General features: G+C 42.9%; 2 protein-coding genes and 1 pseudogene across 7 annotated transcripts; 1 reads left to right on the plus strand and 2 right to left on the minus strand.

The window, feature by feature from the left end:
- The first annotated feature begins 514 nt into the window (after positions 1 to 514).
- On the plus strand, positions 515 to 131584 carry BBS4 (Bardet-Biedl syndrome 4). 3 transcript variants are annotated; one of them, XM_036348363.1, is made up of 16 exons: positions 515 to 570; positions 31563 to 31614; positions 67811 to 67890; positions 68636 to 68699; positions 74304 to 74415; positions 75373 to 75445; positions 76676 to 76729; positions 78936 to 79063; positions 81516 to 81570; positions 82487 to 82555; positions 83455 to 83607; positions 83693 to 83864; positions 85361 to 85430; positions 86073 to 86214; positions 87330 to 87531; positions 130982 to 131584. In XM_036348363.1, exons 1-16 carry the CDS (start codon positions 547 to 549, stop codon positions 130990 to 130992), a joined length of 1461 nt encoding a protein of 486 aa, XP_036204256.1. In that variant the 5' UTR covers positions 515 to 546; the 3' UTR covers positions 130993 to 131584. The 3 variants fall into 3 exon arrangements, with proteins under 3 accessions (XP_036204256.1, XP_036204248.1, XP_036204266.1); XM_036348355.1 differs by lacking the exon at positions 130982 to 131584 and adding an exon at positions 87935 to 88504; XM_036348373.1 differs by lacking the exons at positions 76676 to 76729; positions 130982 to 131584 and adding an exon at positions 87935 to 88504.
- LOC118675507 lies at positions 28597 to 29975 on the minus strand (annotated as a pseudogene).
- On the minus strand, positions 120081 to 159370 carry ADPGK (ADP dependent glucokinase). 4 transcript variants are annotated; one of them, XM_036348389.1, is made up of 7 exons: positions 159082 to 159370; positions 146866 to 147091; positions 143246 to 143308; positions 135764 to 135884; positions 130325 to 130521; positions 129587 to 129685; positions 120081 to 121661 (listed from the first exon to the last, which is right to left on the minus strand). In XM_036348389.1, the coding sequence occupies exons 1-7, from the start codon at positions 159306 to 159308 to the stop codon at positions 121110 to 121112; spliced, it is 1485 nt and encodes a 494-aa protein (XP_036204282.1). In that variant the 5' UTR covers positions 159309 to 159370; the 3' UTR covers positions 120081 to 121109. The 4 variants fall into 4 exon arrangements, with proteins under 4 accessions (XP_036204282.1, XP_036204276.1, XP_036204292.1 ...); XM_036348383.1 differs by having other exon boundaries at positions 120081 to 121664; XM_036348399.1 differs by lacking the exon at positions 146866 to 147091 and having other exon boundaries at positions 120081 to 121664; positions 159082 to 159214.
- Positions 159371 to 255269: the final 95899 nt, after the last annotated feature.

The following is a 255269-nucleotide window of genomic DNA, read 5'->3' on the forward strand; positions in this document are numbered from 1 at the left end:
GACCCTGACTTGTGGCCTTGCTCAGCAAATGGAGTGGAACTTGCGCTCTGATATAATTGGCTATCCCTTGCACTTCGGCATAACGTAAACCTTTTTCAATGGACAAACTAGGAAGAGGAGAGAGAGTCCAGGGGGCTCCATTGATCCCCATATGTACAAAAATCTCATCGGGTTCCAGGAGGAGTGCCAAAGGAGTTTAAAGCTAGAAATCATATTGCCGCTGGATTTGGATCTGTCCCATTCTGGTGGCCCACTGTAAACAAGTTTGTGGTTGGATTAATTATATTTACTACTAGAGGCCCCGTGCACGAATTCGCATTCCCGCATCATCTCCTTTTCATCCAAACAGTATGTGGGGCAACACCCAACCCTTCCCCAGCTTCCTGAAAACCCTCAGTGGGGTGGGCAACCCCGCTGCCGCCCGGCTTTCCACCTCCTTCCTTCTCTAATCAGGCCCCTCCCCTCTTCTCCAGCCCTACAACTTCCGCTTGTCCGGTCGCCTGGGAAACCGCTTACTTCCGGTCGCGCCGCTGTGGGCCGGGCGAGATGGCTGAGGAGAGACAGCCCACGGTGAGCACAGATTCTGTTTTGTGTCCGGGCCGCCAGGCGGGACTGGATGGGGCCGGGCCCTGCGGGAGCGGCGGAGCCCAGCGGCGAGGCAGGCCGTCAGGCGGCCTTGGTTTTTCGCAGCTGCCCCTGGACGAGGGCGGAGACGGGCGAGCGACTCGCGGAGGGCGGCGGGCAGGGGCCAGCTCCCGGAAAGTGGTTTGCCGGGCGCAGGGCTGAATTCTTTGCAGCATTTAGCCTATGGCTCCTCTTGGGGTCACCTGAACGGAAAAGGGGGGTTTTCATTAAAAAAATGGCTCTTTCCTCGCCCCATTTCTTGCGTCTCATTGGGTTTGGAAAGGCATTAACCATCGCTTGTGCAGAGGCAGGCAGTTCCTTTTAATCCCCCGGATTAGGAATTGAATGTGGCAAAGCCTGGAAGCATCACTGCCTTCTGCCGATGGGGCGGGGCCGTGTTTTCTCTGCTGTGATTAAATTTAGGATAGGACTCTAGTCTAGGGATTAAACTCCACAGAATTGCCATTACAAAGTAACCAGGTGGATTCGGGGTGACCCTGTAGTAATTTTTGAGGCGTGTATTCATAATTGAATGTAGTTACAAGTGTGAAACTTTGTTTTCCTTATTTTAGTATTGGGTTTCAGAGCTTGTTTTGAGCGTTTGTTAGAATGACTTTAGTTATTCACTCGGAGTTTATTGATTGCCCTTTGAAAAACACCCCGGAAAACAAAGACAAATGTTGACTGTTACAGAGCAAGGCCAATATTATTATCTGTTAGAGGGGTCGCTTGTTTTCTATTCTTTTTATATTAGAAGAGAAACTAAATTATTTTAGTGTAATCAGAAAACTGAGTACCAGAGCAGGAGGCCCTATGCAAAGATTTCTGTAAACTACGAATTAAAAAAAAAAGCATAATTAGTGTTACTAGGTTTTTGATATTGGAAACACCAAAGAAAATACTTCACCTACATAATCTTAAATGTAAAGTATCATGTAAGATATCCTTACTACAAATATTCTTTAGTGTTTATTGTAGGTATAGTTAGATAGGTGTTCACAGGTAGTCTGTGAACTTGATTTCTGTGAAGGCAGAATACACCTGTGATTTTGAGTCTCTAATAGTGTTTTAAAGGGAATGGCTTTTAAATATATATATATATTGATTTCAGAGAGGGAGAGTTAGAAACAGTAATGATGAGAGAGACATATTGATCGGCTGCCTCCTGCATGCCCCAAACTGGGGATCGAGCCTGCAACCCAGGCATATGCCCTGACAATGACCTCCTGGTTCATAGGTGAACGCTCAACCATTGAGCCAAACTGGCTGGGCAGGGAATGGCTTTTTTAAAAAAAATATATTTTTATGATTTTTTACAGAGAGGAAGGGAGAGGGATAGAGAGTTAGAAACATCGATCAGCTGCCTCCTGCACACCCCTTACTGGGGATTTGTGCATAACCAAGGTACACGCCCTTGACCGAAATCTAACCTGGGGTCCTTCAGTCCGCAGGCTGAGCTCTATCCACTGAGCCAAACCGGTTAGGGCAGTGGTTGGCAAACTTATTAGTCAACAGAGCCAAATATCAACAGTACAACGATTGAAATTTCTTTTGAGAGCTAAATTTTTTAAACTTAAACTATATAGGTAGGTACATTGTTATTAACTTAATTAGGGTACTCCTAAGCTGGCCTTTGCTAAAAACGTCCTCAATCTGATTGAGGTACATTCGCTGAGGTCGACCCCTTCCAATTCTCGCATCCACACTCGTCTTGTATACTTGTTTCGTCTATCTCCTTTCGGAAAACCTACTTCTGCTCATGGGCCACGAAGTTTCAGTCACATTGTACGTGCGCGCCCGCACGTGGTATTTTGTGGAAGAGCCACACTCAAGGGGCCAAAGAGCCCCATGTGGCTCGTGAGCCGAGGTTTGCCGGGTTAGGGCAAGGCTTTTTTGTTTTGATATGACTTTAGCACTTGAACCTGAAATTTAATTATTTTCATTATTGTCAAATTTATTGCTAGCAGTGTTATATTTATAGTAGCTATGTTTTCAAGTTACCACTGCATGGAAATTTGAGTTTCTTCCTTTTTTGGAAATGATCTGGCATCTTGTAATAAAATGACATGATAATCTTACTCCTAGACCTGTATCCTATCAAAATAGAAGCAAAAGCATATAGTACAAGTGTGTTTATTTTTTTTATTTTTATTTTTTAAATATATTTTATTGATTTTTTACAGAGAAGAAGGGAGAGGGATAGAGAGCCAGAAACATCGATAAGAGAGATCCATCAGCTGCCTCCTGCACGCCCCCCAGTGGGGATGTGCCCGCAACCAAGGCACATGCCCTTGACCGGAATCAAACCTGGGACCCCTGAGTCCGCAGGGCGACTCTCTATCCACTGAGCCAAACTGGTTCCGGCACAAGTGTTTTATTGCAGTACTGTTTACAGTTGCAAAAGCTGGAAACAGTGAATGTCCACTGGTGAGGTAATGGATGACTTTTGGTATTTCCATATGTAAGAAGAATATACAGCCATTAAAAAGAATGTTAGAACTATATATGTTGACTTGGGGGGATTTTCATGGTATATATTTAAGTAAGAGCTAGATGTGAAGTGAGGTATATTGTGTGATCTTAATTTTGTGACACAAAGAAAAAAAATAGATCTGTGAATATGTATATATATATATGTGGCAAAGACAAAGACTTAGAACTCATAGAGAGAACTTTGAACAAATGTATAAGTAAAAGTCTATGATTGAAGGCCTTGAGGCCAGAGATATCCCAGTAAAATGGAGTGAAACTAGCCCAATGTGGGGCACACAGGAATTCTGATTTGCTACCCAAGTTATTTATTTATTATTATTATTTTAAATATATTTTGTTGATTTCAGAGAGGAAGGGGGAGGGAGGGAGAGAGATAGAAACATCAATGATGAGAGAATCATTGATCGGCTGCGTCCTGCACACCCCACAATGGGGATCAAGCTTGGAACCTGGGCATGTGTCCTTGACTGGAATTGAACCTGGGACCCTTCAGTCTGCAGGCCGACGCTCTATTCACTGAGCCAAACCAGCTAGGGCTACCCAAGTTATTTAGATTAATAGTTCCTTACGGAGGAAAAATGGGGACTGATATTTATATTTTATTTAAGAATAAAATGGTTTAGAGATCTTTTTAAAAATACTGAGCAAATAGCTCTGGTTTCTATGATTTATGCTTATAACATTTTTTGTAATTCTCATTTTTTTTTCAAATATATTTTTATTGACTTCAAAGAGGAAGTAGGGGAGAGAGAGAGAGAGAGAGAAAGAAAGAAACATCAATAATGAGAGAGAATCATTGATTGGCTGCCTCCTGCACCCCCCACACCACGGTCAAGCCCACAACCTAGCCATGTGCCCTGATGGGAATCAGACTGTGACCTTCTGGTTCATAGATCAATGCTCAACCACTGTTGCTACACTGGCTGGGCTAATTCCCATTATTTAATGTCTTCATATAAACAACTTTCTTCCAGTAAAGTTTAAACCTTTCAGAACATAAAACAAAATACTACTGCACTAGTTTACTTGGTTCAGATAGAGTACCTACCACATATCAAGCATTACATAAATATTTGTTAGATGCACAAATGATCACAGAACCACATAAAAATGAAGAAGGAACAAAAAAAAATTTATTCTTCATCCCAGCTATAAATGAAATGAAATCAGGTGGGTTAATAGAATTCTTTCCATCTCAGAATGTTTGGGGAAGTCTTTTGAGAGAAACATAAAAATATACATAATTTATTTTAATTCTATTTTGTGTACGAAGTAGGGTTGCTGACTTATGAAGATGCTTTTTGAACCTTTAAGAATCCTTACTTGGCCCTAGCCAACTTGGCTCAGTGGATAGAGCGTCAGCCTGCGGACTAAAGGGTCCCAGATTTGATTCCGGCCAAGGGCACATGCCTGGGTTGTGGGCTCGATCCCTGGTGTGGGGTGTGCAGGAGGCAGCCAATCAATGATTCTCTCTCATCATTGATGTTTCTGTCTCTCCCTATTCCTTCCTCTCTGAAATCAATAAAAAATATATTAAAACAACAACAAAAAACAATGGAGGTTTTTTTTTTTTGTTTTGTTTTTTTTTTTTTTTGTTTTTTTTTTAGCACTGTAAAACCAGCTTTGTTGAGGTATAAGTATATATACCATAAAATTTACCCATTTTAAATATATAGTTTGATTACTTTTAGTAACTTTATATAGTTTGCCAACCATCACAGCTTATGTCCATCACTCCAAACAATTCCCTTGTGTCCATTTGCAGCCAATCCCTACTTATAATCTGTGGAGAGCAGCTACAGTGTTTGGACAGGTTCAAGCCTCATACTAATGAGAGGGCACAGTCCTCTCATGGCAAAGCCATGTGCAAGTCCTAGCTTGGAGGGCAAAGCCCTCCCAGCACAATTATAGCCAAAGGCTAAAGTTGTAAGCTTGACCTTATGGTCCGAACCTGTGGTCCCACGTGGCTAAGTGATACAGGTTGTGGAAGGTGCAGCAAGTAAACAGAGCTTGATCAGGTGCATGTAATTAAGTAGATTTGAAACCCTCGAGAACATTGTAAACATCTTGACCACGCCCTTAATTTGCCTCCTGGAATCTGGTATAAAATAAAAACTCAGCTTGCAGGCTGTGGCGCTGTCTCTCTATCAGAGAAGCAGCATCCCGCCTAGCCCCAGCTTTATTTTCTTGCCTGTCTTCTCCCCTTTACCGACCCCTCTCAGGTTCACCCATAGCTGTGCTGGTGTGGCACAGTAATCACAATGCACTGTTGACCTGCTTTCTATCTCCATAGTTTTGCCATTTCTAGCAATTTCATATAATGGAATCATACAATATGTAGTCATATGTGTCTTACTTTATTATCTTAAAATATATTTTTATTTAACTCATGGTTATTTTAATTTTAATTTGTATTTCCCTAATGGATAATGATATTTATTAGCGTCACCGAAGAAGGAACATATCAAGTAGGAACAAATGAAGATGAGGAATAGGAATGTTAATGGTCCTATGAAGGGTAGTAGCAAGGTACACCAATTTACATTCTTTAGCCAGTAGTCCCATGATTGATGTTTGTGGCCCTTTCTGTTAATTTTTGGGTAGCATCCCTGACTAGGCAAGGCAGTAATAGAATATGCTTTGGCCGGATCTCTGTGGAAAGGCCAAGTGTGTTAAGATTACAGAGGAGACGTCCCAGAGGAGGGTTTTTTGTTTGGAGGGACAGAAAAATAATTCTCCATGGTGTAAATTAGGAAGAGGAGATAAGCAACAAAGGGATACCTTGGAAGCTAGACTGGAGGGAGCGTTCCCACTGTCTAGTTAGGCTCCGGAGGGAGGAGGACAGTCTGATCTGCATGGTGGGCAACCCTCTGCCTTCCCTCTGAGGTTTGACGGTCTGTTCGATGCTTCTCTGTCTCTGGATCTATTTTTGTTCATCAGTTTATGTTCATTATATTCCATAAATGAGTGGGATATGTACATATTCAACTTCATTACTTATGGGAAACTTTAAGGTGGTTATAATAATTTATGCTTCTTCCACTAGTTCCTGTTGCTTACATCCTTGATGCTGTTACAACTTTAGCTTTTCTCATTATGGTGGATATGAAATGTTTATGTGATATTAATTTATATTCCCCTGATTTTTAGTGAGGTAGAGCATCATTGGTTGTTTCTTTTCTTTTTCTGTGCAATTCCTAGTTCATATGTTTTGATTATTTTTCTACTTTGCTATTTGTGATTCATATTTGTAGTTATTTCTAGTTTCTGGCTGTTAATCCTTTGTTATTTTTTGGTTGTGTTTTGTATTGCAAATATCATCTCTTAGTTTTCTGTCTTTACTTCCTTTTTGGAACAGAAGTTACTAATTTTAATGTCGTTGAATATTTAGATAATTTTATTTTTGAAATTTGTTTTTTAATCCTTGTTGACATACAATATTATATTAACTTTAGGTCTACAACATAGTGATTAGGCATTTATATACCTTCAAAGTGATCACCGTGACAAGCCTAGTACACATCTGACACCATACATAGTTACTACAATGTTTTTGACTATATTTGTGCTGTACTTTACATCTTCGTGTTTGTTTTTGTAACTGGCAACTTGTACTTCATTCCTTTCACTTTTTCCACCTATCTCCCAAACACCCACCCATCTGGCAACCATCAGTTGTTCTCTGTATCTATGTTTGTTTCTGCTTTGCTTATTCTTTTATTTTGTTGTTTAGATTTCACATGTAAGTGAAATCATATGGTATATGTCTTTCTCTGTCTGACTTATTTTACTTAGTATAATATCTTATAGGTCCATTCATGTTTTCACAAATGGTAATATTTAAAATTTTTTATGGCTCAGTAATATTTTATTGTATATATGTACCACATCTCCTTTATTCATTTGTTTATCAGTGGACACCTAGGTTGCTTCCATATCTTAGCTATTGCAAATGGTGCTGCAGTGAACATAAGGGTGCATCTATTTTTTCAATTAGTGTTTAGATTTCTTTGGATAAATACCCAGAAGTGGAATTGTTGGGTCATATGGTGTGGGGGTTCTCCAGCCGTGAACAGCACGGCTAGAGAGTGAACGAGTCCTGAGTAGGGGCGACTGGGGATTGAGAAAAAGAGACAGACACAGAGAAAGTAAGTAAAACTGGGACCAGGTGGGACATTGTTCTCGGATGGAGAGACAGTGACCCAGAGCTAGTGCAGCACATTTATTATATACAGCATGGTACCAGGAAGTTTTATTAAAGTTTATGACAAAGGAAATTATGTGAAATCATGCTTAAAGATTAAGCTGCATTCTTTATTCTTGTGACTTCTTGTAATTGTCAGGCCTGGAGCCTGGATAATTGCGTCCGTCCCGGTGCCTGGCTGAACTTAGATAATGACACCCACCTCCTGGCACTTGAGCTATAGGTCAGGACTGACAACATTTCTGCCTTTGGCAAGGTATGTTTCCAGGACATGGCTTTGCCAACCTTTGCTCAGGTGCTCTCCCAGGCCCTCTCTACAATATGGTAGTTCTATTTTGAATTTTTTGAGGAACCTTCATACTGTTTTCCATGGTGGCTATACCAATGTACAACCCCAGCAACAGTGCATGAAGTTTCCCTTTTCTCCACATCCTTGTAAACACTTATTATTTGTTGATTTATTGATGGTGACCATTCTGACAGGTATGAGGTGATAGATATATCATTGTGGTTTTAATATGCATTTCTCTGGTGATTAGTGACATTGAGAATCTTTTTGTTTGTTTGTTTTGTTAATCCTCACACAAGGATATTTTCCCATTGATTTCTAGAGAGAGGGGAAGGAAGGGGAAGAGACAGAAAAACATTGATGTGAGAGAGACACATTGATTAGTTGCTTGCCGCACATGCCTGACCAAGGCTGGGGATTGAGCCTGCAATGGAGGTACATGCCCTTGACCAGAATAGAACCTGGGGCCTTTCAGTCCTCAGGCCAACACTCTATCCACTGAGCCAAACTGGCTAGGGTGTATTTTTTCTTTTTCATAAATATTTTTTATTGATTTTTAGAGAGGAAAAGAGAGGGAGGGAGAGAGGGAGAAACATCTATGCAAGAATGAAACATTGATTGGCTGCCTCCTGCAAGCCCCCCACTGGGGGCTGGAAAGGGGAGGATTGAATTCGCAACCCAGGGATGGACCTTGACTGGGAATTAAATCAGCAACTCCTTGGTGTATAGGATGATGCTCAACCAGCAGTCAGACAGACCAGGGCAAGCATCTTTTCATATGTCTATTGGCCATGTGTATGTCCTCTTTGGAGAAGTGTGTATTCAGGTCCTCTGCCCATTTTTAATTCGGATTTTTTTTTCCTTTTTCTTTTTGATGTTCAGTTGTATGAGTTCCTTATATATTTTGGATATTAACCCCTTAAAGCTGAATCATTGGTTAATATTTTCTCCCATTCAGTATGTTGTGTTTTTGTTTTGTCAATGGCTTCCTTTGCTGCACAGAAACTTTTGAGTTTGAATTTGTTTCCCTTACACGAGGACATATAGCCAAAAATATTGCTAAGAGCAATGTCAAAGAGTTTACTGCCTGAGTTTTCTTCTAGAAGTTTTATGGTTTTAGGTCTTACATTTACATCTTTAATCCATTTTGAGTTTATTTTGTATATAGTTTAAGAAAATGGTCTAGGATTAAAAATGGTGGTGGAGTAAGTGGATGCTACACAGACATGCTCCCAGGACCAAACTGGAATTACAACTAAAATGCAAAAAAAAAAAAAAAAAAATCCTGAATAATCAATTGAAGATTAGCTGGAGAGAACCCTGATAACCGTGGATGGAAAGTGGAGACCACACAGAGACTGGTACGAAGGTGGAGGCGAGAAAGGGCTGGACAGGCTTCCACAGACAGCAACTGAAGTTCCAGAGAGATATCTCAGCAATGGGGGGTTACCACTGAGAACTCTGGGGTTTAATCCTCAAGCTGGATGCCCCCCCGCCCCCCCCTCCAGCAGAGAGCACCAGAACTGAAAAAGGTGCCCACATAACTTCTGGCTGTGAAAAGCAGCAAGGTTGCTGTCTGCCAGGGAAAGATGGCTGGAAATGCAGTCACCCTCTTAAAGGGCCAATGCACAAAATTCTGTGTGCAGCCACTCATCATGGTCTCAGGCAGAGGAAGGGCAGAGTGGATTGGAGCTGTGTGAGTAGAAGCCAGGACTGGGGGCTCTGGAGTTAGAGCTCAGAAGGCAGATACTCTGGTTTCTTGTGCTTAGTCAAACCCTCAGGCTGTGGATGGCATCTTTCTCAGGAAGACAGTTGCTATCCTGGTAGTTTTGCCAAGGGGGAAGATAGTTGACCCACCCTATTAGAAAACACCTTGCCCCACCCTGTGGAAAAACTCGCCACACCTGTGGATGATTGCCTGAGGGCTACTCAAGGACTGAATCCAATGTCTGTAGGCAGAGCTGGTTTCTGGAGGCTTTGAGTCTTTTCCTGATCTAATTAGTCAGAAACAGTGTTTGACACTGTCCTGCACTAGAGATTGAGAAGCATAGCAGATCTACCTAATACATAGTGGCAAACCCAAATAGGCAGACAAAATGAGGAGACAACAAACAATCCCCAAATGAAAGAACAAGAGAATTCTCTAGAAGAAGTGATAAATAAAATGGGGATAAGAAATTTATCTGAGATAGAGTTCAGAAAAATGATGTAAAGATGCTCAACAGCAGGAGAAAATATATAGTAACTACGAAAGAAGAACAGTTGGAAATAAAGAATGACATAGCATAAATAAAGAACACATTGGAAGGAATACACAGCAGATTAGGGGAAGCTGAGGGTCGGACCAGTGACTTAGAAGATAGGGTGCCGGGAGCCGGTCCATGCTTGCTGTTTCAAGGGACCTGGCATATATGGCATACTGTTCTTAATATGTTTGCTCACCTTCTTGGCACTATGTGTTTTAACCAAGGTCTCTGAGAAAGGTTGTTTCCCCAGGTAGGGATTTTCCCCTGAAGTTAGGGAGGGAATAAAACCTCTTAACTAAGTGCAAGGTGGGTAATTAATCACTTTAACTATGAACAATCATGCTTAAGCTACATAATCTTTACTCCCTGGAAGGAAGATAAGAAACGCCCTAACCTTTGTAATAGAGACTGATAGGATTGAATCAACTGGTATAAATACAGATGCAACAAGACAGCAAGAGACAGAACTTAGAATACGGAACCAAGAGAGACAGAACCTAGGCACAGAACCTACACAGAACTAGAGACAGAAGAACTTCGCTGGAGAGAACATGGCAAAAGATCCTGGACTGAACCTGACTACAGAAATGGGCAAGAGAACCTGACTAGAACCTGGTGACTGAACCTGGCTGGAGAACCTGGACTGAACCTGGCTGGAGAACCTAGCAAGAGAACATGGACACAGAACCTGGCTGGAGATCTGAAGCAGAACTTCGCTGGAGATCCAGACCAGAACTTGGCTGGAGATCCTGGCTAGGCTGCTGATCAACTGAACACTGTCTCCGTGTCCTTCCTTCTTCGCCGACTCCATCCACACCTTTGGGGACCCCTGGACCTGCTGGGGTTGGACCCCGGCATCAGGGTTGAAAAAAATCACTCAATCAGAGAACCAAAAAGAAAAAACAATTGAAAAGCAAGAGGACAGCTTAAGGGAGCTGTGTGGGACAACATGAAACGTAACAATATTAGAATAGCAGGTGTGCCAGAAGAGGCAGAAGGGATAGAGTATGTATTTGAAGAAATAATGGCAGAGCCCTAGCTGGTTTGGCTCAGTGGATACAGTGTTGGCCTGTGGACTAAGGGGTCCCAGGTTCGATTCCTATCAAGGGCACATGCCCAGGTTGCAGGCTCAGTCTCCAGGGGGGGGGGCATGCAGGAGACAGCTGATCAGTGATTCTCTCTCATCATTGATGTTTCTATCTCTCTCTTCCTCTACCTCTTCTCTGAAATCAATAAAAATATTAAAAGAAAAGAAGAAATAATGGCAGAAAACGTTCTTAACCTGGTGAAGGAAAAAGTCACACAAGTTCAGGAGGCACAGAGTTCTAAACAAGAAGAACCAAAACAGACCCATGCCCAGACACATCATAATTAAAATGCCAAAAATTAAAGACAGAGAGAATCTTAAACGCAGCAAGAGAAAAGAAAACTGTTACCTATAAAGGAGTTCCCATAAGGCTAACACCTGATTTCTCACCAGAAACTATAGGCCAGAAGGGAATGGCATGAAGTACTCAAGGTAATGGAAAGCAAGGATTTGAGACCAAGATTACTGTATCCAGCAAGGCTATCATTCAAAATAGACGGTCAAATAAAGAGCGTCCCATACAAAATATGGCTATAGGAGTTCATCACCACCAAGCCAGCATTACAAGAAATGCTAAAGGGATTGCTGTAAGGGATTGCTGAGAAGAAGAAACAGAGAGAAACCTAGCCATACAGAATTAAAATGGCTATAAATAAGTACCTCTCAATAATAACCCTAAATGTAAATGGATTAAATGCTCCAATCAAAAGGCATATGGTAGCTGAATGGATACAGAAACATGACCCAACTATATGCTGTCTATAAGAGACCACTTCAGAACGAAATACTCACACAGGATGAGAGTGAAGGGATGGAAAAAAAGTTTTCATGCAAATGGAAATGAAAAAAAGGCTGGGGTAGCAGTATTCATATCTGACAGAATAGACTTCAAAATGAAGGCCATCATAAGGGACATCAAAGGTCATTATAAATACTAATGAAATCAATCCAACAAGTGGATAAAACCCTGGTTAACATATGTACCCAATATAGGAGCACCTAATTATATAAAAAAACTTCTAGAGGACTTTAAGGGGGAGATCGACAACAGTACAGTCAAAGTAGGAGACTTTAACACCCCGCTGACTTCACTGGATAGATCTTCCAGACAAAGAATTAAGGAAACAGTGACTCTAAATGACACACTGGATCAGATTGATTGACTTGACATTTATAGAATACTAGTGGCCTGGTGTGTGAATTTGTGCGCTTTGAAAGGAAATTAATTAGAAGAAATATTTTAATATCACTATTCGCCCTTTCTCTATAATAGAAGTGTCAACCAAATTCACAATCGACAATGACAGATTGAAACACACATGTGCCATTGGCACCAGCAAAAGCTTTATATGTACTGTGCATGCGCAAGTCAACTTAGCTATATATATATATGTATATATATATAAAACTTGCTTAGTTAGATCTGCTTTCTGATGTAGCTAAAGTTTTTCTAGCCCATTGAAGCACCCCAATTTCTCTTTCAGGTAATTTTCAGCAACACAGCACTAAATATCAACACGAAGCAGATTATTATTGTAGATGATGCAGGGAGAACAAATGGTAAAATATTTAACTGCAGCAGTGTTTGACTATATTCTGTGCAGTGAGAAAACCTGAAGTCATTTTCAAGGTCCACCATTTCTTACTTCTTTTCAGTCAAGCCAAGTTTCTAAACTTTCTAAATCTCTGTTTTCCGGCTAATGAAAAGTAAATAGGATTCCACCAAGTCTCCTATCTACCTACTCCAGGATTTCTGTGAAAATCAAATGAGATGAGGCACAGGAAAATGCTTCACAGACATTTGGTTACAGTGTAAAGTGTTTCTACCTGGCTATAAAGCAAGTCGTGTTCCTGGGCTGAAGAAACTGCAAGGAGGCTAGTCATTGCTAGGGAGAGGAAGCTGGGTGTTGCTACGTGACGTCATTACCTGGGCAGAGGGAAGGACACTTAGCATATTAGCCTTTTATATATATAGATTTCACCCCAAAGTTGCAAATATGCATCCTTCTAAAGTGCACATGGTTCATTCTCAAAGACCACATGTTAGGGCATAAAATAAGTCTCTACAAGTTCAAGAAGATTGAAATTATATCAAGCATCTTCTCAGATCACAGTGGAATGAAATTAGAAATCAGCTACAATAAAAACACCCCAAAACATTCAAACACATGGAGGCTAAGTAGCATGTTATTAAATAATGAATGTGTTACCAATGAGATCAAGAAAGAAATGAAAAATTTTCTGGATACAAATGAAAATGAACACAGCAACCCAAAATCTCTGGGATCCACTAAAAGCTGTACTGAGAGGGAAGTTCATAGCACTACAGGCCTATCTAAAAAAAAGATATATTAATAATAAACTAACCCTGCTGCTGGGGTTCTTCTTCCAGCATCTAGAAGGGTTCAGGAAATCTGGAGAAGGCTGTGTGTAATTTAATAAAGAGTCCAGAGATAAAACATAATTTTGAAAGGCATTATAGGGAGTCAGAGAAGACTTAGCTAAAGGAACTAAGTTTTCCTCGTCTCAGGACCCCTTGCTTTTTATTAACACAATTTGTCCTAAGGCAAAGTGGAAATATACACTTCAAAGGGTAGGGTTAGGTACAGAATCCGTTGTCAGATTGGAAGAATTTGCCTACGGCTGTTCAGTGTTTGGCCAGGAGGAAGCAATAACATGTAGATTAAGATGCCTTGAGCTGTCTGGCAGCAAGCAGTCATCCCTTTTCAGGTTTGGGGAAATGCCTTTGGCCATTCCCAACAGGCGATAACATATGTGACTCAGCCCTTGTTGAGTCCCCAAGTTCCATCAACCTTTCGATGAAACTCTTGCAATTATGACATGCTGGAATTGGCTTCCGGCATCCTGCAACTAATAACTAGAAAAAGAACAAGAAAAGCCCAAAGTAGAAGGAAGGAAATAATAAAGATTAGAGCAGAAATAAATAACATAGAGACTAAAAAAACCAAAAAAACCAAAAAAAATCAATGAAACCAAGAACTGGTTCTTTGAAAGGATAAACAAAATTGATAAACCATTAGCCGGACTCATCAAGAAACAGAGAGAGAGGACCCAAATAAATAAAATAAGAAACGAAAGTGGAGACGTAGCCACTGACACTGCAGAAATATTAAGGATTGTAAGAAAATGCTATGCCAACAAGCTGGAAAATGTGGATGAAATGGGACAAATTCCTACAAAAATAATCTCCCAAAACTGAATTAGTAAGAATCAGAAAACCTGAATAGGCCAATAACAACTGATGAAATAGAAGCAGTAATAAAAAAAACTCCCAGCAAACGAAAGCCTGGGTGTGGATGGCTTCACAGGGGAGTTTTAAGAAACATCCAAAGATGAACTAACCTCTGTACTCCTCAAAATATTCCAAAAAATCCAACAGGAAGGAACACATCCAAGCTCTTTTTATGAGGCCAGCATTATATTAATTCCAAAACCAGATAAAGACACTGCAAAGAAAGAGAATTACAGACCAATATCCCTAATGAAGTTAGATGCTAAAATCCTCAACAAAATATTAGCAAATTGGATCCAATAATATATTAAAAAGGCCAAGTGGGATTTATTCTAGGGTGCAAGGCTGGTACAATATCAATAAATGTGATATATCACAAACAAGTGAGAGACAAAAATCACATGATTATATCAATAGATGTAGAAGAAGCGTTCAATAAAATCCAACACCCTTTTTTGATAAAAACTCTCAGCAAAGTGGGAATAGAGGGGGCATATCTCAACATGATAAAGGGCATATATGACACACTTCCAATGAACATTATTCTCAATGGGCAAAAAACGAAAACCATTTCCCTTAAGAACAGGAACAAGACAGGCATGTCTGCTTTCACCACTCTTTTTCAAGACTAGATGCATGGTGCAGTAATTTCGTGTACGGGTAGGGTCCCTAGGCCTGGCTGGTGATCAGGGCCGATTGGGGCCTTCTGGCTGCTGGCTGGAGCCTTCCTTCCCTGGCTGCTGGTTGCCAGTAAGGGCCTTCCTTAGTTCCGCGCTGCCCCCTTGGTGGTCAGCGCATGTCGTAGCGAGAGATTGAACTCCTGGTCTTCGGTCGAACTCCTGAGGGGACACTGCATATTAGCCTTTTATATATAGACTAGAGGCCTGGTGCACAAAAATTTGTGCACTCGGGGGGGAGGAGGGGGTCCCTCAGCCCGGCCTGTGCCCTCTCGCAGTCTGGGACCCCACGGGAGATAACGACCTGCTGGCTTAGGCCCACTCCCGGGTGGCAGAGGACAGGCCCAATCCCTAGGTGCAGCCCCTCAGAGCAGGACTGATTGGGGAGTTGGGGTGCTGCCCCCTGTCATGCATAGAGCAGGGTGGATCGGGAGGTTGCGATGCCACCCTCAGTCACGCTCAGGGTAGGGCCGATTGGGGGGTTGGGGCACCGACCCCTGTCACACTCAAGGCAGGGCTTATTGGGGGGTTGGGGCGCTGCCCCCTGTCACGCACAGAGCAGGGCCCATCAGGGGGTTGGGGAGCTCCCCCCTGTCACAGAGCAGGGCCCATCAGGGGGTTGGGGCACCGCCACTCTCACACTCAGGGCAGGGCCGATGGGGAGGTTATGGCTCTACCCTGTCACACACAGAGCAGGGCCCATGTGGGTGGGGGGGTTGGGGCGCCACACCCTGTCACACACAGAGCAGGGCCGATCAGGGGGTTGGGGCACTGCACCCTGTCACACACAGAGCCGCAGGGCGATCAGGGGGTTGGGGAGCTCCCCCCATCAGTCACAGAGCAGGGCTGATCGGGGGTTGGGGAGCCTTCCCCTGTCACGAACAGAGCAGGGCAGATAGGGAGGTTGTGGTCCCGCCCCCTGTCACACACAGAGCCGCAGGGCGATCAGGGGGTTTGCGCGCTGCCCCCTGTCACACTGATCCCGGTGCCCGGAGGCCTCTCAGCTCTGCTAATCCCGGTGCTGGGAGGCCTTGCGGCTTCGCTGATCCCGGTGCTAGGAGGCATATTACCATTTTACTATATAGGATAGAGGCCTGGTGCACGGGTGGGGGCCGGCTGGTTTGCCCTGAAGGGTGTCCTGGATCAGGGTGGGGATCCCCACTGGGGTGCCTGGCCAGTTAGGGTGAGGGGCTGAGGGCTGTTTTCAGGCTGGTGGGTGACTGAAGCTCCCAACTGCTCCTTTTTTTCTTTTTTTTTCTTTTTATTCTGGGCCAGCTTTAGCTCTGGCTCCAGCTCTGAGGCCTCTGCTGCTGAAAGCAGGTATCTTGTTTGTTTGTGTTCTATAATCGAAATACTGAACTGCTCTGAGATCCCTCAAGGGTCTCACTAGATTTCTTGAGGGTCTCACTAAATTTATCAGCGGTTTCTAGAAATTTCTTGAAAAACCTTAGAAGTGTGGTTTTGAACTCTATATCCAGTAGTTTGCTTTCCTCCATTTCTGTCATTTTTTTTACCTGTTTCTTTGTCTCCGCATTTTGGCTGCTTCCCTGTGTTAATAGAGTGGCTTTCTGTGCTATGTGTCCTATAGGGCCCAGTAGCTCAGCCTCCCCAATTATCTGAGGTGGACACTCTTGGTGCACCCCTTTGTGGGCTTTGTGCACAGTCTTGTTGTAGTTAAGCCTTAATTGTTGTAGGTATCACTGGGAGGAATTGACCTCCAGGCCAATTGGCTGTGAGAATCAGTTGTGTCTACAGTGGGAGAACTTCTGTGCTGGAGACACCCTTCTGGGGCAAGACTTGCTTCAGTGGGGCTTTGGTGCTCAGTGAGTCTGCCCCCTGAGTGTGTCCCTTATGGATCTGAGGAGTTGTAATCTGGATGGTCCCACTCTGACCACTGGGTACACTGGCTCTTGGATCTCAAAGGAGGTGCTAATTTAGCCTCCGACTGAGGCTACCCAGCAGGAGCTACAGAGAGTTCTGCAGATTCCTCTTCTTTGTTCGGGGTTTGGAGGTGCCCAGATGAGGCCCAGCTGTGAAGGAATGCAAGCTGCTGTGGGGCCTTGGGCCTTCTTGTGGATGTTCTGTGTCTCTCTGACCCAGCTGCAGTTCGTTAGGTAATTTCAGATTGCAAAGGGCCAGGTCATTCATATGCAAAAGTGCCTGCGCACAGCTTGGGTGGGGCTGGGTCTCAGTGAATCAACAGGGAGGAGCAGACAGCTATGGCTGCTCCTCAGCCCTGCCCTAAGAGGCCCCGAGTCTCAGTGTCCCGCGGTAATTGCTGCAAGCACCTCTTAGAGAAAGCCGCCCTCGAGTTCCGCCCGATGCCAGACAGTCTAGTTTCTCTCCATATGAGTCTGGGTCCCCAGAGGCTCTCCCGGAACTGGAGCTCAGAGCCATCGGGAGCTTGTGTCTCCCTCCCGATTGAAAAAGACAACCATGTTCTCAGTTGCCAGCCCTTTCCACCCGCGCCTCTGTATCTCTGCACTTTACTTCTGCTCCTCCTCTGAGTCTCAGTGTACTTTTCTCTTTCCTCCTAGTTGTAGAATTTCCACTCAGCCAGCCTTCCTGTGGTTCTGGATGATGTCCGTTCCGTCTTTTAGTTGTTTTTTTTGAAGTGGTTGTGCGAAGCAGCAATTTCTGGTGTTTTCCTATGCCACCATCTTGGTTTTCTCAATGGCTTTTTTTATACATCAATAATGAATTCTCAGAGAGGGAAACTAAACAAACAATCCCACTTACAATTGCAACAACAAAATAATAAGGTACTTAGGAATAAACTTAACGAAGGAATGTTACAGAAGATTTTGTTGATAGACACCAAAGTTTGAATTTTATGTAATTTTTTTATTGCTTAAAGTATTACAAAGGGTATTACATATGTGTCCTTTTTTACCCCCCGCCTTTGACAGTCCCCTAGCCTCCCCTACGCCCCAGTGTCTTATGTCCATTGGTTATGCTTATATGCATGCGTACAAGTCCTTCGGTTGATCTCTTACCCCCCTCCCTCCTGCTCCCCAACCCTTCCCAGCCTTCTCGCTGCAGTTTGACAATCTGTTTGAGGCAGCTCTGCCTCTGTATCTATTATTGTTCAAAAGTTTATAATGGTCTCTATTATCCATGAATGAGTGAGATCATGTGGTATTTTTCCTTCATTGACTGGCTTATTTAACTTAGCATAATGCTCTCCAGTTCCATCCATGCCGTTGCAAATGGTAAGAGTTCCTTCCTTTTTACAGCAGCATAGTATTCCATCGTGTAGATGTACCACAGTTTTCTAATCCATTCATCTACTGATGGGCACTTAGGCTGTTTCCAGAACTTTGCTATGGTGAATTGTGCTGCTATGAACATAGGGGTGCATATATACTTTCTGACTGGTGTTTCTGGTTTCTTGGGATATATTCCTAGAAGTGGCATCACAGGGTCAAATGGGAGTTCCATTTGTAGTTTTTTGAGGAAACTCCATACTGTCTTCCATAGTGGCTGCACCAGTCTGCATTCCCACCAGCAGTGCACTAGTGTTTCCTTTTCTCCACATCCTCTCCAGCACTTGTCGTTTGTTGATTTGTTGATGATAGCCATTCTGACAGTGTGAGATGGTACCTCATTGTTGTTTTGATTTGCATCTCTTGGATGATTAGTGACTTTGAGCATGTTTTCATATGTCTGTTTGCTTTCTGAATGTCCTCTTTTGAAAGTTGTCTATTTAGGTGTTTTGCCCATTTTTGGATTGGATTGTTTATCTTCCTTTTGTTAAGTTGTATGAGTTCCCTATAAATTTTGGAGATTAGGCCCTTATCAGATATGACATTGGCAAATATGTTTTCCCACGTAGTGGGTTTTCTTGTTGTTTTGTTGATGGTTTCTTTTGCTGTGCAGAAGCTTTTTATTTTGATGTATCCCAATTGTTCATTTTCTCTTTAGTTTCAAGTGCCCTAGGAGCTGTATCAGTGAAGAAATTGCTTCGGCATATGTCTGATATTTTGTTGCCTTTGGATTCCTCTAGTATTTTTATGGTTTCTTGTCATACATTTAAGTCCTTTATCCATTTTGAGTTTATTTTTGTGTATGGTGTAAGTTGGTGGTCTAGTTTCATTTTGTTGCATGTATCTATCCAATTTTCCCAACACCATTTATTGAAGAGACTATCTTGGCTCCATTGTATGTTCTTGCCTCCTTTGTCAAATATTAATTGAGCATATTGGTTCGGGCCGATTTCTGGGCTCTCTATTCTATTCCATTGATCTATATACCTGTTCTTGTGCCAGTACCAGGCAGTTTTGAGAACAGTGGCTTTGTAATACATCTTGACATCTGGTATTGAGATCCCACCTACTTTGTTCTTCTTTCTCAGGATTGCTGCAGCTATTTGGGGTCTTTTTTTATTCCAGATGAATTTTTGGAGAGTTCGTTCTAGATCTGTGAAGTATGCCATTGGTATTTTAATGGGAAGTGCGTTGAACTTATAGATTGCTTTGGATAGTATGGACATTTTAATGATGTTGATTCTACCAATCCATGAACACGGTATGTTCTTCCATCTGTTTATGTCTTCCTCTATCTCTATTTTCAACGTCCTGTAGTTTTCTGAGTAGTGGTCTTTTACCTCTTTAGTTAAGTTTATTCCTAGGTAGCTTAATTTTTTTGGTGCGATGGTAAATGGAATTGTTTTTATATTCTCTCTTTCTGAAAGTTCACTGTTGGTGTATAGAAATGCCTCAGATTTCTTGGGGTTAATTTTGTATCCTGCTACATTGCCAAATTCATGTATTAAGTCTAGTAGCTTTTTGATGGAGTCTTTAGGGTTTTGTATGTATAATATCATGTCGTCTGCAAATAAGGACAGTTTTACTTCCTCTTTTCCAATTTGGATGCCTTTTATTTCTTCTTTTTACCTAATCGCAATGGCTAACACTTCCAGTACTATGTTGAACAGGAGTGGTGAGAGGGGGCATCCCTGTCTTGTTCCTGTTCTTAGGGGAAGTGGTGTTAGTTTTTGTCCATTGAGTATGATGTTGGCTGTCGGTCTGTCATATATGGCTTTTATTATGTTGAGGTATGATCCCTCTACTCCCGCCTTACTGAGAGTTTTTTTTTTTTATCAAAAATGGGTGTTGAATTTTGTCAAACGCTTTTTCTGCTTAAATTGATATGACCATGTGGTTTTTTTCTTTCAATTTGTTTATGTGATGTATTGCGTTTATTGATTTGCGGATATTGTACCATCCTTGCATCCCTGGGATAAATCCTACTTGGTCATGGTGTATGATCTTTCTGATGTATTGCTGGATCCGATTTGCTAAGATTTTGTTGAGGATTTTGGCATCTGTGTTCATGAGGGATATTGGCCTCTAATTCTCTTTCATTGTGTTTTCTTTACCTGGTTTTGGTATTAGGGTGATGCTGGCTTCATAGAATGAGCTTGGAAGTGTTCCTTCCTGTTGAATTTTTTGTAGTAGTCTGAGGAGGATAGGTTTTGGTTCTTCCTTTATTTTTTGGTAAAACTCCCCTGTGAAGCCGTCTGGTCCTGGGCTTTTGTTTGATGGAAGCTTTTTGATGACTGCTTCAATTTCTTCCATAGTTATTGGCCTGTTGAGATTTTTAGATTCTTCCTGATTGAGTTTTGGAATGTTGTATTTTTCTAGGAATTTGTCCATTTCCTCCAGGTTGTCTAGTTTGTTGGAGTAGAGCTGTCCATAGTATTTTTTAACAGTCATTTGTATTTCTGTGGGGTCTGTTGTTATTTCTCCTCTATCGTTTCTGATTTTGTTTATTTGGGTCCTCTCTCTTTGCTTCTTGGTGAGTCTGGCTAGAGGTTCATCAATCTTGTTTATCCTTTCAAAGAACCAGCTCTTGGTTTCATTGATTTTCTGTATTGTTTTTTTGGTCTCTATGTCATTTATGTCTGCTCTAATCTTTATTATCTCCTTCCTTCTGCTCACTCTAGGGTTTTCTTGTTGTTCTCTTTCTAATTCTTTGAGTTGTATAGTTAGATTATTTACTACCATTTTTTCTTGTTTTTTGATATAGGCCTGTAGAGCTATAAACTTCCCTCTCAGGACTGCTTTCATTGTGTCCCATAGGTTTTGGATTGTTGTGTTTTCATTGTCATTAGTTTCCAGGATGTTTTTAATTTCTTCTTTGATCTCATTGGTAACCCAATTAATATTTAATAACATGCTATTCAGCTTCCAGATGTTTGAGTATTTTGGGTTGTTTTTATTGTAGTTCATTTCTAATATTATGCCCTCGTGGTCTGAGAAGATGCTTTTTATGATTTCAGTCCTCTTGAATTTGGGGAGACTTTGCTTGTGACCCAATATGTGGTCTATTTTTGAATATGTCTTATGAGCACTTGAGTAGAATGTATATTCCGCAGCTTTGGTTTGAAGTGTTCTGAAGATGTCTATTAAGTCCATCTGATCTAGTGAGTCATTTAGGATTGCTGTTTCTTTGCTGATTGTTTGTCTAGAGGACTTATCCAGTGATGTCAGTGGTGTATTAAAGTCCCCTACTATGTTTGTATTGTTGTCGATCTCTCCTTTGATATCTTCCAGGAGTTTTTTTTATGAATTTGGGTGCTCCTGCATTGGGTGCATATATGTTTACCAGGGTTATATCTTCTTGTTGTATTGATCCCTTTAGTAGTATGAAGTGGCCTTCCTTTTCTCTTGTTATGGCCTTCACTTTGAGGTCTATTTTGTCCAATATAAGTATTGCTACCCCAGCTTTCTTTTCCTTTCCATTTGCCTGAAAGATATTTTTCCATAATTTCACTTTCAGTCTGTGTGAGTCCCTTCTAATGAGGTGGGTTTCTTGTATACAGCAGATGTATGGGTCATGTTTTTTTATCCATTCAGCCACTCGATGTCTTTTGGTTGGAGCATTTAGTCCGTTTATGTTTAAAGTTATTATTGAAAGGTACTTGTTTGTAGTCCTTTCTTTTTGTGTGTGGCTGTTTTCTTTCTGAGCTTTTTATTTCTTCTTTTTACACCAGTCCCTTTAGCATTTCTTGCATTGCCGGCTTGGTGGTGATAAACTCCCTTAGCCTTTTTTTGTCTGTGAAGCTTCTTATTTCCCCTTCAAGTTTGAATGATAGCCTTGCTGGATAGAGTATTCTTGGATTCAGTCCCTTGCTTTGTATCACTTTGTAAATTTCCGTCCATTCTTTTCTGGCCTGATGTGTTTCTGTTTAGAAATCATATGATAATCTAATGGGAGATCCCTTGTATGTAACTTTCCGTCTCTCTCTTGCAGCCTGTAAGATTCTCTCTTTGTCCTGAACATTTACCATGGTAGTTATGATGTGTCTTGGTGTGGGTCTTTTCGGGTTCACCTTGTTTGGGACTCTCTGGGCTTGTGTGATTTTTTTCTTCCCCACCTCAGGGAAGTTTTCTGATATTATTTCTTCGAATAGGTTATCTAATCCTTGTGCATCTTTCTGTTGTTCTGGCACCCCTATTATTCGTATGTTGTTTCGTTTCATGTTGTCCCAAACCTCCCTTAGGCTCTCCTCCTGTCTTTTAATTTTTTTCTCCAATTGCAGTACATTTTGGGTGTGTTTTGCTTCCTTGTCTTCTAATTCACTAATTCGGTCCTCCGCTTTTCGTAGTCTACTGTTGATACTTTCAATGTTGTTTTTTATTGCAGCTATATCACTCTTCATTTCTTCTTGGGTCTTACTTAAGTTGTTGATTTTTTCATCTGTTTCTTCTAGCTTCTTGCATTTGCTATTGACTTTTTCATCTGTTTCTTCTTGCTTCTTGCAGAAGTTGTTGACTTTTTCCTCCATCCGGTTTATGCACTCTAGGACCCTTATTCTGAATTCTTTTTCTGTCATGTTGCATGCCTCTGTATTACTTAGCTGCTTTTCTGGAGAGTCCTCCTTTTCTTTCCTTTTGGCGTTTCTTTGTCTACCCATGTTTGATCTCACTGACATATCTAGACGTTGAGTTGTTCAGTGGCTGCTCCCTGGGTGGCAGTGGTTCCTTGGGCTGCGGTTGCTCCTCGGGCGGTTGCGGTAGCAGCTCCTCCTCAGTTGGCAGCAGCTCCTCTGGTGGGTGCTGTTCACAGCTGTGGTGGCTCTTCTGGCTGGTGGGGGGAGGCTTCACGTACAGCTGCTGTTCCTCAGACAGAGAGTGTGGTGCTCAGGAGGCTGCTGTTGCTTGAATCTGCTGCGTTGATTTAAAGGCACAAAATACAACACAACAAGGCACCACGTACCAGGCACTAAACACAAATATATTCACGATATTAATAACCCCAAATAAAGGTGACCACCTGAATTAAGAGAATTAGGGGATAAGGAAGAAAGAAGAGAAAAAGATAAAAGAGAAAAAAGAAAAGAAAAGAAAAGTAGGGGGGGGGAAAGGAGGGCAAAAATGAAATTGGGAAAAAGGAGGGGGAAAGAAAAGAGAAAAAGAAAAAGAAAAAAAAAAGAGCGAAAAGAGAGAATGAAGTAGAAGAGGGAAAGAGACTATGTATATGAGGAGAAAACTCCTATAGAACCGCCACTAATCCCATCAAATTCCAGCAACAGCTCCCTGGAGATGAATGCAGACTAGAAACAACCAATAATATCAAGGGAGGCAAGGGAAAACAGAAGCACAAAAATAACCGGGGGGGAGGAGGGGGTGGTGGGGGCGGGGGGGGGTGGAGGGAGGGGAAAAACCAGTCCTAAAAAGCACACACACACACACACACACACACACACAAAACAAACAAACAACAACAACAAAAAACAATATACTCAACAATCAAGCAAACAGCAACAAAACAATAGAAAGATAGAAGAAAAAAAATTTTGGATAGTGAAGGTAAGGGATATGTGTATAAGGATTTAGAGCAGTGGATTGGAAATAGGATATATAAGTAGGGTGAAATTTTGACAGGAGGTAAACAGAAGGAGTAGGGAAAATCTAAAGCAGGAATAGGGTAAGAGAAACAGGACAACAAAAGGGGAAAAGTGAGGGAGAGGGTTTTAGCATTTTTTTTTCTTAATTAAATCTTTATTGTTCAGATTATTACATTTGTTCCTCTTTTTTCCCCCCATAACTCCCCTCCTCCCAGTTCCCGCCCCACCCTCCGCCCTCACTCCCCACCCACTGTCCTCATCCATAGGTGCATGATTTTTGTCTAGTCTCTTCCCGCATCTCCCACACCCCTTTCCCCCCCAAGAATAGTCAGTCCATTCCCTTTCTATGTCCCTGATTCTATTATGATCACCAGATTATTTATTCACTTGATTCTTAGATTCACTTGTTGATAGATGCATGTTTGTTGTTCATAATTTGTATCTTTACCTTTTTCTTCTTCTTCCTCTTCTTAAAGGATATCTTTCAGCATTTCATATAATACTGGTTTGGTGGTGATGAACTCCTTTAGCTTTTCCTTATCTGTGAAGCTCTTTATCTGACCTTCAGTTCTGACTGATAGCTTTGCTGGATAAAGTAATCTTGGTTGTAGGTTCTTGGTATTCATCACTTTGAATATTTCTTGCCATTCCCTTCTGGCCTGCAAAGTTTCTGTTGAGAAATCAGCTGACAGTCCTATGGGTACTCCCTTGTAGGTAACTGAGTTTCTTTTCTCTTGCTGCTCTTAAGAGTCTCTCTTTGTCTTTTGCTCTTCGCATTTTAATGATGATGTGTCTTGGTGTGGTCCTCTTTGGATTCCTTTTGTTTGGGGTTCTCTGCGCTTCCTGGACTTGTAAGTCTATTTCTTTCACCTGGTAGGGGAAGTTTTCTGTCATTATTTCTTCAAATAGGTTTTCAATATCTTGCTCTCTCTCATCTTCTGGTACCCCTATAATTCTGATGTTGGTATGCTTGAAGCTGTCCTAGAGGCTCCTTACACTATCTTCGTATTTTCGGATTCTTTTTTCATTTTGCTTTTCCGGTTGGGTGTTTTTAGCTTCTTCGCATTTCAAATCTTTGCCTTGATTCTTGAGGTCCTCTGGTCTGCTGTTGGGAGTCTGTATAATATTCGTTATTTCAGTCCGTGTATGTTTAATTTCTAGTTGGTTCTTCATCATAACATCGAGGGTCTCATTAGATTTGTTGAGGATCTCATTAAGTTTATCAGCGGCTTCTAGACAGTTCTTGAGAGACCTTAAAAGTGTGGTTCTGAACTGAATATCCTCCATTGACAGTTTTGTCCTGTTTCTTTGTCTCCGCATTTTTTATGCTTTCTTGGTGCACCCCCTAGTGGTCTTTGTGTGCAGTCCTCCTGTAGTTAAGCCTTGATTGTTGTAGTTAATACTAGGGGGATTTGACCTCCAGGCCAGCTGGCTGTGAGAATCAGCTGTGTCTGCAGTGGGAAAACTTCTGTCCTCTAGGGAGGTGCTAATCTAGCCTTTGCCTGAGGCTATCTGGCAAATGGCTCTGTGCAGGGCTTGGGCGGGGTGGGTGGGTTGCTCGGGCTGGGGATCAACAGGGTGGGCCGGAGAGAGCAGTTATGGCGGCTCTCAGTTCCATCTGTAGGGGCTCTGCCTCACAGAGTCCCAGCAACCGCTGCAAACCTCAGAGAGAAAGCTGCCTTCGAGTTCCGACTGAAGCCAGACAGTCCCGCTTCTCCCATTTGAGTCTGGGTCCCTAGAGACTCGCCCGGATCTGGAGCTCAGAATCTGAGACTCCCTCCCGATTGAAAGCACCAACCGCGCCCTCCGCCACCAGCCCGCTCTGTGTGCACTCCGTACCTGAGTATTTCACTTCAGCACTGCGCCTCCTCTGAGTCTGGGTATGATATTCTCTCCTCCTAGTTGTAGAATTTCCACTTAGCCAGCCTTCCTGTGGTTCTGGATGATGTCCGTTCCGTCTTTTAGGTGTGTTTTGATTTGGTTGTTCAAGGCAGCAATCTCCGGCGTTAACCTATGCCGCCATCTTGGTTCTCTCCCTGTCCGAGGGTTTTAGCATTTAGGTAAAATTGAGGTAGGGAAAATTGATGCTAAAGGAACGATGAAAATAGAATGGAGAACACTAACCCCAAAATAAAATGAAGAGAAAATAAAATGGCACTTTAAAAAATGGTAAAATGGTAGCAATAATAATACTGGTTAAAAATAAAAATGTAGTAATTAAAAGGATAAAATCAGGTGATGGAAAAAGAAGAAAAAAACATTGGTTTCTTAGTTAAAAGGTGAAAAAAGAAAAAAGAAAAAAAAATTTGCAGTAGTGAAGGTCCTTCGGTTCTTGTACTCGTCAGTCTGGCTCACCTTAGTCCTGCCAGGTTTTCAGGAGAGTGTTGAATATCCCTGTGATACACTGTTCCTCCGTGTTGTAAACCACAGTCCTGATTTTAAAGCAGGCTGTATTTGTGTCCCAGACTGCCCCAATTTGTTTTTAGCTAAGAGTCAGTTTGTGGCTCAACCTCTGGGTGGCAATGTTTTTGGGTTGGCCTCTGAGGCTATAGGGCCTCTCTGTCCAGTAGCTTGGGTTTATCGTCTCTATTGCACTTAAAACTGGTTTGGGGAAGTCCACTGCCAAGAGCTGGTTCCTTAATCGTTACCGCTCTGTGTTGTTGCTGGGATTGAAAATCCCTCTATAGGCCAGACCCTGTTAACTCCCAGGGACTGATCAGATTATTTTAATCCTTGATCTCGTTCAGGGTGGAATCTGGGTGTTGCTGTGCTCCTTGCCTGGGGGCTAGGTGGAGGAGTCCCACCCTCTGGAGAGAATGGCTGCCCCGATCCTGGGCCCCGGGGGTGTCTCAGCACTCAATTCACTGCCACCTCTCCTGGCCCCCCCTCCCCCATCAGTCTCTCCCCAGATTCCACTCGTCCGCACCTTCTCCCTCTCTTCAGCACAGGTGAGTGTCTGTATCTGAAATGTCTTATGAACAGGATTCAGTGAAAACAAACAAACGCCGGCCGCGGAAACGGGGAAGGCTTGGTTTCTGTAAGCTCTTCTCTTACCGGCACTGCATGGTCTGGTCAGCTCTTCAGGCTGCCCCCTTTAGGCTCAGTCCTCCGTGATCACAGAACCCAGCTCTCAAGTCCCCTGGCGCCAGGAATCCCGAGGATCTCCTTTCCCCAGTCAGGGGCTGTGCCTGTCCCAAGGGACGCGGCTGTCTGCCATGCAGTCTCCCTCCGACCCTCTGGGCTCAGAGGTCTGGCAAACTTTCCTGCCAAAATCCCTGGTTTTTTTTTTTTACCTTTCCAGGGGAGTTATGCCCTTCCTGGCTGCAAACCGTCTCACCAGCTGAGTAATTTCGCCATTTCGGGGTGGGTGTTATTAGTTTCAGCTGCTCACTCCATTTGCTCCGGGACACGACCTGGGAGGGGTCTGCCTATATCGCCGCCATCTTCGGACTCGAATTTTATGTAATTTTCATGTGTTATAAAATATATATTTTTTTAACCATTAGAAAGTGTAAAAACCACTCAGCTGGTTTGTGGGCTTTATAAAAACAGGCTGGAGCCCTAGCCAGTTTGGCTCAATGGATAGAGCATTGGCCTACGGACTGAAGGGTCCCAGGTTCAATTCCTGTCAAGGGTACACACCTCGGTTGCAGGCTCCTCCCTGGCCCGAGCCCTGGTTGAGGCTTGTGCAGTAGGCAATCAATTGATGTGTTTCTCTCAGATTGATATTTCTCTCTGTCTTTCCCTTTCTCTTCCACTCTCTGAAAATAGGCTGGATTTGACCTTAGGCCGTAGTTTTTGCTGACTTTGTATCTAGATTAGCATTTATTTTACTTAGTACTGGATACTTGGTAGTTATTCTTATAATGTCTTAATGTGATACTGTCTTCCATTTTTAATTATTGAGAAGTTAGCTGTCAGTCTAATTATCCTTTCTTTTTAGGTAATGTGGTGATAAGTTTTTCTTTGGTTGTATTTTATTTATTTTTTAATATATTTAAAAAATATATTTTATTGATTTTTTACAGAGAGGAAGGGAGAGGGATAGAGAGCTAGAAACAGCTATGAGAGAGAAACATTGATCAGCTGCTTCCTGAACATCCCCTACTGGGTATGTGCCCGCAACCAAGGTACATGCCCCTGACTGGAATCGAACCTGGGACCCTTCAGTCCGCAGGCCGATGCTCCATCCTCTGAGCCAAACCGGTTAGGGCTATTTTTTTTAAATATTTTTGTTGACTTTTAGAGAGAGGGGAAGGGAGAGGGAGAAAGAGAAACACTGATATGAGAGCAGAACATTGATTGACTATCTCCTGCACGCCCCCTACCAGGGATTGAGCCTGAAACTTGGGCATGTGCTGTGATTAGGAATCCAACCTGCAACCTTTCAGTGCATGGGATGATGCCAAATCAGCTGAGCTACACCTGCCAGTGCTTCTTAGTTGCTTTTAAGAACTTCTTATTGTCTTTGGTGCAGGTCCCTGTGATATATCTAAATGTCGCTTTATTTTCATTTAACCTGGTCAGGATTGATTGAGGATCCAGAATCTGAAGATTCGTGTCTCATTACCTATGGAAATTTTCAGCCATTATTTTTGCTCATATCATATATCATATCATATAAAACATAGGAGGTGGGAAAATCCATTTGAAGGTTTTTTGCAGTTATAATGTAAGATATTATCTATTATATTATTTACTACAATGTGTTACTTAAAAAGAACTCCCTCTTAGTATTGAGTGCTAGACAATTTCTGTGTAGATGACCTCATAAGCTTCCTTTTAAAATTTTTAAAATTTTTATAGGCAAAAGCTTTTAATAGAACTTAGTTATGTAAAGTACTGTGCACTCTAAAAGATATAGAAAACTAGAGTTTCAAGTCTTTATTTAAAAAAGCCATTAAGCTTCATTGAAAAACCAAGTGTAGAGTACAAGACTGCAACAAGGGCTATGGCAATTCCATGGCATCTAGACCCCAAGTCTTTCATGCTGTCGGTCAGTGGATATCACACTGATCTGCTGTGTGGACACAGGCACGTCTAGCCTAGGAGTGAGGTGGGGAGTTGCATCTGGGTTCTGTTGTCAGTTCATTATTCTTGAACTGGAACAGGCCAAGAAGTAGCCAGCATGAAGGATTAAGTTGGAATGCGCCTCTCCCCTCCCATACCTCCAACCTTCAACTTCTGGTTGTTGGTTCTTCCTAGGATCTGTGTTGAGTTCTTGTAAGTTTACTGTTAAATGCTGTCCATGATAGGGCCTTAGAGCTTGGTCTAATGGTGGTGATTTCTGTAGTCCTCTCATGTACTGCCACTCTCATTTCACTGAGTGCTGCAAGTGACCCTTTTCTCACCATCTCTGATCTACCCTTCATGGACATCTCACTGGCCAGTTACTTGAAATATTCTGGAAGATCAGCATATTCATTTCCATAGATGACCTTAATCCCTTTGTCCAGCCTGTTTTCTTGAAGCTTCTTGAACTTATCTACATCTCCTTTTCAAACCAGTATGAAATGTTCTAAGTCAGATTTATGCTTGACATCCTCCAGCAAAAAGGGCTTAGAAAGTGATATCACCCATAGTCCAGTCACAATCCAGGAAAAGAAATGACTTGTTTTCATAGAGTTTCTGAGTTTCTTGTAACTTCATTGTCCCTGAGCACATTCTGATACACTGCTCGTTAAAGGACAGTGCCACTGGGGTTGGTATAACATGCTCAGCTTCCAATTCTCTTGAGTCCATTCTAGAGCCTTTTTTGCACCAGTAAGGTCAAGGATTCAAGTTGTTTTCTCTGGTCTGCTGCATACAGTTCCAGGAGATTGTCAAAATTTGTAGTCAATACCAGTGCTCCACTTTTCATCAGGTGGAAAATTGACTGAAGTATCTGTTTTCCAGAGTCTTCCATCTTTGACTCCAAGCCATTGAATACTTCATGTAAACAGTTCTTGAAAAACGTGGATTGAACATTATACTATATGAGGAGAGTCTCTGAATAGGTCATGGGCAACATGAACAGATTTTTGTCTCCATGGAGACATTTCTGAAATTTTTTGCTCTCAGTTTCTAGAAGATCAAGATGAATGGCAGCATCAGCAGGCCTGAATTAACTCCTTCCAGGATTTTAGGGCTGGAACCTGAGTTGCACTTGCAGCACTAATGCTTGTTCCAATCATCAGCACAAGTTCCCAAGGCTTCTTACTTTTTAAGCTTGGAAGCAGCTTCCTGTGCTTTTTGGTGGGGTGCGCCATCTCTGAAAAAAAAAAAAAAAATGAGAGGCCCGGTGCATGAAATTTGTGTGTGGGGTGAGGAGTTCTCTCAGCCTGGCCTACACCTTCAATCGGGACCCCTCGGGGATGTCCGACTGCCTTTTGTAATCCGGGACCGCTGGCTCCTAACTGGTCACCTGCCTGCCTGCCTGCCTGATTGCCCCTAACCACCTCTCCCTGCCTCATGACCCCTAACCACCTCTGTCTGTCTGACTGATCACCCCTAACTGCTCCCCTACTGGCCTGATTGCCCCTAACTGCTCTCCTGCTGGCCTGATTGCCCCTAACCGCCTCTGCCTCATCCTGCTCCTGGGACCCAGGATTCCCTCCTCTGGCTGGTTGCAGGCACCCAGGACCTGGGCTTCTCTCCCTCTGGCCAGCTGCAGGTACCCAGGACCCGGGCCGGCTTCCCCCGGGCTGGCTGCAGTCGCAGGGGACTGTGGGCGGGTGGCTTCACCTGGACCGCAGCCACAGACACCCGGGACCACGGAGCGGGTGGCTTGTCCCTCTCTCGGGCCACAGCTGCAGGCGCTGGTGCCTGGGACCACAGGGCGGGTGGCTTGACCCTCTCCTGGGCCGTAACTGCAGGTGCTGGTGCCCGGGACCACTGGGCAGATGGCTTATCCCTCTCCCAGGCTGCAGGTGCAGATGCAGCACTGGCACCTGGGACCGTGGGGATTGTGGGGCATGCGGATTGTCCCTCTCCCAGGCTGCAGGTGTAGGCACAGCTGCTGGCACCTGGGACCATGTGGCGGGTGGCTTGTCCCTCTCTCAGGCTGCAAGCACAGGCGTAGCCGCTGGTGCCTGGGACCGCGGGGCAGGTGGCTTGTCCCTCTCCCGGGCTGTAGACTGGCTGGTACCCATTCTTCTCTTGTGAGCTCATTTGTGCCTGGCTGGTCCCCATTCCTCTCTCAGGAGCTCATTTGTGCCTGGCTGGTCCCCATTCCTCTCTTGCGAGCTCATTTGTGCCTGGCTGATCCCCATTCCTCTCTCCCCAGTGTTGAGTGTCTGAGCCCTTATGGCATGATGGAGTGAGGGCGTGACAACCATTTGCATATTAGCTCTTTATTATATAGGATATCAGAAGTCTGGCTCCCTGTAGAAGCCATTCATCCAGTCTTGTGCAAAAATGAAAATTTCCTTGTCATTGCTTTCCCTCCTATGAAGCTTCTGAGAAGGTATATTTATATCCGCTCCAAATGCTGCTGCTCTAACTCATAAGCTCTCTTTTATTTAAGTTATCACTTTTTTGGTTTGGTTGCTGAGAAGTATAGCATTACGTATAATATTAATATGTAGTGTCTAAGAACTTAGTACATTTATTTGTGCACATTTTATCCTGTATATAATTATACATGATAAATACACAAGTATTTTTATATTATCAATATGCATTTTACATTACTAATAGTTTGCTTGATCTTTGTTTTTTAAACTATGTTCAGAACAATCCTTTGTATCTGTATGCAGTTAATGGATTAATTGGAAAGCTACTGATTGTTATTTGAATGCTTCTTTAAGTTTGCAAGATTTAGGCTAGTGCTTTAACATAGACTTCTTTCATTTTAGAGAACTCAATTTCCTGCATCTGCTGAATCTCAAAAACCCCACCTGAAAAAAGGTCTGTATACAATTTTATTGTATATTTGCAGATTTCTCTTATTTCTTTTTTCTATATGAATTAGAGCTTCTTAAAATATGATTGTTGACAAAAGTACTATAATTGGGTTTTTCCATAGCGAGTTTTTATTTTATGGAATTGTTAGGTATTGGAAGGTTGATTTTACCTGTAACTGTGTTTAAATGGAGTTTTATTATATAACTAGAGGCCCGGTGCACAAAAATTTGTGCACTCGGCGGGGAGGGGGGTCCCTCAGCCCGGCCTGTGCCTTCTCGCAGTCCGGAACCCCTTGGGAGATAATGACCTGCTGGCTTAGGCCTGCTCCCGGGTGGCAGAGGGCAGGCCCAGTCCCTAGGTGTAGCCCCTGGTCGGGCTCAGAGCAGGGCCAATTGGGGAGTTGGGGCACCGCCCCCTGTCATGCACAGAGTAGGGCGGATCGGGAGGTTGCGATGCCACCCTCAGTCATGCTCAGGGTAGGGCTGATTGGGGGGTTGGGGTACCGCCCCCTGTCACACTCAAGGCAGGGTCGATGGGGAGGTTGCGGCGGCACCCCCTGTCACGCACAGAGCAGGGCCAATCGGGGTTGGGGCGCTGCCCCCTGTCATGCACAGAGCAGGGCCAATCAGGGGGTTGGGGCGCCTTCCCCTGTCACGAACAGAGCAGGGTGGATAGGGAGGTTGTGGCCCCGCCCCCTGTCACACAGAGCCGCAGGGCGATCAGGGGGTTTGGGCGCTGCCCCTTGTCATGCTGATCCCGGTGCCGGGAGGCCTCGTGGCTCCGCTGATCCTGGTGCTGGGAGGCATATTACCCTTTTACTATATAAAGTAGAGGCCTGGTGCACGGGTGGGTGCTGGCTGGTTTGCCCTGAAGGGTGTCCTGGATCAGGGTGGGGGTCCCCACTGGGGTGCCTGGCCAGCCTAGGTGAGGGGATGATGGCTGTTTGCAGCTGGTCACACATCCTTCAGGGTGGGGGTCCCCACTGGGGTGCCTGGCCAACCTGGGTGAGGGGATGATGGCTGTTTGCAGCTGGTCACACACCCTTCAGGGTGGGGGTCTCCACTGGGGTGCCTGGCCAATCTGGGTGAGGGGCTGAGGGCTGTTTTCAGGCTGGGGGTGACTGAAGCTCCCAACCGCTCCTTTTTTTCTTTTTTCTTCTTTTTTATTCTGGGCCAGCTTTAGCTCTGAGGCTTGGCTCCAGCTCTTAGGCCTCCACTGCTGAAAGTAGGTTTCTGGCCTTTGCTTACAATGCTGCGATCCTGCTGGCTGAAGCCCGGCGGACTAAAGCAGGTTTCTGGGGTTTTGTTTAGCTTCTATATTTGTTACATAGTTGCTTAGAGTTGCAGCTCAGAGGCCTGCAGCGGCAGGCGGGGAACGTTGGAGTCCTCCGTCACTGAAGCAAGCAAGCCTCATGTTAGTTTCAAGCTGCCTGGCTGCCGGCCGCCATCTTGGCTGGCAGTTAATTTGCATATTTCCCTGATTAGCCAATGGGAAGGGTAGCGGTCGTAAGCTAATTACCATGTTTCTCTTTTATTAGATAGGATGTGTACTAATTTCCCACTTGTGAAAAAACCACTCTAAAATTCCCATAAATACATATCAGGCCTCAATAATCTCATATATATGTTAAGTAAATGTTCAGTTTTACAAAAATTGAGTCTGGGAAGCCTAACTTGGTAAGGTCCTATACCAGTGGTTCTTAACCTTCCTAATGCCGTGACCCTTTAATACAGTTCCTTATGTTGTGGTGACCCCCAACCATAAAATTATTTTCATTGCTACTTCATAACTGTAATTTTGCTACTGTTATGAATTGTAATGTAAATATCTGATATACAGGATGTATTTTCATTGTTAGAAATTGAACATAATTAAAACAGTGATTAATCACAAAAACAATATGTAATTATATATGTGTTTTCCAGTGGTCTTAGGCGACCCCTGTGAAAGGGTCGTTCGACCCCCAAAGGGGTCGCGACCCACAGGTTGAGAACCGCTGACCTATACTGTAATGAAGTGCATTTTATAATCTGATAGGAATATGATACATATTTTATTTAGAGGAACAGGATATCTTCATTTGTTAACCTATAGCCTTAGGAGGGTTTGCATCCGGTTGTAGGTTACTACGTATATTGGATATTTTCCTATGCCTCAACTATTTATTTCACCAGGCTGTACTTCCTTTGCAACATGTGTTTTCCTATAGTCTGCTAAGAGTTTGAAAGTTAATTTATCATTAAATTGTTTAGTTTACTTGGGGCATTTCTGTTACTCTTTTTTTTTTTTTAAGTATATCATTAATCATTTTTTTAATATTTTTATTGATTTTTTACAGAGAGGAAGGGAGAGAGATAGAGAGTTAGAAACATCGATGAGAGAGAAACATCGATTAGCTGCCTCCTGCACATCTCCTACTGGGGATGTGCCCGCAACCCAGGTACATGCCCTTGACCGGAATCGAACCTGGGACCTTTCAGTCCGCAGGCTGACGCTCTACCCACTGAGCCAAACTGGTTTCGGCTCTGTTACTCTTTGAAATTATAATTTAAATTATTGGAAAATCTGATTGCTTTTCAGGAATTTATTTTCAAAGAGTTTTCCAGGATTATATCTTTCACTGAAAGAGCAGTACTTCTGTAATTTAGATTATTTGTTATATAGATGTAATTCTGCCAATCCTATATAATAAAAGGGTAATATGCAAATTGACCCTAATGGTGGAATGACCAGAATGACCGCTGGACCAGTCAGTATTAGGTGCACTGACCACCTCTTGGTCCCTTTCCCTGGCCGGAAGGCTCTGATTGCCTGATGGTGAACGGGGAACTGGGGGTGGGTGGCAGGGGACGCAGGCGACGTCAGGCCAAGGCCCCTTTCCTGCCAGTTGCCCCACACACAGAGGGTGACCTGCGGCAGGGGTGGGGCCAGCGAGCAGACATGATCGGCCGACCTCTTGGTCCCTTCCCTCGGCCGTCAGGCACCCGTCACCTGATGGCAAAAGGGGAACTGGGTGTGGGTGGTGGTGGGGGGCAGGGCTGGGGAAGATGGCCCTGATTGCAGGCCAGGCCTAGGGACCGTACCCACGCACGAATTTCGTGCGCCGGGCCTCTGGTATTTAACGTAATTGCTAATATTTTTATACTATTTCTGGGCATGAGAAATCATCTTCCTATGATATGTGTTACTTCATTTATTCACCAGGGTAATTTGGCTAGTTAAGTGGGGGTAGTGGGTATTGTGATTATCTCTCCATTGTTCTTTCCACACTTCCTCCAGAGTCAAACCCAGAGGTTTCGTTGATTCCCAGACTTAAGAGATCTGTAATTAGTATACACCAATTGAGAATTGGCCCATGCCCAATCCCGGTTAATAATATACAAAGTTTATAGGTATGAGGAAAACGGACACAAGCTATGCTATAAAATTTAATAGTGCTGTCCTGTACCTTCTAATCAGTTCTTTCTCCCTTCTTCACTACAGAGCAACTGCTTTCTTATTTCTGTTATTAAAGTTTAGAATTTCCTGTTCTTGAACCCCTCATAACTATGAGTACTTTTTAACAGATTCCAGGATCAGTGATAGGTGTTTGGAATACAAAGATTAATAGGGTATCAATTCTGCCCTCAGGGGATTGACAGTCTTCAGGGTATCCTATATAATAAAAGCTAATATGCTAAGTGTCCGATTGTTCATTTGACTGGTCGACCAGTCGCTATGACACGCACTGACCACCAGGGGGCAGACACTCCGACTGGTAGGTTAGCTTTCTGCTGTGGTCTGGCCAATCGGGACTGGGTGAGACAGGCCAGAAACATCCTGGAGCCCTCCCGTAGTCCCTCCCGGGTTGGTCAACCTCCTGTGGTCCCTCCCCGGCCAGCCGGTCCTGATTGGGACTGGGCGAGACGGGCCAGACACGCCCTGGACCAATCTGTGCACTGGGCCTCTAGAGCAGGGGTCCTCAAACTTTTTAAACAGGGGTCCAGTTCACTGTCCCTCAGACCATTGGAGCGCCAGACTATAGTTTAAAAAAAAACTATGAACAAATTCCTATGCACACTGCACATATCTTATTTTGAAGTAAAAAAACAAAATGGGAACAAATACAATATTTGTATTTGCATGTGGCCCGCGGGCCGTAGTTTGAGGACCCCTGTTCTAGAGTATAAGCAAATAATTAAAGTTCAGTATATACTTCCTAGATCCTTTCTTTTGAAGGTTAAACATTTACAGTTTTTTTCAACTCTTCACGTGAGATGTTTAGAACACTTCACTATTATTGCATTGGTTTTCTGGTGAAATGTGTTGGTACCCTAGGAAGTATAGAATTCAGGACTAAATAGAGTATTTATGGTGTGGTGCTGGAAGCCGGCCCATCCTTGCTGCTTGACACAGTCGCTGCAGGATAGAAACATCTGCACAGCATATGTTTCAAGGGACCTGGCGTATATAGCATACTGTTCTTAATATGTTTGCTCCCCTTAGCGCTGTGTGTTTTAACCAAGGTCACCTCTCCGAGAAAGGTTGTTTCCCCAGGTAGGGATTTTTCCCTGAAGTTAGGGAGGGGATGAAACTCCTTAACTAAGTGCCAGGCGGGTAGTTAATCACTTTAACTACAAACAATCACGCTTAAGCTACATAATCTTTACTCCCTGGAATGGAGATAAGAAACGCCCTAACCTTTGTAATAGAAATTGACAGGATTAAAATCAACTGGTATAAATACAGATGTAACAAGGCAATAAAACAGCAGAACCTCTCTGGAGATCCAGACCAGAACTTGGCTGGAGATCCTGGCTGGAGATCCTGGCTAGGCTGCTGATCAACTGAACACTGTCTCTGTGTCATTCCTTCTTCGACGACTCCATCCACACCTTTGGGGACCCCTGGACCTGCTGGGGTTGGACTCCGGCAGTGTGGTGTGAACAGGGCCATATGGAATGTCTGAAAGATAAAATCTCTTCATCTGCACCTTTTATTTATGTTAGCCCAGCTCAAGGTTGCACTGCCTTTTGGGCAACCATTTAATACATTTGCAATATTACTGTATTGCACTGTGGCAGGGGTATCATTCATGTAGAATACAATGACTGCAATAAAAATGATGCTTTGGAGTTGTGCATGGTGGTGACACAGGCCCCTAAAATATCGAGGATATAACAACATGCTCTTAATCTTCCCTTAATTTCTGGCTTCCATAACCCATAATTTTATCTATCAATACGGTGGATTACATTGAATTTTGGAATGTTGTATCAACCTTGCATTCCTGGGATAAATCTCACACGGTCACAATATATTAATCTTTTTATATATGGCTGGATTCCATTTGCTATATTTTGTTAAGGATTTTGCATTTATGTTCATGAAAGTTGTTGGTTTATAGTTTTTATTTTTTGTGATACTTTTGTCTACTTTGCGTATCAGGGTTATGCTGGCCTCAAACAAATTAGGAACTATTTCCTGTCCTAGTTTTTGGAAGATTTTGTATAGAATGGATATTATTTTGTTCTTAAATGTTTGCTAGAATGTGACAGTGAAGTAATCTGGGCCTGGATTTTTTTTGTTGGTTTTTAAATATAAACTCAATTTTTTTAATAGATGTGGAACTATTCAGATTATATATTTCTTTAGAGAGAACCTTGGTAATATTTTCCTTTCAAATAAATTTGTCCATTTCTTCTAACTTATCAAGCTTATTTGCATTAGGTTTACAATCCTATATAATAAAGGATATACAAATCAACCCTCACGTCCTCACAAATGGCTGCCTACGATCAGGCCGGCAGGAGGGTTAGTGAGGGACAATCAAACAACTGAACAGCAGGCTGTGTGGGGCGACCAGGCTGGTGGGGGGCGTGAGGGGCAACCAGGCTGGCAGGGGCAGAGTTGGGGATGACCAGGTCGGCACAGGGAGCAGTTAATGGCGACCAGACTGGCAGAGGGGGGCATTTGGGTGTGACAAGGCTGGCGGGGGGGGGGGGCAGTAAGAGGTGACCAGGCTGGCGGTGGGGGCAGTTAGGGACAACCAGACCAGCAGAGGGGTGCAGTTGAGGGTGACCAGGCCGTCAGGAGGGGCAGATGGGGGGGAATTAGGCTGGCAGGGGGGCAGTGAGGGGTGATTAGCCCAGCAGGGAAGGGGCAGTTGGGGGTGACCAGGTTGGCAAGGGTGGCAGTTAGGGGTGACCAGGCCGGCAGAGGGGGGCAGTTGAGGGCAACCAGGCCGGTGGTGGTGGTGGGGGGGGTAATTAGGTGTGACCAGGCTGGCAGGGAGGGGGCAGTTGGGGGCGACCAGGCAGGCAGGCAGGTGAGCGATTAGGAGCCAGTGGTCCAGGATTGTGAGAGGGATGTCTGCCGGTTTAGGCCTGATCCCCAGGATTGGGCCTAAACCGGCAGTCAGATATCCCCCCGAGGGGTCCCGGATTGGAGAGGGTGCAAGCTGGGCTGAGGGGGACCCTCCCCCCCATGCACGAATTTCATGCACTGGGCCTCTAGTCCTATATAATAAAAGAGTAATATGCAAATTAGTCGTCACTCTGTCATTCCATCACAAAGATGGCTGCGCCCATAGCCACAAGATGGTGGTGCCCAGTCCCCTCAGCCACTGAAGTATACAGGCCTTTTGGCCAGGCCGGTGGTGGGGAGGCGGGGGGGGGGCAGAGGGGAGGAGCAGACGATTGGTGGGCGCAGGGGCGGAGCCAGCGATCGCAGGGGTCTGGGGGTCCCCTGCCCAAGCCTGCAGCCTTGGCCAGAGGCTGCAGTGGAGCAGGGGTGGAGCCGGTGATCAAAGGGGCCTGAGGGTCCCCTGCCCGGCCTGCAGCCTCAGCCAGAAGCTGCAGGCCTGGGCAGGGGCGGTGCTGGCGTTGGCAAGGGCCTGGGCAGGGGCGGAGCCAGCGATCGCAAGGGTCTGGGGGTCCCCTGCCCAGGCCTGCAGCCTTGGCCAGAGGCTACAGGCCTGGGCAGGGGCGGAGCCAGTGAGGGGAATGAACTACAGAGGAAACACCTTTTCTGACCACTCATTGGCTAAGCTCCCTGTATGCCACTGGTAATATTCTTAGTAATTTGGGTAATAAGAATCCAAAGAGGTGATCTAGGGTTTTTCACCACACTCCTGGAGAAAAAAATGAAGGTCCGCTCCTGGAGGGCTAAGAAATGTCATATCCTGCCCTAGCTGGTTTTGCTCGGTGGATAATGCCTAGGCTTGCCGACCACAGGGTCTGGGTTCAATTCTGACGAAGGGCATGTACCTAGGTTGCAGGCTCCTCCCTGGCCGGGGCCCAGGTCAGGGCTCATGCAGGAGGCAGCCAATCAAAGTGTTCCTCTCACTTTGATGTTTCTCTCTGTCTTTCCCTTTCTCTTCCACATTCTCTAAAAATCAATGGAAACATATCCTCAGCTGAGGATAAAAAAAATAATAAAGAAATGTCATATCCTATGAAAGACACATCTTGAAAATGCCTAAAGAAAGTTGTCATTTTTTCATGGTGAAGGGACTGGAGTCCGTGTTGATGAAAACACCTTGGTGGCTGCAGTGACTGTCAGTGGCTGCAGCAGTGGGGTGATGGGGCTGGTGCTTTCCCCTGATCAGCCTGGTCGCTTCCCACAAAGGGAGGCCAGACTGTGGCTTAGGCCTGCTCCCCAAGGGGAGCAGGGAGTGGGCATAAGCTGTCACTAGGACATCCCCTGAGGGCTCCCAGGATGTGAGAGGGGGCAGGCTGGGCTGAGGGACCCCCCAGTGCACAAATTTTGTGCACCGGGCCCCTAGTCTATACATATAAAACCCTAATATGCAAATAGACTGAACAGTGGAACAACCGAACAACCGTTTGCTATGATGTGTGCTTACCACAAGGGAGCACGCGTGAAACATGGCAGACGTCGGCAGCAGGCGGCAAAGTGTGGAACATGGCAGGTGTTGGCTCCGGCGGGACGGTGGAGCAGGTGAGCGGGGGTGCCAGACCAAGGCGGGTGCCAGTTGCTATCATCGGGGCAAGCCTCTAGTGGTTACTGAAAATTCTTTGCTCCCATGTGCCAAGGTCCCACCTGGCGCTCACACCTGCTGCTGGAGCTGGCCCTGCTACTCCCCGCTGCCGGTGCCTGGCACCAGCCCCAATTGCTCAGCTCCTTCAGTGGGTGCAAGCAGCAGCTGCCGGCCCCAATAGCCCTTCAGGGCTTCTCTACCGCACCCTGCTCCTGAGGGGCCATCAGGGCAGCAGCCGCCGCTTGCACCTGCTGATGGCGCCAGCCCCAATTGGCCCACGCCATCAGCATGTGGGAGCGGTGGCGGTGGCAGAGCAGGGCTGCCGGCAGAGAGGGGAACCAGGGGCCACAGTAGGAGGGGCCGGGCAGGGGCGTGGAGGATGGGCCAACACCCGCCCCTGTGCCCACCACACCTTCATGCCCCACAGTTCCTTTCAAGGTGCACGGATTCATGCACTGGGCCCCTAGTGTCTTTGATATTCACCCATGTTGCTATATGTATCAGTAATTCTTTTTTTAAGTGCAGTTCAGTGTTCCATTGTATAAATGTAACACAGTTTATCCATTTTCCTGTTGGTGAACATTTGTGTTGTTTCCAGTTTTTGACTAAGATGAACATTCATTTATACATCTGTGTGTGTATTGGTGGGGGAAATGTATTTTCATTTCTCTTGGTAAATACCTAGGGAGTGGAATTGCTGGGTCATATATAAAATGTATGTTTGAATTTATAAGTGACTGCCCAAATGTTTTCCAAAGTGGTTGTATAATTTTACTCTCTCATCAGCAATTGTGAGTGTTCTGGTTACTATGAATTCTTGCCAACATTTGGTATTATCAATCTTTTTCATATTAGACATGCTGGTGAGTATGTTATAGTATTTTATTGTGACTAATTTGCAATTATCCTGATAATTACTGATGTTGAACACGTTTCATATATTTATTGGTCATTTCTTTTGTGAAAGAAATGTTCAGGTCTTTTGCCTATTTTAAAATTTTATTATTTACTTATTATTTATATGTAAGAATTCATGATATATTTTGCATGCAAGTCCTTTGTCCCTTGTATGTATTATTAATCTCCCCCCAGGCTGTTTTACCTTTCTTAATGCATTTTTGATGCATTAAGTTTTAATTTTGATAATTAATGCCTTTTGTGTGTTGTCTAGGAAATTTTAACCCTTACCCTCTGACTGAGTTGTGTGTGCCTCCTCTTCCACATTGGTATTGCAGAAATTAATTTTTTTGTTGAGAAAGTGTTAAATTAGACTCTTGACACTTTTTTTACTTACGGAAAACATAAAACATACTGAAAAGTGCATAAATCATAATCGTGCAGCTCAGCAAATTTTTAAAAATAGGCAGACTATCATAGCCAGTTAGCCTGGAGGTCAAATCACCCCAGTATTGCCGACATCAATCAAGGCTTAAAGGCAACAAGACTGCAGACAAAGACCACTAGGGGGTGCACCAAGAAAGCATAAAAAATGCGGAGACAAAGAAACAGGACAAAACTGTCAATGGAGGATATTGAGTTCAGAACCACACTTTTAAGGTTTCTTAAGAACTGTCTAGAAGCTGCCGATAAACTTAGTAAGGCCCTCGAAAAGACTGGTGAGACCGCCGATAAATGTAGTGAGATCCTCAAGAAATCTAATGAGACCCTCGATGTTGTGATAAAGAACCAACTAGAAATTAAGCATACACTGACTGAAATAAAGAATATTATACAGACACCCAACAGCAGACCAGAGGAGCGCAAGAATCAAGTCAAAGATTCGAAATGCGAAGAAGCAAAAAACACCCAACTGGAAAAGCAAAATGAAAAAAGAATCCGAAAATATGAAGATAGTGTAAGGAGCCTCTGGGACAGCTTCAAGCGCACCAACATCAGAATTATAGGGGTGCCAGAGGATGAGAGAGAGCAAGATATTGAAAACCTATTTAAAGAAATAATGACAGAAAACTTCCCCCACCTGGTGAAAGAAATAGACCTACAGGTCCAGGAAGCGCAGAGAACCCCAAACAAAAGGAATCCAAAGAGGACCACACCAAGACACATCATAATTAAAATGCCAAGAGCAAAAGACAAAGAGAGAATCTTAAAAGCAGCAAGAGAAAGAAACCCAGTTACCTACAAGGGAATACCCATACAACTGTCAGCTGATTTCTCAACAGAAACTTTTCAGGCCAGAAGGGAATGGCAAGAAATATTCAAAGTGATGAATACCAAGAACCTACAACCAAGATTACTTTATCCAGCAAAGCTATCATTCAGAACGGAAGGTCAGATAAAGAGCTTCACAGATAAGGAAAAGCTAAAGGAGTTCATCACCACCAAACCAGTATTATATGAAATGCTGAAAGGTATCCTTTAAGAAGAGGAAGAAGAAAAAAAAAGGTAAAGATACAAATTATGAACAACAAATATGCACCTATCAACAAGTGAATCTAAGAATCAAGTGAATAAATAATCTGGTGATTATAATAGAATCAGGGGCATAGAAAGGGAATGGACTGACTATTCTTGGGGGGGAAAGGGGTGTGGGAGATGCGGGAAGAGACTGGACAAAAATCGTGCACCTATGGAAGAGGACAGTGGGTGGGGAGTGAGGGCGGAGGGTGGGGCGGGAGCTGGGAGGAGGGGAGTTATGGGGGGAAAAAAATGAGGAACAAATGTAATAATCTGAACAATAAAGATTTAATTAAAAAAATTTTTTTAAAAATATTTTTTAAATTTTATTGTAAAATATCAATAATGTAAAATTTATCATCTTAACTATTTTTTTAAAAAATTTTGTTTTATTGCTTAAAGTATTACAAAGAGTATTACATGTCTCCCCCCCCCATTGACATCCCCCCTACCCCCCAGTGTCTTATGTCCATTGGTTATGCTTATATGAATGCATACAGTCCTTTGGTTGATATCTTACCCCACCCCCCACCCCCCAAACCTCCCCAGCCTTCCTGCTGTAGTTTGACAGTCTGTTCGATGCTGCTCTGCCTCTTTATCTACTTTTGTTCATCAGTTTATAATGGTCTTTATTATCCATAAATGAGTGAGATCATGTGGTATTTTTCTTTCATTGACTGGTTTATTTCACTTAGCATAATGCTCTCCAGTTCCATCCATGCTGTGGAATATGGTAAGAATTCCTTCTTTTTTATAGCAGCATAGTATTCCATCGTGTAGATGTACCACAGTTTTCTAATCCATTCATCTGCTGATGGGCACTTAGGCTGTTTCCAGATCTTAGCTATGGTGAATTGTGCTGCTATGAACATAGGGGTGCAAATATACTTTCTGACTGGTGTTTCTGGTTTCTTGGGATATATTCCTAGAAGTGGGATCACAGGGTCAAATGGGAGTTCCATTTTCAGTTTTTTGAGGAAACTCTATACTGTCTTCCATAGTGGCTGCACCAGTCTGCATTCCCACCAGCAGTGCACTAGTGTTTCCTTTTCTCCACATCCTCTCCAGCACTTGTCGTTTGTTGATTTGTTGATGATAGCCATTCTGACAGGTGTGAGATGATACCTCATTGTTGTTTTGATTTTCATCTCTCGGATGATTAGTGACTTTGAGCATGTTTTCATATGTCTCTTGGCTTTCTGAATGTCCTCTTTTGAAAAGTGTCTATTTAGGTGCTTTGCCCATTTTTTGACTGGATTGTTTACCTTTCTTTTGTTAAGTTGTATGAGTTCCCTGTAAATGTTGGAGATTAAACCCTTACCGGTGATAACATTGGCGATTATGTTCTCCCATGCAGTGGGCTTTCTTGTTGTTTTGTTGATGGTTTCTTTTGCTGTGCAGAAGCTTTTTATTTTGATGTAGTCCCATTTGTTTATTTTCCCCTTAGTTTCCATTACCCTAGGAGCTGTATCGGTGAAGAAATTGCGTCAGCATATGTCTGAAATTTTGTTGCCTTTGGATTCCTCTAGTATTTTTATGGTTTCCTGTCGTACATTTAAGTCCTTTATCCATTTTGAGTTTATTTTTGTGTATGGTGTAAGTTGGTGGTCTAGTTTCACTTTATTGCATGTATCTGTCCAATTTTCCCAACACCATTTATTGAAGAGACTGTCTTGTCTCCATTGTATGCTCTTGCCTCCTTTGTCAAATATTAATTGAGCATATTGGTTCGGGTCGATTTCTGGATTCTCTATTCTATTCCATTGATCTATATGTCTGTTTTTGTGCCAGTACCAGGCAGTTTTGAGAACCGTGGCTTTCTAATACATCTTAAATCAGGTATTGAGATCCCACCTACTTTGTTCTTCTTTCTCAGGATCGCTGCAGCTATTCGGGTTCTTTTTTTATTCCAGATGAATTTTTGGAGAGTTCATCTAGGTCTGTGAAATATGCTCTTGGTATTTTAATGGGAAGTGCATTGAATTTATAGATTGCTTTGGGTAGTATGGACATTTTAATGATGTTGCTTCTATGAATCCATGAACATGGTATGTTCTTCCATCTGTTTATGTCTTCCTCTATCTCTTTTTTCAACGTCCTGTAGTTTTATGAGTAGAGGTCTTTTACCTCTTTAGTTAGGTTTATTCCTAGGTATCTTAATTTTTTTGGTGTGATGGTAAATGGGATTGCTTTTTTAGTCTCTGTTTCTGTAAGTTCACTTTTGGTGTATAGAAATGCCATAGATTTCTTGGCATTGATTGTGTATCCTGCTACATTGCTGAATTCATTTATTAAGTCTAATAGTTTTTTTGATTGAGTCTTTAGGGTTTTTTATGTACAATATCATGTCATCTGTGAAGACAGGGAAGCAAAACACACCCAAACTGAACTGCAATTGGAGAAAAATATGAAAAGACAGTAGGAGAGTCTAAGGGAGCTATGGGACAACATGAAATGAAGCAACATACGAATAATAGGGGTGCCAGAACAACAGGAAGAGGAACAAGGCTTAGAAAACCTATTCGAAGAAATATTGTCCGAAAACTTCCCTGATGTGGGAAAGAAAAAAGTCACACAAGCATAGAGAGTCCCAAACAAGATGAACCCGAAAAGACCCACACCAAGACACATCATAATTACGATGGCAAATGTTCAGGACAAAGAGAGAATCTTAAAGACTGTAAGAGAGGGACAGAAAGTTACATTCAAGGGATCTCCCATTAGATTATCAAATGATTTCTCAACAGAAACACATCAGGCCAGAAAAGAATGGAAGGAAATTTACAAAGTGATGCAAAGCAAGGGACTGAATCCAAGAATACCCTATCCAGCAAGGCTATCATTCAAAATTGAAGGGTAAATGAGAAGCTTCACAGACAAAGAAAGGCTAAGGGAGTTTATCACTACCAAATCAGCAATGCAAGAAATGCTAAAGGGACTGGTGTAAAAAGAAGAAATAAAAAGCTAAGAAAGAACACAGGCACAAAAAATAAAAATGGCTACAAACAAGTACTTTTCAATAATAACTTTTAACATAAATGGACTAAATGCTCCAATCAAAAGACATCAAGTGGGTGATTGGACAAAAAAACATGACCCATACATTTGTTGTCTACAAGAGACCCACCTCAGAAGAAGAGACGCACACAGACTGAAAGTGAAGGGATGGAAAAATATCTTTCAGGCAAATGGAAAGGAAAAAAAACTGGGGTAGCAATACTTATATTGGACAAAATAGACCTCAAAGTGAAGGCCATAACAAGAGATAAGGAAGGCCACTTCATAGTGCTAAAGAGATCAATACAACAAGAGGATATAACCCTGATAAACATATATGCACCCAATGTAGGAACATCCAAATACATAAAAAACTCCTGGAAGATATCAAGGTAGAGATCAACAACAATACAATCATAGTAGCGGACTTTAATACACCACTGACATCACTGGATAAATCCTCTAGACAAAAAATCAGCAAAGAAACAGCAATCCTAAATGACTCACTAGATCAGATGGACTTAATTGACATCTTCAGAACATTTCACCCCAAAGCCATAGAATATACGTTCTTCTCAAGTGCACATGGAACATTTTCAAAAATAGACCACACATTGGGTCACAAACAAAGTCTCCCCAAATTCAAGAAGATTAAAATCATATCAAGCATCTTCTCAGATCACAATGGCATAATATTAGAAATAAACTACAATAAAAACAATCCAAAACACTCAAATGCTTGGAAGCTGAATAGCATGTTATTAAATATTGATTGTGTTACCAATGAGATCAAAGAAGAAATTAAAAACACCCTGGAATCTAATGACAATGAAAACACAACAATCCAAAACCTATGGGACACATGAAAGCAGTCCTGAGAGGGAAGTTTATAGCTCTACTGGTCTACCTCAAAAAGCAAGAAAAAATGGTAGTAAATCATCTAACTCTACAACTCAAAGAATTAGAAAGAGAACAACAAGAAAAGCCCAGAGTGAGTAAAAGGAAGGAGATAATAAAGATCTGAGCAGAAATAAATGACATAGAGACCAAAGAAACAATACATAAGATTAATGAAACCAAGAGCTGGTTCTTTGAAAGGATAAACAAGATTGATGAACCTCTAGCCAGGCATACCAGGAAGCAAAAAGAGAGGACCCAAATAAACAAAATCAGAAATGATAGAGGTGAAATCAAAACAGACCCCACAGAAATACAAATGATTATTAAAAAATACTATGAGCAACTCTGTTCCAACGAAGTAGACAACCTGGAGGAAATGGACATATTCCTAGAAAAATACTACCTTCCAAAACTATCAGGAAGAATCTACAAATCTCAATAGGCCAATAACTATGGAAGAAATTGAAGCAGTCATCCAGAAGGTTCCAGCAAACAAAAGCCCAGGACCAGATGGCTTCACCGGGGAGTTTTACCAAACTTTCAAGCAAGAACTAAAAACTTATCCTTCTCAGACTATTCCAAAAAATTCAAGAGGAAGGAACACTTCCAAGCTCATTCTATGAATCCAGCATCACCCTCATATCAAAACCAGATAAAGACAACAGAATGAAAGAGAATTACAGGCCAATATCCCTCATAAACATAGATGCCAAAATCCTCAACAAAATCTTAGCAAATCGGATCCAGAAAGGTCATACACCATGACCAAGTAGGATTTATCCCAGGGATGCAAGGATGGTACAATATCCACAAATCAGTAAACATGATACATCACAGAAACAAATTGAGAGAAAAAGACCACATAGTCATATCAATTGATGCAGAAAAAACATTTGACAAAATCCAACACCCATTTTTGATAAAAACTCTTAGCAAGGTGGGAATAGAAGGATCATACCTCAACATAATAAAAGCCATATATGATAAACCCACAGCCAACATCATACTCAGTGGGCAAAAACTAAAACCATTTCCCTTAAGAATAGGAAAAAGATACGGATGCCCACTCTCACCACTCCTGTTCGACATAGTGCTGGAAGTGCTAGCCATTGCGATTAGACAAGAAGAAGAAATAAAAGGCATCCAAATTGGAAAAGAAGAAGTAAAAGTGTCCTTATTCGCAGATGACATGATATTGTACATAAGAGCTCAGTAAATTTTTAAAGTGAACATATCCACGTAATCACCATCTTAACACATTGCGGATGGATCAACAGAATTATTGTTTTCTGTTCTAAGGCTTGTGGCCAAACACGAGAATTCTCAGCCTTTCTTTGTTGTCATTTAGAGAGCAACAGTGTAATGGAAAACGCATTTGCTGAAGTTAAAAATTACAAAAGGAATTAAAAGTGATTAATCTCTTGTCATTAGTAATAAAAGTAACTTTTATATCAATTTGATATTTTTAAAGTGCTCAGCAATCATGGATAGTGACAAAGAACATGATAAAATTCTGGCTATATATTTATCAGATATTCCAAGTGAAAATGATGAAAACTTTGACAGTGGCAGTGATATAGTTATTCCTTCAAAAAGGCGAAAAATAGTAATTTCAAGTGATTCCGAACCTGAAAATTTGAACAATTCCACACATGGTTTTGAGTGTAATTTGTGTCTTCATTGCTGAGATAATGATTGGTCAAAAGAGGACTTTCAACCTAAGGTGGAAAAATTTGAAGGTAATTCTGGGGTTACAGTTATACCATCGGATTCTAAGAACATCATCAAAGTCACCAATTTGACTTTTGACAATGATCTGTTTGAACTATTTTGTCATCAATCGAACATCTACACTAATAATAGACAAAGATGCTAATTGACCATACCTTCGCTATGCCCAAGTCATGCCCACCAGCCAGTCAGAGCGACTATATGCAAATTAACCCAACCAAGATGGCGGCCGGCAGCCACGGAGCTAGAGCAAGAGGGAGGCTGGGTTGCCCTGGTGATGGAGGAAGCCAAGCTTCCCGTCTGCTATGGCCAGCTTTGGCCTCCACAAAAGGCAACAAAGTTTCAATTATAGAAGCTAAATAAATCCCAGATACCTCCTTCCAGCCAGCCTCCACCGGGAACTTGGGTGGCTGGGGTCCATTGCCAGCCTGCAAACAGCCATAAGCCCCTCACCCAGGCTGGCCACACCCTCATGGGGTGAGGGTCCTTGCTGGGGTGCTTGGCCAGCCTGCAAACAGCCATCCGCCACTCACCCAGGCTGGCCAGTCACCCCAGCAGGCACCCCACCCTGAAGGGGCTGTGGCCAACCTGCAAACAGCCATCAGCCACTCACCCTGGCTGGCCAGGCACCCCAGCGGGACCCTCACCCTGATCCGGGGCACCCTCAGGGCAAAGAAGCTGGCCCCCACCCATTCACCAGGCCTCTATCCTATATAATAAAAGGGTAATATGCAAATTGACCTTAACAGCAGAGCGACTGGGAATCACTGATCACTATGACACACACTGACCACCAGGGGGCAGATGCTCAATGCAGGAGCTGCCCCCTGGTGATCAGTTTGCTCCCACAGGGGGAGCTTTGCTCAGCCACAAGCCAGGCTGACAGCTGCCAGTACAGTGGTGGTGGTGGGAACCTCTCCCTCCTCCTCAACAGTGCTAAGGATGTCCAACTGCAGCTTAGGCCTGCTTCCCGCTGGCAAGTGGACATCCCCTGAGGGTCTCCAGGCTGCCAGAGGGATATCTGACTGCCAGCTTAGGCCCAATCCCCTGAGGAGCGGGCCTAAGCCAGCAGGTAGTCATTCTCTGAGGGGTCCCAGACTGCGAGATGGCACAGGCCTGGCTGAGGGACCCTCCCGACTGCACAAATTTTTGTGCACTGGGCCTCTAGTATATTATACCCAAAATTTGGGAAAGCACAAAATTTCGAAAGTAATAAAGTGGTCTCCTGTTACTCCAACAGTTATGAAAAAATTTTTAGGACTTACCTGTATAGTGCTAATGGGGCGTACTCGAAAGGATTCTTGGAAATAATATTGGTCTACAAATCCAGTTCTAGTGTTGTATTGTAAATCAGTGAGCTAGATACAAGACGCCTTAATGAGCCAATTAGTTAGGAGTCTTTATTATGTGTCGGCCCAGAGGGAGGTGTCTCTCCCAAATCTCTGAGCAAAGACATAGAGGAAGTTTTCCCTATTTATATCTTTTCAAGCTCTTTGTCTGCATGTTTTACAAAGAGCTCTGTGTAAGTTATTTTTGCAGACAGTTTGTAATCTTGGATGCATAATGAACAAACATTTGGCAGAGAATATGTGAATTATTATCAGTATTTGCCTATTACGTTAGACGGCTAGCTTGTAAGGTCAGACAATTAAGTTTTTATCTTTTTCTATTATTCAAACTTAAACAGTTATTTTACAGAATAAGGGACTATCTAAAAATAACAGAGTTGACCTATAGAACAAGGGACTGTCTAAGAATAACAGAGTAGTTCAAACAGCAGTTTCAAACAGCAGTTATCCAAAGGAGGGATTACTATGCTTCACTAGCTGTTCCAATATTTCCTCAGACGATGAGTCGAAATCGTTTTGAACAAATCTGGACTTATTGGCATTTCAGTGAGAATGCAAACATGACTCAATCTTCATCCAGGCTATTTAAAATTCAGGCTGCACTTGACCATTTTATTAGTAAGTTTCAAACAATATATAAACCTATGTGAGAATTATCATTAGATGAAGGCATGATTCCTTAGAGGGGATATTTTCTATTTCGAACTTACAGCCCAGCTAAAATTATTAAATATGGTTTACTTGCGAGAATAGTGTGTGAGAGCAAGACTGGGTATATTTGCAATATGGAAATTTACACAGGTGAAGGAAAAAAATTGAATAACTCTATTCTGTCACTACTTTGGCCATATCTGGAATTGGGGCATCACATATACCAAGATAACTGTTACAATAGCGTTTCAATTACAGAAACTTTATTACTACATAAAACAAGAGTTTGTGGAACAATTTGAACAAATAGAGGCTTGCCAAAATGTTTGAAAGATGAAGCATCTATGCGTCATATTACACAGTGTTTTACAAAGTATCATACTTTAAAAAGATATTAACTTGTAAGAACATGTAATAAATAACTTCAAAATGCAAAGGGTATTTAATTTTAAAGCATGCCTTTAACATTTATATAAAATGTTTTTTGTACTCGTTCAAAGAAACTTATCTGGCCATTGGTTAAAGCTAGCAATAAAACTACTGGTCCGCAATGTGTTAATTAAGATATAGAACATTATCAGTATCCTAGAAGCCTCCTTCATGTCTCATACCAGTTATTAACCATTCCTACCAAAGGTGGTTGATTGCTTCATCTAACTTATGTCATGTAATCAGTTTTACCTGCTTTTGAACTTCATCATAAATGGAATCATTCACAGTATATACTTTTTCTGATGTATATACTTCTTTGCTCAGTGGTTGAGTGTTGACCCAGGAACCAAGAGGTCACCCGCTTTGATATCTGGTCAGGGCATAAGCCCAGGTTGCTGGATTGATCCCTAATGGGGAGCATGCAAGAAGCAACCAATCGATGATATTCCTTTCTCATTGATATTTCTGTCTTCCTACCCCTCTCCCTTACTCACTCTCTAAAAATCAATAAAAACATTTTAAATAAAGAACCAGTATTACTGTTTGTTGGAGGAATTGGAGTGAGCAATGATTTGGATACAAGAAATTCAACTTGGTATATTCTTCCACTTGCTTATATCTTCCTCTATCTCTTTTTTCAATGTCCTGTAGTTTTCCGAGTACAGGTCTTTTATCTCTTTGGTTAAGTTTATTCCTGAGTATCTTAATTTTTTTGTTGCAATGGTAAATGGGATTTTTTTTTTTTTTTAGTTTCGCTTTTTGAGAGTTCATTATTGGTGTATAAAAATGCTATGGATTTTTGGATGTTAATTTTGTATCCTGCTATGTGTCAAAACTCATTTATTAAATCTAGTAGTTTTTTTTTTTTTCAAGAAAAATGATCTTAAATATAATAATGTTAAATGCAACAAACAATATCTCAAGAAAAATGATCTCACCTAATAATAGACAAACATGTAAATTGACCGTACCTTCGCCACACCAACCAGCCAATCAGGAGAGTATGCAAATTAACCCAACAAAGATGGCAGTTAATTTGCATGCATAGGCTCCATGTGGTGGAGCGAAGCCCGACGGCCCCGGGGCCAGAGCAGCGAAGCCTGACGGCTCTGGGGATGGCTCCGGCCAGAGCCCAGCCAGAGCGAAGGCCTGGGAGGCCTGGGCCCCGGGTGCCAGAAGCAAACCGGTGCCAGCAGCCAAGGGAAGGGAAGGCCTATTGCACGAATCTCTTCATGCAACAGGCCTCTAGTTTTATTTTTTGTTTTATTTTATTTTTTTTATTTAAAAAAAAATTTTTTTAATGTATTTTATTGATTTTTTTACAGAGAGGAAGGGAGAGGGATAGAGAGTTAGAAACATCGATGAGAGAGAAACATCGATCAGCTGCCTCCTGCACACTCCCCACTGGAGATGTGCCCGCAACCCAGGTACATGCCCTTGACCGGAATCGAACCTGGGACCTTTCAGTCCGCAGGCTGACGCTCTATCCACTGAGCCAAACCGGTTACGGCAGGCCTCTAGTTTTAAATATAATGTTACATGCAATAAGCACCAGTTATTCAAGAAAAATGATCTTATATATAATAATATTACATGCAATGAACATTAATATTTCAAGAAAAAAGGATCTTAAGTATAATATACTATTACCAAAGCTGTACTAACATAGTATATCACAAAAGTTGTAGGAAATATTAAAAATCTGCAAATAACAGGATTACTTTTATTATATTCTAAAATATTTGTTTTCTCTGGCTCTTTTTATGGTTTCCCGTCTTATGTTTAAGTCCTTTAACCATTGTGAGTTATTTTTGTGTGGGTGTAAGTTGGTGACCTAGTTTCATTTTTTTGCATGTATCTGACCAAGTTTCTTAACACCATTTATTGAAGAGACTGTCTTGACTCCATTGTATGCTCTTGCCTCCTTTGTCAAATATTAATTGAACATAAAATGGCTTGGGTCGATTTCTGGCTTCTCTGTTCTGTTCCATTGGTCTATATGTCTATTCCTGTGCCAGTATCAGGAAGTTTTGAGGACAGTGGCTTTGTAATATAGGTTGATGCCAGGAGCTGGTCCATCCTTGCTGTTTCAAGGGACCTGGCATATATGGCATACTGTTCTTAATATGTTTGCTCACCTTCTTGGCACTATGTGTTTTAACCAAGGTCACCTCTCTGAGAAAGGTTGTTTCCCCAGGTAGGGATTTTCCTCTGAAGTTAGGGAGGGAATAAAACCCCTTAACTAAGTGCCAGGCAGGTAATTAATCACTTTAACTACGAATAATCATGCTTAAGCCATATAATCTTTACTTCCTGGAATGGAGATAAGAAACGCCCTAACCTTTGGAATAGAGATTGATAGGATTGGAATCAACTGGTATAAATACAGATGTAACAAGACAACAGGACACAAAACCTAGACACAGAACCTACACAGAACCTAGAGACAGAAGAACTTGGCTGGAGAGAACATGGCAAAAGATCCTGGACAGAACCTAGAGACAGAACCTAGAGACAGAACCTGGCTGAAGAACCTAGAGACAGAACCTGGCTACAGAACGTGGATAGAACATGGCAAGAGAACCTGACTAGAACCTGGTGACTGAACCTGGCTGGAGATCCTGACCAGAACTTCGCTGGAGATCCTGAACAGAACTTGGCTGGAGATCCAGACCAGAACTTGGCTGGAGATCCTGGCTAGAGACCCTGGCTAGGCTGCTGATCAACTGAACGCTGTCTCCGTGTCATTCCTTCTTCGCCGACTCCGTCCACACCTTTGGGGACCCCTGGACCTGCTGGGGTCGAACCCCAGCAGGTTGATATCTGGTATTGTGATTCCTCCAACTTTGTTGTTCTTTCTCAGGATTGCTGTGCCTATTGGGGGTCTTTTTTAATTTCTGATGAATTTTTGGAGAGTTTCTTCTAGGTCTGTGAAATATGCCGTTGGTATTTGAATGGGGATTGCATTGAATCTATAAATTGCTTTGGGTAGTATGGACATTTTAATGATGTTGATACCACCAATCTATGAACACGGTATGTTCTTCCATCTGTTTATGTCTTCCTCTGTCTCTTTTTTCAATGTCCTGTAGTTTTCCAAGTGCAGATCTTTTATCTCCTTAGTAAAGTTTATTCCTAGGTATCTTAATATTTTTTTTGCAGTGGTAAATAGGATTTTTTTTTAGCTTCTCTTTCTATGAGTTCATTATTGATGTATAAAAAAGCCATAGATTTCTTGGTGTTAATTTTGTATCCTGCTACATGCTGAATTCATTTATTTAGTCTATTGGTTTTTTGATGGAGTCTTTAGGGTTTTCTATGTACAATATCATGTTATCTGTGAATAATGACAGTTTTACTTCTTTTCCAATTTTTAAAAAATAATTTATTGATTTTTTTACAGAGAGGAAGGGAAAGGAATAGAGAGTTAGAAACATCGATGAGAGAGAAACATTGATTAGCTGCCTCCAGCATACCTCCTACTGGGGATGTGCCCGTAACCAAGGTACGTGCCTTGACTGGAATTGAACCTGAGACCTTTCAGTCCACAGGCTGACGCTCTATCCACTGAGCCAAACCGGTTAGGGCCTTCTTTTCCAATTTGAATGCTTTTTATTTCTTCTTCTTGTCTGATTGCTGTGGCTAGCATTTCCGGTACTATGTGAAACAGGAGTGGTGAAAGTGGGCATCACTGTCTTGTTCCTGTTCTTAAGGGAAATGGTTTTAGTTTTTGCCCATTGAGTATGATGTTGGCTGTACGTTTGTCATATAAAGCTTTTATTATGTTGAGGCATGTTCCCTCTATTCCCACTTTGTTGAGAGCTTTTATCAAGAAAGGGTGTTGGATTTTGTCAAATGCTTTTTCTGCATTGAGTGATATGATTACATGATTTTTGTCTCTTAATTTGTTTATGTGCTGTATCACATTTATTGATTTGCGGATATTATACCATCCTTGCATCCCCGGAATATATCCCACTTGGCCATGGTGTATGATCTTTCTAATGTAATGCTAGATCTGATTTGCTAGAATTTTGCTATTTTAGCATCTGTGTTCATCAGGAATATTGGCATGTAGTTCTCTTTCTTTGTGGTGTCTTTATCTATTTTTGGAATTAGGGTAATGCTGGCTTCATAGACAGAGCTTGGAAGTGTGCCTTCTTCTTGAATTTTTTGGAATAGTCTGAGTAGGATAGGTTCTAGTTCTTCTTTGAATTTTAGGTAGAACTCCCCTGTAAGCCGTCTGGACCAAGGCTTTTGTTTGCTGGAAGACTTTTGATTACTACTTTAATTTCATCAGTAGTTATCAGCCTATTCAGTTATTTTTTATTCTTCCTGATTGAATTTTGGAAGCTTCTATTTTTCTAAGAATATGTTCATTTTGTCTAGGTTGTCCAGTTTGTTGGAGTAGAGTTGTTTGTAGTATTCTTTTACAATCCTTTGTATTTCTGTGGGGTCTGTGGTTACTTCACCTCTTTCATTTCTGATTTTGTTTATTTGGGTCCTCTTTGTTTTTTGGTAGCCTGGCTAGAGGTTCATCAATCTTGTTTATCCTTTCAAAGAACCTGCTCTTGGTTTTATTGATCTTTTGTATTTTTTTGGTCTGTATGTCGTTTATTTCTGCTCTGTTCTTTATTATTTTCCATCATTCTATTTTATTTTATTTTATTTTTTTTATCCCATTTTAATCAATTTTTAACAATTTTATTATTCTTTTCTTTTAAAACTCTATTATTATTTTTTTCTTCTCTTTTTCTTTCTTCTGATCCACTATTCCTCTTTCTACTTCCTCTATACTTAACTGAGGTCCTCCCCATATTGATCTAATTCTTAACCTTACTTTCTGTATGTAAGATTCTGTTCCCACCCTCTTTACTGGGTATTTGGTGTTTTTTTGGTTTACCTGTTTGTTCTCTGGTGTAGTCTGGGTGTGGCTGTATTGGTTGCCTGGAGACTGGAGGGAGGGGCTATCTCTTCCAGAGAAAATGGCTGTCTAGGTCTCACACGTCAGGTATGCCTCAGCACCAGATTTGTGGCCACCTTTCCCGGACTCTCTCCTCTCCCCAGCCTCTCCCCAGACCCCACAAGTTCACACCTTCTCCTGCACCTCAGCCACGGGTGAGTGTCTGTGTCCGAAAGTTCCTATGAACTAGCTTCAGTGAACAAAAGCAAAGACCACAAAGAGGGGAAAGAGCTACGCCACTGTGAGCCCCTCTCCTCCTGGCATGGCGTGGTCTGGGCAGCTGTCCAGAATGCCCCCTCTGGGCTCAGTCTCTCGTGACTGTGGACCCAGATCTAGAATCCCCTGCCACCAACAGTCCTGCAGACTTCCTTTCCACAGTCAGATGTTGTGCCTGTCCCAAGGGATGCAGCCTCAGTGCCGTGCAGTTTCCCTCTGACCCTCTGGGCTTGGAGGTTTCACAGTTCTCTCCAGCCTAGATTTCTGATTTTACCGTTCTCCAGGTATTCTCTCCCCTTCCTGGCTGTGGATTGTCTCACCAGCTGTGTCTACTTTGCGAATTCAGGGTTGATGTTGTTCGATTAGTTGCTTGTTCTATCTGCTCTGGGATAAGGCTCGGAACACATCCGTCTATTCTGCCGCCATTTTCTCTCCCACTTCCAGAAGTTTTGTATGTATTTGGGTGCTCCTTTATTGGGTGAATTTATGTTTACCAGAGTTATATCCTCTTGTTGTATGGATCCCTTTAGTATTGTGAAGTGGCCTTCCTTTTATCTCTTGTTATGACATTCACTTTGAGATCTATTTTGTCAGATAGTATTGCTACCCAGTTTTGTTTTCATTTCCATTTGCCCGAAAATTTTTTTCCATCCCTTCACTGTTAGTCTGTGTGAGTCCTTTGTTCTGAGGTGGGTTTCCGGTAGACAGAAGATATATGGGTCATGTTTTCTTATCCATTCAGGTACCCTATGTCTTTTGATTGGAGCATTTAATCTATTTACATTTAAGGTTATTATTGATAGGTACTTGTTTTTCTCCATTTTTATTCTTTATGCCTGTGTTCCTTCTTCACTTCCTATTTCTTCTTTTTATAGCAGTCCCTTTAGCATTTCTTGCATTGGTGGTTTGGTGGTAATGAACTCCCTTAGCCCTTTTTTGTCTGTGAAGCTTCTTATTTCACCTTCAATTTTGAATGATAGCCTTGCTGGGTATAGTATTCTTGAATTCAGTCCTTTGCTTTGCATCACTTTGTATATTTCATTCCATTCCCTTCTGGCCCAGTGTGTTTCTGTTGAGAAATCAGTTGATAATCTTATAGGAGATCCCTTAGAGGTAAGTTTCTGTCTCTCTCTGGCAGTTTTTAAGATTCTTACTTTGTCGTTGGTGTTTGCCAATTTAATTATGATGTGTCTTGGTGTCAGTCTTTTGGGGTTCATCTTGTTTGGGACTCTGTGTGCTTCTTGAATTTGTGTGAGTTTTTTCTTCCCAATATCAGGGAAGTTTTCCGTCATTATTTCTTCAAACAGGTGTTCTATTCCTTGCTCAGTTTCCTCTACTTCTGGCACCCCTATTAGGCAGATGTTGTTTTGTTTTGCGTTGTTCCAAAGCTCCTTTAGGCTCTCCTCCTGCTTTTTAAGTTTTTTTTCCAGTTGCTGCTCTTTTTTTCTACATCGTCTTCTAGCTCACTGATGCATTCCTCAGCTTCTTCTAGTCTACTGTTGATACTTTCCATTGTGTTCTTTATTGCAGCTATGTCATTCTTCATTTCCTCTTGGTTCTTCTTCATTTCCTCTTGATTCTTTTTTAAAAAAATATATTTTATTGATTTTTTTTCATAGAGAGGAAGGGAGAGGGATAGAGAGTTAGAAACATCGATGAGAGAGAAACATCGATCAGCTGCCTCCTGCACACCCCCCACTGGGGATGTGCCCACAACCAGGGTACATGCCCTTGACCGGAATCGAACCTGGGACCCTTCAGTCCACAGACCAACGCTCCATCCACTGAGCCAAACCAGTTAGGGCTCCTCTTGATTCTAACCTGTTGCTGAATTTGTCTTCCATCCTTTTCAGCGTCCTTATGACCTTTGCTCTGAATTTTTTCTCTGACAAATTGCTTGCCTCCATTTCATTTACTTCCTTTTTTGGTGATTCTTCCCTTACTTTTGTATGGGGGCTATTTCTTTGTCTCCCTACTTTTGCTCCTCTCAAAGGGATGTCTGGTTATGTGGCTCACTCTCTACTATGTTGACCAAAAGGCACAAAATACAACTTGACACGACACAGAGGGAACAAAACATGAGTGTATTCATGACACCGATAACCCCAATAAAAGTGAACACCAAAGAAAAGAGAATTAGGGGAGAGAACAGAGTGCAAAAATGATATTGAGAAAAGGAAAAAAAGGTAAGAGAGAAAAGAAAAAAGAAGGGGAAAAAATTACATATATGGGGAGAAAGCTCCAGAAAACAAACAAATAAAAAATGCGAAAAACAAACACCCAGAAAAAAAGATGGGAACCGAATCTGAAGAGGCAGAGCTTATTTCCAGAAAGTAAGGCAAAGGAATTGAATGAATGGGGGAATGGCCACAGTTCAGTATAGAGGTGGTAGAAAGAGGATGAGTTGATAAGAAGATAACTAAAACACAATAAAAAAGTAAAAATAAAAAGACAAAAAAATTTCCCTATCTATTTACCTATCTGTCTGTCTATCTATCTATTCATCTATTCTTGGGAGAGGAGAATAGAGTAGAGAGCAAGTAGACTTGAGTTTGGTGAGTGAAACAAATTAAGCAATTAGGAGAAGAAGAGGGGAAAGACAAAAGCATTAAAAAATTGGCTAGCGAAGAAAGAGAAAAGAGAAGGGTGCATGGACTTGGATCAGGGGAGCAGAAATTAGATATATGAGTAAGCCAACAGAGATTACTATAATAGTAATATGTAAATAAAGTAGATAAGATCAATTTTTAACAAGGGGTAAAAAGGAAGAGAAATACTAAAGCAGGAACAGGAGAAGAGAAACAGGATGAGAAAGGGAGAAGGGAGGAAGAAAAGGTTGGCAAAAAGGAAAAAATGAGATAAAGTAAAATAATGATAAAAAAATAAAAAATAGAATGAAGAACACTAATCCAAAAAAATAAAAGGTTAAAGAAAAATAAATGAAATAAAGAAAAAATTTTTTCCTCTTTTGTTTCTTAAGTAAAAGATAAAAACAAAAAAGTGAAGTAGTGAAGTGTTCGTTTCAGCTGAGGTTTTTTAAAATCTTTATTGTCCAGGTTATTACAGATGCTCCTCTCCCCCCCCCCCCATAACTCCCCTCCACCCGGTTCCCACCCTACCCCACGCCCTCGCCACCCCACTCTCCGTGTCCATAGGTACTGCATATATGCATATAAAATCTCTGTCCAATCTCTAACCGCATGCCACCACACCTCCTTCCATCTGAGAAATGTCAGTCTGCTCCATTTCCATATCCCTGATTCTATTACATTCACCGGTTTATTCTGTGCATCAGATTTTTTAGTCATTTGATTTTTAGATTCAAAAAATGTTGATAGATCTGTATTTTTTGTCACTTTGTTGTTCATAATTTTGTTATCTTTACCTTTTTCTTTTCCTCCTCCTCCCCCCCCCCCCCCCATATAATACTGGTTTGGTGGTAATAAACTGCTTTAGCTTTTTCTTGTCTGTGCAGCTCTTTAAATGACCTTCAATTCTAAATGATAGCTTTTCTGGGTAGAGTATTCTTGGTTGTAGGTTCTTGCTATTCATCACTTTTAATATTTCTTGCCACTCCCTTCTGGCCTGCATAGTTTCTGTGGAGAAATCCGCTGACACTCGTATGGGTACTCCCTTGTAGGTAACTGACTTTTTTTCTCTTGCTGCTTTTAAGATTCTCTCTTTGTCTTTTGCTCTTGGCATTTTAATTTTGATGTGTCTTGGTGTGGTCCTCTTTGGATTCCTTTTGTTTGGGGTTCTCTGCACTTCCTGGACTTGTAAATCTATTTCTTTCACCAGGTAGGGGAAGTTTTCTGTCATTATTTCTTCAAATAGGTTTTCATTATCTTGCTCTCTCTCTTCTTCTGGCACCCCTATAATTTGGATGTTGGTATGCTTGAAGTTGTCCCAGAGGCTCCTTACACTATCCTTATATTTTTGGATTCTTTTTTCTTCTTGCTCTTCTGGTTGGGTGTTTTTTGCTTCCTCATATTTCAAATAATTGACTTGATTCTTGGAATCCTCTAGTCTACTGTTGAATCTCTGTATATTATTCTTTATTTCAGTCAGTGTATGCTTAATTTCTGACTGGTCCTTTTTCATTTTTTTGGCATTCTCACTAAAATCCTTGAAGGTCTCACTAAGTTCCTTGGAGGTTTCTAGAAGATTCTTGAGTAACCTTATAACTGTAGTTTTGAACTGTATATCTAGTAGTTTGCTTGCTTCCACATATTTCATTTGTGACGTGTTTCTTTGTCTCTGCATTTTGGCTGCTTTTCTGTGTTTGTTTCTATGTGTTGGGTAGCTGCTAAGTCTCCTTGAGTTGATAGAGTGGCCTTATGTAGTAGGTGTCCTATAGGGCCCAGTTGCTCAGCCTCCCCAATCACCTGAGGTGGACACAGTTGGTACACTCCTTTGTGGGCTGTGTGCACAGTCTTCTTGTAGTTGAGCCTTGATTTCTGTTGGTATCACTGGGAGGAATTGACCTCCAGGCTGTGAGGACCAGCTGTGTCTACAATGGAAGACCTGCTGTGCAGGAGACACCTTTATGGGGCAGGACTTCCTTCAGTGGGGCTTTGGTGCTCCCTGTGTCTGCCCCTTGAGTGTGTCACTTATGGATATGAACACATTGTTTGCGGGTAGTTTTTATCGCGTGCTAACAGGTGGCGCGGGCCATTTTTGCTAATTTTTTGCACAAATGGCAACGTTCAGTAAAATTATGATAACTTTAGTTTATGTATTTATACGTTACCCGCATTCTACCGCTAGTCTATAAAAAACGTATTAATATGTGTCCCGCGCTCTACTACACTGGTAGAACGTATAAATACGTAAAACGTATAAATACGTTTCCCGCATACAATGTATGAAGTGACATGGTGTCACACTGACCACTGGGTACACTGGCTCTTGGAACTCTAAGGAGGTGCAAAGTCAGCCACTGCCTGGGGCCACCCAGCAGGAGCTACAGGGAGCTCTGCAGATTCCTCCTCTTTGTATTGGGGCCCAGCTGTGAAGCTTTGGGGCTCCCTGACCCAGCTATAGCTCCTTTGACAGGTTTTAGGCTGAGAGAGGACAGGCCATTCATATGCAGAAGCCTCTGCGCACAGCTTGGGTGGGGTTTTAAAGTGAGTGGGGCGGGGTCTCAGGGGAATTCCTTGGTGGAGCACACAGCAATGGCTGCCAGTCAGCCCTGCACCAGGGAGGTCCCTGCACAGGAACAATGACCGCTGACAGCACCTCCATCTGGAAGAAAGCTGCCTCTGCGTTCCTGCCCTGATGCCAGACAGTCCATTTTCTCCCCTTATATGTTTTTATTATCACAAATTATTCCTGTTTATGCTGCGAGTTTTGGCAATCCTACTGGTAGTGTTATGACCTTATGTTCTTTGTTTCAGGTAGAATAACTCCTTTGAATATTTCCTGCAATGGAGGTTTTCTAGTGGTCAAATTCCTCAGCTTCTTTATGTCTGGGAATGTTCTGTTTTCTGTGCTCATCAGCACACTCTTACTTTCTTTAATTACCTGCTTCATTTCCAGGATTTCTGCTTGATACTTTTTTAAAATTTCAATTTCTTTGGAGAAATACTCATTTTGTTCATTGATTTGTTTTCTGAGTGTGCTAAATTGCCTGTCAGTATTTTCTCACATCTCATTGAGTATTTTCAGAACTGCAATCATGAAATCTCTGTCATTGAACTCGTATAATTCCATGTGCTCCAGCCTGTTTCCTGGGGCTTTTTCATTTTCTTTCTGGTCATCGTTGTTTTTGTGGTTGTTTATGGTGTTCACTGTTCTCCTTTTTTCCCCCATTTATCTCTGAGGAGGTCTTTCTACTCTGCTCCAGTAGATGGTGCTGAATTGCAAGATTTTTATTCTCTGTGGCCTCACAGTTTTGTGCCTCTGTGGTTTCCTTAGGGCTGTACCACCTTTGCTACTTAGGAGTGAGGTTTGTTTTTTTCTTCACAGTAATGGCGTCCCCTGGTCTCCACGGGTTCAGCCCAAGCATGCCTCCTGGGGTTCAGTTACAGAGGGAAACTTTCTTCTGCAACAGATATTGGCCTACAGATAATACACTCCTGGAAACAACTCTAAGGGCAATGGGAAGTGAGATTTGGGAGTCTATCAGTGGCAGGCTCTGTGAACTACTTTCTTTGCCTGAAAGCCCCACAGCCAGGCCCAGCCATGGGGAACAACTCTGTAGTGAGGCTGTCTGCTGACTCGCAGCTCACACATGCAACTCAGAACCCATTCAAAAGGTGCTCCCATGGTTCAGACACTCTCTCACTGTTTGTGTGCACAACCACACAATACCACTACTCCAGTGGCAACTTCAACAGCTAGCCACTCACTGGGTTAGCTCTCTGTTTGTCCCAACTGGCTGAGGAAAGTGCCCATAACTGCTGCTGCCAGTTCCCAACTGTGCTGCAGATATGTTGCTGCACTGTAGCCGTGTTGAGCTTACCTTCCTTCTCATCTTTCCACTTATTCCAAGGAGGCCACCTTAGTTTTTCCATTGTACAGGTCTCCAGGCCTGCACTGGTGTTGAGCAGGGACTTCTTTGTTGAATTATAGGTGGTTATTTTGTTGCAATGTTAGGGGGAGAGGATAGATGCACCTTTATGCCGCCATTCCTCTGACATCACTTTTAATTTCTTTTTAAAAAATAATCTTTATTGTTGAGAGTATTACAGATGTCCCCATTTTCCCCCCCATTGTTCCCCTCCACTCAGTTCCTGCCCCATGCCACCCTACTATCTGTGTCCATAGGTAAGATCTTCGGTTAATCTCTTTTTGCCTCCCCCTCCCCCATCCCTTTGAGATTAGTCAGTCTGTTCCATGCTTCCAGGCCTCTGATTCGGTTTTATTAACCATCTTGTTCATGAGATTTTTTTATTGGTTTATTTTGATTTTTATATTTGAATGTTGATAGATATGTATTTGTTGCCATTTTCTTGTTCATATTTTTTATCCCTCCTTCTCCTCCTCCCCCTCCTCCTCCTCTTCCTCCTTCTCCTCCTCCTCTGTCTCCTTCTTCTCTGTCTTCTTCTCTGTCTCCGTCTCCATCTCCGTCTTCTTCTTCTAATACCCTTCAACATTTCATATAATACTGGTTTGGTGGTGATGGACTCCTTTAGCTTTTTCTTATTTGTGAAACTCTTTATCTGACCCTCAATTTTAATGAGACCTTTGCTGGGTAGAGTAATCTTGGTTATAGGTCCTTGCTTTTCATCACTCTGTATATTTCTTACCACTCCCTTCTGGCCTGCAAAGTTTCTTTTGTGAAATCAGCTGACAGTCATATGGGCACTTCCTTGTAGGTAACTAACTGCTTTTCTCATGTTGCTTTTAAGATTCTTTCTTTGTCTTTAACTCTTCGCATTTTAATTGTGATGTGTCTTGGTGTAGGCCTCTTTGGGTTTCTCTTGATTGGGGCTCTCTGGGCTTCCTGGACATGTATGTCTATTTCTTTCACCAGGTAGGGGAAGTTTTTTGTCATTTCTTCAAATAGGTTTCAACATCTTGCTCCCTCCCCCTTCTGTCACCCCCCCATAATGCGAATATTGGTACACTTGAAGTTGTCCCAGAGGCTCCTTACATTATCTTCATATTTTTGGATTCTTTTTTTCTTTTTGCTCTTCTGATTGGATGTTTTTTTGCTTCCTCATATTCCATATGGTTGATTTGATTCTCAGAATCCTTTACTGTTGAATACCTATAAATTGCTCTTTATTTCAGTCAGAGTATGCTTAATTTCTAACTGAACCTTTTTCATGTCTTTGACATTCTCACCAAGATCCTTGAAAGTCTCATCAAGATCTTTGAGTAATCTTATAACCATGGTTTTGAACTCTGTATCCAGTAGTTTGCTTGCTTTCATTTGTGACATGTTTCTTTGTCTCCACATTTTGGCTGCTTCCCTGTGTTTGTTTTTATGCATTGGGTAGAGCTACTATGTCTCCTGGAATTGGTAGAATGGCCTTGTATAGTAGGGCCCAGTGGCTTAGGATCCCCAGTCACCTGAGCTTGGCACTCTAGGTGTACCCCTTTGTGAGCTGTGTGCATAGTCTTGTAGTTGAGTCTTGATTGCTGTTGGCGTCACTGGGAGGAATTGACCTCCAGGCCAATTGGCTGTGAGGACCAGCTCTGACTACAGTGGGAGAGCTGCTGTGCAAGAGGTAAGGCCCAGCTGTGAAGCAAGGCAGGCTGGTGCTAATGCCCGGTCTTGGGCTTTTTATTGATAGGTTTGGGCATGCTGTCACCAGCTGCAGCTTGTTTGAGAGATTTTAGCAAAGTCTGAAGCCTGAGCCAGGACAGGCAATTCATATAGAAAAGCTGCTGTAAACACCTTGGGTGCGGCTGCAAATTGGATGGATAGGGCAGTGGTCCTCAACCTTCTGGCCCTTTAAATACAGTTCCTCATGTTGTGACCCAACCATAAAATTATTTTCATTGCTACTTCATAACTGTAATGTTGCTACTGTTATGAATCATAATGTAAATATCTGATATGCAGGATGGTCTTAGGCGACCCCTGTGAAAGGGTCATTCGACTGCCAAGGGGGTCGCGACCCACAGGTTGAGAACCGCTGGAGTAGGGTCTCAGGGAATCCTCAAGGTGGAGTAAACACTGTGAGCCACGCTGATGGAAACTCAGGTATGGCTGCCAGTCAGCTCTGCATTGGGGGAGGTCCTAGCATCGGAACAGTGACCCTTGTGAGCACCCCTGTCTGGGAGAAAGCCACCTCTGAGTTCTTGCCCTGATGTCAGACAGTCCAGTTCCTCTCTCTATGTGTGCTGGAGCTCAGAGGTGTGGTGTACTGGCCCTTTAAAAGGAACAGCTGCATCTCAAGCAGCCTCTGTGTCACTCAGCCACAATCCCTGCTGGTTTTTACAGCCCAAAGTTTCAGGGACTTCTCTTCCCAGCTCTGGAATCCTGGGCTGGGGTTCTGGTGTGGGGCTGAGGCCCCTTGCTCCTCACAGGCGGCCTCCACAGAGACCATCTCCCTCCCGATTAGTAAAAACAGCCCACATGGGTACTGGACCAGCCCCTTCAGCACCTCCACCCCTCTTACCTGTCTCAGTGTGCTTTCTTCTTTAATTCTCTAGTTGTAGTACTTCCATTCAGCTAGCTTTCAGATGGTTCTGAATGATGGTTGTTCTGTATTTTAGTTGTAAATTTGATATGGTTATTGGAGGTGGAGAGTACTGGCATTTACCTATGTCACCATCTTGGTTCTCCTAGCCTGTTATATTTGGTCAAACATTTAATTGACTCACCCCTAATGCCTTGGCAGGGCCTGACCAAATGAGTTCGCAGGTCTTATATAGCCTGCAGGCTAGACATTCCCCACCCTTGCTTTAGAGAGTTGGTGACAGAGCTGCAGGCCATACTTACAATTGAGACTTAGTCCAAGGATGCTCAGTAAGCCACTGTTCCCAGAACTATTCATTACATTGTATTTCTTTACCCACTTTACACACACACACACACGCATGCACGCATGCACGCGCGCACACACACACACACACACACACACACACACACACACCCGACTTTAAACTTAGTGATTTGTATGGTCTTAGTGGGCAATTTCTTTTTAAATTCTCACCAAAGGATATGTTTCCATTGTTCTTTAGAGAGAGTGTGGAAGGAAGGGAGAAGGAAGAGAGAGAGAGAGAGAGAGAGAGAGCGCGCGAGAGCAAGCACATTGATGGAGACACATTGAATGGTGTGGGGAATCAAACCTGCGACCCTTCAATCCATGGCCTGAAGCTGTAACCACTGAGAAAAACCAGCCAGGGCTTTAGTACAAAATTTAATTCTGGAAGTGATTAGGCAGAACATGAATGGCTAAGATCTGATGATTAATAGGTCTAGGAGGAAGTGAAGGAAGGAAGCCAAAGTCATCAAAGAATCTTAGTAGGCACTTATTGGCTACATGAAAAGTGGTCCCACTCAGAGAATGTGGGTAATTGGAAGATGAAGAGGGAATTACTTAAAATTCTATTTCTTTTTCTTTTGGCACATAAAATCATATCCATGATTTCAGCTTACAAATTCCATTAATATTCTCTATTCTTGGAAAAGAGTATGCAGCATTACTTCTTAATTTTTGTGTTCAAGCAACATTAACTCTGGGCCACAGTAAGCTCTTTTTCCTTCATGTCATATTATGGACATATAAGTCTTAGGTTTTCTGTGATGTATGTCCTAAGGTTCTGGAATAGAATGATTACACATCATTTCTTTCTCTTCCCGGCTGTATCCTTTCTTTTATGTGTTTAGAAAATCAGGGCATATCTCAAACATGTATAGAAGTGCATTAAAAAAATACAAACACCCCTGAACTACTCACTGGCCAGATTCAATAAATAAAAACATTTAGCCATGTATACTTATATGCTCTTTACTTTTTTTGAGAAATAAAGCATTAAAGAGTTGATGCCTCCTTTTTATCTTTTTCTAATCCCATTCCTCCCTCTCCTTTCCTTGACGCCACCTCTATTCTGAGGTTGATATGAATCCTCCTTGTTACCATACAAAAGTAATTTCTTAATGAATTGTTACCTATTTTTAAACTTTTGAAATTCAAAGGGCAGAGTAACTAATTTTATGGTTTCTCTATCATGAATCATTTTCAATAACTCAAATATATATATTTTTTCATCCCTGGGCAAAAGTAGTCACATTTGAGCTATTGCTAAGACTGTGCTTAACTACATAAATATTTTTTGTTCTCTGATCACATGTGACATTCATTAAATAGCCTATATAATAAAAGGGTAATATGCAAATCGACCCTAATGGCAGAATGACCAGGAACGACCCATTGCTATGATGCATACTGGCCACCAGGGGGCTGATGCTCAATGCAGAAGGTGACCCCTAGTGGTCAGTGCACTTCCACGGGAAGCTCTGCTCAGCCACAAGCTGGGCTGATGGCTGCAAGCTCAGCGGTGGTGGCAGGAGCCTCTCCCGCCTCCTTGGCAGTGCTAAGGATATTCAACTGTGCCTTAGGCCTGCTCCCTGCTGCCAGAGGGATGTCTCACTGCCAGCTTAGGCCCGACCCCCTGGGGAGTGGGCCTAAGCTGGCAGGTGGACATCCCCCAAGGGCACCTGAGCTGCCAGAAAGATGTCTGACTGCCAGCTTATTAGGCCCAATCCCCCACAGAGCAGGCCTAAGCCAGCAGGTGGACATCCCCCGAGGGGTCCCGGACTGTGAGAGGGCGTAGGCCGGGCTGAGGAAACCCCCTGAGTGCACAAATTTTTGTGCACTGGGCCTCTAGTCCTATATAATAAAGAGGTAATATGCAAATTGACCATCATGCCCTCACAAGATGGCTGCCTGTGACCAGGCCGGCAAGGGGGTTAGTGAGGGACGACCAAATGACTGAACAGCAGGCTGTGTGGGGTGACCAGGCAGGCAGAGGGGTTAGTGAGGGATGACCAAACGACTGAACAGCAGACTGCGTGGGGGGACCAGGCTGGCAGGAGGGGCAGTTGGGGGCAACCAGGCCAGCAGTGGGGGCATTTGGGGGCAACCAGGTTGGCACGGGGGGCAGTTAGGGGCAACCAGGCTGGCGGGGAGGGGTGCAGTTGGGGGCAACCAGGCCAGCAGTGGGGGCAGTTGGGGGTGACCAGGATGGCGGCGGGGGCAGTTAGGAATGACCAGGCCGGCAGGGAGGGGTCAGTTGGGGGTGACCTGGCCGGCAGCTGGGGGCAGTTAGGGGCAACCAGGCTGGCAGGGGGTCAGTTCGGGTGACCAGGCAGGCAGGCAGGTGAGTGATTAGGAGCCAGTGGTCCAGAATTGTGAGAGGGATGTCCAACTGCCGGTTTAGGCCTGATTCCCGGGATCAGGTCTAAACCGGCAGTCGGACATCCCCCAAGGGGTCCCGGATTGGAGAGGGTGCAGGCTGGGCTGAGGGGACCGCCTCCCCCCCTCCGCCCCCCATGCACGAATTTCGTCCACTGGGCCTCTAGTACAGGGGTGGGCAAACTTTTTGACTCGAGGGCCACAATGGGTTCTTAAACTGGACCGGAGGGCCGGAACAAAAGCATGGATGGAGTGTTTGTGTGAACTAATATAAATTCAAAGTAAACATCATTACATAAAAGGGTACGGTCTTTTTTTTTTTTAGTTTTATTCATTTCAAATGGGCCGGATCTGGCCTGCGGGCCGTAGTTTGCCCACGGCTGCTCTAGTATATAATAACATTCCTGAAATATTCTTTAAAAAGTCTTCATATTTACCTTCTATATCTAGGGAGAGTGAGAGAGGAGAAGGGACAAAGAATGATTTTTTTTCAGGCCAACTTATTTGAAAACTAACAATATAAGCTAAAAAAGTGAAGGAAACATATTTAATGTGTGCTAGTAGGACTTGTATCTCTTAGTTTAATAGTCTGTACATTTTTGATGCACTGTATTATGGGCAGCAGCATGAAGAATTTAATGTTATATTGCAAAATGTTTGTGGTTAGTTTAGATGGGAGGTCAGTGTGATAACAGAGAAAATCTAACAATTAACTGTGCTGTTTGTTTTGTCAAAATATGCTGCCCAGCTCCAGAGTTCCCGATTTTGGAGAAGCAGAATTGGTTGATACATCTCCACTATATCCGGAAGGATTATGAAGCATGCAAGGTGAGAGATAGAAATGATAGGCAGACTTTGGTTAGGCGGCTGACAGTGTCTGTCACACAGTTTCTATCCTGCTAATAATGTATGAATTGCTGTTTTCCCATACTTGGTGTATTTGTTAGCCTTTGCTATGATAATGCTGCTTTAGAAACAACTTTAATTCCAATAGTCTCCAACAACAGACGTTTATTTATTGCTCATGGGCCTTCATATTGGCTGTGGGTTGACTGGGTTTGACTACAAGTTGTGGGTCAGGTTCAGGTATGTTCCATGTGTCTTCTCATTTCAAGTAGAAAGAGGAGCCTGTATTTTGCTCATCAGAGTTTTTTCATATTTTTCTTAGCTTTACTAGATAGGTTTTAGGTAGGGGTTAGCAAAATTTTTCTTTAAGGGACCAGATGGTAAATATTTTAGGCTTTGCAGGCACAAATAGTCTCTGTTTTATAAGCTTAATATTCTGTTTGTTTTTTGTTCTTTTTTTTTTTTTTTTGATAACCTTTAAAACTATGAGAGCTGTTTAAAAGTAGGCTATGCAGGTTAGATTTGGCCTGTGGGCTATAGTTTGCCAGCCCCTATTGTAGAATAAGTGGTCATAACAAGAGAGTTGAGATTTTTAAAAAATCTAAATTAACTACTTTATTAGTAATTATCCTGGATTCTTACATTTGCTCCTTGTTCATTGTCTACCCTTTCTTAAAAATGCTTGAAGGCATTTAATCATTCTTCAGAAGTATTTTTCTTCTTTCAGGCTGTTATCAAAGAACAGCTTCAGGAGACCCAGGGGCTATGTGAATATGCTATCTATGTCCAAGGTAAGACATATATTTCTTTTCTTCTTGTTAGAGGAATGCACACTTTGCCTAGGTTTCTGGAAAAAGAGCAAACAACTTATGCTTAAATTCAAGTGAGTGTGCCACAAAGGTTTTTTTTCAATGTTGGTTTTTTATCTTATTTTATTTTTAAATACTGTGCTACATTTGCTTTAATTTATTTTTTATTTTTATTGATTTCAGAGGGGAAGGGAGAGGGAGAGAGCGATAGAAACATCAATGATGAGAGAGAAACATCGATCAGCTGCCTCCTGCACGCCCCCTACCCGGGAATCTAGCCTTCAACCAAGTCATATGTCCTTGACCGAGTCGAACCCGGAACCCTTTAGTCTGTGAGCCAATGTTCTATCCAATGAACAAAACGGGTTAGGGCCAGTGTTGGTTTTTTAAATTGGAACATAATTCTTAGGCTAGATTTGACCTCAGAAATGACTGGTTATGTTAAAAAAAAGTTGCTACTATCCTTCATCCCATTTCTAGTTTCTGCCTAGTGTTTTTCAGAATGGATATTAGGGTCCTTGCTTCTGCAGTAGTTTCAGGCCCAGAAAAGTCTTTGAAAGGGTTCCTTGTAATGAGGCTAAAAGAGATGAGGAAAGACTTGAGGATTTTTAGTAAGGTGAGTCGGGATGAAGGGAAGAAGCCCAGAGATATACAGGATAAAGCAGAGAATAAATGAAATTCATTAGAAATCAAATATGAAAACCATTGCCTGAAATTTTACTCTTTAGTGCCAAAAGTTGCATCCCTAGTTTTCCCATGAACTTTCTTTTTGACCTCTTTTGTATAAGTGAGTTATTTTGTTGACCACTCATAGCCTTTGTGGTCTTCAGATTTGTATATAATTTTTTGGCATAATTAGTAAAATATTGACACATCTAGGACATCATGGCAAAAAAAAAAGTTCTTTTATTCCCAATGTCACAAGTTCAGTGCCTCATAATGCTTAAGCATGGAAATTCTTTTGTTGTTGTTGTTGTTAATCCTTATCCTAGGATATTTTCTATTGATTTTTAGAGAAAGTAGAAGGGAGGGGGAGAGACACAAAGAGAGAAACACCGATATGAGAGAGACACATTGATTGGTTGTCTCCCGACCAGGGCTAGGGATCAAGTCTGCAACCAAGGTACATGTCCTTGACTGGAATTGAACCCGGGACCCTGCAGCCCACAGGCCAACGCCCTAGCCACTAAGCCAAACCAGCTAGGGCAAGCATGGAAATTCTTCTGAAAACTTAGGCCTAGGAAAAAATATTGATTCTGAATGGTTGCTATACTGATAACCAAGTCTGAATATTACTGCATTTTTTTTTTTTTGCCAGAATCTCCTTGTTGGACATGGGGTGTGATTGTCCTTGCCCTATTTGGGGAACTCTCTGAAAACTGAATTATGATAAATAGAGCATCTGATAAGGGAAGGTTAAGAATGTTTATGTGTAGTTTATCTGGTTATTTGCAAGGCACCGATTATCTGTGTGATAGATACTGGGAGTGGAGAGGGTTAGGTAAGTTTGAGGCACCTTATTAAAAAGGTTTTAGCCTAGCTGTGCCCCTGCACTGGGTGCACAATGGCGCCAAGGTCCTTTCTCCTGATAGTGCAAACTCTTGATTCCTTCTTCCTGCATCCATTTCCCTCTGAGGTCACCCAAGCAACAGAAGCAACAGAAGCAAAAGCAAGGGTGGTAAACAGTCGGAGAGGGCCATGTCTCATCCTCTTCCTGCCCCTCCCTAACTTCCATCCACCACCCACTGTCGCAGAGCTGTAAAAAATGGGCAGTTTGCAGAGGCGCAGCTGGAGCCTGCAGGAAGTGGAAGATCTAAATATCTTATATTCAACTAGAGCTGCAAGCTATCTAAAGGAAGGAAACTGCAGTGACTACATTCAAGATTGTAACAGGGCTCTGGAACTTCATTCTCAGTCAAACCTCTTTTTCAACTGAGCAATGGCAATGAAACTTTAGAGAAATATCAGAAAGCTTATGTGAATTATAAAAGTGTTCTGCAAATAGACTGTGGAATCCAGATAGCAAATGATAGTATTAACAGAAGAACAAGAATTTTAATGGATCTGAATGCATCTAGCTGGTGGGAGAAGCTGTCACCCATCGCTTTAGTACCCATTTCTGTGCAGTTGTGAGCTTGGCAACCTGTGGCAGAGATGCCCCCAGACTAAGTGGGAGATTCCTGCAGCCATTACCAGCTGGGCATCACAGATGAAAAAAAGTTTAAAATTCTTAAGAAAGGAAATCAATGTGTAAAGGACAAAAACTATAAAGATGCCCATGGTAAATAACACGAATGCGTAAAGATTAACAATAAGGAATGTGCTTTTTATACAAACAGAAGTTGTTACTTGAAGCTGTACCAGTTTGCAGAGGCAAAGCAGGATTGTGATTAGGTGCTTCAGATAATGGGTGTGTGAAGAAGTCAAGAATCATCAGAAAAGTTTAAATGATCTCAATAAAGTTCTACTAGACTCAAATATTGAGGCAAAGGTGGAACTAGTAGCCAGATTCCTTAATATTAAGGAGTAGAGGTCCAGTGCACAAACTTTGTGCATGGGGGGGGGGGCGTGGTCCCTCAGCCTACCTAGCCTGTGTCCTCTTGCAGTCCAGGACCCCTCACTCCTTACTGCCTGCCTGCTAGCTGCTCCTTAGTGCTGCCGCAGAGGTGGGAGAAGCTCCCGCCATCTCTGAGGCGCTTGCCAGCCGTGAGCCTGGCTTCTGGCTGAGCAGCGCACCCCCCGTGAGAGCATACTGACCACCAGGGGGCAGCTCCTGCGTTGAGCATCTGCCCCCTGGAGGTCAGTGTGCATCATAGCAACTGATCGTTCTGGTCATTCCACCCTAACGGTCGCTTGGGCTTTTAAAATATAGACTAGGGTCCCGGTGCACAAAATTCGTGCACTGGAGGGGGATGTTCCTCAGCCTAGCCTGCCCCCTCTCACATACTAGGAGCCCTCAGGGGATGTCCTAGTGACAGCTTAGGCCCGCTCCCTGCTCCCCTTGGGGAGCAGGCCTAAGCCACAGTCTGGCCTCCCTTTGTGGGAGGTGACCGCGCTGATCAGGGGAAGGCACCAGGCCCATCACCCCGCTATTGCAGCCACTGCCAGTCACTGCAGCCACCAAGGTGTTTTCATCAACACGGACTCCAGTCCCTTCACCATGAAAAAATGACAACTTTCTTTAGGCATTTTCAAGATGTGTCTTTCATAGGATATGACATTTCTTTATTATTTTTTTTTATCCTCAGCTGAGGATATGTTTCCATTGATTTTTAGAGAATGTGGAAGAGAAAGGGAAAGACAGAGAGAAACATCAAAGTGAGAGGAACACTTTGATTGGTTGCCTTCTGCATGAGCCCTGACCTGGGTCCCGGCCAGGGAGGAGCCTGCAACCTAGGTACATGCCCTTCGTCAGAATTGAACCCAGACCCTGTGGTCGGCAAGCCAAGGCATTATCCACCGAGCAAAACCAGCTAGGGCAGGATATGACATTTCTTAGCCCTCCAGGAGCGGACCTTCATTTTTTTTCTCCAGGAGTGTGGTGAAAAACCCTAGATCACCTCTTTGGATTCTTATTACCCAAATTACTAAGAATATTACCAGTGGCATACAGGGAGCTTAGCCAATGAGTGGTTAGAAAAAGTGTTTCCTCTGTAGTTCACACCAATCACTGGCTTGGTCCCTCCGGCCCAGGCCTGTAGCCTCTGGCTCAGGCTTCAGGCTTGGGCAGGGTACCCCCATCTCCCCACCAATCACCGGCTCCGCCCTCGCCCAGGCCTGACGCCTTGGCCAGAGGCATCAACCCCCATCACCCTCCCATTGCCGGATCGGCCCCTTGCCCTGGCTTGACGCCTCCACCAGAGGTGTCAGGCCTGGGCAGGGGACCCCCATCTCCCTCCCATCGCTGGCTCCGCCCTGGCCCAGGCCTGATGCCTCGGCCAGAGGCGTTGACCCCCATCACCCTTCGATCACTGGATGGGACCCCCAAACCCCTCTGATTGCCGGCTCTGCCCCCCGCCCAGGCCTGACGCCTCTTGCCCTGGCTTCAGGCGTGGGCAGGGGGCCCCCATCTCCCCCCCATCACCGGCTCCGCCCCCCCACCCAGGCCTGGTGCCTCTGGCCCAGGCGTCAGGCCTGAGCAGGGGACCCCCAGACCCCTCCAATTGCCGGCTCCGCCCCCCGCCCAGGCCAGAGTTGTTGACCCCATCACCTTCCGATCGCCGGATTGGCCCCTTGCCTAGGCCTGACGCCTTGGCCAGAAGCATCAGGCCTGGGCAGGGGACCCCCATCTCCCTCTGATCACCGGCTCGGCCCCCCGCCCAGGCCTGACGCCTCTGGCCCAGGTGTCAGGCCTGGGCAGGGGACCCCCAGACCCCTCCAATTGCCGGCTCTGCCCCCCGCCCAGGCCTGACGCCTCGGCCAGAGGCGTCGACCTCCATCACCCTCCGATCGCTGGATCGGCCCCTTGCCCAGGCCTGACACCTCTACCAGAGACGTCAGGCCTGGGCAGAGGACCCCCATCTCCGCCCGATCACTGGCTTCTGGGGCCGGCCTGTGGCAGGGATCGGATCCGATCACTGGCGGCAGGCCGGCGGCTTCTGGGGTCACACAGGGGGGCCTGGATAGTGGCTCTTGCGCTGGCTGCTGCACTGTCCTGCCCTGACTGCAGTATGCAAATTAGCCGCCATCTTTGTTCCCCCCCCCCCCACCCGCCCCCCCCCCCCCCCCCCCCCCCCCCCCCGTCATCAGTGCACGTCATAGTGAACGGTTGAATGGCCTTACCATATCATTAGCATATTATGCTTTGGTTGATAGGCCGACTGGACAACCGGACACTTAGCATATTAGGCTTTTTTTTTATATAGGATAATATAGCATCATTCAACAAAGAAAAGGAGAGAAGGAAAATTGAGGTTCAAAAGTTGAATGAAGGCCTTAAGAGCCTAAAAGGACCTCAGAGGAGATCTCTACTGGCTGCCTTGCTTCTGAGAAGAGGGAAACAAGCAATGGGCCACTAGAATACTATGAAAAACTATTGTTTGCCAAGTCTAACAATGCCTGTGAAGTTAGTTTATAAATGCTATCACTAGGAAAGATAAGCCAATGCGCAACTTTTAGCCATCACTGAACTGAAAGATTTGGCGATATTGTTGAGTAACAAACTTGAAGGGGATATATTCCTCCTCCCACTTCAGTCTCTGAAAAATAATCTTATTGCCAAATATTTAAATGTCTTCTCCCTCCTATTTTTTTTCCTCTTTTAAGCTTGAGCATATTTATTCCCTTAATAAAAGGAAAGTGAAGAACTCCTCACACTGAAAGCTCCTTCGTTAACTGAGTCAAAGTAAAGGTATTTCTTACAATAAAACATTCAGGTCTCAAAAAAAAGAAAAGAAAAAGAAAAAGGTTTTAGCATGTCAGCAACTTTGCTATTTGTTTCAACCCAGCTGATTGTGTTGAAGATGTAATAATCCAAAGAATTTCTTTGGTATGGTTTTCCATCTCCCATTTCTCCAATTTTTCTATATCAGGCTCTATTCTTCCCAGAACACGACTTTACTTTCTTTGTTTTCTGTTTCTTGGCAGCACTGATATTTCGCCTGGAAGGAAATATCCAAGAATCCCTAGAACTCTTTCAGACATGTGCTGTTCTCAGCCCACAGAGTGCTGATAACCTCAAGCAGGTGGCCAGGTCTTTGTGAGTATTGGCAGTCCTGGAGACTCACGGAAAACGCTGTGTAATGAGCATTCGCAAGCAGAGGCTGCTTCTGGCAGCCTGATCAGCCTCATCCATAGAGGGAGAGTTGCTTAATCGGTATAGTGGGATTCACTTTGAAGAGTGTAGATTAACTTTGAAATTTGACAAAATGAGATAACTCATATAAAGTTTGACAGAGGAACACTGATACTGGTTATCATATAAATACTGACTTTTGTATCCTCAGTCCTCTAATCTTATTGGCAACCCATGGAAATTTTCTCATCCAACACTTAGCATAATATTTGACACACAGTAGATTTTTAGTGTTTGTTGAGGGGATGCTCTGAAGGTTCCTGAATGCAAGTAACCTCCAAAATCTTTCTAAGCTGTAAGGCACACTAATAGCTTTACTACCCCAGTACAATATTCCAGTACTAAAGTTTCTGTGGGGTTCCCATCCCTAATTTTTTTTTTTAACCTACATTGTAATTTATGCCTGTACTATCTTTGCATAGAGCCTAGTTTTCCCCTGTTTTCTCCAGAACCATGATCCAATATCAAGGAAATAGGCTTGGGAGCGAAGAGCATGTCCCTAATAGATAATGGTGATAAATGATGGCAGCTCTTGCTTAACTGGTACATTATTTGGTTTGTTTCTTTTCTGGTCTACATTTGTAGTACACTGTAGAAAATAAATTACAGAAGAAATAAATTACTAAAATTGGTGTAGAATTTGATCAAGGCACTGGAACTGTTACCAATGCAGTCCCTACCAAGAGAGCTTCTGCTGTTGGTATACAGCAGCCTCACTGGCCGAACCAGCACAACCAGCTCATAGGGGAGAGGATTCCAGAATTCTCAGCTGGATGGAATTTGAGTCAAATGTGGGGCTAGTGGGGTTAGTCTTCTAAAAGGTTTGAGTTAATAATTATGGAAACTGTATTTCTTCCACAGATTTCTTTTGGGGAAACATAAAGCTGCCACTGAAGTATATAATGAAGCAGCTAAACTTAACCAGAAAGACTGGGTAAGTAGGGAACTTTTAGTTCTTTGTTATTAGTAACATGCTAATGGTTCCATTTATCGTATGGCTGTCTTGTGTTATTACTGAATTCTTACATGCCAAAAATGTCTTGATCCTCACACTAAATTGATGATTCAGTTAGATATAAGATCAAAAACCATGTTTCCGCATAACTTAGCAGCTATTGCTGCATGGTTTTCTGGCAGGGAGTGTTGCTGTTAAGCAGTTCGCCATTAATCTGATTCCTATTGATAATCCAGCTTTCCTCTCTAGAAATGCTCTCCTTTCTCTAAAGCTACCTTAAGTAAAGGGAAACTTATAAAGGGAATAAAGAGATTCTATAGAGCTCTAGGCCAGGAAATACAGGCTGGTCTTACAGTGAACTAGAACTGGAAAGCTGTCAGCACCAAGGTAGCTACTCTTCATTTCTGTTTTATTTCTTCTTTTTGTAGATCAGCAGTTGGCAAATGTTTTATGTTTTAAAGGGCCAGTCAGTAAATATTTTAAGCTTTGTGGCTTCATATAGTCTCCGTGACAACTAATGAACTCTGAGATTCTAGTGCAAGGGTGGGCAAACTTTTTGACTCGAGGGCCACAATGGGTTCTTAAACTGGACGGGAGGGCTGGAACAAAAGCATGGATGGAGTGTTTGTGTGAACTAATATAAATTCAAAGTAAACATCACTACATAAAAGGGTATGGTCTTTTTTTTTTTAGTTTTATTCATTTCAAACGGGCAGGATCCGGCCCGCGGACCGTAGTTTGCCCACGGCTGTTCTAGTGTGAAAAAATCATGGACAATACAAATAAAACTTTATTTACAAAATAAGGCATTTGCAGACTGACTCCAAATACATATATTCGATTACAGTGCCCTCCATAAGGTGCTGTCAGTCCCAAAGTTGACATCACCTAGTGAATTCCTAGATTCCTAGGAAAAGGAATCCCATTAACACATATATGTACATGTATCTCCTGAGAAGAGGGCACAAATGGAGTGATCTCTTATTTGTCCTGCTTTTATGTCTTATAATCTGTGGGGGTTTTTTATATTAAGGAACCCATTTTTTAGAATTAAATATATTTGAGTATGAAATCTAGTAAAAAACTGACTGTAATGCATATTTTAAAGTTTAAACTTTGCTGAACAATAACAATCTCTAGATGACTGTTGTTTCACTCGAATATGTACTGTGGAATTTACACCTAAGCTGTTTTCTTTTGTGTGTGTAGGAGATCTATCATAACCTAGGAGTTTGCTACATTTATCTGAAACAGTTCAACAAGGTAATTTATAGAAATAGGGGTGGCTGGTGATTTCACTGAAGGTACACTTGTTACAGAGGTGCCATTACTCATTTTGTATTATTCCTAGTGCTTGCAGAGATTTTTGGAAGTAAAAATTGAAAGTGCCATATACACCTATCCCCATTTTTCTTTTCATTTGCTGTTATCCATCTTTTTTTTTTTTTTCCTGCTTTTAACAAGAAAATGAGAAATTCTAGAAATATTATGAGGGAATGGTAATCTAATTCCCCAGATTAATTTTCTAGTATAGAAGCAAATGTTCAGTAAAACTTAGATATCAAAAAGTGGACCATTGCCCTAGCAGGTTTGGCTCAGTGGATAGAACATCAGCCTGCAGTCTGAAGGGTCCCGGGTTCAATTCCTGTCAAGGGGACGTACCTCCGTTGCAGGCTCGATCCCTGGCTCTGGTCGGGGTGTGTGTGGGAGGCAACCAATCGATGTAACATTCTCACATCGATGTTTCTCTCTCTCTGTCTTTTTTCCTCCCTTCCACTCTCTTTGAAAAATCAATGGAAAAATGTCCTCATGTGAGGATTAATAACAACAAAAAAAGTGGACCTTTAATTCTTAAAAGTGTAATCATGACCATGGGAACTCTCTTATGCTCTGATAGCAACTAATTTTAGTTTTTAAGGTCATTGGACATGAATTTTAAGTTACAAGTGGATTTGATTTCTGAGTTTCAGTTTCTAAGGTTATTTTCTATGTGAGAATTTATATTTTATTGTGATTAAGCTGCAGGTTCTAAGGCTCTTATATCAAATAAGTACCAAGTACCTTGGTACTCAAATATAAGAAAAAATGTATATATCTTAACTGAGGGATAGATTAAATTATTGAGAGCTCTGAAAGTTAATGATAGTGGGTTGCATAGAGCTTCCACTTAGTGATTATGAAGTTTTATTCTCTTATCTATAGTGCTGATAGGACTAAGAATCTGAGTTGGTTAATATCCATTTGACAACATTTAATCTATCCCTCAGGAGCGTGAAAAAAAAAATCTGTACATCAGCAGTTGAGGTGTGAGAGTAACTTTTACTCTTGTGAAATACATAATAATATGTTTAAGTAAAAATAAATAAATAAATGAATAATAATTTAAAAAAAAAAAAATATATATATAGTGGGCCCCTGTCCACTGGGCAGATCTACAGTGTTATATATTTGGTTAGGAAATTTTTCTCTTCAGAGGATATTCCAAGCAAGTACATTTCTATTAACAGGATTATTATGAGGCAAGGGAGAGGCAGGTTGGTCTTTGTTCAGATCTGTAAAGGAGAAGATTATATTTAAATTTTACTGTAAAGCTAACAGAGCAAATACAATACTTGACATTTATTGTTGAACCAATGAATCACTAAAAAAAGTCCTTTTGACCATCAACTAGGAAGGATATAAGCTTTTCCAGAGCAAGGAGTTTGTTTTGTTAGCTCTAATATACCTCGCATCTAGAACAACAGGTACTCAGTGAGTACATATTGAGTGAATCAATGAGAACAATCCATTCATTTATTTATCAAAATATTGTTGAGGAAAATGAAGTCCACTCTGGGAAAGGTTGTGCAGTTGGTCACTGGTACAGCTGGGCAGTGCTGTATACTGTACTATGATGTCCCTTTTGACTTGTGAAGTATGAGTCATGGGTATGATTATTAAGAAGCAGAAAACAGCCCTGGCTGGTTTGGCTCAGAGGTTGGAGCATCAGCCCGTGGACCGAAGAGTTGTGGGCTTGATTCCCTGTCAAGGACAAATACCTTGATTGTGAGTTCAATTCCCGGCCACAGTTGGGGTGCATGCGGGAGGCAACCAATCGATGTTTGTCTTTCCAGTCGATGTTTCTCTCTCTGTCTCCCCTGCCCCCTTCCTCCCTTCACACTCTGTCTGAAAATGAATGGAAAAAATATCCTCAGGTGAGGATTTAAAAAAAAGAGAGAAAAGAAGCAGAAAACATTCAAAAAGTTAGTCGTCTTGTAAAAATTCTTCCAAGTGGCTCCAGAGGCAGATACTTCATGTTTCCAGCTGTCCTGTCAGCAAGTACAGTTTTGGTACGTGTTGTTATTTTTGACTATTGGCTGAAATGGGATGCCCCTATATTAGTATAGCAGGAGCTCCTTTTTTGCTCTACCCCTACAAAGCCATTGTCCTTTCATGGTAGTGATTTCATTCTCTTCATCAATCTTATTAGGCACAAGACCAATTGCACCATGCCCTACATCTTAATAGGCATGATCTGACTTACATAATGCTGGGGAAGATTCACTTGCTGGCGGGAGACTTGGACAAGGCCATCGAAATCTACAAGAAAGCTGTGGAGTAAGTGCCTGTTTCTGTTAGAGCAGAGGTGGGGAACATCTGCCCCGTATAAGGCCCATGAAATCATTTGATCTGGCCCTGCCAAGGCATTAGTGGTGAGTCAATTGTTTGACCAAATATAGCAGGATAATTTTTAAATTGATAATTTTGTATGGCCCACGAATGATCTTATAAATATCTAAATGGCCCTTGGCAGAAAAAAGGTCTCCCCAACTCCCCAGCTTTAGAGCAAGGAAGAACTTAAAAAAAAGGGGGCGGGGGGAGTAGATATATGAATTCTCAAGCCTATGAGAGAATATATATGACTGATAACTAGTTGTATGAATTAGAGTAAATGTTAAGTAAGCTAAGGGTAAGAAATCCCAATGGCCTAAATAAGGAAGATTTGTATTTCTTTCTCACCTATTAGTATGGCTGGTTTAGCCTAGGTGGGCGGCTCTGCTCTACAAGGGCAATCAGGGACCTAGGTTCCTTCATTATTAACTCACCATTGGTTAGGTTGTTGTCTTCACCTGCATGGTTGAAACTGACTTACTATAACCACCATGTTCTGGGCTGTGGTGGGGGGAGGTGGTACCGGAAACTAAGTACTGAGTAAACAGCTTGTAGTGTTTAAGTGGCCCAGAAGTTGCACACCTCATTCATGCTTGTGTTCCATGGTTCAAAATTAATGAGGTGGCCACATCCAGCTATAAGGGAAGTGGGCACACATGCTTGGGAGGAGGGTCTTATTAGCATGAGACCAATATCTTGTTGTTTTTGTAAAAATACTATTTTTTTAAAAACTCCTCTTGATGATGGAACTGACTGGCTTTCCAGGATGGTGTTCCATGTTTTCTTTGTAGACACACGTTATCTTGCCTTTTCTGTATAGGGTTTTGCCTTGTTTTAAATGGGATAGCTGTCGCCATGATGCTTTAATGTCTCATTTGTTTGGTCATTTAATAGAATTCCTGGTCACAGAGTCTAGTATTCCTGGTAATTAGACTACGAACTAAACTTAATTTGTTAAATTAATATGTTCATTATCTTTGTCTTCTTCCATAGTAATGATATAGCAACTTTTCTGGTTTTATCAGTCATAACAGCTTTCTGAATTTTCTTCAATCATATTTTGTGCCTAAAAAGATAGAAAAACCCCTTGGTTTGTTAAGTTACAAGAGAGACTTTTGTCATCAAGAGGCTATGTTTATGTGGACAAGTAGGAAGGAGCCCACATAGCATATGTTAAGCTTCCGTGGGGCTGCTGGAACTTGGTCTCTCAAACCAAGTTCACAACTGGCTTCCCCCATCATTTCCAAATTTATATTTCTTGTCTGTGTATTAATTTGTGTGTCAGCCCTTTCCAGGTCTTTGAACCCAGGCCACGCTGGCTGTTGTCTCACATCTCCCAGTGGTTGGTCAAGGACTTAAGTCACAAGAATTTCCAAGAGACAGCTGAGCATTTGGAGCCTCACTGAGAATGTGGAGAGCCACAGCTTGGAGATAGCAGTTTTGGTGGGGGGAGGGATGCTGCCAGAATCACAGAAGTTAGTTTGGGGAAGGGAGGTGATGCAAATGGATATTTATTATGGCAGAGTGAAGGGCAAATACTCAGTTGAACTGAGTAAGCTTTGTTTGGCCAGCTCAGGTCTCCCTGGCTGGGGTTTTGGCCCCTCTGATTCTGGTCGCCTGATAGGTAACCAGCATCCTACCTCATTGCTTAGAAGCATGCAACACTGTTCCTCACCTTTGGCATTTTTACTGTTGGTACTGTCTAATGATCCTGTAGTCAGATCATCTTAGCTCAGGGTAGCTTTAGTTTTGTAACAAAGACAAATATTAGTGAGGGATTGGGAAAGCAGATAATCTTTTACCTAAGCCAATGGCAAATTCTTTCCCAGAGCTGGTATGTCTTCCTTTTTTTGTTTAGTTTGACTGTTTACCATGGCTTTTTGTTTAATATGTAGAGCAGAGCATTAGGGCCCTTGGGATCCTAAATTACACAGAAAATTATACAGGTTGCCATTGTGCATACAGTGAGAACAGGATAAAAAAAAAAAAAAAGAAAGAAAAGAAATCCCACCAGAAGGAAACTGGCTAAAGCTATGTGTGTTCCATACTGACTTGGTTTATAAAGAATTATTCTTTAGTTCTGTCAGTATAATAAAGACAGTCACACAAAATATTCAATAAGTTTTGTCTTAGGACTTAGACTCTAAGAAATGGTCCTGAAAAAGAATCTGGATTCTGAGTCCTATTTCTTTCTTGTTGAGCAATCCTCCCTGTAGTCAGGGTTGAGATGACATACTATTGAAGGCAGTTTCCCAGTCGTCTTGGAGAATTTCCATGGAGAGTGGGACACACTGTCTTTCAGATGTTGCCTGAGGGCATGTTACTGTGCATGTGCCTCAGTATCTCATTCACATCTTGTTTCCCTTTGAGCATCTCTGTGTTCATCTCTGTGTTGCAGGTTCTCACCAGAAAATACAGAACTTCTTACAACTTTAGGATTACTCTACTTACAGGTAAAGAGAACTCTTTACTCATTCATGCATTGATGTTAGAAATACTTCTGGATTTATGTGTATTGTGGTTTCCTGCATTTTGATTTTATTTTAACACATTTTACTAAAGTTCATATGAAGCACACCAACCTTACTCTCTGTATTATTATATTCTTTATCTCTTAAAGGAATTAATTTTCTGCATTCAAATAAAAACTGCAATTATAATTTTTAAAGGAAAGCGCATATATGAGAAATAACTGGTCATGAGGACTGTCATTTTGTTGTGGGGAGAGAGACTGATACAAGTTATCACTATCAGGGCTTTGGAGCTACGGCCATTTCTGTTGTTCCTTCTTCCCAGCCAGGTCCTATAGGAAAGAGAAGGTAAAACATTGTCTAGAATAAGAAGTCTGTCTCCTTCCTGCGTGTGAATGAAATTCTTTTAGCTCAATCACTTCTTATCAGCCTGAGCACTGGGGCCCAGAGGTCCTGGAGGGACCTCTACCCGTCCCATTCCCCCATCAACTCCCAAAGTTCACTGTTCAGCTGATCCTGCCTCCAGTTCTGCCTCTTTGGTAGCCTTTCTGTTTGTTTCATTTTTCTTTAAAAGGAATTAGGAGTTTAATTCCTGGGCCTTCCTGGCTTTGGCTTGGGAGACTGGCCCCGGGGGAGGTGAGGCTAACCAGCCCATTTCCTGCCAAGAGACATTAGTGTGGAGCATATTATGGCAGAGATAGTTCCTGGCAAATGGATACTTTGATTTTATCAAGAGACAAATGTGGGGATTTTTAGTTTTCTTTTTCTATCTGGTATCTGTAGCTCTGTTTTGTGAAGAGAACTCAGAAAAGTCAGGGTGCTTCAGGGTGTAATTGGCCAGACTGCCGAACCGCTATCTCCTTGCTGATACAATTCTCTCGTTTGCTTTTTCTCCAAGGTTGGCATTTACCAGAAGGCATTTGAACACCTCGGAAATGCTCTAACTTATGACCCTGTCAACTACAAGGTACTGCAGGCTATCAAACCCCAGAGCCTTCACATAGATGGTTCACTCCTAGAGGTGATCTGGCCCTAGAAAGCATTTTGAATACCTGAGAAATTACCTTTTTCTTAGAAAAATTATAAATAAACATGGCTCTTCTCATTTGAAAATATTGTAAGGTGTTGGTGTTCTGCTTGTTATTTTCCAAAGGAGCACATTTGTTATAACAGACCTGTAACTTAGGCAGAAAGCAAAATTGTAGTGCTGGTAAAGTTTTATGTATTTAGGAAATTAGCAAAGCCTCCACAATTACTGTCAAAAATACTTCTGGTGAAATGATTTCTAGTTTCTTAATGAATTTGCAATTACAACCTTGTCCAGATATGTCTTTAGGGGTGAGAAGATCATCAAGTGGATGAATGTCACTGAGGGAGATGCAGCATAACAGGCTGTGAAGGATACAGACTCAGTCCTATCTCAGAACCCTGGACTGATGAAGCCTAAAGCTGTGTCTGTCACCTTTGTGCTGTGGCAGAAGGAACTGTACTTTAAGTGGCCAAGAAAGGAGTATTTGAGTTGTCTGGAGCAGCACGTAGTGTATCAAGTAGAGGCTACAGGGAACAGATTAAAGGCACTATGATCAGAAATATTGCCTTCTCCAGTTAGAAGTAGGAAACAAATGAGCTGGGTAAAGTCAGTGACATTTTATCTTTTCTTTTTCTGTACTGTGCCAAAGAGAGCCAGAGTGTGGGGTGCAGTGGTTTCTCATGAGCATTTGTCCCAATAGCTTGAATATATTTTATATGTCCCTGGAAGTTTTTCAGTCATGCTGAGCAGGTTATCTACACCCAGGACGGCTCCTCCACTGCTGTAGCCTTTTGGGAATGACTGAATTATCAACTTCCCATGTCCTGTGTTTTCAGGCCATCTTGGCAGCAGGCAGCATGATGCAGACCCATGGAGACTTTGATGTTGCCCTCACCAAATACAGAGTTATAGCTTCTGCTGTTCCAGAAAGTCCTCCACTTTGGAATAACATTGGAATGTGTTTCTTTGGCAAGAAGAAATATGTAGCAGTGAGTGTCTCCTCACCTTCCTTGTTTGTGTTACTGGGTCTGCCCAGCTTGCCCCACCTTCATCAAGTGCCCCTCTCTCCTGCAGGCTATCAGCTGCCTGAAACGAGCCAACTACTTGGCACCCTTTGATTGGAAGATTCTCTATAATCTGGGCCTCGTTCACTTGACCATGCAGCAGTATGCATCAGCTTTCCATTTTCTCAGTGCAGCTATCAACTTCCAGCCAAAGATGGGGGAACTGTACATGCTCTTGGCGGGTAAGAGACTATTGTGTGGAAACCCTCTCCAAAGTCTGTAATAAGGGGAAAATGAATTAGAATCATTGGAGGCCAGTGGCTAAATGTACTGCAGAAGCCATTCCCTTGCAGGTCCCATAGGAATCTGGATTATTGTGCTAGAGCTTGAAAAACAATGAAGAAAATAATGATAAGGCACTTGGTTGTTTCTAACTTGGGGCAGTTTCACTCAGAGACCAACAGGTTAAATCAAGATCATCCTCGTTTATCTTTTACCAAATGTTTTCCCTTGCCTTGACTATTTATTTATATGTATATATTGAGCCCAGCTAAGTTCCAGATATCATTTAGCATACAAGGGATATATCTTATAGGGTTGACGAGGTGATTGGGTGATTAAGTAACCAATGAATATGAACTATTATTGGTTTTATTGTTAGTTACTGTAATACAAAAGATTGACTAAATATTCTTTCTAGGGAATATTTCTCTGTCCGAAAGCAGTTTGCTAGTTCTCATTGACTTTTGTCTTCAGGTGTTGTTTTAGTCATTATTGTGGGGTTCTTATAAGAGAATGGGTTGCAAAAGCAAATCGAGTGGTGGTTATTTGGGGGTTGCCTGAATACAAAGCTAGCCTAGTTCTAATGGGGATAGGAATGTAAACAAATTGCCACACTGTACGGCACAAGCAGCAATTCTGACATCACAAAGTAGAAAGGGCCTTCACACTGTACTGAAGGCTAAGCTGGAATTCAGTCACACAGAATGACTGAGGAGCCAGAGAACAAAGGCATGCAGCCATGAAACTGCACGCTGTACCCTGCCGTTAGCGGGTAGTAGTGCTATAGAATGTAATGGGAAATGAGTCACGAAGGATAGTTTGGGGTCAGATGATGGAGAGCCACGAGTATAATGCAAGGACATTAGACTTTATCCTCGAAGCCATTTTCCCAGCTGTATTCCTAGATCTCTTAAGTGTCTGGTAGAAGTGAGCCCAGGTTGGGGGGAGATGGAGTGGGGAGGCCTTCCAGAGGAATGCTGTTATTGTCTTATAGGTGAGGCTTTCAGGAAATACTGGTTTAAAAGGTGAGTGTGTCCTGATGCTAAACAAATTTTAAAGATCAGGATTATGGGTGATGGAGGGTCAGTGAGGATTCTTAAGCAGGATAGTGACATGTTCAGATTTGTTTGAAAGTTGTTGAGAAACCTGGCAGCATTGTGGCAAGTGGATGGATGCAGATGGGGACATTGCCACAGCTTGAAACAACTTGGGCAGGGTCAGAAAAGAAACTGCAAAAAATGGTGTTCAGATAACTTGGCAACTGATTGACTGTGGAAAGGGGACTGTTGAAGATGACACCAGGTAACTAAGCTGAGTGAGTACATGGTGGTGCTAGTTGCTGAGGAGGCAAAGGAGCAGTTAAGTTGTGGGGGCTGAATGAACTGTGGTCTTGAAACATTCCTTTTGCTTTCTAAGCTAGGCTCTTCCGTCTCAGTCCTCACTTTCTTTGTTTCAGTGGCTTTGACCAATCTGGAAGATACAGAGAATGCCAAGAGAGCTTATGCTGAAGCAGTCCGCCTGGATAAGTAAGCTGCACCGTGGGGAATGGTATTGGGGAAGGCTAGACTCTCCAGAGCCACGAGGTGGCATTAGACCACTGGCTTTGCCTGAGTCAGCCCAATTGCTTGCTCTCCGTGGCCTTTGTGCACAAGGCATGTGTGGAAGGGTGTGATACAAAGCCTGCAGTGGCTCAGCAGGAACTGCCACTGCCACTTTCTAAGAGAGTGTTTCCAGCCCCAACTTTAGTAGTTCAGAGGCCAGAGAAAGTCAGAGATGGCAGTGGACTTGGGTGCTGGTAGCCATGGGCTAGATGGAATATCAGATGCAGTTCTGGGCTCAGTTTAATCTGAGATAAACGTGACTCTCTCCATGTTTATTCCATTGGCATCGGCTAGGCAGCAGGGTAGGGATCACTTCTTCAACCCACCCTGGTGGTCCCTGCTGAGGGCTGAGATGTCAGACTTGGTCCTAATACCTGCTTTGCTGGTGGGCAGTTATTCCTTGATTCTTTCCCACAAGTCCACACATAGCACATGTGTTCCTCGTACCTTGCTGCAGAATGGAGAAATCGCTACTTATAATCAGTTTTGTTTTTTGTGTAATGAGAATCTAAATGACCATTGGTTGTGAAGCCTAAGCTTCATAGAATCCCTGTCTGTTTGCCATAGGTATAACCCTTTAGTCAACTTGAACTATGCTGTGCTGCTCTACAACCAGGGTGAGAAGAGGGACGCCCTGGCCCAGTATCAGGAGATGGAGAAGAAAGTCAACCTACTCAAGGACAGTAGCTCTTTAGAATATGACTCTGAGGTACGTCTTTTTAAAAAAATATTTTTTTATTAAATATATTAATATTTATATTAATACTAGAGACCCAGTGCACAAAATTTGTGCAAGGGGCTCGGCCCTTGTAGCCACAGCTTTGTCTGGAAGGTCATCCAGACGATCGTTCTGCTGTTTGGCCGTCCGGACTAATTAGCATATTATGCTTTTATTATTATAGATATAAATGAGGAAGAAAGGTAGAGAGAGATAGAAACATCAATGATGAGAGAGAATCATTGATTGGCTGCCCTACATGGGGATCGAGCCTGCAACCCAGGCATGAGCTCCAATCAGGAATGGAACCTGTAACCTCATGGTTCATAGGTTAATGTTCAACTGCTGAGCTGTGCTGGCCAGGTGTCTTTTTTTTTTTTTTTTTTTTAATTTTTCTTTTAGAGAAAGAGGCAAGGGAAGGGGGTGGTGTGTAGAGGAGAGAGAGACATTGATTGGTTGCCTCCTGCACATGCCCTGACTGGGGATCTGAACCCACCACCTTCTGGTATACGGGATGCTACTCAACCAACTGAGCCACACTGGCCAGGGCACGAGGTATGTCTTTTATTAGCTCCTAAGGAGCTATAAGCAAGCTGTCAGCAAACTTTTGATCAAGCCCAAATAATCCAAAGATAACCTGTTATAAGCTCATGCCTATTTTGGCTTTATGTTCCTGGCAGCATGAATTATTCAATTAGTGACAGCCTGAAAAAAGAAAAAAAAAACTTGCCTAGAAGAAAATAGTAAGAGGAAATTCAGGCTTACTGAGCCTGTTATTGATAATACAACTCCTCTGAGTTGAGGCCCATATCTCATTGTAACTTCCTCCAACTTCTGTAGGGAAGGTGGACTTTAGCTCAGTAACATACCAAACTTGAATTGTTAGGTTTGAGATCCTGTATGAATTCCCTTGCCTCACTAAGGGCAGTCTGTGATTTCTGCTGTTTGAGAAATATTTCCTTGTAATAAGTATTTCCTCCCTCAAATGCTAGTACCAATAGTCACTATTTCAGCTATAACCCCCCAGGTGGAACGCCTAGGAAGTGGGTAGGCTTGTCTCTGCCGGTCATACCTTGATTCTTTTTTTCTTCATATGTGTGCACAAGATGGTGGAAACGGCTCAGAAGTTGGGAGCTGCTCTCCAGGTTGGGGAGGCACTGGTCTGGACAAAACCAGTTAAAGACCCCAAATCAAAGCAACGGACAACTTCAACCAGCAAAGCTGCCAGTTTCCAGCAGCCTCTGGGCTCTAATCAAGCTCTAGGACAGGCAATGTCTTCAGCGGCTGCATACAGCAAGCTACCCTCAGGTAGGAGGTTACACACGGTGCCATAAAGACCACATGTACCAGCAAAGAGGTTACAGCTTTGAGTGAAGCCTGCACTTTTCAGATTCAGAACCTGTCCAATGTAATATTGTTTGGAAGGGAGAAAAAGTCTCAAGGTGGCCAAATTGGCACTAGTTTCTTTAAAGCACGTTGTATATTAGGTAACCGTTACTGGCAGGCTTAATTGGATGGTTAGTACACTAGGTCTTTATAATATTCAAGTTTAGAAATATATTACAGTACTTTCTATTATATAGTCTTGCTTTAAATCTCACTGCCTTATCATAAGTTGACATGGTGCAGGTAATTAAAGATTTCTTTTAGTGAGTAATTGAAGGCAAACTCGACTGTTTGCTTCATTTCTTGTTATGGTCTAACTTCACAGCTGCAAAGATATACCACAGTCCCAGTGATGCCAGAAAACATGGGGTTTCTTAAAATTTAACAGTGAAAATAATGATTTCTTTGGGAATTCTGGAACAAGAATTCAAGTCACCATCTCTTCCTCTGGAGCTGGAGCCCGTGTGGAAGCATGTCCAACTGAAGCACCAGCACAAATAAGAGAAAAATAGGAATAGGATGACCCCAGAGTAGGGGTTTCTCTGGTGATAATGTACCAGATTAAGAAAGGTTACATGACACAGGTAGAGTGGAGGCCAGCACGTTCCTTGGGCACCAGAGAACACAGCATATGTTGTGGTGATCATGTGGAGCCTGAGGCTTCTGCAGTCCCCCACTGGTCCCCATCATCTCACCCAGGAAATAGAGAGAAGCCAGCCAGACAGGTCCTTTAAGAATTGAAAGCAAGGCTTATGGTTCTAGGTATTTAGTTCCAAGAGCCAGCAAGGTACATGACTGTTTGCTTTTAAAAGAAAAAATTTATATGTTATTTTAAAATTTTTTATTGAAAAAAATGTTTTAATTTTTTATTGATTTCAGAGAGAGATAAAAACATCAATGATGAGAGATAATCATTGATCAGCTGCCTCCTGCATGTCCCCTACTAGGGATCGAGCCCAAAACCTAGGATATGCCCTGACCAGGAACTGAACCATAACCTCCTGGTTCATGGGTCGACGTTCAACAACTGAGCCACACCAGCTGGCTTTGAAAGAACTTTAGTCTCCTGGCTGGCTGACCCCTTCCTTTGTGGGGAGGAAGTTGGAAACACCTTTGCTCTATACTATGGCCATTACAAAGCCTTGGCTTAGCTAAGGTGATCCTCAGGTTGTGGGGCATGTCAGCCCCAAGGCAAACACAAATCTTGCGTTTATAATTTAGCTCTAATAGTCTTAATTTAAAAGAAAAAAAAAAAGATGAAAAAAGCTCTGTAAATTTAAGCTGAGCCTGTCAAGTATCCTAGTTACACTTGCCCAAGGGAATCCAGAACAGTCCCTATAGCTTGTTCTTGAGAGAGGTCAGAGTATAGAGTCAGATCATGTCAGCATGATAAGAAGTAAGAGGGAAGGACTGCTCTGGTTATCAGCACCAAGGATTTATAAAGAAGGGGAAGAACTTTATTTTTAAAATTTTATTTCTTGATTGATTTTGAGAGAGAGAGAGAGAAAGAGAGAGGGAAATAGATATCAAAACACTGATTTGTTGTTCCACTTATTTATGCATTCATTGGTTGATTCTTGTATGTACCCTGACTGGGAGTCAAACCTGCAACCTTGGTGTATCGGGACTATGCTCTAACCAACTGAGCTACCTGGCCAGGGCAGAAGAACTTCTTAACCAAAGAATTTTAAGACAGTCAATGATACCACTGATGAGATGCTATCAATACGTTATCTATAGGTCGTTTTTTGAATAAAGACTGTGTGTCATCATCCCTTTGGGGAAAGTTGTTATTCAGGTATAAAAATGAGAGATCATAATAAAAACTTTTGAAAGAACCCATGATTAGAGTTTTCACTGACCTATTTCTAAGCCAGGTTTGAAACTGGAGGAGAAGGAACCTCATGCCAAGTTCCTATTTGTGCCAGCACAACCTCTGCTACAGCCCTAATAGGTGGTAGGCCAGCAATCTGCTTCAGAGTCAGTCCCCATGTTGTACTTAAAGTGCCCTACAGTCACCATAATTTGAAGGTGGAGGACTGACCTATTGCCAGGACAAACTATGTTTTTTGGAGTTCTTTATATTATGACTGGGTCTGTTTTGACATTGAAGCAGCAGCCGAGTTCCATACCTCAGAAATAAATAGTAAGGTAACAGAGGTGATACCCTTAACCATGCAGCTGGTATGTAGCAGAACTGAGGTTTGTACCCTGAGCAACAGAGAGCTCACTTCTATATCAGTGTGGCGTCTAGTGTGCCTCTGACTGAAAAGGTCTTGCTGAGAAATACAGAGGGTATAAAATAAGATAGATGGAGAGGGAGAAGGAGGTATGAGAGATTTAGGAGGTAAAAACACAAACCAGGTACTGGTTGGAAGTGGCAGATAAGAACAAACTAGGATGGATACCCATTGCTGTGGAGAGTTACACAAATCAGAAAAGAGGAACATTGAAGGAATAGGGTCAAATGTTGTGGAGTCTAGTTTTACTACACATGCTTATCTTTGAGACATCCAAATGCTGATAGCCATTAGACACTTGTATAGCTAGATTTCAAATGTGAAATCTGTCTTGAAGATAAAGAGTCAGAAATAATTGGGTTTGAGTGACAGCTGAAATCATAGATTTGAAAGGAACCACCCAAGGAAAGCTAGAAATAAGATGATGGGGAATTAAAAATGAAAACCCAATATTGAAAGGGAGAAAAGGAGCCTGCAAAGGAGACAGGAGAAAACGATACAAGAGAAAAACCAGGAAAGTGATGTTAGTAAAGGCAAAGGAAGAGAAGTTCAGGAAGGGAATGATCAGTCTCACTGAACCCTTCAATAGAGAGGGGCTGTTATCCTCATTTTATAAAGGAGGAAGCTGAGGCTGGGAGAGGCAAAATGAGTTTTCCAAGGTAAGTGGGAGGATTAGAATTTGAACCCAGGTCAGAATGCAGAGCTACTGCTCTTAACCATTAGCCATCAAGCAGTGATGTACTCTTGCTGAACTAGTGGCATCAACAGAGACCCAAGGGCTTGAAGACCGAAGAAGTGGAGACTGCTGTTATATCAAAGTAAAGGGAAGAGAGGTTTCTAGAGGGCAGAATTGAATTCATTATAATAATCTGAGAAAATTTTAGCATTTGGGGAGACAAGGGTAAAAAGGTCTTCTTTTTAAGTGAAGCATAGTGAAGACTGAGAGAATGCGAAGAGCAGGACTCTTCAGTTTTTCTATACTCTTTGGGGCAAGAACATAATGGCACCTTGCATTCCAGGGATAGCAGTCAAGAAACACATGCTTTTAACATTAATTTGATCTTAGATTTTCTTAAAAAATAAATACTAGGTTGTACCTCTTCAGTGTTTTGGGCATATGGATTTGCAGTTTTTCATTCACTCTGGTGAGAAAGGAGCTATTCTAATTTCCAGTATGGGATTGCTCATGTCATCACAAATTTTAACAGAGAGGAAAAGGAAAAGGAGGCCAAGCACATAATTACAGATAAAGTGGGAGCCATATTTCTGGCAGGAAAGTGGAAGTATGGACTAGCAAAGGGAAAAATGCCCTTCTTACTGAATAATATTAGTATAAAACTATGCATTCCAAAGACAGTATAAATCTGGAGTGTATGATTATAATGATTATGTTCTTAAGGAAGAATCATTATTATCTGATGATAGCAGAATAGCTCATGTTGGACCAATCCTCCCATAAATAGCAAATATAAACAAATAGTTTATATTTAATTAAAATGGTTTAATTAAAATGGTTTAATTAAAAAAATATATGATTGTTCCAAGCAAAAATTTATTTTACATTATAATGTGGGGTTTAACATATGCAAATGTAACTAAAGGACAAGGGGTATATGGAACATTATAGTTGAAAGGTTTTAAAATTTTACATAATGTGGTACAAAACTAATCCTAAATAGTTTGTGAAGAGTTAAGGCTGGATATTATAATCCCTAAAGCAACCATTAAAATGATACACAGAAATATAGCTAAAAAGACAACAGAGAAATTATAATGAAATTCTAAAAAATATTCAATTAGCACTTTCCTCCCCTAAAAAAAATGGACTGGAAAGGAAGAATGGAGGAACAAAAAAGAAAAAGATGGAACAAAGAGAAAATAAATAGCAAATATTAAATGTAAATCCAATCATGTTAATAATTACATGAAAATGTAACTAGACTAAAAAATGTAATTGGACTAAGCATTCCAATTAAAAAGCAGAGAAAGAATTAAAAAAAGAAAGCCCAGTTTTTGCAATTGAAAGTAAAAAGATGGAAAAAGATACACCATATAAACTACTGGCATAAGAAGTCAGTAATAATGTCTAGAGTACTGTATTAATGTCATACAGACTTCAAAACAAGGAGTATTATTAGAAATACAGACTAATTTGCCTGACAATTCAAAGAAACAGTCATAAGGATGCTCGCCAAACTTAACAGAGCAATAGAAGAACTTAGGGAGCATTTCAACAAAGACTTAGAAGATATAATAAAGAACCAAGCAGACGCTGTGGCTGGTTTGGCTCAGTGGATGGAGCATCGGACTGCGGTCTGGGGGGTCCCGGGTTCGGTTCCGGTCGGGGGCATGTGCCTTGGTTGCGGGCGCATCCCCAGTGGGGGGTGTGCAGGAGGCAGCTGATCGATGTTTCTGGCTCTCTGTCTCTCTCCCTTCCTCTCTGTAAAAAAATCAATAAAATATATTTTAAAAAAATAAAAGAACCAAGCAGAGCTGAAAAATACAATAAGTGAAATGAAAAACACACTAGATGGAATCAACAGATTAGCTAGTACAGAAGAATGGATTAGTGATCTAAAGAATAGACTAGTAAAAATCAACCATCAGAATAGTGAAAAGAAAGAAGACTGATATTTTAAGGGACCTATGACATCATCAGGCACAAAAACATTCACATTATAGGGACCCCAGAAAGTGAAGAGTGAAAGGAACAGAAACTTTATTTGGAGAAATAATGACTAAAATCTTCCCTAACCTGGGAAAGGAAACAGACATCCAAATCCAGGAAAGCACACAGTTCCAAACAGATGAACTCAAAGATACCCACACCAAGACACATTGTAATTAGAATGGGAAAAGTTAGCGACACTTTGAATGCAGCAAAGGAAAATAACTAATTATATAACAAATGAAACCCCATAAGGCTATCAGCTAATTTCTCAGCAGAAATTTTAGAGGCCAGAGGGAGTGGCAAAGTGCTGAAAGAAAGGAACCTACAACCCAGAATAATTTACCTGACAAAATTGTCATTCAGAATTGGAGAAATAAGGAGTTTCTCAGACAAGCAAAAACTAAAGAGTTCATCACCATTAAACCGGCTTTACAAGAAATGTTAAGCAGAAAAGGAAACTCCATTACCAGAAATAAGAAAATACGAAAACATCTCACAAGCCAAATATTTAATAAATATAGCAAATCAGACATTTTTTTATTTTTATTTTTTTAAAATATATTTTATTTTATTTTTTACAGAGAGGAAGGGAGAGGGATAGAGAGTCAGAAACATCAATGAGAGAGAAACATTGATCAGCTGCTTCCTGCACACCCCCCACTGGAGATGTGCCCACAACCAGGGTACATGCCCTTGACCGGAATCGAACCTGGGACCCTTCAATCCGCAGGCCGAAGCTGTAGCCACTGAGCCAAACCAGTTAGGGCCAAATCAGACATTTAAAAAGCTATTACAAAAGACAAAAGTACCAAACTCAACTTAAACTATAATACTAGGTGTACTGGTTAATAATGCGGATTTTTTTCAATAGATGGAGTTACACATGTGTTGACATATATGTGATTTGATATGTATGCTGTTTTGTTGTATTGACAACAAGCTTCAAAACTTCATATGTCAAATTTTCTGAAGGTGTTAACATCATAGATATTTTTACACTTAAAAATGTCGAATTTTGTGCCAAAAAGCATTTGTGGGAAGTTTTAATTTATTATTTTGAAGTGCTGCTGAATACTTTGGGAAGCTTATAGTGAACATGCTCCATCTCAAGATACTTGTGAATGCTGGTTTAAATGCTTTAAAAGTGATGGTTTGATGTGAAAGACAAAGAACATCCAGGTCAACCAAAAAAGTTTGCAGACCAACGACAAGCATTATTGGATGAAGATGCGTGTCAAACTCAAAAACAACTTGCAGAAAGATTAAATGCTGCTCAGCAAATAATTTCTGATCATTTACAAGCAATGGGAAAGATTTTAAAGGAAGGAAAATGGGTGCCACATCAACTGAATGAAAGACAAATGGAAAAACGAAAAGTCATCAGTAAAATGTTGCTTCAACGGCACGAAAGAAAGTCTTTTTTGCATCGAATTGATGAAAAGTGGATTTATTTTGAGAACCCCAATGCACAAAATCATGGGTTGATCCAGGCCAACCATCAACATCGACTACAAGGCCAAATCGCTTCGGAAAGAAGACAATACTCTGCATTTGGTGGGATCAGGAAGGTGTGGTGTATTATGAGCTTCTAAAACCAGGTAAAACCATTAATACTGATCGCTACTGACAACAAATAATCAATTTGAACCACGCTTTGATTGTGAAATGACCAGAATGTGCCAGAAGACACGACAAAGTAATTTTGCTTCATGATGACACACCATCGAACACTTCAAAACCAGTTAAAGACACGTTAAAAGATCTTGCCTGGGAAGTATTAACCCACCCGCTGTATTCACCAGACCTTGCTCCTTCAGATTACCACTTGTTCTGATCGATGGCACATCCACTTTCTGAGCAGCACTTCAAACGTACAAAGAAGTGGAAAATTGGGTCTCTGAATGGTTTGCCTCAAAAGAAGAAAAATTCTATTGGGACGGTATCCACAAATTACCTGAAAGATGGGGGAAATGTGAAGTGATGAACATTACTTTGAATAAAGCACTTCGATGTTTCTCTTGAAATTATCATGTTTTCTTTGATTACAAAATCCGCGTTATTAACCAATACACCTACTAAGTAGTTAGGAGACACACAAGACAAAGATTGGTAGTTATAAAATAGTTATGGGGATGTAAAGTACAGCATAGGGAACATAGTCAACAAAATTGTAATAAGTATGTATAATGCCAGGTAGGTACTAGACATATCAAGGTATCACTTTGTAAAGTATATAAATGCCTAACCTCTATGCTGTATATCTGAAATTAATATAAAATAATACTGAATGTTGACTCTAGTGGAAAAATATGTTTAAAAAAACAAACAAAAACAAACAAAAGATCTAAAACATGACATCAAGAACACAAAGTGTGGATCCTGGCCAAGTAGCTCAGTTGGTTAGAGCGTAATCCCAATAAGCCAAGATTGTGGGGTCTAGCCCCAGTTAGGATACATACAAGAATCAACCATGGAATGCATAAGTAAGTGGAACAACAAATTGATGTCTCTTTCTCTTGCCTCCTTCCTTTCTCTCTCCCCTCCCTCTTTCTAAAAATCAATAATTTAAAAAAAACAAAACTTACAAAGTGTGGAGGGGGGAGTAAAAATGTCCTTTTATAATGTACTTGAACTTAAATGCTTATCAGTTTAAATAAACTGCTGTAGATACAGAATGACATACACCAACCTCATAGTAACCACAAACCAAAAACCTACAAAAGATACACAAAGGGTAAAGAGAAAGGAGCCTAAACAAAACACTAAAGGAAATCAGTACACCACAATGCAAGAGCTCAAGAGAAAAAGAAAGGAACAGAAGAGAATTACAAAAACAACCAAAAAACAATGAACAAAATGGCAGTAAATACATACTTACTCAATAATTACTTTAAATATAAATGGGTTAAATGCTTCAATAAAAAGACAAAGTGTTGCTGAATGGATTAAAAAACATGACCCATTTATATACTGCTTACTACAAGAGACTCACTTCAAACTGAAAGAACTGAAAGTGAAGGGATGAAAAAATATATTTCATGCAAATAGAAATGAAAAAGCTGGGCTAGCAAAACTCATATTAAACAGAAAATACTTTAAAACAAAGAATGTAAAAAAACACAATGAAGAACATTACTTAGTTATAAAGGGGCAATCCAAGAAGAGGCTATAACTGATAAATATCTGCACACCCAATATAGGAGCACCTAAGTATAAAAAGCAAATATTACTGTACATAAAAGGAGAAATTCACAGTAATACAATAGAGGATTTTAATACTTCACTCATCCCAATGGATAGATTATTCAAAAAGGAATTAATAAGGAAATAATGGCCTTAAATGCCACGTCAGACCAGACTGACCTAGCAGACATTTATAGGATGCTGCATCTCAAAACTACATAATAACACATTTTTTCAAGTACACATGGAATATTCTCCAGGATAGATAAAATATTAGGCTATAAAACTTGCTTCAACATATTCATGAAGGTTTAAGTCATATCAAGCATCTTTTCCAGCCGCAAAAATGAAACTAGAAATCAGTCACAGGAAGAAAACTGTAAAAAAAACAAATACAGGGGGGATTAATCAACATGCTATTAACCAACTAATGGACCAAAGAGGAAATCAAACAGGACATTAAAAACTGCCTTGAGACAAATAAAATTAAAGCACAACCTTTCAAAATTCATGGATGCAGCAAAAGGAGGTCTAAGAGGGAAATTCATAGCTATACAGGCCTACCTCAAGAAAAAAACACCACCACAAGAAAACTCCGAATAAACAACTAACCTTATGCTTAAAGGAACTAGAAAAAGAACAACAGTAAAAAAATAAACTAAAATCCACAGTAAACAGAAGGAAGGAAATAAGATCAGACCAGAAATAAACCAAAAATAAAGATTTAGAAAAAACACAATAGAAAGATCAATGAAACTAAGGTGGTTCCTTGAAAAGATAAACAAAATTGACAAACCTTTAGCCAAACTCATCAAGAATAAATAAAATCATAAATGAAAAAAGTTACAACTGACACCACAGAAATAAAAATAATTACTAAATAATTCTGCAAACAATTACATGCCAACAAATTTGATAACCTAGAAGAGACTGATAAATTTCTAGAAGCATATAACCTTCTAAGACTGAACCAAGAAGAAACAGAAAATCTAAACAGACTGATTACTAGCAATGAAATTGAAGCAGTAATTTAAAAAAACTTGAACAAATAAAAGTTCAGGAGCAGAAGGCTTCACAGGTGAATTCTACCAAACTGTGCCTTGCCAGCCCGGCCAAGGGTGAACTTGAGGAGGGGTGGTGAAGGATTAAAGAACACAGGCAAGAGAATACAGCTGGGGCTTGGTGGATCTCCTGTGCCTGGATGAGGACAAAGAAAGACCCAGCCTGCAAGCTGAGGCTTTATTTTATAGTCAGAACACACAAAGCAAAACAAGGGTAGTGGTCAGCATGTTTACAATGTTCTTGTGAGTTTCACCTTATTTTGGTAGCACTTGTGCACCTCCCACAGCCCATTAGCTACCTAGGAAGGAACTAGGGAGGGGTATAAAGTTAAGCTTAATTATGCTAAGAGGGCTCTGCCCTCCAAGCTGGGACTTGTTTGTGGTCCTACCACAGGTCAATCAGAGGCTTGACCCTATAGCCGCTCCCTACACCAAATGAAGAATTACATATCCTTCTTAAACTATTTCAAAAAATTGAAAGAAATGTTTCCAAATTCACTATACAAAGCTAGCATTACCCTAATATCAAAAACAGACATTACAAAAAAAGAAAACTCTAGGCCAATATATACAAATCAATCAACATGATACATCACATTAACAAAATGAAGGACAAAAATCACATGATCATTTCAATAGATGCAGAAAAAAGCATTTGACAAAACTCAATGTCCTTTTATGATAAAAACTAAGTGGGTATAGAAGGAACATACCTAAATGTAATAAAGGCCATATATGGCAAACCCATAGCTGTTATCAGACTGAATGGTGAAAAGCTGAAAGATTTTCCGTTAAGATCAGGAACAAGACAAGGATACCTGCTATCACCACTGTTAGTCAACATAGTATTGGAAGTCATAGCCATAGCAATAAGACAAGAAAAAAAATAAAAAGGAGGAGAAACCAAGATGGCGGCATAGGTAAACACTGGAAATTGCTGCCTCACACAACCACTAAAAGACAAAACGGACATCATCCAGAACCACAGGAAGGCTGGCTGAGTGGAAATTCTACAACTAGAAGGAAAGAGAAAAGCACACTGAGACTCAAAGGAGGTGTGGAAGTAAAGTGCAGAGGTACGGAGGCACAGGTGGAAAGGGCTGGCAACAGAGGATGCGATTGTCTTTTTCAATTCAGAGGGCGTCACAGGCTCCCAACTGTTCTGAACTCCAGTTCCGGGTGAGTCTCTGGGGACCCAGACTCATACGGGGAGAAACTGGACTGTCTAGCATCGGGCGGAACTCGAGGGCGGCTTTCTCTCAGAGGTGCTTATAGCGATTACCATGGAACACTGAGATCCGGGGCCTCTTAGGGCAGGGCTGAGGATCAGCCATAGCTGTTTGCTCCGCCCTGTTGATTCCCTGAAACCCCGCCCCACATAAGCTGTGTTCAGAGGCTTTTGCATATGAATGACCTGGCCCTTGGCAATCTAAAATTATCTAACAAACTGCAGCTGGGTCAGAGAGACTCAGAACATCCAAAAGAAGGCCCAAGGCCCCACAGCAGCTTGCATTACTTCACAGCTGGGCCTCATCGGGGCACCTCCAAACCCCGAACAAGAGGAATCTGCAGATCTCTCCATAACTCCTGCTGGGTAGCCTCAGGCAGAGGCTAAATTAGCACCTCCTTAGCGATCCAAGAGCCAGTGTACCCAGTGGTCAGAGTGGGACCATCCAGATTACAACTCCTCAGATCCATAAGGGACACTCTCAGGAGGCAGACTCAGTGAGCACCGAAGCCCCACTGAAGCAAATCTTGCCCCAGAAGGGTGTCTCCAGCACAGAAGTTCTCCCACTGCAGACACAGCTGATTCTCACAGCCAATTGGCCTGGAGGTCAATTCCTCCCAGTGATACCTCCAACAATCAAGGCTTAACTACAACAAGACTGTGCACAAAGCCCACAAAGGGGTGCACCAAGAGTGTCTACCTCAGGTAATTGGGGAGGCTGAGCCACTGGGCCCTATAGGACACCTAGCACAGAAAGCCACTCTATCAACACAGGAAAGCATAAAAAATGCGGAGACAAAGAAACAGGTCACAAATGACAGAAATGGAGGAAAGCAAACTACAGGATATAGAGTTCAAAACCACACTTATAAGGTTTTTCAAGAATTTTCTAGAAACCGCCGATAAATTTAGCTAGACCCTCGATAAATCGAGTGAGACACTTGAGGATATGAAAAAGGACCAACTAGAAATTAAGCATACACTGACTAAAATAAAGAATATTATACAGAGATCCAACAGCAGACAAGAGGATCGCAAGAATCAAGTCAAAGATTTGAAATACGAAGAAGTAAAAACCACCCAACCAGAAAAGCAAAAAGAAAAAACAATTCAAAAATATGAAGATAGTGTAAGGAGCCTCTGGGACAACTTCAAGCGTACCAACATCTGAATTATGGGGGTGCCAGAAGAAGAGAGAGAGCAAGATATTGACAACCTATTTGAAGAAATAATGACAGAAAACTTCCCCTACCTGATGAAAGAAATAGACTTAAAAGTCCAGGATGTGCAGTGAACCCCAAACAAAAGGAATCCAAAGGGGACCACACCAAGACACATCATAATTAAAATGCCAAGAGTAAAAGACAAAGAGAGAATCTTTTTATTTTTTTTTATTTTTTATTTTTTTTTATTGCTTAAAGTATTACAAAGGGTATTACATATGTGTCCATTTTATCCCCCCGCCCTAGACAGTCCCCTAGCCTCCCCTATCCCCCAATGTCTTATGTCCACTGGTTATGCTTATATGCATGCATACAAGTCCTTTAGTTGATCTCTTACCCCCCTACCTCCTGCCCCCCAACCCTCCCCGGCCTTCCTGCTGCAGTTTGACAATCTGTTTGAGGCAGCTCTGCCTCTGTATCTATTATTGTTCAAAAGTTTATAATGGTCTCTATTATCCATGAATGAGTGAGATCATGTGGTATTTTTCCTTCATTGACTGGCTTATTTCACTTAGCATAATGCTCTCCAGTTCCATCCATGACGTTGCAAATGGTAAGAGTTCCTTCCTTTTTAGAGCAGCATAGTATTCCATCGTGTAGATGTACCGCAGTTTTCTGATCCATTCATCTACTGATGGGCACTTAGGCTGTTTCCAGATCTTAGCTATGGTGAATTGTGCTGCTATGAACATAGGGGTGCATATATCCTTTCTGATTGGTGTTTCTGGTTTCTTGGGATATATTCCTAGAAGTGGGATCACAGGGTCAAATGGGAGTTCCATTTTCAGTTTTTTAAGGAAACTCCATACTGTCTTCCATAGTGGCTGCACCAGTCTGCATTCCCACCAGCAGTGCACAAGTGTTCCTTTTTCTCCACATCCTCTCCAGCACTTGTCGTTTGTTGATTTGTTGATGATAGCCAGTCTGACAGGTGTGAGATGGTACCTCATTGTTGTTTTGATTTGCATCTCTCGGATGATTAGTGACTTTGAGTATGTTTTCATATGTCTCTTGGCTTTCTGAATGTCCTCTTTTGAAAGGTGTCTATTTAGGTCCTTTGCCCATTTTTTGATTGGATTGTTTATCTTCCTTTTGTTAAGTTGTATGAGTTCCCTATAAATTTTGGAGATTAGGCCCTTATCAGATATGACATTGGCAAATATGTTTTCTCACACAGAAGGTTTTCTCGTTGTTTTGTTGATGGTTTCTTTTGCTGTGCAGAAGCTTTTTATTTTGATGTAGTCCCATTTGTTCATTTTCTCTTTCGTTTCAAGTGCCCTAGGAGCTGTATCAGTGAAGAAATTGCTTCGGCATATGTCTGAGATTTTGTTGCCTTTGGATTCTTCTAGAATTTTTATGGTTTCCTGTCGTACATTTAAGTCCTTTATCCATTTTGAGTTTATTTTTGTGTATGGTGTAAGTTGGTGGTCTAGTTTCATTTTCTTGCATATATCTGTCCAATTTTCCCAACACCATTTATTGAAGAGACTATCTTGGCTCCATTGTATGTTCTTGCCTCCTTTGTCAAATATTAATTGAGCATATTGGTTCGGGCTGATTTCTGGGCTCTCTATTCTATTCCATTGATCTATATGCCTAATCTTGTGCCAGTACCAGGCAGTTTTGAGAACAGTGGCTTTGTAATACAACTTGATATCTGGTATTGAGATCCCACCTACTTTGGTCTTTTTCAGGATTGCTGCAGCTATTCGCGGTCTTTTTTTATTCCAGATGAATTTTTGGAGAGTTCGTTCTAGATCTCTGAAGTATGCCGTTGGTATTTTAATGGGAAGTGCGTTGAATTTATAGATTGCTTTGGGTAGTATGGACATTTTAATGATGTTGATTCTACCAATCCATGAACACGGTATGTTCTTCCATCTGTTTATGTCTTCCTCTATATCTTTTTTCAACGTCCTGTAGTTTTCTGAGTAGAGGTCTTTTACCTCTTTAGTTAAGTTTATTCCTAGGTAGCTTAATTTTTTTGGTGCGATGGTAAACGGGATTGTTTTTATAATCTCTCTTTCTGAAAGTTCACTATTGGTGTATAGAAATGCCTCGGATTTCTTGGGGTTAATTTTGTATCCTGCTACATTGCCAAATTCATGTATTAAGTCCAGTAGCTTTTTGATGGAGTCTCTAGGGTTTTGTATGTATAATATCATGTCGTCTGCAAATAAGGACAGTTTTACTTCCTCTTTTCCAATTTGGATGCCTTTTATTTCTTCTTCTTGCCGAATTGCAATGGCTAACAATTCCAGTACTATGTTGAACAGGAGTGGTGAGAGGGGGCATCCCTGTCTTGTTCCTGTTCTTAGGGGAAATGGTGTTAGTTTTTGTCCATTGAGTATGATGTTGGCTGTGGGCCTGTCATATATGGCTTTTATTATGTTGAGGTATGATCCTTCTACTCCCACCTTGCTGAGAGCTTTTATCAAAAATGGGTGTTGAATTTTGTCAAATGCTTTTTCTGCATCAATTGATATGACCATGTGGTTTTTTTCTTTCAATTTGTTTATGTGATGTATCACGTTTATTGATTTGCGGATATTGTACCACCCTTGCATCCCTGGGATAAATCCTACTTGGTCATGGTGTATGATCTTTCTGATGTACTGCTGGATCCGATTTGCTAAGATTTTGTTGAGGATTTTGGCATCTATGTTCATGAGGGATATTGGCCTGTAATTCTCTTTCATTGTGTTGTCTTTACCTGGTTTTGGTATTAGGGTGATGCTGGCTTCATAGAATGAGCTTGGAAGTGTTCCTTCCTCTTGAATTTTTTGTAGTAGTCTGAGGAGGATAGGTTTTAGTTCTTCCTTGAATGTTTGGTAAAACTCCCCTGTGAAGCCGTCTGGTCCTGGGCTTTTGTTTGCTGGAAGCTTTTTGATGACTGCTTCAATTTCTTCCATAGTTATTGGCCTGTTGAGATTTTTAGATTCTTCCTGATTGAGTTTTGGAATGTTGTATTTTTCTAGGAATTTGTCCATTTCCTCCAGGTTGTCTAGTTTGTTGGAGTAGAGCTGTCCATAGTATTTTTTAACAATCATTTGTATTTCTGTGGGGTCTGTTGTTATTTCGCCTCTATCGTTTCTGATTTTGTTTATTTGGGTCCTCTCACAAAGAGAGAATCTTAAAAGCAGCAAGAGAAAAACAGTTAGTTACCTACAAGGGAGTACCCATATGACTGTCAGCTTATTTCTCAACAGAAACTATGCAGGCCAGAAGGTAGTGGCAAGAAATATTCAAAGTGATGAATAGCAAGAACCTACAACCAAGATTACTTTACACAGCAAAGCTAGCATTCAGAGTTGAAGGTCAGATAAAGATCTTTACAGATAAGAAAAAGCTAACGGAGTTCATCACCACCAAACCAGTATTATATGAAATGCTGAAAGGTATCCTTTAAGAAGAGGAAGAAGAAGAAAAAGGTAAAGATACAAATTATGGACAACAAATACACATCTATCAACAAGTGAATCTAAAAATCAAGTGATTAAATAATCTGATGAACAGAATAAACTGGTGAATATAATAGAATCAGGGGCATAGAAAGGGAGTGGACTGACAATTCTCGGGGGTAAAGGGGTGTGGGGGGTGCAGGAAGAGACTGGAAAAAAATCGTACACTTATGGATGAGGACAGTGGAGGGGGCGTAAGGGCAGAGGGTGGGGTGGGAACCGGGTGGAGGGAAGCTGTGGGGGGAAAAAAGAGGAACAACTGTAATAATCTGAACAATAACGATTTAATTTAAAAAATAAAAATAAAAAGCATCCAAATTAGAAAGGAAGAGGAAAAATCTCACTGTTTGCAGATGACATAATAATAATAATTAATAATAATAATAATAATAATAATAATAAATACTAGAGGCCTGGTGCACAAAAATTTGTGCACCCGGAGGGGTGGTTCCCTCAGCCCAGCCTGTGCCCTCTCGCAGTCCGGGACCCCTTGGGGGATGTCCACCTGCTGTCTTAGGCCCACTCCCCTGGGGATCGGGCCTAAACTGGAAGTCAGACATCCCTCTGGCAGCCCGGGAGCCCTCGGGGGATGTCCTCTTGCCAGCGGGGAGCAGGCCTAAGCTGCAGTCGGACATCCTTAGTGCTGCTGAGGAGGCGGGAGAGGCTCCCGCCACCACCGCCACCACCGCTTTGCTGGCAGCCATCAGCCTGGCTTATAGTTGAACAGAGCTCCCCCTGTGGGAGCGCAGTGACCACCAGGGGGCAGCTCCTGCATTGAGTGTCTGCCCGCTGGTGGTCAGTGTGTGTCATTCCCAGTCATTCTGCTGTTAGGGTCAATTTCCATATTACCCTTGTATTATATAGGATAGAGGCCTGGTGCATGGGTGGAGGCCGGCTGGTTTGCCCTGAAGGGTGTCCCAGATCAGGGTGGGGATCCCGCTGGGGTGCCTGGCCAGCCTGAGTGAGGGGCTGAGGGCCATTTTCAGGCTGTTCACACCCTCTTCAGGGAGGGGGGGTCCTGCCGGGTTGCCTGGCCAGCCTGGGTGAGGGGCTGAGGGCCATTTTCAGGCTGGCCATAACCCCTTCAGGGTGGGGGTCCCCACTGGGATGCCTGGCCAGCCAGGGTAAGGGGCTGGTGACTGTTTGCAGGCTGGCCAAGCCCCCCAGTGAGGACCCTCACCCCATGGGGGTTTGGCCAGCCTTGGTGAAGGACTGATGGCTGTTTGCAGGCTGGCCACAGCCCCTTCAGGGTGGGAGGGTCCTGTCGGGGTGCCTGGCTAGCTTGGGTGAGGGGCTGAGGGCCGTTTTCAGGCTGGCCACACCTCCTTCAGGGTGTGGGTCCCCACTGGGGTGCTTGGCCAGCCTGGGTGAGGTGCTGATGGCTGTTTTCAGGCTGGTCAAGCCCCCGAGTGGGGACCCTCACCCTGTGGGGGTGTGGCCAGCCTGGGTGAGGGGCTGAGGATTGTTTTCAGGCTGGCCACACCTCCTGCAGGGTGTGGGTCCCCACTGGGGTGCTTGGCCAGCCTGGGTGAGGTGCTGATGGCTGTTTTCAGGCTGGTCAAGCCCCCGAGTGGGGACCCTCACCCTGTGGGGGTGTGGCCAGCCTGGGTGAGGGGCTGAGGGCCGTTTTCAAGCTGGCCACGCTCCCTGACGACCCAAGCTCCCAGCCTCTCTTTTTTTTCTTTTTCTTTTTTTTTTCAGCAGGTTTCTGGGATTTATTTATTTTATATAATTGAAACTTTGTAGCCTCGAGCGGAGTCCGGGTCGGTTGGAAGCCTGGGTTGTACCCTGGCAACCCAGGCTCCCAGCCCCTCCTTGAGCAGAGGCCACCACCGGCTGGAAGCAGGTATCTGGGATTTATTTATCTTTTATAATTGAAACTTTGTAGCCTTGAGCGGAGCCCAGTGCCAGCCAGGGCAGGCGGGAAGCTTGGCTTCCTCCATCACCGGGGGCAACCCAAGCTTCCTGTTCGCTCCAGGTCCGTGGCCACCGCCATCTTTGTGTTGGGGTGACGGAGTGATGATTAATTTGCATATTGCTCTTTTATTAGATAGGGATATATATACACACACATACACACACACACACATACACACTCTACCAAAAAACTATTCGAATAAATGAATTCAGTAAAGTTTCAGGATACAGAATCAATATATAGAACTCTGTTGTTTCTGTACATCAACAATAATCAGCAGAATTAACTAAATCCCATTTGCAATTGTACCAAGAAATAAAATACCTCCCTGGCCAGTGTTGCTCAGTTGGTTGGGAGCATTGTCCCATACACCAGGAGGGCACATACCCAGGTTTCAGATTTGATCCCCCATTGGGGTGTGTGTGGAAGGCAACCCACTGATGTTTCTCTCTCACACTGATGTTTCTGTTACTCTCCCTTTCCTTCCCTCCCTTCCTTCCCTCCTTCCCTCCCCCCTTCCTGTCTCTAAAATAAATAAATTAAGTAAAGATACCTAGGAATAAATTTAACCAAAGAGGTGAAAGACCTGTATTCTGGACAGTATAAGACATTTAAGAAAAAAACTGGAGAAGATACAAATAAATAGAAGGCTGTATCTTGCTCATAGATTAAAAGGATTAATATTGTTTAAATGTCCTTACTACCTAAAGTAATATATAAATCATCGATATTAAAATAGCAATGGCATTGATCTCAGAACTAGAACAACTAATCTGAAATTTATATGGAACCACAAAAGACCTCGAATAGCCAAAGAAACCTTGAGAAAGAACAAAGTGGGAGGTGCCACATTTCCTGACTTCAAGCTAGACTACAAAGCTACAATAATCGAAACAGTATGGTACTGGCAATAAAACAAATATATAGATCAATGTAATAGAATAGAGAGCCCAGAAACAGGTCCTTGCTTATAAAGTCAACAAAGGAGGCAAGGATATACAATGGGGTAAAGACAGTTTCTGCAATAAGTGGTGTTGGTAAAACTCATTAGACATAGGTAAAAAAATGAAATCAGACCACTTTCTTACATCACATACAAAAATAATCTCAAATGGATTAAGGACTTAAATGTAAAACCTGAATTTAGAAGAAAACATAGGAGTAAACTCTCTGACATCGGTCTTACATGTTTTTGGAAGTCTTCTTGGGAAGGGCAACAAAATAGAAACAAATGGGACTAAAAGTTTTTGCAAAGCAAAGGAGACCATCACTGAAATGGAGAATAGAATCATAAATGATATATCTGATAAGAGGTAAATATCAAATATTTGTAAAGAACTTATAAAACCTTAACACCAAAACCCCCCACAAATGATACAACTAAAAATGGGCAGAAAACCTGAATAGACACGTCTCTAAAGAAGATATACAGATGGCCAACAGACATATAAAAAAGTGCTCATTGTCACTAATCATCAATGAAATGCAAATAAAACTACAGTGAGGTATGACCCCACACCTGTCAATATGGCTATCTTCAAACATCAACAAATAACAAGTGTTGGTGAAGATGTGGAGAAAAGGGAACCCTTGAACACTGTTGATGTGACTGTAAATTTGTGCAGCCACTATGGAAATCAGTATGGAGATTTCTCAAAAAATTAGGAATAGAGCTACCATACTACCCAGCAATTCCACTTCTGGGTATTTATCTACAAATAACAAAAACACTAACTCAAAAGACATATGCACCATTGCAGCATTATTTACAATAGCCAACATACAGAAGCAATGTCGGTGTCTATCAATAGATGAATGGGTTAAAAAGATGTGGTAGATATATGCAATGGAATATTATTTAGCAACAGAAAAAGGATTAAAATGTTGCCATTTGGGATAACAAAAATGGAAGTCAGAGAAAGAGAAATACCACATGATTTATTTTGCTTATATGTAGAAATGCCACTCTCCCCCCCCCCCCCCCAAATAACCACAAAATGAATAAACAAAACAGAAGCAGACCCGTAGACATAGAGAACAAGCTCTAAGAACATGCTTACCAAAGGGGAGCAGTGTGGGGGTGAAATTTTCAAAAAATAAAAAAGAAGAGGGAGACTTAGTATAACATCCTATGTGGTAATTATGGAGATGTTAGAGACAGCATCACAGATGGTAAAAAACAATTGAGTTTCTGATCAGAGACATTGCAAGCATTTGTGTGATTTAAGTTGAAATCTTATTATTTTGATCTTATTCTTTAATCCTAAAATGGATGAAATGCCTGAAACATGCAAAAAGGTAAAATAAAGACTGATAGAGGAGCTAATGAAATAAAGAGAGTGCTGCCGAAACCGGTTTGGCTCAGTGGATAGAGAGTTGGCCTGCGGACTGAAAGGTCCCAGGTTCGATTCCGGTCAAGGGCATGTACCTGGGTTGCGGGCACATCCCCAATAGGAGATGTGCAGGAGGCAGCTGATCGATGTTTCTCTCTCATCGATGTTTCTAACTCTCTCTATCTTTCTCCCTTCCTCTCTGTAAAAAATCAATAAAATATATTAAAAAAAAAAGAAATAAAGAGAGTGCTATGAATTATTGTTTTATGGTAGACTCCACTAATAAGGACAGTTGGGAGCAAATATCCCCAAGGAGATAGGCCATGTTCATGCATTGGATGACTGAATATTATTGTTAAGATAAAAATTCTTCCCAAATTGGTCTATAGACTCCTATCATTATACCCAGCAGGTTTTGAGGTAGAAATTGACAAGCTGTTGTATGCATGCATATGAACATAACCAATGGACAGACTGTGGGGTTGGGGGGTGTTGGGTGGGGATGAGGACACAGAAGACAAATAAGCTATGAAGTATATGAATATCAGTCTATAGACTGAGAATATATTCTTGGAGAATATAGTCACAAACTATATCTGACAAAGGACTTATATCCAGAATATATGAAGAACTCCTATATAAAACAACCCAATTGGAAAAAAAAGGCAAAAAATGTGGACACTTCACAAAAATAGATGAATGGCCAATGAACATATAAAAATGTGATCATCGTTCATTATCAGGGAAATATAAAATAAAACCACAATGAAATATCACTAATGTAGCCATCAAATGCCTAAAATTAACCACTAGCAACTCCAAATGTTAATGCAAATGAAAAGCAACTGAACTGTCATCAATCACTGGTGGGAGTGGTCCAAATACTTTGGAGAAAGGTCTGTCACCCATCCCAAGATATACAGTATATTTATCCCAGCAATTCCACACCTGTGGATTTTTACACAAGAGAAATGAGAATGCCTACACAGATGGTTGATAGCATTATTCATAAAGGCCCCAGAGTATAACACACTGTATTCACAGTGGAATACTATTTAGCTATAAAAAGCACCTACACGGAACATAGATTAATCTTACAAATATTATGCTGAATGAATAGAGCTTTATTACAAAGGACTAAATACCATTTTTATTAAGTTCCAAACAGGCAACACTAATTTATGGTGAAAAAAGTATAACGGGTTGCTATGGATGACTTGGAAATGGCATGAGGTGATGGAAACATCCTGTATCTGACAGGCATTTGGGTTTGATAGGTATATGCATTTGTCAAAACTTAGCAAATGGTACACTTAAAATTATATGAAAATTTATACCTAAAAAAAAGTCCCAAAAAAATTTTGAGAGGAGACAAAATGGTGGTGGAATAGGCAGACATGTCACAAAGCCTTGTCCCAGAGCAGATAGAAGGAGCTACTAAATCGAACATCCATATCAAATTGGCGAAGTAAACACAGCTGGTGAGACAATTCACAGATGGGAAGGGCAGAGGATGCCTGGAGAACGGTAAAATAAGGGATCTGGACTGGAGAGAGGTGTGAGACCTCCAGGCCCAGAGAGTCAGAAGGAAGTTGCACGGCACCAAGGCCACGTCCCTTGGGACAGGCATAACGTCTGACTGGAAAGGAAGTCCACAGGGCTTCTGGGGGGCAGGGGATTCTAGAGCTAAGCCCACAGCCATGAGAGGCTGAGCTCAGAGGGGCCAGCCTGAACAACTGCCCAAGCCACGCCGTGCTGGGGGGAGAGGGGCTCTCAGTGGTACAGCTCTTTGCCTGCTTTTTGGTCTTTGCTTTTATTCACTAAACCCAGTTCATAGGACCTTTCAAATACAAACACCCGTGGCTGAGGTACAGGTGGAGGTGCAGACTTGTGGAGTCTGGGGAGAGGAGCAGGTCAGGGAGAGGTGGCCAGGAGTCTGGCACTGAGACATACCTGACATGCTGGACTGAAGCAGCCATTTTCTCCTGAGGAGATGGCCCCGACCTGCAGTCTCCAGGCAACCAATACAGCTACACCCAGACTACACCCTGAATGTTACAAAGGATACAAAAAAAAAAAAATCTGAACAGTCCCTGAAGAGAGGCCGTTCAGTCCCAGCAACCTTCCCAACTATAGCCCTGTCAGAAACAGCTGCTTCAGAGATTAAGATTGAAAGCGGGCAGACAGTCTAAGTGGAAAGATTGGTCCCACCTGCTGGCAGTCAAGGCTGTGGAGATAGACACAAACAGAGGAGTGGTGGACCACTTAGAACTTCAACAATCTAATGGGAAACTGAGAAGTGGCAGACAATACAGAAGAGTGGGATCTTAAACCAGCCCCCATGGGGAATTAAAACTCGGCGGAAACAAATGACACTTCACTTTTTCATTTTTATTTTATTACTAGAGGCCCGGTGCACGAAATTCGAGCACAAGGGGGGAAGGTGCCCTCAGCCTAGCCCGCACCCTCTTCAATCTGGGACCCCTCGAGGGATGGCCAACTGCCCGTTTAGGCCCGGTCTCAGTGAATTCAGGCCTAAACGGGCAGTCGGACATCCCTCTCACAATCCGGGACTGCTGGCTCCCAACCGCTCACCTGCCTGCCTGCCTGATTGCCCTAACCACTCCCCTGCCAGCCTGATCAACGCCTAATTGCTCCCCTGCCGGCCCAATTGCCCCCAACTGCCCTCCCCTGCTGGCCCAGTCACCCCTAACTTCCCTCCCTTGCCAACCTGGTCCACCCTAACTGCTCTCCCCTGCTGGCCTGGTCACCCCTAACTTCCCTCCCCTGCAGGCCTGGTTCCCCCAACTGCCCTCCCCTCCTGGCCATCTTGTGGCAGCTATCTTGTGTCCACATGGGGCAGCCATCTTGTGTGTTGGAGTGATGGTCAATTTTCATATTACCTCTTTATTAGATAGGATTTTTTTCTTTTCCTTTTTTGGTTTTATTTTTTATTTCTCATTTTTTCATCCTATTTTTATTTTTTTATTTTACCCTATTAAAAATTTTTTTTCTTCTCTGTCTTCTTATCTACTCATCCTCTTTCTATTTCCTCTATACTGAACTGATTTCCTCCCCATATTTATCTAATTCTTTAACCTTTCTCTATATAAACTCGGCCTCTACAGATTCTGCCCCCACCCTCTTTTCTGGGTGTTTGGTGTTTGCATTTTTGGCTTATCTGTTCTGTGGTGTTTTCTCCCCATATATATATTTTTTCCTTTTTCTTTTTTTCTCTCTTACCATTTTTTCTCTCCTTGATATTATTTGTGCTCTCTTTTCTCTGGTGGTCACTTATATTGGGGTTATTGGTGTCGTGAGTACATTCGTGTTTTTCTCCCTTTGTGTTATGTCTTGTTGAGTTGCATTTTGTCTTGTTTGGTCAATGTGGTAGAGAGAGAGCCACATAACCAGACACCCAGAGAGGAGACTCCATCCATGAATGGGCCAATAACACTCCAGACCCAACTACAGAGGCAGGAAGATGGTGGCAGTGAGGGAGAGAGCATGAGAGAGAGGGAGTGAAAGGGGAGTGTGTGGATGTGGGGGGGGGGGTGTGAGTGAGGCAGTTAGATCCCGCAGGACCTTTAGGGGCAGGCAGACCGGGCTCACTTAGCCAGGCAGCCTCTACTACTGTTACTAACAGTCCTGGGTCAGCCGGCTGTACCACAGAGGCCATGCCTTCTTGAAGGGGAGAGCTGCTGTGACTGGGAGCTCAGCCACACCTCCACTCAGGGTGCCCTTAGACACCACCTGGGACTCTACAGCCACCCCCAACCAGGGACCTACTGCCTTGGCTGCAGTCCACAATCACCGAGACTCCAGCCACCCCGGGCATGAGCTCCTGTGGGTTATGAAGCGCACTCCCCTCTGGCCGGCCCAGCACTTTAGCCCAGGGCATTGTGACCATGTGATCAGCAGCCATGCGAGCAGCCTGCCCCCATCTGAGGAGCAGCAGCCCCTGGAGCAGCCTGCCCCACCCAAGGAGCAGCAGCCTCATGAGCAGTCTGCCCCTGTCCACAGAGCAGCAGCTGTGTGAGCAGCTTGCCCCTGCCTGCCCAAGGAGCAGCAGCCACACACAACCCATCCCCGTTCAAGGAGCAGCAGCCTCATGAGCAACTCATCTCCATCCAAGGAGCAGCAGCTGTGTGTGCAGCCTGCCCCGTCTGAGGAGCAGCAGCCACATGAGCAGCCTGCCCTCAAAAGCCAGAAGAGCCACCACTGCTGCAAGCAGCGGCATGAGCAGCGCCCACTAGAGGAGCTGTCACCAACTGAGGAGCAGCCACTACCGCAACCACTGAGGAGCAGCCCCTGCATGACTCAACATCTAGATCCTTCGATGAGAGCAGTAATGGGGAGACAAAGAAACCCCCAGAGGAAAGAAAAGGAGGAATCGCCAGAAAAGCAGCTAAGTGAAATGGAGGCATGCAATAAGTCAGAAAGAGTTCAGAATAAGGGTCCTACAGTTCATAAACCAGATGGATGAAAAAAATCAACAACTTATGTAAGAATCAAGAACAAATGAAGAGTGACATAGCTGCAATAAAAAACATTATGGAAAGTTTCAACAGTAGAGTAGGAGAAGCGGAGGACCAAATTATAAGACAGGGAAGCAAAACACACCCAAACTGAACTGCAATTTAGAAAAAATTAAAAGACAGTAGGAGAGCCTAAGGGAGCCTTGGGACAACATGAAATGAAGCAACATACAAATAATAAGGATGCCAGAACAACAGGAAGATGAACAAGGGATAGAAAACCTATTTGAAGAAATAATATCAAAAAACTTCCCTGTCTTTGGCAAACGCAAGAAATAAGGCAGGGAAACTGTCTTATACTCAAATATTTCATAGGTTTAAAATGCTGTGTGAAATATGATAACAGAATATTCAAAAAAACACAAAAAACAAAAAACTTCCCTGATGTGGGAAAGAGAAAAGTCACACAAGCACAGAGAGTCCCAAACAAGATGAACCCTAAAAGACCCACGCCAAGACATATTGTAATTGTTCAGGACAAAGAGATAATCTTAAAGGCTGCAAGAGAGAGACAAAAAGTTACATACAACGGATCTCCCATTAGATTATCAAATGATTTCTCAACAGAAACACATCAGGCCAGAAAAGAATAGAAGGAAGTTTACAAAGTGATGCAAAGCAAGGGACTGAATTCAAGAATACTGTATCGAGCAAGGCTATCATTCAAAATTGAAGGGGAAATAAGGAGCTTCACAGACAAGAAAAGGCTATAAGGGAGTTTATCACCACGAAGCCAGAAATGCAAGGAATGCTAAAGGGACTGGTATAAAAAGAAGAAATAAAAAGTGAAGAAGGAAGACAGGCACACACAAAAAAATGGCTCCACACAAGTATCTATCCTATATAAGAGAGGAATAGGCTAATTAGCTGTTACACCATAACGTCACAACCAATCTACAAGTGGTGGAGAGCTACAGGAGGGCGGAGCAGCAAGCAAGGAGTGGCAGGAGAGCTACAGGGGGGCGGGGCAGTGGGCAGAGAGCTACAGGAGGGTGGGGCAGTGGGCAGAGAGCTACAGGAGGGCGGGCCAGTGGGCAGAGAGCTACAGGAGGGTGGGGCAGCGGAAAGAGAGCCACAGGAGGGTGGGCCAGCAGGAAGAGAGCTACAGGAAGGCATACCAGTGGGCAGAGAGCTATGGGAGGGTGGGCCAGTGGGTGGAGAGGTACAGGAGGGCGGGCCAGTTGGCAGCCACAGGAGGGCGGGCCAGCAGGTGGAGAGCCACAGGAGGGTGGGGCAGGGGGCAGAGAGCTATAGGAGGGCGGGGCAGTGGGCAGAGAGCCACAGGAGGGCGGGGCATTAGGCAGAGAGCTACAGGAGGGTGGTGCAGTGGGCGGGGAGCTACAGAAGGGTGGGGCAGCGGGTAGAGAGATACAGGAGGGTGGGGCAGTGGACAGAGAGGTTCAGAAGGGTGGGCCAGGGGCAGAGAGGTACAGGATGGCGGGGCAGCAGGCGGAGAGCTACCGGAGGGCGGGGCAATGGGCGGAGAGCTACAGGAGTGCGTGGCAGCAAGGTATGAGTAGTGGAGAGCGACCAACGGCGGTGGGCAGGTGGCTAGTTGAGGCAAGCAGCAGCAAGCTACTCGCGCACGGATTTGTGTACAGGGCTACTAGTCAATAACAACTTGAAACGTAAATGGACTAAATGCTCCAATCAGAAGACAACGAGTGGCTGAATGGATTAGAAAATATGACCCATATATCTGCTGTCTATAAGGGACCCACGTCAGAACAAGGGACTCACACAGACTAGAAGTGAAGGGATGGAAAAATATCTTTCAGGGTAATAGAAGTGAAAAAAAGATGGGGTAGCAATACTTATATCTGACAAAATAGACCTCAAAGTGAAGGCCATAATAAGAGATAAAGAAGGCCACTTCCTAATACTAAAGGGAATGATACAACAAGAGGACATAACCCTGATAAACATATATGCACCCAATGCAGGAGCACCCAAATTCATAAAAAAACTTCTGGAAGATATCAACGGAGAGGTCGACTACAGTCATAGTAAGGGACTTTAATACCCCACTAACATCACTGGATAAATCCTCTAGACAAAAAATCAACAAAGAAATAGCAATCCTAAACAACTCACCAGATCAGATGGACTTAATTGACATCTTCAGAACATTTCACCCCAAAGACACGAATATACATTCTTCTCAAGTGCACATGGGACATTTTCAAAGATAGACCACATATTGGGTCACAGGCAAAGTCTCTCCAAATTCAAGAAGATTGAAATCATATCAAGCATCTTCTCAGACCACAATGACATAATATTAGAAATAAACTACAATAAAAACAATCAAAAAAATTCTAACACTTGGAAGCTGAATAGCATGATATTAAACAACTAGAGGCCCGGTGCACAAAAATTTGTGCACTCGGGGAGTCCCTCAGCCAGGCCTATGCCCTCTTGCAGTCTGGGACCCCTCAGAGGATGTCCACCTGCTGGCTTAGGCCCACTCCCTGGGGGATCGTGCCCAAGCTGGCAGTCAGACATCCCTCTAGCAGCCTGGCAGCCCTCGGGGGATGTCCACTTGCCAGCGGGGAGCAGGCCTAAGCTGCAGTTGAACATCCTTAGTGCTGCTGAGGAGGTGGGAGAGGCTCCCACCACCACAGCTGTACTGGCAGCCATAAGCCTGGCTTGTGGCTGAGCAGAGCTCCCCCTGTGGGAGCGCACTGACCACCAGGGGGCAGCTCCTGCATTGAGCGTCTGCCCCCTGGTGGTCAGTGTGTGTCATAGTGACCAGTCATTCCCAGTCATTCTGCTTTTAGGGTCAGTTTGCATATTACCCTTTTATTATATAGGATAGGATGTTCCTATTTCCCCCCTTTTGCCCCCTCTACCCAGCTCTTGCCTCCCACTTCTCTCTGGCCATCACCATACTGTTGTCTGTGTCCATGGGTTGTGTATATATTTTCTTTGGCTAATCCCTTCTTTAAATTTTTATTTTCAGATAAGTACTTATAACTGCACTATTATATATTTTCTATTATATCATTTAGAATTAAGATACTTTTTAATTGAACCCTTGTAAATTTTAGCACAATTTAATAAATTATGCTAGAAGCAATTAGATTTTTCATGTAATGCAGATACATTTCAATTAATATTTTATTAATTTTTAATTTTTTAATATTTTAATTTGAAATAATCTCATACATGTAAAAAAGACTATAAAATACTACAGCATATTATATGTACCCTTGACCCAATTTCTTAAGTGTTAATAATTTAAACATAACCATTATACAACTAACAAAATTTGGAATATATTTTTCTTATGATCTCTTTAATGTTACTTAATCCATTTACTTTGTTTTTGTTAATCCGATCACAGGGGCCTGGATGGGGGCTCGTGCTGGTGGCTCGCGTTGTCCCGCCCTGCCTGCAGTATGCAAATTAGCCACCATCTTTGTTGGCAGTTAATTTGCATATCACGCTGATTAGCCAATGGGAGGTGTAGCGAAGGTATGGTCAATTACCATGTTTGTCTATTATTAGATAGGATGATTGGGTTACCAAAGAGACCAAAGAAGAAATTAAAAACATCATGGAAACAAATGACAATGAAAACACAACAATCCAAAATCTATGGGACACAGTGAAAGCAGTCCTGAGAGGAAAGTTTACAGCTCTACAGGCCTACCTCAAAAAACAAGAAAAAATGGTAATAAATCATCTAACTACAACTTATAGAATTAGAATGAGAACAGCTAGAAAAGCCGAGTGAGCAGAAGGAAGGAGATAATAAAGATCAGAACAGAAGTAAATGACATAGAGACCAAAAAGCAATATAAAAGATTGATGAAACCTAGAGCTGGTTCTTTGAAAGGATAAACAAGATTGATGAACCTCTAGCCAGGGTCACTAAGAAGCAGAGAGAGGACCCAAATAAACAAAATCAGAAATGAAAAAGGCAAAATAATAACAGACCCCACAGAAATACAAAGGATTGTTACTAAAAAAAAAAAAAATACTATGAACAACTCTACTCCAACAAATTAGAAAACCTAGAGGAAATGACATATTCCTAGAAAAATACAACTGTCCAAAACTCAATCAGGAAGAAACTAAAATTCTCAGTAGGCCAATAATTATGGAGGAAATTGAGGCAGGCATCAAAAAGCTTCCAGGAATCAAAAGCCCAGTACCAGACGGCTTCACAGAGGAGTTTTACCAAACATTCAAAGAAGAACTAATACCTATCCTTCTCAGACTATTCCAAAAAATTCAAGAGGAAGGGACATTTCCAAGCTCATTCTTTGAAGCCAGCATTACCCTCATACCAAAACCAGAAAAAGACAACACAAAGAAAGAGAATTACAGGCCAATATCCTTCATGAACATAGATGCCAAAATCCTCAACAAAATTCTAGCAAATTGGATCCAGCATTACATCAGAAAGATCGTACACCATGATCAAGTAGGATTTATCCTGGAGATGCAAGGATGGTACAGTATCCACAAATCAATAAATGTGATGCATCACATAAACAAATAGAGAGGTAAAAATCACATAGTCATATCAATTGATGCAGAAAAAGCATTTGACAAAATCCAACACCTTTTCTTGATAAAAACCCTCAGCAAAGTGGGAATAGAGGGATCATATCTCAACATAATAAAAGCCTTATATGACAAATGTACAGACAACATCATACTCAATGGGCAAAAATTAAAACCATTTCACCTAAGAACAGGAACAAGACAGGGATGCCCACTTTCACCACTGCTGTTCGACATAGTACTGGAAGTGCTAGCCAGAGCAATTAGCAAGAAGAAGAAATAAAAGGTATCTAAATTGAAAAGAAGTAGTAAAACTATCATTATTTGCAGATTAATGATATTGTATATAGAAACCCTAAAGACTCCATTAAAAAATATTAGATTTAATAAATGAATTTGGCAATGTAGCAGGATACAAAATTTAACACCCAGAAATCTATGGCATTTTTATACACCAATAGTGAACTTACAGAAAGAGAGATTAAAAAAACAATCCCATTTATCATTGCACCAAAAAAATTAAGATACCTAGGAATAAACTTAACTAAGAAGGTAAAAGACCTGTACTCAGAAAACTACAGGACACTGGAAAAAGAGATAGAGGAAGACATAAACAGATGAAAGAACATACCGTGTTCATGGATTTGTAGAATCAACATGATTAAAAATGTCAATAGTACCCAAAGCAATCTATAGATTCAATGCACTATCCATTAAAATACCAATGGCATATTTCACAGATCTAGAATGAACTCTCCAAAAATTCATCTGGAATAAAAAAAGACCCGGAATAGCTATAGCAATCCTGAGAAAGAAGAACAAAGTAGGAGGGATCTCAATACCAGATATCAAGCTGTATTACAAAGCCACTGTTCTCAAAACTGCCTGGTACTGGAATAGAATAGAAAACCCAGAAATTGACTCAAACCACTATCCTCAATTAATATTTGACAAAGGAGGCAAGAACATACAATGGAGTCAAGACAGTCTCTTCATTAAATGGTGTTGGGAAAATTGGACAGATACATGCAAAAAAATGAAACTAGAACACCAACTTACACCATACACAAAAATAAACTCAAAATGGATAAAGGATTTAATTGTAAGATGGGAAATCATAAAAATCTTAGAGGAATCCACAGGCAGCAAAATCTCAGACATATGCCAAAGCAATATTTTCACTGACACAGCTCCTAGGGTAATGCAAACTAAAGAGAAAATGAACAAATGGGACTACATCAAAATAAAAAGCTGCACAGCAAAAGAAACCATCAACAAAACAACAAGAAAGCCCACTGCATGGGAGTACATATTTGTCAATGTTATGTCCGATACGGTTTAATCTCCAACATTTACAGAAAACACATACAACTTAACAAAAGGAAGATAACCCAATAAAAAAATGGGCAACGGACCTAAAAAGATACTTTTTGAAAGAAGACATACAGAAGGCCAAGAGACACATGAAAACATGTTCAAATCACTAATCATCTGAGCGATGCAAATCAAAACAACAATGAGGTACCATCTCACACCTGTCAGAATGGCTGTCATCAACAAATGAAACAACAAGTGCTGGCAAGGATGTGGAGAAAGGAACCCTCGTGCACTGCTGGTGGGAATGCAGACTGGTGCAGCCACTGTGGAGAACAGTATGGAGTTTCCTCAAAAAACTGAAAATGGAACTCCCATTTGACCCTGTGATCCCACTTCTAGGAATATATCCCAAGAAACTAGAAACACCAACCAGAAAGGATATATGCACCCCTATGTTCATAGGAGTATAATTTACCATAGCTAAGATTTGGATACAATCTAAGTGCCCATCAGCAGATGAATGGATTAGGAAACGGTGGTACATCTACACAATGGAATACTATGCTGCGGTAAAAAGGAAGGAATCCTACCATTTGCAACACCATGAATGGATCTGGAGAGCATTATGCTAAGCGAAATATGCTGGTTGGAGAAAGATAAATATGACATGATCTCACTCATTTGTGGAATGAACAACATAAACTGATGAACAAAAACAGAAGCAGAGACAGAGAAGCATCGATCAGACCATCAAACCTCAGAGGGAAGGTAGGGGGAGGGTGGGGGTAAGGGAGAGAGATCTACCAAAGGACTTGTATGTATGCATATAAGCACAAGCAATGGACACAGACACCAGAGTGGGGTGAGGGCATGAGCAGGGGGTGGAAGTGGGGGGCAAAGGGAGGGCAAGGAAACATACGTAATACCTTAATAAAGAAAATTAAAGTTAAAAAATTTTAAAAAATTGAAATTGTCATGGTGGTAACTTTTTAATGATTTAAAATAGTTCTAGAGTCCCAGGAAATTCTCTGCTCAGTTTAGTAATAGTAACTGATGATTATCAAACTTTAAAATACAGGCAGTCCTTGGGTTACGTCGGAGATCCGCTCCTACGGTGCGACGTAACACGATTTTCACCGTAAGTTGGAACCCACCTACATAAGCACCTACGTCACTCACATGGAGCACATACACAGCAGTAATGAAGTGAAACAGTAAAAAAATTTTTAAAGAAAGATAACAATTCCTGACCTTTACTTGTGGTAAATAAATAATAAAAAACATAAGACTTTTTTAAAAAATAAATACTGTAAAGGGAGATGGCAACCACGAAACGACGTTAAGTCGAGTCCGACATAACCCGAGGACTGCCTGTATGTGCCACGTACTGTGCTAATTATTTTTCACAGCATTTTCCTTTAGTCATCAAGAACCCTATGAGGGTAGGGACCACTATTAACAGGTTTTACAGATGAGCAAAGTGAGGCACAGTAAGTTGAACTGGTCCAATGTTATACAATACTTGTCATCTCAAAACCCTGTCTAGAATTTGGATTTCTACTGATGAATAATTACCCTTTCCCCACTTAAACTTGATAGAGAATAAGATGCAAACTGAATTTGCATGATAGACATTACTGATTTTTTTGGTTGAATTCTTATCTCCTGATTCATGTGTGTGTGTGTGTGTGTGTGTGTGTTGTAGCTTTTCCCCCAGTGTTAAATCAATTTCAAGTGAAGGCAAGAGTGAGTGTTAGAATATTTTTAGGAAGTCTCATTTTTCACCAGGTATTCTTTCTAGTCCAGTGGATTTCCACTTTTCTTCACATCAAATCATATGTGAAAACCTTCGTAAAATATAGTTCTAAGTGAAGGGTTGAAGGGCGTGTTTTTCCCACCCAGTTCTGCATGATCTGCCCTACGTGGTGGAAATTCATACATGTATGCACTCATGCAGGCATATATCAAATTCTAGAAAACAATTCTTATAATACCTACTCCTATAACGTATGGTACATTTTGATACTTTTTGTGATAACCACCAAACTGACTTGTTCAAAACCCGTCTTTTGAAAAACTGCTCTAAAGTGTGTGCGGACTACACATCCTGGATTAGTCTTTATTGATATCACCAGTGAAAACTGGAGAACTTGCTGAATATATACTAATATCGGGGTCTGAGTAGACATGTGGAGAACACTTGGGAACTCTCAAAGTATTCTCAGGTTTAAAATGATAACTTATTTCAGTTCTTTTTGAGAAAATAGAAATCTCTTCTCACTTAAGTCTTTCCAGTAAAATAGGCTAGAAGGTTGGTGTTTAATTGAAGTTGGAGGCAGAGACTGATGAGGTGGCAGCCAGAGATTTCCTTAAACTACTTGTTTTGAATTTCAAGCTGCATAATTCTCCAGGCTTAAGTTTTCTTGAAGGAGTAACCAAGCCTTTTCTTCTTACCCAAAGTAGGGAGGAGAGGTCACAAATGAAGAACTTGAGCTAGCTTCAAGATTCCAGAAGCTGCTGCTGCGAGCCAGCAGCTGCCATATCGATACTGCTCTTTGAACAAACTGAGAAGGCTCACCATCCTTTCAAACTGCTGTTTCTTAGTGGATTCACTACTTGACACTAGTACCTTCTGTCACTAGACTGCCCAACCAGTGATGGGGAAGAGAAGTTAAACATCGCAAGAGCAGAGTAACATAGAACTCAAGTTAAAGTTGGAATAATTTCTAGGATATCTGGCTCCAGAGTGATAGGTAGAACAAAATCAATTGCAGTCTTAGGACTCCTGAAATGTAATTGTTTTTAATATATTTAAAAGCACACAGAAGTCTCTTTGATTTATAAAAAAATAAATACATAACATGACATATTTCTTCATGATCCTGGGTTCTTATGAGGTCAAACGCTTAAATGGATGTGATATGTCAATGTAAAACACACATGATCAGTTACACACACAGAAGCATATTCCAGTTGTAAAAGCAGATTCCTTCAAGGACCAGAATAAACAAAGATAAGTCTTCTACTGGAGAAAGTATGTCCAGAGCTGGGCAATACGGTTGGGCCCAGCATGGTAGTCTTTGACCAGCTGGCCTACAACCTAAGAAGCCAGGGCAAGGGCAGGAAGGCACAGCCCTTCAGCTTGCATGGTCACCCACCCTACAGGTCAGCCAGGCTTCTAAACCAGTGCAGAATGGCCAATTCTCTCCCAGGCTCCACAGGGATCCTGCCTCACTGAGAATGAAGCACAGGAGGGGTGATTTTGTCCTTACTTGAGGCTCTGTCTTAGTGAGAAGACTAAGGTGTGCTCATTAAGTATTTTCATTATAACACTGAATGGAAGTCATGACCCTGCCCATGAACACTGAGCAGAGAGAGGACACGAGAGGCTCACCGTGGGCTTTACTAGACATGATGAATGAGCATGCACTTCTGAGGCGGGGAGGAGGGAGGTGTTTTTTTCCAGCTGGCATGCGCTCCAGCCAGGGTAAAGACGTTTGGCCTGAAATACCTGACAACGCTATGTAACAGGGTTTGGGAATCATGTTTTTTACCCATATAACACAACATAAACAAACCTAAAAATCCAGTCTCAGTAGATAAATTTGGATTAAAACCTGAAACTTTTTTGCGTAATTGTCAGCAGGTTGGAATGTATCTGATAATTTAATCTGCTATTGTGTTGTTGGCTGTCTTTGAATTAAATCTAGAAACTGTTCTGATACCTCAATCCTATTTTCCAAACCACTTAATTCCTGTTAATTCTTAAATTGGCTAGTTCTCCTTCAGAAAAATTACCCATAACAACTTTCCTAATAGTGAGGGTATACTTCTGAATAGAAGAGGCCTTCAGCTGAAATGGCATCACCAAGGCCCACAGTTCGGATAGGATCTTTACAGACCAATACGGGTGTGAAGTGGAAGGACACCCCCTCCCTGTGCCATTCTATCACTGGCTCGTCAGGGTTGAATATGACCCTGGAGCCTGCCTCCGAATGGGAAGTCAGGAACTCATGGGGTGCCCTCAGGGACACTCGGCTGGTATCTATGGTTTCTGTGGCACAGGCCTGTGTCCCAGCCACACGAGCTCCTGCAGCCACGGCTGCCAACTGGTTGGCCCAGTGTCCATCTACAGTTGCCAGGATGTGGTAGACCAGCGTGTGGAAATGGATCCTGGTGAGGTCTGAGGCTCTGCTTTTACTCTTCCCATGTTCTTTCAAAATCCAAAAAAGGATGTCACTGACCATGCCCACATCAGGAACACCGTTCCAAGAAGAGAGAGAAGAGTGAGGTCCAGCTGCTGACTGGCTAAGAAATAACAGCTCCTGTTCATTCAGCCCAAGGGAAGTCACCGTGTGAAAGACCTGCTAACAAAAACAGAATGACAGTCTCTTTCTGATTCACATCAAAAGGGCATCTTAGGACACAGCCAATGACTAAAGCCAGGGAAGTGAGGCAGGATAACCTCTTCCTTACAGGACTCCCTGCCCCTGAAGTCTGTGGTGGGGAAGTGACAGATCATAGGTAACTGTTTTTACTATTACACCTCTATCTCCACCTTATTATTCCTCTGGATAAACTGGAAAGTTGCAGTAACACTGTCTTAGAGCCAGTCTTTTGTTATACGCCACTACAAGACAAAGGGCAGAGATGTACATATTTTGTATTTCTTTTCATGGTGCCTAGCTTTGCATACATAGCAGATCCTCTTACCATTGATGGGACATGACTCTCAGTTCCTCAATGTCAGCAGGCATTATGCCAGTAAAATGGAGAAGGCCCTAGCAACACACAGTCAGGCTCACAGTGGTTTTGTGTATAACCACCAAGGAGCAAGAACAGTTTCATATTAGCGCTAAGCATTTTAGGCAGGTGTTACTACTAAATAGACTATTTCTCATTCTATTTAGTAATAACACTGAAAAAGGGCACTACATAGGAGCCATTGAACCTGTTTTCTTCTTGTTCTGTGTTTTTAATTGAAAAAATTATTTCTAAATTATAGTTGACATACAATATTAGTTTCAGGTATACAACATAGTGATCAGACATTATATAACTTACTAAGTGATCACCCCAATAAATCTCATACTCATCTGACACCATACTTAGTTATTATAATATTGACCATATTCCTTAGGCTGTACTTTGTATCTCTGTGACTATTCTTTAACTACCAATTTATACTTCTAAATCCCTTCCCCTTTTCACCCATCCCTCAACCCTCCCTCCCATCTGGCAACCATCAAAATGTTCTCTGTATCTATGTTTCTGTCCTTCATTTTTATTTTTTTGGACTCCACATATAAGTAAAATCATCCAGCATCTGTCTCTCTCTGACTTATTTCACTTCGCCTAATACTCTCTAGGCCCATCCATGTTGTTGCAGATGGCAAGATTTCATTCTTCATATGGCTGAGTCGTAATCCATTGTACACATACACCACTTATTTATTCATTCACCTGTTGATGGACACTTAGGTTGTTTCCATATCTTGACTACTGTAAATAATGCTGAAACAAACATATGGATGTATATGTCTTTCTGATGTAGTATGTTTTGTTTATTTGAATAAATATCCAGAAGTGGAGCTGCTGGGTCCTTGTTTGTTTCTTGTTGTAGCCTTTGTTTTAAAGTCTAGTTTATCTGGCATAACTATTGCTACCACAGCTGGTTTTTTGTTTCCACTTTCATGAAATATCTTTTTCATCCCTTCACTTTTAGTCTGTCTTTTGATCTTAAGTTTTATACAATTTTTTATCCATTCTAGTCACCATATATCTTTTTGAAAAATCCTCATCTGAGGATGTTTTTTGTTTAACTGATTTTAGAAAGAGGGAGAGAAACATGGCTCAGTTGCCTCCCGTATGCACCCTGACCAGGGATCAAATCTGCAGTCTAGGCAGGTGCTGACCTGGGAGCAACCTTTTGGTGTATGGTACGACTCTCAAACCAACTGAGCACTGTATGTCTTTTGATTTGAGCATTTAAAGTAATTGTTGATAGATATGATTTATTGCCCTCTTATTAGTCTTACTTTTGATTTTCCTTCTTCTTCTTCTTAAAAACCCTTTAACATTTCATGTAATACTGGTTTGGTGGTAATGAACTCCTTTAGCTTTTTCTTGTCTGGGAAGCTCTTTAGCTGATCTTTGATTCTAAATGATAGCTTTGCTGGTAAAGTAACTGTGGATGTAGGTGCCAGTCCCTTCTGGCCTGCAAAGTTTCTGTTGCAAAATCAGCTGGCAGGGTTATGGGAGCTCTGTTGTAGGTAACTACTTTTCTCTTGCTTCTTTTAAGATTCTTTGTCTTTTTAAATATGGCATTTTAATTTATGTGTCTTGGTGTGGGCCTCTTTGAGTTTGTCTTATTTGGGACTCTGTGCTTCCTGGGCTTGAATGTTTATTTTCTTTACTAAGTAGGGAAGTTTTCTGTCATTATTTCTACAAATAGGTTTTCAACCCTAGCTCTCTCTTCCCCTTCTGATGCAAGTTTTGGTATGTTTGATGTTATCCCAGAGGGACCTTAAACTATCCTCATTTTTAAAAATCCTCATCTGAAGATATGTTTCTATTGATTTTTAAAGAAAGGAAAGGTGGGGGGGGGGGTGCGGGGGCTAGAGAGAGAATCGTCAATTTGTTGCCTCCTGTAGGCACCCTAACCTGGAATTGAATCTGCAACCCAGGTATGTGCCCTGACCAGGAATAGAAACTGCAATCTTTTGGTATATGGGATGGTACTCCAACCAACTGAGCTATGTGGCCAGTTTAAAATTCTTTTTTCTGCCCTAACCGGTTTGGCTCAGTGGATAGAGCATCGGCCTGCGGACTCAAGGGTCCCCGGTTCGATTCCGGTCAAGGGCATGTACCTTGGTTGCGGACACATCCCCAGTGGGGAGTGTGCAGGAGGCAGCTGATCGATGTTTCTCTCTCACTGATGTTTCTAACTCTCTATCCCTCTCCCTTCCTCTCTGTAAAAATTCAATAAAATATATTAAAAAAAATTTTTTCTTTTTGCTTCTATATATTTAGAGTCACTAATTTGATTCTCTGCTTCATCAACTCTACTGTTTATTTCCTGTAAATTATTCATTTCAGTTTATCATACCTTTCATTTCTGACTGGTTATTTATGGTTCTCATGTCCTTTTTTTTTAATTGAAGTTTTCACTAAGTTCCTTGAGCATCCCTATAACCATTGTTTTGAATTCTGTATCTGGTAGATTGCTTGCCTCTACTTAATTTAGTTCTGGAGATTTCTCCTGTTCTTTCATTTGGGACCTGTTTTTTTGTCTCATTTTGGCTGCTTCCCTCTGTTTGTTTCTATGTATTAGGCAGAGCTGCTCTCTCCCAGACTTGGTCGAGTGGCCTTATGTAGTAGGTGTCCTGTAGGGCCCAGTGGTGCAGCCTCCCTGGTCACCTAGCTGGGTGCTCCAAGTGTACCCCATGTGAGCTGTGTGCACTGTCCTGTTGTAGCCGAGTCTTGATTGCTGTTGGCACATTTCTGGGAGATATTTATCCTCAGGCTGATTGGCTGCAAGTACTGGCTGCAATTATAGCAGAGGAGCTGCTGTGCAGGAGTCAACCCCATGGAGCAGGTCTCACTTCATTGGGGCTTTGGTGCCTGCTGAGTCTGCCCCTTGTGTGTGCCACTGTGGAGGTGGTTGGGTTGTACTCTAGTGTGGTCTGTAGCTGTCTACCAGGCCCACTGGCTCTGGGGCCTCCTGGGGGGTACAAGGTCAGCCACTGCCTCTATCCTGCCTGGGGCCATCTGGCGTGAGCAACAGAGCAGTCTGCAGATGGCTGCTACTTGTGCTGGGCATGGAGGTACCCAGGAGAGTTCAGGCTGCTAACTGAGGTTGGTAGCTGCTAGCCAGGTGTGGGGCCTCTTAGCAAAATGTATGGGGTATGTTTAGGCCAAATCCTGTTTGATAGATTTTAGGAAAGTCCAAAGCATGAGCCAAGAGAGGCCATTTGTATGGAAAACTACTGGAAAAGGCTTGGGTGGACCCGCAAGTTGGGTAGGTTGGGGTCTCAGGAATCACCAGGGCAGAGCTATGAGTTTTAGCCAGGTTGATGGAGACTCAGATATGGTGACCGGCCTGCCAACTCTGTGGGACAATGGCTTCTGCCAGTACTTCTGTCTGAGAGAAGGCTGCTCCTCCAGCCCTTGCTAGACAATTCAGTTCCTCCTTGTATGCCCCTGCTGTGTTTCAAGCTGCCACCCCAGTGTTGGGCTCAAAGTGCTTGGAATGAGTCCAAGTTAAGTTTGTGCATTCATGGGCCCTTTAAGAGGAACACCTGGGACTCTAGCAGACCTCCATCTCACTTAGCTGTAATCCCCACTGATCTTTACAGCCAAAAGTTATGGGGACTTCTCTTCCTGGCACTGGAACCCTGGGCTGGGGGTTCTGATGTGGGGCTGGGACCCCTTACTCCTTAGGGGAGATCTCTACAGCCAAGATATCTCTCCCAGTTATTAACTGCCACATGTGAGTGTGGGACCAGCCTGTTCCAAGCCTCTGCCCTCCTACCAGTCTCAATGTGGCTGTTTCTTTATATTCTTAGTTATAGGACTTCTGTTTAGCTAGATTTCAGGGGTTCTAAATAATGGCTGTTCTGGAATTCTAACTCTGTTGTGGTTGTGGGAGGTTCGAAGTACCACGTTTACCTATACCATCATCTTGACCAGAACTCTCTGTTGAGCCAGTTTTCTATCTTAAAGGGAACCACTATGTCTACCTCACTATCTTTCTTACTTAGCACTTTCCTCCTTACAGCCAGAGAAATACATATAAGATGACTGTTAGTGCAAGAGAGATCAGCCCCTGTATGTAGGTATGGGTAGAGGGATTTATGTGTGTGTATGTATTTTTATTTATTTAAAAATCAATGACCTGTACCTTTGCTAATGTAATAGCACTTCCATTTACTGCACGTTCTGTTCCAGGCACTGAACTAATGGCTTTATTTCACTCAATTCTTACTGTAACCCTCAAGGGAGGGACAAAGAGAGGGAGGGAGGGAGGAAGGAAGGAGGGATTACCTCCATTTTACAGATAAGGGGAGTGAGGAGAGATTAAGTAAACAGTTACACAGAAAATGAGATAAAAATGGCTTCCTGTTTAAAAAGTAAACCTATAAAAGAGAAATGCAAATTAAAATTACACTGAAAAACACCAAGAGTGAACCCTAATGTAAACCACATATTTTGTCTGGCAATGATGTGTGAGTGTAGGTCCTACCAACTGTACCAAGTATCCCACTATGGTGCAGTGGGTGGGATTCTGGGGGAGACTGGGTGGGTTTGGGTAGGGGGTATATGGGAACTCTATATTCTGGCTCATTTTGCTTGTACCCCTAAAACTTTTCTAAAAAGTAAAGTCTGGGGAGGGGAGCGGGTGAGCTGGGTGGAGGCAAATGGGAGGGAAATATGGGACATCTGTAATAGTATCAATAAAAAAAAAAAGTCTAAGTTAAAAACACTATTGTGAAATATTTCTCACCTGTAGGATTGGTGACAATGCATGTTTTTATTGTGTTATTTTTAAACAATTTTTTAAAACTAAATTTTATTGCTTTATCAAGAACATTCTTTTTTTATTTATTCATTTTTTATCATTTCAAAGAGGAAGGGAGAGGGAGAGGGAGAGGGAGAGACATCAATGATGAGAGAGAATCATGGATTGGCTGCCTCCTGCACACCCCCTGCTGGGGATCAAGCCCGCAACTAAGCATGAGCTCTGACCAGGAATCAAATCTCGACCTCCTGGTTCATAGGTTGATGCTCAACCACTGAGCCACACCAGCTGTGCATGTTTTTAATCACATTCTGGTCACAAGGATATGAGAAAATAATAAGCACTTGTAAAGAATTCTAGTGGAAGTAAATTGGTGTAATTCTCATGGAAGGCAATTTGGCAATATCAAATTTACAGATGCTTTTTCTGCTATCCAGCCAATTTTACTTCTGAGTATTATACATATGTACTTGTTCATGGGCAAAATAAAACCATGTACAAAGTCACTGGTTGCAGGCCTCTATGGAATAGGGTAATACACTATTGAGAAGATTCATGTTCAATAAACTGAGATGCCCACACATTCCTTTTAACCACATGGCTGTGAAAAGACGAAGATATTCTCCAAGTGATGACAGAAAAAAGACCTCCAAAATCTGCTTAGTGAGAAGTATTTGATCTTGCTCCCTAGCATATGCTATCAGTTTGTCTCAAATAAATTCTTATAAAAAATTTTTTTAAACCCAATAAAACAAATCCACTTAGTGAAAAAGATCAAAGTGGTAGAATGTGTATTTAATTATGCTATTTTTTTAATTAAAAGGGCTTAAAAATAAGGACATATTCCCATATTTGCATATACACTGAGTGGCCAGATTATTATGACCACCTACGTTCGTAGGTAAATTAGCTATAATTTCCCGCTAAAGTTGCTAGAGGGCCAGACCATTATAAATAGGGAAGCAGGTTGTTTACCACGACAGTAGAAGTGATTTTTTTCTGATGATATGGGTAAACAACGCGATTTAACAGCCTTTGAACGTGGGATATATTTGAACATGAGTGGCCAGATTATTATGGCCACCTGATGTTTGTAGGCAAAGGAGCCGTACACTGTATTTATGGGACATGGTAGCTGAAGGCCTGTTCGAACACCTTTGCTGTCTGCAGTTACCAAGATAAAAACGTCTCCAATTCGCACAGGAACACAAGGATTGGACAGTCGAGCATTGGAAAAAGGTCATGTGGTCCGATGAATCATGTTTCCAGTTGCATCATGCAGATGGCAGGGTGAGAATTTGGCGGAAACAGCATGAAAGCATGCACCCCACATGCATGAGTACAACCCTTCAAGCTGTTGGGGACAGTGTTATGGTTTGGGGCATGTTTTCCTGGCATGATTTGGGCCCTTTAATTCGTGTGGAACGTCTGAATAGCACAACATACCTAAGTATCGTTGCTGATCAAGTTCATCCTATCATGTTGACGGCGTATCCCAATAGAGATGGCTTCTTCCAACAAGACAATGCGCCATGCCACCGTGCTTGTATTGTGCAGGAGTGCTTTCAAGAACATGAGGAAGACTTTACCTTGCTTAGGTGGCCCCCACAACCACCAGATCTCAATCCAATTGAACATTTGTGGGACGAAGTTAAAAGAGCCATCAGGCAGCTGGTTCCACAACCATCAAACCTCACAGAACTGGACAGTGCTATTCATCAGGCATGGTGTCAGATTCCTCGCATCACCTTTCAACATCTCATGGAGTCAATGCCAAGAAGAATCGCTGCAGTATTGAAGGCAAAAGGTGGCCCAACAAAGTACTGATGGGGTGGTCATAATAATCTGGCTGCTCAGTATATATATACCACGTTCAAAGGCTGTTAAATCGCGCTGTTTATCCATATCTTCAGAAAAAAATCACTTCTGTCGTGGTAAACAACCTGCTTCCCTATTTATAATGGTCTGGCCCTCTAGCCACTTCAGCGTGAAATTATAGCTAATTTGCATACAAACGTCAGGTGGTCATAATAATCTGGCCACTCAGTGAGAGTGAGTGTGTTGTGTGTGTGTGTGTGTGTGTGTGTGTGTGTGTGTGTGTATAGTAACACTGGAGAGATACAGATGAAACTAATGAGAGTACTAACAGTGGGTACAAGTGGTGGGAAAGAGGAAGGGTGACTTTATTGTATAGCTTTTAATATTTTGGGGGTTTTGAAACATATGATTAACCATTATAAAGGTTAAATAAATAAAATAAAAGGGTAACTAATTTGCCCAAGTTCATAAAGCTAGTGAATGGCAAAGCTAGCATTCCAACTCATGTTCCCCAAGTCTATATTCTTAAGCATTACCCTCTCAAATTTATCTAATCACTTTAGCCGTCCCAAGGCAGGAGTGAACACGTGATGCCTGGTGGTAAGGGAGTAAAGCTCCCCCTAATCCATTTCTCTGAGCTTCTTGACATTCCGTTGAAAGCAGCTCAGCTGTAGACCATTCATTCCCAACTTCCCCATTCTAGGAGGAGAATAGCCCATGAACCCATGAGATGCACTGCCATATTTCTAACAGAAGGGGATCCTGTTCCAGAACAGTTTTGGTTCCTTATTTAGATCTCCAAGGACCTAAGTCTGAGTGGCATGACAGCCATGCCTCAGTGAGCTGGCCCCTGAGCCCAAACAGCTGGTCCTGCTGGACAAAGGCACGTTTTTGCAAGGCCCCATGAGAGTCAGGGCCAATGAGGGCCCCATGTGCTGCCCACATGGTTACCTGATGCACAATGCTGCTCATGAGCTCCCTATTGGTCATGCTGGCCAGCTCTAGGTGAATTGGAATACCAACGGGGATGTCAGAAATGGAGGTCACAACCTGTAAAAAGAGGACAGCATTGCTATTAGATATAGAAGTCAGACAAAAGGAAGAAAAGATCAGGTCCTAGAGGAGTGTGGATTGTCACTGTCTTCTTTGCATCCTCATGAAAACTCCAAGCTATGTAGGTTTCCACGGCCTCTGTGGATGAGGGATGCTTTTCCCAACAGGGACACCTAGGCTCTGCAGAGAAGCACTGGATTACAGACTCAGAGAGCACAAAGGACCGCCCTATATGTTCATGCAATCAGCCTATTCCTGGGGACCTAAACTGAGCAGTTGGCTTCAAGTGCTATATGAATCTGCAGCAATAGCTGATGGGAAGTGAGATGACACATAACACAAAGGACACAAACTATAAACACTGCAGCTTTCAGCCACATTCAGTTTAGCACAGGATACAGAGGGTCAGGCAGGAAGATGTTATGACCTGTCCTACTCAAGCTGCTGCCTGTGTCTGAAAGAATACTGTGAGGTGCCTCCCTAGAGCGAGAGGAAGGCTCAGAGCCAGCTGCTGTGGTATCTCCCGGGAAGGCCAGAACTGAGGGCAAGGCAGTGTAAGCTGTAGGGACCAAAAGAAGCAGGGTTCTGAAGAAACACACTGCTGAGATCTGTGACATTCTAGAACAGTGCTATTACCTCCAAGAGTCTCTTTCTCTGGAACTCCTTGCTTTGTCCCTCCATCATGTGCAATCCAGAGAGGACCACCAGGTCTGGCTGAAACTCTTCCAGGCTAGACACAAACACCTCCAGCATACTCATGGCCCCGTTGGAGAGGTCGTGGGAGAAGATCAATCGGTTGGCATGGGGAGCTTTTAACTGGCCCCACTCCTCCCCTAGAAAAGCCCAGTCAACACAATGGGAAGAAAAGGAAGAGGCTTTAAGTCTCCTAGCTGTGGGGGGATGGGGGGTGGGAGGGTGGGGGGGAGGGGGCTTGTTGGGCCCCCCAGAGCCTTTTCTCAGGGGAGGCTGGCTTCTGGCTGAGTAGAGCCTCGCTACAATGGCCTAAGATAAGCACGGCATTGTATCCAGGAAGACAGTGGTCAGTAATGAAACAAACAAACCAAATACACAGAAACACAGTATGGGTACTATACACCTTCATCAAAGGGTGGCAATTAGCTCACCCTGAGTCCCAGGAAAGCTCTGCTGTCCACTGAGCTTTTCAAAGACAGGATGCCTGTGTCCTTTCCCCGTTACAGGACAGTAGCATCACTTACAAATACCAGCATACAGTGCATAGCACACATGTCCCTGCACACAGCAATGCTGCCTTTCTCTGTCTCCACCTCACAGCAATGTCCTGAGCACCTTTCACTTAGTTGGGACCCAAGGAGGCTGAAATTCCAAGAGTCAAGCTGACTGCACTCCCTCACCCCTGCTGCCCACCGGTGGTTTCCAGGCACTTGGTCCAGAAGGTAAGAGCATCTGGCTGCTCTTACATCCTCTGAGGGAGCTGCTGTGGAATGACTGCTCAAGACCAAGTTCAAGTGCAACTTCCTTCATGAATGACTGTGACTGCTCCAGCCTGAAGTACACTTTCAGTACTTTAAGCATCCACAGAGATTTTCCTTTCCATGGTCTGTGGTAACCATTTTGCTTTGAGTTATCTCTTCTACTATTTAGAACTAGTAGTCAAACCTAAATCATTTTTCACACATTTGTGCTACGTCTCCCTGAACAGATTGCCAGCTCTATAAAGGTAACACATATGTCTGGTTCCCACAGCATTTGTCACAGCCCCTGGCACAGAGCGCCCACTCAGCACCTACTAATCTGATCCCAGTAGAGCAAGCATGTCAAACTTGTGGCCCACAACAAGTATTTTTGCGCCCAGTCAGTATAACGGTATGTAAGAAGCATTTTAATAAAAATTTCGTAACTTGATTTTTACAATAACCTGCTATACATAATTATTAATGAACTACAACGTTCGTTAATGTCTGATTACTATAATCATGTTGCATTCATTTCCCTTACATGCCTTACGCACAGGCGTTCCATTTCTCTCCACTAATACTAGCAGCGAATATTTTAGCAGCCGATTGGTCTTGTACTGACTTGTTTGGTGTGCGCAACAGGAAACATTTTGCTTTTGGAGAACAAGAAAAATAGGTTTATTTGCATTACGCTTATTAATTTGTGCAGTTATTTAGTGTCTGGTAAGTTAATGTTCAAGAAAAAATATTAATTTTTATTAAAATGTTCTATTATTTTATGTTAACAATTACTCATTTATTTCAGTCCTTTGTATTCAGCATGTCTCTATCGAAATACACCTACGTTTCTATAAAATTAAAGCTTTTGTTTTTTTGCGGCCCACATAAATTTAAACCTTGTTTATGTGGCCCATGTTAGCCTTTGAGTTTGACATGCTTCCAGTAGAGGGAGGCAGATCCGTCCTGGGTGGGTCTCCTAGTAGGCAGAGGAGTTTGGATCTGCTCGTCTATAGGAGTAGCTCTCAGCACTGGCCATGTATCAGAATTCCCTGGGGAACTAGCTTTAAATGTGCAGGTGGCGAGGCCCCACCACTGAGATCTTGGCATGCAGTTAGGTGGAGAACTACTGATTAAGGCCCCACCACTGCCCAGTCCTGGAGAGGAGTGCTGCACTGTGAGTCCTAAAGCAGGAAAGGGGACAGGGGCCCTCTCCGAGCTCGCCTGGTGAAGCTTCACAATCAGAGCCTTTACCACAGAGTTCACCTTCTTGTCCATAAAGACTTGGCAGAAAATCTTGAAATTAAGTCAGCCGAAGGGCCACCGAGGCTCTGCAACTGCTTAGGGCAATTCTTCTATGAGGCCACCCCTGAGTGGGGGCGGGTGAGGAGAAACCCATCACCACCAGCAGGGACACTCTGGGGCAAGGACTTGCTATAATTCAGGTTTACGTGGCTTTCCCTCCACAGGGTTTAAGGGTTTGTCCCATTTATACAAGGGAAGCCCACATACTGAAAACTAGTTGAAAAACTTGGTTTCTATCACATTCTGGATATTCCTTCAGAAAGTTTCTTCATCTTGCATGATCTGCCAACTGCAGTTAGCAACCTCCTTCCTCCTTTCTACAACAGGCCTCTCCAAACAGAAGCTCTGCCTCTCTGTGGAGAGCACCTGTGTGCACGCATGTGTAGGGCTTATTGTAGAGCAAGTGTCAAAGCTGGGAGAATCCTCCTTACTTTAAGTTCAGCTTTCTTTTTTTAAAAAAAATTGATTTTACAGAGAGATGAAGAGAGGGGGAGAGAGACATTGGTATGAGAGAGAAGCATCGATCAGTTGCTTCCTGCAGACCCCCACCCCCCCTCCGACCTGAGATCGAGCCTACAACCTGGGCATGTGCCCTGACTGGGAATTGACCTGGCAACCTTTCAGTGCACAGGACGACACTGAAACAACTGAGCCACACCGGCCAGGGCAATTAGCTTCTTGAATCCATTCCTCTGAAGAAACATTTAATTGTGGGTCATTTATATAAAAATCTATGAAAGCAGGAAAAAAAAGAAAATACCTATTTACTAAACCCCAATGCAATGATTATGCTTGTTAAAACTATATTCCTTTCTTAGCTCCTGGTCATGTCCAAACAAAATACCCAATGGTGGTCCACAGAGTGGAGTGTAGTAGTCTAGCTCTACTTCATTTAAAGAGCAGACACCAGGACGACCTCCCCATGAATCCTTTCCTAACTCTGTCACCCCCAAGAATATCGAATGACGTCCTTCCCTGGGCTACTGCTGCACCCAGTTATAGGAGTTGGCACTTTACTTTGCAATCATTTGTTCAGGAATCTGTCTCCTGCAGTGGATGGTAGCAAAGGGCAGAGCAGTGTCTCCTACTATCATCAGACTTCTGCTCACACTGAACCTGGCACTCAGCCACATGAACGAACAGCAAGATACAGGAGCAAGAGAACAGTCTCTAATGCCCACAACAACAAAAAGTATTGGTATGAACTCCAAGTCCAATATTTCCCCAACTAATGAGACTGTACATGGGGGGAAAGATGCGACATTAGTATTCTCTGCAGGGCAAGACCTGGAACTGGCCCTTAAAGAATGAAGCCGCTAGGACGCACTGCCTAAGTTAACTTAGGGGGAAAAAAGCCACAGAGAGTTCAAAATAAATCAATTCCTTCAGCAAAAAAAATGAGCGAGATAAAAATAAATGGGCTTTTGCAACGTGAAGACAAGGAGGGATATGAAGGGCTCTTCACTGGCTGTTTGCACAGGTCTGACGGAGCTGCCTGAGAAGCAAAGGGACTGAAACTCAGACAGCGTGAGCTCATAATAATAGGTTAATGCCCCTCTTTTCTCATATGGCTTTGCATTTATTTAAGTGATGTCTTCTCTCAATTTACCATCCTGCCCTCCAGCCACTGAGTCAGCAGAACCTATGTAATGACTCACTGGATCCCTGGCTCAAAGCCTGAAAATAAGCTTCTCTGGAGACGTCTGGCAGGAGAGGAGGAGGGAAAAGTTGACAATTCTTCCTGGGAATTTATTCATCCAAGTTAGAGAGAAGCAGGGGATGGACTTCTGTTAAGAGAGCTGACCCAACAGCTGCTGCCACTAGACTAGGTTCCCTCTAGAGTCTGATAAAAATGTCAAAGGTGAATAAAATATCTGCTTTATTCTAAAAAATATGGCCGAGAAAAGAAAAACTGAAGTGTAAGCTTCTCAACCCAAGGATGGAGACAGTCTCCTGTCAAGATCAGCTGTGCCATCCTCTGAACTATACGTAAGGCACGTCTGTCAAACACAACAGCAGTCTTCGTGAGGAAACAGTCTCTCCACTCTTGTCCCTAGGGGAAATGACAGAAACCAGGAACCAGAAAGGTCCCAAGTCTAGAACGTGAGTGCCAACAGAAATGGCAGTGAGAACATGCAGCTGGCAGCAGCATCAGTAGCACATCGAAGACACATCTTTAGTTATTCTAGATTCTTTCAGTCAACAGTCTTGTTCATGCCTTTCATTTGAGCAGTTCAAAGTGCTTAAACACACTACCTCTTAGTCCTTACCACATTACTGCCTAAAGGCTGAACCATCACTCTGATTTCCCATTTGGGGAAACTAAAACTGAAAGCAACTCAAAACTTATATATTATTAAGTGTGAGATGCCTGCCCTAACATTCGGTCCCTAATTTTCAGACCCTGACCTTGTTAACTTCCTGACTGATTCTAGTAAATACCCCAAAGAGAACCAGAAACAATCCCATTTTCTACTTGAAGAAAGGCATAATTTTCAAGAAGCACTATATTTCATATCTTACATTAAAGTTAATTACTCTAGTAGGTAAGGTTCTCTTAACTTCTGATTTGGAAGTTCACTGAAGCATATTAAGTACATACTGCTTTAAGGTGCCAATTAGTCTGTTTCGATGTTTGAGTTTTTAACTTGAATTAACATGTTGAATCAAATTCAAAAGGCTGGCCTCTGAGTAGAGGAAAGATACCCAGCAAATACACAGAACCAAATTACGTTCAGGTATTTAGGATTCTTTCAGAAATCAGATCTGAAGACTCTGTAATAAAATCTACTGGGGGTAGAGGGGAGCTGGATGGAGTAGCTTGGAGTGACAAACATTAAAACATTATATAACGGGAAGTAATACGCATTGTTAAATATATAACACTTCCAGTTACACACCCAAGGGAAAACAAAGCAATTCAGAGGAAGCTTGCCAGAGGCCCAGCATCAAATCTAAGCAGCTTGGAACAGCTGCCCAAAAAGGCCTTGGGCAGGATCGAGCACAGAGTTGAACAGATGTTATCTGCCCTTTTCTTTCCTTAGTAATAAAGAAAAAATTTATAGGTATGTGTTTAAGATGCCTGCTTTCCTACATCCTGATTCCTCTTGGTTTCAGATCAATTCTGTTTATAGATTTGGAAATTTTCTTCACTGTTGTAATATTCTAGCACTCTCCCTTGAGACAATGGCCAGCATCAGTGCAGGAAACCTGTGGTGAAGAAAGAACAGGGACCCTACTAATTTACACAGAGAAATCTGTAGGACAGTTACTCCTCAACATAACATTACACACTCCCCTGCCGAGTCTTACACCGGTACTCACTCATTCCTCTTACCTGCTTGATACTCTAAAATGAGGTGGAACTCATCCACTTCTTGCAGTGACTCTGGTGGAACAAATACATTGTCATCAAGAAGCTCGTGCAGTTTCGGACCAACTGGACCACAAAGAAGAACCTGGAGACAAGAAATATGAAGTCTATCAGATCTGTTCCTTTTTCCATGGAATCTGTATAGTAACCAAAAAGGTACATTGAGGCCACTTATTTTCATTTTAACAAAACACTGAAATCCCAATCTAATTTTGAAAGTTATGTAATAGAGGGACTATTATCAGGGTTTCAGCCTCTGGAACATATGACCACAATGTACCCAGGAATGAGAGGCTGACAAAAGACCCATGTCACACATGTTAGGTCCTATGTAGCTGTTAGGGACTGAACATTTGTGTCCCCCCCCCCCCCAAATTCACATGTTAAAGTCTAATTGCCAATGTGACAGTATTTGGAGATAGAGCTTTTAGGAGGTAATTAAGGCTAAATGAGGTCATATGGGTGAGGTCCTATAGGAGGTAGCCTTATAAGAAAGAAAGGGAGAGATTGCTTTCTCTCTGCACCATACACACTGAAGAAAGGCCATGTGAGGTCACAGCAAAAAGGGTGGCCATGTGTAAGCCAGGAACAGGGCCTCACCAGAAACCAAACATTGCTGGAACCTTGACCTTGGATGTTCCAGCCTCCAGACTGAGAAAATGAATTTTTGTTGTTTAAGCCACTGGTCTATGACATTTTGTTATTATGGCAGACTAAGACATGCCCTACACTACTTTCTCTTTTTCTTCACTCACATCCTGTGTAGGAAAATAGATGTGGAATGTTGGAAACATTTCTGTTTGAATTGTACACAGTATAAAAAAGAACCAACCTCAAGGATCACAAGACCCTCCACAACAGGTGACCTGACTTGTGAGACCAGGCCCCTACCATACTTAGCTGTTATGTGAACAGAACCATTTTCCAAATATGAGAATTAAAAAGTATCCCAACTCAGAAAGTTTGGGGGCAGGTGCTCTGCAACTTTTCCAAAACCTTTTCTTCAACTCCGACCTGGGCCTCTCCCGTCTATTCCTTTTAGAAGCCATTTCACAGTACTGCTGTTTCTGCCATGCCAGTTCTGGACCTCACTCAGAGCCAGTCCAACAGACTCAAAACCACTGAAAGATGAGGGCTTGGACCAAAATTTAAAGGAAAGTACCCAGAGATAACAACACCATTTCGGATCTAATATGCTGCACCCAGAAGCTTCAAAGGCATTTTTACTTGCTAATTGACTGCTTGTTTGTACAGAGGCACTTTTATGTGTCTGAGAAATCCCAGCTTCTGAGTGAAAATAATGCCTCTCTCCCCTTGACCTACTTACTACTCCCTTTCAGCCTTGACACATGTCCATTATTTGCCAATTCTGAAAAGTCATGCCCCTCCCATTTTATTTTATTTTTTTGAATTCTTGACTAGAACTTCAGTTTTCATGCTAAGGTAACAAGGGCCCTCCTTCCTGCCGAAAATAGTAACAAGGGAAAACAGATACAATATGTGAAACAAGGGTTTTCAAAACATTTGGACATTGGGCAACAAAGAACAGTGATTCTGAAGAAACAGGAAAAAACTAAGCAAGTGACGTTTATAGAACACTACAAATACTTTAGCAAATTATCTTAAAAGAGTTTCCTTAAAAGAGTTCGCTGATACACAATTCTGAGAGGATTCACCAGCAGCAGACCTGCACAATAAAAAATGTGAAAGATCCTTCGGGCAGAAGGAAAATGATACTGGATGGAAATACAGCTCTAAACAAAGGAATGAGAGCACCACAAATGGTGCTGGATAAGTAATATCTAGATGAGCCATATTTCTTATTATTTAAAGCTCTTTAAAAGATAATTAACTGCTTATAAATATTAACAACATACAGAGGTTTGTAAGATTTGTAAAGGTAAACTATATAGCAATAATAGTATAAAGACAAGTGGGGAGAAATGAAGGTGTACGCTGTTGTAAAGTTCTTACATTCTACGTAGTATACTACTATCACTTGAAATCAGACTGTGATAAGCAAATATACATTATAAGCCCTAAAGCAATCACTAAAAGAACAACACAAAGAATTTTAGCTAATAAGCTAGATAATATGAAATCATAGAAAATAATCCAAAAAGAGTGCAGAAGTCCAGCAGGTATGGCTCAGTGGTTGAGCAGCGACCTATGATCCAGGAGGTCCTGGTTCGATTCCCGGTCAGGGCACATGCCTGGGTTATGGGCTCGATCCCCAGTAGAGGGTGTGCAGGAGGCAGCCGATCAATGACATTCTCTCATCATTGATGTTTCTATCTCTCTCTCCCTCTCCCCTCCTCTTTGAAATCAATACAAAAAATATATTTTTAAAAAAGAGTGCAGCAAAGGAGAAAAAAGGGAAGGTAAAGAGGTGGGACAAATGGAAAATAAGTAGCAAGATGTCAGATTTAAACCTAACCTGATAAAGCAACCATCACATTAAACGTAAATCGTCTAAACACTCCAATTAAAAGACAGATTGTCAAAGTATTAAAAAGCAAGCCTCAATTATATGCTGCCTACGAGAAATATGTTTTAAATATAAAGACACAAATAGGTTAAAAGCAGAAGGATGAAAAAAGATATATCATGCTAACACTAATCAAAAGAAAGCTAGAATGGTTATTTTAATCAAAACAGATTTCAGAACAAATAATTATATAAAATGATTTTCTTTATCCTTGGTAATCATAAAGAGTTCAATTCATAAAGGGATGTAATAATCCTAAGCAGTTCAGCACTTAATAACAGAGCTTAAAAATACATGAAGCATGCCCTAACCAGTTTGGCTCAGTGGATAGAGCGTCAGCCTGTGAACTGAAGGGTCCCAGGTTCGATTCTGGTCAAGGGCATGTACCTTCGTTGCGGGCACATCCCCAGTGAGGGGGGGTGCAGGAGGCAGCTGGTCGATGTTTCTCTCTCATCGATGTTTCTAGCTCTCTATCCCTCTCCCTTCCTCTCTGTAAAAAATCAATAAAATATATTTTTAAAAAAATACATGAAGCAAAATGTTATAAGAACTGCAAAGGAAATAGATCTAAGTCCACGATTATAGCTGAAGATGTCAATACATCTCTCTCAATAATCAATAAATCAAGTAGAGGGAAATCAGTAATATAGAAAGGCTAGAATGACACTATCAACCAATGTGGTCTAACTGACGTTTATAGAACACTCTACCCAACAACAGCAGAATATACATGCTTGTCAAGTTTGTGTAGAACTCACCAAGGTAAACCGTACTCTGGGCCATAAAAAAGTCTCAATAAATTTAATAGGAGTCAGAGAAGCACATTGTTTAACTCTAACCACAGTGGAGTTAAAATAGAAATCAATAACAGATAATCTGGAAAACCCCCAGATATTTAGAAACTAATACACTTCTAAGTAGTCCACGGATAGGTTAGTAAATAGCCTATTTCCAGAAAGGAAAGGGAAATTAGAAAGCATTTCAACCAAATGAAAATAAAAACACAATGCATCAAAAACTGTGGGATGCAGCTAAAACAATTCTTAAGCAAAATTTATTGTATTAAACATCCTAAATCAGAAAACAAGAAAGGTTTCAAGTCAATGACCTCAACTTCTTAAGAAACTAGAAGAAGAAGAGAAAGTTAAATGCAAAGTAAACAGAAACCAATAAAATAGAAAAGAAAAAAAAACTATAGAAAAATCAATAAAACCAAAAGCTCATTATTTTTTGATAAGATCAATAAAACTGATAAACCTCTAGCCAAACTGATCAAGGAAAAAAACACAATTTACCTATATCAGAAAAGATCGATAACTTCACTACAGATTCTAAAGATCTTAAAAGGATAAGGGAATATTATGATTAATTTTATGTCAATAAGTTCAACATCATAGATGAAATGGATAAATTCCTTAAAGGATAAAATTACCGAAGCTCATTCAAGAAAGAGAAAATCTGAATTTCTCTATACCTATTAAAAAAATCAAAGTTGTGCCCTGGCCAGGTGGCTCAGTTGGTTGGAGTGTTATCTGTACACTGGAAGGTTGTGGGTTCGATTCCCAGTCGGCACATACCTAGGTGGTGGGTTTGATCCACACTCGGGGCGGGTACAGGAGGCAACTGATTGATGTTTCTCTCTTCTCTCTCTTTCCCTCCCTTCCTCTCCCTCTTCCTCTCTCTCTAAAAATAAATAGGCATATTTCTGGCGAGGATAAAAAAAAGTTGTTAATAATTTCACATAAAAAGAAATCCAGATCTAGAGTGGCTTCACTGGTGAATGCTACAAACATTTAAGGAAGGTATAATATAAATTCTACACAAACTCTTAAAAAAAAAATCTAAATATTTCCAACTCATTCTAAAGGTCAGTATTACCTTGATACCAAATCCAGACATACAAGAAAATAAAAATAGGGACCACAGCCCTCTTGGAAATAGACATAAAAATTTAAAACAAAATTTTAGTAAACTAAATCCAACAATAGATAAAACAGAAAATAAATACATCAGAACCAAGTGGGGTTTACCTCAGGGATGCAAGGTTGGCTTAACATTTGAAAATCAATGTAATTACCATATACCAAACTAAAAAACCAAAAACCAATACAATCATCTTATTAGATGCATCATTTGATGAAATCCAGAATATATTTTCTCAAAGGCAATCTCCCCTTCTGCAATCTGGCTTCTATCCTACCAGTCCACTAAATCTGCCTTTGCTGTATTCACCAGGGTCTATTTCTGAGACACAATCTATAGCAGTCATTAAAAATATGAACTCTGGAGCAAGACTGCTTGGGTTTAAATCCCAGCTCCAACCCTTTATAAGGGTTTAACCTTCCATGCCCCACTTTTCTGATCTACAAAATGGGGTAATATAACTTCCCTTATAGGGCATTCTGAAGATGAAATGTGTACCGTGTGTGTGTGTTTGTGTGTGTGTGCGTGCGTGTGTGTGTATCACTTGATAGAGTACCTGGCATACAATAAGACCTATGTAAGTGTTAGCTATTATTATTATTACCTTTGGAAAACACCTAGTTCTTAACCTCTGGTAGTTCTCAGATGATCGCATTTTGGCAGGTTAAACTAAATCTGAGAGCAGAATAGGGTGGTGAGATCATGGCAGAGCCTGGCCTTTGAATCCTGGCTCTATCATTTCCTGGCTAGATGACCTTGGGCACATTACTTCTCTGGATCTTTCATCTTTAAAAGGATGATAACACCATACTTTCTAAGATTATTGTGAGGACTGAGTAACAGATACCCCCTTTCTTTGCTCAATATCCTACTAAGGTCAGAATGTTGTTTTACCAGAGTGCTTCCCAACGAGACTGGTCCCAGGCCCAGCTTCTCCAGAGAACAACAGCAAATGCTGTCTCAGGGGAGGTCAATATTGAAAAGTCAATCTTGTATTAATAACCCAGGACTTCCAGAGTGCTGTCCTCCCAGAGGCCAGAATTACTTCTCAGAGTCAGGAAGGTGGCCTTTTAGGAACCCACACAAACACCCAGGGTTCTAATGGGAAGGACACAGGCACTCTCTAATGAGCATATGATTGATCTTTTCTTTCCTTTTATCTATTAGCTGGTAGTATTTCTGAAGGTTAGCCCTGGAATTTCTAATCTTCTCTACTTGGGAGTTAATTACTATCTACAAAGATAATGACTATAAAATCATTATTTTCCACTCTAATACTTCATGAGAACGTTAATTATTTTTAAAATACAAATGTTCACACTTTACTATGCTCTCCACATATAAGCACATCCATCTTCTGCTGTACAGCATGGCTCCAAATAAATTCCCCCCTCAAACTGCTGATCAGCTATCTATATTACTGGGTCCATCTCTGCCCGTGACCCACATTTCTATTTCCAGGCTGGTTCTTCCAAACTGTTTAAGGTTCCTTTTCTCCATTGTCAGTAGCCACATCTATTCCACACTTGTCAAGTTTGCTTACTCCGATATCAGCTTTGTTAATCTCTCTTCTTTGCCCTCAAGTATGGTCTAGCACCGAGTGATTCCATCTTAGTAAGCTTAACAGATGAGCTTCTCCTTTTCTGGCTGCTCTAATCCAAACTTAATCATTTCACAGTAGGGCAACAGCAGTAACCATGCTGGCCTCCCTATTCCGCTCAGCAAAAGAACCTTCTTATTCAGATGTTATTCTGAACAGCAGGAATTTTGAATTCTATTAAACTAATAGTTGAAGACTTGAAGATACCCTCCTACTGACCTCCATTAGTGGACTTCGTTTTTCAACACTGGATCTAGGCTCACCAACAGAGCCAACTAAGTTTTCTCTCATCACTGTATAACCCCCAGTCTCAGGCACTGACTCCAAAGCCTACATACTTTTAACCATTACATGATACATTACTTAAGAACGTGGACTCCAGGTCCTAGGTTGGAATAGTTCCATTTATTAGCTGTGTTGTTCTATGCCTTATGCTTCATGTGGAAAGATAATAACAGTACCAACACCAGTATTAGCCTTAGAGGTTGTTGTAAGAATTAAATTATATAATCTATGTAAATCACTAAAAAAATATGGGGTAAAGACAATGTCAGACACAAAGTAAGCACTCAGGAAGCATTAACTGCTACTATACTCCTATTATTTTACTAGAGGCGCAGTGCATGAAATTCGTGCACGTGGGGGTGGGGTGGAGGGTGGGGTGGGGAGCTGGGGTGTATGTGTGTCCCTCAGCCCAGCTTGCACCCTCTCCAATCTGGGACATCCCTCTCACAATCCAGGACTGCTGGCTCCCAACTGCTCGCCTGCTTGCCTGCCTGCCTGATTGCCCCTAACTGCTTCTGCCTGCCAGCCTGATCACCTCTAACCCCTCCCCTGCCAGCCTGATCGACTCCTAACTGCTCCCTTGTCGGCCCGATTGCCCCCAACTGCCCTTCCCTGCAGGCCTGATCCCCCCAACTGCCCTCCCCTGAAGGCCTGGCCCCCCCCAACTGCCCTCCCCTGCAGGCCTGGCCCCCCAACTGCCCTCCTCTGCAGGCCGGGTTGCCCCCAACTGCCATCCCCTGCAGGCCATCTTGTGTGTTGGAGTGATGGTCAATTTGCATATTACTCTTTTATTAGATAGGACTGGCTCCTAACAAGAGGCCCAGGGCACATAGTAGGTGGTCTGTACATTGAATAAGGTATTCATTCTTTTTTTAAAAAACATATTTTATTAATTTTTTACAGAGAGAAAGGGAGAGGGATAGAGAGTTAGAAACATCAATCAGCTGCCTCCTGCACACCCCCTACTGGGGATGTGCCCGCAACCAAGGTTACATGCCCTTGACCGGAATTGAACCTGGGACCCTTCAGTCCACAGGCCGATGCTCTATCCACTGAGTCAAACCAGTCAGGACTAAAGTATTCATTCTTGCTCCTAAAATTATTGGAAAGTAGTGAAAGGGACAGGTTTTAATCTGGGAATTTGACCTACCTTTAGATCTGAGTTGGCTGCAAATTTCTGTCCAATTAAAGCTGCATTTCCTCCTACATAGTGCTGTAAGATAGTTCAAGGTTATTAGACAGTATTTAGCACAATCATGTTATCAAACCTTAATAATTTTTAAATTTTGAATTCTATATTTTTCCAAAAATTATTTTGAGGTGACTTTGCAAGGACATTGAGGTAAAGCTAATAAAACATTAAACCCACAGGTAAATGGACTATGAGTTTTAAGGAAAGGTGAAGAAAACAAATATGCTAACCATGGTAATTAGTATAATTGTCTTAACCCTGGATCAAATTTGGCCTTGAGCTTCTAGGCCAGTGATGGCAAACCTATGACACACGTGTCAGAGGTGACATGCAAACTCATTTTTTTGGTTGGTTTTTCTTTGTTAAATGGTATTTAAATATATAAAATAAATATCAAAAATATAAGTCTTTGTTTTACTATGATTGCAAATATCAAAAAATTTCTATATGTGACACGGCACCAGAGTTAAGTTAGGGTTTTTCAAAATGCTGACATGCCAAGCTCAAAAGGTTCGCCATCACTGCTCTAGGCAGACAGAACAGATAAAGGAAAAAGGACAAGTGTGCACAGATCTTATCTTCTGCACCATAATCCTTCTAAGAGTTTATGATTATGTCACTCTCCTTCTGAAAGTCATCCAATAAACACTACAATGAACTGAAATCCAACTCCTAAGTGAGGCACACAGGGCTTCTTGAGCTGCCCCTGCTCACCTTCACCTCCTGCCTTCCACACCAATGCTTCCAGTTCTCCAAGTCTGCGTTCCTCTGTGTGCCTTTAGCATATGCTTTTGGTTTGATTAGGATGCCTGCCCTTCTCATACCCTGGTAAATTCCTGATCACTTCTTAAGAATCAGCTGCAGTATCACCTCTTCTGCAGGGCCTTCTATTTCCTCTTCTCCACTGCCATCCCAGCCTCCACACCCCTCTACCCAGACAGGATTACAGAACCTCTGCTTCCCCTATGCTCCAAACCACTACTAGCACCCCTGTCCACTGGGGCTATTATCATCTGGGTACACGTCTAGCTCCTTCAGGGTAGGGACTGTTTTTTTTTTCTTCCTTATAATAAGTGCTCAATAAATGTTTGCTGTTACATTTTGAGAAAAAGGCAGAAACAAATTGATGTGTTAGGAAATACAAAGGCTTTCCTAGGGGCAATGCTGTTTCCTAAACATCATATCTCTCAGCCTAGGACACAGAGCTAGAGAACAGATAATTCAAGGCTGCTATTCCATGTTGCTGACTAAAGATGAGTTCATGTGCTTTGGAAACCTGACAAGTAGGAGATAAAGCTGATGTTCTATTATGAAAGCTGAGAAGCCTTATCAATAGTCTTGCTTAGGCAGAATGCTACCATCTCACCTTCCTGGTCCTCAGCCCCACAAAGAGGCACAGACTAAATAAATAATTCAATTCTAGATGCTAGACATCACTGTAATCCCAGGGTTTGTGTCAACCAATCACTGGCTATAGGTGAGAAAGTAATAGCTTTCTATGGGAAAACTTTCTGTTGATACATAGGTTAAAATTTGGCCTTTAATACATTAGCCTTTTTTTTTGTATTTAACTGTGATGGTTAGAATTTACTAAATATCTTGGGGGAAACATTAAGATTCTATGAAGTGGATTTAAGTTTTCATGTAATAGTTACTAACTGCTGTTTATCAGTCAATCTGCCTTAAGGGAATTAGAAGAGGCACCAAATGAAGTGTCACCCTAGTGGGAAATAAATAACACATTTTAGGCTTTATAAGAAATAATTTGGATGATCTAAAGCTAGGTTACATTTTGTATAAAGAAACTTTTTGTTATGAAACAAAAGTTTCAAGGCAGAGAAAGCAGAAATCAAATTGGTGATTTAAATGCATCATCACAAAGACGTTAAACCAGCGGTTCTCAACCTGTGGGTCTCGACCCCTTTGGGGGTTGAACGACCCTTTCACAGGGGTCGCCTAAGACCATCGGAAAACACATATATAATTACATATTGTTTTTGTGATTAATCACTATGCTTTAATTATGTTCAATTTGTAACAATGAAATTGGGGGTCACCACAACATGAGGAACTGTATTAAAGGGTCGCGGCATTAGGAAGGTTGAGAACCACTGCCTTAAACAGTAGACTTGTCATCATGTTAAAACTATCAAGATCTTTCATAAGAGATTAGACCTTCACTACTGAGCTCAGATGCAAAATGATCATACATGAAATTTTAACAGTTGCTATTCCTTTAGAAACTCAGCTGGGTAATGCCCATGCCCATTTCTAATGTTCTAATGGGCAGCTTCAAAGGAAAAAAAACAGCAATGTTAAAATCTTAAAAGTTATCAAAATAAAAGTGGTCATAAAAAATAGCCTGTGGAAGGTACTAATTAAAAATGGCATTAAGAGCTTCCCTAGAAAGAGTCACACCCAGAGTTAGGTAACTAGCCAAAGGAAGATTTTAGGTAAGAAGAATCAGGAATAAGATGGAGTGGGGCGGAGAGATGTTTAAACAAACAACCAAAATTCAACCTCAAGAGGCATAAGTGCATGTGTGACAAACAGGTGTGCTGGGCCCAGGGCAAAAGCCATGGTTGGTCAGGTCTCCTGCCCCAGCATTGCTTCTTACTCCGAGTGAGCCTCTTGGAAGCTGTCTGGACCTTGCAGGCCCCAGAGCTCAGTTTATCATCACCAGATGGGCTTGGGGTTCCCCTAATTCTATCTCTGACAGGTTCTACCCTGTGTACTTGTGATTCTCAAAACAACGTTCTCAGCACAATAGCATCAATATAACCAGGAAACTTGCCAGAAGGATAAATTCTTGGGTCCCATCCCACATACACTGAATCAGAAACTCTGGGCCCCAAGAATCTGTGTTTTCAATACCACATCCAAGTGATTCTGATGCACATGTTCAACTCTGAGAATCACCAGTCTAATCCTGAAGTTCTCTACCTGGGGTGATTTTACTTCCTTCCTCTTCCCCACCCTGGAAACACTTTTAACTGTCACAGTTTGGGAAAAGAGGAAGTGCTACTGTCATCTAATGGGTAGAGGCCAGAGATGCTGCTAAACATCTTACAATGTGCAGGAAAACCCCCAAGACAAAGAACTGTCCAGCCGCACATGTCTGTAGCGCTGAGGTGGAGAAACATTGCTTGGGACCAGCGGAACAGAGGTGAGGCCAGGCAAAGGCTGGAGCTAGTTCCCTGTGGGTTTGGCCTTGTCTTCTGCTCAGGAAGGACTAGGCCATGTTAGGGTTACCGCATGTTATCAGCCACAAGCAATATCCAAACCAGTCAGTAGATATCTTTCCTACCTTAAACATGGGTAACATGGATGAACCAGAACCAAAATTTTAGTAAATATTCTCCATAAACGCTGGTTGAATTGATCTGACCAGAAGCAGCAGAGTTAAGAGAAGGTCAGATAAACAGTTTTATAAAAGAAAACATTGCAGAACTGGATTCCCAACAGTCATCCCCTTGGGCAAACTGGAGGAAGAAGTTGCTTGGTTGCTTCTAGGAACCATAGAGAAAAGGTATCTTTTCGCATCTTATCTTAACTTACTGCTAGTGAACAAAACAGACCTGGGCTCCTGGGAACTTCGATGCAACTTGGGCCACGTCATGGAAAGTTTCCTTATCGCTGAAGAAGCGCTCTGCAGCTGCTCCCTTCCCCATGAAGTGAGTGAAGGTTTCTTTCAGATCATTCTTTGAATGCAGGATGGAGTGATCTTTCCCATCCCCAGGATTCAGGCCAAGTGCCTGCAAAAGCTTCACCCCTGAGAGCACCACATCCACACATGCATTGACTCTGGAAGGAAGGACATAGACCATGAGAGAAATGAGCAGAAGCCCCACTCCCCCCTTCCACTCTCTAAGAATCAATGGAAAAAAATATCCTCTGGTGAGGATTTTAACCAGTTAACTGCCACGATATTTTGAATTTAATTAAAAAAGGTCCGCTGCTTGCGGATTATAGATGAGTATGGTGTACAAATGGTTAAAAAAAGAAGAAAGTTCTGGCTTGTATGTCAGTGTTTCTTTGCTAAAAGTCATACCCTAAAAGGGCTGAATAATTTGGGTAGCTGGTTGAGGTCTATCCACACCCCCTCCCTGCAATTCACTATTCCTGGCTCTGACAAGTGGAGATGTCATTCTTAGCAGTGGGGCTAGATGACTACATAGGCAGCTCCCAACCTCTGAGAAGAGTGAGGCTCAAAGCAGGCCAACCAAAACAGCTCCTGGTGATAAAGGTGGCTGGGCTTCCAGGTTAATTCTGGGCAGCTTTGAAACCAGAAGGTAAACTCATCAATAAAGGAAACTGGATGGATTTAATTTTAGTGTGAAATATATACCTATGTTTCCTTTCTAGCTGCTTTAAAAAATATCTTGATCTGGAAATTAATACACCAAATCATTAATGATTGCAAACTCTAAGAGGAATGAGATTGTGGTAAGGATTTTATTTTTTATTAGATACATTTCTAATGTTTATAAGCACACATTACTTTTATAACTTAACTAGAGGCCCGGTGCACAAAAATTTGTGCACTCGGGGGGGGGGGGGGGTCCCTCAGCCCAGCCTGTGCCCTCTCGCAGTCTGGGACCCCTTGGTGGATGTCCACCTGCTGGCTTAACTGGAAGTCAGACATCCCTCTGGCAGCCCGGGAGCCCTCGGGGGATGTCCACTTGCCAGCGGGGAGCAGGCCTAAGCTGCAGTTGGACATCCTTAGAGCTCCTGAGGAGGCAGGAGAGGCTCCCACCACCACCTCTGTACTGGCAACCGTCAGCCTGGCTTGTGGCTGAGCAGAGCTCCCCCTGTGGGAGCGCACTGACCACCAGGGGGCAACTCCTGCATTGAGTGTCTGCCCCCTGGTGGTCAGTTTGTGTCATAGTGACCAGTCGTTCTGCTGTTAGGGTCAATTTACATATTAGCCTTTTATTATGTAGGATAGAGGCCTGGTGCATGGGTGGGGGCCGGCTGGTTTGCCCTGAAGGGTGTCCCAGATCAGGGTGGGGATCCCGCTGGGGTGCCTGGCCAGCCTGGGTGAGGGGCTGAGGGCTGTTTTCAGGCTGGCCACATCCCCTTCAGGGTGGGGGTCCCCGCTGGAGTGCCTGGCCAGCCTGGGTGAGTGGCTGATGGCTGTTTGCAGGCTGGCCACAGACCCTTCAGGCTGGGGGGGTCCCCTCTGGGGTGCCTGGCCAGCCTGGGTGAGGGGCTGATGGCTGTTTGCAGGCTGGCCAAGCCCCCCAGCAGGGACCCTCACCCCATGAAGGTGTGGCCAGCCTGAGTTAGGGGCTGATGGCTGTTTGCAGGCTGGCCACAGCCCCTTCAGGGTGGGGGTTTCCCCTGGGGTGCCTGGCCAGCCTGGGTGAGGGGCTGATGACTGTTTTCAGGCTGGCCAAGGCCCCCAGTGGGGACCCTCACCCCATGAGGCTGAGGCCAGCCTGAGTGAGTGGCTGATGGCTGTTTGCAGGCTGGCCAAGACCCCCAGCAGGGACCCTCACCTCATGAGGGTGTGGCCATCCTGGGTGAGGGGCTGATGGCTGTTTGCAGGCTGGCCACAGCCCCCAGCCACCCAAGCTCCCAGTGGAGGCTGGCTGGAAGCAGGTATCTTGGATTTATTTATCTTCTATAATTGAAACTTTGTTGCCTTTGAGCCAAGGCCACAGCCAGCCAGGGCAGGTGGGAAGCTTGGCTTCCTCCATCGCTGGGGCAACCAAGCCTCCTGCTTGCTCCAGTTCTGTGGCTGCTGGCCGCCATCTTGGTTGGGTTAATTTGCAAATAGTCGCTCTGATTGGCTTGTGGGCATGGCTTATGTGTGTAGTGGAGGTACAGTCAATTTGCATGTTTCTCTTTTATTAGATAAGACAAGTAATATTTTTTTGGTTTGTTTGTTTTGTTAATCCTCACCTGAGGATATTTTTTTCCCATTGATTTTCAGAGAGAGTAGAAGAGAGATGGGAGAGAGAGAGAGAGAGAGAGAGAGAGAGAGAAACATTGATGTGAGAGACACACATTGATTGGCTGCCTCCCGCATCCACTATGATGGTGCTGGGAATTGAACCTGTAACCCAGGTATGTGCCTTTCCTTGACTCGTGAACCTGTGACCCTTGGATGCATGGGCCAACAGTCTAACCACTGAGCAACACAGGCCAGGACAACAAATAACACTTTTTAAAGGTTTGTATGTAGGCTAGATATTATTTACAACACTCAAGGCTTACAAGGTTGAGAAAGAGACACATCCCTCCTCATGACAGTAACTGATTGCATCCTATGGTAAGAATTCTTTTATTAGTTCTTTCTCTATGGAGCCTATATTTAAGAAAGAATTTTGTCTACAAAAATTTAAACATTTAAATACTCAAATATTCTTATTCTTTTAAAATCAAGGGCACATAATTACTCTGGTCAACTGGAAAGGCTCTAAGCACTAACATGTCTTTTAGAGCATAAAACACATTGACATGCATGTGGCAGGTGCTGAAAAACATATTTAAAACAAATTTCTTTCACAGCCTTATGTGATCATAAACCAAATACACCTTGTAATGTGTCCTAATTCCACCTCAGACAGTGTCCTGTATTCCTACAAATGCAACATTAGATGTTCGTAGGGTAGAATCTTTGTAGGAATACAGGGATCCTTGACTTTAGTAGGTTTCACACAGTGAGAGTTTGGGTAGCCAGGGATACTATTTCCACCAAACAGTTCTATCTGGAAAGTGTATTCAAATGGACTTGGGTTCTGAGTCTGGACAGCAAAAATTCAGATACTGAGAGATACCCAGATACTGGAAATACTAGTAATGACTTCAATAAACACACCACCTCCATATCTAGTTCTGCTGAGACCTTAAACAAAGTGTGATTCTTCAAAGATGATGATAATGGAGGAAATTGAGTTTGCAAAAGTTACAAAATAATAAATCTGAAAGAATAACGTTCAACATATTTTGCAACACAAGACAAAACACAACAGGGCTAATTTTGAGTTTAAAAAACGTAAGTACCAAAGCAACATTTAAAAAATATATACATATCTTTATTGATTTCAGAGAGGAAGGGAGAGGGAGCGAGAGAGATAGAAACATCAATGATGAGAAAGAATCATTGATTGGCTGCCTCCGGCACACCTCCTACTGGGGATCGAGCCCGCAACCTGGGCATGTGCCCTTGGCCAGAATTGAACCTGGGACCCTTCAGTCCACAGGCCGAGGCTCTATCCACTGAGCCAAACCGGCTAGGGCTAAAGTAACATTTTTCACCACCCTCCCCAATCATGTCATGAATACTAGGGGGAAAACAATCTTATAGAGGAAAACTTTGTATTTGGTCACTTATAAAAATAAAAAGATCACTGGCATCTACTATGTGCCAAACTCAGTATTTTTACATGTGCTTTCTAGACATATATCATTAAAGTTTAACCAGAGCAGGAATCTTTCCCTGCACTTACCTCATGCAACAGCATGCTAAAATGTAAGCAAGCACACTGTACAGGTGAAGGTGCTTCATTATTAGGAAATAGAGGGAGGGAGGGAGGGGACAAAAGAATCAGAAGACAAAATTGTGCTTACGTGACAGGCAGAATTTCACACTTTAGTAAAAAATATATAAAAGATTGCAATGCGTTTGGAGAAACCATAGACACAGAAGAAATAACTGGAAAATAAAAGCAAGACAACAGATGCTGAATGCCCAAACAAGAGGCTGAAGGGGCAAGCAGAGGGAGCTGGAAGCCTGGGCTTCCTTGCCTATTATTAGAGATGGGTTGGGGGCAGGGAAGAGGACACAGTTCTCCATTCTAGACTGTAAGTTCCTTAAAGGCACAGCAATGGTTCTTATTGTTACAGTAGGCAGCTAGAAAGATATAAGCTGGGAGAGGTTGGGAGAGGCAGCTGGGACTTGCAGGAAGTACGTGTGAGACATGACAAACTGAAAAGAGACAATGGAGGTGGCAGGCCCCTACGTGAGCAGGAAAGATTCAGAGCCCTCCAGGATGTGGTCTAACCAGTGGCATAACACCTAGATGAAGGGGCCTTGTAGCTTAAAGATACAGTTTTGTGTGTGTGTGTGTGTGTTGAGAAACAAGGGAGGGGGAGACTTACTGAGGGGTACTCCAGTCTAGGGATATAAATATCCCAAACCCAACCAAGCAGGGCACTTGCTTTGGATTCAGCCAGCTGAGTTGCCCACTCGGGTCCTATCTGAGTGTATTTTTTTCCCTACAAATAAATCCTCACCTGCTTTTGCTGCCATTTGTTGTCTCTTGTTTGAATTCATTCCTACAAGCAAGACAAGAACTGGGGAAGCAGAGTACTATCTCTGGCCAGAGACCCCCTTGACCACTGATGACATTGTCATTTCCCTTCTGTTTCATCATCTGTAAAATGTTTCCTAGGGTTCTTTTTAGCTGTAACGCCACACCTGAGATGTTATAAGAGTTAATCATAATCACTACAAAGTTCAGAACTGTAGAAATCCAAAAGGGAAGAGGCAATCGTCCCAGAGCTGACCCTTGGATGGTGCTCTGGAGAAAGAAGGCAGGCATTTTCAGGTAGATAACACCAATTTGCAAAATGTCATAAGACAGGAGGGTAGTCATCATTACTTTCCACTGAGAAAGAGAAGTCCTGTAACATTCCAAAGGCGAAGAATGGAGGAGCCAGTTTCAAATCCAGATTTATCTGATACTGGAGCCCAGGCAGGAAGCACCCATAGGCAAAGATGTGAAGAAGGCATTAACTTTGTGTTTGGACACCATAAGAATGCTGATCTAGTCAGAATGGAGTGTTTGAATAGGGGAGAAGAGCAAGATAGGTTTCAAAGGTGAGGGTGAAGCCAGGTATGGGGGAACATAAAGGGATTGTTCCCAAGGATGAGGGGTTCATCGTTTACCCAATGAGTCTTAGGTACCAGGGTCCGATTTGAAGTGGGGAGGTGGGACACATTCTAGAAAGATGTGGTGGTGGACTTGGCACTGACCATTTTCTTAAAACTCCTTTATCTTTTATTTCTCTGGTTCTGATCCACCAACCCCTGACATGACAGTGCCTCCTCAAATGCCATCCTTGCCATTTACCTTCCTTTCTTGTTCTCTTCTTGGGTGATGCTATCCACTCTCTGGCTTCAACCTAAGTTCTGGCATCTCCAAAATCTGCAACCAACCCTACTCCTCAATATGCTCCTACCTCCAGCCTCTTGTAGTCAGCAGCTGTGGCTCTGTTTACCTGCAATTCCACACCACCTCCTTTGAAATCAAACTGGTTACCTTGCACCAGGAACTTGTTCCTTTTTCTTAATCTCTTAGTAGCAACACTGTGGCATGAACATGGAGGGGCCAGAAATGGGTTTGAGTTGGGCCTCTGGCATTTGCTAATTGTGGTCTTGGGCAAATCAATGTTTCTAAGCTTCAGTCTACTCATCTGTGAAAACTGGATGACAATATCTGTATCTACCTATAGAAGATTGCTGTAAGATCCTAAATACTAAAAATCTGTCATTTTTGATAGTTTTCTTTAGCACTTTCAACCTATCAAATCTCATGTGTTTGGCACCATTGGAAAGCAAGAAAAGGCTATTTTCTCCCTTCACGCAGACCTTACATTGGCCTCTTAACTAGCGTCAGTGTCTCAGTACGTTCCTCCTTATGAATCACATTAAACTGTGTGTGTGTGTGTGTGTGTGTGTGTGTGTGTGTGTGTTCTCCTAGTAAGTCAAACTATCACACACACCTCAAACAGGATTCTGGCACAAGAACTGCACCTTCTCCTGCACAACCCCATCTTCAGGATAAAAATCTCTTGGAGTAATGAGAAATATTACCAAGAGAGGCCTGCCACCCACAAAAATGATGGGAAACAGTCAAACAGGTTAGAACCACTGCTCAAAACCCATCTTTCACATTCCCACCTGTTATTCTCAGCAAAGAATTTTGCGTCATTTACCTGATTATAAAAAACCCATCACCTACCTTGATATTAAAGGCCCTTCTTGGTGAGAACTAAGATGGCGGCATAGGTGAATACTGGTACTCACTGCCTCCTACAATCACATCAAAATTAGAACTAAAATACAGAACAACCATCATTCAAAACCACCTGAAATCTGGCTGAATGGAAGTCCTACAACTAGAGAAGTAAAGAAGAAAGTACATTGAGACTGGTGGGAGGGGTGGAGGCAAGGAACGGGCTGGTCTGACGCCCACATAAAGCGTCTTTTTAATCAGGAGGGATAACCTGGCTGCAGAGGTTGCCCGTGAGGAACAAGGGGCCCCAGCCCCACACCAGACCCCCACCCCAGGGTTCCAGAGCTTGGAAGAGAAGTCCCGTAACTTCGGGTTCTAAAAACCAGCAGGGATTGTGGCTGAGTGAGGCTGTGGAAGTCCCAGCAGTTCCTCCTAAAGGGCTGGCACATGGACTTACTTAGACTCATCCTTCTGGGCTCCAGTGCAGGGAGGTGGGACACATTCTAGAAAGGAACCTAGGACATTTGGGGAAGAACTGGATTATCTGGCATCAAGGCAAGAATTCGGGGGCAGTTTTCTTCCAGACAGGAGTGCTCACAGGTTAGGTTCCTGTGCTTAGACTTCCCCCATTGCAGAGCTGACTGGCAGCCGTATCTGAGTTTCCAACAGCGTGGCTCACACTGTTTGCTCTGCCCTGGTGACTCCCTGAGACCACACCAACCAATTTGCAGCCTCACCCAAGTTATTTACAGTGGCTTTTCCATAAGAATGGCCTGTCCTGGCTCAGGTTTCAGACTTTCCTAAACTCTCTTAAACAAGCAGCAGCTGATATCAGCATGCCCCATACCTATCAATAAGAGGCCCAAGACCAGGCATTAGCCTGCTTTGCTTCACAGCTTGGTCTCCTCTGAGTACCTCCAAACCCAATACAAGTAGCAGCCATCTGCAGATGGCTCTTTAGCTCCTGATGGGTGGCCCCAAGCAGTGGCTGACTTTGTTTCTCCTGGCAGGCCCTAGAGCCAATGCACCTGGTGGTCAGCTTCAGACCATACCAGATTATCCACACATCCACAAGTGACACATTCAAGGGGCAGACTAAGTGAGCACTAAAAATCCACTGAAGCAAGTCCTGCTCCATAGGGGTGTCTCTTGCACAGCAGCTCTTCCACTACAGTTGCAGCTGGTCCTCACAGCCAATTGGCCTAAAGGTCAATTCCTCCCAGTTATGCCAACAGCAATCAAAGCTCAACTACAAGATGATGCACAGAGACCACACAGGGATGTACCTAGAGTGCCTGCTCAGGTGACTGGGGTGGCTGAGCCACTGGGTCCTATAGGATACCTACTATATAAGGCCACTCTACCAATTCCAGGAGACACAGCAGCTCTACCTAATACACAGAAACAAACACAGGGAAGCAGCCAAAATGTGGAGACAAAGAAACATGTCACAAATAAAGAAATAAAGAAATCTCCAGAAAAAGATCTAAGTGAAATAGAAGCAAGAAAACTACTAGGTAGAGTTCAAAACAATGGTTATAAGGTTGCTCAAGGATCTTACTGAGAGCTTCAAGGGACTTAGTGAGACTTTCAAGGATCTTAGTGAAAATTTCAAAAACATGAAAAAGGACCAGTTGGAAAGTAAACATACACTAACTGAAATTAAGAATAATTTACAGGGATTCAACAGTAGAATAGAGGATGCTGAGGATAAAATCAACGAGTTAGAATATAAGGAAGCAAAAACCACCCAATCAGCAGAGTAAAAAGAAAGAAGAATTCAAAAATATGAAGATAATGTAAGGAGCCTCTGGGACAACTTCAAGCATACCAACATTTGCATTGTGGGGGTGCCAGAAGGAGAAGAAAGAAAGCAAGATATTGAAGATCTATTTGAAGAATTAATGACAGAAAACTTCTCCTACCTGGTGAAAGAAATCTATACTAATAAAAGGGTAATATGCTAATTAGGGCAGACATCTTCCGGACGCCCATCCAGACAAAGCCACAGTGGCTGCAAGGACCCAGGGCTCAGGCAGTCTTGGCCTTAGGCAGGCATGAGCCCTGGCAGCTGTGAGGCCTGGGGCTCATGGTAGCCATGGGCTCACAGCAGCCATGGGCTCACAGCAGCCGTGAGCCCCGGTGGCTGTGAGGCTTGGGGCTCAGGCCTCACTACCACCATGGCCAGGAGTGGCAGCAGCAATGAGGTGATGGGGGGAGTGCCTTCCCCTGATCAGCCTGGTCGCCTGCCACAGAGGGAGGCTAGACTGCGGCTTAGGCCCGCTCCTCATGGAGAGCAGGCCTAAGCAGTCAGTAGGATATCACCCGAGGGCTCCTGGACTGTGAGAGGGGGCAGGCTGGGCTGAGGCCCCCTACCTCCGTGCACAAATTTTCGTGCACCGGACCTCTAGCAGACTTATAAGTCCAGGAAGCCCAGAGAGTCCCAAACAAGAGGAACCCAAAGAGGCCCATACCAAGACACATCAGAATTAAAATGTCAATTGTTAAAGACAAAGAGAGAATCTTAGAAAAGCATTTAGTTACCTGCAAGAGAGCACCCATACAACTGTCAATTGATTTCTCAACAGAAACTTTGCAGGCCAGAAGGGAGTGGCAAGAAACAGTCAAAGTGATGAATAGCACGGACCTACAAATAAGATTACTCTACCTAGCAAAGCTATCATTTAGAATTGAAGGTCAAATAAAGAGCTTCACAAACAAGAAAAAGCTAAAGGAGTTCATCACCACCAAACCAGTATTACATGAAATGTTGAAGGGTATTCTTTAAGAAGAGGAAGAACAAAAAAAAGATAAAAAATATGAACAATAAAATGGCAATAAATATATATCTATCAACAATTGAATCTAAAAATCAAAATAAATGAACAAGGAATTTAAATAACAAAATAAACTGATGAATAAAATAGAACCAGAGGCATGGAAACATATAACAGAATGAGGAATCTAGGGGGAATAGGGGTGGAGGGGAAGAGATTAACCAAAGATTTTATGTGCATAACATATGGACACAGACAACAGGGTGGTGAAGGCCTAGGGCGGGGTGGGAACCGGGTGGAGGGGGGCAATGTGGGGGAAAATGGGGGACATCTGTAATACTCTCAACAATAAAGATTTTAAAAATAAATAAATACAAAAAGGCCCTTCTTGGCATCATTTCTTTTCTTTTTTAAAAAATATATTTTATTGGTTTTTTACAGAGAGGAAGGGAGAGGGATAGAGAGTTAGAAACATCAATGAGAGAGAAACATCGATCAGCTGCCTCCTGCACACTCCCCATTGGGGACGTGCTCGCAACCAAGGTACATGCCCTTGACCGGAATCGAACCTGGGACCCTTGAGTCCGCAGGACGATGCTCTATCCACTGAGCCAAACCGGTTAGGGCTTGGCATCATTTCTTGACATTTCTCTACCATAAAGTCCTTGCCCTAATATATATATATTTTTTTATCATTTTTTTGTTTTCTTCTTCCTCTTCTTAAAGAATACCTTTCAACTTGCTGTTCCCAAACTATGTACTTCTTCACATTTGGTTCTCTCTGCCGAGGTGAATTTATTCCTCCACTTTCATGTGGAGAAATCCCACTTCTTCTCCAGGGCTATCCCATGCAAGTCAGTACGATGGCCACAAGGTATGTCATGATGCATAGCCTGTAGTTTACTTTTTTCACAAGATATTGATAAATGAAGCTCTTTTTAAATTTATTTTAACTGCTATATAATATTTCATTGTATGGCTTTGTTTATGTGTTTTTCTGTTTCTAATCAAGAGAAAAAAACAGATATTGAATTTTTGCTTCTATAAACAATGCTTTAACTAAGAAAAAAAAAAACGGTGTTCCATTCCACATGTTCTTTTTTACAAAGTGACGCTGACACTCTTCCCATCAATGTTTGTTCTATATCCCCTCCCCTTAAAACCAGTTGCAGCTGACAACCATAATCAACCTTTAAGATGATCCCCATCCCAGCCATCATACGACCGAAACTGCACAACCCCAAGTGAGAACCGCCTGGCTGAGCCCAGTTAAATCTCAGAATCCTAAGAGATAATAAAATAAAATGACATGACCATGTTTTAAGCTACTAAGTTTTGGGGTGATTTGTGACATACCAATGGCAAATGGAACATCTCTTCTCAGATGGAGCTTTTCTTCTTGAAACCTCATCCTAGGAAGAATGAGTAATCCTTTGGGACACAAGCTACCTTGTTTTTACTACTAGTTCAGCAACGCACTTCTCATAATTGTTATGGACAGCATTGTCACGCCTCCGCGCCCCCACCCCCTCCCCGGCCCCCAATTCATATGTTGAAGCCCTAACCACAAATGTGACTGTATTTGCAGACAGATACTATTTAAAGAAGCAATTAAGGTTAAATAAGGCCATAATCCAATAGGCCTAGTGTCCATAAGAGGAGGAGACATCAGGAAAGCCCATGCACAGAGGAAAGGCCATGCCAGTGCACAGCAGAAAGGTGGCCATCTGCACAACAGGTAGAGCAACTTTGCAAGCACCCTGACCTTGGCCCATCAGCCTCTAGACCTGTGAGAAAATACGTTTCTGTTTTTAAAGCACCCGTTTGTGGTATTCTGTTACAGTAGCCCAAGCTAATAGAATGAATATGTATTTCCAACAAATGAGATAAGGACCTTGCTTCATCCATCTCTGTATCCTCAGAACCTAGTGTGGACCTGATACACATGTAGTTGATGAATTAATGTGCATAAAGCCAGAGAGGCCAATGAAGCTGAAAAGGAAGTGGGTAAAAGGGCCCAACTTTGAAGAGATAAAAGTTGATACATCTAAATAAACAATGGATGTGTGATATAAAAAATACTAGCTAACGTTTGAATGTTCTTTAAAGTAGGCACCATGCTAGATGACATGGGTTATTTGTCAGGATAACTTTGCTCTCTACCTTAGCCTTCCTGGCCCCAACAGTCACAGAAACTAATAGTATAAGGCTGTTTTTCTATGGTGCTTTTGAGGTGATATCAAGATAACTGAAGTTGAACTGAGACAGGAACTTAAATTTATGTAAAGGAAATAATTACATTCCCGGAGAGGAATACAAAGAAAGGCAGCACTGTGCTTTGGGAGAATCCTAAATATGTAATATCACTAGGTTGGTAAGAAATGAGATTCAGAGAAGGGCATGGGAGGCTGCGGAGAGAGTCCATAGTGGAGACTGAAAAATGGCAGCTGAATGTGAACATCAACAAGTCACCAGCGAGCTTTCAGAGGAGTTTCTGTGGAGTGCTGGTCTCCACACTGCAGCGTGAAGGAAGGGGAAGCAAGGGATGAAGAAATAAAGTCGGTAGTTACAAGTATGACTGCACTCCTTCCTTCAAGAAGTTCAGAAGCAAGAGGAAGAAGAGTGCTGTCACAGTGCCCAGGATGAGCGTGTGGACTGCGAAAGAGCAGTCGCTAGAGGAGCAGGAAGAGCTGGAAGGGGAATGAAGGAGGCTCGGGCAGAAAGGGGTCCGGCCGAGCGGGATTTCCAAGAGGCTATGAAGACGGAACTACGCACACACGGGAGAGGCGCAGGTCAGCCACGAGAAAAAGGCAGGCTGGCGAGTCCCTGCAGCAATGGCCGAGGGGCTGGCTGGACACGTCCGACGCTTCTCGCCCAGAAGGCAGCGAGGACCAGCCCAGGGGCCTCCCGCGGGCCTCCGGGAACCCCTGTTTCGCGCGGGCTCCAACTTCCCAGCTCCCGAGCCGCCCGACCTCCGCCCAGGTGGCTCTCGGAGGCGAACGCCCGCACCTCCCGGAGAGGCCGCGATGCACGCCCCGCAGGCACTCACCCCACGGCCACGCGGCGCCAGCGCCGGGCCGGCCGCACGATGAGCGCGTCCCAGGCGGCCGCCAACCGGCCCTCCGGGGAGCCGGGCCCGGGGGACGTGGGCCCAGGCTGCAGCGAGCTCCACAGGGAGCGCAGCGTCGAGTGGGGCAGCTGCGGCTCCAACAGGAAGACGCAGCCCACTGCCAACGCCAGGAACCCCGCGTACGCAGAGCCGCGCCACAGCGCCATGGGGACCGGCCGTCCCCGCGTAGCCGCCTGTGCCTTCCCCGGCCGCGCCTCTTCCGGGCTCGGCGCGCCCAGGTCCACGCGAGCGACACGTCACGCCGCGCGCCGCCGGCCCCTGAGGGGGCGGACCCCGGGGGCCGCAGGGGCGAGGAGCCCTTCTCCTCGGATCAGATCCCGGCACTTGCCGGCCCTGAAGGACATTGGACAAAGGCGGCGTGCTGGTCGGGGCGCTGCACGCCTTCCCGGAACTCCAACCATTTCCAAAAGCAGAGGGGTGAGGATACCTTTGTTTTCCCAGTAAAACGAGAAGGAGGGATTATAAAAAGTGGGCAAACTTCCATCTGAGCCAGTCAGTGTCCCCATTTGAACTGTGCCTGTATTTCCGAGGGGCACAAATCACACCCCGCTTTTAGTCCGTTCCCTCTGCGCTTGTGTGCATATGTGATAGGCAGTTAGACATGAATAGAGCCAGGACGGTGGGCCAGGCACAGAAGGTCACAGGGTGGAAAGCCCCAGGTGCCTAGCAAAGGACAACTGTAGGGTGGGACCTCACCCCCAGGGTGACCTTTCCTCCCCTAGCAGATCACTGGTCATGGGGTTTGGACCCCTGAGTCTTTCCTCCCTAGAGATAACATCTAGGCCTCAGTTGTACCCAGATAAGCAACAAAATCAGCCAGTCTGAACCAGCTGCATAGAGTAATGATCCCCTACACTAGTGTCGGCCAATGAATCAGAGGAGACCACAACCCTGAAATGACTCACCTGAACAGTTGCTGAATATTCCATTAAGATCTTCCCCTGGACCTCCCCTAAAATCTCCACCCTTAAAACCCTTAGGATGGAAGACCCAGTGCGCTCTTCCTCCTGGGAGCAAGCCTGGTGCCTTTCCCTTTCCCTTTTCCCTCCTCTCCCTACCTCCCCCTGCCCCAGGCTGTTACCCTTCACTTCCAAAGCTCCAAGGGCCCTTCCTTTGCCTCTATAACTTGTTCCATTTCTTCTAGAAATTAATTCTCCTACCGCTGTGATTTACCAAATGTTCTCTTACAGTTTGGGTCTTGGCTCTGAATTCTCTTCCAGCCAGAACCCAAGTACAGAGGTTGCTGAACCCAGCTTTTGTCTGACCCCAACGGTCCCACACCTGATGTGGTTGTTCCTGCCACCTACAACACATCCTCCATAGTTTACTAAGTTCCTCGTCTTGTCTTTCACACCCTGGGCTCAGGGCTCCCTGAGGACTCTGCTCCGATGACAGCAGCTGACAGCAGCGCTGCAGGGAGCTCCTGGGGCCCATCTGGCAGGGGCATTCTGCCCCTTTGGAAGGTGGCTGAGACCTTCAGCCACTAGGGGCCTATGCCAACACTGAGGAGAGCTTGCAGCAATCATCCTGGCTGAATGACCAGGTTAAAACCAAAAATAATCCTTTTGGGGGTGCTGTTCCCTTGAACAATCTCAGAAAAATGTACAAAGCCACACATCTTGTGTACAACACAGGGAGGTTATGAACCTCAGTTAAGAAACCCTGGTTTCTCCTCTTCTCCCTTGTGATATGGCTTAACCCCTGCAGACCCTATTTTTGTTGTAACCCTTGTGTGTGAGCCTAGGTTGGGACACAGTGAAGCTAGGCTAAGTGTCAGCTCAGTTACAGCAGCCACCATGCCAGGCCTCTTCTTGTTCCCTGGCCTGTTTCCATTTTTCCAGTCCTGCTGGCTCATGACTTGGCTCTGTGTTGGATTTTCCACTCTGTGTCTGACCTTTGGACTTGGCAGTGAAACTTTATTTCCCTAACTTTGATCTTGAGCATTAGGCTTCATCCCCTTCCCACCCCCCCAGCACCACTGTATCAGCACTTACCCATCCCACCCTATCATCCACCCTCTCCTGTCTCACCAACCTGACCACAGCCCACCTGACCTTAACATTCTTTTTAAAAGCGATGTTCACACAGGGAGAGATTTGGGCTATCGTGGAGAAAAAAGAAGCCAAGGAGCCAATGAGATCTCTGTGGTGCCATGAAGCTGTCTTCCCTAGAATCCCTGTTCCTTCTCTCTCCTTAGAGAAATGTCAATCAATTCCCAGAGAAACTGCTTCCTCTCTTGGCCCAAACTGGGCAGGTTTCCCTACCACCTCAGAAGTGACTGAACTAGAACCTGACTCAAAAGCAGTGAATACACTGACTGGCCAGAGACCATTTCTTTCTACTGAGAATATAAACCAAGAGTGAAGAGTCTGTAATGTAAACCAAAATTAATTTGTAATTTTGTAACAAAGAATAAAAAACATTTTATTTGAGCCCACCTGGTGTGGCTCAGTGGTTGAGCGTCGACCCATGCACCAGGAGGTGGCCAGTTCAATGGTTCAATTCCAGTCAGAGCACATGCCCAGATTGGGGGCCTGAAACCCGGTGGGGGCCATGCAGGAGGCAGCAGATCAATATTTCTCTCTCCCTATCTCTAAAAATCAATAAAAACATTTTTTAAAAAAGGATTTATTTGAGCTAAAGTAACTGCATCCCAGGAGATACAGATTCAGGTTGCAACCTAAACTGTGTCCCACCAGGCAAAGGGGAAGTTGCCTTTTATAGCAAAAGTTTCTATCATGTTCCCAATTAGGTCTATTTCATGTAAATGAGGTATCCAAATTTGTATACTTTTTATTGGTCTAAACCAGGGGTGGGGAAACTTTCTGACTCGAGGGCCACAATGGGTTCTTAAACTGGACCGGAGGGCCGGAACAAAAGCATGGATGGAGTGTTTGTGTGAACTAATATAAATTCAAAGTAAACATCATTACATAAAAGGGTACGGTCTTTTTTTTTTTTAGTTTTATTCATTTCAAACGGGCCGGATCCGGCCCACGGGCCGTAGTTTGCCCACGGCTGGTCTAAACTCATAGTCCTGATTGGTTGGCATTACACATCCTGATTGGTTGTTATGGAGCAGTTCTAATTGGATGGGGTAGATCTTTGTCCATTTGTGGAAAAACCAAACTAGGAACTGACTCCCTTGTAATAGTTGACTCAGATAGCTAAATGAGCAGGGTACAATGAAGGAAGCCACGAGTTCAGTCTGAGGTCCTGGCCAGTTGCTTAGAGCCTCCTACAGATATGCCAAGGTTGTGGGTTCCATCTCTGGTCAGGGCACATAAAAGATTAACCAATAAATGCATAAATAAATAAAACAAATTTATTTTTCTCTCTCAAAATCAATCAATCAATCAGCCAGTCAATCTATTTTTAAAAAGAGTTCAGTCTGAGTTCTTCTATACGGAGTACCTGAGAAGCCCCTGTCAGTAAATGGCTGCTGGGCTTTTATTATTTATAAAATTTAGGTTCTTGGTTGAGCATAGTGAGTCCATCTCAGCAGATGAATTTCTTTTCAAGGTTCACATTAAATCAGTGGTTCTCAACCTTCCTAATGCCTCGACCCTTTAATACAGTTCCTCATGTTGTGGTGACCCCAACCATAAAATTATTTTCGTTGCTACTTCATAACTGTAATTTTGCTACTGTTATGAGTCGTAATGTAAATATCTGATATGCAGGATGTATTTTCATTGTTTGCGACCCACAGGTTGAGAACTGCTGCATGAAATGAATCTATCTTGTCAGGGTCCACAGCAACTAGTTGTTTTTGTTTTTTTTTTTTAATATTTTTATTGATTTCAGAGAGGAAGGGAGAGGAAGAGAGAGATAGAAACATTAATGATGAGAGAGAATCATTGATTGGCTGCCTCCTGCATGCCCCCTACTGGAGATTGAGCCTGCAACCTGAACACATGCCCTTGACTGGAATCGAACCTGGGACCCTTCAGTCCTCATGCCGAGGCTGTATCCACTGAGCCAAACCAGCTAGGGTGCAACTAGTTGGTTTGAATTGTGGACCTGCAATTTCACATAGGGTTGAAGGGCAGATAGAACCAGTTAAATATATTTTCAAGGTGAAGCTTTGGAGAGAGCAGAGGAAGTTGAACTGTGGGAAGGCCATGTAGTGGACAGGCCTAAAGGAGCAGGGAAGTGCTCAACACCAAACTGATATGGAGAAAAAGCACCTGGGGCCTACCCTTCTGGCTCCCAGGAGAGCTGCTGAGCTGACAGTGTTTTGCATCTATTTCTTCTGCTTCTTTCTAGGCTTGCATGACCCCCACTCCACCCCTCGGTTTTAATGAGTTACAATTGACATAGAACACTGTATAAGTTTGAGGTGGCTTGATATACATATATGTTGCACAGTGATCACCACAATAAGTTTAGTTAATATCCATCACCTCACATAATTACAATTTTTTTCTTTTTTAAAAAAATCTTTATTATTGAGAGTATTACAGGTGTCTCTCTTTTTCCCCCCTCATTGTTCCCCTCCACCCAGTTCCCACCCACTCCAGGCCTTCACCACCATATTGTTTGTGTCCACAGGTAATGTTAGGGGCAGAAATAGAATATTGGAGAGTAGCTATGGTTATGAGAAAAATTAATCATGCTCAGTTAACCATGATTGACTTGTGTTGGTTAAAGAAAGGACAACCTTGGAATGTGGTCCATTCTCATTCAATAACTGCCTATTATCATGGAAAGAGTAACAACCTTGTTGCCCAAACAATGGAGTCCCATCCCACCCCAGCCCAAATTGCCTACTTCCCCATTCCTGTGCTCCCTACTTCCCCATGTAATCTTTGTCCTACCCTATATAAACAGCTGGCTTATGGGGGGCTGCAGAGCAGATTTTAGTGGATGACCTGCTGCTCTCCCATATTGCCGGCAGTATTGGAATAAACACTCATATATGATTCAACCCTATCTCTGCTTAAATTGGCTCAAGTAGTGACAGCAACACAGACCCATTGATTGTCCAGTTACAGTAATGCATATACGCATTTAAGATCTTTGGTTTATCTCTTTCCACTCTCCCTTCCCTTTGAGATTCATTAGTCTGTTCCATGTTTCAATGCCTCTGATTCTATTTTATTCACCAATTTAGTTTATTAGATTTCTAGTTCATTTAATTTGATTTTGATTTAATTGTTGATAGATATGTATTTATTGCCATTTTATTGTTCATATTTTTAATCTTTTTTCTTCTTCCTCTTGTTAAAGAATACCCTTCAATATCCCATGTAATACAGGTCTGGTGGTGATGAACTTCTTTAGCTTTTTCTTGTCTGTGAAGCTCTTTATTTGACCTTTAATTCCAAATGATAGCTTTGGTGGGTAGAGTAATCTTGGTTGTAGGTTCTTGCTATTCACCACTTTGAATATTTTTTGCCACTCCCTTCTGGCCTGCAAAGAGAAATCAGCTGACAATCAAATGGGTGCTCCCTTTTAGGTAACTAACTGCTTTTCTCTTGCTGCTTTTAAAATTCTCTTTTTATCTTTAATCCTCAGCATTGTAATTATGATGTGTTTTGTGTGGGCTTCTTTGGCTTCCTCTTATTTGGGACTCTCTGGGCTTCCTGGACTTGTCAGTCTATATTTCTTTCACTAGGTAGGAGAAGTTTTCTGTCATTATTTCTTCAAATAGGTTTTCAATATCTTGCTGTCTCTCTTCTTCTGGCACCCCCACAATACAAATGTTGGTATGCTTGAAGTTGTCCCAGAGGCTCCTTACACTATCTTCATATACTAGTATTTGAATTCTTTTTTCCTTTTGCTCTTCTGATTGGGTGTTTTTTACTTCCTCATATTCCAAATAGCTGATTTGATTCTTGGCATCATCTACTCTACTGATGAATCCCTGTAAATTATTCTTTATTTCAGTTAGTGTATGCTTACTTTTTGACTGGTCCTTTTTCATGTCTTTGACATTCTCACTAAGATCCTTGAAAGTCTCACTAAGTCCCTTGAAGCTCTCATTAAGATCCTTGAGCAACCTTATAATCATGGTTTTGAACTCTGTATCCAGCAGTTTGCTTTCTTCCATTTCTTTAATTTGTGACATGTTTCTTTGTCTCTACGTTTTGTTTCCTTCCCTGTGTTTATTTCTGTGTATTAAGTAGAGCTGCTATGTCTCCTGGAGTTGGTAGAATGGCCTTGTATAATAGGTGTCCTGTAGGGCCCAGTGGCTCATCCTCCCCGGTCACCTGAGCTGGGCACTCTAAGTGTGCCCCTTTGTGGACTGTGTATACAGTCTTGTTGCAGTTGAGCCTTGATTGCTATTGGCATCACTGGGAGGAATTGTCCTCCAGGCCAATTAGCTGTGAGGACCAGGTGTGACTACAGTGGAAGAACTGCTGTGCAGGAGACACCCCTATGGAGCAGGACTTGCTTCAAAAGGGTTTGGTGCTCACTGAGTCTGCCCCTTGAGAGTGTCACTTTTGAATGTGTAGAGCTATAATCTGCTATGGTCTGATGCTGTCCACTGGGTGCATTGGCTCTAGGGTCTCCAGGGAGGTGCAAAGTCAGCCACTGCCTGGGGCCACCAGGCAGGAGCTACAGAGGGATCTGCAGATGCCTGCTATGTGTATTGGGTTTGTAAGTGCCCAGGTTGTGAAGCAAGGCAGGCTTGGGCCTTTTGTTGCTAGGTTTACAGCATGCTGACACCAGCTGCTGTTTGCATGAGAGATTTTAGGAAAGTCTGAAGCCTGAGCCAGGACATGCCATTCATATGGAAAAGCCTCTACAAACAGCTTGGGTGGGGCTGCAAATTGGATGGGGTGGGGTCTCAGGGAATCACCAGGAAAGAGCAAACAGTGTGAGTCAAGTTGATGGAGACTCAGATATGGCTGCCAGTCAGCCCTGCAACAGGGGAGGTCCCAGTACAGGAACAATGACCCCTGCAAGCACCCCCATTTGGGAGAAGGCTGCACCAATGCCAGACAATCTAGTTTCTCTGAGTATGTGTCTAGGTCCCCCAGTGCCTCCTGGTGCTGGAGCTCAGAGGGATGGAGTCCGAGTAATTCATCGTACACCTGGGTCTATGGCAGCCTCTGTGTCCCTCAGCCACATTCCCCGCTGGTTTTTACAGCCCGACGTTATGGGAACTTCTCTTCCCAGCTCTGAGATCCTGGGTTGGGTGTTTGGTGTGGGGCTGGGACCCCTTGCTCCTAATGGGCTCCACAAGGAAGATCTCCCTCCCGATTAAAAGAATGGCACACATACTAGTAGGTATTGAACCACCCTGTTCCACACCTCTGCCCCTCCTACCAATCTCAATGTGCTTTCTTCTTGACTTTTCTTGTTGTAGGACTTCCATTTAGCTAGCTTTCAGGTGGTTCTGAATGATTGTTGTTCTGTATTTTAGTTGTAATTTTGATGTGGTTGTGGGAGGCAGAGAGTACCATTTACCTACGCTGCCATCTTCAGATCTCACAATTCTTTTTTCTTGCAGTGAGAACTTTTAAGTTCTACTCTCTTAGCTATTTTCCAATATACAATACTAGTACTTTTCATTTAGGCACAGAGACAAAACAAAATCAGCTTGAACAAAATGCAAGTTTATTTCTTATGTGGAAGTCGAAATGGGGTGCTGACACTTTGTGGGCTGCAAATGAGCTCCATCAAGTCATTACAGAGGTGCTCTGGGCTCCTTCTTGTTGGGCACTCAGTGTGTGTTGCATTATGGGTGGTGGCAAGACCAGACAAGGTGCCCAGAGCTGACCTCAATTCAGACTGAGTATTAAAGAGGCATAAGTTGCAGGAAATGAAGAACACTGGGGACAACTGCCAGTTATGTGGAGCCGAATGTGGCTTCTGGTCACATTCACATAGTGGCCTTCATTTCTCCTTACTCCTCACCAGGGTGTCAGGGGCAGGCATTCAGCTCTCTTGGTACTACAGTTTCTCTTGAACTATTTCCTTAATGAAAAATAATGATTTCAGATTCTGATTACTTATCTATTTAATGAGCCTGGAATAATTTGCAAATGAATTGTAGTTTTAGAAGTTAGATTTCTGGGGCAGTTATTAAAAACAGCCTGAGTGGGCAGTCATGGCTCCATTGCCTCCGCTGAACAAAGACAAAAAGGCTAGGTATGTCTCAAGACACCCCTTTTCCCATCCAGATTGCTCCAGATATTGCTTTTGCTATTGGGTCTCTCTCCTAGGACCTTGGAATGAGAAGGGCAGGGGGCAATTCAGTTTCAGAAAATTCAGAGGCTCCAGGTGTCCCACTAAAGACCTTGACCTGGAAGGCCAAGTAACAAATCTCATTTTTGTACAACGAATTAGAGTCCTGTTTGTTCCAAAATTAGCTTAAAGCTTTGACTTTCACAGAAACATCAGTCAACACCACTTATGGGATCTAAAGGGTTTTAAGGAGCAAGTTCGTTCCTACATTGGAATTGAAACTAAGTGGGGCCAAACAATCCATGTGAAAGCTGGGCTTCCCCACAGCTCCAGGCCTCTGGGATTCCATCCAAGCTGCTCTCTGAAGTCCACACCGTGTCAGGCCTTTGGTGATGCCAAGGACACAGCTCACCACAGGGCATACCCGAAGGCCAGAGTCAGAGCACAGCTTTGAAGACTATAGAAAACTCCCAGGTAATGAAAGAGAAGGAAGGATCCCAAAAGAGAAAGCTTTGTGTCAGCAATCACAGCCCTGGGCAATCAGACACCCTTTCCCCTAACCTGCCTTCAGGAAGGCACTAGAAGAGCTAGAAAGATGGATTGCTGAATGGAGAGAGATAGGGGTATTGAAGGCACAGGGACCAGGTGACAAGAACATTAAAAGTAGTGAGGAGGGCATGATAGTTCCTAGGACTTCCTATATAGATTGGGGACAGGAACTGTTCGTTTTAGCTTGTGATGTAACAGTGTGGTAGCCCTGGATTTCCACTTTGGTATTATCTGCTATAGCGGTTCTCAACCTATAGGTTGCGAACAATGAAAATACATCCTGCATATCAGATATTTACATTACGATTCATAACAGTAGCAAAATTACAGTTATGAAGTAGCAACAAAAATAATTTTATGGTTGGGGGTCATCATAAGATGAGGAACTGTATTAAAGGGTCGCGGCATTAGGAAGGTTGAGAACCAATGGACTAGGAGGAAGTGCTGAGTGTGGGAAGTGGGAGCAGCAGAGCTGTCTGGGCTTCTGTCCATAAGGGCCTGTGAACCTAACAGGACAATGAATAGGGGGACAGGGTGAAGCATGGGCCTGGCCTGCTGTGCTTTCTTGGACATCTCAGGCTTCCTGGAACACGTCTTTCACATTGAAAGGGGGCAACAATAGAATTTGGGGAACCAGCTAGTATTGTAAGAAATATTAATCTTGCTCTGTTAACCATGATTGATTAAAGAAGGCACATTCTACCCTGGCTGAATCTGACCTGGAGATGCAGCTCTTCCTCCCCATTTGGAGCTGCCTATTATCATGGAAAGATCAACAACTTTGCTGCAGAAACCAGAATCCCCAGCCCTTTGAAGATCCCCAGCCTTTTTGCATACCTTCAAGCCTTTGCAGACCTCCAGCCTGCTTACCTGTTAATTGCCTGTATGGCACTCCCTTTGGCTATTTCCCCATGTAACCCCAACCCTTGCATATCACTAAGCCCTTTGAAGACCCCTAGTTCTCTTGCATATCTATAAACTGCCCTTTTGCCTGCTTTTCCTTTGTACTTTTACTATATAAGCAGCTGGCTTATGAGGGGGTGCAGAGCAGATTTTTGTGGCTGACCTGCTGCTCCCCCATACTGCCGGCAGTATTGGAGTAAATGCTCATAGCATATGATTCAACCCTGTCTCTGCTGAGTAGTGACAGGCAGCATGGACCCATTGTTTGCCCGGTTACAACATTGCTTGTGTAACCCCTTCACTCATGGGTCCCCTGCGTGGTGGCCCTCTGCAGTCAGTGTAAATCAGTTCTGTGGTAGATCCAGCAGCATATGGTATACCCATTTGATATGGGTTCTGTAATACTTGCAATGTACGTTTGGAAGGAAATGGAAAGTTTGCCCTCTAACCCTATTTTTCTTAATTCAAGAACCTTAACAGTTCTGCAACCACTTAGCCTAAGAGTTGTCTCCAAACTAAAATAAAGGGGTAAAAAAATAAAAGGATACAAAAAAACTCTAACTGTGCTGCTCTAGAGTCATTAGGGACCTGGATTTGTTCCAACCTTTGCTCTGCTATCCCTAGGGTGACAGCACAGAGGAAGGGTATGTCAGTACAAAGTCAAGGTTCTGAAAGAAAGGAGAGATGGTGAATTGTTTTTGCAAGGCAACCAACAGTTTCTACTTCAATGGAGAGAATATAAGATTTTATTAAATTCCACTTCTGCCATTCACTACCTGTGTGACCTCAGGCAGGTCACTTAACCTTTCTGTCCCTCAGTTTCCTTACCTGCAAAATAATTTCCTACATTGCCAAATGGTTGTGGGAAATAAAGGTATCTTAGGAGAGCCAAGCATAGTGTCTGCTACATGTTGACATATGCCCAAACACTCCCTGCCATTGCTATGGTTGGTTCCTGAGAATATACTTAATTTTCTTCTCAGCCCTGCTGATCTGTCACTCTCTTGCCATAAGGAGAACAGACATCTCTGCACAGATCAGTGTGCAGTGGCCTTTTCTATTGTTTTGCTGTTCAGGATCAATGTAATATCGCATTGAATAAAAAAACTAAAATTTATTTATTCATTTTACTATAAATAAGACATGGAATTCTCCCCAAAATTTTTTTACTATTACTTACAATATTGCTATGTACACACTGCTGATACACATGTATAGAAATTCCTTTAGGGCCTGGTACAATATTCACAAATTGGTAAACGTGATACATCACATAAACAAATTGAAAGACAAAGTCACATGATCATATCAATAGATGCAGAAAAAGCATTCGACAAAACCCAAAACCCATTTTTGATAAAAACGCTAAGCCAAGTGGGAATAGAGGAATAATACATAATAAAGGCCATATATAACAAACCTACAGCCAACATCATACTCAGGGGGCAAAAACTAAAACCATTTCCACTAAGAAGAGGACACTTTTACCACTCCTGTTCGACATAGTACTGGAAGTGCTAGCCATAGCGATCAGGCAAGAAGAAGAAATAAAAGGCATCCAAATTGGAAAGGAGGAGGTAAAACTCATTATTCACAGATTACATGATTTTTTATGTAGAAAACCATAAAGACTTCACCAAAAAACAAAAAACAAAACCACCTATTAGATTTAATAAATGAATTTGGCAATGTAGCAGGATACAAAATTAACACCCAGAAATCAATCACATATTTATACACCAATAATGAATTCTTAGAATGAGAAATGAAACAAATAATCCCATTTATTATTGCAACAAAAAATTAAGATACTTAGGAATAAACTTAATCAAAGAGGTAAAAGACTTGGAAAACTACAGGATGTTGAAAAAAGAGATAGAGTATAGAGGAAGATATAAACACGTGGAAGAATATACTGTCTTCATAGATTGGTAGAATTAACATCGTTAAAATGTCCATACTACTCAAAGCAATCTGCAGATTCAACCAATCCTTATTAAAATACCAATAGCATATTTCACAGCTCTAGAACAAATACTCCAAAAATTTATATGGAACCAAAACAAAAACAAAAACAAAAAAAAACAAAACCAAAACCAAAAATAGCCACAGCAATCTTGAGAAAGAACAAAATTAGAGGGATCACAATACCAGATATCAAGTTATACTACAAAGCCACTATAATCAAAACAGCCTGATACTGGCACAAGAACAGGCATATAGATCAATGGAATAGAACAGAGACCTCAGAAATCGACTTAAGCCATTACCCTCAATTAATATTTGACAAAGGAGGCAAGAATATACAATGTAGTCAAGACAGTCTGCAATAAATGGTTTGGGGAAAATTGGACAGGTATACACAAAAAAATGAAACTAGACCACTAACTTACACCATACACAAGAATAAACTCAAAATGGATAAAAGACTTAAATGTAAGGCATGAAACCATAAAAAATCCTAGAAGAACCATAGACAGCAAAATCTCAGTCATCTCTTGAAGCAATATGTTTACAGATACATCTTCTAGGGGAAGATACATCTTCTAAGGGGAAAAGAAACAAATGGGACTACATCAAAATAAAAAACTTCTGCACAGCAAAAGAAGCCATCAACAAAATGAAAAGGGAGCCCACTATATGAGAGAACATATTTGGCAATGATACACTGGATAAAGTTTTAATATCTAAAATATTATAAGGAACTCATACAACTTAACAAAAGTAAGACAAACAACCCAATTAAAAAAATGGGCAAAGGACCTAAATAGACACTTCTCCAAAGCAGACATTCAGATAGCCAAGAGACATATGAAAAAATGCTCAAAGTCACTGATCATCAGAGAGATGCAAATTAAAACAACAATGAGGTATCACCTCACACCTGTCAGAATAGGTATCATCAACAAATCAACAGACAAGTGTTGGTGAGGAAGTGGAGAGAAGGGAACCCTAGTACACTGCTGGTGGGAATGCAGACTGGTGCAGCCATTATGGAAAACAGTATGGAGTTTCCTCAAAAAGTTAAAAATGGAACTCCCATTTGACCCAATGATCCCACTTCTAGGAATATATCCTGAGAAACCAGAAACACCAATCAGAAAGAGTGTATGCACCCCTATGTTCATAGCAGCACAATTTACAATAGCTAAGATTTGGAAACAGCCCAAGTGCTCATCAGTAGATGAGAGGATAAAAAAGCTGTGGTACATTTACACCATAGAATATTATGCAGCAGTAAAAGAGAAGGATCTCTTACTCTTTGAGACAGCATGGAGGGATCTGGAGAGTATTATGCTAAGTGAAATAAGTCAGTCAGAGAAAGACAAGTATCACATGATCTCACACATATATAAAATCTAATGAACAAAAGAAACTGATGATCAAAATAGATCCAGAGATATAGAAGCATAGAACAGACTGCAGGACCTCAGAGGGAATGCAGAAGGAGGGTAGGTAGGTGGGAAGAGATCAAAGAACTTGTATGCATATATGCATAGCCCATGGACACAGACAATAGGGTGGTGAAGGCCTGGGGTGGGGGATGGAAATGGACTAGAAAGGGTCAATGGAGGTGGGAAGGGACATATGTAATAGTTCTAACAATAAAGATTTAATTTTAAAAAAGAAACACACACACCCATACACCCACAATTCCTTTAGGGTATAAACTAAGGGTGAAATTTGTGGGTCATCTATCTATATAAAAAGCCAGAGACCATAACCCCATCACAACCATAACAACCTCATGACCGGTTGCTATGACACCCATTGCGGCCAGCAAACCAGCCTGATCTGGGCCAGATCACCCCCAACATCCCGATCATGGCGGGGCCAGCCGGCCGACCACCTTGGCTGGAAGAAATTTGGGGTCCGGGGACCTTGGAGTTCCTCGGTCTCAGGCTCGGGCAGCTGTGTGGGCAAAGCTCTCCTTTGGCGGTAGTGGACCTGAGATGAGGGCGCTGGAGTCAGGGATGGGGTCGAAGGCTTTCCTGGTGGCCCCAGCAGTCCCTGTCGGCCACGCACAGCACCTGGGCATCTGGCCCTGGTCGAAACAGCGGCAGGAATAGGGGCCACAGGACGCAGGGGGCAGTGGCTCACAGAAGCCAGGAGGTGTGAGGCCCAATGTGCGCTCTTACCCCACCCACTGGGCCCAGCAGCACCAGCAGGTGGGCAATGATGTGCAACTGAGGTGCTGGGCCGCAGACAGGAGGGGAAGCGAGCCAGGAAGGCAAGGTCCCATGCCAGATAGAGCCCCGAGTGGTGTGGGCGGGGCCAGAGCTGGAAACCCTGGTAGGGTGGGCAGGGCTACACCTTTTCAGCCTTGGCCTTGGAATTCAGAGGTCAGCCCCACTTCAAGAGAGAGGACGTGGTGGAAAGTGGCAAGGCCACAGGAGGGATAGGAAATGTTGTGGCCATCTTCGGGAAACACAGCTGCCACAGTCTTCAGTAACTATGAACAGATAATCTTTGGTCTCCCTTCTACAGAAGAGGAAGCTGAGACTCAAAGAAGGGAGCCTTCTGCAACACCTCACCCACTTCTCAGACCTGAGTCTGTGCAGCATTGTTTTCATTGAAAGTAGAGGATCCAAATGTTTTTAGATCTTTGCTATTTTAGGCAGGAAAGAATTTAGCACAGGGAATTGGTGCTTGGGAAATCATCGGAAAGCTGGAGGAGTGGGTCTTAGGCTGGGCCCCCAGGAAAGACTCCCTGGCCAGCGGGAGGGGCTGCCCCCTCAGCCACAACTGAATTCTAGGGCACTCTGGCACAGCTGTGACCTGGGGATCAGGAAACTGCTGCCCCTGCGAGTGTCCTCCAGCTCCCACAAAACAGGTCACTGGGCACTGCCTCTGCCACAACTGCCTGTGCACAGCCTGGATTCCGCTGCAGAAAACCTCCACATCTCTGCAAACATGATCACTAGCAGCAAACAGCCCAAATGGTGGGAAGATGCCTCTGCTCCACTTCTGCCTTCAAAATATTGTGCAAGCACATCCAATTGGCAGAAACGAATTCATATCCAGAAACCTAGCTGCGAAGGAGGTTGGACAATTTCAGCCTTTTGTCTAGGAGGGAGATCTTGCCAATGTACCTCATGTGCCTGGTATTGATAAAAATGGGGCCCAGCTGGTGGGGCTCAGTGGTTGAGCATCGATCTATGAACCAGGAGGTCACGATATGATTCCTGATCAAATTTCGGGCTTGATCCTCAGTAGGGGCATGCAGGAGACAGCTGATCAATGATTCTCATCATTGATGTTTCTATCTATCCTCCCTTCCTCTGAAATCAATAAATAATTTTTTAAGTAGGGTCATGCTGTATATATGTGTTATAACGAGTTTTTCACTTCATAGATCACTAATGTCTTTCCTGTTAAAACCATACTTAGAGAACATTATTTATTTATCATTCATTTTAATTTATCTCAGAGAGAAGAAGGGAGAGAGAGAGAAACATTATTCCGTTGTTTCCTGCACTCATTGGACTGGGTATTGAATCTGCAACCTAGGCATGTGCCCTGACTGGCAATCGATCCACCACTTTCTGGTGTATGGGATGATGCTATGCTGGTACCCTGACCCAAATTCCAGCCTCCAGAACTGTGAGAAAAATACATTTCTGTTGTTTAAACCACACAATTTTATGATATTTTGTTATGGCTGTCTGAGCTGACTAATCTATACTAATAAAAGGGTAATATGCTAATTAGACTGGGTCTACCGGACATCTTCTGGTCATCCTTCTGGACAAAGCCAGGGTGGCAGGGTCAGAGGCAGAGGCAGTTAAGGGTGATCAGGCCAGCAGGGGAGAGCAGTTAGGGGCAATCAGGCTGGCAGGTAGAGTGGTTAGGGGCGATCAGGCAGGCAGGCAGGGAGTGGTTAGGAGTCAATGTTCTCGGATTGCGAGAGGGATGTCCGACTGCCAGTTTAGGCCTGATCCCAGTCGGACATCCCCCAAGGGGTCCTGGATTGGAGAGGGTGCAGGCCGAATTTCGTGCACTGGGCCTCTAGTATGATATAACTGTCATCAACTTTATTAGATAATATCAGACATCTTTCAAAAGTGGTATTCCAGTTTACCCTCCCACTGGCAGCATATGAATGTTCTTGTTGCTCCACACACCCCAACAGATTCTTAAAATTTAGTAGGATGTGTAGTGGTGTCTCATTTTGGTTTTAATAAGGTTTTTATTTATTAGTTGCAAATATCTAGTCTGCAACACCTGTCACTTGTCTTTTCATTCTCTTTATATATCTTTAGTGAATAAAGTTCTTAATTTTAATCTTATTTCTTCCTTTTTATTGTTGCCTTTTCCTTTATCATTAGTGCTGTTTGTTACTTTATAAAAAATATTTCCCTACTCAGGGTCATGAATATATTATCCTGTACTATCTTCTGAGAGCTGTATGGTTTTGCACTTCATATTTAGGTGTCTGATCTACCTTGGCAATGGTTTTTGTGTATAGTGGGAAGAATCTTTATAGACACTCAAATGACCCAGTGCCTTTTATTGGTCATTTTTCAATGGCTCTGCTTTCCCCACCTCTGTCCAATATCAAGTGTCTATATGTATAGATCTATTTGGGGATCTTTATTTTGTTCCATTGGTCTTTTTATTATTCCCATATCACCACCTCATATCTTGATATCTGACAATGTAACATTTTTTATCTGATATTTCAAGAGCATCTTGGCTACTCTTGGCCGTTTTTTATTCCCATATACATTTTCAAATAAAAAACAAAACAAAAACAAGTTAGGATTTTGATCAATTTCAGTTTGGGAAGGACATCTTTACAATATTGAGTTGTCTAATCTAAGATTATGGTGACCCTTTCATTTATTTAGACCTACCTAAATATCTCACAGTGACATATTAGATTTTTATGTGTAGAGGCTTGTGGAGAGTGGCCACAGTGTTTGGACAGGTTCAAGCCTCATACTAATGAGAGGGCATGGTCCTCTCATGGCAAAGCCACGTGCAAGTCCTAGCCTGGGGGAGGGCAAATCCCTCCCAGCACAATTACAGCCAAAGGCTATAGTTGTAAGCTTGAACCTATGGTCTGAGCCTGTGGTCCACGTGGCTGAGTGACATAGGCTGCGAGAGGTGCAGCAAGTAAACAAAGCTTGATCAGGTGCATGTAATTGAATAGATTCAAAACTCATGAGAACATTGTAACCATGCCTTTACTTTGCCTCGTGGAATCTGGCTATAAAATAAAGACTTGACTTGCAGGCTGTGGTGCTGTCGCTAGCTCTCCGTCAGAGAGGACAGTGTCCCACCCAGACCCAGCTTTTTTCTCTTGTCTGTCTTTTCTCAATCCTTCACCACCCTCTCTCAGGCTCACTGAACCTGGCTGAGCTGACTCAGAACATATGGCGCCCAATGTGGGGCTGAGTATGCCATGGCTGTGCTGGCTCGGCACAGAGGCTTTGCACATCTTTAGCATGATTTATTTCTAGGCACTTAATAATTTTTAACTGAGGTAAAATTAACATAAAATAAACTGCACAATAACTAGAGTTCACCATATTTCCTGGCTGGTGTGGCTCAGTGGCTGAGTGTCAACCTATGAACCAGGAGGTCATGGTTCGATTCTCGGTCAAGGCACAGGCCCAGGTTGTGGGCTCAATCCCTACTGGGGTACATTCAGGAGGCAGCCGCCCAATGATTCTCTCTCATCATTGATGTTTCTATTTCTTCCTCTCCTTTCCTCTTCGTGAACTCAATTTAAAAAATATTTTTTTAAAAAGATTGAAACCAAGATGGCGGCATAGGTAAACACCTGAAATTGCTGCCTCACACAACCACTTCAAAAATACAACTAAAAGACAAAACGGATATCATCCAGAACCACAGGAAGGCTGGCTGAGTGGAAATTCTACAACTAGAAAGAAAGAGAAAAGCACACTGAGACTCAGAGGAGGTGTGGAAGTAAAGTGCAGAGGTACGGAGGCGCACATGGAAAGGGCTGGAAACTGAGGATGTGGTTGTCTTTTTCAATCGGGAGGGACTCTCAAGTTCCCAACTGCTCTGAATTCCAGTTCCGGGTGAGTCTCTGGGGACCCAGACTCATACGGGGAGAAACTGGACTGTCTGGCATCGATCAGAACTCAAGAGTGGCTTTCTCTCAGAGGTGCTTACAGCGATTACTGGGACACTGAGATGCGGGACCTCTTAGGGTAGGACTGAGGATCAGCCATAGCTGTTTGCTCCGCCCTGTTGATTCCCTGAGACCCCGCCCCACCCAAGCTGTGTGCAGAGGCTTTTGCATATGAAAGGCCTGGCCCTTTGCAATCTAAAATTACCTAACAAACTGCAGCTGGGTCAGAGAGACACAGAACATCCAAAAGAAGGCCCAAGGCCCCACAGCAGCTTGCATTGCTTCACAGCTGGGCCTCATCTGGGCACCTCCAAACCCCAAACAAAGAAGAGGAATCTGCAGATCTCTTCATAGCTCCTGCTGGGTAGCCTCAGTCAGAGGCTAAATTAGCACCTCCTTAGAGATCCAAGAGCCAGTGTACCCAGTGGTCAGAGTGGGACCATCCAGATTACAACTCCTCAGATCCATAAGGGACACACTCAGGGGGCAGACTCAGTGAGCACTAAAGCCCCACTGAAGCAAATCTTGCCCCAGAAGGGTGTCTCCAGCACAGAAGTTCTCCCACTGCAGACACAGCTGATTCTCACAGCCAATTGGCCTGGAGGTCAATTCCTCCCAGTGATACCTACAACAATCAAGGCTTAACTACAACAAGACTGTGCACACAGCCCACAAAGGGGTGCACCAAGAGTGTCCACCTCAGGTAATTGGGGAGGCTGAGCCACTGGGCCCTATAGGACACCTAGCACAGAAAGCAACTCTATCAACACAGGAAAGCATAAAAAATGTGGAGACAAAGAAACAGGTCACAAATGACAGAAATGGAGGAAAGCAAACTACAGGATATAGAGTTCAGAACCACACTTATAAGCTTTTTCAAGAATTTTCTAGAAACCGCTGATAAATTTAGTGAGACCCTCAAGAAATTGAGTGAGACCCTCGAGGATATGAAAAAGGACCAGCTAGAAATTAAGCATACACTGACTGAAATAAAGAATATTATACAGATTTCCAACAGCAGACTAGAAGATCGCAAGAATCAAGTCAAAGATTTGAAATACGAAGAAGCAAAAAAACACCCAACTGGAAAAACAAACAAAAAAAAGAATCCAAAAATATGAAGATAGTGTAAGGAGCCTCTGGGACAACTTCAAGCGTACCAACATCTGAATTATGGGGGTGCCAGAAGAAGAGAGAGAGCAAGATATTGACAACCTATTTGAAGAAATAATGACAGAAAACTTCCCCTACATGGTGAAAGAAATAGACTTACAAGTCCAGGAAGTGCAAAGAACCCCAAACAAAAGGAATCCAAAGAGGACCACACCAAGACACATCATAATTAAAATGCCAAGAGCAAAAGACAAAGAGAGAATCTTAAAAGCAGCTAGAGAAAGAAAGTCAGTTACCTACAAGGGAGTACCCATAGGACTGTCAGCTGATTTCTCAACAGAAACTATGCAGGCCAGAAGGGAGTGGCAAGAAATATTCAAAGTGATGAATAGCAAGAACCTACAACCAAGAATACTTTACCCCGCAAAGCTATCATTCAGAATTGAAGGTCAGATAAAGAGCTTCACAGATAAGAAAAAGCTAAAGGAGTTCATCACCACCAAACCAGTATTATATGAAATGCTGAAAGGTATCCCTTAAAAGAGGAAGAAGAAGAAAAAGGTAAAGATACAAATTTTGAACAACAAATACACATCTATCTACAAATGAAACTAAAAATCAAGTGAATAAATAATCTGATGAACAGAATAAACTGGTGAATATAATAGAATCAGGGGCATAGAAAGGAAATGGACTGACTATTCTCGGGGGGGGGGGGGGAAGGGGTGTGGGGTTGAGGGAAGAGACTGGACAAAAATCGTACACCTCTGGATGAGGACAGTGCGGGGGGGCGTGGTAAGGGCAGAGGGTGGGGTGAGAACCGGGTGGAGGGGAGCTATGGGGGGAAAAAGAGGAACAACTGTAATAATCTGAATAAAGCTTTAATTAAAAAATATTTTAAAAAAGATAACAAACATCCATCACCCTTAAAGATTCCTTATGTCCCTTTGTAATCCTTCCCTCCCATCCCTTGCTGCCTGAGCACCCCCCTCTCTACTCTGTATTCAGGCAATCAAAGACATGCTTCCTGTCACTGTAGATCAGCTTATACTTTCCAGAATTTTATATAAATAGAAGTCATACAGAATGTATTTCTTGGCATCTGGCTTCTTTCACTCAGCATAATTATTTTGAGATTCATCTAGGAGGTTATAGTGTGTATTGATATTAAAGAGACTTTTTATTTACAGATAGTTTTAGATTCAGAGGAAGCTGCAAATATAGTACAGAGAGGTCCCCTGTATCCTTTACACAGTTTCTCCCCTTGATCTTTACATGCCTGGCTGTTTTCTGCCATTCATATCTCTGCTCAAATGCAATCTGTCAGAGCTTCCTGATCAACCAGTAGAATATCATCAGCCTATAGGTCTCTATCACCTCTTCTTTTATTTTCTGTCCAAAACTATTGTCTGATTTTCTCATTTGCTTAATAATTTATATATTGTGATCTCATTCAATTAGAATTTGAATTCCATGAAAACACGGTGCAATATACAGAGCTTGTAACATAGAAACCCCCACCTGAAACCTGTATGTTCATGTTGACCAATGTCACCCCAATCAATTTAAAAAAAAAATAAAGGTTGCTCTAGCCCAGCCTGTGTAGTTCAGGAGTTGAGCATGGACGCAGGAAACAAGAGGTAACCAGAGATGTTTCTATCTCTCTATAAAGTCAATAAAAACATATTTTTAAAAGGTCGCTCTATGTGCTCCAGTTAATTTGCATAGAGCTAGTACAGGAAAGGAACCACATTACTTACAGCATGTTTGTCAACTTTGTCAAAGTGGAACAAAAATCTGGCATATCAATTGGTTATTTTACAAGTTGAGTAGGTACCAATAGCAATTTTTCTTGCAGAGTTCCTTATCTGTGGCCAAATGTATGATCCACCAGTTGGAGCACGTTGCAAACTGTGTTACAATCAACAATTTGGAAAATGTATCATCGCTGTCATGTTCTTCAGGAGCAGCTCTTGGTGACCATGATTCCTGTGGTTGTCCCTGTCCTACTTTCTTGTTCCAACTCTTTAGGCTGCTCTGTTCTTCCTGTGTGGTAAGTGAACACTAGGTGGTTTTGCTTAAAAAAAAAAAAAAAAAGAAAGAAAGTAAGTAATCATAAAACCAACACATATTCAGTGTGTATCTTTCAGAAAATACAGGAAGGTAGAAGTACTTTTTTTGTGTATATCTCTTTGGTCATTTTTTTAATTGTGTGCACATGGAAACACATCTTCACAGAAATGGAATTTTATCATTGCATATGTTGTATTTTAACTTTTTTTTCTTAACAATACAATGAACATTTTGATACAGCACCAAAAATTTTTATCCAATATGATTTTGCGTGGCTGTGGAGACTTCTATTTGTTTAACCTGCCAGTAGAGAGTTAGATTGTTGACAAGTTTTGGCTGTTACAAACAATGGGGATGAACATCCTCAGAGCAAAATCTTTGCTGTTTCTTAACTGTCTCCTTAGGACAGAATCACACAGCAGAAGTGCCGTGTCCATTCAAGGGCAATGCCGATGCTGTCCTCATATTTCCCTCTGGTGAAGTTGATAGCCCTCCCTTCAGTGGTGGGTAGGAGTGACCCCCACGGCATACGCAGTCCTGCCCACAAGGCAGAATGCTTTGGCTCTGAGAAACCAAGGAGGGAGGGCGCTTGGGGTGCACCTCAGACCACTGAGTCTATGGCCACACTTAGGGCAAAGGAAGGAGTCCCTCGGCAGAGAGAGCCGAGCACAGGTGAGGTGGGCCTCGGGGTCCCAGAAACTCTTCTCAGTGCGGGTGGATGGGTCAGGTTCCATCGTTGAACCTCGGTTTTCTCATCTGCAGAATGGGGATGGGGTCCCTTGGTGACGGAGGTGCGTGGATGTGTGCCTTGGCAGGGGTACAGAACCGAGACCTGCCTGCAGGGACGCCGCTGGCGATCTAGCCAGCATCCTGGGAGCGCCCCTTCGCCTCCAGCGAACACCTCCCTCGGCTTTCGAGCCAGCAGAGTGGTTCGGAGCCCGCAGAGGGCGCCGCAGGCCCACCTACCATGGGAACAGCAGGGACGCCGAGCCGGACGGCGCAGTTCGCGGCTCCGGGTCCTCGTCTCAACGGATTTCTTAATCTGCGCAACAAAAATGCTTAGTGGGCCTGAGCTTGGAGGCCTTGGCTTTTTACCTCCCGAGGTCCATACAGCGGCCGCAGTGCAGTTCCTGGACTTCACACTGTGCTCCATTGTTTTCAAACCTCAGCACGGAGGCCACCGCCACCGGCAGCCTTATTGGACTCCGCCCCGGACTCAGGGCATGGCGGCCCGGGCTGCCCCGGCTGCGTTGTTCGGCCCACTTCTCACGATGGGCTGTCTTTGAAATGAGGGCTTTCCCTCCCTCCCTGCACCTGAACGCCCGAGCGCCACCCTGCCTTTGGCCACAGTTTATAAGTGAAGCCACCACTTCTCCCGTGCGGCACAGCGAGAGCCCAGAGGAAGGGGCGGGGCTCCATCCCCAGCCCTTCAGCGGCTTTGCTGGAGGAGCGCCTGCGACCCTTTGGTGGTGGTGGTCTGCATTCATGTGGGAGTTTATGCACGTGTGACTCTGTGTATATTTATATTTGTGAGAAAGCACCTCTAAATTAACCATATGTTTATCGTTAGAAGTGTTCCAGTCAAGTTGGGAACGGATTTCTTTCTTTTTTTTTTTTATTAAAAAAGATTTTATTGTTGATAGTATTACAGATGTCTCCATTTCCCCCCTCCTTTCTCCCCTCCTCTCTAACCCTCCTCCCCTCCCCCCCCCCCCCCCCCCCCCCCCCCCAGGTCTTCACCACCCTATTGCCCATGCATATCTATCTATATAATCTATCTATATAAAAGCCTAAGTCACTTTTGACCAATGGCTATGGCGCCCACTGACCACCAGGAGGAAGATGCTCAACACAGGAGCTGCCCCCTGGTGGTCAGTGCGCTCCCACAATGGGAGCGCCACTTGGCTAACAGGCTGGCGCCAGACTCCAAGGCTGGCAAGTGCAGCTGTGGCTTTGCCAGCCTCTCCTGGGGCCACTCCCCCTGCACACCTCTCCCCCATCTGGACCAGACCGGGATAGGCATCAGGACTGACTGGGCATGAACCGCAGCTGCTTAGCCGTCATGGGCGATACGTGCGGAGATCACAGCAGAGTGGCAGCAGCAGCGGCAGGTCCAGTGAGGCCAGGATGAGCAGGAGCAGTGTGGAGCCCAGCCAGGTTTCGGCTCCTGCCCGTCTGCCTGCCACTTTGCCCACTACTACATCCCTCCAGAGATGTTGGACTGCTGGTTCCGGCCTGATCCCCGCAGGCCACGTTGAGGGACCTGGGCCTCTAGTAAGTATATAAGTTCTTTGGTTTATCTCTTCTTGTCCCCACACCCTCACATCAAGCTATGTCAGTTTGTTCCATGACTCCCTGCTTCCGATCTTATTTTTTTGGTCAATTCATTTTGTACATTAGATTCCACAAATAAGTGAGATCATGTGATATTTGTCTTTCTCAGTTTGGCTTATTTCACTTAGCATAAAGGGTAAGAGTTGCCCCCCCCTTTTTTTACAGCTGCATAGTATTCCATAGTGTAAATGTCCCACAGCTTTTGTATTTATTCATCTACTGATGGGCACTTGGGCTGTTTCCCAAATCTTAGCTATTGCAAATAATGCTGCTATAAATATAGGAGTGCATACATTCTTTTTGATTGGTGTTTTGGGGGTTTTAGGATATATTCCCAGAAGTGGGATCACTGGGTCAAAAGGAAGTTCCATTTTTAATTTTTTGAGGAAACTCCATACTGTTTTCCATAATGGCTGCACCAGTCTGCATTCCCACCAGCAGTGTGCTAGGGTTTCCGTTTCTCCACATCCTTGCCAGCACTTGCCATTTGTTGAATTTTTGATGATCGCCATTCTGATAGGTGTGAGGTGATATCTCATTGTAGTTTTAATTTACATTTCTCTGATGATTAGTGACTTTGAACATTTTTTCATGTGTCTCTTGGCCACTTTTATGTCCTCTTTGGAGACATGTCTATTCAGGTCTTCTGCCCATTTTTTAAATTGGATTATTTGTCTTCTTTTTGTTGAGTTGTATGAGTACTTTGTATATTTTTGATAGTAACCCCTTATTAGATATATCATTGGCAAATATGTTCTCCCATTTAGTGAGTTCCCTTTTCAATTTGATGGTGGTTTCTTTTGCTGTGCAGAAGCTTTTTATTTTCATGTAGTCCTATTTGCCTATTTTCTCCTTAGTTTCCTTTGCCCTCGGAGATGTATTCGTAAACATATTGCTATATAAGATGTCTGAGATTTTACTGCCTATGTTTTCTTCTAAGATTTTTATGGTTTCATGCCTTACATTTAAGTCTTTCATCCATTTTGAGTTATTCTTGTGTATAGTGTAAGTTGGTGGTCTAGTTTCATCTTTTTGCATGTGTCTGTCCAGTTTTTCCAGCACCATTTATTGAAGAGACTTTTACTCCATTGTATGTTCTTGCCTCCTTTGTCAAATATTAATTGACTACAATGGTGTGAGTCAATTTCTGGGGTCTCTGTTCTGATCCATTGGTCTATATGCCTGTTCTGGTGCCAGTACCAGCTGTTTGGGTTATAATGGCTTTGTAGTGTAGTTTGATATCCGGTACCCTTACTACTTTGTTCTTCTTTCTCAAGATTGCTGCAGCTATTTGGGGTCTTTTAGGGTTCCATATAAATTTTTGAGTATTTGTTCTAGCTCTGTGAAGTATGCCATTGGTATTTTAATAGGGATTGTGTTGAATCTGTAGATTGCTTTGGGTAGTATAGACATAGTAATGTTAATTCTTCCAATCCATGAACATGGTATATGTTTGTATCTTCTTCTATTTATTTTTTAATGTCCTATAGTTTCCAAGTACAGGTCTTTTACCTCCTTTGTTAAGTTTATTCCTAAGTATCTTACTTTTTTTTTTTTGCAATGCTAAATGGGATTGTTTTTTTAGGTTCTGTTTCTGAGACTTCATTAATGGTGTATAAAAATGCCACCGATTTGTGGATGTTGATTTTGTATCCTGCTACCTTGCCGAATTCATCTATTAAGTCTAGTAGTTTCCTTGTGGAGTCTTTAGGGTTTTCTATGTACAATATCATGCCATCTGTGAATAATGACTGTTTTACTTTGTCCTTTCCAATTTGGATGCCCTTTTATCTCTTCTTCTTATCTGATTGCTGTGGTTAGGATGTCCAGTACTATGTTGAATAAGAGTGGTGAAAGCGGACATCCTTGTCTTAGGGAAATACTTTTAGTTTTTGCTTATTGAGTATTATGTTGGCTGTAGATTTGTTGCATATGACCTTTATTATGTTGAGGTATGATCTCTCTATTCCCACTTAACGGAGAGTTTTTATCAAAAAAGGGTGCTGGATTTTATTCAATGCTTTTTCTGCATTTATTGATATGATCATGTGGTTTTTATCTTTCAATTTGTTTATGTGATGTATCACGTTTACTGATTTATGAATATTGTACCAGCCTTGTATCCCTGAAATAAATCCTACCCAATCATGGTGCATGATCTTTCTAATATATTACTGGTTCCAATTTGCTAATATTTTGTTGAGGATTTTAGCATCTGTGTTCATTAGGGACATTGGCTTGTAATTCTCTTTCTTTGTAGTGTCTTTTATTAAAATTTCTTTTTTATTGTTTAAAGTATTACAAATAGTAGTACATATGTCTCCTTTTTTCCCCCAGCCTCCCCTACCCCCAAGCACAAGCCCTGATCCCTCTCCCAGTGTCTTATGTCCACTGCTTATGCTTATATGAATGCATACAAGTCCTTCTGTTGATCTCTTACTTCCCCCCGACCCCCAACCCTCCCCAGCCTCCCCACTGTTGTTTGACAGTCTGTTCGATGCTTGTCTGCCTCTGTACCTATTTTTGTCCCTCAGGTTATAATGGTCTTTATTATCCATAAATGAGTGAGATCATGTGGTATTTTTCTTTCACTGACTGGTGTATTTCACTTAGCATAATGCTCTCCAGTTCCATCCATGCTGTTGCAAATGGTAAGAATTCCTTCTTTTTTACAGCAGCATAGTATTCCATCGTGTAGATGTACCACAGTTTTCTAATTCATTCATCTGCTGATGGGCACTTAGGCTGTTTCCAGATCTTAGCTATTGTAAATTGTGCTGCTATGAACATAGGGGTGCATATATCCCTTCTGATTGGTGTTTCTGGTTTCTTGGGATATATTCCTAGCAGTGGGATCAATGGGTCAAATGGGAGTTCCATTTTTAACTTTTTGAGGAAACTCCATACTGTCTTCCATAGTGGCTGCACCAGTCTGCATTCCCACCAGCAGTGCACGAGTGTTCCTTCTTCTCCACATCCTCGCCAGCACTTGTTGTTTGTTGATTTGTTGATGATAACCATTCTGACAGGTTTGAAATGGTACTTCATTGTTGTTTTGATTTGCATCTCTTGGATGATTAGTGACTTTGAGCATGTTTTCATATGTCTCTTGGCTTTCTGAATGTCCTCTTTTGAAAAGTGTCTATTTAGGTCATATGCCCATTTTTTTTTTAATTAAATCTTTATTGTTCAGATTATTACATTTGTTCCTCTTTTTTCCCCCCAAAAACTCCCCTCCTCCCAGTTCCCGCCCCACCCTCCGCCCTCACTCCCCACCCACTGTCCTCATCCATAGGTGCACGATTTTTGTCCAGTCTCTTCCCGCATCTCCCACACCCCTTTCCCCCCCAAGAATAGTCAGTCCATTCCCTTTCTATGTCCCTGATTCTATTATAATCACCAGTTCATTCTGTTCATCAGATTATTTATTCACTTGATTCTTAGATTCACTTGTTGATAGATGCATATTTGTTGTTCATAATTTGTATCTTTACCTTTTTCTTCCTCTTCCTCTTCTTAAAGGATACCTTTCAGCATTTCATATAATCCTGGTTTGGTGGTGATGAACTCCTTTAGCTTTTCCTTATCTGTGAAGCTCTTTATCTGACCTTCAATTCTGAATGATAGCTTTGCTGGATAAAGTAATCTTGGTTGTAGGTTCTTGGTATTCATCACTTTGAATATTTCTTGCCACTCCCTTCTGGCCTGCAAAGTTTCTGTTGAGAAATCAGCTGACAGTCGTATGGGTATTCCCTTGTAGGTAACTGAGTTTCTTTCTCTTGCTGTTTTTAAGATTCTCTCTTTATCTTTTGCTCTTGGCATTTTAATTATGATGTGTCTTGGTGTGGTCCTCTTTGGATTCCTTTTGTTTGGGGTTCTCCGCGCTTCTTGGACCTGTAAGTCCATTTCTTTCACCAGGTGGGGGAAGTTTTCTGTCATTATTTCTTCAAATAGGTTTTCAATATCTTGCTCTCTCTCATCTTCTGGCACCCCTATAATTCTGATGTTGGTACGCTTGAAGCTGTCCCAGAGGCTCCTTACACTATCCTCGCATTTTTGGATTCTTTTTTCATTTTGCTTTTCCGGTTGGGTGTTTTTTGCTTCCTCGCATTTCAAATCATTGACTTGATTCTTGCGCTCCTCTGGTCTGCTGTCGGGAGTCTGTATAATATTCGTTATTTCAGTCCGTGTATGCTTAATTTCTAGTTGGTTCCCCAATATAACATCGAGGGTCTCATTAGTTTTCTTGTAGATCTCATTAAGTTTATCGGCGGCTTCTAAACAGTTCTTGAGAGACCTTAAAAGTGTGGTTCTGAACTCTATATCTTCCTTTGACAATTTTGTCCTGTTTCTTTGTCTCCGCATTTTGTTATGCTTCCTTGGTGCACCCCCTCGTGGTCTTTGTTCGCAGTCTTATAGTTAAACCTTGATTGTTGTAGCTAATACCAGGGAGGGTTTGACCTCCAGGCCAAGTGGCTATGAGAATCAGCTGTGTCAGCAGTGAGAGAACTTCTGTCCTCTAGGGAGGTGCTAATCTAGCCTTTGCCTGAGGCTATCCGGCAAATGCCTCAGTGCAGGGCTTGGGTGGGGCGGGTCGCACAGGATCAACAGGATGGGCCGGAGAGAGCAGTTATGGTGGCTCTCAGTCCTGTCCCCAGGGGCTCTGCTTCTCTGAGTCCCAGCACCCGCTGCAAACCTCGGAGAGAAAGCTGCACTCGCTCTGACCGAAGCCAGACAGTCCCGCTTCTCCCGTTTGAGTCAGGGTCCCTAAAGACTCGCCTGTATCTGGAGCTCAGAGTCTGCGACTCCCTCCCGATTGAAAACGCCAACCGCGCCCTCCGCCGCCAGCCCGCTCTGCGCACTCCGCACCTCAGAATTTGACTTCAGCACTGCGCCTCCTCTGAGTGTCCGTATGCGTTTCTCTTTCCTCCTAGTTGTAGGACTTCCACTCAGCCAGTGTTCCTGTGGTTCTGGGTGATGTTTGTTCCGTCTTTTAGTTGCACTTTTGAAGTAGTTGTTCAAAGCAGCAAACTCCGGCGTTAACCTATGCCGCCATCTTGGTTCTCCCTCGAAGTCAAGTCCATTTGCCCATTTTTTGATTGGATTGTTTATCTTCCTTTTGTTAAGTTGTATGAATTCCCTGTAAATGTTGGAGATTAACCCTTATTGGAGATAACATTGGCAAATATGTTCTCCCAGGCAGTGGGCTTTCTTATTGTTTTGTTGATGGCTTCTTTTGCTGTGCAGAAGCTTTTTATTTTGATGTAGTCCCATTTGTTTATTTTCTCCTTAGTTTCCATTGTCCTAGGAGCTGTATCATTAAATATAGTGCTACGACAAATGTCTGCTATTTTGTTGCCTACGGCTTCTTCTAAGATTTTTATGGTTTCCCATCTTATGTTTAAGTCCTTTATCCATTTTGAGCTTATTTTTGTATATGGTGTAAGTTGGTTGTCTAGTTTCATTTTTTTGCAAGTATCTGTCCAGTTTTCCCAACACCATTTGTTGAAGAGACTGTCTTGACTCCATTGTATGGTCTTGCCTCCTTTGTCAAATATTAATTGCGCATAATAGCTTGTGTCGACTTCTGGGTTCTCTGTTCTGTTCCACTGGTCTATATGTCTGTTCTTGTGCCAGTTCTTATCCTGATGCCAGACAATTTAGTTCCTCCCCGTATGTCCCTGGATCCTTTCAATCTGCTGCTTCATTGCTGAAGCTCAGAGGAAGTAAGTCCGAGTGTATCCACGTGCTGGCCCTTTAAGAGTAACTGCCTGAGCTCACCCGGTGTTGCTCAGTGGTTGAGTGTTGACCCATGAACCAAGAAGTCACTGGTTTGATTCCTGGTCATGGCACATGCCCGGGGAGGGGGTGTGCAGGAGGCAGCTGATCATTGTTACTATCTCTCTGTCCCTCTCTCTTCCTCTCTCTCTCTAAATATCAATAAAAATATTTTTTTAAAAAAGAGAGAAACTGACTGGGTCTCCAGCAGTCTGTGTGTCACTCAGCCACCATTCCTGCAGGTTTTACAGCCCAAAGTTACAGGGACTTCTCTTCCTGGTACTGGTACCCTGGGCTGAGGGGTCTCGCACCCCTTGCTCCTCATGGGGGGACCTACCTGGCCAAGATATCCCTCCTAATTTAAAAAACGCCATATGTGGGTATTGAACCAGCCCCTTCTGTGCCTCTGCCCCTACTATCAGTCTCAATGTGGTTTCTTCTTTAATTCTCTACTTGTAGGACTTCCATTCAGCCAGATTTCAGGTGGTTCTGAATGATGGTTGTTCTGTAGTTTAGTTGTAATTTTGATGTGGTTGTGGGAGGATCAGAGTGTCACATTTACCTATGTCACCATCTTGGCCCGCCTTCTACAAACATGCTTTTTAAAACACAAATGGGATGAAAACAGTTTGCTCTTCTGTATCTTACTTTTTTTTTCCAATTAAAAAATGTATTGTGGACATATTTCCATGTCAGAACATAGAGGTCCACCTCATCCTTTTAAATGGCTAGTATGCCATAGAATGGATATCCCTATTTGGCCAGTTTTCCACTAATGGATTTTTTTAGTTGTTTCTAATTTTATGGTATTATAAAAAAACTAGAGACCCGGTGCATGAAATTCGTGCAAGAGTAGGCCTTCTTTCCCCCAGCTGCCGGCACCAGCTTCCCTCTGGCACCTGGGACCCGGACTTCCCTCTGGCCACCTGCAGACACCCAGGACCCGGGCTTCCCTCACAGCCCCGGCTTTGTCCAGAAGGTTGTCTGGCAGGACGTCAGGTCTAATGAGCATATTATGCTTTTATTATTATAGATGCTGCAATGAACTTCCGTAATCACTATTTTTGTGTTGTGATATGTGTGTATCTATAGCTACCTATATTTGTAAAATAGTATGAGTGGAATCATTGGGTTTAAGGGTAGTTGCATTTAACATTTTTACATATATTGTCAAGTTACCTTCCCCAGAAGATGTAATCATTTATTTTTTTCTACCAAATGGCATATCTTTACATTCCCATCAACAGTGGGTATTCTCAAACTTTTAAATCTCTGCCAATCTGATAGAGGGAAATGGCACCTCATAATTTCAGTGTACTTTTCTACAATTATCTCTATCAGTAAAAATCTTCCCTTTGGTGGGAAGTTGCTTCTTTAATTTGTGTCATTTCCCTCCGCAGAATAACTTGCATGCATAATTTGAAAACCCTGAGCTAGAATGGTTCTCTGGGGTCTTATGCTCCAGGAGGCAAGTTCTCTGAAGTGGGTGTTTGGCTCTGCTCTGTGTCAGTGTGGAGATTGTATGTCATCTCTGTGTGTCTGAGTGCCAGGGTGCTCATATCGGTGAGTATTCATGTCTCCCTGGGCGTGGAGAACAGAGACCAGCCCAGGACAGCACAGTTCCCAGGGGGTTTAATGTAGGACACAGAGATCTCTTCCAACTGGGAAAAGAAGAGCAGCTGGACCTTGTGTGACCTAGAACTGTGATTGAGAAAGGGATGGAGGACAGAAGCAACTTCGTGCTCTCTGTCTGTCTCATCATACTCTGCTGCTCCCTGATCTCCACAGACCCATACAACTTGTCCATGGGCATGCCTTTTAGCTGAAGAGGTCATTTCTGCCTAGAACAGTGACTGTTTCTCAAGAAATAAACCGCTCTGTGACTGGGGAAGAGAAAACAGCCACCAACAGGCTCTTTTGGCAGGGGCTGAAATGATGATTATAAGTCTCTGTTTCATCACATGCTCTATTATTTGGGAAGTGCCTGGAAGCTCCACTCACCGTCCACTGCCAGTGCCAGTGGTGTGTTGGGAAGGAAAAGCAGGAACTAGGGAGGGAGACAGACCTGGGGTACAGTCTCAGCTTTTACTACTTGTGTGACTGAGGACAAACCATTTGATTTCTCTAAGCCTTATGCCCTCATCTGTAAAGCGAGGTTAAGAGTGCCTCCCTCATGAAGTCATTGTGAGGATTAAATGAAATAACATATGTAAGTGCCTCTGTCAACACTCCCCTACGAGTGACATTTTGATAATCACACCTTTCAAAATGAGGATCTCAAGGAATGTTTCCAAATATCCAAAGTAGAGAAGGTCCTTCTTCCTTTGGTGCTCCCATTCAACAGCAGCCTGAGCCTTGTCCTCTTGCAAGAATTGCAAGATCTGGCTTTGCCAACCCTCCTGTGCCTCTTTTTTTAAATCCTCACCTGAGGGAGAAAGACAGAAACATTGATGTGAGAGAAACATTGATAGGTTGCCTCCCTTATGTACCCAATTGGGGACTGAACCTGAAACCTGGGTATATGCCCTGACCAGGAATAGAACCAGAGACCCTTCAGTGCATGGGACAATGCTCAACCAACTGAGCAACACTGGCCACAGCCCTCCTGTGCCTCTTGCTGCTGCACATCTTTTTTTTTAATTTTATTTTAATTAAATCTTTATTGTTCAGATTATTACAGTTGTTCCTCTCCCCCCCCCCCCCATAGCTCTCCTCTACCTGGTTACCACCACATCCTCTGCCCTTACAACCCCCACCCCCCCGCCACTGCCTTCATCCATAGGTGTACGATTTTTGTCTAGTCTCTTCCCGCACCCCCACACCCCTTTCCCCCCGAGAATTGTCAGTCCACTCCCTTTCTATGCCCCTGATTCTATTATATTCACCAGTTTATTCTGTTCATCAGATTATTTATTCACTTGATTTTTAGTTTCATTTGTAGATAGATGTGTATTTGTTGTTCATAATTTGTATCTTTACCTTTTTCTTCTTCTTTCTCTTCTTAAAGGATACCTTTCAGCATTTCATATAATACTGGTTTGGTGGTGATGAACTCCTTTAGCTTTTTTTTTTTTTTTTTAATCTGTGAAGCTCTTTATCTGACCTTCAATTCTGAATGATAGCTTTGCGGGGTAAAGTATTCTTGGTTGTAGGTTCTTGCTATTCATCACTTTGAATATTTCTTGCCACTCCCTTCTGGCCTGCGTAGTTTCTGTTGAGAAATCAGCTGACAGTCCTATGGGTACTCCCTTGTAGGTAACTGAGTTTCTTTCTCTTGCTGCTTTTAAGATTCTCTCTTTGTCTTTTGCTCTTGGCATTTTAATTATGATGTGTCTTGGTGTGGTCCTCTTTGGATTCCTTTTGTTTGGGGTTCTCTGCGCTTCCTGGACTTGTAAATCTATTTCTTTCACCATGTAGGGGAAGTTTTCTGTCATTATTTCTTCAAATATGTTTTCAATATCTTGCTCTCTCTCTTCTTCTGGCACCCCCATAATTCAGATGTTGGTATGCTTGAAGTTGTCCCAGAGGCTCCTTACACTATCTTCATATTTTTGGATTCTTTTTTCATTTTGCTTTTTCAGTTGGGTGTTTTTTGCTTCTTCGTATTTCAAATCTTTGACTTGATTCTTGCGATCCTCTAGTCTGCTGTTGGATCTCTGTATAATATTCTTTATTTTAGTCAGTGTATGCTTAATTTCTAGCTGGTCCTTTTTCATATCCTTTAGTATCTCACTCGATTTATCGAGGGTCTCACTAAATTTATCAGCGGTTTCTAGAAAATTCTTGAAAAACCTTATAAGTGTGGTTTTGAACTCTATATCCTGTAGTTTGCTTTCCTCCATTTCTGTCATTTGTGACCTGTTTCTTTGTCTCCACATTTTTTATGCTTCCCTGTGTTGATAGAGTTGCTTTCTGTGCTAGGTGTCCTATAGGGTCCAGTGGCTCAGCCTCCCCAATTACCTGAGGTGGACACTCTTGGTGCACCCCTTTGTGAGCTTTGTGCACAGTCTTGTTGTAGTTAAGCCTTGATTGTTGTAGGTATCACTGGGAGGAATTGACCTCCAGGCCAATTGGCTGTGAGAATCAGCTGTGTCTGCAGTGGGAGAACTTTTGTGCTGGAGACACCCTTCTGGGGCAAGACTTGTTTCAGTGGGGCTTCGGTGCTCACTGAGTCTGCCCCCTGAGTGTGTCCCTTATGGATCTGAGGAGTTGTAATCTGGATGGTCCCACTCTGACCACTGGGTACACTGGCTCTTGGATCTCTAAGGAGGTGCTAATTTAGCTTGTGCCTGAGGCTACCCGGCAGGAGCTATGAAGAGATCTGCAGATTCCTCTTCTTTGTTTGGGGTTTGGAGGTGCCCAGATGAGGCCCAGCTGTGAAGCAATGCAAGCTGCTGTGGGGCCTTGGGCCTTCTTTTGGATGTTCTGTGTCTCTCTGACCCAGCTGCAGTTTGTTAGGTAATTTTAGATTGCAAAGGGCCAGGCCTTTCATATGCAAAAGCCTCTGCACACAGCTTGGGTGGGGCTGGGTCTCAGGGAATCAACAGGGAGGAACAGACAGCTGTGGCTGATCCTCAGCCCTGCCCTAAGAGGCCCCCCGGTCTCAATGTCCTGCGGTAATTGCTGCAAGCACCTTTGAGAGAAAGCAGCCCTCGAGTTCTGCCCAATGCCAGACAGTCCAGTTTCTCCCAGTATGAGTCTGGGTCCCCAGAGACTCACTCGGAACTGGAGTTCAGAGCAGTTGGGAGCTTGAGACACCCTTCTGATTGAAAAAGACAACCACATCCTCAGTTGCCAGCCCTTTCTGCATGTGCCTCTGTACCTCTGCACTTTACTTCCGTACCTCCTCTGAGTCTCAGTGTGCTTTTCTCTTTCCTTCTAGTTGTAGAATTTCCACTCAGCCAGCCTTCCTGTGGTTCTGGATGATGTCTATTTTGTCTTTTAGTTATATTTTTGAAGTGGTTGTGCAAGGCATCAATTTCAGGTGTTTTCCTATGCTGCCATCCTGGTTTCTCCCTGCTGCACACTTTTAATTTTAGCCACATCATGCTGCTTCATGCCTCTGCGACTTTGCTCATGCAGCTCTGTCAGCCTGGAGTGCTCTTCCCCACTCCATTCCACTTGGAAAGTGTCTATTTATCCCTCAAGACATAGCAGGGAAAAAGACAGATTATTTAATCTGGCAAATCTGGCTATCTGTCTGGAATAGGGTCAAATTGGACTTCTATTTTACCATATGCAAAAATAAAATTCCAGGTGGATTAGGACTTAAAATGTAAAAAATTAAACATTAAAAATCTGGACAGTGCAAGACAAACCACAATGCAACACTAGCATATACCCACTAGAATGGTTTAAATAAAAAGTCAGATGAAACCAATTGTTGGGTGGAGATAGAACAACCAAGACATCTCTTACATTACTGGTGAGGGTGTAATTGGTACAACCACTTTGGAAAACTGGCAATATCTACAAAAAAGTGAAAATACACATAAGCTGTGACCCTGAATTTATACTCTAGGGAAATATCCAGCAGAAATGCAGACATAAATTCACCAAAAATATGTACAAGAATGTTTATAGCAGCACAATTTTTAATAGCCCCAAATTGGAAGCAATCCAAATGTCCACCAACAGTAAAAAATAAAGTGAGGCAATTTATATAAAGGACTGCCACACAGCAGTGAGAATGAGTGAGCTACATAAATGAATCTCGCAAATATAATGCTGAGTTAAAAAAGCTAGACACAAAAGAGTACATATGATGATTCATTTAAATAAAGTCCAAAGACTAACCTATGATGTTAGAAACAGGATAGAGGTTAATATTTTTTAAAAAATTCTCACCTGAAGACATGCTTAGAGAGAGGAAGGGATGGAGGAATGGAGGGAGGGATGGAGAGAGAGAGAGAGAGAGAGAGAGAGAGAGAGAGAGAGAGAGAGAAGAGAGAGGTGAGAGAGAAACATTGATTGATTGCCCTTGTACATGCCCAACCGAACCTGCAACCCAGGTATGTGCCCTGACTGGGAATCAAACCGGCAACCCTTTGGTGTACAGGATGACACTCAATCAACTGAGCCAGAGAGTAGTGACTGGTGACTGGCAGAGGACATGAAATAGCTTCTAGGGTGCTGGGAATGTTTTGCTTCTTGATCTGGGTCTTGGTTGCGTGAGTGTGTTCACTTGTGAACATTCATGGATCCATAAAAATGTGTGTACTTGTATAAAAGCTTTCAATAAATATTTTGGCAAGGAGGCCTTATATAAATAAGAGGTTAGAAGACCTTTTCAACTAAGGTTGGAAACCTAGGAAATAAAAAAGGATAAATATTTTTACTTTATACATATATAAATATATATTTAAATCATTTTTATGGCAAAAGATACTGCAAGCAATGTCAAAAGACAAGCATTAGAGTAGAAAAAATTGTAATGTAGCTGATAAACAAAAGTTGATAGCTATTTTATGCAAAGAGCTCTTATCAACTGCTAAGACAAACAACTGAATGGAGAAATAGACAAAATGATATAAATAGGCAATTCAAAGAAGAAAAATATCCAACTGTATGGAAAGATGCTCAAATTCATTAGAATTCAGGGGAATTAAAATAATTAAACGAATAAGGTATTTGCTTGGACCCTTCAGGCTGGAAAAATTAAAAAGAGCATCCACATCTATTTCATGTGGGGGGAAAGCATGCTCTTAATCATTGTTGGTAGAGATGAAAATTATTATGGCCTTTTTAGAAATCAATCTGGAAAAATCCATTAAAATTAAAAATACATATGCTCTTTGACCTAGCAATCTCACACCTGGGAATCTATTCCAGAGATGAAAGCATTCACCTTAGGGCCCTTGTGCAAGGGTGTTAATTGCAGCATTGATGGTAGAGGTGCATGCCTGGTGTCTGTGTGTGTGTGTGTGTGTGTGTACATACACACACCCCTGGAAACAAAGCAAATGCCTCTAGCAGAGAAATAGTGTACATAACAGAGGTTCCCTTAGGGCTCAGAGGTCAGAGGCCCTGGGGAAAACTGGTCTTCTCAGTCAGCAGGAGGTCTCCACCAACAGCATAGGGCAGAGTGGACAATGTGGATGACTAGGAGCTGTCTGCCTCCTGTCCTTGGCCAGCAGCAGTGATCCCAGAGCAGGATTTGGAGGAGAAACCATGTTGGACAGAGGCATTGCCTCTCAGCAGGGCTCAGATTCTGTCCTTCCAGGATCAAAGAAGAGGAGGCCACTGACGGAGGTGGCTCTTACAGACATCCACTATAGGCCCACATACGGTGGCTTACTTAAGCCAAAGCCAGGCAAAAATCTCTGCTAATTGAGGAACAAATGGGACATGGGATCAATTGCAAATAAAAAAAACCGTGTAATTTCTAAAAAGCATGTTTCCCTTTTGATATTTGTGTTTAAGCCATGTCTCTATCCTCCTGATGCTCTCTTTCTCTGAGTGTGGAGTGAACTCATTAATGTTTAGTCAGCTGGTGGGCAGGCAGCTCTAAGCAGGCCCCTATACTAAATGAAGGCCCACACTTTCATATAAAAACCATATACACTTTAAAAAACTTTGTATATGGTTTTTATATTAATGGAAAATGGCAATACAGTAAAGATAACAGAATTGGATTATTTTTACACATATTTGGATATTCTATTGATTGACTGGTGATGTTTAGACAAGTAATAAAATCAATATACACATAAGTCAGAAGCTATTACATACTTTTTATTAAATTTGTTTGCCTTCCCTATTGTAAGTTACTTAATTAGGTTTCATAATTAAGACTTTCTCATTTTGATGAAGACAAGTTAGACTACTTTTTTGAGTCAATGTAATGCTTCGATAATTTTAAAAATTAATTTCAACTTGGAGAAAGTTTAATAAGTGGGATTGTCATCAAATTCTTAAAAATAATATTTAAATTTGGAAGTTAACCATGAATTGTGTATGTCCTGTTCAAATATTTTAGTGGAGTTGCATGAGACAAATGATCATTATTGCAGAAAATATTACAAAATATTTCAATTTCACAGTATAAATTTCTACCCCTTACATTGTAAATTTCACTATCTCTTAAAACAATATCTAGATACATGCAGTAATGTGAAGGATTAGCGCCACATAGTGTTACTTCTATGCTTACATATATGCAGACTAAAAGGTAAAATAAAGTGTTAACACTGCATAATGTTCCTTAGCTACCAGGTGCAATTGTCAAGACTGCAAACAAAGAGGAGCAGGAGAATAGATGTGTGGTCTTCCTGAGAGTGAAGACTCTGTAGGAAATGATTGCATTGTTTTGGCCCATGTGGCTCAGTTGATTGAGCTTTGTCCATTCCTGGTCAAAGCATATGCTTGGGTTGCAGGCTCAAGTAGGGGTGTGCAGGAGGCAGCTGATTGATGTTTCTCTCTCTCTCTCTCTCTCTCTCTCTCTCTCTCTCTCTCTCTCCTTCATTCCTTTCTTTCTAAAAATCAATGAAAACATATTTAAAAATTGAAACTACTGCATTCATGCTACCTGAGAAAAAGGATTTGACAAGTTAATTAATTTGCTTTTTTTTTTTTTTAAATCCTAAGTGCTTCTGCCACTCAAATCTTTCCTTTACTCTGAAGCAGTGTCTGTTTCTGATGCTGGCAGAAGCACAACCCAGAAGGCTTTGAAACATTCAGATATAGTTGCCTTTTGTGTTGAGGACATTGGGCAAAAGCTGAGGAATGGCATTTTGGGGGGCCTGATGTTGTTACCTATAGGCTGCACTCTGCCAGTGTGAGCACCCGGTCCCATGTGCTCCGTAATCATTTATTTTCTGTGTATTTGTGATATGTGGGACTTTCTAAAACAGGGCTTCATAAATTTTCTGGGGTGGAGGATTGCTTTTTAATTACCCAATTCTAAAACAAACAAATTCTTTTGTAAAAATCCAACAAAAATAAATCAATAGAAAAATGAAATAAAAAATCCATCTGAAATACAAGGCTAGATTTGAAAAGATTCAACAGGTATAAAATCACTTGCAGTTTCTTTGTGTAAGTAATCAAGAACCAGTAGCAGGCCATTGTGGACTGGCACTGATAAGAGCAGGCCGCTAAGTCGGGGACCCTGGGAAGGCTCCTGCTCCTCTGTCTAAGGGGCACCAGAAACCACCCAGCTGAATCCTACCTGATGGTCTCTTCAATCTCTGAGTACTTTCCTTATGTCACATGGCTCTCACTTCTGGCCACCAAGTCCTCTGTTCCCTCACCATCCTGACACAGGTGCAGATCTCTAAGGTGCTGCTCTCTCTATAAGGCTCTACAATCCCGCTTTTCCCTGAGGCATGCCCATCCGTGTATGATGAAGGACCTTGAGTGTCTCATGCCAGGAGAGGCGGCTTTTGAGCCAAGGGTCACACTGAGAGCGATGTTGCCTTTGACACAGCCAGGACCACTCTGCTTGGCAGTCAGCTCCAGAGACATTGGGAGAAGGGGTCAGGCTCAAGATGGTTCTTTTGCCCCTTGAACTTGGGAAATGTGCCTATTTCTCTAGTAGGGCCACCTGGAGAGGGCAGGTGCATTTCTGGAGCAAAGACTAAACCTCTCATCTGTTCTTACTTTTAGGGATTGATGCTGGAACCTGGGGCTGAATTGTTTTGGTTGTTGCTTTGCTGGAGGAGTCAGGATCCTACATCTGGGGTAAATGGTCATGCCATGCCACAGGAAGTGGGAATTTGAGGTATTTATGAAGACCAGATCAGAAAGCTGGTAGTCAGGCCCCAAACAGACAGATGGTGAAAGAAAGTTATGTAGAGCTAGTCAGAGCTGATGTCCCCCTATGGTGGTAGAGCAAACAAAATGGGGGAAAAGAATGCTTTGGGCTTTCTTAGAGGAGGCAGGAATCCCACCCTGCAACAATTCCAGAGCTCAGAGTGTGCTTCCAGAACTCCTGCATGGGACAGAGACATAACTAAGATCATGCACATATGGTTTATCATCACCCACACTAGAGGCCCAGTGCATGAAATTCATCTGGGATCCCTCTCGCAATCCGGAACCACTGGCTCCTAACTGCTCACCTGCCTGGCTGCCTGATGCCCCTAACTGCTCCCCTGCTGGCCTGATGCCTCTAACTGCTCTCCCCTCCTGGCCTGATCCCTCCAATTGCTCTCCTCTCCTGGCCTGATCTCCCTAACTGCCTAACTGCTCTCCCTTCCTCTCTGTGCCCTTTGGACCCCTGGCACAGGCATGCTGAGAGCTCTCCGCTGCAGCCCCACCCCTGTCCTGATTGGTCATTATGTGATGGTGTCCCAGCCAATTTGCATATTCCTCTATCATTAGTATAGATTATTTTTTATGACCCCATTCAAATTTTCTATCCTTGTCATTTCTCCTTCTCATAGCTATTTTGTTGTGGTCTTAGCTTTATTCATTACTAACTACTGGTGATTCATTTAAGCTTTCTCCTTTAATGTTTTAAAATTACAGAAGGGATTCAGAAGTAAATAAAGAGAAAATTTGTCTTTATCCTACCAATGTCTTGTGCTCCTCAATCCCATGCCCAAGAGTTAAGGGTTTTTACCAGCTGTGAGCAGCATGGTCTTCCCAGCTCCTGTCTACACATTGGCGAACACCTGTCTCTCTCATCACTCACTCTAGGAGAAGCAATGTCGTGAGTAACCTTATGAAGTGGCCCAAGTGGCGAGGAATTGGAGCTTCTGGCCAGCAGACATGTGAGTGAGTTTGGAATCAGGTCCTCTAGCCCCACTCAAGCCTGAGACTGTAGCCCTGGCTGACATCTTGACTGCAATCTTATGGGAGACTCTGAGCCAGGATCACCCTGAGGAATTCCTGACCCCTAGAAACTGCATGATATAATAAATGTTTATTGTTTTAAGCTAAATTTTGGAGTAATGGGTTATACAGCAAAATAATTAGCACTTTCATTTCTCTTCAAGTACTGGCATCATTTTTTAGTTTCTCTCTATTGCAAAGCTCTTCAAAAGCATTGTCTTCCTTTTCCTACCCACCCCCTTCTCCCCACCCAATCCTATGTTCTAGTGTGTTAGCCAGTGTCTGCCTGTGTGACTAGGATGTGATAGGGCGATGCTAAGTTTGATTAGGTGAAATGTTCCTATGTTACCTGTCTTACGGACTATTGCAGACCCTGAGATGATGGTTCTCGTGCAAGAGATTGATTAAGGAAGATTCCTAGGAGACATTGGAAAGGGGCTGGGAAAGCAGGACAGGAAGGAGGAGGTGGATTAGGGGTGAAATTTCAGGCAGAGTCCAAGTTTCAAACGGATCTGGACACCACTGGATAAAATTACTTTAAAGTTTGTTCCACCTCGAGGCAAGAGAGCTTGGCTTTCATACTGCCATACTAGTCAGCCAATGTGCAGGCTTCCCCAGGGGACATTAACTCCCAGACACTCTGGCTGTCAGCATGTACAGGCAAAGCAGCTCCAGGAACCCAAGGCAGTGTCTGAAGAAGATCACAGGTGCAAGCTTTCAGAAGTAAAGCAGCTAGAAAAGCTGAGGGAGGTACAGAGAGAACCATTTAAAGGATCCACAGGAATCCACTGGGAAGAGTAGTCAATATTTGCTACAGCAGTGCTTCTTAAACTTGAATGTGCATCCAATTTATTAGGGCCTCTTGTTAATATGTAGATGCTGGCTTAGTAAGTTTGAGATTGGGCTGAAATTCTGCATTTGTAACAAGCTTCCAAGTAATGTTCAATCTCTGATAGCAAGGAGCTACCATACCATTCATGGGAACTTAATACCATAGGAGCTGACCCTCCAGTGAAAGAACATCATGCAGGTTCTGGTCTGCTCCTGTGTACCAGATTATCCCAGACAGAGTGGTTAAAAACACAATTTATTATTCAGTAGTTCTCACTGGGGGTCTCCAATACAGTTGCACTCAGAAGTTGGCTGGAGCTGTGGTCTTCTGTGTGGAATGTCCAAGAGGGCTCACTCCTGTGGCTGGCAGCAGACCCAGGCTGTTGTCAGGAGCTCAGGCGGGGCTATTGACTGTCATAACTTCACGTGGCCTTTCTACGTGGATTGGGCTTCTCACAGCATGGTAGCTATACCAGGATTTGTTTGAATCACGTGTGGTAAGACATGCAGATATGGAAGTGATTGTCAGGGAGGAAGATGTTTATATTCATTCTAGATTCCTAGAAATGTCATACAGGGCCATCCAAGAAATACTGGGGGTCACTCAGGAGGCAGAAAGGGTGGGGAGGAGAACATGCTTTTACTGGGATTTTTGCAGGAAGGAGTGGGTGAGGCAAGGTAGGTAGGCTGAGTAAGTTTAGGATTAAATAATTTGAATAATTTTGGTAGGTTCTGGATATAGCAGTGGTCCCTTTGTGGTCTGGTATCTGGGGTGATTAGGTCAGAGGGAATATTGATTTGGTGTGTGAGGATTTGATAAAGGAGATGATTGGAAGTTGGATTGGTTGATTTGTTGTAAAGTATGTGAGAACATGGGCCCCTTCCCATGCTCCAACTCCCCCTCCCACCTGTGGGAAGATGATGAAGGCCATCAGGAAGCAACTGTGAGAGCTTGGGAGCCTGGCCTGCTCTTCAGTCAAGAAAATAGTATTTCGATCTCACACAGCTTGTTCACAAACACATCCCCCTCCCCCTGCATGCCCTGTTCTGCTTTGCTTTCTGTACTTTATATAACCTTGTGCTGAAAGAAGTTGGGGTGGGGGAAAATTTCACCAGCTGGCTGCCCCCGGTGTGCACGTAAGTCCTAATAAACCCATGTCTTTCACAGCTAGTCCTTTGGGTTATTTCTGTGGAATTGGCGAGCATTATGCTGCTCTTTGCATAACATTTGTGCATCAAAGACACGCTCATAAGAGAGGTTGGACAAATTAACTAACCCTTGGAGGATCAAGGCCCTAAATCCCAGAGCATCAATAAAACAGAAAATAAGAAAATATAATCAGTACAGTAGCTGGGCTGTGAAAGGGATATCCCAAGGGTGAGCATTCCAAGAGTTAGGAAGCAGAAGCTGCCAGGACAGTTGAAAGCTATGCCCAGAAATGGCATAATATCACTTCTTCTGTATTCTGCTGGTTAAAGCAGACATTGGATGACTCAGATACAAGGAGCAAATAAACTCCACTTCTGATGGAGTGTGGCAGGGTTACATCACAGAGGGACATATGGGGTGGGTGATATTGCTATGGCCATCTTGGGAAAGTAAAATCTACCAGATGCATATGTATAAAAAATACATTTTTATTGATTTTGGAGAAGAAGAGAGAGGGTCAGAGAGATAGAAACATTAATATGAGAGAGAATCATTGATTGGCTGCCTCCTGCACACCCTCTACTGGGGATTGAGCCCCAAACATGGGCTTGTACCCTGACCAGGAATCAAACCATCATCTCCTGGCTCATAGGTCAATGCTCAATCATTGTGCAACACCAGCCGGGCAGATGCATATTTTAATCAGTGTAAATACCTGTGTAAATATGTGACAACATTCAACTTGGTGGATTCGAGGTAAAATACTCCAAACAAAAATACCTCAATGTATGAAGTCTCTGCACCCCCACAAATCTGAATGGTAGAAAGTCCAATACTTTCAAGGGTTTTCCTCTTCAGTGTTTCCAAAGTTTCCAGTAATCTGTGGTTTCACTTTCTTTTTTTTTAAAAAATTTATTTATTTATTTATTTATTTTAATTGCTTAAAGTATTACAAAGGGTATTACATATGTGTCTTTTTTTTTCCCCCGCCCTTGACTATCCCCTGGCCTCCCCCACCCCCCAGCATCCCATGTCCATTGGTTATGCATATATGCATGCATACAAGTCCTTCGGTTGATCTCTTATACCCCTCCCTCCTGCCCCCCAACTTTCCCCGGCCTTCCCGCTGCAGTTTGACAATCTGTTTGAGGCAGCTCTGCCTCTGTATCTATTACTGTTCAAAAGTTTATAATGGTCTCTATTATCCATGAATGAGTGAGATCATGTGGTATTTTTCCTTCATTGACTGGCTTATTTCACTTAGCATAATGCTCTCCAGTTCCATCCATGCCGTTGCAAATGGTAGGAGTTCCTTCTTTTTTACAGCAGCATAGTATTCCATCGTGTAGATGTACCACAGTTTTCTAATCCATTCATCTACTGATGGGCACTTAGGCTGTTTCCAGATCTTAGCTATGGTGAATTGTGCTGCTATGAACATATGGGTGCATATATCCTTTCTGATTGGTGTTTCTGGTTTCCTGCGATATATTCCTAGAAGTGGGATCACAGGGTCAAATGGTAGTTCCATTTGTAGTTTTTTGAGGAAACTCCATACTGTCTTCCATAGTGGCTGCACCAGTCTGCATTCCCACCAGCAGTGCACAAGTGTTCCTTTTTCTCCACATCCTCTCCAGCACTTGTCGTTTGTTGATTTGTTGATGATAGCCAGTCTGACAGGTGTGAGATGATACCTCATTGTTGTTTTGATTTGCATCTCTCGGATGATTAGTGACTTTGAGCATGTTTTCATATGTCTCTTGGCTTTCTGAATGTCCTCTTTTGAAAGGTGTCTATTTAGGTCCTTTGCCCATTTTTTGATTGGATTGTTTATCTTCCTTTTGTTAAGTTGTATGAGTTCCCTATAAATTTTGGAGATTAGGCCCTTATCAGATATGACATTGGCAAATATGTTTTCCCACACAGTGGGTTTTCTTGTTGTTTTGTTGATGGTTTCTTTTGCTGTGCAGAAGCTTTTTATTTTGAAGTAGTCCCATTTGTTCATTTTCTCTTTAGTTTCAAGTGCCCTAGGAGCTGTATCAGTGAAGAAATTGCTTCAGCATATGTCTGAGATTTTGTTGCCTTTGGATTCTTCTAGAATTTTTATGGTTTCCTGTCGTACATTTAAGTCCTTTATCCATTCTGAGTTTATTTTTGTGTATGGTGTAAGTTGGTAGTCTAGTTTCATTTTCTTGCATGTATCTGTCCAATTTTCCCAACACCATTTATTGAAGAGACTATCCTGGCTCCATTGTATGTTCTTGCCTCCTTTGTCAAATATTAACTGAGCATATTGGTTCGGGCCAATTTCTGGGCTCTCTATTCTATTCCATTGATCTATATGTCTGTTCTTGTGCCAGTACCAGGCAGTTTTGAGAACAGTGGCTTTGTAATACAGCTTGATATCTGGTATTGAGATCCCACCTACTTTGTTCTTTCTAAGGATTGCTGCAGCTATTCGGGGTCTTTTTTTATTCCAGATGAATTTTTGGAGAGTTCGTTCTAGATCTGTGAAGTATGCCGTTGGTATTTTAATGGGAAGTGCGTTGAATTTATAGATTGCTTTGGGTAGTATGGACATTTTAATGATGTTGATCCTACCAATCCATGAACACGGAATGTTCTTCCATTTGTTTATGTCTTCCTCTATCTCTTTTTTCAACGTCCTGTAGTTTTCTGAGTAGAGGTCTTTTACCTCTTCAGTTAAGTTTATTCCTAGGTAGCTTAATTTCTTTGGTGCGATGGTAAATGGGATTGTTTTTGTAATCTCTCTTTCTGAAAGTTCACTATTGGTGTATAGAAATGCCTCAGATTTCTTGGGGTTAATTTTGTATCCTGCTACATTGCCAAATTCATGTATTAAGTCTAGTAGTTTTTTGATGGAGTCTCTAGGGTTTTGTATGTATAATATCATGTCGTCTGCAAATAAGGACAGTTTTACTTCCTCTTTTCCAATTTGGATGCCTTTTATTTCTTCCTCTTGCCTAATTGCAATGGCTAACACTTCCAGTACTATGTTGAACAGGAGTGGTGAGAGGGGGCATCCCTGTCTTGTTCCTGTTCTTAGGGGAAATGGTGTTAGTTTTTGTCCATTGAGTATGATGTTGGCTGTGGGCCTGTCATATATGGCTTTTATTATGTTGAGGTATGATCCTTCTACTCCCACCTTGCTGAGAGTTTTTATCAAAAATGGGTGTTGGATTTTGTCAAACGCTTTTTCTGCATCAATTGATATGACCATGTGGTTTTTTTCTTTCAATTTGTTTATGTGATGTATCAAGTTTATTGATTTGCGGATATTGTACCATCCTTGTATCCCTGGGATGAATCCTACTTGGTCATGGTGTATGATCTTTCTGATGTACTGCTGGATCCGATTTGCTAAGATTTTGTTGAGGATTTTGGCATCTATGTTCATGAGCGATATTGTGTTGTCTTTACCGGGTTTTGGTATTAGGGTGATGCTGGCTTCATAGAATGAGCTTGGAAGTGTTCCTTCCTCCTGAATTTTTTGTAGTAGTCTGAGGAGGATAGGTTTTAGTTCTTCCTTGAATGTTTGGTAAAATTCCCCTGTGAAGCCGTCTGGTCCTGGGCTTTTGTTTGATGGAAGCCTTTTGATGACTGCTTCAATTTCTTCCATAGTTATTGGCCTATTGAGATTTTTAGATTCTTCCTGATTGAGTTTTGGAATGTTGTATTTTTCTAGGAATTTGTCCATTTCTTCCAGGTTGTCTAGTTTGTTGGAGTAGAGCTGTCCATAGTATTTTTTAACTATCATTTGTATTTCTGTGGGGTCTGTTGTTATTTCGCCCCTATCGTTTCTGATTTTGTTTATTTGGGTCCTCTCTCTTTGCTTCTTGGTGAGCATGGCTAGAGGTTTGTCAATCTTGTTTATCCTTTCGAAGAACCAGCTCTTGGTTTCATTGATTTTCTGTATTATTTTTTTGGTCTCTATGTCATTTATTTCTGCTCTAATCTTTATTATCTCCTTCCTTCCTCTCACTCTGGGGTTTCTTTGTTGCTCTCTTTCTAATTCTTTGAGTTGTAGAGTTAGATGATTTACTACCATTTTTTCTTGTTTTTTTGAGATAGGCCTGTAGAGCTATAAACTTCCCTCTCAGGACTGCTTTCATTGTGTCCCATAGGTTTTGGATTGTTGTGTTTTCATTGTCATTAGTTTCCAGGATGTTTTTAATTTCTTCTTTGATCTCATTGGTAACCCAATCAATATTTAATAACATGCTTTTCAGCTTCCAAGTGTTTGAGTATTTTGGGTTGTTTTTATTGTAGTTTATTTCTAATATTATGCCATCGTGGTCTGAGAAGATGCTTGGTATGATTTCAATCTTCTTGAATTTGGGGAGACTTTGTTTGTGACCCAGTATGTGGTCTATTTTTGAATCAGTCCTATGAGCACTTGAGAAGAATGTATATTCCGTGGCTGTGGGGTGAAGTGTTCTGAAGATGTCAATTAAGTCCATCTGATCTAGTGAGTCATTTAGGATTGCTGTTTCTCTGCTGATTGTTTGTCTAGAGGATTTATCCAGTGATGACATTGGTGTATTAAAGTCCCCTACTATGATTGTATTGTTGTCGATCTCTCCTTTGATATCTTCCAGGAGATTTTTTATGTATTTGGGTGCTCCTGCATTGGTTGCATATATGTTTATCAGGGTTATATCTTCTTGTTGTATTGATCCCTTTAGTATTATGAAGTGGCCTTCCGTATCTCTTGTTATGGCCTTCACTTTGAGGTCTATTTTGTCCGATATAAGTATTGCTACCCCAGCTTTCTTTTCTTTTCCATTAGCCTGAAAGATATTTTTCCATCCCTTCACTTTCAGTCTGTGTGAGTCCTTTCTAATGAGGTGGGTCTCTTGTAGACAGCAAATGTATGGGTCATGATTTTTTATCCATTCAGCCACTCGATATCTTTTGGTTGGAGCATTTAGCCCGTTTACATTTAAAGTTATTATTGAAAGGTACTTGTTTGTAGCCATTTCTTGTTTTGTGTGTGGCTGTTTTCTTTCTGGGATTTTTATTTCTTCTTTTTACACCAGTCCCTTTAGCATTTCTTGCATTGCTGGCTTTGTGTTGATAAACTCCCTTAGCCTTTTTTTGTCTGTGAAGCTTCTTATTTCCCCTTCAATTTTGAATGATAGCCTTGCTGGATAGAGTATTCTTGGATTCAGTCCTTTGCTTTGCATCACTTTGTAAATTTCCGTCCATTCTTTTCTGGCCTGATGTGTTTCTGCTGAGAAATCATTTGATAATCTAATGGGAGATTCCTTGTATGTAACTTTCCGTCTCTCTCTTGCAGCCTGTAAGATTCTCTCTTTGTCTTGAATATTTGCCATGGTAATTATGATGTGTCTTGGTGTGGGTCTTTTTGGGTTCACCTTGCTTGGGACTTTCTGGGCTTGTGTGACTTTTTTCTTCCCCACCTCAGGGAAGTTTTCTGATATTATTTCTTCCAATAGGTTTTCTAATCCTTGTTCCTCTTTCTGTTGTTCTGGTACCCCTATTATTCGTATGTTGTTTCGTTTCATGTTGTCCCAAACCTCCCTTAGGCTCTCCTCCTGTCTTTTAATTTTTTTCTCCTACTGAAGTACAGTTTGGGTGTGTTTTGCTTCCCTGTCTTCTAATTCACTAATTCGGTCTTCTGCTTCTCCTAGTCTACTGTTGATACTTTCAATGGTGTTCTTTATTGCAGCTATATCGCACTTCATTTCTTCTTGGGTCTTACTTAAGTTGTTGATTTTTTCATCTGTTTCTTCTTGCTTCTTGGATAAGTTGTCAATTTTTTCCTCCATCCGGTGTATGCACTCTAGGACCCTTATTCTGAATTCTTTTTCTGTCATGTTGTATGCCTCTGTATCACTTAGCTGCTTTTCTGGTGAGTCCTCCTTTTCTTTCCTTTGGGGATTTCTTTGTCTACCCATGTTTGATCTCACTGACGTATATAGATATTGAGTCGTTCAGTGGCTGCTTCCTAGGTGTCAGTGGCTCCTCGGGCTGTGGTTGCTCCTTGGGCGGTTGTGGTAGCAGCTGCTCCTCTGTTGGTAGCGGGTCTTCTGATGGGTCCTGTTCACAGCTGTTGTGGCTCTTCTGGCTGGTGGAGGGAGGCTTCACACACAGCAGCTGTTCCTCAGACAGAGCGTGTGGAGATCAGGACGCCGCTGTTGCTTGGGTCTGCTTTCTGTGGGGAGAAGCAGGGTTCCTCTGAGTTCACGTAGTCGCGCTGCTTGAGAGCCGTTGTTGCCGGGTTAGTAGCTGGTCTCTGGATGCCGGTGACAGTCACCCAAGGTGGCACGGTCTCTGCGGCTGTGCCGGCGCACCTGGAGAGGTTTCCTGGTTTCACTTTCTGAGGTTTCAGTTACCTGTAGTCAACTATGGTCTAAGAATATTAAATGAAAAATTCCAGCAATAAACAATTCATAAGTTTTTAAAAAATTTATCTTTGTTGCAAGTATTACAGATGTCCCTCTACCCCCCCCCCCCCGCCCCACATTTACTCCCTCCATCCTGACCCCTCCCCAGGCCTTCACCACACTATTGTCTGTGTCCATGGGTTGCACATATATGTATATAAGGTCTTTGGTTAATTTCTCCCCACCCACTCCTGTCTTCCCTCGGAGGTTTGTCACTCTGTTCCATACTTCTGTGTCTCTGGATCTACTTTGTTTATCAGTTTATTTTGTTCATTAGATTCCACATATGAGTGAGATCATGTGATACTTGTCTTTCTCTGACTGGCTTATTACACTTAGCATAATACTAGGACCTGACTTGTCCCTTTGTCCAGCGTATCCACACTCTATACACTCCCTGGCCATTAGTCACTTAGTAACCATTTGGATTATCAGATAAACTGTCATAATATCACAATGCTTACGTTCAAGTCACCATTACTTTACTTAATAAGAGCCTCAAAGTGCAAGAGTAGTGATGCTGGCAATTTGGATATGCCAAAGAGAAACCATAAAGTGCTTTAGGTGAAAAGGTATGTATGTATAGGGAAAAACAGTATATACACAGTCAGCCAAAATTAGGTTTACAGTTGTGAGTATGTGGGAAACAATTTATTCTTGTATTATTATTTGTTAACTAGAGGCCTGGTGCACAGATTTGTGCACAGGTGTGCACCGGTGGGGCCCCTTGGCCTGGCCTGCGGGGATTGGGCAAAATCGGCTCTCCAACATCCTCCAAGGGGTCCCAGATTGTGAGAGGGCACAGGCCAGGCTGAGGGACCCCACCAGTGTATGATCGGGGCTGGGGAGGGACCACAGGAGGGCTCCAGGGCATGTCCAGCCTGTCTCACCCAGTCCCCATCAGCCGGACCCAAGCAGCAAGCTAACCTACTGGTGGGAGTGTCTGCCCCCTGGTGGTCAGTGCACTTTATAGTGACTGGTTGAACGGTCGAATGAACGGTTGGACACTTAGTATATTAGGCTTTTATTATATAGGACTAGAGGCCTGGTGCACGAAATTTGTGCGGGGGTGGGGGGGTGGGGGGGTGGTCCCCCGCAGCCTGGCCTGCAATGATGCCAGTGTCCCGTGCCCTGGCTGGCCTCTGGCCAGAGGCCCACCCTCCCTCCCTCCGCACACGGGATGCTGGGGCTCGTGATTGGGGCAACATTGCCCCAGCGTCCCGCACACCCCGGCCGGCCTCTGGCCAGAGGCCCCCCTGCCCGCCCCCCCTCCCTCCCTCCACGGGCCAACCACCCCAGTATCCCGAGTGCTCCGGCTGGCCTCTGGCCAGAGGCCCGCCCGCCCGCTCTCTCTCCTTCCGGCGAGGCTGAAGGAACTGGGCGCCACCATCTTGTGGCTATGGGCGCTACCAGCTTTGTGATGGAGTGATGGTTAATTTGCATATTACCCTTTTATTAGATAAGATTATTGTATTTTCCATATGAAAAACTGTAAACCTACTTTTGTCCCACCCTATGTAGAGTTCAGTACTATCCATGGTTTCAGGCATTCACTGGGGGTCTTGGAACTTATTTTCCATGAGTAAACAGGGACTACTGTAACGCAGAAGTCCCCATACAGACCACCCTGGTTTTTGCTCTTTGCTGCCCTCTGCTGGCATATCAACTTCAGCCATTCCTCACAGCCAGGACTCCAAACCTCTGCTCCACACCCTCATCCTAGCCCAGGGGTGGGCAAACTTTTTGACTCGAGGGCCACAATGGGTTCTTAAACTGGACCGGAGGGCCGGAACAAAAGCATGGATGGAGTGTTTGTGTGAACTAATATAAATTCAAAGTAAACATCATTACATAAAAGGGTACGGTCTTTTTTTTTTTTTTTTCAGTTTTATTCATTTCAAACGGGCCGGATTCGGCCCGCGGGCCGTAGTTTGCCCACGGCTGTCCTAGCCCCTGGTAACTCTAAGTCACAGGCTGATTGGAGTGCCATCAAATGAGCCCCTGCAAAGGGTTCTGAAATGAGACACCTGTCTGGGTCTGCCCCAGTTGCTTAGACACATTTTTCTCTCCTCCTCCATGGAGTGAGGGTGATAATTATTTTTCACCCTTGGGGCAATGTGTGGGTACAAACAGATACTGAAGACTCAGCTTAATTCTACTGCCAGCAGCTTTTAGGCCTGCCCCTTGGAAGGAGCTATACTGAGAGGACTGTGTTACCTGGCTTGGGTCGGCATGGCAACCCCAGCTTTCCCAGGTGGAAATATATGGTGAGGCTTGAAGAAGAGAGAAAGAATGTGGTTGTCTCCTTTTCCCAAGGTGCGTGGGAACCCAGTGACCACCCAATAATAATGTCCCGTGACTTTAGATTTTATAGTTTACAGAAACTGCCCTTGCTCAATTGAGACATGGACATCTTTTCCTGTAAAGATGAATTATTCCCCTTTCTTGCTTTAGCCTGGGTCTGTTTCTTGTGGTCTGGTGAGGCTGTTGCACATGCAGGACCCAAGTCTATCTCTGGCAGAACTTGCCTCTGCTGGGGTCCTCAGAAGGACCTCAGTGCAGCCTGATATCTCCCAGGCTGCCTGGGTGGGAGTGCCAGGTGGCTTCCAAATGCTCCTGAAGCCAGAGAGAACACTAAAGCTGTTCACTCATGCTCAGCCAGGCCTCGAACTATGCTCTGCACGGAGCATTGATACTCATTCACAAGGGAAAACAGTATGATGTGGAAAAATGGTGTTTGTTATTTATTACTCCCAATTGCTGTCTAAAGAAGATGGAGCTCAGACTATTAGTTGGGTGGGGTTGTGGGAGGGAGACTGCAAAATTGGAAGCAAGGCAGGGAAGAGTTAAACTACTCTGCAAAAAGAGAGGAAATATAAGGGTGAGTATAGATGTGGAGACTGAACCTTTGTGGAGGAAGGTCAAGGGGGAAGAGACTATGTGGCTGAGGAGAAACTTTGCAGGGAGAGTGGAAATACCTAACTGAAATTTCTATTGAGTGTGCTATGTACTCTGTGATGTGAACCTCCACTATGTCTCCCCTGTTGAAACTTCAGAACAAAATCAATTTCTTACTCTGTGTAGTGGATTTTCTTGGAGGAAAAAAGAGGAATGCCAGGTCTTGCATCAAGATTGGTGAAGGGCAGCTGAGAGACTTCTACTGAAAGAGAAGCAGGCCTGGCCTACGTGAAAAACCAGGTACCTCTACACCAAGCATGTCAAACTCAAAGGCTAACACGGGGCAAATAAACAAGGTTTAAGTTTATGTGGGCCACAAAAAAAACAAAAGCTTCAATTTTATAGAAACGTAGATGTATTTTGATAGAGACATGCTGAATACAAAGGGCTGAAATAAATGAGTAATTGTTAACATAAAATAATAGAACATTTTAATAAAAATTAATATTTTTCTTGAACATTAACTTACCAGACACTGAATAACTGCACAAATTAATAATCGTAATGCAAATAAACCTATTTTTCTTGTTCTCCAAAAGCAAAATATTTCCTGTTGCGCACACCAAACAAGTCAGTACAAGACTAATGACGTGGCAATTGGCTGCTAAAATATTTGCTGCTAGTATCAGTGGAGAGAAATGGTGCGCCTGTGCGTAAGGCGTGTAAGGGAAATGAGTGCAACACGATTATAGTAATCAGTCATTAACAAACATTGTAGGATTTTGGAAATGGCGGTGGTATAAACGGACGTGTCCTGTGCCTTGTCCTGGAGCAGATAAGGGTGAGCAGCTGAAACGGGTAACATGCAGCCCGAATAGGCAGAGGATTTTCAGCTGAGAGACTGTCTGCAGCTAGGAAAGACCGAGAACCCCCAGGAAAAAAAGGACGGTTGGAGACTGCGGCTGAAGCCTCTCGTGGTGCGCCAGCTAAGCAGTGGAGACTGCGCCATCTTGGGTGGTTGTTGCCGGCATCCAGAGACCAGCTACTAACCTGGAAACAAGGGATCTCAAGCAGCGTCACTGCTTCTTCTCACGGAAAGGTTGGACATCCCCTAAAGGTGCGGTTTGAAGTTCGGGTTGGAGGGAGGACCGAGCTCGCGCGCGCGGGGCGGAATCTGTGCCCCACAGAGTCTGCAGCCGTTGGGACCAGCGTGACCCGCGAGTGGGGAAGGGACCCCACAGGGCTGCTGGCAGAAGGGAACGCGAAAAATGAGCCCATAGCTGGACTGGATGTAAGGGAGCAGCCTTGGACTTTGCCAATCTGCTGGCTGCTTGGTGCCAGGGGCGAGTGAGCGCGCGGAGACTGCGCGCGGAGTCTGTGCGCAGACCTGGAAGGTGGAGGCTTGCGAATTCGCACAACTATCAGGCTCTTGTTACAGTTCCCCTTAGATCCGTGCATTTGATTATTAAACCCAGTGCATGGGATTCCCCAGTTGGGGTCATTCGCAGAGCCTGTAGGGGAAAGTTCTTTTTGGGGAGCCTGGGAAACAGCGGGCAGTGGCAAGGAACCAGCTCTGGGCAGTGGTCTTTCCCAAATCAGTTCCAAATACCATAGAGGAAAAAAAACAAAAAAAAACACCCTACTGATAGAGAGGACTTATAGCCTCGGAGGTCAATCCAGACACACTGCCACCCAGAGGCAGAGCCACGAACTGTCTCTTCTACGATCACAAATAAAGGCAGTCTGGTAAACAAATACAAGCTGCCTTAAAATCAGGTCTGTGGTTTACTGCACGGAGGGACAGTGTATCGCAGGGAAGTTCAACACTCCCCTGAATGCCTGGCAGGACTGAGGCATGCCAAAAAGAAGAGTGGAAGATCTGAAGCACCTTCACTTCCGAATATTTATATATATATATTTTAATTCTTTTTTCACCATTTCATTAAGAACCTATTTTATTTTTATTTTATTTATTTTTTATTTTTTATTTTTTTCATCACTTGATTTTACCTTTTTAATTACTACATTTTTTTAACCAGTATTATTGCTATCCTTTTACCATTTTTTCAAGTGTCATTTTATTTTTTATTATTTTTTTAATTTTTCTTTATTTTATTTTGGGATTAGTGTTATACACACTATTTTCATCGTTCCTTTAGCATCATTTCTCTCTAGCTCACATTTACCCTTAAGCCAAAATTCTCTTCCTCACTTTTCCCCTTTTGTTGTCCTGTTTCTCTTACCCTATTCCTGCTTTGGATTTTACCTATTCCTTCTTTCTACCCACTGTCTAAATTTCACCCTACTTATATATCTAATTTCCAATCCCTCGCTCTCCCCATACAAATAGCCTCTTCCCCACCTCTATTTCATTCTCTTACTTTTTTTTTTTTTTTTTTGTATTTTTGTTTTTTTTCTTCTCTCCCTTTTCCCAATCTCATTTCGGCACTCCTTTTTGTTTTTTATTTTTCTCTTTAATCTTTTTATCTTTTTTCTTCTATATCCCCTAATTCTCTTCGCTCGGGGGGTCACCTTTATTTGGGGTTATTAATATCGTGAATGCATTTAGTTTGTTGCCTTGTACATTGTGCCTTGTTGTGTTGTATTTTGTGCCTTTGAATCAGCGCAGCAGAGAGAGAACTACATAACCAAACACCTTGAGAAGAGAAATCATGGTGAAACAAAGAACCAACCCAAATATGAAAGAAAAACAGGCATCATCAGAAAAGGAAGTAAACAAAATGGAGGCAATGGAGGCAAGCAACCTGTCAGAGAAAGAATTCAGAGTAATGGTCATAAGGTGGATGAAAAAAATGGAAGACCAATTCAACAATATGTGTAGGAACCAAGAGGAAATGAAGAAGAACCAAGAGGAAATGAAGAGAAACCAAGAAGAAATGAAAAACGACATCACTGCCATAAAGAACTCAATAGAAAGCATCAACAGTAGACTAGAAGAAGCAGAGGACCGCATCAGCGAGCTAGAAGACAAGGTAGAAAAAAATACCCAAACAGAACAGCTTCTAGAAAAAAAAATTAAAAAGCAGGAGGAGAGCCTAAGAGAACTCTGGGACAATGCTAAACGAAACAACATCCGAATAATAGGGGTGCCAGAAGGAGAGAAAACTGAGCAAGGAATAGAAAACCTGTTTGAAAAAATAGTAACAGAAAATTTCCCTGATATAGGGAGGAAAAAACTCACACAAATGCAAGAAGCTCACAGAGTCCCAAACAAAATGAACCCGAAAAGACCGACACCAAGGCACATAATAATTAAATTGGCAAACACCAACGACAAAGCAAGAATCTTAAAAGCAGCCAGAGAGAGACAGAAAGTTACCTACAAAGGATCCCCCATCAGACTAGCGACCGATTTCTCAACAGAAACACATCAGGCAAGAAGGGAATGGAATGAAATATACAAAGTCATGCAAAGGAAGGGTCTGAATCCAAGAATACTATACCCAGCGAGGCTATCAATCAAAATTGAGGGCCAAATCAGGAGCTTCACAGACAAAAACGGTCTACGGGAGTTTATTACAACCAAACCAGCAATGCAAGAAATGCTACAGGGTCTGCTGTAAATAGAAAAAACAGGAAACAAAGAAGGAACGCAGCGGTAAAGAACAAAAATGGCGACTAACAAGTTTCTATCAATAATAACTTTAAATGTAAATGGATTAAATTCCCCAGTCAAAAGGCATAGGGTAAATGAGTGGATAAGAAAACATGACCCATATATCTGCTGTCTACAGGAAACCCACCTCACAAAAAAAGACGCACACAGACTGATGGTGAAGGGATGGAAAAAGGTTTTTCAGGCCAATGGAAGTGAAAAAAAAGCCGGGGTAGCAATACTTATATCTGACAAATTAGATCTCAAAGTGAAGGACAGAAAAAGAGATCAAGAAGGCCACTTCATAATACTAAAGGGAGCAGTCCAACAAGAAGAAATAACTCTGGTAAATATATATGCACCCAACATAGGAGCACCCAAATACGTAAGAAATCTTCTGGAGAAGATCAAGGGAGAGATTGACAGCAATACAATCATAGTAGGGGATCTTAACACCCCATTATCTCCACTGGACAAATCCTCTAAACAGAAACTCAGCAAAGAAACATCAATCCTAAACGACTCACTAGATCAGATGGAATTAATTGACATCTTCAGAACATTTCACCCCAAAGTCACAGAATATACATTCTCCTCGGGTGCACATTTGTCATCTTCAAAGATAGACCATATATTGGGTCACAGACAAAGTCTCTTCAAATTCAAGAAAATTGAAATCATATCAAGTATCTTCTCAGATCACAAAGGCATAAAACTGGAAATCAACTACAACAAAAACAATCCAAAAAAATCAAACACATGGAGACTAAACAGCATGCTATTAAACAACGACTGGGTCACCAGTGAGATCAAAGAAGAAATAAAAAACATCATGGCAACAAATGACAATGAAAACACAACAATCCAAAACCTATGGGACACAGCAAAAGCAGTCTTGAGAGGGAAGTTCATAGCTCTACAAGCCTACTGCAAGAAACAAGAAACAATGAGAATAAATGACCTAACTCTACAACTCGAAGAATTAGAAAGAGAGCAACAAAAAAAGCCCACTGTAAGCAGAAGGAAGGAAATAACAAAGATCAGAGCAGAGATAAACGACATAGAGACCAAAAAAACAATAAAAAAGATCAACAAAACCAAGAGCTGGTTCTTTGAAAGGATAAACAAGATTGATACACCTCTAGCCAGGCTCACCAAGAAACAAAGAGAGAGGACCCAAATAAACAAAATCAGAAATGAAAGAGGAGAAATAACAACAGACCCCATAGAAATACAAAGGATTGTTAGAAAATACTATGAACAACTCTACTCCAACACACTAGACAACCTGGAGGAAATGGACATATTCCTAGATAAATACAACCTTCCAAAACTTAACCAGGAAGAATCTAAAAATCTCAATAGGCCAATAACTATGGAGGAAATCGAAGCAGTAATCAAAAAGTTTCCAGCAAACAAAAGCCCGGGGCCAGATGGCTTCACAGGGGAGTTTTACCAAACATTCAAGGAAGACCTAAAACCTATCCTCCTCAGACTATGTCAAAAGATCCAAGAGGAAGGAGCACTTCCCAGCTCATTCTATGAAGCCAACATCACCCTAATCCCAAAACCAGATAAAGACAATACAATGAAAGAGAATTACAGGCCAATATTCCTCATGAACATAGATGCCAAAATCCTCAACAAAATCCTAGCAAATCGGATCCAGCAGTACATCAAAAAGATCATACACCATGACCAAGTAGGATTTATCCCAGGGATGCAAGGATGGTACAATATCCGCAAATCAATAAATGTGATACATCACATAAACAAATTGAGAGAGAAAAACCACATAGTCATATCAATTGATGCGGAAAAAGCATTTGACAAAATCCAACACCCTTTCTTTTTTTTTTAATATATTTTTTATTGATTAAGATATTACATATGTGTCCTTGTCCCCACGTTACCCTCTACCCCCTCCCCCCCCCCCGCTCATGCCCTCACCCTCCCCCGTTGTCCATGTCCATTGATTAGGCCTATATGCTTGCATATAAGTCCTTTGGTTGATCTTTCCCCCTTACCCCCACCCTCCCCTACCTTCCCTCCAAGGCCCGACAGTCCAATCAATGCCCCTCCGTCTCTGGATCAGTCCTTGTTCATCAGTTTATGTTGTTCATTATATTCCACAAATGAGTGAGATCCTGTGGTATTTATCCGCTGTCCAGTTCCATCCATGCTGTGGCAAATGGTAAGAGTTCCTTTTTCTTCTTCCTCTTCTTAAAGAATACCTTTCAGCATTTCATATAATGCTGGTTTGGTGGTGATGAACTCCTTTAGCTTTTTCTTATCCGTGAAGCTCTTTATCTGACCTTCTATTCTGAATGATAGCTTTGCTGGATAAAGTAATCTTGGTTGCAGGTTCTTGCTATTCATCACTTTGAATATTTCTTGCCACTCTCTTCTGGCCTGCATGGTTTCTGTTGAGAAATCAGCTGACAGTCGTATGGGTACTCCCTTGTAGGTAACTGACTGTCTTTCTCTTGCTGCTTTTAAGATTCTCTCTTTATCTTTTGCTCTTGGCATTTTAATTATGATGTGTCTTGGTGTGGTCCTCTTTGGATTCCTTTTGTTTGGGGTTCTCTGCGCTTCCTGGACTTGTAAGTCCATTTCTTTCACCAGGTAGGGGAAGTTTTCTGTCATTATTTCTTCAAAAAGGTTTTCAATATCTTGCCCTCTCGCTCCTTCTGGTACCCCTATAATTCTGATGTTGGTACGCTTGAAGTTGTCCCAGAGGTTCCTTACACTATCTTCATATTTTTGGAATCTCTTTTCTTTTTTCTTTTTCGGTTGGGTATTTTTTGTTTCTTTGTATTTCAAATCTTTGACTTGATTCTTGGGATCCTCCCACCCTTTCTTGATAAAAACTCTCAGCAAGATAGGAATTGAGGGATCATACCTCAACATAATAAAAGCCATATATGACAATCCCACAGCCAACATCATAATCAATGGGCAAAAACTAAAACCATTCCCCCTAAAAACAGGAACAAGACAGGGATGCCCCCTCTCACCACTCCTGTTCAACATAGTACTGGAAGTACTAGCCATTGCGATCAGACACGAAGAAGAAATAAAAGGCATCCAGATTGGAAAAGAAGAAGTAAAACTGTCCTTATTTGCAGATGACATGATACTGTACATACAGAACCCTAAAGACTCCATCAAAAAATTATTAGACTTAATAAATGAATTCGGCAATGTAGCAGGATACAAAATTAATGCTAAGAAATCCATGGCATTTCTTTACACCAATAGTGAACTTACAGAAAGTGAAACTACAGAAGCAATCCCATTTACCATTGCACCAAAAAAATGAAAATACCTAGGAATAAACTTAACTAAGGAGGTAAAAGACTTATATGCTGAAAACTACAGGACACTGAAAAAAGAGATAGAGGAAGACATAAACAGATGGAAGAATATACCGTGTTCATGGATTGGTAGAATCAACATCATCAAAATGTCCATACTACCCAAAGCAATTTATAGATTCAATGCAATCCCCATTAAATTACCAACAGCATATTTCACAGATCTAGAACGAACGTTCCAAAAATTCATCTGGAATAAAAAAAGACCCCGAATAGCTGCAACAATCCTCAGAAAGAACAAAGTAGGTGGGATCTCAATACCAGATATCAAACTGTATTACAAAGCCACTGTTCTTAAAACAGCTTGGTACTGGCACAAGAACAGACATATAGATCAATGGAATAGAATAGAGACCACAGAAATCAACCCAAACCACTATGCCCAATTAATATTCGACAAAGGAGGCAAGAACATACAATGGAGTCAAGACAGTCTTTTCAATAAATGGTGTTGGGAAAATTGGACAGATACATGCAAAAGGATGAAACTAGATCACCAACTCACACCATACACAAAAATAAACTCAAAATGGATAAAAGACTTAAACGAAAGACGGGAAACCATAAAAATACTAGAGGAATCCACAGGCAGCGAAATCGCAAACATATGCCGAAGAAATTTCTTCTCTGATAATGCTCCTAGGGCAATGGAAACTAAAGAGAAAATAAACAAATGGGACTACATCAAAATAAAAAGCTTTTGCACAGCAAAGGAAACCATCAACAAAACAACAAGAAGACCCACTACATGGGAGAACATATTTGCCAATGATACCACCGATAAGGGTTTAATTTCCAACATTTACAGGGATCTCATGAAACTTAACAAAAGGAAGATAAACAATCCAGTAAAAAAATGGGCAACGGACCTAGATAGACACTTTTCGAAAGAGGACATACAGAAGGCCGAAAGACATATGAAAACCTGCTCAAAGTCACTAATTATATGAGAGATGCAAATCAAAACGACAATGCGTTATCATCTCACACCTGTCAGAATGGCTATCATCAACAAATCAACAAACAACAAGTGCTGGAGAGGATGTGGAGAAAAAGGAACCCTTCTGCACTGCTGGTGGGAATGCAGACTGGTGCAGCCACTGTGGAGAACAGTATGGAGCTACCTCAGAAGACTAAAAATGGAACTCCCATTTGACCCAGTGATCCCACTACTAGGAATATATCCCAAGAAACCAGAAACGCCAATCAGAAAGGATATATGCACCCCTATGTTCATAGCAGCACAATTCACCATAGCTAAGATTTGGAAACAGCCTAAGTGCCCATCAGCAGATGAGTGGATTAGAAAACTGTGGTACATATACACAATGGAATACTATGCTGCGGTAAAAAAAAAGGAACTCTTGCCTTTTGCAACAGCATGGATGGAACTGGAGAGCATTATGCTAAGTGAAATAAGCCAGTCAGAGAAAGATAAATACCACATGATCTCACTCATTTGTGGATTATAGAGAACAACATAGACTGATGAAAAGGGACAGACTCAAAGACTGAGAAACAGCAATCAGGCTATCAATCCCCAGAAGGAAAGTAGGGGAGGGCGGGGGTAAGGGGAAGAGATCAACCGAAGGACTTGTATACATGTATATAAGCCATACCAATGGACATGGACAACAGGGGGATGGGAGCATGAGTGTGTGTGTGTGGGGGAGGTTGGGGGTTAATGGGGGGGATGAGGACACATTTGTAATACCTTAACTAATAATAAAAAAAAACAAAAAACAAACATTGTAGTTCATTATTAATAACTTATGTGTAACAGGATATTGTAAAAATTAAGTTATGAAATTTTTATTAAAACATTTCTTACATACTGTTATATTGACTGGGCTGCAAAAATATTCATTGTGGGTCGCATGTGGCCCGTGGGCCGTGAGTTTGACATGTTTGCTCTACACTGAGGTCTTCAGTCTGACCAATGCCTTCTTTTAGGAAAAGAACATTTAAGGTAGAGGGCACAACCCGGGCAAAGTGCACGTGAAGAGGGAGAAAGTGACCTATACAGGCGGGAATGTGTGTGAGCATACTGGGAGATAGGGTGAGGACCAGAGTGGCAGGAGAAGGTGGTAGTAGGCGGTTAGGGATCTAGGTAGAGCCTTGCTTGCCTTCCACATCAAGGTTTCTCCAAGGTGTCTTTCCAGTCAAAATCTTAGGGTAATCCAAAAAGATCTTAGTGCTCCATGTGGCCCAGGGTTGATTCAGTATCGCATTCAAAGAGACACAGTTCACTTGCATTGCGTAATCCCTATAAGCTCTAATTGTCCAAATGGAGCCTTCGGTTCTACAGAGGAAGGTTTCCACCCATGCTCTATCTCTCCTGCAGGGGCAACCACACTTTAGATTTGGCCAAGGCCTGGAACAATCCCGGCTGCTCAGACAGTTTGTCAGGAATATACCAGTGGGAGGTGACCCAGCTCCAGAGGGAGTAGTGTTCTGTTGTCTGTAAGGGGGCACTCCAGACATCTTGTTCCTCTCCATGCGGTCTTGCAAAGGTCTCCACGTAGCTTCCTGGCAAAGACATTTCATTTTTTTAACTACTTAGCAAGTGGTTTAAAAATCCTTCTAAATACCAGCAGATTAGTCAGTAGACATCCAAAACTTTAGAAAAAACTAATTGAAAGAGCTATTGAATCGAGGTTCTGCCTGAGTAAATATTTTCTCTGTGGAAATGTGATCTAGACATTTAGTAATCCTAATTATGGTTTTGTTAATTTTGGGGTAGTTTCAGAGAAAATGCTTTATTCCATCAGGAACTGTCACTAGGTTGAGAGGATTTTGTTTTTCATTTGCGTTGTTTCAAAGAAAATTCATCCTTGCAACAGCTTTAGCTATTCTTTGCTATATCTGCTGTCTTGCTGCTCAAGGTTGACAAGAAAATACCTCTGGCTTTTGTTAATCCCCATGGCTGGCCCTGTGTGCGCTGGCCACGTTCTCTTTTTACTAGTGCTCCTGGGGACTCACAGCAGATACGCCCACCCCAGATGTTCCTCTGAGATGTTTGTGCTGAATTCATGAGGAGTTTCCATTTTCTTCCAAATGATGGCCAGACAGGCAGAGAAAAGGTCAAGCCGTCCCAGGCCTCGGGATCTTTATGTATGCAGTGTCTTCTACCGGAAACACGCTCTCCCCCTTCCTCTTCACCTGGCTCTCTCTAAGTCATTCTTAGGTTCTTAGCTCTATCACTTCCTCTAGGACGTCTTCTCTAACTCTTTGTCTATATCCATAACCATGAACCTGCCTCCTGAGCCCCAGACCCATGGAATCATTAGTATTGGACGTTTCATTCAATGTCTCATAGGCATCTCAAATCAACATGTCCAGAATTGAAAACATCATTGCCCTTTCTTCCCACCTTCATCTTTTCCCTTTCCTCCCTCTAAACCTGCTTCTTCTCCAGTGTTCTGTGTATCCAGGGAGGGCACTGTGGGCCATAAAGTCACCAGGAACAGAAACCTAAGAATTATTCCAGAATATTCTTTTCCCCTTATTCCTATCTCTCTCAATTCTAGTCCATTCTTGCATCCAAGGGATCCTACCTCTTAAGTTTCTCATAGATCCATTCTTCCTGTTTTCTCTGTTATGGATGGAATGTTGGTGTTCCTTCCAAGTGTATGTGTTGACATCCTAATCCCCAATGTGATAATATTTGGTGATGAGTCTTTTGGGAGGTAGTTAGATCATTAGGGTGGAGCCCTCATGAATGGGATTAGTGTCCTTATAAGAAGAGGCACAGGAGAACTTGCTTCTCTCTCTGTTCTCCACCATGTGAGAATACAATGAAAAGATGGCCATGTGTAAGCCAGGAAGATGGCCCTCACCAAGAACTTGACCATGCAGGTACTCTGATCTTGGACTTCTAGACTCCAGAACTGTGAGAAATAAATCTTGTTTAAATTTGCTAGTCTATGATAATTTCTTATAGCACACTGAACCAGGACTCCTTGGTCTTCTTAGCTTGGGATGCTATCCTTGTTTGCTTGGATTATTGCATCAGTCTCCTAATTGGCTTTACTGTCTCTGGTCTCACCCTGGCCATCTAGTGATCTCTGGTGTGAATCATGTAATTTTACTTCCTGCTCTGGATTCTTCAGTTTCTACAACCCCTATCCTATTGGATGTAATGTAAATTCCCATCTGGCTCTTGCCTATTTGTCTGATTTCATCTTCTGTTACTTTGGACCAGTCAGGACTCTTTAAATTGCAAGGAACAGAAAAGCCAATTCAAGTTGATGTAAGCAAAAGGCTTTTATTGATTCATATAAGAACGTCCAGGGATAGATATGGCTGAGCTTCAGGCATGGCTGGGTCTAAGCACTCAGGCAATGTCATTAGAAAGCTGTGTTTATCTCTCAGCTTGCCCTGTTTTTAAATTGACTCCAACTATGGCAGGCTTCTTTGCATATTATGGCAAGATAGCTGCCACAGCTTCAGATTGCTCTATCTTCACAGGAATAAATTCAGCAGAAAGAGCATTTCTTTCACATTGGGACTCAAGCAAAATCCCAGGATTAGCTCTGGTTGGACCTAATTGACTTGCCTTGGGTCAGTTGCTCACCTGTTAACCAGTCACAGTGGTCAGAGGAAGGCGATGCTCTGATGGTCCAGCTCTTGAGACATATGTCCATCCCTGGAGCAGGAGTTAGAATCAGCTTTTCCAGAAGCACATGGAATAACAGTGGGTAGGGCAGCTTTCCAGTGGGAAAATGGAGAACTGACTCTGGTAAAAGTTGGAATGGAGTTTGGGCAGCCAACAGAGCTGGGCACGCTCACTCCCTTTCTTGCAGGACCACTCCTCCTTCCAGTCTCTTTCCAGCTCTCCCTCCCTGACTTCTTTTCTATCAATTTGCAACCTAAGTTCTATCCCTCTGGGACACTTCCCTAATCCTCAGAGAGACCCGGCTGCTTTTCTTTCCTCTTTTCCCATATCCCTGGCTTTGGAGCAATAGTGCTGGAACATAATGTAGCCTTGGATTTTCATATCCAAGACAGTGAGTTCCCTGAGGACAGGAACTCTTTCTTTATACTTGGTATTGCTTGTTACTGAATTCAAGGGGTTCACCACTTGGGGTGCTCTTTTCAAGAATGAGACATGGTTGATGCAAGGTAGTTTTATTTATTTGCAGCAAGTGAAGGTACATATCCAAAGCTTTGTTTCCCAGGAGGGAGGCTTAGCCATTTCTTGTATACACTATTTGCTCAATTACACTTTGATTTCTTCTTTGCAGTTGGCTATATTTATCCCTTTGAGTTCCTGTCAAACTCGTTCTGTTTACAGCTGGTCTGCAAAATACTGTGCTACATTTTAACATGTAGCAAGAAAAGCATTTAGTAATAACTTTTAGAATTGCTCAGACCTTGAGACCCTTGTCCTATCTATACATGTGTACCTGGTATAGGGTCTGGCCTACAGGGTCTGCCTACTAAGAGTTGAATTGGAAAAGCTTTGAGGAGAATGCAAATGTCACATGAACCTTAATTCTGCATACTATTTAGATAGGAAGAACAGCCAGCATTTCGGATAACAGAATCATGACTATAAAGGGCTTTATAGCCTAAAAAAAATAGACCAAATATGCCAAGATGAACTGAAATAGGACTAAGTGTAGAGTCCTATATTTAGGTCTAAAAAACATTTGTTTAAGTTCTGGGTGGGGATGTTAGGAATATCAGGAAAAGAAACCTAGTGGTCTTTGTGTGGCTACTTGAAAATACTAATATGATTTTAGGCCACACTAGTGGAAATATACTAATACCTCCACCTCTGATTCTTGGCATATCACCCATATCAGTCCACACAAAAACCCTTTCTTGTTTTGTTTATTTTTTAATTTACCATTTCTCTCTCCATTCCTTGCCAACCTAGAATACATTCTTCCTGTTTGTATGTCTTCTTATAAAGTACTAGAGGCCTGGTGCACGAATTCGTGCACTCGGGGGTCCCTCAGCTGGCCTATGCCCTTTTGCAGTCCGGGAGCCCTCGGACATCCTTAGTGCAGTTGGACATCCTTAGTGCTGCACGGAGGCGGGAGAGGCTCTCACCACTGCCGCTGTGCTTGCAAGCTGTGAGCCTGGCTTCTGGCTGAGTGGCGCTCCCCCTGCGGGAGTGCACTGGCCACCAGGGGGCAGCTCCTGCATTGAGTGTCTGTCCCCTGGTGGTCAGTGTGCATCATAGCGACTGGTCATTCTGCTGTTCAGTCGATTTGCATATTACCCTTTTATTATACAGGATGTATTGCTGTTGTTTTAAATTTATATAAATGATATGATGTCATAGAGCTCATTCTGTCTTATTTTTCCCACTCAGCACTTTGTTGTTAAATTTCCATTCATGTTGCCGTGAGTACATGAAGTTCATTGCTTCTAAATGCTTCTATATGTGGAATCACCCCCCCCCCCCCCGCCGCCCCCCACACACATTTTATCTAACTACTCTCCTGGTGATGGACACTCAGATTACTTTCAACTTCCTGCAATCACAGACAAATACAATGGACGTCCTTGTACATGTCCCCTATGGACCCATATGAGAAAGTATTTGGGATAGGTACCCAGGCAATGAGGAACTGTATTAAAGGGTCACGGCATGAGGAAGGTTGAGAACCACTGCTCTAGATCATTGAGCTTCTGGGTCTTGCACCTTCTTCACCCTGGCTTGGGACCACTCGCTTTGCTAAGCACTGTGGGTGCTATAATTCAGGAAGAAGAGTGTCCAGGGAGGCCGCAGCTCTGAACAATGGAAGCTGTTTCTGTGGGTGGAGATAATTCTGGGCCTGGATGGATTCTTTCCCTCCCGGAAGCCTCTGGGCAGAGTTAAGTAGCTGAGCAGCACCCTGTAGAACAATGGGTAACCCAAAACAATGGGTGTAACAAAGGGTTACATCAGCCAATTAATGGACTAGGAACTCAAAAGGCTAAGGAGTATTTGAAAAGATGCTCAAACTGCATTATTAATCAAAGAAATGCAAATTAACACAATAATAAAAGATTTTTATGTGATACTGGCCAAAAAAAAAAAAAGAAGTTGAGTAATAGCAAGTGTTGGAAGAGATGTGGGGATGGTGGAGCTCTCACCACTGGTGAGGGTGCTGAATGGTGCAACCAATTGACTCCAAGCTCCCTGTCTGCTTACAGACACAGAGGGGCAGTGCTGGCCACATGTCCTTCCTAGTGACCTTGGGGCACAAGGGCCTAAATACCTAAGAGCTGGAAGATGTAGGGCAGTGCTGCAGAGGCACCCGCCCTGGTTGTGAGGAGAGAGAAGGGAAGACACTGCACATGCTGGCTGGGAAGAGCCTTCCCGAAGATGCCACAGGAAGCCTAATAGCAGGTGTGCCCCGGGTCCTGCCCCGAGTGACCGCCCACTGAGCCTGGGCCTGAGCCAGGAGAGGGGTCACCGGGGGCTCCGTGTGACCTGGGGGCCCTTGAGCTCCAGCTCTGCTGGGTCCCAGCCTCCGGAGGCGGCAGCAGGCAGTATGTGCACAGGTTGAATGTAGGTGCAGGCGACTTTGAGAAGCACTGGTTCGAGTGAGGAGGGGACCAAGGGCAGAGCCTGGGGGAAGAGCTTAATCTGGACGGTCAGAGAGGAAGGGAGCCTGGTGCGAGGCACCAGAGGCTGGGCCCGCCAAGAAAGGGAGGCTGAGGGTGAGAAGGGGCCGCGTGTTTTGTGACAAGGATGAAGAAAGAAGGCAAGAGCCCATGAAAAGGCTTTTCCCCCACGATAAAGGCTAACCGGTAATTAGGCCTGACTGAAGAGATGAAAAGTTCTGCTATCGTGAACTGAACATCCAGCTAAAACACGTGTGCTTCTAAGCCTGAGGCTTATTCAGGAAAAACACCAAGAAGTTTGCCCAAGGACAGAAAGTGTCCACAAAACCTTCTCTGGATGCTTGTAAGGGCGGCTTTCACGGGTGAGATGTGGTGCGGGCCCGGCCTCCTGCCGCCCAGTGAGCGCTGGAGCCGCATACACAGCAGCGGAAGCGGCAGAAGCTTCAGAAGAGTGAGAGCCGCTGCCCCCACTGTCCCCGCTGTCCTCCCTGTCCCCGCTGTCCCCACTGTCCCCGCTGCCCCCACTGTCCCCACTCCTCCCGCTGCCCCCACTGTCCCCGCTGTCCTCCCTGTCCCCGCTGTCCCCACTGTCCTCGCTGTCCTCCCTGCCCCCGCTGTCCCCACTGTCCTCACTGTCCCCACTCCCCCCGCTGTCCCCACTGTCCCCGCTGCCCCCGCTGTCCCCACTGTCCCCACTGTCCTCACTGTCCCCACTCCTCCCGCTGCCCCCACTGTCCCCGCTGTCCTCCCTGTCCCCGCTGTCCCCACTGTCCCCGCTGTCCCCACTGTCCCCACTGCCCCCACTGTCCCCACTCCTCCCGCTGCCCCCACTGTCCCCGCTGTCCTCCCTGTCCCCGCTGTCCCCACTGTCCCCACTGTCCTCACTGTCCCCACTCCTCCCGCTGCCCCCACTGTCCCCGCTGTCCTCCCTGTCCCCGCTGTCCCCACTGTCCTCACTGTCCCCACTCCCCCCGCTGTCCCCACTGTCCCCGCTGTCCCCACTGTCCCCACTGCCCCCACTGTCCCCACTCCTCCCGCTGTCCCCGCTGCCCCCGCTGTCCCCACTGTCCCCGCTGTCCCCACTGTCCCCGCTGCCCCCGCTGTCCCCACTGTCCCCGCTGTCCCCACTGTCCCCACTGCCCCCACTCTCCCCACTCCTCCCGCTGCCCCCACTGTCCCCATTGTCCCCACTCCCCCCGCTGTCCCCACTGTCCCCGCTGTCCCCACTGCACCCACTGTCCCCACTGCCCATGCTGCCCCCACTGTCCCCACTGCCCATGCTGCCCCCACTGTCCCCACTGTCCCCACTGCCCATGCTGCCCCCACTGTCCCCGCTGTCCCCACTGTCCCCACTGCCCCCACTGCCCCCACTGCCCCCACTGTCCCCACTGTCCCCACTGCCCCCGCTGCCCCCACTGCACCCACTGTCCCCACTGCCCATGCTGCCCCCACTGTCCCCACTGCCCATGCTGCCCCCACTGTCCCCGCTGTCCCCGCTGCCCCCACTGCACCCACTGTCCCCACTGCCCATGCTGCCCCCACTGTCCCCACTGCCCATGCTGCCCCCACTGTCCCCACTGCCCCCGCTGTCCCCACTGTCCCCGCTGCCCCCACTGTCCCCACTGTCCCCACTGTCCCCGCTGTCCCCGCTATCCCCACTGTCCCCGCTGTCCCCACTGTCCCCGCTGCCCCTACTGCACCCACTGTCCCCGCTGCCCCCACTGTCCCCGCTGCCCCCACTGTCCCCGCTGTCCCCACTGTCCCCGCTGTCCCCGCTGCCCCCACTGTCCCCACTGTCCCCGCTGTCCCCGCTGTCCCCACTGTCCCCGCTGTCCCCACTGTCCCCACTGTCCCCGCTGCCCCCACTGCACCCACTGTCCCCGCTGTCCCCGCTGCCCCCGCTGCCCCCACTGTCCCCGCTGTCCCCGCTGTCCCCACTGTCCCCGCTGCCCCCACTGTCCCCACTGTCCTCACTGTCCCCGCTGTCCCCACTGTCCCCACTGTCCTCACTGTCCCCGCTGCCCCCACTGTCCCCGCTGTCCCCACTGTCCCCGCTGCCCCCACTGTCCCCACTGTCCCCACTGTCCCCACTGTCCTCACTGTCCCCGCTGCCCCCACTGTCCCCGCTGCCCCCGCTGTCCCCACTGTCCCCACTGTCCCCGCTGTCCCTGCTGCCCCCACTGTCCCCGCTGCCCCCACTGCCCCCGCTGCCCCCACTGTCCCCACTGTCCCCACTGTCCCCGCTGTCCCTGCTGCCCCCACTGTCCCCGCTGTCCCCACTGCCCCCGCTGTTCCCACTGTCCCCACTGTCCCACTGTCCCCACTGCCCATGCTGCCCCCACTGTCCCCACTGTCCCCACTGCCCCCGCTGCCCCCGCTGTCCTCACTGTCCCCGCTGACCTCACTGTCCCCACTGTACTCACTGTCCCCACTGTTCCCACTTTCCCTCTTTCTCCACTGTCCCCGCTGTCCACACTGTCCCTGCTCTCCCCACTGTCCCCGTTTCCCCACTGGCCTCAGAAGGCTGCGCTCCTGACCTTGGTGAGACTCACTCCAGGTGCAGCACTTTCCGAGCTGGCTCCCTGTGAGACTTCCTGCATTCCAGGGCCAGTAAAAGTGTTTTACAAAAGAGGTAATAGCAGGTTAGAATTTTAACTGTCAAGTAAGGATGTGAAAATAATGTTCCATTATGAAAGATAGGAGGGACATTACCCGAGAATAGCAGGTAGCCCTTTGGAGGAAGCACACTTAGCATGGGTGGAACCCAGGTGTGAGCCAGTCTCTGCTACTGCTGCATCCACGCTGGACTCGGCATTTGATCACAAAGTCACCAGCAAGTGATGCAGATTGTACTGGTGACTCATTTGGTGGAGCAATGAGACAGAAGGTGACCTTGCAAACTGCAAAACAAAACTAAAGTCAAACATCCCTTGGTCACCTGTGTTGTGCCTGAATCTCTGTGGTGGCCAGTTTCCTCATCTCCATCTCATCATTCCCCATCTGCCTCCACCCTTCCCTGACCCCCAGGAAGTTTGAAGTAGACACCAAAATGTCAATTTATTGCTTTATAATAAAACTTTGCAGGACCAGGGAATAAACTAGTTAAAATCTGTATTCCAGATGCCTCGGCATGCCAGCATCTGGGCTGCCCTGTCCATTAACATGCAGGTCAAGTGATCCAACGTGTTGTGGGAAAACTATTGCTTCCCCCAGGGTGTTGGTGCTGGGAGGAGTTGGTGGGGGAGGCTGCCTTCTCTCTGGAAGCTTTTTTCCTTAGGCCCCTGATATTTTCCTCTCTTGCTGGGAGCACCTTCCAAAGGCTATCTCCTGGGATAGTTCCAAAATTCTTGTGAGTTTATTAGGCAGTGCAGTGTTGCTTCCTCTCTTCTCATCCTTCCCTCCAGAGCAGCCTGGGCCTTGCTTTGCATAATTAAAAGATCCATTAAGGTGTTTTCTAAAACAAAAGAGTAGATCTCTCCCTCAGAGAAATTCTATTATCCTCTTAGTACAGTGTCTCCGACTGCAGTCAGATTTATTATCCTATACAATAAAAGCCTAATATGTAAATCAACCAAATGGCAGAATGACCAGTGGAACAACCAGTCGCTATGACGTTCACTGACCACCAGGGGCAGATGCTTAATGCAGGAGCTGCCCCCAGCCTGCAGGCCCCAGGCCAACCAAGGCGGGTGCGAGCGGGGCCCCCCCAGTCGCCCCGCCTTTTGCCCCACAGATCAGCCCTGATCACTGGCCAGGCCTAGGGACCCTACCTGCTCTGAACCCCTGCTTCACCTTCATGCATAAATCCTTAGGGCCATGGGCAAGATGCCTTTCTTCCCACACAGCGTGCATGGTCCTGCCATCACCCCCCTCTATGATCCTCCTGGTTCCTGTATTCCCTTTTGGAATCCTTTTCTACTTCTCCTTTGGGATTTATCCAAAGGCAGATGAGTGCCTTGACACAAGTTATGTGATGGTACCCTGTCCTGGGGTGTTGTCTCTCAGGCTAGGGGTACTGTCCACTGGCTTTTAGATCTGATCTCAGAGCTGAACTAAGTTGTTGTTGGTGACTCATCATAGCAGCCACATGCTGCCAATCTGACTCCCACATTACAGCAAGAGGCATCTGGTACGACTTAAGGAATCACAGACATTTTAGAGTTTTTGAAGTCTAAGGCACTTATTAAGATTTGGGGCAATTAAATGACCAGCAAAACTTGCACATATTCTCAGACTGCCAGGCTCTGAGATGGTCCTTTAGAGGAGGAAAAACTTTCTTCTACCTTCTTAAGTTCTGCAGCTGGCCTAAGAATTAAACTGACATAAGACAGTTTAACAGGAGAAAAGCATACAAATTTATGTAATTTTCATGTGTACACAGAAATCTTTAGGAGAAAAATGAAGATCTGCTCTTCTAGGGGCCCCTGCTCTCCCAAGAGACCTCTCCAGGCTGCTTGAGCCCAAGAAGGATGCAGGTGGGGATGCTGTTAGCATTGCCTTTTTTTGAAGAGTGTGGATACTTGGGTGGTATCCAGCCAGAGGCCAACCCTACAGTCTAACTTTCCTGTAAATATGGAAGCCAAAGGTATCGAGTTAAAGCCTTTCCGGAAAAATCACCCAGGGCAAGACTGAAGGGGAAATGAGGTTGAGGTATGAGCAGAGTCCCTGGGGAGGCCGGTTACCAATGTCCTCAGTCTTCAGGGGCCATCTCAGAGCAGCAGGGTGAGGGCTGAAGAGATGGAGCAAGGGTCCTGGAGGCCAGAGCTGGAGGCGTGGGGAGGGGGCTCGTGGGGGAACAATGCTTTCCAGCCCAAGTCAGTATCCCTCCTGTCTTCTAGACCAACAGTCTTCATTTCATCTGGAGAAGAAGCAAGTGGGTGAGGGGTGTGGGGAGCATTGAGTTTAGATCCTCTGCCCTTGCTCATTACACTAGGAGAGCGGTGGTGGTTGGGTCTGAGTCCTCTTCAGAGCACAAGGATCCCCCCATGGGCATTTTCACCTGAAGTTGGTGGTGCGTAGCACCAAGCCAAGCCTGCTTCTGACATTTTTGAGGTGCTGTTGTTATTTTTGCAAGTTCAGTGTGTGTCCATTGTAACAGCTCCTTGCTTGAGCCAAATCACTGTCCATTTCCAGAATTCAGACAAGGCTATATATTATACTAGAGGCCCAGTGCACGAAATTTGTGCACTGGGGGAGGTGTCCCTCAGCCCAGCCTGCACCCTCTCCAATCTGGGACCACTTGAGGGAAAATGCCCATGGGAGGATCCTTATGAGATTGGGCCTAAACGGGCAGTTGGACATCCCTCTCACAATCCAGGACTGCTGGCTCCCAACCGCTCGACTGCCTTCCTGATTGCCCCTAACCACTTCTGCCTGCCAGTCTGATCACTCCCTAACCACTCCCCTGCCAGCTTGATTGATACTTAACTATTTCCCTGCTGGCCCAGTCGCCCCCAACTGCCCTACCCTGCTGACCCAGTCACCCCCAACTGCCCTCTCCTGCTGGCCCAGTCACCCCTAACTGCCCTCCCCTGCAAGCCATCTTGTGGCCACATGGCTAATTAGCATATCCCTCTTTATTATTGTGTTGGAGTGATGGTCAATTTGCATACTGGTCATGACTAATTAGCATATCTGGTCATGACTGTGAGGGAGTTGTGACCAATTTGCATATTACCCTTTTATTAGTATAGGTAGTATATCTGGCAACTGGTGAGACAGCATCCTCTTTTGTGTAGACCATGGTCCTTGGGGAAGAGTCCTTATCTTTGGGAAAAAGTGGCCAGGCCAATGGGTTGGATCAGTGAAGGCATTAAGGGGTGAAGTAGTTCTGGGTCCAGCCTTGTCTCTCTCTCCATCACCAACCTCCATGGCTTCATGTATGGATGCTAAGATAAGAGGAATGGTCAGAACTGCAAAAGTCCTTTCATAAAGTTCTCTTAAGACAGCCCTGCACTGTTCTGCTCTGATGGAGCCTGGCACCGAAGAAGAGAGGTTTTGCCCCACTTTGCCCCGCTGTGGGGCAGCTTTCATTCTCCTCTCACAGTGGTGTGGAGGCAGCCAGTAGTTCTGAAAGGAATTTTTAGGTGTGAAATAGGCAGGTTTAGGAAAATTTAAGAAGTAAGAGGTCCATGGAAAAAGCACAGGTCTATAGGTAATTTCCATAAGATAAGGGAGCTGGGAGCTCCAAAAGATATACATTTATGGAATAAAGGGAAGGAAGCCCCTCATTCAAAGAGTGAGGAAGAAAGCCCAGAGGAAATAGGGAAACAATAAGGGAGAAGAAGGAGGGAACCTCACGTACTTCACGTAAGGTCTAAGCTCTGGAGTTGCTATAGTAACCAAGCTAAGGGGATAGTGACCAATCAGAGGGTATATCAAGGCACAAAAATCTGCAGCCTTTATAAGCTGTGGAAAAAATGGACTCAGTGGGACACTTCCCCGTCCCCAAGTAGGAGTCTGTGCTTGTTTCTCAATAAATTTCCATCTTTGCTCTACCATTTTTGGTCCATGTTTTCATTCTTCGACTCCACCAGACAAAGAGCCCGGGAACCATCCTGCCCAGAAAGACACTGCGTGTTCCACTCCAATTTTCCCATATCAGTGCCCAGCTGAAATGGTAGTGTCAGGTGGACACAATCCCTAGCAGAAGAGGAATAAGTCTGCAGCTGTCATACAGCAACTGATCAACTTCATCCGTGAGTACATGCCAGTCACCTCCTGGGACTCGTGGAAACACTTGGGGGATTTAGCGACGGTGGGGGCTTGCATGAGCCAGGGAACTCATGTGCCTGTTTCTTCCTTTCAGAGCTAGTCAGCAGCCTTGGAGTTATGTGAGAAGAAAAAGAAACTAGGTTTTCTGTTTAAGAAGACAAAACCCCATTTTTGTCCACAGACAGATACTTCCAAGCAGCTGCTGTCTACAAAGCTGGGCCTCCAGCTTCCTGCCCCCTGACTGAGCTGCTGGTGGCTGTGGTTTGGGCTGTTGGGGTCTTGGGGCCTACAGGCTGTGTGATTTGACCCGTGCTGCACAAATAGCCCTGCCTAGGCTCATAGCAGTGGCTGCCACTAGCACCACAAGTCCTCAATGTGAATGCACTCTCCAGCGGGTCATTCCAGCCATGTCCGAGTGGGTTTCTGTGGCTGGAATCATTTATTTCTGGTGTCAGGGAGGCCCAGGGCAGTTTCCCACTGGCTGTAAATGCTCTGAGCATCATGGAGTCAGCCCTCTGCCCCCCACCCTGGAAATCGCCTGCAGCTGGAGGTCTGTGTTTGGAATTCCTAGCAGAGTCAGGGGAGGGTTACAGTGGGGGCTTTGTCCTACCTCAAAGCAGAGGCTGGTGGAGAGAAGCTAAAGCCCCTCTGCCCTCCCTGCCACTACCCCAGGGAGCAGACTCTTGATTTGGACACTGGGTAGGAGTTTCCTGGCCTGAAGTGGGGGGAGTGTGGCTAGCTGTACACTCCTGGGCTTGTAATGCCATCTGACACTTCTCTTGGGACCCACCCTGTACCAGGGCCACGGGGTGCACCCCTGAGCCTGGCTGAGGGCTCCCTTTGAGTGCACCTTCCTTCCTTGGAAGATGTCCCCAGATCTCCATTTCTTCTCTTTCTGTCAGAGGCTGCAGCTTACCTAAGCAGCAGCTGCCACAAAACTCTAGGCTGCAGGGAGGGGCACCGTCCAGTCCTGGGTAGAACCAACATGATACATGTGCCCATTGCAGTCAGGAGGCTTGGGGACTTCCTGTGGGCTTGTCTGCATGTGCGTGTCTGTGTGTGCCTGTGTGCTATGGCTTTGGCATGTATGTGTTTGCATGAGATCTGCCTGATGATGTAGGCAAGTGTGTTTATGTGTGCTTTTATCTGGGTGTGACTTTGTGTATGCCTCTGTGTGTCTAAGCATGCATGTGTGTGTGTGCATCGGTGTGTGTGTATCTTTGTGTGCGTGCACGCTCTTGTGTGTGCCTGTGTCTGAGAGCGCCTCATTCCAGGCCTCCCTCACTCCTCTTAGTCCTTTTCTTTCTTCACCAGAGGATTTATGGAAAATCCCAGGGGGGAGGTGATGACTGGGGAAGGGGACCTCAGATATGGGTCTCTTTGCCCTCAAAGTTGCTCTGGAGCCAGAGGGAGCAACATTTCCCAGGCTCTCTGCACCTCTCCTGAGAGAAAACCATGAATCTGCTCGTCAGAGGGAAAATGGCTATTTGTCCACTCCTGAAGGACCCGAGGACAGAGCTGGCTCTGAGTCATCGCTGTCTCTTGGGCCCAGCACAGAGTAGGGGCGGGGACAGAGAGTGAGTGACTGGTGAGCTCAGGGAATGTGTAGGCTGTACACTCTGGGGGCTGACTCAGGTGGGCAGCTTGGTGGGTGTGGGTCTGTAGCCTGGAGGCGGTGGGAGGGTCAGGAGAGGGGAGTGGGTAAGGGATTGGGGCCTGGTCAAGGTTGTGTCCAGGCTGCCTCAAAACCCCAGTGGGGATACTGGATGAGCATTAGGAATGCGGTGGGGAAAAACATGGCAACCTCTGGACCTAGAGACACTCCCAAGGCTTGGCCCTGCTTCACCAAGGCCCTGCTAACAGGAGACCTTCGGTGGGAGAGGGCTCTGTTAGGGTGTTCCCTGGGGAGGGGCAGGGTCCTCTCTGTTTTCTCACTCTATTTCCCCTTACCCTCTGCTCAGTGCCTGGGGCAAGTCTTCCCATCTGTGTCAGTGTCTGCTGTGAGACTTCCTGAGAGAAACTGATAAACTGCTAGAGGTCAGGCTGCCAGCCCCGAGGTATGGCTCTGCCACTGACCACTGACCATAGGCTCCTCTCTGGGCCTCCACTTCCACATGTGCAGTGGCTGTGGCCCTTCACAGTCTGGCCATCTAGGGCTGTGGCTGGAAAGGCCCTTTCAGCAGCCAGAGGTCATGGTAGTGGTGACACTCCTGTGCATACTGTCCCACCCCCACCACTGGTTTCTGTCCTTTGCCCCAGTCTGTGTCTGTGGCTCCAGAATGAAGCGTCTGTGCTTCTGGGCCTCAGGAGAGAGCCCATACTTATCATGGTAGCCCAGGCATGATGACTCCAAGTGGTGGAATGGCAGGGATTTGTGGCCACTCAGAGTGTCCTTCCAGGCGTGGCCTACATTTGGGAGTGAGTGGGGAGAGGAGGGAACCAAAGCCAGAGCTCACAGTGAGGGGGTGGGGATGAGGCATAGGACGGAGCTGAGCGATTTCTCTCTCCTGATGCACATGACTCTCGGTCAGTGAGGAGAACACATTGCACATGCTCACTTGTTCATTTGTCACACATTGACTGAGCACTTACTCGGCCAGAGCCTCTCCTTTGGCCTAGAGCAGCGGTTCTCAACCTGTGGGTCGCGACCCCTTTGGTGGTCGAATGACCCTTCCTGTACAGGGGTCGCCTAAGACCATCCTGCATATCAGATATTTACATGACGATTCATAACAGTAGCAACATTACAGTTATGAAGTAGCAACAAAAATAATTTTATGGTTGGGTCACAACATGAGGAACTGTATTTAAAGGGCCAGAAGGTTGAGAACCACTGGCCTAGAGGGACCCAGACCACTTCCAGTCTGACTTTGGGACTGAGTGGCAGCTGGAGGCTGGTAGGATGATGAGAATGTGAATGCTGGAAGGGAAGTGAGGGAACTGCTATTGGAGGCTGGAGAAAGGGCAATCTGTGTTATATTGTGGTGAAACAATTATATATTGGAGAACAGAAAATATAGTTAATGAACCTGTGGGGCTGGCTGAAGAGAATTTCAGGAAGAACATTGAAAGTTCCCATTGGCTTCTTTAAGCAGCACATGATAAGATATTGTAAGGAAAGAGGAACTCAAGAAGGAAGTATTGGGTTTGCAAGAACTTATAGACAATATAGACGTTTCAAGACAGTCTCTTGGAAAAAGATTCTCAAAGTAAGAAATGGTCTCAGGGCAAAGAATGAATCAATTTGTGACTGTGAGGCTTTTTGTTTAGATCTTAGAAAGATTTAAGGTGATGCTTAGTCAATCCTTTCAGCTAGACAAGAGAGTTTCTAACACAACACTGACATCTACTCAAAGTAGAAAAAGGCATAACTTGGAAAGTATTATGAAAGTGGATTTTGAAGCATGATTCATGGGAAATCCACACAATTTTAAAGAGAATTATCCCGGAAAAAATATTACTAACTTGGATTTAAAAAAAAAAAAAAAAAAAGAAACAGCAAAATGAAAAGGTCTCTGAGATCCCAACTTTTTACACCAGGAAGCAGGTAGAGAAAGGCATACAGCTGTAAATATGATCCATTAGTTATTGAAAAGGAAAGCTGTCTCAGTCCTGGCAGGTGTGGCTCAGTTGATTGGAGCATTATCCTGTACACCAAGAGATACAATTCCTGGTCAGGGCACATATCTAGATTGTGGGTTTGATCCCCAGTTGGGGTGCATGTGGGAGGCAACTAATGAATATTTCTCTCTCTCTCTCTCTCTCTCTCTCTCTCTCTCTCTCTCTCTCTCCCCCCTCTCTTTCTCTCTCTTCCTCTCTCCCCCCTTCCGCTCTCTCTAAAATCTATTTTTAAAAATGTAAAGATGTCTCAAATGGTGAAGCTCAGAGCCCAGAGTATGAAGCCAAGAATCAAGGAAAACAATGCATAGGGAACCACTCCCAGAAAGCAAAAAGTAAGCCCTAATTAAGGAACACTCTTTGTCCTGAAAGTTGGGGGAACTGTTGACATATGCCCAGCTAGATTTCAAAATTACAGTGGAACAGTGACTACTATGTGCCTCTCATTTACCCCCTTTTAAAATGGAGGTGTCTCTTGAGGGTTAGCCAATCACTGTCTCACCATTTTCTATTACATGTGTTAAGGTCAAATAATTTGTGTTTTTACTTTATAGGTCACTAGATCAACATGAGCACTATCCAAGGAACTGTACCCAAGAAGCCCCATGTACATCTAAATTTGATTTAGATGATGAATTCATGGACTTGGAATCTGATGATGTAATTGGTTGAAAATATGGGGATCTTGTAAGGGGATGAATGCATTTTGCATGTGGGAGAGATGTGAGTCATTGGAGCCAGAGGGCAATTTATGGTAAGTCATTATAATAATGGACCTCAGTGACCTGGCCAGTGTGCTCAGTGGTTAGAGTGCCAACCTGTGCACTGAAGGGGCATGGGTTCAATTCTGGTCAAGGGCACGTACCTGGGATGCAGGTTTGATCACTGGCCCTCATCAGGGTGTATGCTGGAGGCAGCACCACTGGCCTTGAGCCTCCCCTACCCCAAAGTTATTCTTCCCTTTTCTTAAAGGACTAGTAGCCCGGTGCACAAAATTCATGCAATTAAAAGGGAATTAATTGCCCTAACTGGTTTGGTTCAGTGGATAGAGCATCGGCCTGCGGACTCAAGGGTCCTGGGTTTGATTCTGGTCAAGGGCATGTACCTTGGTTGAGGGCACATCCGCAGTGGGGAGTGTGCAGGAGGCAGCTGATCGATGTTTCTCTCTCATCTATGTATCTAACTATCCCTCTCCCTTCCTCTCTGTAAAAAAATCAATAAAATATATTTTTATAAAAGGGAATTAATTAGCAGAGATATTTTAATATTGCTATTTGCCCTTTCTCTATAATAGAAGTGTGAGAGATGAAAGGAAATTAGTAAAATGTATATGAAAATAATATAAAAATTTATTAATAAATAAACAGTAACAAAAGGATATAACAACAGAGGCATGATATAAAAACAACAAAAACATGATATAAAAACAACTGTGATGCAAACAATGACTGATAAAGTGATTAAACTTATTCTAATATCTCCCTGTACACCACATTAAGAGTGAAAACACTTTCAGAGTGCTTGGCTAATTTCCCTTGTGATGAAGTACTTAGAACTTTAACTGTAACATCACATGCTCTTCAAACTCGAGAGAAAGCAACATATAACTGACCATGTGCAAAAACGGGTTCAGGTAGGAATATTCCTACTTTGTCTAGAGTTCGTCCTTGTGATTTATTAATAGTCATCACAAATGCTGGCATCACAGGAAACCGTTGTCAAATCAATTTAAATGGGAGGCCAGTGTCAGATGGGGACAAATTAATTCTTGGAATCAGAACAGTCTCTCCCTCTGCAGATCCTGTTAATACTTCAGCTTGGAAAATGTTAGGTCATAATCTTTTGATAATAAATCTGGTACCATTACAAAGACCCCATTTACTATTGAGATTTCTCAATAGCATGATGATTGCACCCATTTTCAATTTTAATTTATGACACAGCATTCCCGAAGGAGTAATACTATTAAGAAATTTGATGGGAAATTTTTCCTTTTCAGCATCATCTGTGGAATCAATAGAATCATCACTCAAATATGTGTGAAAATCTCCATCGAGTATATCCAAATTTTCTTCATTTAATTTTTGAACATGCTCATTTTTGGAAAAAGAATTGCACGTTTAGATATATTTTTAATATTATTTATAGCAGTGGTTCTCAACCCTGCACATTAGAATCACCTGGGAATCTTTTTAAAATCCTGATTCCTGGGCCTCATCCTCCGGAAATTGTTTCTTTGTTATGGGGTGGGGCCACAACATCAGTAACAAAGAAACAGAATTAAAACTTTATTGTGGGGAGCCGCTACAATGTTTTGGACAGGTTCAAGCCTTGGACTGATGAGAGGGCACAGTCCTCTCATTGCCACGTGCAAGTCACAGCTTGGAGGGCAGGGCCCTCCCAGCACAATTATAGCCAACAACTGTAGTTGTAAGCTTGAACCTATGGTCCGAACATGTGGCCCCACATGCCTGAGTGATGTAGGCTTGATAAAGTTCAGGTGCATGTAGTTGAGTAGGGTTGAAACCCAGGAGAATGTTGTAAACATCTTGGTCATGCCCTTACTTTGCCTCGTAGCATCTGCTATAAACTAAAGGCATGGCTGTGGGCGTGATCGCTGTCTCTCAGAGAAGCAGCATCCCACCGAGACCCGGCTTTCATTCTCTTGTCTGTCTTTTCTAAGCCTTTCAGCTGCCCCACTCAGGTTCATCCCGTGCTGGCGCGGCACACTTTAGAAAGATCTGTCTCCACGCTCCCAGGGCGTGTTCCTACCTCAAACCCCGCCCTTATAGGAAACAGCTTGGGGGAGGGTGCAGCCATTGCCAAGACAACCCCTGCAGGACTGACTTCCTTCTGCTTGGTCTCAGCGGTTGTGGTCATGATGAACACCACCCATGGTTTTTATATAAGTAGATAACCATATTCACATCTCAGTAGCTCTATTGACTGGTTTCCTGCCTATAGAACCCCAGAAGTAGATAGATTTCCTTCATTTTGTCCCATCTTTGTTCCCTTAAGTCCAAGTTGGTAGTATTTTTGGTATTATAACAGTCTCAAAATCCTTGTGGGTCTTCTGTGTTGTCAAGAGAACCCATGTCATGAGACACAACAGTTCTCTATAGAGCCTTTCTGGATAGACCCACCTCTATTCCTGGCTTCTGCAGAAATGGTTCATTGAATCCATGAACTATATACCTAATCTCTAGAGTAGAAGGTTGTCCAGCCACACTCTTGTTCTTTCCAGAGCATGGCTTAAGCATATTTTATGATATGAATAGACTGAAAATTTTCCAAATCATCCAGTTTTGGTTTCTGTTTGCTTAATAGTTTCTTTTCAATTTATCTATTTCCCCTCACATTTACTAGAAGCAGCAAGAAGAAACCAGGCTGCATCTTCCATATTATGCTTGGAAATCTCCTCAGCTAAATAACCAAGTTTATCACTTGCAAATTCTATTTTCCATGCAGCTCTAGAACACAATTCAACCCTCTTCTGTGCCACTTTATAATAAAGATCATCTCTCCTCTGGTTTCCAATAACATACTTCTCATTTTCACCTGAGATCTCATAAGAGACATCTTTAATGTTCATATTTCTATCAACATTCTTTTCATGACAATATGTTCTCTCTAAGATGATAGAGGCTTTCTCTACTATCCTCCTAAACTTCCTTCTGAGCTCTCACCTCAGGAATCTCCTTAATGTCCATATTTCCTCTAACAATCTCTTCAAGGCCATCTAGGCTTTTTATATCATTTGTCTCAACATTCTTCCAGTCTCTACCCATGACCCATTTCCAAAAACCTTTCCACATTTTAGGGATTTGTTACAGCACACCACCTAAAGGTGCCAAAATCTGTATTGGTTTCCCAGGATTGTAGCAACAAATTACCACAAACTGGGTAGCTTAAAACAAACTCAAGGTGTAGGCAGGGTTGATTCTTTCTGGAGGCTCTTAGGGAGAGTCTGATTCATGCCTCTCTCTTAGCATTTGGAGGCTGCTGGTGATCCTTGATTTATAGCTTCATCACTCCAATGTCTTCCTCCATCTTCACATGGCTCTCTTACCCCGTGTGTTCTTTGTGTCTCTGTATAGCCTTCTTATAAGACACCGCTCATTGAGTTTATGGCCCACCCTAGTCTGAGATGACCTCATCTGCAAAGATATAATTTCCAATAAGGTCATATTCTGAGGTTCTAGGTGGACAAGAATTTTTGGGGGGGGGAACTATTCAATTCAGTATAGATATTAATTAATTTCAAACTCCTATAATCCTCTGAAGGACAGATACTGGCCATGTTCACAAATGCATAAGCAGTAGGAATGAATTTACTTCAATAGATACTATAGAAAACATCTGGTCTCAGGTTTCACCCATGATCTGTGTTACCCTCCACAGCATTCATTGTGGGTTTTCATTTCTTTCTGAGCTCCTTTAATGTCAAGTTCCTGGCTACTCCAAATAAAAATTCAAACTTTTAGAGACCCTGACATTTTAAATCTCATGTCCTTGCTTCATCTTCTTCCTAGCATTTATTACTACTTAACAAGCTTTATATTTTGCTTATTCATTGCTTTTCTTCCCCACTAGAATAACCTCTGTGAAAGCCACAATTTTTGTCCATTTTATTCATTGCTATATCCCTAGCACCTAGAATAATATCTAGCACATAGTAGGTACTTTGCTCAATAAACATTTGTCAAATAACTGAATGCATGCATGAATGAAGAAATTTCTGGAAAGTGGGCATCTAGCTGCTATAGACAGGGAGCCCATTCCTACATTAGGCAAATTTTGCTCTTTTAAGTCACTTTGTGTAAGGTCTTCAGAGTCCTCACTTAGAGCCCCCTGAGCCTGTTGGGCAATTTTAGACACTTGGGAGACAATTGTGATGGTTGGTTACTGGGAGTGAAGAATAAAGTAAGAGTTGGGATGCTCTGAGGCTGCCTCTGACCTGTTGGGTCATCTTGAGAACTTCGCTCCTGACCTCAGCATCCTTCACTTGTCTGTTAGGAAAGCAGTTGCTTTCTCTTCTGGCCTCTATTTCTTCTGTCTGAGATGTGAAAATTACAGACAAAAGTCTCAAAACCACTTTGAACTCCATAGAGGAGGGTGCCAACTAAGCTGGGGACATGTTAGTAAAGAGACAATTCCTTTGAAAATGAAAATTGCTGGATCACATAATCTCCCAACTGTAGGGTGGGATTAAACAATCTTCCTGGTGGCCAAAGGATATGCACATTTACACTTTAATCAGAAATTCCTTTTGTAAGAGGGGAGGGCTCAGTTTTCTGAGATCACAAATGGCCATCCTCATCTGGAGAAGAGAGCCTGTGAATTCTCCTGCTAATTAGAAAGTGAATCTAATTTCACAGACTTCAGCTCCTATTAATTTATTCTGAACTTGTTGGTAATGAAGCTGTGTGTTTGTTTCTTAAGAAGAAAACATCAGAGAGGAAAAGAATGGGTGCCAGGCTGTGCTGTTTATCCCTGTAACTTCATTCTGTTAATTGAGGAAATAACATATAATTTAATGCATATTACAATACTAGAGTCCCGGTGCACAAATTTTTGCATGGGTGGGGTCCAGCAGGCCCACCCTGATCATGGTCAATTGGGTGGGCTCTTCGGAGGGAGGGGCCATGGGCAATTGGCTGGCCGGCCCTGCCCTTTGGTCGAACTCCCAGTTGAGGGGACAATTTGCATATTAGCCTTTTATTATATAGGATTATCAATGCAGCTACTACTTGCTTTAGCTACTGAAAGAGCCCAGTGTGGTGAGCCCATAATGGGGAGTCGATTTTAACATGACTAAAAACAAACTTGCTGAGGTCACTGAACCATAAATCATAAGAACACCTTCAGTGTTGGTCAGTAAGGGTGTAATTGTTTCCAGACACAGAATCCAATCATGGTCATCCCTTCCCTTGTCAGCAACCCACAGTTCCCTGGAATGAATGGCATGTTTTCCTCAGGAGCTAAAGTTCCAGTCATGGCTGATAGTGAACTCTACTCTTTCCAACTCCTAAAACAAGTGGCTAGTATAGGTGCTGGGATTTTACACTTCTGTCCTGAGCTGGAGCTCCTTGTTTACTCTTGTCAGCATCTGAGGTATAAATGAAATTGAGCTTTTCTCATCTTTGAAGGCAAAGCCTCCATTTTTCTTTGGTTAGTGCCAAGTTTGTCCAGATATTGTTTATCCCAGTCTGATTAAGAATTTTAAATTTATGTAAACATTTACTTACCTTTACTAATCTCTGCTGCTTAACTCCAAATAGTTGCTACTCTGAGTAACACCTTAGCACTGAGATGAGCTTTGTCCTATCATGCCTAAGGAGGCTTTCTGAATGAAAGCTCAGTACAGTCTCTATCAGACTGGCTATCAAGATATATCTGTAGAAAGAGGAAGTACTCTTTTTAAAGGCCTTTTAATAATTGTAAATACATAATTATTTGTAATAATTATTTGCTTAAGACTGTCTTTGACAGATTCTAAAATTTCTCTCTGTTTTGTTTAAAGCAGGGGTCCTCAAACTTTTTAAACAGGGGGCCAGTTCACTGTCCCTCAGACTGTTGAAGGGCCGGACTATAGTTTAAAAAAAAACTATGAACAAATTCCTATGCACACTGCACATATCTTATTTTGAAGTAAAAAAACAAAACAGAAACAAATTCAATATTTGTATTTGCATGTGGCCCGCAGGCCGTAGTTTGGGGACCCCTGATTTAAAGTATAGCTTGCCTAAAATATGGGAAATGCTCAACAAATATTTGTTCAATGCTACAGGAAAGAGGTAAGCAGTTGAAATTAGAAAAGGCAAGGATCTGTACCAGACCCTGGCTACTTCCCAATCCTTTATTTATTTCATCTTTCGTCTTTCTTATCTGTGGCAGACACTGTAAGCTGTCTCATTCTAACCCTCTTCTAACTTACCCTCCTGTGCTGCAGAGGTTGGAAAAGCAGAAACATTTCCCATACTCCCTTGCAGTAAGATTCTACATGTGATCTAGATTCTGGCAGGTAAGACCTGAATATGGAAGTGAGCCATATGTGTGGAAGAGTGACTGAATCTTCTCATGCAGCAGCTTGTATTTTCCCCAAAGTGGCCATAATCTATTGGTTCTCATGTGCTCTTCCAGAATTTGCCACTGCCTCATCAATAATTAGATTCCATTTCCCCTGTTCTTGAAGCTGGTGGGACTTTGTGACTACCTCCATGAATAGAATGTAGTGGAAATGGCACTGCATGACTTCTGAGACTAGGCCATGAAAAGAGATCTGACTTCCATCTTGTGTTCTCTCTCTCTCTCTCTCTCTCTCTCTCTCTCTCTCTCTCTCTCTCTTCCTCTCCCTCTCAATGCTTGCTGCTGAAACGCAGCTGCCATGGTGTGATGAAGCCCAGGCCATGTGCAGAGGCCATAGAAGGCATAAGGAGGAGTCTGTAGGGTGACTTTTAGGAAAGGTTTTATCACTTATAATAAATAGTCCCAAGAGGAGATGGTCTCTCTTCTTCATCCCTGGGAACTTCTGTGACCATCTTGCTACCAGCCAACACAAACAGTGGGGCAGATCTCAGAAAATCATAGAGAGAAAAAACTGGAATGCTGAAGTACCCTGTCTGGAGTCCTCTCTTCCCATTTCTGGGCTTCCTGATATGTGAGATAATAAACTCCTTGACATGTTAAAGATACTTTGGTTGAATTCATTAGTGAAGCCATCTGGTCCTGAACTTTTTTTTGGGGGGGGGGGGGGAGGGAAGGTTTTGATGGTTGCTTCAATTTCCTCACCATTGATTTGTCTATTTAGATTTTCTAATTCTTCATGATTCAGCCTAGGAAGGTTACATATTTCTAGGAACTTATCTATTTTTTGTAGGCTATTGAATTTGGTGGTATATAGTCTTTCATAGTATTTTAGTATGATCCTTTGTATTTCTGTGATATCTATGGCAATTCTCCTCTTTCATTTCTGATTTTGTTTATATGAGTCTTTTCTCTGTTTTCCTTAGTAAGTCTAGCCAGGGGTTTGTCAATTTTACTAACCTTTTCAGAGTTTTGAACTCTGTATCCAGTAGTTTTCTTTCAAAAAACCACCCTTTGTTGTATTAATTTTTGTACAGTCCTTTTGTTCTCTATTTAATTTAATTTTGTCCTAATTTTTATTATTTCCTTTCTTCTGCTGACTTTGGGTTGCGTTTAGTCTTCTCGTTCTAGTTCTTTAAGTTATAATGTTAGGTTATTTACTTGAGATTTCACTTGTTTCTTGAGATAGACCTATAATGATTTAAACTTCCCTCTTATTACTGCTTTTTGCTGCATTCCCCAAATTTTTATATGTCGTATTATAATTTTCATTTTGTATTTATATATCTTTTCTTTCTTTTTTATTTTTAAATTCTTTATTGTTGAGAGTATTACAGATGTCCCCATTCCCTCCCTCCCATTACCTCCTGCTACCTGGTTCCCACCCCACCCTAGGACTTCACCAACCTATTATCTGTGTCCATAGGTAATGCCTATATGCCTATAAGATCTTTGGTTAATCTCTCACCTTACCCTTCCCTGTAAGATTCGTCAGTCTGTTCCATGTTTCCATACCTCTGGTTCTATTTTATTCATCAGTTTATTTTGTTCATTAGATTCCTTGCTGGTTTATTTTGATTTTTGGATTCAATTGTTGAGAGATATGTGTTTATTGCCATTTTATTGTTCATATTTCTTCTGATTCGTCTTATGCTCTTCTCTTCCGCGTCTTCTCTTACTCTATTCTCATCCGTCTACTTCTACGTATCCGTATCTCTCGTCGACTTCTCAGCTCCTTCTCCTTCTCCTTCTCCTTCTCCTTCTCCTTCTCCTTCTCCTTCTCCTTCTCCTTCTCCTTCTCCTCCTCCTCCTCCTCCTCCTCCTCCTCCTCCTGCTCCTCCTCCTCCTCCTCCTCCTCCTCCTCCTCCTCTCCTTCTCCTTCTCCTTCTCCTTCTCCTTCTCCTTCTCCTTCTCCTTCTCCTTCTTCTTCTTCTTCTTCTTCTTCTTCTTCTTCTTCTTCTTCTTCTTCTTCTTCTTCTTCTTGAATATCTTCAACATTTCATGTAACAGTGGTTTGGTGGTGATGAACCCCTTTAACTTTTTCTTGTCTGTGAAGCTCTTTATCTGACCTTCAATTCTAAATGATAGCTTTGGTGGGTAGAGTAATCATGGTTGTAGGTCCTTGCTATTCATCACTTTGATATTATTTTCAACTCCCTTCTGGCCTACATAGTTTCTGTTCAGAAATTAGCTGACTGTTGTATGGGTGCTTCCTCGTAAGTAACTAACTGCTTTTCTCTTGCTGCATTTAAAATTCTCTCTTTGTCTTTAACAACTGACATTTTAATTCTGATGTGTCTTGGTGTGGGCCTCTTTGGGTTCCTATTGTTTAGGACTCTCTGTGCTTCCTGGACTTGTAAGTCTATTTCTTTCACCATGTACAGGAAGTTTTCTGTAATTATTTCTTCAAATAGGTTTTCAATATCTTGCTCTCTCTCTTCTTCTGGCACCCCCATAATGTGAATGTTGGTACACTAGACATCCCAGGGGCTCCTTACACTATCCACATATTTTTGGGTTCTTTTTTCTTTTTTCTCTTAGTATTAGGCGCTTTTTGCTTCCTCATATACCAAATCATTGATTTGATTCTCAGAATCCTCTACTCTACTGTTGAATCCCTGTAAATTATTATTAATTTCAGTTATTGTATGCTTACTTTCTGACTGGTCCTTTTTCATGTGTTTTAAATTCTAAGATCCTTGAAAGTCTCATTAAGTCCCTTAAAGCTCTCTTTGAGTCACTTGAAGCTCTCATTAAGATATTTGAGCAACCTTATAACCATTGTTTTGAACTCTATATCCAGTAGTTTGCTTGCTTCCATTTCATTTATTTCTTTTTCTGGAGACTTCTTCCATTCTTTAATTTGTGGCATGTTTCTTTGTCTCTGAATTTTGGCTGTTTCCCTGTATTGTTTAAATGTATTAGGTAGAGCTGCTATGTCTCCTGGAATTGGTAGAGTGGCCTTGTGTAGTTGGTGTCTTGTAAGGCCCAGTGGTTCAGCTTACCCAGTCACCTGAGCTGGGCACTCTAGGTGGGTTCCTGTGTGGGCTGTGCGTGTAGTCCTGTTGTAATTGAACCGTGATAGCTGTTAGTGTGGGAGGAGTTGACCTCCAAGCCAATTGGCTGTGAGAACCAGCTGTGACTACAGTGGGAGAGCTGCTGTGCAGGAGACACACCTATGTAGCAGGACTTGCTTCAGTGGGACTTTGGTGCTCACTGAGTCTACCCCTTGAGGATGTCACTTTGTGGATGTATAGAGTTGCAATCTGGCATGGTCTGAAGCTGTTCACTGGGTGCACTGGCTCTGGGGCCTCACTGGAGGTGCAAAGTCAACCACTGCCTGGGGGCTAGTGCCATGTCTTGGGCCTCTTATTGATAGGTATGGGGCATGTTGATACCAGGTGCTGCTTGTTTAAGAGATTTTAACAAAGTCTAAATCCTGAGCCAGGACCAGCCATTCATATGGAAAAGCTGCTGCAAACAGCCTGGGTGGGGCTGCAAGTTGGTTGGGACAGGGTCTCAAGGAATCACCATGGTGAAATGAACAGTGTAATCCATGCTGATGGAAATTCAGATATGGCTGCCAGTCAGCTCTACGAAGGGGGAGGTCCCAGCACAGGAACAATGGCCCCCTGAGCACCTCCATCTTAGAATAAGGGGCCCCCGAGTTTCTTCCCTGATGCCAAATATGTTCCTGGTTCCCCCAATGCTGCCACTCAGTGCTGTAGCCCATAGAGAGCAAGTCCAAGTAAGTTTGTGCACCAGTCCTTTAAGAGGGGCTGCCCGAGTCTCCAGCAGTCTCTGTGTCACCCAGCCACAGTCCTGGCTGGTTTTTTGCAGCCTGAAGTTACAGGAAATTCTCTTGCAAGCTCTGGAACCCTGAGCTGGGTGTCTGGTGTGGGGCTGGAATCCTTTGCTTCTCATGGGAGGCCTCTGTATCTGAGATATCCCTTCCTATTAAAAACACATCACACGTGGATGTTGGACCAGCCCATTCTGAGCCTCCACTCCTCCTACCAATCTCAATATACTTTCTTCTTTACTTCTTTTGTTGTAGGACTTCCATTCAGTTAGCTTTCAGGCAGTTCTGAATGATTGCTGTTCTGTATTTTAGTTGTAATTTTGATGTGGTTGTGGGAGGCGGCGAGTACTGGTGTTTACCTATGCTGCCATCTTGGTTCCCCTGCTTCAATATATCTTTTTTTAAATCTTTTTTTTGTTGAGAGTATTAGAGATGTCCCTCTTTTTTTGCCCCAATTCCCCCTTCCACTCAGTTCCTGCCTTTCCCCAGGCCTTCGATACTTTATTGTCTGTGTCCATAGGTAATGCACATATGCATATAAAATCTTTATTTGCCTCTTCCCAGCCCTCTATCCCCTTCCCTCTGAGAATCATCAATCTGTTCCATTTCCATGCGTCTAATTCTATTTTATTCACCAGTTTATTCTGTTCATTAGATTTCTTGTTTGTTTATTTTGATTTTTGATTCAGTTGTTGATAGATATGTATTTATTGCCTTTTTATTGTTCATATTTCTTATATTTTTCTTTTCCTTTTTCTTCCCCTTCTTCAAGAATACCCTTCAACATTTCATGTAATACTGGTTTGATGGTGATGAACTCCTTTAGCTTTTTCTTATCTGTGAAGTTCTTTATCTGACCTTTAATTCTAAATGATAGCTTTGGTGGGTAGAGTAATCTTGGTTATAGGTCCTTGCTATTTATCACTTTGAATATTTCTTGCCATTCCCTCTGGGTGGCATAGTTTCTGTTGAGAAATCATCTGACAGTCATATGGGTACTCCCTTGTAGGTAAATAACTGCTTTTCTCTTACTGCTTTTAAGATTCTTTTTTTGTCTTTAGCCCTTGGCACTTTAATTATGATGTGTCTTGGTGTGGTCCTCTTTTGGTTTCCCTTGTTTGGGGCTCTCTGTGCTTCCTGGACTTGTAAGTCTATTTCTTTCACCATGTATGGGAACTTTTCTGTCATTATTTCTTCAAATAGGTTTTCAATATCTTGCTCTCTCTCTTCTTCTGGCATCCCCATAATACGAATGCTGGTATGCTTGAAGTTGTCCCAGAGTCTCCTTACACTATCCTCATATTTTTGGGCTCTTTTTTTTTCTTTTCTGATGGGGTATTTTTTGCTTCCTCATATTTCAAACATTGATTTGATTCTTGGCATCCTCTACTTTACTGTTGAATTCCTGTATATTATTCTTTTTATTTTATTTCATTGCCTAAAATATTACAAAGAGTAGTAAATTTCTCTCCTTTTTTCACCCCTTGACCTTCCCCCAGAATTCCCTACCCCCAGTGTCTTGTGTCCATTGGTATGCTTATATGCATGCATACAAGTCCTTTGGTTGATCTCTTACCCGCCTCCCCAATACTCCCCAGCCTTCCTGCTATAGTTTGACAGTCTGTTTAATGCTGCTCTGCCTCTGTATCTATTTTTGTTCATCACTTTATAATGGTCTTTATTACCCATAAATGAGTGAGATCATGTGGTATTTTTCTTTCACTGACTGGCTTATTTCACTTAGAATAATACTCTCCAGTTCCATCCATGCTGTTGCAAATAGTAAGAATTCCTTCTTTTTTATAGCAGCATAGTATTCCATTGTGTATATGTACCACAGTTTTCTAATCCATTCATCTGCTGATGGGCACTTAGGCTGTTTCCAAATCTTTGCTATGATAAATTGTGCTGCTATGAATATAGGGATGCATGTATCCTTTCTGATTGGTGTTTCTGGTTTCTTGGATATATTTTTAGTAGTGGGATCACAGGGTCAAATGGGAGTTCCATTTTTAACTTTTTGAGGAAACTCCATACTGTCTTCCACAGTGGCTGCACCAGTCTGCATTCCCACCAGCAGTGCACGAGTGTTCCTTTTTCTCCGCATCCTCTCCAGTACTTGTCGTTTGTTGATTTGTTGATAATAGCCATTCTGACAGGTGTGGAATGGTACCTCATTGTTGTTTTGATTTGCATCTCTTGGATGATTAGTGACTTTTTTTTTTTTTTTTATTGCTTAAAGTATTACAAAGGGTATTACATATGTGTCCATTCCCCCCCCCCCCCCGCCCTAGACAGTCCCCTAGCCTCCCCTATCCCCCAATGTCTTATGTCCACTGGTTATGCTTATATGCATGCATACAAGTCCTTTAGTTGATCTCTTACCCCCCTACCTCCTGCTCCGCAACCCTCCCCGGCCTTCCTGCTGCAGTTTGACAATCTGTTTGAGGCAGCTCTGCCTCTGTATCTATTATTGTTCAAAAGTTTATAATGGTCTCTATTATCCATGAATGAGTGAGATCATGTGGTATTTTTCCTTCATTGACTGGCTTATTTCACTTAGCATAATGCTCTCCAGTTCCATCCATGACGTTGCAAATGGTAAGAGTTCCTTCCTTTTTAGAGCAGCATAGTATTCCATCGTGTAGATGTACCACAGTTTTCTGATCCATTCATCTACTGATGGGCACTTAGGCTGTTTCCAGATCTTAGCTATGGTGAATTGTGCTGCTATGAACATAGGGGTGCATATATCCTTTCTGATTGGTGTTTCTGGTTTCTTGGGATATATTCCTAGAAGTGGGATCACAGGGTCAAATGGGAGTTCCATTTTCAGTTTTTTAAGGAAACTCCATACTGTCTTCCATAGTGGCTGCACCAGTCTGCATTCCCACCAGCAGTGCACAAGTGTTCCTTTTTCTCCACATCCTCTCCAGCACTTGTCGTTTGTTGATTTGTTGATGATAGCCAGTCTGACAGGTGTGAGATGGTACCTCATTGTTGTTTTGATTTGCATCTCTCGGATGATTAGTGACTTTGAGCATGTTTTCATATGTCTCTTGGCTTTCTGAATGTCCTCTTTTGAAAGGTGTCTATTTAGGTCCTTTGCCCATTTTTTGATTGGATTGTTTATCTTCCTTTTGTTAAGTTGTATGAGTTCCCTATAAATTTTGGAGATTAGGCCCTTATCAGATATGACATTGGCAAATATGTTTTCCCACACAGTGGGTTTTCTCGTTGTTTTGTTGATGGTTTCTTTTGCTGTGCAGAAGCTTTTTATTTTGATGTAGTCCCATTTGTTCATTTTCCTTTTCGTTTCAAGTGCCCTAGGAGCTGTATCAATGAAGAAATTGCTTCGGCATATGTCTGAGATTTTGTTGCCTTTGGATTCTTCTAGAATTTTTATGGTTTCCTGTCGTACATTTAAGTCCTTTATCCATTTTGAGTTTATTTTTGTGTATGGTGTAAGTTGGTGGTCTAGTTTCATTTTCTTGCATATATCTGTCCAATTTTCCCAGCACCATTTATTGAAGAGACTATCTTGGCTCCATTGTATGTTCTTGCCTCCTTTGTCAAATATTAATTGAGCATATTGGTTCAGGCCTGAGTAGTGACTTTGAGCATGTTTTCACATGTCTCTTGGCTTTCTGAATGTCCTCTTTCGAAAAGTTTCTATTTAGGTCCTTTGCCCATTTTTTGATTGGATTTTTAATCCTCCTTTTGTTAAGTTGTATGAGGTCCTTATAATTGTTGGAGATTAAACCCTTATCGGTGATAACATTGGCAAATATGTTCTGCCATTCAGTGGGCTTTCTTGTTGTTTTGTTGATGGTTTCTTTTGCTGTGCAGAAGCTTTTTATTTTGATGTAGTCCCATTTGTTTATTTTCTCTTTAGTTTCCAATGCCCTAGGAAGAAATTTTTGGCATATATCTGAGATTTTGTTGCCTTTGGATTCCTCTAGTATTTTTATGGTTTCCTTTCATAGTTTAAGTCCTTTATCCATTTTGAGTTTATTTTTGTGTATGGTGTAAGTTGGTGGTCTAGTTTCATCTTTTTGCATGTATATGTCCAATTTTCCCAGCACCATTTATTGAAGAGACTGTCTTGACTCCATTGTATGTTCTTGCCTCCTTTGTCAAATATTAATTGAGCATAGAGGTTTGGGTCAATTTCTGGGTTCACTATTCTATTCCATTGATTTATATGTCTGTTCTTGTGCCAGTACCAGGCAGTTTTGAGAACAGTGGCTTTATAATACAATTTGATATCTGGTATTGAGATCCCACCTACTTTGTTCTTCTTTCTCAGGATCGTTGCAGCTATTTGGGGTCTTTTTTTTTTTATTCCAGATGAATTTTTGGAGAGTTGGTTATAGGTCTGTGAAATATGTCATGGTATTTTTTTAATTAAATCTTTATTTTTCAGATTATTACATTTTTTCTTCTCTCCCCCCCCCATAACCTCCTCCACCCAGTTCCCACCCCACCCTCCGCCCTCACTCCCCACCCACTGTCCTCATCCATAGGTGTACGATTTTTTTCCAGTCTCTTCCCGCATCCCCTACACCTCTTTCCCCCCCAAGAATAGTCAGTCCATTCCCTTTCTATGTCCCTGATTCTATTATAATCACCAGTTCATTCTGTTCATCAGATTATTTATTCACTTGATTTTTTAGATTCACTTGTTGATTTTCTTCTTCTTTCTGTCAGCATTTCATATAATACTGGTTTGGTGGTGATGAACTCCTTTAGCTTTGTCTTATCTGTGAAGCTCTTTATCTGACCTTCAATTCTGAATGATAGCTTTGTTGGATAAAGTAATCTTGGTTGTAGGTTCTTGATATTCATCACTTTGAGTATTTCTTGCCACTCCCTTCTGGCCTGCAAAGTTTCTGTTGAGAAATCAGCTGACAGTCGTATGACTACTCCCTTGTAGGTAACTGACTTTCTTTCTCTTGTTGCTTTTAAGATTCTCTCTTTGTCTTTTGCTCTTGGCATTTTAATTATGATGTGTCTTGGTGTGGTCCTCTTTGGATTCCTTTTGTTTGGGGTTCTCTGTGCTTCCTGGACTTGTAAGTCTATTTCTTTCACCAGGTAGGGGAAGTTTTCTGTCATTATTTCTTCAAATAGGTTTTCAATATCTTGCTCTCTCTCCTCTTCTGGCACTCCTATAATTCAGATGTTGGTATGCTTGAAGCTGTCCCAGAGGCTCCTTACACTATTTTCATATTTTTGGATTCTTTTTTTATTTTGCTTTTCCGGTTGGGTGTTTTTTGCTTCCTTGTATTTCAAATCTGTGACTTGATTCTTGCGATCCTCTGGTCTGCTGTTTGGAGTCTGTATAATATTCCTTATTTCAGTCAGTGTATGTTTAATTTCTAGTTGGTCCTTTATCATATCCTCAAGTGTCTCACTCGATTTCTTGAGGGTCTCATTGAGTTTATCGGTGGTTTCTAGAATATTCTTGAAAAACCTTAAAAGTGTGGTTTTGAACTCTATATCCAGTAGTTTGCTTTCCTCCATTTCTGTCATTTGTGTCCTGTTTCTTTGTCTCGGCAATTTTTATGCTTCGCTATGTCGATAGAGTGGCTTTCTGTGCTAAGTGTCCTATAGAGCCCAGTGGCTCAGCCTCCCCATTTACCTGAGGTGGACAGTCTTGGTGCACCCCCTTGTGGGCTTTGTGCACAGTCTTGTTGTAGTTAAGCCTTGATTGTTGTAGGTAACACTGGGGGGATTTGACCTCCAGGCCAATTGGCTGTGAGAATCAGCTGTGTCTATGGTGGGAGAACTTCTGTGCTCAAGACACCCTTATGGGGTAAGACTTGCTTCAGTGGGGCTTTGGTGCTCACTGAGTCTGCCCCCTGAGTGTGTCCCTTATGGATCAGAGTTGTAATTGGATGGTCCCACTCTGACCACTGGGTACACTGGCTCTTGGATCTCTAAGGAGGTGCTAATCTAGCCTCTGCCTGAGGCTACCCAGCAGAAGCCAGCTGTAAAGCAATGCAAGTTTCCCTGGGGCCTTAGGGAAGCTGCAGTTTGTTAAGTAATTTTTAGATTACAAAGGGCCGGGATTTTCATATGCAAAAGCCTCCTGCAGGGCTTGGGCGGGACAGGGTCCTGGGGGATCAACATGGTGGGTGGAGCGAGCAGTATGGCTGCTCTCAGTCCTTCCTTCAGAGGCCCTGGCAATCGCTGTGAGTGCCTCTGAGAGAAAGCTGCCCTCGAGTTCCAACTGATGCCAGACAGTCCCGTTTCTCCCATATGAGTCTGGGGCCCAGAGACTCACCTGGAACTGGAGCCCAGAGCCTGAGACTACCTCCCAATTGAAAAAGACAATCGTGTCCTCAGCCTCCAGCCCTCTCCGCATGCACCTCTGCACCTTTGTATTTTACTTCCACACTGCACCTCCTCTGAGTCTCGGTATGCTTTTCTCTTTCCTTCTAGTTGTACAATTTCCACTCAGCCGGCCTTCTTGTAGTTCTGGATGATGTCAGTTCCGTCTTTTAGTTGTATTTTTGAAATGGATGTGTGAGGCAGCAAACGCCAGTGTTTACCTATGCCACCATCTTGGTTTCTCTGTCATGGTATTTTAATGTGGAGCGCGTTGAATTTATAGATTGCTTTGGGTAGTATGGGCATTTTAATGATGTTGATTCTACCAATCCATGAACACGGTATGTTCTTCCATCTGTTTATGTCTTCCTCTATCTCTTCTTTAGTGTCCTGTAGTTTTCTGAGTAGAGGTCTTTTACCTCTTTAGTTAAGTTTATTCCTAGGTATCTTAATTTTTTGGTGTGATGGTAAATGGGATTGCTTTTTTAGTCTCTCTTTCTGTAAGTTCATTATTGGTGTATAGAAATGCCATAAATTTCTTGGCATTAATTTTGTATCCTGCTACATTGCTGAATTCATTTATTAAGTCTAAAAATTTTTTGATGGAGTGTTTAGGGTTTTTTATGTATAATATGATGTCACCTGCAAATAAGGACAGTTTTATTTCTTCATTTCCAATTTGGATGTCTTTTATTTAGTCTTCTTGTCTAAGCACAATGGCTAATACTTCCAGTACCATGTAAAACAGGAGTGGTGAGTGTGGGCATCCCTGTCTTGTGCCTGTTCTTAGGGGAAATTGTTTTAGTTTTTGCCCATTGAGTATGATGTTGACTGTGGGTTTGTCATATATGGCTTTTATTATGTTGAGGTATGAGCCTTCTATTCCCACCATGCTGAGAGTTTTTGTAAAAAATGGGTGTTGTATTTTGTTAAATGCTTTTTCTGCATCAATTGATATGACTATGTGATTTTTATCTCTCAATTTGTTTATGTGATGTATTACGTTTATTGTTTTGCGGATATTGTACTATCCTTTTATCCCTGGGATAAATCCTACTTGGTCATGGTGTATGATCTTTTGATGTACTGCTGGATCCGATTTGCTAGGATTTTGTTGAGTATTTTGGCATCTAGGTTCATGAGAGATATTGGTCTGTAATTCTCTTTCATTGTGTTGTCTCTTTCTGGTTTTGGTATTAGGGTGATGCTGGTTTCATAGAATGAGTTGACAAGTGTTCCTTCCTCTTGAATTTTTTGGAATAGTCTGAGGAGGATAGGTTTTAGTTCTTCCTTGAATGTTTGGTAAAACACCCTGTGAAGCCGTCTGGCCCTGGGCTTTTGTTTGCTGGTAGCTTTTAATGACTGCTTCAATTTCTTCCATAGTTATTGGCCTATTGAGATTTTTAGATTCTTCCTGATTGAGTTTTGGAAGATTGTATTTTTCTAGGAATATGTCCATTTCCTCCAGGTTGTCTAGTTTGTTGGAGTAGAGTTGTTCATAGTATTTTTTAACAATCTTTGTATTTCTGTGGGGTCTGTTGTTATTTTTCCTCTTTCATTTCTGATTTTGTTTATTTGTGTCCTCTCTCTTTGCTTCTTGGTGAGTCTGGCTAGAGGTTCATCAATCTTATTTATCCTTTCAAAGAATCAGCTCTTGGTTTTGTTGATCTTTTGTATTGTTTTTTTTTGGTCTCTATGTCATTTATCTCCGCTCTGATCTTTATTATTTTCTTCGTTCTGCTTACACTGGGCTTTTCTTTTTGCTCTCTTATTACCTCTTTGAGTTGTAGGGTTAGTTAATTTATTATCATTGTTTCTTGTTTCTTGCAGTAGGCTTGTAGAGCTATGAACTTCCCTCTCAAGACTGCTTTTGCGGTGTCCCATAGGTTTTGGATTGTTGTGTTTTCATTGTCGTTTGTTGCCATGATGTTTTTTATTTCTTCTTTGATCTCTCTGGTAACCCAGTCATTGTTTAATAGCTTGCTATTTAGTCTCCATTTATTTGATTTTTTTGATTGTTTTTATTGTAGTTGATTTCTAATTTTATGCCATTGTGATCTGAGAAGATGCTTGATATGATTTCTATCTTCTTGAATTTGAAGAGACTTTGCCTGTGATCCAATATATGGTCTATCTTTGAAAATGACCCATGTGCACTTGAGAAGAATGTATATTCTGCAGCTCTGGGGTGAAATGTTCTGAAGATGTCAATTAATTCCATCTGATTTAGTGAGTCATTTAGGATTGATGTTTCTTTGCTGATTTTTTGTTTAGAGGATCTGTTCAATGGTGATAGTGGGGTATTAAAGTCCACTACTATGATTGTGTTGCTGTTAATCTCTCCCTTGATCTCCTCCAGAAGTTTTTTTTTTAATGTATTTGGGTGTTCCTATATTGGGTGTGTATATGTTTACCATAATTATTTCTTCTTGTTGAATTGCTCCCTTTAGTATTATGAAGTAGCCTTCCTTATCTCTTTTTATGTCCTTCACTTTGAGATCTAATTTGTCAGATGTAAGTATTGCTACCCCAGCTTTCTTTTTATATCAATTTGCCCAAAAAACCTTTTTCCATACCTTCACCATCAGTCTGTGTGCATCTTTTTTTCTGAGGTGGCTTTCCTGTAGACAGCAGATATATGGGTCATGTTTTCTTATCCACTCAGTTACCCTATGTCTTTTCATTGGGGCTTTTAATCCATTTATATTTATAGTTATTATTGATAGATACTTGTTTGTCACCATTTTTATTCTTTACCCCTATGTTCCTTCTTCGTTTCCTATTTTTTCTTTTTCTTTCTTTCTTTCTTTCTCTCTTTCTTTCTTTCTTTCTTTCTTTCTTTCTTTCTTTCTTTCTTTCTTTATTTTTTTTATTGCATAAAGTAATACAAAGGGTATTACATATGTGTCCATT

This window comes from Myotis myotis, unplaced genomic scaffold, assembly GCF_014108235.1.
Source record: "Myotis myotis isolate mMyoMyo1 unplaced genomic scaffold, mMyoMyo1.p scaffold_m19_p_1, whole genome shotgun sequence".
Lineage (NCBI taxonomy): Eukaryota > Metazoa > Chordata > Mammalia > Chiroptera > Vespertilionidae > Myotis > Myotis myotis.

What these genes read in the sequence shown, in the direction of transcription:
- BBS4 (XM_036348355.1), top strand. Translation starts at nt 547, where the DNA reads ATGGCTGAGGAGAGACAGCCCACG. An exon ending in ATCTGAAACAGTTCAACAAG is followed by an intron (nt 76,730 to 78,935) that starts GTAATTTATAGA and finishes CAATCTTATTAG; the next exon opens with GCACAAGACCAATTGCACCA. An exon ending in GAAGCAGTCCGCCTGGATAA is followed by an intron (nt 85,431 to 86,072) that starts GTAAGCTGCACC and finishes TGTTTGCCATAG; the next exon opens with GTATAACCCTTTAGTCAACT.
- ADPGK (XM_036348383.1), bottom strand. Translation starts at nt 159,308, where the DNA reads ATGGCGCTGTGGCGCGGCTCTGCGTACGCGGGGTTCCTGGCGTTGGCA. An exon ending in CGAAGTTCCCAGGAGCCCAG is followed by an intron (nt 143,309 to 146,865) that starts GTCTGTTTTGTT and finishes ACTATCTTACAG; the next exon opens with CACTATGTAGGAGGAAATGC. An exon ending in TGAGCAGCATTGTGCATCAG is followed by an intron (nt 121,665 to 129,586) that starts GTAACCATGTGG and finishes TGTTTTTGTTAG; the next exon opens with CAGGTCTTTCACACGGTGAC.